At 40.9% G+C, this 288,358-nt stretch overlaps 4 protein-coding genes and 1 long non-coding RNA gene across 12 annotated transcripts in view; 3 read left to right on the top strand and 2 right to left on the bottom strand.

The window, feature by feature from the left end:
- The first annotated feature begins 69,707 nt into the window (after positions 1-69,707).
- On the top strand, positions 69,708-119,676 carry LOC142152178 (cadherin-related family member 5-like). 3 transcript variants are annotated; one of them, XM_075208536.1, is made up of 17 exons: positions 69,708-69,854; positions 77,063-77,161; positions 81,413-81,621; positions 81,833-81,892; positions 86,083-86,175; positions 98,784-98,870; positions 101,619-101,729; positions 106,752-106,922; positions 107,338-107,428; positions 109,061-109,167; positions 110,191-110,391; positions 110,631-110,762; positions 113,027-113,105; positions 114,511-114,704; positions 115,386-115,406; positions 116,975-117,236; positions 117,843-118,055. In XM_075208536.1, exons 2-17 carry the CDS (start codon positions 77,101-77,103, stop codon positions 117,908-117,910), a joined length of 1,947 nt encoding a protein of 648 aa, XP_075064637.1. In that variant the 5' UTR covers positions 69,708-69,854; positions 77,063-77,100; the 3' UTR covers positions 117,911-118,055. The 3 variants fall into 3 exon arrangements, with proteins under 3 accessions (XP_075064637.1, XP_075064636.1, XP_075064635.1); XM_075208534.1 differs by having other exon boundaries at positions 69,709-69,854; positions 117,808-119,676; XM_075208535.1 differs by lacking the exon at positions 115,386-115,406 and having other exon boundaries at positions 117,808-119,676.
- Positions 119,677-138,470: 18,794 nt separating this feature from the next.
- Positions 138,471-147,686, bottom strand: LOC142152177 (uncharacterized). Its single transcript, XR_012691300.1, has 3 exons — positions 147,516-147,686; positions 144,909-144,982; positions 138,471-139,496 (listed from the first exon to the last, which is right to left on the bottom strand). It is a non-coding gene; the product is annotated as an uncharacterized LOC142152177 (long non-coding RNA).
- Positions 147,687-147,737: 51 nt separating this feature from the next.
- Positions 147,738-185,619, top strand: IRF5 (interferon regulatory factor 5). 2 transcript variants are annotated; one of them, XM_075208531.1, is made up of 9 exons: positions 147,738-147,984; positions 161,021-161,261; positions 166,300-166,489; positions 167,898-167,938; positions 169,533-169,566; positions 170,102-170,407; positions 172,071-172,460; positions 183,854-183,972; positions 184,122-185,619. In XM_075208531.1, exons 2-9 carry the CDS (start codon positions 161,088-161,090, stop codon positions 184,368-184,370), a joined length of 1,503 nt encoding a protein of 500 aa, XP_075064632.1. In that variant the 5' UTR covers positions 147,738-147,984; positions 161,021-161,087; the 3' UTR covers positions 184,371-185,619. The 2 variants fall into 2 exon arrangements, with proteins under 2 accessions (XP_075064632.1, XP_075064633.1); XM_075208532.1 differs by having other exon boundaries at positions 147,738-148,026.
- Positions 185,620-195,106: 9,487 nt separating this feature from the next.
- TNPO3 (transportin 3) lies at positions 195,107-257,944 on the bottom strand. Of its 4 annotated transcripts, none has more exons than XM_075208528.1 (23): positions 257,535-257,944; positions 245,919-246,119; positions 244,915-244,988; positions 244,645-244,801; positions 236,169-236,312; positions 233,385-233,560; positions 221,361-221,499; positions 219,914-220,060; positions 219,563-219,670; positions 218,664-218,755; positions 216,622-216,761; positions 215,915-216,106; positions 213,553-213,644; positions 211,048-211,124; positions 210,767-210,827; positions 210,490-210,630; positions 204,527-204,643; positions 204,177-204,271; positions 203,480-203,636; positions 199,428-199,616; positions 199,068-199,180; positions 197,318-197,416; positions 195,107-195,833 (listed from the first exon to the last, which is right to left on the bottom strand). In XM_075208528.1, exons 1-22 carry the CDS (start codon positions 257,649-257,651, stop codon positions 197,356-197,358), a joined length of 2,790 nt encoding a protein of 929 aa, XP_075064629.1. In that variant the 5' UTR covers positions 257,652-257,944; the 3' UTR covers positions 195,107-195,833; positions 197,318-197,355. The 4 variants fall into 4 exon arrangements, with proteins under 4 accessions (XP_075064629.1, XP_075064628.1, XP_075064630.1 ...); XM_075208527.1 differs by having other exon boundaries at positions 197,322-197,416; XM_075208529.1 differs by having other exon boundaries at positions 195,107-195,828; positions 197,322-197,416.
- Positions 257,945-283,304: 25,360 nt separating this feature from the next.
- The window catches only part of POLR1H (RNA polymerase I subunit H), a 5,539-nt gene continuing 485 nt past the window's right edge, over positions 283,305-288,358 (top strand). The window contains exons 1-5 of one of the 2 annotated variants that reach the window (XR_012691299.1): positions 283,305-283,508; positions 283,663-283,766; positions 285,644-285,753; positions 285,972-286,049; positions 287,318-288,358. The exon at positions 287,318-288,358 is cut by the window's right edge and continues 485 nt beyond it. Coding sequence is in view for 1 of the 2 variants with exons in the window: in XM_075208526.1 (XP_075064627.1) it covers positions 283,379-283,508; positions 283,663-283,766; positions 285,644-285,753; positions 285,972-285,996 (369 nt within the window). In the remaining variant the exon portion in view is untranslated. Of the gene's footprint in view, positions 283,509-283,662; positions 283,767-285,643; positions 285,754-285,971; positions 286,074-287,317 lie in introns of those variants that run through there. The other variant, XM_075208526.1, reaches the window with a different exon arrangement.

Below are 288,358 nucleotides of genomic sequence, written 5' to 3'. Positions count from 1 at the left end.
TTAACATCGACTTCTAAGAATTTAATATGATCTATGGCCAGTGAAGGGATCTGAACGAAGAACAGATGCACCTCAATCTCAAACATTATGCTGAGTGTACAGGACAGATTAAAAATCAGAGAAACTGGAATTGATATTTCTATGGTCTGTCAAGGAGATCTTTCCTCGCCACTAAACCATAAATCACTTTTAATCTGAGTCAGCCGCTGTGCTGTGTGCAGTCATCCTGGCTGTCTATTTCTTCTGGGTAGTGGCAATTAAAGGCACTCCAAACCAAAGGTTAAGTCAAATACTGTCTTTACTACACTATGTTAAAAAAATATGGAGTCTTAAATTACCTCCTGAACTTTCAGGGATTGAAATGCCTTCAACAATATGTCCCATGTTGGTTACTTTAAGACATACAGCATTGCTGTCATTACCCCCACTCTCATTGTGAACTTGAGCAGCAACTGTTCTTTTATTGTAATAAATATTTTTTTTTAAGACCATTATATAGGTAACAATTAGAAAAATTAGGGAAACAATTGTCAAGATTCTGCTTTTTGTACTTTAACATAGTTGGTGCAAGTCCATTAATTTACCTAATTTACCCTATACATCAGCATTGGCCAACCTGCAGCTCTCCAGCCGCATGCGGCTCTTTGAGCTATGAAATGTAACATCACCAAAGCATTGGCCTCCAGAATCTGGCATGGGCAGTTGGAAAACATTCAGCTGTTCGATTGACCAAGAACAGCCACAACATGTGACCTCCTCTGCACAAAGCAGTGCCACAGACAATCCAATCAGATAAGAAGAAAGAGAATGTGTGGAGTGGTCTCCCTCTAAGAGTGGAAGGTGTGAGAGGTAAGTAGGCTGATGGGCATGTAAGGAGCATGTAGCGAGGTTTGATGGCATTTAAGGGGAATGTGGTGAAATCTGGTGGCATCTGGGGAGACTGATGGGTATGTTAGGGACATGTGGTGAGATCTACTGGCAAATAAAAGGCATGTAATTGGCATGTGTGGAGGTCTTATTGCATTTATGAGGAATGTGGGTAGATTTGATGGCATGAGGGAAGGCTGACAGGCATGCAAAAGGCATGTGGAGAGGTTTGATGGCATGTAAGGGGCATCTGGTGAAATCTAGTGACGTGGGGAGGTCTGATGGCATGAGGAGATGTCTGATAGTTATGTGCAGAGGTCAGATGGGCATTTGGAGAGGTCTGATGGCATGCAAGGTGCATTTGGTTAGGTTTGATCACTCTGTGGAGAAATGATGTAAGGTAGATGGCCATTTGGAGAGGTCTGATATGTATGTGGGGATATCTGATGGATGTTTCTGGGGCTTGTGGGGATATCTGATGGGCATTAAAGGGCATGTGGGTAGATTTGATGGTATGTGGAGAGGTCTGATAACGTGGGGAGGCTGATGTGGACATAGGGGAAGATTTGATCATGTGTGGAGATCTGATGGACATATAAAGAGGTCAGAGAGGCACGTGAAGAGGTCTGAGGTACATGTTTGCCATTTATTACTTTTTTTTTTTACTCACTTCAACAGTTCCCTCCATAGTGATTGTGGATGCAGTAGTCTTGTGAACTATTGAAAAGAGACTATAAGTAGCCCTTTGAACCCTCCTCCACTGCATACAGCAGTTAGGTAAGAGCTGTGCTGATTTGATGATTATTCTGAACATTTTGTCACTGTTGGATATTTTCTTTTTTGCTTAGCAAGATATTATAAATTATGTTATATTTTCAATGTATATGTGTGCAGTATGTATGTGCGTGTTTATACTGTGTGTATGCGCAGGTTTATACTGTGTATAAGGATTAGGTATAAGGTAAAGTTGTCTCTTTGAAATATCTGTATATTTTTGGGCTCTTTGTCTCTGACTGGTTGGCCACCCCTGCTATACACTCATAGTTGCCTACTCTCCCGAAATGTCCGGGAGACTCCCGAATTTTTGTGAGTTCTCCTGGACTCCCGAGAGAGCAGGCATAAATCCCGGATCCAGCTATCTCTGTTGTTTAAGATGGGTGGCTGCGGGGCTAAAACACGGCATCGTGGCCCCGCCCCCTGCCAGGGCCATCTTTTCCATTGGGCACGATGGGCAGCTGCCCGGGGGCCCCACGGGCAAGGGGGCCCCATAGGCATGGCTCTTAATGAGAATAAATAATCCTGCAAAAGAAAAAAACCTGCAAAAGAAACCTTCAAGGGTCACTGAGCAAGTACATCTATCTATCTCTATATATCTATATCTATATCTGTATCTGTATATATCTATATATCTATATCTATATCTATATCTATATCTAGGGGCCCCGGTGCACTGCTTTGCCCGGGGGCCCATAATGTTGTTAAGATGGCCCTGCCCCCTGCTGCGATTGGCCGAAATCGCAGAAGATTGATAGGGGCGGAGCCTAACGGTGCACCACGTGTGGCCACGTCCCTTCGACGGACCCCCTCTCGGACAGCTGCCTTCAAAAGTGGACAAGTATGTTCACACCTTAATTACAAGCTGAATATTTTTATCTATTTATTTACTTTTTTGTTATTTTGTAATTATTTTTATATTATTATTTTTAACAGCACCAGAGGATTCACTGTAAACTGGATTTGCAATAGAATGCTGCTTGCATTTAACTGCAATGTTCTGAGTGATTCTTATGACATCATTGAATTGATGTCACAGGATTTCCTCTTCAAACAAGGAAGCAGCATGTAGTGTTCATTCTGAATGCTATGTTCTCAATCAGGCTCAATTGGGCTAATACACCCGTAGCGCCTCCCACCACCAATCAATGTTATGTTTGTATGAAGCAACAAACAAAATATCATACTGCATATGCACAACAACCATTTGAAGCACATATTCTCCAGCATTCAAATTTAGACAGATTGCACCATTTGCTCTTACCTGTTCATACAGCATTGACTATCTGCTTTTCTCTCTTGCTTGTTCTTGCAGAAAGTTGGGGTCCTGTTTTGAAGCTTGCAAAATTGTATTATGATGTAAAATGTTAACAAACCCAAAATGAATAGGCTGTTCAAAGACAACATTCTATTATGACCAGATAAAACAGCCACATAGCACAGACTTATATAGGCATCAAACTAAATTAAAAATTGCTGTTAAAGAGCTGATTAAAAAGAGAGCATCCTTAAAACCACCACACAATGCGTAGAACATCCTTGTGACTGCTACACAATGCAGAGATCATGCCCCCCCCACCAGCCATTTCCTCAACCTCCACCAATTATGAAAACCCCTCCAGCAAATTCATTACCCCTCAACCATTTCAACAACACACAACCATATTGTCAGCACCCAGCCAATTCATCATTACCCCAGACAATTTATCAGACTAAGAACTGCGGTTGCACTGACAGGCTGCTAACAGCAATCACATTTGCTGCTATGCTGCCTGTCATCTAATGGTGACTATTGGGGTTGCCGCATTTAGACCAGGGCTAGCCCTGATAATTCCAGGTAACCCCCACCGTCGTGATTTTTTAAAATAAATTACATGGGAAAAAGAAAATAGGAAATTCCGGTGGTGCAGCACCCCCAGGATTTAGGAAAAGTGGTCTATTTACCAAAGATAAGCCCTAAATCCAGTGAAAATGGGAGCCTTTTGTCTAAATTTAGAATTACTCCTTATTTTTTTAAGCCCCCAGGGAAGTAACTTTTTCCAGGGACTTATGGTAAAGATTCCTGGTGGAGTCTATTTAACAAGGACAGCAGCATTATAAGTGCTGCTGCTGTCCTCCTATCGTTATCGCTATCACCATCTCAGGATAGAGATACCCACGGGCCAGCAATGAAAAAAATGCTTTATTATTAAAATAAAGAGTGGTAAGACTCCACTTCTCACTGCCACCCAGTGTCGCCAGGATCTGACCAATGCTCAGCTACTCTGACCACATTTTATTGATAATTTGAGCGTCCAAACATTTTCTAATGCTGCAATAGAGAACCTTCAGGATATCTTGATAAATAGACCACAAAGTCTGATGTATTGAAAATTCCATTTGTACTAGAACTCTAGACTGTTCCACAATCACCCTTTTATAAGTAGTTTGTAGGGGGTGTAACATCTGGACCCGCTCTGTCTCGTGGAATATCAGAGGATGTGTGGCAAGGAAGGAATAAATGTGAGGGAGACAACTCACACTGTTATGTACACTTGGGTTGTGTGCTAGCCAGTCCACACAAACACAGCTGTGTGTGTACAGAGAAGAGTGACACAGTCTCACACACACATGCCATGACATAGTCATGTTTTTACAAGTCTAGAGCTGCTGTGTGATGCTCTGTGTCAACACGCTCTGTGGGTGCCTGTGTATCTAAGGTATCAATGACCTTGTGCACTGTGGATAAAATTGGGGGAAATTGCTCTTTCTGGAAAATGAGTAACTTATGGAAGTGATTGTTGTTTTTTAGGCAAGCATTCAGAGTATATGCCATTATAAAGAACAACAACCATTATCCAGGGACAAGTACAACAATAGAGTTATATAAAACATATACTGTAAACTTAAAAGATTAGTGTATTGGCAAGGAAAATATCCAAGGAAGAAATGCAATAATAAAGTGATATAAAATACATACAGAAAAAATGCATTAAATGTATTGCTAGTGCTGGCAAAACTAGTAGGCAGTGACATGCATTGGAAAAGCCAGTCAACGAGGTATTGTATATCAGTAGTTACATAAATTCAAAATATTCTGCTGTAATTTATAAAATAAAATTAATTTATTACTTCTATTTTGCTAACTGTCCTTTCATTCTCAGTTGTTCTCCACCCTTTTTTGTTGTCTCCCTTAGGGGAAAACGCAGGATTTTTAGATGCTGTTTTCCAAATGCTTGCATGGGGTTATTTAATAAGTATGCTACTTGTACCAAACCCCCCAGATCTTGGGTCTGATTTTTATTACAATAGAGATTAGGGAGGAAGGGGGGGAGGTTGGCTAAATTGCATCCTAAAATAAATGTCTAGATTTGCCCCTAGTCCAAAGGGGTTTGTGCAATGTGACTAACAATGAGATTGATGCTATGGGGTCTGATTATGTGGTTAGCAATAAGGTATTGGCACTGCAATGAGTTATGTCCAATGTGACTGCCAGAGGGTTTCAGTTATGTGCTTAACAATGGGATCTGTGCAATATGGTTGCTAATTATATATAACAATACAGACAAGATATACATAATATACACACATGAATACACAGGCTACAAGTTTGCACATAGAGGGCCTGAATCATTAAGCAACGTAAATGCTGATATATGCCATATTTTGCATGAAATCGCAATGCGCATGCCCAGAACAGGACCATAAGCCAGGGAACGCCAACGTCCAATTCATCTTCAAGTGCAAAGTACTCTTACTACAGCCAATGATTTCATGGGCAGAATGGTGAGGGGAATGGGTGTATGCATGTAGTCAATGTACAGTAAGGGAGTGCCAAGCTTGAGCGCACGCTGTGATGTCCGATTCAAACTTTGGGCATCTCTAAATTACAAGTTTTTCTGTCGTATCACTTTCACCAGCTACAAGTCCGATTACTAGTGATGACGGTTCGCGTGTGCATGATAGAACATGTGTTTGCAATCAGGAGCAACTGTACAAATGCATTTTATGTACACCAGACATTCATATCCTCCTAACAAATGTATTTTCTGAAAATAAACTTTTTTTATCTAATGTTTTGTCATTAATTACTATGAGCCTGATTCATCAAGGAAAGTTAAGCAAAAAAATTAGTAAAGTTTATTACTCAAGTTTTCTGGACAAAACCATGTTGCAATGCAAGGGATGCAAATGAGTTTATTATTTTGCACATAAGGAAAATACTGGCTGTTTTTTCATGTAGCACACAAATACTTGATAGCTTATTTGTACACTGAAATTTAAAGTTGATCTAGGAGATGCCCTACCCCAAATATAAATCTGCTATCACATTTTAAATTTACATCCCCCTCCAATGCAACATGGTTTTGCCTTACTTACTTTTCCTTATCTTTCCTTAATGAATCAGGCCTATATTATTAACAGGTGACGACCATTGAATAGTTTTTTTTTCTGTGCGGGACTTTATATTCCAGATATTATTAGATGTATACTTCAGTGTCTTGTCTGTCAGAGCAGAGCGTACCTAGACCCGCATTCATCCACAGATGTATCTTCAGAATCGCTCCTTCTTGAATATGGATGTGCATTTGCCGATGTACTTGTGTTTTTAAACAATGCACATTACATTTGTTTTGCATTCCTTGAAGAATGAGGTCCAGAATGGATAAATACTCCCATGCATACATAAAATTGTATATATATACATATATATACAAATTAAGAAATATACTTGACACACAAACAAGACAAAAGAAATCAGGCGCTAAAATAATGTATTTCAAAATATCTGCTGCTATAAAAAACAGGATACTGCTTCCTGTATAGTAAGAACAAAGAAAATAATAAATAATTAACAGTTTTGATATACATTATTAATAACACATTTTAATAAATTTAAAATACATTAAGAAGAAAAAAATATAATCAAAACCCTAGTATGAATACTTACACCCTGTAATGGATCAATTAGTAATTACAATGACAACAATAACAATTACTACTAGATATTCTTTGTTTGGAAATATTCAATATAATTATTAAGTATTACCGATCATAAGGTACACCAAAAAAAATAAAAGTTTTGAAATTAGTTAAATACTGACTGTTTTTTCATGTAGCACACAAATACTTGATAGCTTATTTGTACACTGAAATTTAAAGTTGATATTTGTGTGTACATGAAAAAACAGTCAGTATTTAACTTATGTGCAAAATAGAAAACTAATTTGCACCCCTTGCATTGTAACATGGTTTTGTCCAGGAGACAACTTACTCAATTTTTTTTACTTAACTTTCCGTAATGAATCAGGCCCAGTGATACAAAACAGGAGAATGTGTCCTTTTCTCTCGTTTAATGAGGGATTTGTATTTTGCAGGTACTTGTTACTCACCACAGGTTAGTTCAGTTCCAAAGTGGAGAATCACCTACTTGATGTTTAACTACTTCTAAAAGGTGACAATAATTCAGTCTGGCTTCTTCAGGGATTCTTGTGTGGAATAAGCTATAACTGTAAATTCTGTGTTATTTGTTTTCTTCCGTTTCAAACCAAAAAACTACATATGTGGACTCCAAAATATATTTTTAGTTTCAATAAATTTCTGGTGCATTATTAGAAAAAAGGGTGCCAATATTTTTGCTGCAGTACTTTACAATTGAAAAGTAATACAATAAGTAATAAAGTAAAGTAATAAAATAAGACTGGATATTAACTGTCAGAACTTACTCCGAAATAAGTGGATTCCTATTGTTAGCCAAAATTTGTACTAGCCGATCAGAGGTGCCCACCAAGAACCGCTACAAGGCATTATGGGCTTCGCTGCCGGGAACTCGCAGGTTGAGGTCCTCTGAACTGCCTGTGGCATAACACGAAGATATGGATGGAAGCGGCAACATAGAGGGAGAATGGTCAGACAAGCTGGGAACTGGTGCACATGGGAGTCAAAAAGGCACCGAATCAGAATCCAAAGAATAGTCACAGACAATCCAAGGTCAGAAGCGCCAGAAGAAATCCTATAGCAGGGAATCAGAAATCAGCCAGATGCTTGGGAGAAAACCTGCTGCTCTGACACTGGTGCAGTGTTCTGATCAGGTTTAAATAGCCTAGAAAATTTGAAAAGACCACCTTTAAGAGCAGTCACATGACTGTGGGCATAACAACCCAGAAGCAATGTACCCTGGAAAGGTAAGTCTTACTTATTTCACTATTACCGGGAGAATTAGTTGACTACATTTCTAGGTCAACTCATGCGATTACATTAATTGTGTGCTAGTTTATGTGGCTAGAATAATAGAATAAAATCACATTTTTAATTTCTTCCAATATAATATATACTTAGAATCTAATTATCATACTGTTAAGTACAGAACATTGTGGAAAAATATCTTGTGCATTACCTGTAAAATATAGCTGACTCTTATAGCAGTTGTCCAGTCAGCTGCAATCCACACACTTTACAGTCAGATACATTTTAAATTGTTCCGCCCATTAGAACAAGTAGATGGTATGAAGCTGAGGTGGGAGAAAGGGTATGCTGAGCACTGCAGTTCTAGGACTCTGTGTTGTTATCTCCAGCTTCACTTAAGGTCCGAATAGGAATAATGTTCATCTAAATATGTAAATCAGGTTTGAGTTCTTGGATAGTGTGTGGGATTATTTTGAAGGTGTACAAACAGTGGTCAAAGTGGAAATTTAGAAGTGGTTGTATGGAAAAAGTGAATGTCTGGGGACAGCACGGTGGCTTAGTGGTTAGCACTTCTGCCTTACAGCATTGGGGTCATGAGTGCAATTCCCGACCATGGCCTTATCTGTGTGGAGTTTGTATGTTCTCCCTGTGTCTGTGTGGGTTTCCCCAGGGTGCTCTGGATTCCTCCAATAACCATCATCATCATCTATTTATTTATATAGCACCACTAATTCCGCAGCACTGTACACATGCAAAAACATACTGGTAGGTTAATTGGCTGCTGTTAAATTGACTTTAGTCTCTGTTTGTGTATGTGTATGTTAATGAGTTTAGACTGTAAGCTCTATTGGGGCTGTGACTGATGCGAGTTCTCTGTACAGCGCTGCGAAATTAGTGGCGCTATATAAGTAGCTGATGATAAGGATAAACATGTTTACGTTTTGTTGGTATTGGAGTGGTCTGTAGTTAAAGGGCTGTGGGGAGGAAAATGTGGTCTTATGCAGGAGACGTACAGCTGAAAACAAGAAGTACTTTGATTTGGAAAGGAGGATGCAGGTGTTGTATCCTGCCACAACCTTTATGACAAATCCATGGAAAACACGTCAGAGTATGTTTGTGAAACAGTACAGAGTGTAGTGATTTCCGTTTTGTCTATTGATGGTGGATGACTGACATGGAATATTTATTTCATGCAGGTATGTACTATCTATACAGCTGCACAAAACAAGGTAAACGCAGTGTTGTACATGGATAAAGTACACATTTATGCACAAAACAATCTACATAGCTTCCAGAGAGAAAAAGAAACACAATGGAAGGGGATTTTCTACAGACAATTTACATTATAATTGGCTACATTTGATTACAATAGAGAAATGTAAAACAAATTTATACAGTGCAAATTATGGCTGCTCCTCTGAACAAGTATTGTTTGGGAATGGCTTTGAAGCTCTGGATACAGGTGGGTGGTGTGTATTGAGGGGTATGGCGTTCCAGCAATAAAGGGAATCACAGGAAAATGATGATAACATGAGTAAAAACTTGATACACTTACAATATTGAAATTCAGGACCTGACTAGGACTAAAAACCACCCTGGCATAAAATACACATCAGCCCACACTGCTATCTATCTATTGGCACTACTTCTAACTAAATACCGGAATGCAGCCATGTGCAGATTAGTTTTTATTAAAAGCATGTCTGGTAGAGTTACTGGGGCTAAGCAGCCAATACTGTCAAAATGTTGGGAGTCCTATCGACTCTTCTGGCAAATGCCAGAGCTGCCAAATTCCCAGCTGGGCCAGTTGAAATGAGATATGAGATTATGTGTGGCTCGTATCATGTTTGATTATCACATTGATTTGTTGTAAATATGTGTTCTCAGAGCAAACATCAATAAAGAAATATTCCACTGCTTTAATTCGTGCTTAGTTTTGTTTGAACTTAATAATAAGTAAGTAACATTGCTACTGTTACAAAAAGTGGTTGAAGTGAAAATTTAGAAGTTGTGGTATGGAAAATGTAAATGAATGGCTGGGGGCAGTCCAGAATCTTCTGACAAGACAGGCCATAAGCCAAACGCACTTGAAATCGTGGGTGTGTGTCATGTCATGCACTTACCTATTAAGTCACCTGCAAACACAGCCAATAAGATCCACAGGGACAGTTCAAAGCTTTCCTATATATATCCAAAAGGACCTGACTATTGGTCCTTTTGTGTGGAGGACCCCTTGACCTGCTTTGTGTGGGCACGTCATTGTCGAGTCCAGAAGGGGTGTAGTCACTTTGTTGTCAGAATTTAGCACCGGCCAATTATAAAGGATATACATTTTAATTCCTAAATAAACAGTTTTTTATTGCCAAATTTATACTGGAGTCCTTGTGGTTATTTATAATATGTATACAGTAAAAAGATGAACATTATAAGAAGGTTGGGTACATGAAAAGAGGGACCTCAACACTATGCATTTTAAGAGAATGTAGTAGATTGTAACATTATGTAGTAAAATACAAAATATTAAATGATGCATGGCTATAACTAGAGATTTTATTGCCCTGGGAGAGGTAGACCACCGGTGACCCCCCCCCCCCATCAATTTTGGTGGGTAGTAGATGCTGCCTCCCAAGGGAACACGCCTAGCCTTATACAAGTACTAGATGGTTCTTCAACCCTGTCCAATTCTCTCTTACCTGTTCTTGTAGTTTGACTACATGGAGCTGTTGCTGGCATCTTAAGCTCACTTTCTGCTTGGCCAGATCCTGGATTGGTGGGTTCCTGTTTGGAAAAGAGATAGCTACTATTTACCTCCTGGAAACTGAGTAGTGAGTAAACAATCTAGGCCTCCCTCACCCTCAACCAGCCGGACATTAAACCAGTAGCTTTTTGTTATTTAATATAAAGGCCCTAACCCTAACCCATCCACGCAACCAGCCCCAGAAACTTATTGATAACATTCCCATTTAATAAATATGCCCACCCCCCATACAGTCTTGACATTAAATTAATAGCTTCCATGTTTAATAAACTAACAGCACAACATTAAATTAATAGTGTATAGGTTTAAAAAATAAGCCTCCTTCTTCCCAATCAGCCCCAACATTAAATTAACAGCATTACTATTTATTATGTAGATCTATTTCCCCCACTACCCCTGACATTTAATTAATAGCATTGCTATTTATTATGTAGCTCTATTACCCCCACCACCCTAACATTAAATTAATATTATTCATCATCATCAACATTTATTTATATAGCACCAGCAAATTCCATAGTGCTTTACAATTGGGAACAAACATTAATAAGACAATACTGGGTAATACATACAGACAGAGAGGTAAGAGAACCCTGCTCGCAAGCTTACAATCTATGGAACAATGGGAGTTTGAAAACACAAGGGCATGTGCTACATCATATTGCACATTGGACCAACTAGAATGCAAAGGTAAAAGTACTGAGTGGGCTGTGTGTGTAGCAATGTTGGTCAGAGTGTTGTTGACAACTGACACACTGTGACCATAGATTACACAGGAACTCATTGTCATCTTCTTTGTGGCTGAGCTGGAGTCAGGCTTCCTTGGAAACCACCCTATTTGTGTCTCCACCTTCCCTTTAGGATGTAAGCTCTCATGAGCAGGGCCCTCTTTCCCTGTGTGCTCCTTCTACTTTTCCATCACCCTCTGTACCTCTTGGCCTGCTTCCCTAGCCCTGGTTTCCCTGTTTTATTAATCTTCGGCCTTCTTCTCGCTGATTTCTACCATCCCTTTCACTATCTGTCAGATATAATCTGATTTGCTTTACCCTGTCACCTATGTTTGTATATATTTTTGTATCATGTTTTGTCTTGGTTCTGTTTTCTGTATATGTAATGTACGGCACTGCGGACACTTTGTGGCGCCTTATATGTCAAAGATAATAATAATAATAATAACCCCATTGTCCTGATCTCAAACTTGTTCAATACATTGTCCAATCTGATCTTTCAGTATTGAGATCACTGCCTCTCACATCTCCCAGCACAAGAGCCAGGTTCCTGAATCTCCTATGGTTACACAAAGGCTGGAGCAGTGGGCGCACTTTGCAGTGCCGTCTTCCTCATAGCACTGTACATCACCATCCTAGTGAGGCTGGCTATGCAATTGATGAATGACGCGGTGCTGATGTTGATTGTGGTTGCTCTGGAGCTGGGAGTCAACATCATGGGCTTACCTGTCATCCTGATCTGTGACACATGTATGCACTCTCATGTACACGCAATTAGAAACAGGTATCCACACTCCCTTCTAAGAGCCGGCACCAGCCACTGGCATTAGCTCCACATGCTACTAATCCAAGCTAGCAATTTGTCGTAGTGCCAGTATGACATACCACCATATACTGGCCTACTTTGACCACTAGTTACAAACTAATTGACTATTCACACACTACAGCAGGTTATTAATGTTGTTAGATTGTGAAGTACAATGATGTGCAGCTAAACCTTGGAGTTAAGCTTTAACATGCTGAAACATGCTTTTTTATTTTTTTTTACACATCATTCCAATGTTGTCTATATTTAGCAAGGCATTCTCATTAAAGTGCTCTTGTTAGATTCCCATAGTACCCTGCTGTAAACAAATCACATTGAACAAATCCAGTTGGGATATGCTTTTTTTTCCAGAAGTTGCAGGTTAAAAATAGCCTTGTTACATAGAAGTAATTAAAAGACTCTACAAAATGTAGAGTTATACTTGTATAGTTATAGTTATACTCTTATGTTTAAAACTGGACTATGCAGTCAAACTATGTTAACTGCTATCTGTGGAAAATTATGTATTGTGTGTAATGTATCCTCGCCACACTGCCACATTTACAATATGTTTGTATCATTTTCTGTGACAACATGCCCTAATTAAGATATTGGGGGTAGTAAATCAGCTATTTGCTTTTCCAACCAGCACAGTATCAATGATTTAAATCTTGTATTTAAAAAAGAAATTACTCTCATTTCTGTGAAATTCCTCAGTCAAATGTTAAATTAAAATTGTGAAGTAACCTGTGGCTGCCTGGGGCTAGCATTTAACCAAACATCCATTCTTGGAGAAAAACATCACATAGCACCACCTATAGGTTGAGAGAAAGCATAACATGCAATGTACATTTTTACAATAACTGTACACCAATTGGATAGCCACATTTTAGTCAGCAGGTGTACCCTTGTACACTGTTTATGGTCGAAAAAGAATATTAGATATATTGCCCTTACAAAAAAAATAAAAAATCAGCAGATGTTATTTGGATATGTGCCTCACCCAAAAGTGATTCTGCACACTGGAACCAAAGATTAACTGGCTGTTGTTTACCAGTGCTGTCCAAATGTATCATATTGTGAGTTTATCTGTTACACCCACATGATAATATGTAACACAAAAAAGACCGTGGCGTTCTAATGGAGGCAGGGAGCCATGCAAAAGTCTCTGTGGGACAATCCAGCCAGCAGGCCGCTGGACGACTGTACTGTAGATGACTTCATATATGAAAAAAGAAAGATTTGTTGTTAAACCAATTAAGTTTTCTCCACAGTATGTGCATGTAGAGTTATATGTTTAAAAGGTTACTCCATGTGCTATTTATATTAATATTCCCCAGTTTATGATAATATCATTACAGAATTATATATGTTTGTGTGCTGGAGAGAACAACTGATGCATACAAAGTGAATGGATAAATGGTAGTCTGGACTCTCACATCCTCTTCTCTTCCCTATTAACTACAATACAGCTGACCAGACAGCCATTATTACTGCTGGTCTATTTTATTGAAACAACTTGCTGACATCTGTAAAATAGGTAAATCTTAGGGGAGAATTCAATTAGCTGCATGGTGCAGCCGGACATCACCACAATGTCCCGCTACAATGACAGAATATCCACTCTATTTCACATGGCACAGCGCCCTACAGGCTGTTCCAGAGACACCTTGCGGCACCTTGTGTCAAAATGTATTCTCTGTAGTGTTGTAAAGACACTGATGAGTGTAAATGATGTTTCTTCACCATAATGCTGCAGGAAGATGAATAGCAATGTCTGCAAATCATCTGATAAAATTGGATGATCTTAATTTAAGCCTTTTAGTACCCCACACATAGATGTTATCATCTCCCTGCCGTCCGCCACAGTAGTATCTTCATATTACAGCTGTAATGCTCTCAGCTACACCTGCAAAGCTTGTTCATGGCACTGAGAATTCTATTCCCCATCTCAACATCAACATCCACCCATTGTACATAATATTACTTATATATATATATATATATATATATATATATACAGTCATGGCCAAAGGTTTTGAGAATGACACAAGTATTATTTTTCACAAAGTCTGCTGCCTCAGTTTTTATTTTATGATGGCAATGTCTCTCACCATGCCGCCCCGCTCCTTTCCAATACCCATCCTCTCCCCCAGCCCCTTTCTCTCGCCCAACTCTCACTGCCCCACCCCTCACCCTCCCCCTCGCTCCATCAACCCTGATAATCTCATCCGCATCTCCCCTCTTCCCTCCCTCCCTTTCTCTTGTGCCCTCTGGAACTCCAGGTCCATCTGCAACAAACTTTCCTCCATCCATGACCTCTTCATCTCCAACTCTCTTAATCTTCTTGCCATCACTGAAACCTGGCTTACTTCTTTTGATACCGTTTCACCCGCCGCTCTCTCCTACGGGGGCCTCTCCTTCACCCACTCCACCAGACCAGACGAGCATCCAGGAGGTGGACTGGGCCTCCTTCTATCCCCTAATTGCACTTTTCGTGTCATTCCTACTTTACCTTCCCTCTCCTTCTCCTCCTTTGAAGTACACTCCATCCGTCTCTTCTCCCCCATCCACCTCCGTGTCTCCGTCATCTACCGTCCTCCAGGCCCCTCCTCCCTTTTCCTTGACAACTTCGCTGCCTGGCTCCCCCACTACCTTTCCTCTGACCTTCCCTCCATCATACTTGGCGACTTTAATATCCCTTTTGACAACTGTTCTGACCCCGCCACCAATAAACTTCTCGCCCTTTCCTCCTCCCTAGGCCTTACTCAGTGGACCTCACCCCCCACCCACTGTCTTGGTCACTCCCTTGACCTTGTCTTCTCTCATCTCTGTGATCTCTCTGACTTCTCCAACTCTCTCTTCCCACTATCTGACCACCACCTCCTCTCCTTCACTCTGTCCTCCTCCCCTGCTCCTGCCTCGCCCAAAGCCACCCTCACTAGACGTAACCTGGATGCTATTGACCCCACCTCCTTCTCCTCCTCTTTTGAAACTCTCCTTTCACCCCTACCCTCCCTGGCCTCCTCTCTCTACAATCACTCCCTCACCACTGCCCTGGACGCTGTTGCCCCGGCCTCTTCTATCGGATGACGCCGCATTATTCCCCAACCCTGGCACTCAAAACTCACCCACTTCCTCCAAAGATGCTCTCGCACTGCTGAACGCCTCTGGAGGAAATCTCGCTCCCTGGCTGACTTCCTCCACTTTAAATTCATACTCTCTTCTTTCTCCTCTGCCCTCTCCCTCGCTAAACATTCCTTCTTTAAGTCCCTCATTTCTTCTCAGTCCTCCAATCCCCGCCTCTTTGCCACCTTCAGCTCCCTCCTCCCCCCCCCCTCCCCCCTCTGTCCCGCCTTCCCTCTTCGCTTCTGACTTCGCCACTTTCTTGTCTTCCAAAATTGAGGCCATCAGACTGAACATCTCCTCCTACCCTTCTCCCGCCACCCTCATCGCTTCACCTCCCCCCATCAACCAACTCTGGTGCTCCTTCAGCCCTACAACCGGTGAAGAAGTTTGCTCCCTTATTCTTTCCTCTCCACCCTCTACCTGCCCTCTCGATCCCATCCCCTCCCACCTCCTTCGCTCTCTCTCTCCAACGGCCTGCTCTTACCTAGCACACCTTTTCAACCTATCACTCTCCTCTGGTGTAGTACCCTTCTCTTTTAAACATGCTGTTATCTCTTCTATCCTCAAAAAACCCAATCTTGACCCCACCTCTCTTGCTAATTATCGCCCTATCTCTCTTCTCCCCTATGCCTCCAAATTACTTGAGCGGATTGTCTGCAGCCACCTAACCAGGCACCTCGCGGACAATTCCTTCCTTGACCCTCTCCAATCTGGCTACCGCCCCCTCCATTCTACCGAAACTGCCCTGGCCAAGGTTACTAATGACCTCCTATCAGCCAAATCCAAGGGTCACTTCTCCGTACTCATTCTCCTTGACCTCTCTGCAGCCTTTGACACTGTGGACCACCCCCTCCTGCTGCAAACTCTTCTCTCTCTCTGCCTCTCTGGTTCTGTCCATGCCTGGTTCGCCTCATACCTCGCTAATCGCTCCTTCTCTGTATCCACGTCTGGTTCTTCCTCCTCCCCCTACCCTCTCCCCGTAGGAGTCCCGCAGGGCTCTGTTCTTGGCCCTCTACTCTTTTTGCTCTACACTTCCTCCCTTGGTGCTTTAATCTCCTCCTTCGGTCTTCAGTATCACCTTTATGCTGACGACATTCAACTCTATATCTCCTCTCCTGATCTTTCCTCCACCTTTCTCGCTCGGGTATCCGAGTGCCTCTCCGCCATCTCCTCCTGGATGTCCGAGAGCTTTCTCAAAATCAATATCTCTAAAACTGAACTCATTGCCTTTCCTCCGCCCAGACTCCAATCCCACCATGACGTCTCTATTATCGTCAATAACACCACCATCTCCTCTCTCACCCAACTTCGCTGCCTGGGTGTCACCCTCGACTCCTCTCTCTCTTTTGCCCCCCACATTCATTCCCTTGCCCAAGCCTGTCGCTTCCAACTACGCAACATCGCCCGCATCCGTCCTTTTCTCTCTCAGGATGCCACCAAAACTATCATCCACGCACTCATCATCTCCCGCCTCGATTATTGTAACCTCCTCCTCACTGGCCTCCCCCACTCCCATCTCTTCCCCCTCCGCTCTATACTCAATGCGGCCGTAAGACTCATCTTCCTCTCACGCCGCTCCTCCTCTGCCTCCCCTCTCTGCCTTGCCTTTTACTGGCTCCCCTTCCCCTACAGAATCCATTTCAAACTCCTCACCACCACTTACAAGGCTCTCTCCAACTCTACTGCCCCTTATATCTCTAACCTCCTCTCCATTCACACTCCTGCCCGCTCCCTGCGCTCGGCCAACAACCGCCGCCTCTCCTCCACTCTTATCACCTCTTCCCACTCCAGAATCCAAGACTTTTCCTGTGCAGCCCCCGTTCTCTGGAACGACCTCCCTCGTTCCATCCGTCTCTCTCCTACTCTGTGCTCCTTCAAACGTGCACTCAAAACTCACCTCTTCCTCAAAGCCTACCAACCATCTACTTAACCCCCATCTCCTCCCTTTAGCTCGTCCTCCCTTCTCTCCTCTTGCCTCAACTGGCTCCTCTTGTGCCTGGTCTGTTTACCTTCCCTTAGGATGTAAGCTCGTATGAGCAGGGCCCCCTCCCCTCCTGTCTCCATACCTGTTCTTCCGCTCCGTCTTTACTGCATATGACTGGCCGGAGTTTCTGAAGTATTGGCACTTTTTGTTCATTGTTCTGTATGGTTTCACTCTGTATAGTCTACTGTTAGTACTGTGTGCGGCGCTGCGGATACCTTGTGGCGCCTAACAAATAAATGATAATAATAATAATAATAATTTGCATATACTCCAGAATGTCACATATACTCCAGAATGTCATAAAGAGTGATCAGATAAATTGCAATTAATTTCAAAGTCCCTTTTTGTCATGATAATGAACTTTATCCCCAAAAACAACATTTCAACTGCATTTCAGCCCTGCCAAAAAGAGTACCAGCTGATATCAGGTCAGTGATTCTCTGGTTAACATAGGTGAGAGTGTTGACGAGTTAAAGGCTTGAGATCACTCTGTTATGCTGATTGAGTTAGAATAACAGACTGGAAGCTTTAAAAGGAGGGTGGTGTTTGAAATCATTGTTCTTCCTCTGTTAACCATGGTTATCTGCAAGGAAACACGTGAAGTCATCATTGCTTTGCACAAAAAGGGCTTCACAGGCAAGGATATTGCTGCTAGTAAGATTGCACCTAAATCAACCATTTATCTGATCATCTAGAACTTCAAGGAGAGAGGTTCAATAGTTATGAAGAAGGATTCAGGGCACCCAAGAATGTCCAGCAAGCTCCAGGAAGTCTAATAAAGTTGATTCAGCTGCGGGATCAGGACACCACCAGTGCAGAGCTTGCTAAGAAATGGCAGCAGGCAGGTGTGAGTGCATCTGCATGCACAGTGAGGCTCAGACTTTTGGAGGATGGCTGGTGTCAAGAACGCCAGCAAAGAAGCCACTTATCTCCAGGAAAAACATCAGGGACAGACTGATATTCTGCCAAAGGTACAGGGATTGGACTGCTGAGGAGTGGGGTAAAGTCATTTTCTCTGATGAATCCCCTTTCAGATTGTTTGGGGCATCTGAAAAAATTATTGTCCGGAGAAGGAAAGGTGAGTGCTACCATCAGTCCTGTGTCATGCCAACAGTAAAGCATCCTGAGACCATTCATGTGTGGGGTTGCTTCTTAGCCAAGGGAGTGGGCTCACTCACAATTTTGCTAAGAACACAGCCATGAATAAATAATGGTACCAAAACATCCTCCAAGAGCAACTTCTCCCAACCATCCAAGAACAATTTGGAGATAAAGAATGCCTTTTCCAGCATGATGGCGCACCTTGAAATAAGGCAAAAGTGATCAAAACATTGAAATTTTGGATCCATGGTCAGGAAACTCCCCAGACCTTAATCCCTTTGAGAACTTGTGGTCAATCCTCAAGAGGCGAGTAGACAAACAAAAACCCTCAAATTCTGACAAACTTCAAGCATTGATTAGGCAAGAATGGGCGGCCATCAGTCAGTATGTGGCCCAGAAGTTGATTGACAGCATGCCAGGGTGAATTGCAGAGGTCTTCAAAAAGAAAGGTCAACACAGCAAATATTGACTCTTTGCGTAAACTTAATGTAATTGTCAATAAAGACCTTTGACACTTATGAAATGCTTGTAACTTTACTTCAGTATACCATAGCAACATCTGACAAAAAGGTCTAAAAACACTGAAGCAGCAAACTATGTGACAACCAATACTTGTGTCATTCTCAAAACATTTGGCCATGACTGTACATCGCTCCTTAACCTTTCCAAACTGCACCTTGTTTTAGTGGAAAAGAGACAGGGTGCTTTATAATGGATTAATAAATATATTATGGGGTCTATGGGCAAATAAGATGGTCTCCCTAACGCCCCAGATCAGCAGCCAAAGCTATCTATCTCAGTGAGTGAAAAGAGAAAATACATACTCACTGAAAGCCTCATGTATTGGATGCATTTTCATGTTATCAGTAAGACTCATTCATCCTAGTCTACCTCAGTTACAATTACATAAACATGTCGTTACCGCCAATTTCTCCTGCACCTTAGCTTCCCTGTTCTGCCTCTCCCGTTCCAAGTGTAAGATGTAACCAAATCTGCATACGAATATCTGCGTACACATTTTTTGGTGTGCATGTGCAGTGCAGAAATGCATATTTTATTTAAATAAAGCAGATGAAGGCCCAACTCTACATGAGGCCCTTAGTATTCCTAAGTTTAGGTTATGAAATGGGTCTATCTACCTGGGGCTGCAAGGGTGCCACATCATATGGAATTTCTCTAAAGATTCATTAACACAGGCAGTAAGTCTTTACAACTATTTTTGGGGAAATATCTACTTCTGATGGGGGATCTGTCTTCCAATGTTGAGCTTTCCAACATCTGGTAGCTGTGCAAATACTCAATAGTAGTTGATGTTGAGTGTTTATGCAATTTGGGATTTTGCAGCGAAAGTTCCAAAAGAGCAGTCCATGGGGTAGATTTACTAAGAATCAAGCTGTCTAAGCTATGTTGCCGTTCAGAATATAAGAGGTATAGGTTTCATCTTGGGGCAGTTCCAACAAGGGTAAAGGGGATACTTTCACCACCACAGTTTTTACTGTAGTGGAGAAGGTACGCTTTTATAGGATCTTACCTTCCCCACCACAGTAATAAGAGCGCACCTTCCCCACCACAGTAATAAGAGCGCACCTTTCCCACCACAGTAATAAGAGCGCACCTTCCCCACCACAGTAATAAGAGCGCACCTTTCCCACCACAGTAATAAGAGCGCACCTTCACCACCACAGTAATAAGAGCGTACCTTCTCCACCACAGTGATAAAACCATACCTTCTCCACCACAGTAATAAGAACTTACCTTCCCCACCACGGTAATAAAAGTGCACCTTCACCACCACAATAATAAGGGCGCACCTTCACCACCACGGCAATAAGAGCTTACCTTGCCCACCACGGTAATAAAAGCGCACCTTCCCCACCACGGTGATAAGAGCGCACGTTCCCCACCATGGTAATAAGAGCGCACCTTCCCCACCACGGTAATAAGAGCGCACCTTCACCACCATAGTAATAAGAGCGCACCTTCACCACCACAGTAATAAGAGCGTACCTTCACCACCACAGTAATAAGAGTGCACCTTCTCCACCACAGTGATAAAACCATACCTTCTCCACCACAGTAATAAGAGCTTACCTTCCCCACCACAGTTAAAAAAGTGAAAGAGAGAGGCACTAGATTACATACAATGGAGGCAGATTGCTGTCAAGTACCACCTCAACAGTACTTTTTATGCATTTTCTTGAATTACTGTGAAGAAAGATTGCAGATGCTCCAAAAAATATTTTGTTATAATTTCTGGAGTTATGTATGATCCAATTCCTCCTCCCAACACCGCTTGTACAGTGGTCCTGCCTCAGAAGACAAGGCCAAGGACTAAATGTATTACACTGCGATTCTAGCAAATCAAGGATATTCGACAACATTGCTGGCTAGATTTAAAATATTAATTTAATTAAAGGCAAGTATTGCAACTTCAGAAAATTGCCATTTTAAATTTACCCGGCAGTATCGCCAAATTGCAATTTAATACATTTACCCCCAAGAGGGAAGAAATTACCGTTTGGGGCCAGAATTGCGGTGTGCAAAATTTCTAAAAGTAGTTAAGAAATCAAGTGAGCTACATAATTGATTCATTTTCTGAATGAGACATTTGATGTTACTCAATAACTCATTTAGCTATTCCTAAATCACCAGCTCATGTCAGTCCCTAATTAGGCCACAAGGAGCTGGCTTTAATAGCTAAACTCAGAGGAAAATCAATGCTATGGAATAGTACTATCATTAAGGACTATTTATAGGCAAATTACAAACATTGTTCCACATTTTCAAAAAGTGACATGTATATGGGGACATTACCAAAGATCCTTCAATAAAAACAGATTGTGCACTAGAAGATTGCCATCCAGAGATTTTTTGACCTTCAGCCATATAAGTAAATCTTTTTTTTTAATGTCAGTGGATCAACTGGGCAACATTATAGTAGGAGATTAAGTGTGGCAATCACAGACTCCTATCGCATTTGTGCATAGACCCATTTTGATACTCAATGTAATCTTGCCCAAACAAAAATACAAATTGGTGACTGTAGACTCTGAGGGGCCTATTTAGCAAAATCCAGGAAAATGCAGGATTTAGGACTTCTTCCTATTTACCAATGCCCCTAGTTAGTGAATAATATTGCCTTCTACCGCAGGAGGTAGCCATAGTCGGGATCCTCCTGTGACTCTTCCCTATGCTATGTGTGAGGAAGCCTATTTACATAGGACAGGATGGCGGTCACTTGGAGTGCCCACAGGAAAAAATCATTATTATTAAAATAAAGCATGTTTTCCAGTTTTATTTAATAAGCTGGTTTATTTGTATCTATTTTTTTTACATATTTTTTTGTTTTTAAAAATAATTTTATTTCCTTGTATCTGGCATGCACTTGCGCAGAAGTACCCTGGCCTGGCAAGCAGTAGGACTCCTTACTTACTCCTTGCCGCTGATGGCCAGTATCACCGGCAAGCTGCACATTATTAAATAGCCCGAGTCTTCTTGTAGGAGGGGTGTTGGTAAATAGATCCCTGAATGTAAGTCAGACATATTATATTGGAACGGTGAAAAGAGATAGAGACTTTTGAACAGCAAAGTCCTGTTAATTGTACACATGCACCCAAGCAAGGACTCAAATAAATAGGAAGATCTAAGATGCAAAGAGACTAAATCAACTGTACAGAATTTATCTGAACTAGCTATGTTATATGAAGAGATTTCTATCCCAAGATAAGAGAGAGATTTAGAATGCCAGTCAAATGAAAACATTTGTTGGAGTCGAGCCAAAAGAAATGGAAGGGGCTTTGCATTTAAAACTTGACTTTCAGCCACGTAACTCTTATAACGTAAGATATTGCAGAATTAACATAATAATTTGTATAAGGAGGTAAATCGGTGAGAGGAGAAGACAGAGTGTATAAAACATTATTTCAAAATGGGTAGAGTTTGTAATCCACTTATCTTGATTCCCTATCTATGGAAGCATGTATACGGGTCGTGAGTGGTTCTATGGAATGTGTAAAAAAATCATATGAAAGGCAGCAGCTTTGCATGGTTACATTTTGTAAATACAATTGTGATGTAGACCATCTTTTACTCTATTCCAAAGACACTGAGAATGGACCATATCGAGAGCCAATGAACTCATGAAATGCTTTCTCAGCATCTAATAAAACCATAATAGTAGTTGGAGAACCAGAGTTGCATCATATTATTAAGCCCACCTATTCTGGATTGATCAGTTCAGGAAAACCACAGCAGAAGACTATTGGGCAAAATCCCAGCACAGAGCTTTATGTCAGAGTTTATTAAAGAAATCAAATGGTAGCCACTTCAATATTGGAGGTCTTTACCTGATTTGTGGAAATAGAAGTATAGGTTTAAAGCATTTCTCCAGCTGTAGTTATTTAAAAAAAAAAAATAGAGGCGCTAATAAAAAGTGCTTAAATCACTCAAACCCATCATGTGATTTGGAATTCTGTGACTGAAACATTTTCAATACTTTTTCAGCCATAATAGCCATAATAGCTGTATCCATTGCCTATTGGGTGTCAATTGTAACGTGAGGGAGAGTGGATCCCGTAAAAAGTTATGTAGAATTTCACTGGGCGGTTCAACTAGAGAAGTAATATTACCCACATAAAGGAAGCCATTGTATAAACCAAATCTGCAGTTCTGGGTCTGTTATAGTAACATCTGACAGTAATCAGAATTTTGTAATAGTTTGGGAAGCCCTTTAGGCTCTCAATTAGTGTGCTAGAAAAATATCTGCTTTATTTGCTCACTGGAAGAAAAGATTGACGACTCCATTGGAAAGCTTTTTGAACCATTCATACATAATTTAGTTTGCCGTGTACAGAAGTAAGTTTACGCAAGAGTCCTGTGGATTGAGTGAATTTATATATTTTTCCCAGTTCTATTAGTTGGGTTTGCAAAGTCTTCATCTCCTGATTAATCTGCCTATAACAGCTGAATTGTGGGCTGACCATAGATGGACTGGGGAAACACTATCAACTGTATTAAGCTGGAGTTTTTGATGATCTGATCAATAACAGACAAAATGGATGCATCTAACTAAAGTGATTCATTTATTCGCCATGACAAGGAGTCACTTTAGTGTTGCTTCCATGATTGTGTAAACAGACCACAATTAGTCATGTATATTTTCTGAAATAAGGTAAATTGAGAGCACATGTGAGACTATGATATAGTCAATAGAGAAATATGTTTGAAGCGCTTATCATTAGGTTTAAGGAGTTGCATATTTGTGTCCAGAAAATGGCCCATAAATTGGCCAATAATTGCATTTAATTCTTCTCCCAGTATTAGGGTCCTGCTTGCATTGTGGCCAGTTGGTCTGATATATAATTAAAACATTTAGCTGAAGATGAATTGTCTATGACCTTAGAGAAGAAGAAATCTACTTATTGGATGTGTAATCTGATGAAACTTCACAAGTTTATGTGACTAAGTAATATCATATGACCTCTTATTTTTTTTATCTGGACCTCTAATAATCAGGAATTTCAGAGCCCGTCTAATGTGTTTCCTGGATAATTACAAAAACTGTATTAATAGTCATATCGTTCTTGAAAGATTATAGGTTTATTGTGTTTGATGTGTGAGTTAAGGCTCTAAAATGTTATGAGTAACAACAATCAGTGCAATTTCTTACTTAGGATGTTACCAAAACCCTTATCCATTATCTCCTTGAAGCATTGCCAAAAATTAAACTCTGTACTTGAGGAGTATGAAAAATAAAAATTCAACTGTACACATGACTATAGAACTTTATGTGACAATAATATATAATCTACAAAAGTAACATATAAATATAAATATAAACACAATACAACTAATAAAATATATTTACTAAACCTGTCATTAATGAGTAGTATTAGTAGTCCCCAAGACTACAGCATTTCTGGCACACCCAGAACAGCCATTTATTTGTTCTAGCCAAAACAGTGCTTATTTTAATGCAACACAAATATATGAACATGGAATTGTGGATTATGTATTAAAAAACATACACTAACTAATGTAAGAGTTTAACTAAATCTGTCTATAATGAATAACATTGGTAGTCCTTAGTACCACAGTGTTTTGCCATATCCTGGAGAGCCAATAGATTCTAGATGTGTCTAGAAAACGATTTGTCTACACAAAACAGTGATTCTATGATTGCAGCTAAAATAAACAAACATATGGGGTTAATAGATACTGAACTAAAGTCAATGTCACCCGCCTAGCTGAGCTGGAGGTTAGTTCCTGTCTTTGGAGAAGGTGGTGGCAAATTGTTTTTAGAAGGACAATGCCATTGAAACACCTGCCAAAAGCCCACATTGCTGGTGATTATTGGTTCAGCAACCTTGGAGTCATGGGTGAGGAAAGGCCAAAGGGGATAAAGAGAAAGAAAACCCCATCCAACTGGAATTGTCCCTGTAAGACAGATCGAGAGCAGAGCGGCACAATGAAGATGGTGAAGTGTTCTCTACTTGTAAAGTGAGCTCATTGACCCCGATGTGAAGAAATGGTAATGCCCTCTGGGAGAACTTGTGGCGATTCACTGTACAGGAAGGAAATCTCTGTAAGTAAGATGTTTAAAGTGTGGAATACCACTTGGACATCATGCTGTAGGAATAGATTGTTAGCAGTGTGATCTCAAGTTGCTGCTTATTAAAGAGGAGCATAACCTGTCAACTGGGGTTGGTGGTTGTTGTGATTAGGATGTTACATTGTTCCAAGGGAGAGGACAGAGTGTGAACCCACCATTGTGCTGGCTTGAGATGAGATAAGAAAGCCCAACTATCAGTAAGACAGTGCCCACTAAAGAGCAAACTGTCAAGATGGGTGAAGTAGCTTCATGCCAGGAGCCCTTGCCTCCATGTGCAGATGATCCCCCAGAATAATATTAAGCAGATGAAACCAAGCATACAGAATCCATCAAGATTGATATTGACCCTGGGCCATATAACCAGGAGGCGGTATCCAGCCTGTCCCCAGTTCTATCTGTAAATCTGCAGGTTGCTTTGGATGAAGAGGAGGAAGAAGGAGATATTAGTGTGTCAAGAGTTTGTGGAGGATGTTGGATGAAATCATCTTGGTCTTGAACTCTCTGGGACAATATGAGGCTACACTGCCATCTAGGCCTTTAGCCCACCTAGTGGCTAAATTGAGAGGAAAGCATTAGTCCCACCTGAGAATATCTGTCTGAGCACCCCAAGAGTAGAAAGGGAGGGAAGTTGTTTTGGATACCACCCAGGGTGCTATCCCTGAGCCATGATAAGAAGGTAGTGTGAAGCATTCTGCTGAAGAGAATGGAATTGCAGTGCCTTTCAGCCCCAGTGTGGGTATTTGATGTGGTCTATTATTCTATATGGTCTGAGATAGAGAGACGAGAATTACCCATTGTAGAGGAGAAGAAGAGCTGGTTAAGATGTGGCAGTTTTTTCAATGAAAAAGTCCTATTAATGTCTGACCAAGTGAGAGAGGCACACAGAAGTGCATACAACCCCTAAGGGTATATATAATGGAATTGATGAACCAATTGAAGTTTGGATTCCTTGGAGTGTGAGCTCTACACCCTTGTAGGAATAATTTCAGATTATAAGATAAATATATGGATGACTTGTCCGTCTCATGATAAGGAAACTGACTATATATATATAATATAATGAGTATAATCCAAATAAGCAGGATATAGCTATTTCCCGTCTTTTTTCTATTTATATTTTATTGATATTTGGAGATCATATTAAGAACAAGCAGATTGTATAAGTATATAGATAATAATGGGATTATTTCATGATAGCAGCAAGGCTATGCAATTTATGTTGCATTATTAATTTCACAGCACACTTGTTTTTTATTTTTGTTTTTTACTTTTGGTTTTAGTTATTTTGCTTTCCATCCAACCAATTCTACATTTTTAATGCATACCCAGTAAAATTGGTATATTTTAATGTATTGGCTACCCTGGAGTGCCCCTGAAATACACATCTTTCTTTCTTCTCCGATGTTAAGATGTAAAATGTGTTTTCTGCCAAGCTTTGTTTATTTGCAGGGTTGGAAGATTTTTGAGTTCTATGCATGTATTGGGGAATTTGATGGGAATTTTATGCTGAGTAGTTTATGAATATTGGATGGGTTGATGTGTGGCCCACAGTGTGTGCATTAGTCTAGTGACCATTTACCCCAAATATGTAAATCAGGAACACAGGAGTAAAAAAGGGTAATTGCTATGGACCCTATGTCAGCTCATATTCCAAGCAGTGGCGGATCGAAGGGTGGGGGGGGAAGGCGAGAGGGACAATCGTCTCCCCTAGCAGCAGATGCATAACATTTAAAATGTCAAGATGCCGATCAAATGGGGTGGGGTCAATCACGATCAAGGGGCAGGGTCAACTGTGACTAGCCATTCAGACTGAAGGGGGTGTGTGACTATGCTAAATCGCCCCCCCTCCTCTTAGAAAAAAGTCTATGTCCGCCCCTGGTTCCAAGAGATAATGTTAATTGAAGCCTAGGGTAGGAAGGTGAGATACCGTACTGTACTCTGACAAGCATTCTTTATTTTATCATTTAACTTTTTATTTAACAGTATTCAGATACAATCAATTACAAACAGAGACATAGAGAAAATTGCAGTTATTCGGAATCTGAGGTTTGGAGTCAATTTTGTATCGGTCTCTCTGAGCAGATTAAGGACTCTTTGGTGCAGTATCCTTCACCAACTACCTTGGAAGGTATGATGAAATTGGTAATCAAAATTGACCGTAAGATTAATGAAAGGAACACATCCTCGTCTTCCTGCTCTCTTCCAGTCTCTTATCCTGCATCACTGGATTTCACCGAACCCATGTAGTTAAGAGCTTATCGCCTCTCCCCAGAGGAAAAGTTTAGGCGACGCTCCTTGGGACTCTACCTGTACTGTGGCAACAAGGATTAATTACTCTGTTCTTGCCCTAACAAGGCGGGAAAAGATCAGGCCCAGGCATTGAAGAAGAGGTGTGCCTAGGTTTTCAAACAGTCTCTTCCAAAAATTCTGTTTTGATACCTGCTCGTCTCACTTATAGAGCCTGTTCCACCTCTGTTTCAGCTTTTCTGGACCTTTTCGCAGCTGATAATTTCCTTGATTTGAAGTTCACCCGGGCCCTTGGCAGTCCCTCGATCATGTTAGAGTCAAGCATTACTGTCTGCGACATGAACGGTAACCCCCTGTGGTTGGGGGCAGGATCTTTGCCAGGACTCCGCTAGTGCAGCTTTTTGTGGGTAACTTCCATTCTGAGGTCCTCTCCTTTTATCTGATCTCATGTCCTTCTGTTCCTCTGATTCTGTGGCATCCATGGCTTCAAACCCATAACCCTCATATCGACTGGAATAAAGGAGAGATAATACGCCCGGGTGCTACCTGCTCTTCTTTCTGCTTGGCCCTGCTCCTCCGGGCCCTACAGCCTTGTCTGGAACAGCTTCCACCTCCCTACCGGAAGTTCCAAGATGTATTCTCAAAGAAAAAGGATGACTCTCTTCCTCCTCATCGAGATTATAATTGCACAATCGACATCATTCCAGGGTCTAAATTGCCTAAAGGCCAATTGTATGCACTTTCTATCGCATAGACCAAGGCGATGGAGGAGTTTTCTTTGTAGCCAAAAATGATGGGACCCTGAGGCTCTGTTTAGACTTCCGTGGCCTGAACAAAATTACGGTCAGAAACATGTAACCACTCCCTCTTATCTCTGTGTTTTTTGATGAACTCATACAAGCCACAATCTTCTCCATGATTGATTGACGAGGCAGCTACAATTAGGTTCATATTATAGAGGGAGACAAGTGGAAAACAGCCTTTAATACACACTCAGGACACTATGAATATTTGGTAATGCTTTTTGGTCTCTGTAACGCCCCAGATTTTCAAGATCTGATAAAATGATGTCCTGCACGAGTTCCTAGGTAAATTTGCTGTGGTTTATCTTGACAACATTTTAATTTATTCTCACCGTCAGCATATCCGAGAGGTGCTCCTCAGACTTCGCAAACATCACCTCCACACTAAGCTTGAGAAGTGTGAGTTCGAGTTCACTCATGTTACCTTCATGGGCAGCCAGGCACGTGCACAAGGATAATTAAATTATTATTTTCCTCCTGTGCCTAGTTGCACAACAGGCTGCCTGAGCTCCTATTGGTCTGTGACGAAACATAATGTGGATTATAGTACTTTTTATAGCCCGTGCTTTTGTTCCCCAGCTCACCAGACTACAACTGCATTGTCAAATTACATGTGGTTAAGGGGACATTGTAGTTCAATGTAAATATGTATATTGTGTATTATATATTGATGACTTGCAGTAATGTTAATTATTGTCCTTAAACTGAAGCCAGGAGGGTTATGGGTAAAGATCACTTGGTGTCCAGGATACAGTTGAGTGGGCGGGAGCTGCATTCATTCTCCCCCCTTCTTCCTCTACAGGAAGCATGGAACAGCTAGGGACCCTGTGACATCACAAAGTAGTGTAAGGGGTTAATTTTAGCAGGGGCTCACTGCTACCTTATCCTTGGAAGTAGGGGAAACCAATTAGCATCAATTGTTCTCCTTAGGACTAGTCCAGACGTTCTGTCTGCATCCCAACAGGGGGCTTCTGTGAAAGGACAGCTCATCTTCACTGCCCTGTACAAACCCCCTAGTCCTGCACTGACCAATGGTTAAGAAGAATAGACCCAGGGGTTTGCCCAGGGAGGGGAAAGACTGTGGAAATTAGACCCGAGATATAAAGAACGACTCCAGGGGGGAAGGGTGTTCATTCTGGGATTTCATTCATGAAGGTTCAAGGTCTAGTTTTTAGTTGTCGTTCTCTAACTAGAGTCTATATATGCAGCTGAGAGAGATCCATGGGTCGTGAAGTCTGGACAGCCAGGTGACTATAACTCCTTAAACTAGTGGGGTAAGGGAGAGATGATGTGGTAAACCTGCCTGCCATTTATTTACTGTGTGTACATAATATTCTAGTGTTGTTTGTATGACAATAAATATACTTTTGTATTTTTATAACTGCATTTGCCTAAATGACCATACGAACCCTAGAAGGTACTGGGTAGACTTCCCTGGCATAGGAAGGCACCCGTGGGTGGCCAGCCAGTGTGAAGTTCGTAGCATTGGGCCAGATAAACACGGTATCTTCACATGGTCCATGTCAGTATTTAAGGCTTAGCCTCCCTGCCAATTATAGCATTTGAAACTCGCAGTTGCTGACCTGCTCTTTATCCTCTGGATATCTTGTCGGCTGTTTGATTCTCGTTGTTACCCTTGGCGTGTTTTCTGACCCTATTTGAACACTGATTGCCCCGACTACTGACTTTGTTATTTGGATTCTCCCTGCTCGCTGCCATCCCTGACTGTTTGGCCTGTTCCAGACTATTCTGCTTGCTACAGACCCCTGACCTCGGCCTGCTCCTGACCATCTGCTCCTGTCTTTGCTACATCACCCTACCTACTTGCTGCAGTACTGTATATGAGCTTCCACTACTATTCCACTACTATAGAGTTAGGTCCTGGGGGCATCCAAGTACCTGTGAGTGCAACAAGCTCTACGGGAAAGGTTGCTGCTATAGGCAAAGACCTCTGCCACCTGTTCTGGAAGCTCATGTCAGTAGCCAATAGCCGTAACAATATTTTAACATGAACTTTAGAGGCCAGAATCCTGTCAGGCTTGTTGCCTTTTTTGTAATAGCGCTGTTTGAACCAAGTGAGTTTGTCCGCAGCCTGATTAGATCGGAGATTTAGTTCACCTCTAGGTGCTTTGATTTGCTAAAAGAGATTGGGATCTGAGTTGATTTTGTGCTGAGATTCCATTTTTTTAGGGCCTCTGTTTATTGCATTGTTTTGGCTAGTCTCTCCTCTTTTGTTCCGGAGTCTAGCTCTATAAGATGCCCTCTCAGAACCGCCTTATGCGAATCCCAAAGCATCATCGAGGGAGATGTCTGGTGTATTATTGGTGTTAAAGTATTGGGTGAGAATTGTATTCAAAGTAGTGAAACTAGACGTGTCATGTAGGAGGGACTCATTTAGCCTCTAAGAGGATCTATGGGACTTGAGGGTGATGTTAACGAGGTTTAGAGATAGGAGAGTGATTTGACCACGCAGCAAGGAAAATGTGAGATTCAGATAATTTCAGAGTAAGGTCATGGCTGAGCAGGATCATGTCAATTCTGGAGTAGGTACTGTGGGGTGGAGAATAAAAGTATAGTCTCTAGATATGAGGTATGTGACTCTCCAGGAGTCATAGAGATTATGGAGTGTTAGGATGTTTTGAAGGACTCTGGTGCTTTGGGAGTCTTTTGTGTTGGGGACAGCATTAAAGTCAACCCCAACTATTAATTCACTTTGCCGCAGATGAGAGAGCCTAGAGCCTAATTTTTTTAAAGAATTTGTGTTGTTTTTTTAATTGGGGTGTTTAAGTCGGTGTGCAAACAAGACGGCCCCCCCTTGTTTCTTCTGCTTGGCGTCACATGCATGGTAAGTGACAGGAAATCTTTTTTGAGCGAAGCTCAGGATGGCGATGTTGGATAAAATGTGTATCTTGGAGAAAAATGTTGTCGAGAAGCATCCGCTAGCAGAGCTGCAGGTCTAAAGCAACAATCAATTGTTGCAGTCAAGACCCACAGTTCAGCATGATAGAAAGTGGCAGACCGCAAGTGAATGACACTTTCAACAACTCGTGGATCCTTTCAAAACTTTATATAAGATGACTAACTCTTATGTCAATTATTGCCAATTATCACCCATGTCTAGGCAATTAGGGGCATGATAACTCCTATCCTGTCATACACAGACAATTGCAAGAGAACACACCTGTACACCCTGTGTAAGCTGGAGCGACAGTCATTCAGCCCTACCATTTTGTGACTTCTCATCGCATCTAAAGAAAAAAAAAATGTGTTTAACTAAATCATAAGTTTCTCTGTGAAATCATTGGTGAGTACCTGGCCCTATGTGAGCCACTTTACAGGTCATTTAAATATTGTTACTAATGACTTTTTATTCCTCTTTAGATTCATGGCTGACCACAAACAGCCAGGCCCAAGTCAGGCTTCTGGCTCCTCTGCTTTAGCCTCGAATCGGAGGCAGACAAATTTTACTCCAACAGAAGTGGAGGTGTTGGTGCAACTAGTCGTAGAGAAGCTGCACTACCACTCAGCAGCTTTTCACCCCAGCCAAAGGCCGTGTATGTGATGACATCACCAAACAGGTCAAAGCCGTGACTCCAATTCGTCGCACAGTGACTGAGGTAAAAAAAAACGGTATTCAGTGTGGATCAATAATATATATATTGTGCTCTGCATTCCTAGTCCAAGTCATGTTAGTTTTCAAATGACCGAACATCATTGTAAAAGCTATAAATAAGCTAAATCTATGTCTTGTTATGTTCATATTGTCGCTATCAATAAATATTGTCCCATGCAATTAATATGGTTCCAATACGCAAAGAGATCTAATAGCAAAATAGAGCAGAATTACAGCAAACTATGATGAAGTATACGAAGGTATAACAAAATGCAGGAGTATAACCGAATACGTGTGTGTGTGTGTGTGTGTGTGTGTGTGTGTGTATATTATATACACACATACACACGTATTCTCAAATCTTTCAGGATTGTGTACATTGTAGCACTTATCTTTGAACATTTCTCACACAGGGAAAGCCTATAGGACAATTTAAGGGACCACCATAGACATGCTCAGACAACAGGTGATAGTCCCCCTGCTGGATTAGACCTCAGTCCCCTGGAGATCACGGGATTGGCCTGTATTGACAAACAGATGGTGCAGGGGTTGGGCCAGATTGATACCCCACCCTTATTAGAACCTCTATCCCCAGAGGTACTTTTAAAAGACCAGTACATTGATTACAAAAATTACATCTTTTGGCTTGACCTAACTCACCCCCCCCCCCCCCCCATATTAGCTGCCTTATTATTTAATTTAGTAGCTTCTCATATTTAGCAATTGCCAATTGTAATACAAATTACAAATCCTTGGCACTTGTCCTGAAACAAAGTCATCCTAGTTTACAATCAGACCATGGTGTTCCAGATTAAGGAATATTTTCTGCCACGATCACTTTGCGATTTAAAAATTATGCATAGTTAACAGTCCACCAACACACATAATACAAGCTGGTTGATACAGTGATGTATACACCCTCATCCACCAATTTCACATGTATTCTCTCCTTCCTTATTATCACAATTCGATTTTTTTCTGATATCCTAAAATTACTTACATGCAAAATAGGTGGAAAGCACATTATTTAAAGAAGTCAGCATCAACAGTTTCTGGAGGGCTTGGTTCCTCTCCTGGCCAGCGACCTCAGCCTCTTTCACCCAAGGAACCCCGCTCCTAATTGTGATGTTATGGAACACCACACATCAGGCAATGATGTCGCATACGGTCCTCGGCTCATACATAAGAGCACCACCAGACGGGTCAAAGCACCTAAATCAAGCCTTTAAAAGGTCAAATATCCTCTCCAAGACCAATCTGGTAGCCGTATGCTCTGAGTTAAACCCGACTTCCTGCTCTGTGTGTGGGTTCAAAAGAGGAGTGAGGAGAATAAGGGCGGAAAGGGAACATGTTGTCTTTTAAAGATGACAAGACAGACAAAATAGCAAATATCAGTATTGAAAAACCAAACACCTAAACAATTCTGGAGATCTTCTAACATGATATGGTGCTATTGTAATGGTACAAACTTTGGCATTTGAGTCTAAAGGCCTGATTCATGAAGACAATCAAAGTGAAAAAAATGAGATAATTTAGCAAAGTCATGTTGCATTGGAGGGGTAGGTAAATTTAAAATGTAGGGACAAAATTCTAATTGGGGTAAGGCATCTTGTAGATCAACTTTAAATATACAGCTATCAAGTATTTGTGTGCTACATGAAAAGCAGTCAGTCTTTTCCTTATACACAAAATAATAAACTAATTTCCACCCCTTGCATAGTAACATGCACCATATTGCACAGGTGTTAACATTTACAAAGGTATTAGACTTACCATTTCTGACTATAGTGTATAGCAAGGTCTTTAGGACAACAAAAGGTTAGCGTTAAATAATTAATAAATATAAAATAGTACCTAATAGCCATATGTCACCATGTGACATTGCCTCATGTTCCTGATTGTCTGAAGGCAAAAAAGTCATGTGTTCTGCCAGGCCATACAGCAGCCAGGTCTTGAATTGAGAGAGAGGCATCACATATAGCCAGAACATTTATTGAGTGGCAATGCTTAGGATTCAAATAAATTGAAGCATTTCCGCCCGATGGGACCACATGTAAGCCATCTATTTTCCCTATAATGTGAAGAAAGCAGACTATGATGAAAAACTGCCGCTTTATGGGCACTATCGAGTGACAGATGGACAAATTGGATAAATTGGCTGAGCCGCAACAGGAACAGCACAACCTTGAGCATATGACTGGAGGTGGCTTGGGACATTCCTGCCACCACTCCCCCTGTTGTCCGGAAGGACTCAGTGATGCAAAAGTGCAATACCACCAAGAGTTTGGTCAATGTATAGCTGTCGGGATGTTGCTCTAGGTCACCCTGCGCAATACGTAGGATATCCATGATGACATGAGGTGGAAGCCGATAGCAACACACCACCTCAGCATCTGACATCCCAAAGAGGCTGACACAAGCCCTGAAGACACACTACCTGGGCTGGCGACGGCGGACCATTTGCTGGTTTAGGAGGGGTCGATGTCTGCTGCCCTTCTCTACAGGCAATTGCACCATGTCCATGTCTGGCTATATGTGAGAAAGATGGATGAAGGGGGCAAATAAATAAAATACCTCATGCCTTTCAAGCTTTGTAGACTGCTTGTACATTAAAGATTGGCCTTACACCTACATGTGGCCTTGCCAGGCTCATTGTACCTCTGCCAAAAACACAAAATAAAATAAAATTACATAGAATATTAATAATAAAAATGTATTTTATGATAGTCATCCAACAAAAAAATTGTATGTTACTACATAGCCATATATAGTAGAAAACATAGGCAAGACTGAGGAACTTACCCCCAAAAAATTAAACATTGTATTCAACAGGCACATAACTTTTAAAAACAGACAAGCATTGGTAATATGGAACATTACTATGGTATAAATGTATGAAAACACACTTTACAATTATAATTTAAGCCTTTCACATTATTATGCAGTGTATGACAAACATAGAAAATATAATACCTCTGAAGAAGAATAAGGGCTCAATCTAAAACATACTCAGCAACTTCCAACTCCTTTAACAATCTCCAAAGAAGTATTCACAAAATGGCACCAACAGTCAACAGCTGACAGCTATGCACAGTGTTTGTGCATAGCTGTCAGCAGTGACATAGACTAGCACCCTAGCAGGTGCAGGCTTTCAGTCTAAGTAAAATGCATGTGCAGGGGTACGCCTTTACTGTGCATTGCCTACATGCATCCACCCCTTCTCCAGCCCATTCCCTCCCTGAAAGGTGTCATTTGCGCTCGAAAATAGAGCGGATGTTGCTGCGTTCACAGCCGTATGTGCCAGATCTGGGTATGAGCTGAGTGATTGTGCACACGATAAGCTCAAAATCTGCAGATGCGTGCTTTGATGATTCAAGCCCATGGTATCTACACTAAGAACAATCTCTTGTTTTATATGATGAGTGTTTTCTGTTTCTTCCTTTGGGGTTGTGTGAAATTTACAGCCACAAAGCATGTTTTTGCATATTTTTTTCTCTAATGTACAGTTTTTGGCCCAACATTTTAGCAATGTAGTTGAATTATATCATCGTAAAAATCAATTTGGATATGCTAAATAGTTTAGTTTCAGAAAATATGTGGGTTTTGTGGACACGTGGAATGCTTTGTAATTGCGATTTTAGGATTTGTCGGGGTGGATTTTTTTGTTAATATTTTGCATGTAAGCACAATTGTGCTCAAAACCTGTGATGACCATAAATGTTGTGAGACCTATACATAATTGATGTACTTTGGAGAGTCTGGCCTTTTAAAATAGATGCTAATTTTAACTACTTTATCTAAATTGTTGCGTATATTATTGCAACAAATATTGTAAAATAAGGACAATATTTTTATACTGAAACTTATATTTTTATGCTTTATACTTTTTCACTTATGCATAATTTAAGGTACAGCGTTCACGTCAAGTGGGTCAATGGAAAGCTGAAATATTAAAATGAATATTTTTTTTTTCACTTGCAGAATATGTGTTCACAGGAATGATGCCTTAATGGATATATGTCTTAAGGGAATATTTACTAAAGCTTCTAAAAAGTAAAAGTGAAGGTGTTGCCCATAGCTACCAACAAGATTTTAGCTATGATTTATCTAGTACATTATAGAAAATTATAGCTAGAGTATGAATGGTTGTTATAGGCAACACCTCCACTTTCCCTTTTTATAAGCTTTAGTAACTATATCCCATAAACTTGAACATTATCGGGCCCCTGTTATTAAGGAAAGGTTCCCAGATGTGTATAACAGTTATACACCCATACATTTTCGTTGTTCTTACTTTTTTGTCATTGCTATTATAAGACTATTGCCAGGTCTAGCTAGCTAAATGACCTGGATATAATAAAAGGGGATGCAATACAAAGAAGATGCTAAGAAACATCCATACAGCTTCTGCAAAATTCATTTCTCCCTCTTAACTAGAATTTACATAAATAGTTCACCGTGTATGCCCTTCATCACCTTCACCATACCTTGAATAACATAACCAACTTATATAAAATAAAGACACGGAGACTTGAATAAAGTGGCCGTATATATCAGCCGCTGATCACAGTGCCTTCCTCCCACGCTGCTGCCCTAAGGCCAAAGCAGCCCACCACCAACCAAACTGAGCACTCTCCTCAACTCCAAACAAATGATCTCCATGAAAATAAGCAACCCCTCGTCCGAGAGGTGCACACCGTCTCTCCTATAGAGACTCACCCTATCTGCTGTTATATCCGGGTGAGCCACCACAAATCCACCGAGGGACCTAATAACCTTCCGGAGTGCACTATTAAGCTGCCGCGCCATTATAAGGATCTTTTTTAACGGGATTGCAGATCTCCAAGACAGCCTTGGAATCATAGCTTACTAGCCGAGTATTATTGTTAGCCATGTTGACTTAATATACTGCAAATCCTCTCTCATTTGAATAATTAGGTCTAGGGATTTACCTTTACCTAAATCATTCCCTCCAAGGTGTATGACTAGGACATCGGGGGCTCCGCACCGCTCTATCATCTTCCTTAACCAAGGCAATAGATTGCTCCAAACCAAACCCCGTTTACCTAACCAATAAACCCGGCTATTCCCCATATGTGTAAACCTCGTCTGAACCCCAGACTGATTAGCTGCCCAGAATATATAAGAGTGTCCGATGATCCAAATATTTCTCGCAGTTACCACAGCATCTAAAAAAGAGATAAGTGTTAAGTACTGCAATATTTACCTGACCATCACACACAGCACCAAGGTGCACATAGGGATTGACAAAGGCAGCCCATCAGACGAGCATGGAGAATAGCTGGCAAAAGGAAACGGGGAGAAATGGATTTGGGTAAGGGTAAGTTACTCACACGAAGATAAAACCCGATCAAATCCCAGAGGCACACCACTAATCAGGCCTCCGGAGAAAAAAACGGGAGAAATCCCTTTGCGCCCTCGCTCAGCGCGACGAGCAGATAAGCCTTGAGTAACCGGGAAGGGGGTAGATGGATCAAACAAAAGGTATTGTAGAAAATAGATCTAGATGTACTTGACAGTGACAAACAACAATGAGAAACAGCCAAAAGGAGAATGAAAAAACAAAAGAAAACAACCACAAGCCAATAAAGCAATTTGCATATATAATTGTTCACTCTTTAAACATTAGGCCTAATGTAGCCTCGGTAGGCCGCGGATTTCCATCTACCCATTGATTTTATAGCCTCCACTGATAACCCCGCCAAAGCCGCTGCTCCAATTCTAAAAGAGTGAGAACTGTAAACAGAAGGGTTTAATCCTAGCAATTTACCGAATGCTTCAGAACCGCATTAAATTGATATCTTGTCAGCTGCACCCCATTTTGGTGTACTAGAAAAACTGGGTTAACGGGCCTGATTTGAACAAAAAGGGTCGTTAATTTTACCGGACATATCTCCTTATCTTTTTGGGCCTGCATCTGTAACCAGCAACCTTTCCCTCCCTGATCCGTTTTAGAGCTGGTTATTTTGCAGCTCAGATGAACCCCCCGTATGAGCACATTTTCAGTAAGTAACCCTGCAGGGACATGAGCCTTCACTTGCCCAACCAACTCGGAAACAATGAAAGCCCCAAAAAATGCCAGGCTAAAAGCAGTACGAAAAAGCAGGACCTCATACTCATCCCTCGCTACATCCGCCAAGGCACGCATCAGTTGAGATAATGTCTGGATAGTGATCGGGTGCCATGAATCTGCTGTGATCGGCCTCGCTTTCGCCCAACCTTTAAGCGCTTTAGATATCAAGAAACCCTTAGTGACATCTACCGCGCCATTGAGCCGAGACGTAAACGAAATCCCCGCCAGGGCAGATGACATACTAGCCTTAGAAGCGCCCTCATTATACCTCAACCACATGAATTCCATGACCGCATCCCACTGACCTGCCTCTGACTGGTCCTTGGTACTGCTGAACTGGACCCACTGCAGCCATGCTGCTCGATACACCCGCAACATAGATTGTGCTAGGCCACGTTCCGCCAGACCTCTTATGCCGGCGTGATGATCTGCCAAACACAAGAGGGACAGGGAATGCCTATACTATTGGCTTGAGGGGCCAGCTCACGAAATCTCTTCCACTGAAAACGAGACAAAGCATCCGCTATTTGGTTTTTTATCCCGGGGACATGTTGTGCATTAAATGTTATTTTGTACTCCAGACAGCGAAGTATCAGGTGTCGCAGCAGAGCTATAGCCTGTGGGGAGGACGCACTCTGTTTATTGGACTGGACTACCCCTAGGTTATCACACCAGAAAACCACATGCTTGCCCCGTAAGGCCACAGCCCACAGTTCAATGGCAACAATAATTGGGAATAGCTCCAACACGACCATGTTCTTAACCCATCCACTTCTACGCCATGACTCTGGCCACGCCTCTGCACACCACTGTGTGCCTAGATAAGCTCCAAAGCCCTGCACGCCCGAAGTGTCAGTGTAAAGCTCCCGTGTAGCATTGTTTACCGGTGGGGTGGGCCAAATCCTTTTACCATTAAATTCCTTCAAAAACCTCTGCCATATAAGGAGATCATCTTTTATTTCTTGTGATAGGCGTACCGCCGCATGGGGTCTACTCTTTCCCGCTATAGCTCTTTGAAGCTTACGACAGAAAACCCTACCCATTGGGATCACCCTGCACGCAAAGTTAAAAAGCCCCAGGAGCGACTGAACTTTCTTTAATGAGATATAAGGGGAAATCAGCATGACCCCAATCGCCTCCTCTAATTTTTCCAACTTATCCTCCGGGAGCCTACAACAACCTGCCACCGAGTCAATTTCAATGCCTAGAAACGATAAACACTGTGTGGGGCCTTCTGTTTTATCGTGGGCAATGGAGACCCCCATCGCCGTAAATAGGGCCTGTGCTGATTGTAACACATCTAAGCAAGCGCGGGACTTATCTGGACCTATGATCAAAAAATCATCCAAGTAGTGAGCTATCCCCCTGTGCCCAGTTCCAGCCTGAATGCACCAGTGGAGAAAGCTGTGGAACTTCTCAAACAAGGCACATGATATCGAGCAGCCCATGGGTAGGCAACGGTCCACATACAAACCGTCACGGTGTCTAAAGCCCATAAACTGGAACGATTCAGGATGGAGCAGCAACAGGCTAAAAGCTGACTCTATGTCAATTTTGGCCATAAGGGCCCCTTCTCCACACTCCTGCACTAGGGAAAGAGCGTCCTCAAATGACTGGTATTGAACAGTACTAATCGCCGGGTCTATGGCGTCGTTTACAGAATCGCCTAACGGGTAAGAAAGGTGCTGAATAAGTTCTAAACTTACCCTCTGCCTTCTTGGGCACTACACCTACCGGGGACACTACCAAATTGGGGATGGGTATGTTTGTGAAAGGCCCTACCATCCGCCCTAGCCGAACTTCTTTAGCTATTTTTTCGTCTAATATCTCTGGGAATGTAAAGGCCGATTTAAGATTACGGGGTCATGGCAATTCTAATTTTTTTAAAACAGGGATTCTGAAACCAAAATGAAAACCTTCCCAAACCGTGGCTGCATCATAGTTGTCACCATAAAGTTTAAACCACTTGTCTTGTTCCTCAAGCCTAATTGGGGATTTGGCTTTGACCTGAAGCTGCCTGCGCAATTTTGCGTCCTCTCTTTCCCCCATGTCTGGCTTTACCGCATTCTGTGGAGGCGTGGAATCCGTTACAGGTGGAACAGGAGTGCCGGAATCTACAGGCCGACCCCCTCTGACACGTCCCTGCGTTAAAAGCAAGACACTTTCCTTTGCCAGGGATGTGCTGCTGTGCCCTCCCCGCCCCAGGAAACCGCCTCGCTTGGGTCACCTCCTGCCTCTGACTACTGGGCCGCATGAGATCCATCCATGTATCGATATCCTTGAAACCGAGGGGTAACCTCTCGCAACCGGTCATCTTTTTTCTAAACATTCATCATACGCCCTCCAAATCACTGGCCCATCCTTCAAGTAAACATCTGAAATCAGGTGTAAGTATTTCCAGACCTCTACGTGTTCCTCCGTCCTATAGTCAGCGTAGAGTGTGGCAAAAACACAAAACCCCTTTACCCACCTGGGGAATGTCTTATAAATCTCCTCCCCCATTCCATTCCTATCCACAGCTGCTTCCAAGCCTTTCTTTCCCTCGTCTGTCAAGGTGAACATGTCAACGTAAACTCCTCTTTTAATTTTATCTCGGAGTCTTGGCCTAATGCCGTATAGCAACGCCTCATTCTCGACTCTCCCTGAATCTCCAGCGCGCGTGACACAATTGGGCCCTAAAGCCTGTAGGGGCCTTGTGGTTCGCTTCCCTTTTAGCTGTGTCTGCAACCGTTTAATAAGCTTGCGGAGCCTGTGCCCAGATCCAGAAGATTCTTCACTTGTTGTGGACACCGCGGGGCTACCAACACGGGATTAGTGTGTAACAGTAGAGATGTTCTTACCTCTCTCCTCCGTGGTGTCCCCCTCCGCCCCGGCTCCTGCCGCCAGGCCGACCACTGACCGCTCATCCATCCCAGCCACCATTGCCCCTACTGAGGGATCTCCCGTGCCTGTCGAAGACACACCCGCTGCCGCTCCCGGCTCGTCCTGCCGTGCTCTCGGCCCTTGATGCACCAGATCCTGATTCTGCAAAACTGAAGAGAACACATCATGAGATTCTGGTACCCCAACATTTACATTCCCTATCACCCTAGAATCTGGCGGAGTTACGCCAGTTGACATGAACGATGCAGAGGCGCCAGGCCGATCTCGGACCGCAGCGCGGTATTTGGGCTCATCACTCTCAGGCCCGAAAACCCAGTCCCTTACTGGCGTGACACCCCCAAAACCTGCCGGTGGGAGCCGCTGCGCTCCTTCATCCCTGCCTCCATGATAATAATCAAAGAATCTGTCGCTCACCCGCTCTGATCGATGACCATACCCAAAATTATCCTCTCCCATATATCCTTGTCCTGCGGACCTCTGTTAACCGCTTTCCATAGCCTGTCTATAATACGGAGGGGGTAACTGGTGACGTTGCACCCTGCTTACAGTCCGCCCAGTCTGGGCCACAGACAGAAATGCTTCCTCCACCCTCAGCACAGGCTGCCCTCCGGTGTCCTAGTCCCTCCGTGGCCCCACAGGGTCCTGACTACACCCCCCCTGTCCTCATCTCTATTGCGAGCAAAAAAGGCTCTGCGTTCTAAAAATACCACCTCCCCGCCCACCGCGGGCGGGTAAAGTGACCTGCGGGCGGACATGGGCTGGGCCTGGAACTGCGCCCCCCATGCTGACACTCTGGCACTGTTAGTCAAAAAGGGGCTTGGTGGAAAAATTAACTGGTGTGGAGCTTGGCCCCAAAAAACTCTGTCTCTTTCCCTAGCAGCCAAGCAGCCAGCATAGGGGGGGTTAATGGCAATACCACCCCTGTGCTGCTCAAAATTGGCTCCCCTACCCCCCCTAGTGGCCTACAACTCCCGCTGTGGACTGGGTGCACCTCATGCTGATGAGGGGGAGGGGTGACTGCCCCATGAACCCCCCTCATGGATTCCCCCCTACTGAGGGCACTTTGAGACCTTGCAGATACTCTGCGCTCCTTCCCACCCGCAGAACCGCCTCCAGCGCCGGTAGTACACTCCCATGCTGGAGGCCGCGATCTGTGCATGTGCACGGTGCCCGGCGGTTCAGACTGAACCGCCGAGCCGCGCCCGATGGACCGCCTTCCACCTCGGGTAACCAGCTACCACTGCCTCACTACGCCGTGACTATTGACCATGCCCCCGCCGGAGACACTACTGTCCCCCGCGACCGCGACCCCATCCCCAAGATGGCGACGGACATCGCCTGGCCCTTCTAGGACGGGGCATACTACAGCTAACTCGGCACAAAAACAGCAAAAAGGGGGAAAACGGAGGAGGAAGAAAGGTGTTAGAACAAAGAGGGGACAGATATACAAGGAGAATGAAAAACAAGCAAGAAAGGTTAAAAGGGGTAAAATTACTTTTTTTTTTTTTTTTAAAGTGTGAAAAACAACTAAAATACACAACAAGAAAAGAAAAAAGAAATACACAGAAAGAGAAAGACAAAAATACAGTTTAAGAATAAAGTAATCCTTATCTGTCTCCTCGTGACTCTCCTACAGGATTTTGCCAGCCGAGTGGCTCAGACCAGGAAATGCAGCATACTATACAAAGACACAAGACCCTCCCCCCAGCATCATTGGTTGGGTCTACAACCCAGTTAACCCCTTCAGATAAGTGCAAGCTCGAATGCAACACTGTCACTATTTAATTGCGTTCGTCTATAGGGGACTCTCTTGCAATTATTTAAAAGTGGATCTGAAACCAGTTTGCCAAACTGTTTCTGAAATTTGAAAATTCTCAAAACATCGTTCAACTTTAGACTAAAAATTAGAACTACATTTGCGCAAGAGCAGGTTCAACTATGTTTGAGAAACTAACAAGAAAAAACTGTGTCCTGCGCAGGGAGAACAAAGCACACAAAAAAAAAAAAAAAAAAGTATTCATTGATCAAACATGTATGAAAACAATTTATATATAGATATAAGTATAAAAAATAAAGAGACTGGTCTCAGTATATCTGAAGTCCAAATAATAGGCAGCCCTTAGATTAATAGGCAGATCCACTGTTTGGAATGGTTATACCTTCAATAATAGCTGATAAATTAGAAAGCAATTTTGGAATAAAGATAATAAGAAGCCAAAGTCATAGGAGTAATGCTGGTAATAGAGGGCTTTGACCATGCATGGTTGCTATAGGAAACATCTCCCCTTTTTTATACCTGCAGTTTAGTAAATATACTCCATAGACAGTAATTTTTGCTGTTTGAATTAAAATGTTAAACTTACCACAAAATATAGCCATTTAAACTTGAAAAGGCAACAATTTATATTTTATAGTTTGGTTTCTTTCAATTGAAAGCTACGATGCAGATTTCAACTTTGTATTCAAATTAACAGTTTGAGAGTTATAAAGTACACATCATGGTGGGCAAACCAATAATACATTTCAGTATTTTTTCCCATGGAAGTTTGATTTTGCTGAATCTGTTAGGTTCAATTGAATTTCAAACTTGTTTGAATAGTTAAAGAATCTCTACTACTCACCAGAGTTGACAGGGGAAGAGTTCTTAACCAGAGAAAAACAAGCCCGCGCTCGGTATATCCCACATTTTATATGATACCAGCTGCTTGGCAATAAGCCCGCGCTCGGTATATCCCATATTGTATGTGGTACCAGCTGCATATCTGTGCGTGTCTAGCAAAAGGAAAACATGAGATATTAGTTCATATTTTGATCAAAAGATTTAAGCCTGCATCCCAACATCAAGGGAACCTCATTATATGCAGGTCCTACACTGACCTATATGCTTTAAACACCATTAAAAGGCAATTAAAATCAGATGCACTCACCTCCCAGGTATAGGGGTTTACATCTAGCAAGAGCTAGATCTAGGAAGAGTTCTTGTCAGAACTAAATTTAGGTCTGGGACAATGCTGGCTGCAGATTTACTTGTAATACTTATTTCACTACAGGAGTTATTTCAGACAGACGTGGCACCTATTAAATAGTTACTCTGTTATTCTTCTGTTTCTGACCAAGCAACACTAAAGGGGACTAAACCTTCTTATTAGGAAAGTAGTAGGGTACACTTACTAACATTGAATTTAGGTATAAAACATGCATTAATCTCAGTAACAAATCAGCTATTAGCTTTAGTCTCTCTAGTGCAAGTTACAAGGTAAATCAGGCAAGTGCCTGATTTACTGGTCCTGTTAATGCAAATGTTGCACTTAAATGCAATGTTAGTAGATGGGTACCTGTGTATACTATTACAAAATTACTGCCAATGTCACTTCTATCTAAAATGATATGTGGGCTTGTTGCCTGGAATGAAAGAAGTCCATACATTTGTTATTTATTTCTGGAACAACACAGATTCTTACCACTATGGTTTGTGGAGAATGGTAATTACAACAATTTTTATAACCCCCACATAAAGAAATCCTGATTTCATGGTAATTTCCTAATTTACACCCCAGTGGAGATTTATGTGATGGAAAACATTATGTAAAGACAGATGTCTTCTGTTCTCTGATGAGAGACTAATTGACTGACACATAGGCCTTATTTTAATGGCTTGTATCAGGTTATTTTTAATTTGCTCAATTATTGACAGCCATTGTCAAGCCCAACACATTATTTTTGTCTATGGATTTGTAGGACATACTTTAATAGAAATACATTAAAAAAAAAACTAAGGCAACACTGAAATAATTTTGCTGGTATTTAAGTGTCTGGAAGGAGAACGCTGAACTCATGTAAGCCAAACCAACATTTCTGCTGCCCACAGGCAATGTGTGGGGTGACCTTTAACAGTCTTTGGTCATGGAGAATGTGTACACTCAGCTGGAGACATCTTCCCTTCAAACAGCTGAACTAGGAATAAGAAAAGTAAAACAATATATATACTTCACGGATGCCTTCTCTAAAGAAATATGTTCAGCATATCAGTTACAAATAGTGGACCACAACGGTAACTCATATAAGGTATTCTGGATCAGATGGATGTCTTACAGGGACTTTCCACTTAAATAAGATACCTAAAACCCTTTTTTTAAACCAAGTGTGGGCTTGTGTGTGCCAGGGCTGCTTTTGAGTCCTAGTCCAACCCTGAAATTGAGAATGTATAACATACAAAGAGAGATTATAAACGTTGCATGATCCCTTTCAAACCTTTTTAAAGCTGCGCACTGTCAACCAATAATATACCAAGTTCATGATCCAACTGGTTATAAAAGTTACAAGAAGATGATCAGCCAGACCCCAAGCTTAAGTTGGCCCCTACAACATGTATACTACATAAAATAGGTTAGTTTTACTCTACAGTTGGCTCTTGTACCTGGATTCATTGGTGGGTCCTACATAATTCTGACTGTAGATATTGAAATATTGGATCCTCCAGGTTTTTCCCCGAGCTTGGAAACCGTGGGCTGTGGCGGCTGCTGAAAAGACTCTACCTACCCACAGGTTTGTTATAAAGCAGACAACCTCCTTAACTGGCACAAAATGCAAATAAGGTGAAGGTCAGACCCTTGCAAATCAGTCCAAAACATTAGTACTTGCACTAATTTTGTATGTCTATTGTATGTTTGTTGTTTTTTAATAAGAAAATGTAAAGTTGTCAGCTTGGGACACAGTTATCTGAGTAAAATAAATGCATGGTGCTATTTTAAGGTCATTTATAGTGTCAGTAATGTTTTTAAAAAAATGTTGGAAAAACTTTTGCATTTGCATTTTCAGCAGCTCTTATTTTGTACAGTTTTCATGTGCACACGTCTGTATACACAGAGCAAGCAACAGTTTGTGGATATGTCGTAAAACCTTCACAATTACACTTTTAACTGGCCAAAGCATATGAACAAATTTCTAGTACATTATCTCTGTCAATCTCACATGAATGAACATCGCCCAAACATGGTCAGTGTATTGAAATATATTATTTTCTTTAATATCTAGTAAGGTCAGAGGATGTCAAAAAGAAGAATATCTGTCACAGCTGTTTATACAAAAGCGTCACACCACTCATTATTTAGTGATATACAATATCAATGCACAAATTGTTACTAAATATGTTGTCCAGTGTACAACAACGTTGAGCATACAATGAAGCAATGATGAACATATCTGACAATTATTCTACAAAATGTGAAGAAAGTGTGATGTTGCCCATAACAACCAATCATATGTTGACATTCTATTTTATAGAATTTGGTTAATTTGGACAACCCCAAACTTGTGGTCTCCCTTTTATAATGAAAACCAGCTATGTAGCTTGTTAAATGTAAGATCATAATAGGTAGTAACTGAGCTTGTAAGTGTTTGGGTATTACTACGCTGATGTTAGTAAAATTGTATTGAGCAGCTTATACACCCGTCCATTGTCCATTATGCAGTACCCACAGGCTTGACAACGTTGTCCAGGAGTCCATTCATTCCTTACCCAGAACACCACTGTCATTATAACAGGGGACTCCACACTGCTATAGCATTTATAGCAGGAGCTATGTTGTTGTTTTTCTTTAAATGATTAAGTTATGTTTTAATTAGCATGACTCCCACCCCCACCCCAATTCTACAACCAGCACATGCTATCCTGGGCTAATTCACTCTAAGGAAACCAGCACTGTGGGATATCCTGCTATAATGAAACTGGCACCCAGTCTGTTCCACATCAGCTGGTGCCTTGTCTGTCTCTGAAAATGTATTGGGCTCTGTTTGACACCACTCGACCTTGGGGGTTTGGGAAATGAATGAAGGGAACCCCCAGAATGGCAACTTGCAGTCCCTGTGGTCTTTTTTTGTAGTTAAAGGATCTGTTACACAGAAAACATAAGTTAGACATAAACACACCCACACTGCTCACACTAAATAAATTTTAATCACCAGATGCATGTTGCATACATGAGATTGATCTGAAACATGAAAAACGTGGCTGAGTATGACAATATTGATACTGCAATAAAATTATTTTATAATGCCACATTCATATATTTTAGTAAACTTTTTCAAAGCAAGATCGATTTTCTGTTGGACATTTCAGGTATTAATCTAGTTAGAGGATATATTTTACGGTATGCCAAGAGTATAGTAAGTTTAGACATAATAAAAATGTTTGTGTTAGGGTTAAGGTGCATAGGCCATTCTCTCTAGATGATTTGGGACCATTGTACTATACTAGGGCAGGTTTTTTTGGCAAAGGGACCTTGTGAGGTCACATGTGTGCTGGCCACACCGAGAGATAGCTAGCCATGGTTCCCAGATTTTATGAGGGGCTTTGTGTAGTTGGTGCAGGGTATTTCAAGAGACAGGTAGAGCTTATTTTTTCCTTTTGCTTGTTATGGTCGAGTTAGAGTTTTCGAAACAGAAATGTGTGTAACAGATTACTTCTGTGTTGATTCAGCATTTTAACTTTAATTGATTTAGGTAACTGAAAGCTGATTTCTGGTACTGAGTCTACTCACATTGTAAATTCTTTTGCGTGTTGGAAGTATCAGTTAACATTTTGTAGATTTACTACTTTTGTTTGATGTTTAAGGTCAATCATATTTTGTAAACTTTAGGAAATCAAATGTTTCCCTCCTAGGTTTTCTGGTTAAGTTTGTACAAGCAGGGCATTTGAGGCAATCAAATTCTGTAATGGACTGATCAAGGAAAAAACCCAAGTAAGGAGTGACCTCAGTTTAGAGCTGTAAGTATTACATTTCTAAATGAGGAGAGCTGTAAAATATAGCTCTAGTTGCAGGAATACTAATTAGGAGTCCCTATATAGTGGATGTCCAAAATATGGATAGCAGATGAAAGGAGAAACATCGCTCACTCTCTTGGAATGACTGCATGAGATATGTTTGTCCAGCACTCTGCAGTTCAATAATCGTGATACTCAATGGCATTGTGTTAAATTAGGGTCGTCAAGTCTTTATAACCTTGTGACTCTATTGTCCCAAGGTTATCCCCCAGCCTAAAAAAAACAAAAAAACATGTTGTGAATAGGGCAGAAGGATCATTTTAAAATCAAAGTTCACATTGGGCAGCTCTTTGTTCTCTTGGTTAAATTATATTGCATCTCTTTATGGACAAGTTAAAAGGGAGGTTGTGGTGTCAAATATGAACATTTGTTAAAGCTGATCACTAGATTTGCTAAATAGGCATCTTTCCATTATAATGCATATGTAGAGCTTCTGTACTGGACATTTATTTCCTGCCAAGCCTGAAAAAGCAGCAAAGACTCTGGAGGCTTTTTAATGGTTGAGTGAGAGCTCAAAGCACATCATCTGCTTATAGGGATAACAAATATTACCTTAGGTCAGCTCTGCCCATGGCAGACCATTTGTCTGATGGATGCTGTTAGGCCTGCATTATCTCTGTGCTACCAGAGGTGCTGTATTTGTACCTGGACAGTTTCTCTTTGCCTGCAAGGTTAAGCCCTCACAATCTGAGCTGGATCGTGGTCACCTGTGTCTGGCCTTAATTAGACTGCCTTTTCCTACAGACTGGTGGCAGTTCATTTGTCCTTGTCTTGTTGCTATTGGTCGCTCTGTGAAACCCCTGTTTGGATCCTGACTTCTCCTTGGTATTTGACCCCTGTTTTGTTCCTATGTTTTTGCACATTATCTTGTGACCCAGATTCCGGCTTCATTTTACCTTGTTCCTGCTTACTCCCTGGGTAAATTGTGGATCTTCCAACTTATGACCGCTGGCCCTCCATTTGCCTGATTCTTCGTGGATTATCCAGTGCTTTGTGCCTCCTGACTAACCTGTGCCTTATGCCTCCTGGCTAACCCGTGCCTCCTGCTAAACCTGGTAACCTGAAACTGAACTTCACTATTTGTACGTAGTAATCCAGTATCTCCTGCTTCACCTGACACCTGTATCTGCATTTTCATCATTGACTGCACCTATGTATTACCTGTGTGATTCTTGTATATACACAACTACTCTCCGTGGTATTCATACTGGGGACTCTAACAGATACTTAAAAACCTCCATAATGAAGGGAAATATTACATGACTTTGCATGTATATCTCTATCTGACAAATCATTGTATTCATACTTTTTTGTCCCTAGGTGAAAACTGAAATGGGGAATTGTACTTGTAAAGTAGAAATGGGAATGAGAATTTTGATTTTCATACCAAGGAATATATATCCTAAATGAGAAGCTTCACGGGCATATTTGTTGTCTTAGCCACCTCTATTAGATCTATAGGTTTGCATTTATATCCTGACACGTAGTGATATGTTACGAATCCAAATTTTCCTTCTATTAATTTTGCAAGATTATATGGTTTGTATATGTTTTAGAGGATCTATAGGTCCTATTTAATATGCATAGCTCTACTTATTAAATTGCTGGCAGGCTTAGTAATAATCTGATAATAAGCTTTATGATATCTCTGCTCTTCGTCTTGTGACTTATCCCTCTATCACTGTTTTCAAACAGCCCACATGAGTATCCTATTTCTTTGATTCTGTGTTTATTTGTCTTATGGACTCTGTTCACAGCTGGGGACATCTGTATTTCACCCGCTCATTCTCATACATTCCATATTATCACATTGATGTGGTTTCTTACCCAGGGGGAAACCCAGCATGGAATGCTAGCATCCGGTCCAGTCCCATATCTACTGCATCTCTTTCACAAGGTTTCCATAAATGCACAAGTGGAAATCTAGCAAATCAAATAAGGATAATTAGAAAAAACTGTTATACTACATTTAAATGACATGAAGCACCAAGAGTGCACAATTCCCTCACTAGTGAATTTATACCTTACATGGATCTATAGGTTTGAGCTATATTGTAGATTACATCAATGTTTTTGTAAGAAGTTTTTTCACCCAAACTCCAGAGGCATTTAATCTACCAGTATGGGATGTCGATTGCTATGTGATTTATGTTTTTTGGCGTTATTTACATTATACCAAACTGAAATAGCAAGGTCCTATCATACTATGTGTTTGAACTGGTATTATTTTCCAGACCTTGGGCTTGATTCATTAATGAAAGTTAAGCAAAAAATTGGGTAAGTTTTCTTACTCAAGTTCTCTGGACAAAACCATGTTGAAAAGCAAAAGGTACAAATTAGTTTACTATATTGCACATAAGGAAAATACTGGCTGTTTTTTCATGTAGCACACAAATAGCTTATTTGTACACTGAAATTTTAAGTTGATCTAGGACATGCCCTACCCCAATAAGTCTGCCATCACATTTTAAATTTACCTCCCCCTCCAATGCCACATGGTTTTGTCTTAATTACCTACTTTTGCTTAACTTTCCTTTCTCACACACCAAGCTCTCAGGTCCTGTCATTTACCTCTCCACTGTCTTTCCAAGCTGTTCCTGCGGTCCTCAGGCTCTCTGCAAGATGCTGCCCAGCCTGTCTCCACTCCACAGATCCCTCAAGAATCAGGATATGGGTGCTGCCATCTTGGATTTGGACACATGATTCCTCCCAGCCAATCAGGGGATAGTAGCCTCCACTTCAGGTTTCTCTCCAAAACCAGTTCCTGGGAGCTGCCATCTTGGATATGGTCTAATGATCCATCTCAGCAACTCAGAGTACTGGTTCTGCTCAGCTGATCGCAGTCTCCAATAAGCAATCATCAACTATTATAAAATGACTTCCTGGAGTCCTTACCTGTTGCCAGTGCAATGTTGTATTTTTAAACGGCAACCTGGTTCCCAGCAGACTGCAGTCTTGCTATTGATCCTGCTCAGACATTGCAGTCTACACTCCGACTCCAGTCCGGTTCCAGCATTCCAGTTCTAGTCCGGTTCCAGTCCTGTTACAGCATTCCAATTCCAATCCGGTTCCAGTCCGGTTACAGCATTCTGGTTCTAGTTCAGTCCAGTATTCCAGTTCCAGTCCTGTCTAGCTATCCGGTTTCCAGTCCGGTCCAGCTATCTGGTTCCTGCCTGGTCTCCACTGCTAGTCTAATCACATCTGTACCATTCCTTTTACTACATGCAAAAAAACATAATCAGGCCACCCAGCTTTGTGTATGTAGTCACCAGCCTAGCTCCAGAGACACAACACAGTTTGGGTGCAGACAGATCCTCAGGTGTGACATCCTTAATGAATCAGGCCCCTTGTGAGTATAAGTGTACTTTTTCAGGTGATATGACTGAGAAGCACCATATTTAATTGTTATTAATTGAAATTAAGAATGTATTCATATAAACTAGGCACTGTCTGATTTATAATAAAAATTGCAATATACATATTACATAGTTAGCTGGTGGGGTCACAGTGAGTCACCAATTACTGGAAGTGAAAGTTGTGGTTCGCTTGCATTCCAGCATCAATCCCAGAAGTCCAGACACATTTTGGATCAAGTCCTTCCTCAATGGTTTATGGGATACTAATTAACATCTGTTATACCATCATTTAAAAACTCTATTGACTGATAAATACAGGGCTATTTTGGATTACTTAAAATATGGAATCAGTTCATTTGTTTTCATATGGTATAAAAATTCTAAATACTCTTTATATATAAAGTTATCATGTAGTTTATTTACTTATATGCACTTGTTGTAAAAGTTGTGTATATTAAAGACTTGCTGGTTGGAAAATATTGCTGGTTCACAATTATAACGGATCTCATGTAAAGTGTGTGTGTATGAAGCGTTCAGAAATGAATTGTGTTTAAGAGAGAAATATTAGATCTATAAGTTAAACATTAGGGGTAAATTTATCAAGGTGTGGGTTTAAAAAGGAGAAATGTTGCCTATATCAACCAATCAGATTCTAGCTTGCATTTATTTAGTACATTCTACAAAATGACAGTTAGAATCTGATTGGTTGGTACAGGCAACTACACTTTTTCAAACCCGCAGCTTGATAAATTTACCCCATGGCTGTTCAGCGCTGGACTGGATTCCCTAGGCAGTGGGGTCTACCGAAAAAAAACGAGCGGGCCCCCTCTCTAGTAATAACCAGCCCAGTGTTTTGTTTGTGAAACTACAGGTTTCCGCCAGCCATGGGTGTCGGGCCATGTTGGCCCTTGTGGTTCTCCAAGTGCCAGCTTGACCTGGCTCCCATGTGTATGCCTGTGCTTGTATTTCAACAAGCATCAGCATGATCAGACCGCTTAAGGAACCCTGGCACGGCTGGGACTTGTAGTTCCACAAAACAAAATGTCATCCGTTTGTTTTTTTAACTTTATTATCGCCTATATTACCCTACTACCCACAGCCCACGGGGGTAGGAAGAGCCCTAGTGCTTTCAGCACTGGGCTGGTTATTCCTAGATGGGGGGGGCGTTTGCTTTTTTCGCCGGACCCCACTCCCTAGGGAATCTAGCCCAGCGCTGAACAACCTGGGGTTGGTTGTCATTATGGCAGGGGGACACCTGCCGCGTGTCTCGCTGCTGTAGTGCCACCCACCCTGGGCTGGTTTGCCTAGTGCTGGTTGGGTGAAAATCTGAATTTTTTTCCCTGCTTTCACGTAACCAGCAGTAGACTGGCAGCGCTAGGGTTAATAGTGGTTGGACGGGGGGAACATTTATCTATTTTTAAACTTTTGACAGCCACGGGGACCTGCAGCTCTATAAACAGGGGCAATGTAACAGTGATGTGTTTACTAATCACGCAGCTAGGAAGCAGAGTGTTGTCTATGGGATCTTTAATCTAAACACTGGAGAGTTAGCTAAACACTGGAGAGTTAGCTAAACACAGGAGTGTTTGAAATCTCAGCAAATCGCCAGAGATGACCAGCGATTTTGAAAATCAGAGTAAAAATCGTAGCTTAAAACATCTGCGACTTGGGGACTAAGATCGCGGGTTATGACCTGCGATTTGCCGTGATTTTAAATCGCTGAAAAAATTGGACCTTGATACATTTACTCCCAGGACTTTGTAAGCACTATGGAGATCCTGATCATGAGTGCATGCACACTGCAGTATTGAAAGGACATTGGAACGAGATTTATAGTTCTGCTGATCAATCAAATGAAACAACAATCTGTTCTATCGTTCATTGTTTAAGCATACACACTAATGCAGTATCCCCCTCCAATTAATCAGTTTCCTCCCACTTCACCATTCTGTCACAAACAGCACATATCAGAATCTGTGTGATGTGTGCGTCACAATAAAATCACCTGGTTTGCCTAAAAATGATTAATATCACTTGGAATGTTCACAGCTGAAATCACCATTTGAGGCTTGCACTATAATCCTTATCTGGACATTCTGAATTTATCTTGTGCTAGAGACTGGTTCAATATGGCACGTCTTGCAAGGTAACAAGAGGATACATGCCTAGGAGAGAGCAAATTGTCATTCTATACGAATTAACCCTTTTAGAACGTGTACATCTTGAGTTCACATGCTAAAACCATTATATCTGGGTGAGTAATCAGTTATATATTTCATACTTTATTTTAGTCCTTTCTGACTATGTCATAATTCACAACACCTTCTCTCGTGCTTCTTATCTCTTCTCTAATCGTCGTCAACACTCTGCTGATTTCATAGCTGAAGTTTTATGAACTTCCCCGGTATTAATGTATGCACAAAAACTGTGAGACGGGAGCTTAATGGAATGGGCTTACATGGTTGAGCCTCACATAACCAAGACTAATGGCAAGCGTCAGATGGAGTGGTGTAAAGCACACCAACACTGGACTGTGTTTTGCAGTCAGATGGGACGAGTCTAAATTGGCGGATGACGGGAGAATGTTACCTGCCTGACTGCAATATGCCAACTGTGAAGTTTGGTGGAGGAGGGATAATGGTATGGGGCTGTTTTTCAGGGTTTGGGCTAGGCCCCTTATCTCCAGTGAAGGGCAGTCTTAATGCTTCAGCATACCAACTCATTTTGGACAATGCTATGCTTCCAACTTTGTGGCAACAGTTTGGGGAAGGTCCTTTTCTATTCCAACATGACTGCACCCTAGTGCACAATGCAAGGACTACAAAGACATGGTTTGAGGAGTTCGATGTGTAAGAACTTGACTGGCCCGCACCTGACCTCAACCCCATCAAACACCTTTGGGATGAACTGGAACGGAGATTGCGAGCCAGGAGTTCTCGTCCAACGTCAGTGCCTGACCACATAAATGCTCTACAGAATAAATGTGCACAAATTCCCACAGAAACACTCTCAGGGTCAGACTGGGCCACTGGGGGGCGGGCTATCCCCTGGTAGGCCCCGACCCTGATTTTTTTTTTTCCCCTCTTCATTGGTGGGGGGAGCGGGTAACTTTAATAAAAAAAATACTCACGTGACTGCGTCGCTCCCCGACTCCTCTCTGCTCCGTTCACACTGAATATCGGGCATGATGTCACTCATCACACCCGACATTCAGTGAGGAGTGGTGCAGAGAGGAGTCAGCAAGAAGAGAGAACACAGAAGACAGAAGAAGAGAAAAAAAAAGAAGACGATAGAAAAGGTAAGTGCAAGAACGGAAGCAAGGGGGAGCACAGACAGCACAGACAGCATGGCAGCGAGTGAGAAGGGGCAAAGGCAGCATGGCAGAGAGTGAGAAGGAGAAATGGCAGCATGGCAGGAAGTGAGAAGGGGCAAAGGCAGCGTGGCATAGAGGGAGATAGGGCAAAGTCAGCATGGCAAAGAGTGAGAAGGGGCACAGACAGTATGGCAGAGAGTGAGAAGGAGCAAAGGCAGCATGGCAAAGAGTGAGAAGGGGCAAAGGCAGCGTGGCAGAGAGTGAGATGGGGAAAAGGCAGCATGGCAAAGAGTGAGAAGGGGCACAGACAGTATGGCAGAGAGTGAGAAGGAGCAAAGGCAGCATGGCAAAGAGTGAGAAGGGGCAAAGGCAGCGTGGCAGAGAGTGAGATGGGGCAAAGGCAGCATGGCAAAGAGTGAGAAGGGGCAAAGGCAGCATGGCAGGGAGTAAGAAGGAGCAAAGGCAGCATGGCAGAGATTGAGAAAGAACAAAGGCAGCATGGCAGAGAGTGAGAAGGAGCAAAGGCAGCATGGCAGAGAGTGAAGAGGGAGCCCAGACAGCATGGCAGCGCATGAAGGGGCAAAGGCAGCATGGCAGAGAGTGTGAAGGGCAGAGGCAGCATGGTAGAGAGTGAAGAGGGAGCACAGACAGCATGGCAGCGAGTGAAGGGGTAAAGGCAGCATGGCAGAGAGTGAGAAGGGCAAAGGCAGCATGGCAGAGAGTGAGATGGGGCAAAGGCAGCATGGCAGAGAGTGAAGAGGGAGCACAGACAGCATGGCAGAGAGTGAAGAGGGAGCACAGACAGCATGACAGTGTGTGAAGGGGCAAAGGCAGCATGGCAGAGAGTGAGAAGGGCAAAGACAGCATGGCAGAGAGTGAGAAGGGGCAAAGGCAGCATGGCAGAGAGTGAAGGGGGGGGCCAAAGCAGCATGGCAAAGTGTAAAGGGGGGCCAATGCAGCATGGCAGAGTGTGAAGGGGGCCAATGCAGCATGGCAGAGTGTGAAGGGGGCCAAAGCAGCATGGCAAAGTGTAAAAGGGGGCCAAAGCAGCATGGCAGAGTTGGAAGGGGGACCAAAGCAGCATGGCAGAGTGTGAAGGGAGGCCAAAGCCGCTTGGCACAGGGTGATGAAGGGGTGTCCGGAGAAGTGGGGGAGAAAACGCAGCATGGCACAGTGTGATAAAGAGGGCCAGGAGAAGGGGGGGAGCAAAAGCAGCATGGAGGACACAGTGTGATTATAAGGAGACACAACATGGTGATGAAGGGCACAGTAATGGGGGATGTTATGGCACAGCAGGCTTGTGGCAATGTAATGTGTGTGGTAGGTGGTGGATAACTAATGGGTGCTATTTTGTTTGTGGGTTGATGGTGGGGAAATTTAATTTTATAGTGGGGACTATTGATGGTGTGATTTGGGCGCTATTAATTGAATGCAGGGCTGAGTTTGAGGAGCACAAGGTCTATTTATTAAATGTGAATGTGAATTATTTAATGGCAGTGATGGTTGCGGGAAATAGGTATATTTATTATACGTAAATGCTATTAATTAATTACTGGGGCTGTCTGGAGGGAGGGAAATAGGTTTATTTATGAAATGGGAATACTTGTACTTTAATGCTGGGGCTGGAGGAAGGCCTAAATATTAATTGTGGGTCCTATTGATTTAACGCCGGGGCTGGTTGGAATTTTCTAAATGTACCCATTTTTTTTCCGAATAGGGCACCCAACATTCCAGGTTTCAGACAAGCCGCAACTAAAAACACCAGCAGCCACAGAGGGTGAAAGTGACAAGAACAGGTAGGACAGTCTGTCAAATGTTCTGAGTCTAGTGGGACAATCCCGATTTTTGGTGACTGTTCTGCCCAATCTAAGGGGCAGGTCAAGACTGTGTATTCTTTATATACACACTGCATTCTTTATATACTACACTATGGTGCTAGCTGTGCTTCGTTGGCTGACCACTCCCCCTCTAGTGTCTGGTCTCACCTCTTTGATGGCTGGCCACACCCCCTCTGGTGGGCCCCTAGCGTTGCAGTCCCCCGGTGGGCCCTTCAAGCTTCTAAATACTTTTGTCCATATAGTGTATATACCATTGTGCACCAATGTACACATTTTTACTATGGCTACTTATAACTGTCTATATAATTCTAACAATATATCTATCCTATATAATCCTAATAGGTTGCTAATATTTATTACCATTCTAAAGTTTTTTATAAATGTTTATTTTTGTAAGACATTACACAATGAACACAGTATCTGCCATTAGTAGTTATGGTTAGGCTATGGTTGATATTCTTTGCATGGCGTGGGTTTTCTGTATACACACTCACTCTATTCAAGAAAATCTGATATTGGATCATGACAGCAGATTCTCCCAAATTAAGCCAAAATTACTTTTCAACATCCCATGTAGCCAAGTATTTAAGGGATTTTGTGTAGCCCCAAGATGTAACACTGAACACCAAATTATTTATTTTTATCACAGAGGTAAACTGTTAAGGTCATCATCCTGACTCCAAACTAAAGTTACAGTTTTAAACATTAGTATAACCCAGTGGCGGGCTGGCCCGGGGGGCGGGGGGGCAGCGACCCCCCGGGCCGCTGGGTTAGACGTCTATTAGGGCCGGGGGGTAGGCTGGCCGGCCGCCCCCGAATGCAAAAAACAGTTTCTCCCCCCGCGGCCGCATCCGATGTCATCAGATGCGGCCGCGTCAGCGCACAGGCGGCCGCATCACATGACAGGGGATGCAGCCGCGTCATCAATGACGCGGCCACATCCCCTGTAATATGATGCGGCCGCCTGTGTGCCCCCCGGCCATCCCTCTCCCAGCCCGCGCCTGGTATAACCTGAACAAAATACAACAAGCCCATTGGCCTGGGTTTCATAATTAGGTGCCACATGTAACATTTGTACCAAAGTCTGTAAATCTTGATGTCGATTAGCTATTAACATACTGTATACTGTATTCTGCAATATTGTGCTACCATAATAACACTTTATACGTGCAGCCACGCGTAATCTCTCCCACAAATTGTAATTGAATACATAGGGGCATATTCAATTGTTTGAATTCCCGTTATTACGGTAATAGTAGGCTGCATTTCATCTCGTAGCTCCCTGAGCCGCGAGCTGAAATCCAGCGAGAAAAGTACCGTAATACCGGTATTTACGCAAATGACGGTAATAGTGCGCGCGCCGCGAGAATTTTGGCTATAACGCCAACAATTGAATATGCCCCATAGAATTATTTTCATTGTTCTATACTGGTAATGCTTGACCTGACAGGAACCTTGTTGTGACCTTTAACCTGGTGCCCATCTTCACTAATTTAGGCTGACGACTTCACACTGAACAATGGACATTTTTTGTTTTCAGTTTAAACCATGGCAAAGAAAAACTATTGTAATAAATTGAGAATTAATTTATTTTCACCCTGTGTCACATCTCGGGGAGAGCTGGAAGTTGCTAAACTAAAAAAGTTACAGGAGTTCTAGTTACATTTAACTCCATATTTAGAAAAATAATGAGACACAGGAACAGTGAAAGGAAAGTAGAATGTCTTATTGGCTCCAAAAAGCCAGTGTTATTTTAACACATCTGAGTGTAGATTCCACAATATTAAATCATGTAGTCATCACTTGTGTCAGCAGCAAAAAGCTATTTGCCAACAGATTTGAGATCTATGAGTTTCATTATCAAGAGACATGCTTTGAGTTCTAAACTTCTCTTTCCATAAGAAAAATATTATTTTGAACTGAATAAAATGGATTGAATTGATATAGTTGGTCTATGCAATGCATGTTATTTACTGTTTTGTTGAGAAATGTTGTACACTTTGTAATTAATGTAAGCACACTTTATATTATCATATGACATCTCCTTTTACCCGACTATAGTTAATTACACGTGTTGCGCCTGGGCATTTTCCAGACCTTCGCATGTAGAAAAAAATCTGAACATCAAAGGACATTTAACTCCAAGGAGTGACATTATTAAAAATAAAGCAATTATGTATATCTATTAGTATGTTTTAAATATTATGATGGTCATCTACTTAAAGGGTCTATGTGCCGAAATAGTAATGTGAATAATTGTTTTGTGATATATAGGTCGATTTTCATCAATTTTATGAATGGTAAATCAACCTATAAATCACCAGTTTTCTAAACCTTAGAAAAAAATCTCAAAAGATCACACAATCACTGACAATTAACAATTTCTCAGTGATAAGGATAGAGGTAGAATATGTATAATTGATTTAATTAGTAAAGTCAGGAGTGTTAATTTCCCCACTTTGGGGACAGAAGGGTTTCCAAATGTCAGACTAATCTATAAGTAGCCCACAGACAGAACTTTCCCATTTATTTCAATGGGGTAGAAACACTTGGACATAAATGGGTACATTCATTTTAAACATGGCTGATGAATTGTCTTTTTTATTTATTTATTTTTAAGCAATTATACATGTCATAGCAAGTACTAGTGAAGTGGTACTAAAAAGATCATAAAAATACATGCATCATATGCATTAAATTAGGTTGAAATTATTTGATGATTGGATGTAAGTAGTTGTTAGCAGTGACTGTTGCATGCATGGGTAATAACATGTGAGGATGCAACTCATGTTTATGGTGGGATTAAGATAGGTGAGGTACATGAAGATGAGGAGGGGGTTCCTGAGTTGGGACCTCTGGATGTCTATGCAAGCACTAGTGGGAAACCTTGTGCATGGCATCAGACAAGTAGCTCTGACAGTTCTTGGGTTGAAGTGCTCTGGGAGGTAGATCTGTTGAGGAGATACCATAAGCATCTAGTTTGGGTGAATTTTTGAGATATATTAATGAGGTATGCTGTGATTTTTTTTCCCCATTGCAGCATTTCCAGAGGGTGACCACTAAACATTGTTCATAATCTGAACTGCTAACTTATCTGTGTGGCCATCCCATCTATTGTTAGGCCCAGGAAGAAGGGACATAGGCTTATATTGATGGAGATGTTTGTCACTCAATCTTAATCAACCCAAAAGTCACTATTTTAGGAAAGTATATGTGGAAAATAGACCTCTGCCACCACAATCCCTTCAGCATTGAGGAGGAGACAGAACCATGTATTTTATGTAGTCTCTTGGGAACCAGATACCATCTATAACATGTTTTGTATGAGTTATCATCAATGTTAGTAGTAATAGAAGATTTTGAGAATCTTTCCCTTATAATGGATCAAGAAACCTTCTCCAGGGGTGCCTGCCTAGATAAGCCTCCCATTGAAGTTTAAATGTTGGAGTAGAGGTTTGTTTTGTAGGTAACAATAGTTTATAAAGGACATAAATCATTGTTTCATAGCATAGCAACTCAAACGGAGTCAGGTTACTAGATATTACATATTATATTGCCCATAAAGTTGTCCATTTATACCATAAAGCAGTGGATCCCAAACTTTCTCAGTTCAAGGCACCCTTAGGGTCTCCATAATTTTTTCAAGGCACCCCTAAACCAAAATAATTACCAAATACTCCCCCGCCTTGTTTACCATCAGACCTGGCCGCGGCAAAACTGTGAGATCGCTGCGGGACCCCAAGGAGCCGCGGTGTACAGTTTGGGAACCACTGCATTAAAGAATACCCATGGTCAGTTTGTAAGGGAGTTGAGAGACAGGGTTATCTCGACTCCCTATTTTCCCTTTATAAATTTCCCCTTTCGCACACCATGCATATCTGAAGTGACCTTCCCACATACCAGCAACATACCCATTATGGTATATGTCTTAAATCACACCTTCTTTTGAATAAACTAGGCCTCATGTAGAGTTTAGCATAATTGTTACTTTTTACTGTGTATGAGCACCGCGGTTTTATTTATTTATGCATATTTAAAATGCCAGTAAATGCTGTCAAGTTGCAGCTCAAATTAACCTGGTAAGAGCACAATTTGGTGGTTCACATTTTATCTGTACATTCAGGTCACAGAATTGGACTCAACTCTAAAATTCTTTGTATTAAAACTACACATATTTGTGCTACTAGATAGAATAGAAAATAAGTATGAAAAAGGAAGATTAGATATATAAACGTATTGTATGTACAGTACGCATTAAGAACATCCTGATATATGTATTGTAACAAAAGGAGGCATTTAGCTGGCAATATGCAGAGAAAGCAGGGAAGTAGAGTAAAACATTGGCACAGTTATGTACCTAGGTGGAGATTAAACCAGGTAAAAACATATGTGTAGTTTAAAATTGGTTTACTTACATGATTTAAAAGCTGCTTCCTCTCAGCAAACAGACAGGGTGGGTCTGATAGTCTAAACAGAGCCAGGGATGGGCGTTTCCTTTTAAAGAGAAGGTGGGTGTGTCACCTGCCCATCAAGCTAGGCCTGTGGGAGGGGTGTCAGGTATAAAACCCTGCTTGTTTCATTGTTCAGGGAGATCAATGCTGGGCTAGCTGGCTGATCTGGACAGAGAGCTGGACTATGTATAGTAAGCGTTGAGGGTCTCCATAATTGCTGTGCAAGTATACAGTGTCAAAACATTATTACCATCCTGACAATAAAGAACCTTAAAAAGGTAGAAGTTGTACGCGTGTGCTTCTGCAGTAGCGGGCTCTTGCCACAGTATTTAATGTAAAAAATATATATATATATTTTTTTAAAACACATTTTTATTAATGATTATAGTATTGAGTTGGTAATTTTTTAAATATCTTTTTCTTGCATGCGTTCTGATGGGACTTGATATTGCACAAATGTATGTGCATATCCTGCAATCTGTTCTGTCTGTTAACATACGCCAAGTACTGTTTAGGCAGAGGGTACTTATAACCAGAATCAAAAGGAAACGGATCTTGAGATCCACTTGGATTTGAAGATGGTGGCACGTACGCTCAAGTTCCGTGCTCATTTTAAAAACTCAACTTGCGTTCAGGTTGCGTTTAATTACGCTCATATTTTTTTATTGAATTTTGAAAATTCAACAGCTTATAATATGCGAATGGAATATTGCATTTCAAAAGACATATCAAAACCAGACATAATCCATTATAAAGCTTGAAAAGAGATTTATAGCTACCAGCATCTTAAGTGGAAGAAAGGGGGATGGAGAGTAGAAGACGGGGGATCGCTTAGATAAGGCATGCACAAATGTAGTTGTTTTGATAGAACTATACCATGCTCAGGGGCAGAAGATAAAGGAATAGATTAACGAATCCTGGGTCTCCAAACTTTCATTAACTGAGGAGAGTCTTTCTTATTGGAAGAAACAATCATTTATGCTATTGTGAGTCAGGACATTGGTGGCTCAATAGATACACTGCTGAGGACCATGGCAACTCCGCAAGACAATTTATGAGCACTTAAAGATCAAGCAGCAGTGGTAATATAGTTTATCCGTTTATCCTAGCAAGCATCCAATGTCAAAATGCTTCTCTTTTGGAGTATATAAGAAACTGTGGAGCTCTTTATATTGGAATCTACACGTAGGGCCTAATTTAGAGCTAAACGTAAGATTGTGACTTTTGCATACATGCAAAAATGTGTCCATACACTTGTGTTTCTGTGACTGTAATTTAATTGCATGTATATTAAGATATGTGCAAATTTAGCATTTAGATACTTCTGGCGCAAAAATACAGTCAGTATCAATTTGAAACCCTTTGGAATAAGCAAATATACAGCTCCTAAAAGGCATATCTTATTGTTTTTAAGATACATGTAAGTCAATATCTGGGGTATCTCTAAGCGGCGTGGTTGACTTCTCCTTGTCCACATGTCCGTGACTTCTGACCCACCTCTCCAAGCGCAAGACATGCTAGTGCTTGCCCCAAAGCTAAGTGGTGTCACGATTCTCACGAACGGAAGCATCGATCTCCGGGAAGAAAGGGGAGGAGGTATCCGGTTGTTGGAGGATAGGTGCTGAGGCAAAGGCTTTTTTCAGGAAGTCAAAAGCCTCTACAGCGGCTGAAGACCAAGATTTAGGGTTCAAACCCTTTCGTGTTAGGGCCACAGTAGGCACCACGATAGTGGAGTAACCCTGGATGAAGCGTCTATAGTAGTTAGCGAATCCAAGGAATCGCTGAATAGGCTTCAGCCCAAGTGGAAGAGGCCATTCTAAGATTGCTCTGACCTTGTCTGGGTCCATTTGTAGTCCAGATCCAGATACGATGTAACCAAGGAATGGCATCTGATGGAGCTCGAAGGAGCATTTCTCCAATTTACAGAAAAGTTGATGGCGGAATGGGGTTTCCACAATGCAATTTACGGTGTATGTTGGCATTTGAACCCCACTCTGTCATTATGCAATTGCTCATGGGGGCACGCTAAAAATGCTGCGATTCATGCCTGCTCGGTAGTCGAACTTCAAAGATGGCAATTATCAAATACCAAATGCCCCAATAGCACCTCCTGTGCAGTTGATCATCAAATAATACTGGCACGCATAGTTGTGTCCCTATAACGAGGCAACTATTTTCTTAAGGCAAAAATATTAAAATAGTGATATTTACCAAGTTAATAGATCTTATTATGCTTAAACTTGCAATATTTGTCTTACAAGTACTCCGAAATAACATACAAATATTGATGGTGGGATGAAAAGTGTGTAATTTAAGATGCTATGACAGAATTGCTGGGAACACCACTGGGCATGTTCCAATGTATACACCTAGCAAACAAATGAGCTTATTTACGCATTTAATAAGAAAAATGGGCTGTACCTTTTTCCACTTTGTAAATAACCTTCAGAGAGTTGTTGCACTCAAAGTAGGAAATGAATATATTAAAAAAAGTACACATGTTTTCTAGGACAGACATTTCACAGTGTTGTACTGAAGAGACCTCTAGTGTCTACATAATACATTGCTAAAGTACTGAATTAAAATAAAACAGTTAAAGATCATATGATTTAAGATTTCCTGTACAAAATACTGGACTTATTTTACCAATTGCCAAATTCATCTGCTTTGCAAACTCCTCCAGTTCGCAAATGTGGCCATATTGCATTGCAAACCTATGCACCCTGGCGAAAATGTAAGTGCATTTGTGCACATTAAGATACACAGCAAGTCCAAATTTGTATTTGCACTGTTGAGCATCCATGCTATACCATTCATGAATCACCTCCACTGTGTTCAGAGGAGAAAATGTTTTGCTTTGTATTCACCCTTACTTTGACTGACTAAAGTTCACCTGTCCATATAGCAACTTGTCAATGCCAGATCTTCAGTTTTTCCTACCTGTTAAGACGCTCCTTTCTCTGGCTCTTGTTGGTTTCCCATTCTTGCTGTTGTGTTCTCCTGCAGACCGTTGTGCCTCCTACAGATCCTGCATCAGGTCTTCCCAGCCCTTCAAGACATCAAAGCGACACCACTCTGCAGACCATTGCATTCCTGTGTACTCCTGATTTATCATATCTGTTACCAGGGCCGGACTGGGACTAAAAATCAGCCCTGGCATTTAAAGCACACAGGCCCACCTCTGTTGATAAGCTGGAAAAAAAAATGTGTGCCGCAGTGCAGTGGCGGTGCCGCCAAAGGCGTAGCTACATTATGTTGGGGGCGTGGTCAAAATGGTGCGTTGATACATACATTATAATAAAACATTACATTTATCAGACCCTCCCCATCCACATTACGCCACCCCCCCCAGATACATTATGACACCCCCAGCCCACTGTACTTATCTATGCTTCTGATGCTGCTGACATTCCTGTAGAGTGAGCAGGGAAGCTCTTAGTCTCATGAGATTAATAAATCTCGTGAGACTTAGAGCTCCGCTGCTTGCTCTGCAGGCTGTGCCCTGTCCGGGACGGAGCACAGATCCTCCTGCTGACCAACTGGATTAAGGCTCGGGGGGCCCGGGCACTTAAGTCAGGGGGCCTCCTATGATGCAATTTGGCTATTAGACAAATTTTTGACAAATACAAAGGCAATACAGTGTGCACTACTGTTAGGTGCACGCAGTTCTGCCTTAACAAGCAGTACAGTGTGAAGCAGGACATATCTCCCAACTGTCCTTGTAGTCAGACCAAATCCTGACTAAGTGGGACAGTCACCCATCAAATTCAGAACAGTTGGCAGACTGTCCTGGTCTCTCCTACCTGTCTTGTCATGGTCACCACTTGTGGCTGCTGGTGTCTTTAGATCAGTTGCTGCTTGTCTGGATCCTGGAATGTTGGATGCCCTATTTGGAGAAAAAAATGAGCAGATGAAATTTAGCCCTGGTGTTAAATCAATATAGCATCCATGTTTTAAAATTAGGCCTCACTGCAGCCACAACATTAAAGTACTAGTATTCACATTTGATAAATACATCTATTTCCCTCCAACTAGCCCTGACATTAAATAGTATTCCCATTTAATAAATAAAACTATTTCCCTCTCTCCAAAGCACCCCAGCATTAAATTAAAAATCCAATCACCCCATCTGAAATTGATAGGCCCCACTATTAAATTGCCCCCATCTTCACCCCACAAATAGAATAGCACCCAATAATTAGCCCCCACCTGCAATTCCCTATTAGATTAACAGCCTACCTCCCACATTATATTAAGAGCTTCCCATACACACATTATGGTCATACACCGGCCCACACACACATACTATAGTTATACTGTTACACACATACACACTATAATCATAACCTGTCACACACACACACATACTATAGTTATACTGTTACAAACATACACACTTTAATCATAAAGGTCATTCTTTGGATATTTAATTGGGGGGTTATTTTTTTGGTAATTTGTATTCATTGTCATTCAGAGCTTGATTTATATATTTTTTAACTTTGTCGATCCCATTTTTATTGGCGCCTGTCAGTAAATTCTGTGTTATTTTTTGTTACACTATAATCATACCCTGTCACACAAATAGATAGATACCTTGTCACACAAATAAATAGATACCCTGTCACACAAATAAATAGATACCCTGTCACACAAATAAATAGATACCCTGTCACACAAATAAAAAGATACCCTGTCACACAAATAAATAGATACCCTGTCACACAAATAAATAGATACCCTGTCACACATATAGCTCCCCTGTCACACATATAGCTCCCCTGTCACACATATAGCTCCCCTGTCACACATATAGCTCCCCTGTCCACATATAGCTTCCCTGTCCACATATAGCTCCCCTGTCACACATATAGCTCCCCTGTCACACATATAGCTCCCCTGTCACACATATAGCTCCCCTGTCACACATATAGCTCCCCTGTCCACATATAGCTCCCCTGTCCACATATAGCTTCCCTGTCCACATATAGCTCCCCTGTCACACATATAGCTCCCCTGTCACACATATAGCTCCCCTGTCACACATATAGCTCCCCTGTCCACATATAGCTTCCCTGTCACACATATAGCTCCCCTGTCACACATATAGCTCCCCTGTCACACATATAGCTCCCCTGTCCACATATAGCTCCCCTGTCCACATATAGCTGCCCTGTCACACATATAGCTCCCCTGTCACACATATAGCTCCCCTGTCACACATAAAGCTCCCCTGTCCACATATAGCTCCCCTGTCACACATATAGCTCCCCTGTCACACATATAGCTCCCCTGTCACACATATAGCTTCCCTGTCACACATATAGCTCCCCTGTCACACATATAGCCCCCCTGTCACACATATAGCTGCCCTGTCACACATATAGCTCCCCTGTCACACATATAGCTCCCCTGTCACACATATAGCTTCCCTGTCCACATATAGCTCCCCTGTCCACATATAGCTCCCCTGTCCACATATAGCTTCCCTGTCCACATATAGCTCCCCTGTCACACATATAGCTCCCCTGTCACACATATAGCTCCCCTGTCACACATATAGCTCCCCTGTCCACATATAGCTTCCCTGTCCACATATAGCTCCCCTGTCACACATATAGCTCCCCTGTCCACATATAGCTTCCCTGTCCACATATAGCTTCCCTGTCACACATATAGCTCCCCTGTCACACATATAGCTCCCCTGTGTCACACAAACTACCCCCTCCCTCTTACCTTGTGCGCTCCGCAGCGCGCTGTACAGCCTCTCCTAACACATGGGACGGCACCTATCACATGGTGCTCGTCCCATGTGACATCTCCAGAGCCATTCATAGAAGAGAGGGGAGGAGCGACCACACCAGGAAGTAAGTGTAGTGCCGACCCCACTGCTCAGCACACACACACACATACTATAGTTATACTGTTACAAACATACACACTTTAATCATAAAGGTCATTCTTTGGATATTTAATTGGGGGGTTATTTTTTTGGTAATTTGTATTCATTGTCATTCAGAGCTTGATTTATATATTTTTTAACTTTGTCGATCCCATTTTTATTGGCGCCTGTCAGTAAATTCTGTGTTATTTTTTGTTACACTATAATCATACCCTGTCACACAAATAGATAGATACCTTGTCACACAAATAAATAGATACCCTGTCACACAAATAAATAGATACCCTGTCACACAAATAAATAGATACCCTGTCACACAAATAAATAGATACCCTGTCACACAAATAAATAGATACCCTGTCACACAAATAAATAGATACCCTGTCACACATATAGCTCCCCTGTCACACATATAGATCCCCTGTCACACATATAGCTCCCCTGTCACACATATAGCTCCCCTGTCACACATATAGCTCCCCTGTCACACATATAGCTTCCCTGTCCACATATAGCTCCCCTGTCACACATATAGCTCCCCTGTCACACATATAGCTCCCCTGTCACACATATAGCTTCCCTGTCACACATATAGCTCCCCTGTCCACATATAGCTTCCCTGTCCACATATAGCTCCCCTGTCACACATATAGCTCCCCTGTCACACATATAGCTCCCCTGTCACACATATAGCTCCCCTGTCACACATATAGCTCCCCTGTCCACATATAGCTCCCCTGTCCACATATAGCTTCCCTGTCCACATATAGCTCCCCTGTCACACATATAGCTCCCCTGTCACACATATAGCTCCCCTGTCACACATATAGCTCCCCTGTCCACATATAGCTCCCCTGTCCACATATAGCTTCCCTGTCACACATATAGCTCCCCTGTCACACATATAGCTCCCCTGTCACACATATAGCTCCCCTGTCACACATATAGCTCCCCTGTCCACATATAGCTCCCCTGTCCACATATAGCTGCCCTGTCACACATATAGCTCCCCTGTCACACATATAGCTCCCCTGTCACACATATAGCTCCCCTGTCACACATATAGCTTCCCTGTCACACATATAGCTCCCCTGTCACACATATAGCTGCCCTGTCACACATATAGCTCCCCTGTCACACATATAGCTCCCCTGTCACACATATAGCTTCCCTGTCCACATATAGCTCCCCTGTCCACATATAGCTCCCCTGTCCACATATAGCTTCCCTGTCCACATATAGCTCCCCTGTCACACATATAGCTCCCCTGTCACACATATAGCTCCCCTGTCACACATATAGCTCCCCTGTCCACATATAGCTCCCCTGTCCACATATAGCTTCCCTGTCCACATATAGCTCCCCTGTCACACATATAGCTCCCCTGTCCACATATAGCTTCCCTGTCCACATAAAGCTCCCCTGTCACACATATATAGCTCCCCTGTCCACATATAGCTTCCCTGTCCACATATAGCTCCCCTGTCCACATATAGCTCCCCTGTCCACATATAGCTCCCCTGTCCACATATAGCTTCCCTGTCCACATATAGCTCCCCTGTCACACATATAGCTCCCCTGTCACACATATAGCTCCCCTGTCACACATATAGCTCCCCTGTCCACATATAGCTCCCCAGTCCACATATAGCTTCCCTGTCCACATATAGCTCCCCTGTCACACATATAGCTCCCCTGTCCACATATAGCTTCCCTGTCCACATATAGCTTCCCTGTCACACATATAGCTCCCCTGTCACACATATAGCTCCCCTGTGTCACACAAACTACCCCCTCCCTCTTACCTTGTGCGCTCCGCAGCGCGCTGTACAGCCTCTCCTAACACATGGGACGGCACCTATCACATGGTGCTCGTCCCATGTGACATCTCCAGAGCCATTCATAGAAGAGAGGGGAGGAGCGACCACACCAGGAAGTAAGTGTAGTGCCGACCCCACTGCTCAGCACACAGACTGTCATGCTGAATTCTGGCATGACAGTCTGTGTGCTGAGCGATGGGGCCGGCCAGCTAGCAACCGGCCCATCTGGCCATCGGCCCTTCTGGCATTTGCCAGAAGTGCCAGATGGCCAGTCCGGCCCTGTCTGTTACCTGGGCTCCAGTGTCTTCTTGTAGACCACCGCGCCTCCTACAGATCCTACACCAGGGCTTCCGGCTCTCAGGACCTCAGCACTACATCACTCTACAGACCATTGCACTCCTGCTACATCTGTTACCTGGAATGTCCCATAAATTGTCCACTGTCCCATAGATTGTCCACTGTCCCATAGATTGTAAGCTTGCGAGCAGGGCCCTCTTACTTCTCTGTCTGTATGTCTTGCCCAGTATTGTTTTATTAATGTTTGTTCCCAATTGTAATGCGCTATGGAATTTGCTGGTGCTATATAAATAAATGATGATGATGATGGACTCCAGTGTCTTCCTGCAGACCGTCATACCTTACACAGATCCTGCTCCAGTGCTTCCCAGCTCTTCGGGACCTCAGTGCTACACCACTTTGCAGACCTTTGCACTCCTGTGTACCTCTGATTTATCTTATCGGTTACCTGGACTCCAGTGTCTTCCTGCAGACCATCGCACCTTCCACAAATCCTGCATCAGGGCTTCCCAGCTCTTCAGGACCTTGGTGCTACAATTCACTGCAGACGAGTGTACCCCTGTGCACTCTGAACCCCCTATCCAAATTACCTTGTTGTCAGCGCTTCTCCAACCAGCTGTATTCTTCTCCCGCCGTAGCTCTTGGGCTCTACACCTGGTCTTGGTTGTCACCCACTAGAGGGCCACAAAGTAAATATTCCCTTGTGGGGATCCCTGGCGAAAACCTCCATCTCCATTAGACTCTGCGCCTCTTTGTGGGTAGTGCCTAGCCAAGCAGACCCTAATGTCCATCTGATTCAGAGTTTGTGCCAGAATGTTTAGAATTACATATCAATTTGGTCAATGTTTACAACTATAACTGGAATTAATCAACTGGATAATCTCCATATGTCAGCGGTTCCCAAAGTGTGCTCCGCGGCTCCCAGGGGTGCCGCAGTGCTGTGGCCAGGGGACAAAAAAAAACAAAAAACAACTTAGAATCCGGCGGCGCCCCGGAAGACGTCATCACACCAAGCCGTCTTTCTCTTTTGTGTAAGTGCCAACTCACACATATTTTAAGAAGCATGCAACTCAAAAGACACATGTGGCAGCACAAGTGTACCCACACATTTTTGCTCATATGCAGATTGCATCTTTAAGTTCAACTCTACATCAGTCCCTTAATGTATGTTGGTTTAACCCATGTTTACAAACAGCAATATTCATTGTTCTTCCTTCATTACACTTTCCTTACCTTTTAATTGTACACTATGCACCTTCCTCCATGGCTCCCACCCTCCTCCTCTTTCTTAGCAGATGCTCTTCCCTCCCCACATTGGTATTACTTTAAGCTCTCTGAGCTCTGTTTCTCCTTTCTGCTTCTTTCTTCAGCTCTGTTCAAAGGCCCATCTGACCCTCCAACCTAATTATGGATAACACCACAGTGTGACCAAGTCGGGCCATGCCAAGAACACCAGAAGACCGCCACCTTCACCCAGATCATTGAAAAGTACAATAGTAAGTATCTATCATGCTCACTTCAATGCTTAGGACTAATTCATATTGCAATGTGCACCACAATACACCACCAGTTAATTTAATGCCATTTTCATTCCTGTAGTACCATTCAGCTGATACTGGATCTTGAATCCAATGCAAATATTTTGTTTCTCCTTTAACCACACAATATAATGTAGGCAAGACAGATTCCACAATACACAGGACAGAAATTGTTTGTCATGTATGAGGTTTCCATATATCCTTGTTATTATATCAGAATTGCTTTGGTTAAAAGAAACATACAATTAATTTCATTATACTGCTGTATAAGTATGGTTTACCATTTGGAGTATTCTACACTTAGCTGCCCTAGGCTTGAAATATTTTTTTAAAAAGTTTGTACATTCTAAACTATTTGGCATATTTTTCATAAGAATTGGCAGAGATTCCCTGATATTATGTGATGATGTATGTATTGTTATTTATTGGTTTATTTGTTTTGGATGAATGATATGCAACAACAGGCTTCTTTCTTATTAATAACTTCCTTACTATTGCTCCCTGTTAGCCTAGACAGTTTATATCCAAATCTGTTAGGAAAAGGAAAGCAGTTAAATATATTAGAGTGCTGTCAGCATCCCTACTAACCCTGGTTTACCATTCATTTATCACATGTGCAGTGCTGGCCTAGAGATGATCTTGTCACACACACAGGAGTCCTATGTGTCAAGCTCAGTCAACACACAGGAGGGGGTGACAAGTCTACAGCACTAACGATTCTAATCCACAGGATAACGAGTCATTAGTGACAGCATCAATCTGTGGGCAGCCTTTCGGAGATTATCACAGATGTAGTATATAGTGCTCCTATAAAGGAATCAGGAAAAGTAATCATTGTGTGCATGCACATTGTAATAAGAGAATCTGCTGCATAGGTTTCTCTTTATAAAGAAACCAACATAGCACTGTCTATTGAATGGTGTGCATGGAGATTATACAGCTAGATCAGCTAAAATACGATGCAGTAGAGACATCAGGGTGCTATCATTTTTAAGGAATTAGCCACTGGTTCATATGCATGTTCCCAATAATGTTACCTATATTCACTGTGAAACATATACCTATGTATCTTCAAGTATGCTGATGGTTTACCTGTGCAAATACAGGTCCTATAAGTGGAACAACTAGCACACAATGTGACAAATTCGTCGGGGTGCTATCACTTCAGAGAGAGAATCACCGATACAAATATATGTGCAAATGCAATGAGAATAAGTATAGAGTAGAAACATAGGGTCACTTTAAATAAAAGGATTCAAACTATAAATAACTGGATGAATACCATTTATGAACTCTAAAACATAGTTTAAAATATTAAATTAGCCATTGGGGTGTTTATGTATAAGGCAGTTGTGAATTTAATGAATAAGGAGTCACAGTTAATCTCATTCTCCCACTAAGTAATGAATGAAGGTTGTGAAAATAACAGGAAAGACCTCTGTAGAATTGCAACAATTATTATCAATGTAACCAGACATTATGGTATTTAGGATAAGTATTATAGACAACAGTGGTACTGGTAAGAATCAGGTGTCTAAAACTGCATCAGACGGAACCTCTGCAAATACCATTAGAATAATAATAATAATGACTAGTACTACTACTCTAGCATCTGAACTTCGCTACACGGAAGAACCCATGCAAATTGGCTGTTCACGTATATCTCCTGAGGAAAGGTATCGACGCCTGAAGAAACGGCTATGTCTTTACTGTGGAGAATCTGGACATCTACTCTCTGCATGTCCCAAGACACCAGGAAACGCCACCTCCTAGGAAAAACAGGGAGGTCAGCCTAGGATCCCAGTCCTCCTCTCCCTGTTCGACAGAAAGAACCTGAATTTCTCATGGCAATCACTCTTTTTTCCTCTGATGGTCCTCAACCTCTGTCTGGATTCGTGGACTCGGGATCCGCAGGGAACTTCATATCTTCCAGTTTGGTGTCTCGGCTCCGTTTGAGTACTATGCCTTTGCCTCAGCCGCTGACGCTTACCGCAGTAGATGGAAACTGAGTCTCTAATGGTTCTATCACCTTCATCACCGTTCCTGTTCGGCTGATGGTAGGAGCTCTCCATTCAGAATGGATTAAGTTTCTAGTTCTCCCGCAATCCATTAACCCTATTATTTTAGGTCTACCCTTGCTAAGGACACATTCTCCTCAATTCTATTGGCATTATGCCCATGTTACCTCCTGGGGTTTTTCTTGTAAATCACGTTGTTTGACAACTATTATTTCTGGTAAGCCAGTCATTTCCTGTTGGGCTGTGTCTTCCGGTGACCTTCTCCCCAAGGTATACTCTGAATCCTCAATGTTTTTAGCAAAGACACTGTGGAATCGCTTCCTCCTCATCATCCTTGGAACTGTGCCATTGATTTGATGCCAGGCAAGAGCAGGGTTATTACTTTATCTGTACCAGAGACCCAGGCTATGTCTGAATACATTTCTGAAAATCTCAAACAAGGTTTTATTTGCAAATCATCTTCTGGGAATCAATCTAAAGTTCTCCTCAGGATACCAGCCCCAGTCAAATGGTCAAACTGAGCGGGTCAACCAGGATTTGGAGTTCTACATTCAAACAACAATCCCCTTGGAGTAAGTTACTTCCTTGGGCAAAATTCTACCACAATAACCACCTGCATGAATCCACAGGCATGTCCCCCTTTTTCACCTTTTTTGGGAGACATCCGATTTTGCCTACCTTCTCGGACTTACCTGACTGTACTTGACCGTACCAGCAGCTCAAGATTTGGTTCACAATTTTTCCTTAATCTGGTCTCAGGTGCAAATCAAGTTACAACACTCTCGGAACCGTTACAAACACTTTGCAGATCGCCATTGGAAGAACATCCCTGTACTCCATATTTAGGATAAGGTATGGCTTTCCACTCAAAATCTTAGACTCAAAGTGCTATCCATGCTATCAATGAATTTTCCAAGAGATTGTCTTCTTTTTTTTGAGACAAGAGATCTCTAGTCAGCAAAGAAGGAAAGGGGGTACTGTCAGGCGCCCTTCCCGAACTGTGCATATTTGCCGGGATTGGACGCCTGTTTTTCTGCTGAATCGCATCCCGTTGCCAGTCAGTATGGTTCAGCCCGAGTTGCCACTTAATGCAATTCAGCTCGAGTTGCCACTTAATGCGGTTCAGTCCAAGTTGCCACTTAGTGCTTTCCGCTCTTGTGAGGCGCCGTCCCTGCACTGTGCATATGTGCTGGGGACAGACCCCTGCCTCTCTGCTGAATTGCGTCCCGTTGCCTAGCAACGAGACACAATTGCGGGTAACGCAGTGCGCATGCGCAGTAAGCCGCATTCCGTTGCTAGGCAACAGGTAACCTCTCTCCCCCGGCATGTCGGCAGTCAGGTGCATCTGACTGCCGAAAATCTCCTTTCACCAATCAGGGGCCAGGTTAGGATATATCTGGCACCTCCTCACAACAATTTGGTGCCAGAGTATTGGTTCTCCAGTCTCCAGCGTTCCAGTGTCCTACTTCTGTTTGCTTATTACCATTGCAGACTTTTGGCTTGTTTCCTGACTATCCCTTGGCTTTGTGATTCAGCAAGTTCCTGACCTCGGCTTACTCTGACCATTCTTCTGGTAACTCCCTTTTGTACCTCGTTTTGGCTGTCTTGCTGTCTTGCACTAGCTATCCTGCCATCCTGTGTCCGCTCCATTGCATTGGTTACTAGTTGGGAGAACCGCGACCTGCACACCTCATGCAGCCAAGAACAATACCTCCTTGCAGGGGTCCCTGGTGAATACCGGGGGGGTGTTAGACTCCGTGCCTCCCAATCTAGTTGTGTCAATACCAGTCAGTGGCCTCTTCAGTACTACTAATGTGACAGCTCTGAGGCTTCTCACAGTGTTGTAGAGTCTGGGCCTCCTGCCAAGTCGTTTGCCCAATCCGGGCCTCCTGCCAAGTCGCCCGCCCGGTCCGTGTCCTCCTCCAAATGTGCCCAGTCTGAGCTGCCTCTTGCCGAAGGTCTCCCATCTGAGCCGCCTCCTGCTGGGGATGTCCAGTTTGAGCCATCACCTACCTATGAGGGGCACATTTCTCAATTTAGTGCTGTACTAGGGTTCTGTGCCTCATATTTCTTCACAGTATCTGGTCTGGTCAGTGACCCAAAGAGGCAGGTTCTGTTCTTGTTAGCAAATTTTAAAGGAGAAGCCTTGGAATGGGCAAACCCTTTGGTTGAGAATAACCATCCCATCTTATCTGACTTGCAACCATTTGTTGAGGCAGTTATCAGCAAGTTTACACCATATTCCGCAGTGCCATCTTACGACTCTTCTGTGCCTTCGGCAGTGTCATCTATCACCCCAGTCCAAGAACTACCATTGTGCTCCTCCCAGTTGGTTCAGGCTCCTATTCAGAAGAAATCCCGTAAAAAGAGAGGATCTAAGAAGAGAGGAGCAGTGACTCAAATTCACTCTGGTATGATATCTTTCGCCTTTCCATCCGTGGACGAGGACTTCTCTTCCGGACCCCCATTATGGACTATGATTCTGATGAATTTAACCATTTTTGGTAATACGGGTGTCTGGAATCTGCAGTAGAGGGGGGGGGGCCTTCAGCCCTCTACATTACATGCTGCTTTGCATTTGCAGCTCCTGCCTTCTGGACTTTGGACTTCATCATCATCATCATCATCATCATCATTTATTTATATAGCGCCACTAATTCCGCAGCGCTGTACAGAGAACTCATTCACATCAGTCCCTGCCCCATTGGAGCTTACAGTCTAAATTCCCTAATATACACACACTCACACAAAGACAGACAGAGAGGGAGACAGACAGAGACTAGGGTCAATTTTTGATTGCAGCCAATTAACCTACCAGTATGTTTTTTTGGAGTGTGGGAGGAAACCGGAGCACCCGGAGGAAACCCACGCAAACACAGGGAGAACATACAAACTCCACACAGATAAGGCCATGGTCGGGAATCGAACTCATGACCCCAGTGCTGTGAGGCAGACGTGCTAACCACTAGGCCACTGTGCTGCCCATACTTATTATGTTATGTTTATCTGACCGTGACTCTGTTCACCAGAGGTGCAGCTATTGTGCCTTTTTCCTTCATTATTGCAAGGGGTTAACCTGTGTCACAAATTACCTCCTGTACCTGGGAGTGTTTGTACAGACCACAGTTGGAACTATGCTCAACTTTAAATCATGCCCTGGAGGCACAAAATACCTTGGTCTTACACCGGTGTGCCTAGATGGCCTGCACAGTGCACTTTCAGGAAATTCAATAACAAACTAGATAAGCGACCAGGTCTCGCAGAGAGCAAACTCTGCATAAGAACCACAGTGTGCATAGCTTTAACCGTCACAGCAAAATCCAACCTCCTGACACTTTAGGACAACCTCTTTTATTAAATTATACTTTTCCGTTTTTGTCCTAAAATACTATTCAGTTTAGCCACATTTATGACTTAAATTAATCAGAAGATGTGGAACATTAGGACTGCTTTTATTACACTTTTGCGACTTTTTTTGTAGGTGCAGTTATTCATTAGATTGCTAAGGGTTCTCATAGAAATGCGCTGTTCCTTCAAAGTCCAACATAAAGGAGCAATATGGGTCCTATAGTATACAACAAGACCTGAATACTCTCAGCTCTGAGCTGATACAACATTCAAGTCCTTTTATGGAGTCAAAATGAAATCTCTGCAAAAGTATTTTGTAAGGAATGCATGCACTCAGCCAGAGCAACCTTCTGCTCCTCTGCAGCCATCCCCACCTTGCTGCATAAACTGGAAATCTAGATGCATTTGGCAAATGGACCAAAGCTGATCATGGACAGCACCTTGGCCATTTTTCCAACCTCTCTGGGCCCAGTTACCAGAGATGCAATTTTTTAAGGTTCTATACCTTTGGCTGGATATTTGTGATATCACGTGTAAAATGCATATGAAAGATAATATGCGTAAACCACAAATGAATGTGCTTAATGCGCATAATCAGAAATATCATGGCTTAGTATCTTCTCTCTGTTCCCACATCCACAAGCATTCATTAACAGTCAGGAAGACAAATGTTTGGTTACTGATTGAAATAGGCCCATTGCATGGCACCAGGCACACAATGCCATCCAAGAGTGGGGTGGGAGATACTCTTATTACATATACTGCTAGCTTTTATACAGGTAAAGACTCATCCAGCTTCTTTGAACTCAGGAAGCCATTTAGCTATGATTCTATATTACATCTTGTGCCTCCTTCAGATACTTCATTTCAGATCATTTATCACATTTTAATATGAAAATAAAAAGCTATTAAAGCGAAGTCAATGTTTACTTATTTTGTTTTTAGGTCCATGTTTCCCAGTGTTCTAGTAGTATAAAAAAATTAATTGCCCAAATCATCATCACCATTTATTTATATAGTGCCACTGATTCCACAGCACTGTACAGAGAACTCACTCACATCAGTCCCTGCTCCATTGGAGCTTAAAGTCTAAATTCCCTAACACACACACACACAGAAGGACAGATAGACAGAGAGAGACTAGGGTCAATTTTAATAGCAGCCAAGTAACCTACCAGTATGTTTTTGGAGTGTGGGAGGAAACCGGAGCACCCGAAGGAAACCCACGCAAACACGGGTAGAACATACAAACTCCTCACAGATAAGGCCATGGGTCGGAAAATGAACTCATGACCCCAGTGCTGTAAGGCAAAAGTGCTAACCACTTAGCCACCATGCTGCCCTAATCCTAACTAGGTGTTAAATAATAGGTTAGGTTAGGATGACAAGTCCCCTTTAAACAAATGTAAGTATTTCTATTAATGTACACATATGGGATCTATAATCTGGAATGCTTGGCACCTAGGGCTTTCTGTGTAAGAAGTTTTGATTTAATTTGGAGCACCATGACCAAAATATATTATAAATGACCCCCGCCTTTCCCCTCCTCATTAAATTACTTAGCAGTGCACCTCACAGTAACTAGAAAAAACATCGCTCAACATGTATAAATGTGTATAAAATTTTCTTCTTCTACTTTCTGTTTCGTGTTAAGTTTCTGGATAATGGGTTGTCCGATAACAGATCCCATACCTGTATTATAGGGGCATCATATTATATATGGCATTTAGTGTATAATGAAATCACTGTACTTCATTGTGCTGTCTTACTCCATTTCTGAACTTTCCTTGTTTCCTACAGGCTCTAAGCTTCGCACTGGACGCCAGAACACCTTAGCTATGCCTCCCCCTTCAGAGATACTCCTGCTAACACTCAGCCTGACCTTCCAGGTGACCTCAGGTACTATTGTATATATACATTGTGTGGTGTCAAGCAGAAAACTAAGGAGATTTAAAAGCATGTTCAAACAAAGTGGGTTGATATCTCACAAAGAAAATGGGCAAATGACAAGTTGTATATACAAAAAGCTATGTGTTCTTCCGGCGTGAAGTATAGAATTTATATTTGGTCATGAAAATATAAAATGTATCACTTTTTCCTGAACTCCAGTTTTTGACAATGCTCTTCTACATCTACAGCCTTAGTTTCTGAGTTTATATTGTGATGATATTCTGTTTCCGTCAACCCCCCAACAGAAATCCTGGAAATGTGGGTGTTGGTTTACACTGTCAATGAAAAGTTTAAAAATCTAATAGACACGCACAGCTCCATCTAACCAAAATGCAATGCAGAGCTAATTCTGATGACCACTATACAAAATACACAAAGCATTTTGCTGCATGGTATAGTATAGAGCAAGAAGTCTAGTGACCAATATACAATATCTGTTCTATTGACAACTATATGCTACAATCTGGTGGCTAATATACAATACAGATCAGATTCTAAGGTGGTAAATAGACAATATAGACAGCAATCTGGCTACTACACAATACTGACTCCCATCTCTGGGGGCTAACATACAACACAGATCTCTGTGTGACTAATATATAATAAATACAGACAGCATTGAGCGAACAAAAGCTCATATTGTTTCTTCAAGTCTCAAAATCCTGTAAAACAGAGGGAAATTTTGAGCCTAAAAGAGCCCTATGGGAAATCAGTGAGAATTGACAAGTCTGTGTATTTCATGTTGTATCTTAAAGGAAGGGAAATAGATACAAATCACACACAATAAACAGTATATAAATATACAATATATGGACAAAAGTATTCGGACGCTTGATCATTACACCAACAGGGACTGTAATGAAATTGTATTCAAATACATATACTTTAATATGGAGTTGGTCCCCCTTTTTCTTCGATAACAGCACTCTTGTTGGAAGGCTTTCCACAAGATTTTGGTGTAACAACCTGCCTCCTGGACTTTTGGTCTTTATTATTTGTGGTTCTTTTATGTGTTGCAGCAGTACCTCTATTCACCAGAGGTGCTGCTATTGTGCCTTACTTGTTTGTATCAGGGGTTAACCTGCCCTGTAATTATTCCTTGCACCTGGGTGTGTACCTTCTTAAACCTATCATTCCCAGCATACACTGCTGGTTATTGTTGTCATATCCTGATGTTACACTCTGTGGTCACTTCCTCCTGTTGTGCTCCTGGATTTATGCTGCTTGAGATCTATCTCAACATACATTCTGCTGACCTGTTTCATCTGTGAACCTGGGACTTACCTGTGCATTTCCCTGTACTTGCTGCATGGAATCATCCCTCACCTCCCATTTACCTGCAACTGCTGTATATCTGGTAATTTCTGCAAGCTTATTATTACATCTTCTGTTCATACTCTCAAGCAATAAACATTGTATGTTTTTTTTACCTTATCCATGGCTCCTTGGCTGTATTCCTACATTGATTCGTGACATTTGGAGTGTTTCTGTGGGAATTTATGCCCATTCATTCTGTAGAGCATTTATGAGGTCAGGCACTGATGTTGGATGAGAAGGCCTGGCTCGCAATCTTCATTCCAGTTTATCCCAAAGGTATTCGATGGGGTTGAGGTCAGAGCTCTGGGCCAATCAAGTTCTTCCCCACCAAACTCCTCAAACCAGGTCTTTGTAGTCCTTGCTTTGTACACTGGGGCACAGTCATGTTGAAATAGAAAAGGGCCTTCCCCAAACTGTTGCCACAAAGTTGGAAGCATAGCATTGTCCAAAATTACTTTGTATGCTGAAGCATTAAAAATGCCCTTCACTAAGGGGTCTAGGCCAGACCCTGGAAAACAGCCCCATACCATTATCCCTCCTCCATCAAACTTCACAGTTGGCATAATGCAGTCAGGCAGGTAACGTTCTCCCAGCAGCCGCAAAACCCAGACTCGCCCATCTGACTGCCAAACAGAGAAGCGTGATTCGTCACTCCACAGAACACGTTAATTTATTTATATGGCGCCACATAATCCGCACTGCTAACTTATATTATTATTATTCTTTAATTCTGAAGCAACAACATTTTTAACAGTACTTTGCAGTAAGACCAGACCTACATTGTCAATTCTGACATTTGCCAGAAGGCCCTAGAAGTTGTTAGTGGCTAGCCTAAGTTTTCAAATGTTTATGAGAATGAGTTGCTTAGCCTCAGTTGCAGCCACTGTATGGTCTACACTAAAGCCACACTATTACTCGGTCAGTGTTGTGCCAATAAATAGACCCAGTTATACAGAGCCCACTGTGATTTCATAGGCTGAGGATATATTTGTTTAACTAGGGTCTGGCACCTTAAAGTATTTAAGTTTTATCTCCATGTACATGTGTACTTTGTTTGGGTACACATCTACACCTGTTGTCATTCGGAAGTTCAGTGTTGCCAATGAGATCATCAGTTTGTTCAGAGCAGGCCATATTAGTGCACTTATCAGGTGTGAGGCCTACATGAGACAAGGGCAGTGTCATGATGTGAGAAGGAGAATGAAAGCAGGAAAGAAGCCACACAGAGTGTCAGGCGCCGTCTCCGTCATACTCTCTCTCAGCGGAGACGGACGCCTGTCACAACCGCTGTGCCCGGACGGTTGCCGGGCAACCAAATAGCCACGCCCCCCAACCCTGTCGGGCGCCTGCGCAGTAGCTCGTCCCGTTGCTAGGCAACAGGACGCTTTCCCCGGCACTTCCTGTGCCTATTCCACAGAGCCTATCAGCTGCCTTCTGCCTCTATTTAAACCTGGCTCTGGCGCCATTAGGGTGCCAGAGTAACAGGTTCCTGCCTCTAGCTCCCACTGTGTTCGTGCCTCGTGTTTGGACCCGGCTTCTACAACCATTCTCTAGTCTCTGCATTCCTGTTGTGACCCGGCTAGCTGACCATTCTCTATTCTGTGTGACCCATCGTGTTCCTGCGACCTTGGCCTGTTTTGACATTGCTTTTGGATTCTCCTTCTGTACCTCGTATACCGATTGGCTTGACCCGGACCGTCTGACTCCTCTTCACTACACCAGTAACTGTCTGATAGGACCGTGACCTGCGTACCCTGTGCAGCGAAGCCCATACCTCCTTGCGGGGGTCCCTGGTGAAAACCAGGGGTACGTTAGACTTCGCACCTATCTGCTCAGTAGTGCTAATACTGGTTAGTGTTCCTCTCTAATCCGTGCCTGACACAGAGTTAGAGAATGGAAGGAGTGTTACTCATTGAGCTTGCTCCTCTGGTTTGTCATCCATTCCTTCTGCATGGGGCTTTCCATGGGTTAACGTGTCACCTTGTATCTAAATGCTAGGTTCTGCAACAACTTTGGCACCACCTGGTGTACAACCTTTACTTCTGGTGATGAGAAGCAGGTATTAAGATTTTACCTGCTAAGTAGGCCTCACCAACCCCTCACCTCAGCTAAGATGGCTGACATGCATGTTTGAGCCTTTAGAAACCTCAAAATGTGGCCTGCTAACTGCCTAAATATATATGTCCTATTCCATGGTTTCTGAGTGCAAATTCTACAGTTTGCCTACAGTGAACAACTAAAATTCTCCCTTCCTGCCCTAACCACAGCTATCCTGTTGTCTATGCTTTTCGGTTTGGCTATAACAACCTGTGGGACATCTGTTCTGAGCTATGTGCAATCCTGATGTGCTACTACTGTCACACGTAGGAAGACTAGGATGAAATATATCTCTATAAACGTTCATACATCCAACTTGTTTCATTTTAGGCAAGTACATGAATGTGGAGTGGCACACTTTGTGTACTGAGGCTGCATTTTGGTATCATAATGGCCCAGGATAAGGGGATTATATTACAGGCAGATTACATACAGTGATGTAATGAAACAGAAGGGATAGGGCCCTTTTCAAATTAACTAAATGTACTTGGAAGAGTTGACACGTAAGGTGATAGGAAGTAACAATGGCATGTTGCTTGTAATGTGACCTGGAAATCAAGCTTCATAGGGATCAATGGTTAAAGTCTTTTTTTAATATATATTTGGATTTGAATTTCAAAGTGTCTGAATGTGGCCATAGATATAGAATAATGTGGCTTGTTTCACATCTACAAATAGTTTAGGATCAGAGTCTTGACTCATGCAAGAGAGCAGTTTTTATTTATAATTTTAATATTTTTAATGCAATTCAATAAGCAACATTTCTGTAACTTTTCTGATGCTCAGGTGACCAGTGCTCTGGGGGCAGCAACATCTTCACAGAGATACTAGAGAACAGCCCTAATGGGACTTTGGTGGCTAACCTGAGCATGTTCGGAGACCCAGTGACCAGCACAGTAAAACTCTGTCTGAGTGGCACAGATGCTGATTGGTTCTATCTGGAAGGGAAGAACGTCTGGCTCAATGTGTCTTCTGGAAAAACACTGGATAGAGAGGTAATAGAGGATCAGTGACCATGGGGCTTAGATCCATATTTTAGAAATTAGTAAAATAAACTTTGTTATACCAATTCACCATATACTTAAATACCCTCTATTTGATCTATAAAGAGCCATGGACATTTAGGTTATGGTGAAGAAGAAAAAAGGATTAAAAAAAGTCATAAATCCAGGACTGTACACTGAATATCTTTTGGTGTCTTTACAGGTTCTGGACTCCTCAGTTCTCCTAGTCACTCTAACCTGCTCTGAAGAAGGATTTGCAATGGTAACATATAATTCTTGATGCTATAATATATTTATGTAATTTGTGTATTATATGTAAAATATATGCTTATATTTGTGAGTAATTATGTCATCGCTTGTATTGGAGAGCAGTGAAGTCACCTCCTATTTAGAGAGGAGTGATGTCACTTGTGTCACATGACTCCTTTTTAAAGTGTTCATTGATGGAATATATACTTATCAGGGAAGATCACCTCCTACCAACAACTCTATTGGTTTTAAACTAAATCTTGTGTATTATAAGTAATAATGTGCTCCCTTACTGAAAAATAAAAAGAATATTAGAAATAATCTTGGCGTTCCATTACCTGTATAAAAGCACTCAGCCTGTGGAAATGTGCTATTATGTGGTCTATTATGTGGTCATGTAACTCCTCTTATATTGTACAGTTGGGGGAACATTATAATTACATAAAACAGGCACATGTGCACACCTAGCAACAATCCTGATTTAAAAATCACAGCATCTTGGGCTACGTACCTATTTATTCACGCCACACTCACAAATAGCGAGGCCACTCCACCTGAATGCAAGAGCACCCCCTTTGGAGTGGAGAATTATGGACCCAGGATGGGTGATAAGCTGGATTAGTGTTTGGTTTAAAGCTACTGGATTCTTATTACCTGATGCCACAGTTTGTATTTCTCATGGCTGATACATATATTATTATTATTATCATTTATTTGTTAGGCGCCACAAGGTTTCCGCAGCGCCGTACATAATACAAACAGGAGACCATACAGGGTGACACAGTACAGAGCAATAAACACAAAGTATCAATACTTCAGGAGAAAAACACTAATATATAAGTTAAATCCTCTCTCTCAAGTATACCCATGACCCAGCACAAATTGCTGAAAGATCTTATAAATGGGAAGGAGCCATTGGATGTGGTTTCTGCTGGGTCATCCTCAAAATGCTGCACAAATGGGCACTTTGTAGAGAGGTTGGAAAGTGTGAGTGAGTGAGTGAGTGAGTGAGTGTGTGTGTGTTTGTGTGCGTGCAGTGGAGGACCTCTTGGCACTGCCACATTATCTTTCTCTTGCTCCCCCCAAATGATTGTCAAAATGCATCACATTGTAACCTACTTTGTCTACCTGTAGCATTTTGATGATAATGTCCTTGTAGGAAATTGTTGTAGTCATTTTTATTGGTGATTTGTCCTTTGCTATATAAAGACACACTCACATATATAAAGATTATTGCTTGAGATGTCATATGTATTTGCGGCTTCAAGCTCTTTCACATGGGCAACAATTATGTTCATTTAAGCAAAAATCAGGTTAAGTATGTGTCACGAACTGCCGTGACTTTGGGGTGTTCGCTGTATGAGGTCACACACGATTTCAGCCCGCAGTCTCTCTCACCTATCACACAGTCTCTCTCACCTATCACACAGGTTCTAGACCTACTGAATCGCCCCCAACACAGCACTCTCACACCTCCGACACTTCAGGTTCAGCCACCACCTATTGGGTACGGGCAATAGGACCCCAATATACTGGCACACAGGCTTCTAGTTATCCACAAACACAGATTTTTAAGCAAACTCAAATGGGACGGCATTCACAGGGGCAGTGTGAATGCTGATGTGGGAGTGGAAATGTCCCCTGGGTGTCACCTCAGGTTTGTTCAAACTATTCCTAAGTTTTGACTTGTTGGTAATTCTTCACAGATATATCTCAGAGAAATAACACCCCCCTCAATAAACCGGTCATAATCTCCTGCACGTTTAAATACCAAATATGATAAGATTACAACAATATCCAATCTCATCCTGAAATACATGTGACTATGGTTGTTCCCTGTGTAGTTGGCATCTATGTTTTAAGACCCTTGTGTGGTTTTTGCCCCTCAGTACGGAGTGCAATCCAGATTTACCAAAATATGAACTATGACAACATTTTCCTTTGAAGGTCATATTTCTATATACCTGTATAGGCTTTCACATGCTGCCTACCAGGATCTCCAGCTGTGATTAGCACCACAAAGTCTATTCAAGTGTCTAAAGCGAACATCCTGGAAGCTGCTAAAGTGGCAGGCTTATCTCCACACACTGGGATGTAAAAAGCCATCAAACACAATTCCATCAGACTCTGCATCTTTAACTTTTACACTAACTTATCAATGGATTCATTTGATACAACCTATTTACACTGCAGTTATGAATTATCCCTTATAAATAACTACAAGCTCTCTATGTTCATGACAGTATGTGTATAATATGTATGATGTATATATTTAAATATATGTTAACATGTTAATTTTTTTTATTCAGAATGACATGGGCAGAAATCCTACGTTTATAAGGCTGCAAGTTATAAAACCCACCTACTGCATTACATTGTATTGCCAGATGGGCATTAGTTATACTGTTGGAAAATAATCAGTAATAACTCTCTCTGAGGCACTATATAATGTTTGAATTGGGTCATGATAGCAAATATTTATTTAAAGCAACAGCTCCATGAAGACATTAGGGGCCTGATTCATTAAGGAACTTAAATTTGCATCCCTTGCATTGTAACATGGTTTTGTCCAGGAGACTTAAATAAGAAACTTCTTAATTTAAGTACCTTAATGAATCAGGCCCCAGGTGTGTTTTTTTTTTAACATAAATCACTGTGACAGGCTATAAAAAGAATCTTGTTAGTAACATTTTTCCTTAGTTTGCTTCTTCAGGCTGCCATTACTGAATTATAGTTCTACACAGTTTTCACAGTGTGGTGCGACTATCATGGCAACCACAGTCACATCATGACACATGATCCCATGATGTAGTGAGCCGAGAGGCTTTGAAATGACCCTCTGAGCTACCCCCCCCCCCCCCACACACACACACACATACATACATACATGCATACATACATACATACATACATACATACATACACTGCCATCCCATGATATGCAGAGAGTCTGTGAGTTTGCGATTGTGACTGAAGACATACTTGTCTGCCCTCCAGAGAGGAAGGAAAGGAGGTAATGCTTTGCAGGAGGACAACTAAGATAAAGGAGATGCATGATTAAATAGGTACTTGCTATTTATAGAAATAAAGGTTATGTGGGATTGTTATTTTAACATTTGAGACAACAGCCAACTAGAGGTTTTGTGCTTGTAAAGTACTAATAAGTAGGTAGGTGTAAGGAGATAAGGGGTGGAAAGAGGACCTTTTCCAGTTCAATCTTTGCTGTGACGACCATTATCTGCACCAGATAACAGGACTTTTCTTAAACTTTTAAGGAGACAAGACAGTTCCCATGCACATTGCACCATGTAAAATATGCATTCATTAATGAAGAAAGGCAGCCTATACAGAGCTATATGGAGGACGGGGTACCTCTGAGAGAGATGGGGTAATGTCACAGATTGGCTAACAGCGAGGAAATATCCTACATTTAATAAATATTCTCATTAATTAATATATAAATAAACACTCACAAAGGTAGTTTAGTGTTTACCCAAGAAATACTATTGTATTCTGATCTAAATTATTACTATCTATCATTCAGACACATACCATAGCAGACATCCTAGATGTAAGTTTTACAATCATATACACGGTACATTTTAATTTTGTTCGGTGGTAGTCATTGCAGCGACTACACACAAACCCGACACCAATTACCCCGACATGGATTACCCGAACTTCTGAACCCCGACAGAGCGCTAAATCCAACTGTTGAAGCGTTACTAAAATACATTGTACAGCTGCCGCCTCCTGGCATTACCCCTTTAACACCAGAAATACTACTGTCGCCCTTGAAAGTGACGTCATTTAGGCGTCCCGCTATCTTCATTTGTCGCATTGGAGAAAGTTCAGTTTTTTCAACAGTTGGATTTAGCGCTCTGTCGGGGATCAGAAGTTCAGGTAATCCATGTCCTGGTAAGTGGGGTCAGGTCTGTGGTAGCCGCACTACTGTACCCAACCCAATTTTGTTCTAGCCCCTTACATGCACATTCTGATATACATGCTTACAGTATAGATATGCACTTAGATAAACATCATATAATTTTAACTATGGTTCTGATATTTTTCACAGTATATATTACAATGGCAAATGGAACAGTAATCACAAATTTGTCACTATCAGATACCACCTCCTCCCCCACTTCTGTTTCATCTCCTCTCTGCTAATTAACTTCTCTACTTTCTGTTTCCTATTTCTAGGTCCAGTATCGGATAATAGTCCAAGTCCTGAATGAAAACGACAATAAGCCAAGTTTTTTGGAACAATCAATGTCAGTTCAGAACATCAGTGAGGTGATCAAAATGTATATTCTCCTACTGATAATGTTTTACATCTAATTAAGCCTAAGCTGGCCACATACACTGCAATATCACAGCCAGTGGTGTAGCAAGCAGCCATGGTGCCTGAGGACAACACCTGCTCACATGTCCATCATATTCCTGTTGGTACAATAGAGCACACCAAAGCAGAGCATTGGCATGCTGCCAATGGGGGCACGGACAGTGTCCAAGAGGCAAAACCAGTGCTAGGCCTCCCTTCAGCCACCTCTCCCCCTCCAAACTCTCCAGACAATGTATAGATGGAGGGAAATTAGTTATATACATATACCACACAAACATTACCAAGTAGTCAAAAAATAAATACACTTATACTTTTACCGTGGTGTGGAAAATAGGAGCTGCAATGTTACATCTTGTGATCAGACACACAGAGGAACTGCTGCTTCTGTACCTGCCACTTTAACTATGTAAGGGAAGTGCAGTGTCAGGAGAGAACAGTGTGTTCCATGTGCTGCCTGTCTTTAAATGGTCTTCCTCACTGTACACCAATGAGGAGGGAGGGGATGGGGTACTATGATATGAGTCAAAACACTTATTGGGGGTGTGTTGCTGCCATATTTGTTCACAGCTGAGCTACTGCAGTGCCCAGAGCACAATGGTTGCTCCGCTCATACTACACTTCTGATCACAGCCAATATTGGGCCTTTGGCTCAATATTGCATGGTGTGGTCCCAAAGCTAATTAAAATCAATCTGATTATTATTGAAAATGTTAGTTAATGTGATCCGAAATGACTGCTGCCAGCCTGTGTGCACAGTCATTTTCCGACCTCTCTACCAAGCCCCATAGCACATAAGCTGCTCATGCCCTGCCCCGAATGTCGGATCTTGTACAATTTCCCTCCTACATGTGTGGCTAAACCGCCCCCTGACCATGTTGCTTGGGCCAAGCTGTAGGAATAGTCCATGTGTGGCCATTCTCAAGGATCAACCTGGCTGCCATGGCTACATTGTTCACACAACTATTTATAGAATTATAGCTTCCCCAGCTGCACCACCAAATTCCTAGAAGATCATTGTAGTACAACAGTAAGAATGATAACAGCAGCACACCCACATATTTATGCTTAATTACCAGAGTGCATAGAAAATGAATAAAATTGTTTTGTCATTCTATCTTTGTTATAATAGAGTAATAAGATAATGTATTTTTAAACACAAAACCTTGGCTGTTTAGCCACCATATTTTCTGCAATATGATTGCTTTGTCTGTGCTACAAGACGTTCTATGATGGGTTATATACATAGTACTCTTCTGATGTGACACCTTTCTCCTACAAGATTAATATAAAAATAAACCTGTCACTCACCGGACTGTGAGTGCTACTTCTAAGGTAGCTAGGAACCGTGTCCGTCCATTATAATGAGGTACTGCGCATGTGCAGTCCCTTCTAACCTTCAGTTCTGTTCCTTTAACTTAATTGGCTGATCAGGCAACACTCCCTATATTAAGCACCTGTGGTCAATACCACGCCTGATCTTGGAGTCTCATTCCTCATGAGTCTCTGAAGGTGTTCCAGTGCCTCCTCGTGTGATCAGCTTATGCTGATTCCTGTTTGCCGTTTGTGGTTTCCAGACCACTTCTACTCCTCATGTTCCTAGTGACTTCAGCAGCTGATTCCTATCCGCTGCCTCCGTATATCTACAGTTACAGATTACTGCAAACTCTCCTGTGCTTCATCGTGACTCCAGCAGCTGATTCCTATCCGCTGTCTCCGTATATCTACAGTTACAGATTACTGCAAACTCTCCTGTGTTTCATCGTGACTCCAGCAGCTGATTCCTATCCGCTGCCTCCGTATATCTACAGTTACAGATTACTGCAAACTCTCCTGTGTTTCATCGTGACTCCAGCAGCTGATTCCTATCCGCTGCCTCGGTATATCTACAGTTACAGATTACTGCAAACTCTCCTGTGTTTCATCGTGACTCCAGCAGCTGATTCCTATCCGCTGCCTCCGTGTGTCTAACAAGTTACAGATCTCTCCAACTCTCCTGTGTTACATCGCTACTGTTCCAGCTGATTCCTGTTAGCTAGCGTGTCTACAGAGTCCTGCTCGTCTCAGCGCTCCAGTCTGCATTCCACCTGCCGTCAGCTGACCCGCTGCCTACTGCTTCTACAGTGTGTCCATTCGTGTCAACTTGCCTGTTAAGCATCGAGTCTACGCTCCTCGGCTTCCAGCTCTGCTACATCGCTTCAGCTCTCCCGTGGTCTCCTGCTGTTCAATTCGATATACTTCTGCTTCCTGAGTATTTTGTCGTCCTTGCTGGCCTACCTACAGTGCGCTGCACCTACCTGCCGCTTCCACTCTGCAAGGACTTCTCATCTCCTCAGTTCACTGCCGCTCAGGTATCCCTGCAGCTATCTCTAACGGCCTGCTCATCTGAACCACGGTATGCATACTTCTCATTGACTGTGCTGGTGTATTGCATATCCATCTGGACTGAGTTGTTCTCCTCCGGAGTTCCCATCCTCTGAGACTATTGCTATTATTGACTGTGTTTCCTTTTGCTGGACTATTCTAGTGACTTTGTTTATCTGTGCAGTGCTGTTCATTCATTATTATTATTGTGTGCAGTTCAACGTGGGATCAAGTTCAGTGTACCCGTGTAGACTCTGCATAGCATTTATCTCCTCGTGTCCTTCCTCACATATATATTCAGTGGTACAACTTGCTAGAGGCAGACCACTGATTCCTGTTTCCCTGTGTCACCAGTTGCATATATCTTCTCACATAAGCAGTGGTACAACTTGCTACACGCAGACCACTGACTTCCCCGTTACCTTCACCTGGATTCCATTCCTTCACTACAGACAGCGGTACAACTTGCTATATGCAGACCGCTGACTTCCACCTCCTTATTACTCCTGGACATTCTGTCTCACTATAGCAGTGGTACAACTTGCCGTGCGCAGACCACTGACTACCCTCACAAGTCCTTGTCCATCCAGATCCTCGTGTTCAGTTACCTATTGTTTACCAGTGCTGCTAGTCATAGACTTTCTGAGCATTCTCTAACCATCTGCTGTTTCCAGTTCCATTATCACCCTGTCATCAGAGTATCATATACCAACTCTACTTCTCTGATAAGACCATCAGCGGGTGATACTGGGTAAAGACCCCTAGTGCCCGTGACAGTAAGATCAGGCCATGACAGACCCAGATTCGGAACCCACAGCTAAAGAGATGCTGCAGCATCTGGTCACCTGTGTGGAACAACAGGATGTTCGTCAACAACTATTACTACAATGTTACTAGACGTTAGTCTCCCAAAGAACGTCTGGGCAGAATATTACAGCTTCTGTTGATGCTCCTGTGCTTTCCTCCGTTTCCCCAGTGCCATCCCAGGTGTCTACGGCTTCCACGCTTCACCTGCCAACTCCGTCAAAGTATGATGGAGATCCCAAAACATGTAGAGGTTTCCTCAACCAATGCTCAGTACATTTTGAGCTCCAACCTCAAAACTTTTCGACTCATCGTTCCAGAGTGGCCTATCTCATCTCATTATTCTCCGGACAAGCTCTCGCATGGGCTTCCCCTCTGTGGGAAAGAAATGATCCGTTGTTACAGGATAGTGCCAAATTTATTTCCATGTTTCGTAATGTATTCGATGAACCAGGTCGTGTTATTTCCGCTGCCTCCAGCATTCTTCGTTTACGACAGGGTTCTCGTACAGTAGGACAGTACGTCATTCAATTTAGGATCTTAGCCTCTGAGCTTCAGTGGAACACTGAAGCGTTAATTGCCGCCTTCTGGCAGGGGCTCTCAGATAAAATTAAAGATGCACTGACTATCCAAGAACTCCCTACGTCTTTAGAAGATTTGATTTCTCTTTGTCATCGTGTGGATCTCAGATTTCATGAGAGGGACTCTGAGAGAACTACTTCAGCTAAAACATCTCTTCGTTCCACTTCTCAAATTCGTCCTGCTTCACCTCCGGTAATACCGATGGAGATTGGACGTTCCAAACTAACCTCTGCAGAGAGGAATCGAAGAACTAAGAATAGACTTTGTATCTATTGTGCTGATGCCACACATATGCTCCAGTCATGCCCCCAAAAAATCGGGAAATGCCAGGCCCTAACTAGTTCTGGAGAATTGAAGTTAGGGTCCCTGGAGTCCTCTCCATCTTCTACGAAATCAAAAATCTGTACATTTGACGTTACCATTTCATTTGCTACTAAGTCTTTTGAGTCCCAAGCTCTGATTGATTCAGGAGCTGCGGGAAATTTCATTTCTGAATCCCTTGTAAATCAATGGTCCCTACCAGTGATTACCCTGAAGACTCCTATTACGGTGACTGCTATCGATGGATCACGTATTATCAACGGTCTCATCACCCAAAGTACGTCTTCAGTAACCCTTCAGATTGGTGTCCTACACCGAGAAGAAATTTCGTTTTTAATCCTTCCTGTTACTACAAGTCCGATTGTTTTAGGCCTTCCATGGCTTCAATGTCATTCTCCCCAGATTGACTGGCGTACTCCTCAAATTACGTCTTGGGGACCTGAATGTCACCTGAATGTCTTTCTCGTGTTGTTCCTCGTAAAATACAGCAAACCTCCATTTCACCTTTCTCACCGGGACTTCCTCCTCAGTATGCTTCATTTGCCGACGTCTTTGATAAAGCTCAGTCTGAACGTCTTCCCCATCATCGTTCATGGGATTGTCCGATTGACCTGTTACCTGGCAAGACTCCACCTAGGGGTCGTGTGTATCCACTTTCATTACCTGAGACTCAGGCTACTGCTGAATACATCCAAGAGAATCTCCAGCGAGGATTTATTCGACCTTCTACTTTTCCCGCTGGAGCTGGGTTCTTCTTCGTGAAGAAGAAAGATGGATCATTACGCCCCTGCATAGATTTTCGTGGACTTAATGCTATCACTATCAAAAATCGGTATCCCATTCCTCTGATTACTGAGTTGTTTGATCGGATCAAGGGAGCCCGGATTTTTACTAAGTTGGATCTTCGTGGTGCCTACAACTTGATTAGAATCAGGTCCGGTGACGAATGGAAAACAGCTTTTAACACCAGAGATGGGCATTATGAATACTTAGTAATGCCCTTCGGGTTATGTAATGCCCCTGCTGTTTTCCAGGGCTTCATTAAAGAGATCTTTCGGGACTTGTTATATGTATGTGTCGTAGTATATCTGGACGACATACTCATCTTTTCCCAAGACCTGCCTTCACATCACCAACAAGTGGCCGAAGTTCTTTCCAGACTCCGGAAAAATTCATTATTCTGTAAATTAGAAAAATGTTCATTTGAGTTGCCCCAGATTCCATTTTTGGGATATATTGTTTCCGGAGTTGGTCTACAAATGGATCCAGAAAAGGTGAATGCTGTGTTACTTTGGCCTCAGCCAACTACTCTTCGTGCCATTCAGCGTTTTTTAGGCTTTGCCAACTACTATAGAAGCTTCATTCAAGACTTCTCTACAATTGCATCTCCCATTGTGGCTCTAACTCGCAAAGGGGCCAATACTAAGCAATGGTCATCTGAGGCTCTCCAAGCCTTTCAATTTCTTAAAGAGTCCTTCTCCTCTGCTCCCATCCTTCGACAGCCTGATGTGACGCTTCCCTTCTTCCTAGAAGTAGACGCCTCTAATGTTGGTTTAGGAGCCATTCTCTCCCAGAAATCGGAGCAACAAAAATTCCATCCTTGTGCCTTTTACTCTCGGGGTCTTCTGCCTGCGGAGAAGAATTACACCATCGGGGACAAGGAGTTGCTGGCTATTAAAGTAGCATTGGAGGAGTGGAGATATTTGTTAGAGGGAGCTCGTCATCCGGTGACAATTTTTACGGATCATAAAAATTTGTCATACCTACAGTCTGCTCAATGTTTAAATCCTCGTCAGGCAAGATGGTCTCTTTTCTTTTCCCGTTTTGATCTAATCATAACCTTCAAACCAGCTGCAAAGAATAAAAAAGCAGACGCTCTATCTCGAGCCTTTGTGGCGTCCTCAGACGTTGAAGAGATTCCCAACCACTTTATATTAGACCCCAAATGTGTTTCTCTGGCTGCTTCTTCCACTAAAGTGCTACCATTTGGGAAGACCCTCGTGCCTCCTGCTCTTAGGAAAAAAATCCTTTCATGGTTTCACTCTTCTCGTTTCTCTGGACACGCTGGTGAACGCAAGACCTTTGAAATCCTCTCTCGAAGTTATTGGTGGCCTTCTATGAGGAGAGATGTCAAAGAGTTTATCGCGGCATGCGATTTATGCTCCCAGTTCAAGACCCCCCGCAGAACTCCAGCGGGGTTGCTTCAGCCACTACCCATTCCATCTAAGCCTTGGACCCATATTAGTATGGACTTTGTTACTGAGCTTCCTCCTAGTAAGAATTGCAACACCATTTGGGTAGTGGTGGATAGATTTTCGAAGATAGCGCATTTCGTTCCCTTGTCTGGTTTACCTTCTTCTTCTACCCTGGCTGAACATTTCAATAGAGAAATTTTCCGTATCCATGGATGTCCGTCCGAGATCGTGTCAGATAGAGGAGTACAATTCGTTTCCAGATTCTGGCGGGCCCTTTGCAAGACCTTGGGCATACGATTAGCACTCTCATCTTCCTACCATCCTCAATCGAACGGACAAACTGAAAGAGTCAACCAAGATCTTGAGACTTTCTTAAGGATGTTCTCGTCAGCCAATCAAGACAACTGGGTAGAATTACTTCCTTTGGCTGAATTCGCTCATAACAACATGTACCATGAGTCATCATCTAAAACTCCATTCTTTGTGGTTTACGGTCACCATCCGTCTTTCCCGGAATTTCCTGCCCTCCCGCCCACCCAAGTTCCTGCTGTTGAGACTTTGTGTCAAACCTTCAAAAATATTTGGGCTCAGGTAAAAACCTGTTTAAAGAAGACATCTGCCAGATATAAGTCTTTTGCGGACAAAAAGAGACGGGCTATTCCACCACTGAAAGTCGGAGACCGGGTGTGGCTATCTACTAAGAATATTCGTTTGAAGGTTCCATCCATGAAATTTGCTCCCCGTTTTATTGGTCCATATAGGATCATTCAAGTTATAAATCCAGTTTGCTTCAAACTTTTACTTCCCAAGAGTCTTCGTATTTCCAACGCCTTCCATGTTTCCTTGCTCAAACCTCCCATCATCAACCGTTTCTCGGTCCCTCCTTCAGCACCTCGGCCACTTCAAGTTCATCAGGAGGAAGACTTTGAGATTACTCAGGTTTTGGATGCTAAAATTTCGCGAGGAGTTCTTCGTTTCCTCGTGCATTGGAAAGGCTTTGGTCCTGAGGAGCGTTCATGGATCAAAGCTGAAGATCTCAACGCTCCAGCCCTCTTGAAAAGTTCTATACCAAATTTCCGGACAAACCCGGTTCCAGGTGTTCTGTGCCCACCTTTAAAAGGGGGAGTACTGTCACTCACCGGACTGTGAGTGCTACTTCTAAGGTAGCTAGGAACCGTGTCCGTCCATTATAATGAGGTACTGCGCATGTGCAGTCCCTTCTAACCTTCAGTTCTGTTCCTTTAACTTAATTGGCTGATCAGGCAACACTCCCTATATTAAGCACCTGTGGTCAATACCACGTTGCCTGATCTTGGAGTCTCATTCCTCATGAGTCTCTGAAGGTGTTCCAGTGCCTCCTCGTGTGATCAGCTTATGCTGATTCCTGTTTGCCGTTTGTGGTTTCCAGACCACTTCTACTCCTCATGTTTCTAGTGACTTCAGCAGCTGATTCCTATCCGCTGCCTCCGTATATCTACAGTTACAGATTACTGCAAACTCTCCTGTGTTTCATCGTGACTCCAGCAGCTGATTCCTATCCGCTGTCTCCGTATATCTACAGTTACAGATTACTGCAAACTCTCCTGTGTTTCATCGTGACTCCAGCAGCTGATTCCTATCCGCTGCCTCCGTATATCTACAGTTACAGATTACTGCAAACTCTCCTGTGTTTCATCGTGACTCCAGCAGCTGATTCCTATCCGCTGCCTCCGTGTGTCTAACAAGTTACAGATCTCTCCAACTCTCCTGTGTTATATCGCTACTCTTCCAGCTGATTCCTGTTAGCTACTTCAGCGTGTCTACAGAGTCCTGCTCGTCTCAGCGCTCCAGTCTGCATTCCACCTGCCGTCAGCTGACCCGCTGCCTACTGCTTCTACAGTGTGTCCATTCGTGTCAACTTGCCTGTTAAGCATCGAGTCTACGCTCCTCGGCTTCCAGCTCTGCTACATCGCTTCAGCTCTCCCGTGGTCTCCTGCTGTTCAATTCGATATACTTCTGCTTCCTGAGTATTTTGTCGTCCTTGCTGGCCTACCTACAGTGCGCTGCACCTACCTGCCGCTTCCACTCTGCAAGGACTTCTCATCTCGTCAGTTCACTGCCGCTCAGGTATCCCTGCAGCTATCTCTAACGGCCTGCTCATCTGAACCACGGTATGCATACTTCTCATTGACTGTGCTGGTGTATTGCATATTCATCTGGACTGAGTTGTTCTCCTCCGGAGTTTCCATCCTCTGAGACTATTGCTATTATTGACTGTGTTTCCTTTTGCTGGACTATTCTAGTGACTTTGTTTATCTGTGCAGTGCTGTTCACTCATTATTATTATTGTGTGCAGTTCAACGTGGGATCAAGTTCAGTGTACCTGTGTAGACTCTGCATAGCATTTATCTCCTCGTGTCCTTCCTCACATATATATTCAGTGGTACAACTTGCTAGAGGCAGACCACTGATTCCTGTTTCCCTGTGTCACCAGTTGCATATATCTTCTCACATAAGCAGTGGTACAACTTGCTACACGCAGACCACTGACTTCCCCGTTACCTTCACCTGGATTCCATTCCTTCACTACAGACAGCGGTACAACTTGCTATACGCAGACCACTGACTTCCATCTCCTTATTACTCCTGGATATTCTGTCTCACTATAGCAGTGGTACAACTTGCCGTGCGCAGACCACTGACTACCCTCACGTGTCCTTGTCCATCCAGATCCTCGTGTTCAGTTACCTATTGTTTACCAGTGCTGCTAGTCATAGACTTTCTGAGCATTCTCTAACCATCTGCTGTTTCCAGTTCCATTATCACCCTGCCATCAGAGTATCATATACCAACTCTACTGCTCTGATAAGACCATCAGCGGGTGATACTGGGTAAAGACTCCTAGTGCCCGTGACAAAACCCTTTGGGAATGGTTTACAACCATGGCACTTCACTAATTAGTAGACTTCCTTTTTGACTGTTGTGCTTGGATTTGCTTCTCCTTTGTCATTCTATAAAAGCAATATATATTCCCATTTGCAGTAATAGTTATTTGTGCCCATTGAATTTTCTGGTCTGTGACATCATATGCAGGAAATTGTAGAGATGACAATCAGGTGAAAGCACTACCTACATGGACATTTAGCTCCTTCCAGAAATTCTTCCACTGTGCTGTTCATTCTACTCTCATTAATGTATTAAAACAACTCTTGATAGGTGAACTGTCTCAGATATGTATAAATTGTAAAATAAAATGCATTGATCTATTAGTACCTTATAGTAGGATATGAGCATATTGTTGAACAAAACAGAACTCTACATAATAGGTAGCTGAAATAGGTACTAGGATGGTGGTAAAATGAAGGCCCTTTATGCTACACAAAAGGCACTGCCAAAGTGATAAAAGTGGGGAAGTTTACTGCTTCCACGCCTTGTGTCTGATTAAAATAATAATGTGATTTAGGCCTCAGACACAGGCAGATTGTCCTTTCTAATGTAACATTAATTTAGGGACGGATCTATGTTTTGTTTGGGAGAGGATTTTGTGCCTTGCCCCCTCTTTCACTCCTAACAGGAGTGGCTGTCTGCAGTCGCACATTATGTACATGTGCCTACCGGCCGAGAGACATGCGGAGGATGCTGCCCGGCCACTCTGATTGTGTTTAAAACACAATCAGAGCGTCCAGGAAGGATTCTCTGTCTGACTTTCAGCACACATAGCTTTGCTGCAGCATTGTGTATAAATGGTGTGACAGAGTCACTAGTTTGAATGGCAGGTATTCATGTCCCAGGCTGTCTGACTCGCATGCTTTTAAACCCAGGGAGATTGCTATGTATAGGAAGCAGCATCCAAAAGTGTGTGTTTGGCTTCAGGAAAAGCTATTAAGGGTCCCTGGTGTTTTGTATGGAGAGAGCAGGGTGGGCTCCATGCAAGAGGCCCAGTCCAGGTCTTCTGGTCTGCATTCTCACAGCAAACTGATTAGGAGCTGTACCTGACACGTGCCTGTTAAAATGTTGCAGCTCTGTTTCAATCACTGTCTCAGACCTGGGGAGGAGGTTAGTTGCCTCCTGAGACACTCTGCTGTGGTGAGCTGTAATACATGTTTGATTTGTGTGTGGTACATAAGGACCTGCACAGGAAAGGGGGCCTGCGCAAATGTTTAAGTACGTGTTCGACAGGCAAGGTTTTTATTTGTGTTTTGTTTACTTTGTTTATGCTAATAAAACTGGTTGAGGCCAGTTACACTGAAAAACCCTGCATTCAAGTAACTTATTGCTGCTGTTTGCCGACCATCTACCCCCGGAGATGGTACCTATTCCCCTGATTACCTCACAACAGCTTAGGAAAGAAGTTAAAAAAGTGCATACAACCTATGGTATACAGCCTGTTACAAACATACTTCCTTCCAAACACAGTAAGTGGAATTGTGGGAGGGTTTGTTGGTTAAATGTTAAGAAATTGTTGTGGGAGTGTAGCATATAATTTGATGTGTCTGCTCACTGCAAAATTATTTTTTTACCAAATAATGAGGCTTAGGCTACAGTTGCTATTAAGGTTGTGATCCATGTGATATGAGAGAGTAGGTTAGATGCTGGAGGTATTGGGTGTTCCAATACCTCAGCAAATGGCACTTCCATAACATCCTAATGAAATTGTAGAAGTATGTATTGTAGGCAGGAGTGAGAGGTGGTTACCAGAGATGAGACAAGGCGCAGATCAGAGGTAGATCTAAGATGGCCGGAGGGAGAGCATTTTTATACGAGATTTGAGATGTATAAAGGGGTGATGGTGTTGAGGGCTTTGTAAGTAAGGGTGAGTAATTTCAAATGGATTCTGGAGGACACAGGGAGTCATTGCAGGGACTGGTGGTGAGAGGAAATCTCTCAGTCTTGCAGCAACATTTAGTATGAATTGAAGTGTAGATATATGGGTGTTGGGAATGCCAGATAGCAGGAGGTTGCAGTAGTCAAGACAGGAGATGATGAGAGAATGGATAAGATTTTTGGTAGCATGTTGGGTAAGAAAAGCATGAATTCTGATAATGTTTCTAAGGTGGAGTCAGCAGGACAGGGAGAGAGTTGTCATCATCATCAGTTATTTATATAGCGCCACTAATTCCACAGCGCTGTACAGAGAACTTGCATCAGTCCCTGTCCCATTGGAGCTTGCAGTCTAAATTACCTAACACATACACACACACAGACAGAGAGACTAGGGTAAATTTAGATAGCAGCCAATTAACCTTCCAGTATGTTTTTGGAGTGTGGGAGGAAACCAGAGCTCCCAGAGGAAACTCACACAAACACAGGGAGAACATACAAACTCCACACAGATAAGGTCATGGTCTGGAATCAAACTCATGACCCCAGTGCTGTCAGGCAGAAGTGCTAACCACTAGGCCACTGTGCTGTCTGGATTTGAGTAATAAAGCAGAGGGTAGAGTCAAGTGTGACACTAAGGTAGTGTGCTTGGGAGAATGAGGAAATGGTGGTGTTATTGACAGTGTGGGAGATTTTAAGGGAGGTGGTGACTCTTGGAAAAGAGAAAATGATAAGTTCTGTTTTGGACATGTTGGATAATCCATTTTGAGATAGCAGAAAGACAGTTGGTTACAGAAGATAGTATTCCTATTACAGTTGAGCATCCCACTTCTGAACAGATTGACTTTTCCAATAAAAGGGGAGACAACCCCCTCAGTTCTGAATGGGTAGCATTATTTAGCAACTGGACAATAACTAATCTTGCAAAACATACAATATGATGTTCTATAGTAGAAGCATTAAACAGTATCTTAGGAACTGAAAATCCTCAAAATAAGGATTTATCCTCATCTTCTTGCCTGAGGAACTGCATGCTGATCTTCCATTTTAACCTGATTATAGAGACGTTATAAAAAGTCTACATGCCCTTATTGAATTTGCAGTTGTTTGTGATGTAAAGCCTGAAATCAAGATATAGTACATACTTTCAAGGTCTGAACACAATTATAGAAATAAAATGTAGTAAAATGATAAAACCAGGGACAATCTGCTAATCCTGCCGATGTAGCCTAAGCATGCCTTTGTCATATTCCATGTAATTCAATCTAGTTTCCTTGTGTTACTTTTATCTATACTCTGTCATTTATAGAGGCTATTGAATGGCTCCTATCCTCCATAGCAAACAACCTTCAGCTAATCTGTAACAATGGTGGACTCTCTCCTGTGACTTGATTCTATTAAATTAAATAAGTGCCTTTTTAGTTATCCTTTTATAAAACTACTGTTGCAGCATCCTCATGTGATCAAATTATACACACTCTGACTTTTTTTTCCAGCTGGCTGAAGTGGATTCTGTTGTATTTACAGCACAAGCTTTGGACAGAGATGGTGATACACTAATGTATGTAATTGACCGATCTATGGTGAGTATGAGATGTTGCTTGGTCTAGCACAGACACTAACTGCAGTACTAGTTTTTGCAATTGATCATCTGAATACCTTTTTTTATATTTAGAACCAGAAATGTTAGTCAACTGTAGTTTGTAAATTATAGTGGTTATATAAAATGGCTTTTATTAATACTGTATATTTGTGATTTATTAGTAGCTTTTTATATGAACACAAGTTGTAATTTAGGTTCAACGGTTTTTTAAAGGACTAGAAAACCATTTACTGGAGTAAACTAGATCAACTACCCTCAATTAGAAACATAAAAAAAAACACAGTCACTTCCAACCTTGTTATGTGATATGTTATTTAAGAATGGCTATACAGCCTCTGCATACTGAAATGTGTCAGTTTCAGTAATGGTTACAGCAGACATTTCCAGTAAAGGATCACAATTCTCCCACAACCCTACGTCTGGCTAAACAGTAGTTTCCTCACTACTAGCCGGTCACTAACTGGCATTGGTGACCCCGCCCACAAATACAAACAGGTTTTTATCCGCCACCCTAGCATTATAAACAAATCCCAACACAACAGCAAATCAATAACACCCATGTGGAACACCTGTGTGTATATGTGCTGAAAGAGGAGCCCAGGCAAAATGTAACCCTGTTCCTGCAGACTAGCTGGGTTTTTACCTGTTTCTCTATAGCAGAGGTGTGGCAAATAAGCCCCTTTGCCACTTACCTTCCAACTGTCCTGGTTTCGGCTTTGTCCCGCTGTGCCACTCACGGACATGTTTGTCCCGCGGGTTGGAATGAGGTATCTTGCGACTGGTGTGTGCTGCAGTTAGGAGGGGAATGGGATGTTTCTAAGGGGCAGCCTTGTGCTCTATAGTGCCAGGCAGCCCTCTGGAGTAGTGGCTATGCCCCCATCGTGATGTCGACATTCCCCCTGACCCGATGCTGAATACTGAAATGTTTGGCGGTATGGCATCAGTATGTGGGATAAAAAGATATAATAGTTTGAAAATTAAAAGCGGCTACTGATAAAGCACCTTCTTAGTTGGTTTCTGGTCAATGAGGATCTTAAGTTATAATCAAAATGATATGCATACTATATATTTTACATAACATTTTAGCTATAATAATTTGGAGCATGTTAATATATGAGCTCACCATTCTACCAGAAAGTGTAGTAGATGAGATTTGTACTTGAATCTCTTATGAAAAAGACTCACCCACTCAAATCATATGACCTCGAATGCATGGACAGCGTCACCTTGAATTCCATGTGTGCACCTATCATTAATTTGGTTGGGCCATGTGAAATATGAAAATATAGTTCTTGAATTGCTTGAATTGTTTGTTTATTTTCAGTAAGTGGGCTGTACCTAAACAAAAAAAAGAGAGATTTGAACAAAGAGCCCATAGATAAGTTTTATATGAATACTGTTCCTTTTTCTTAGAAAGGCAAAGGTACAATGATAGTTCTGCTTCTGATCTACGTAAAAAAGAAAGCAAAGAGAAGTTCCACAGCATTTGTAACACAAAGTAAGATCGAAACAGTTTATTCAAAAATATTAAAATAGGTTATGATTGTTTAAGAAAGCAAAGGCATTGTAATAGATCTGCTTCTAATCTAAGTATACACAAATTAAAGAGGACAGTTCCGCCATAATGGTACTCCAAAAGAAAATTAAATGAAATTGAACACTCCTTAACAAAAATGTATATATAAAAGAAAAATGTAATGCTAAAAACTGGGATGAGGAATTGGAGTCCACCTGACACCTGTCATAGACTTAATCGTTGAACAATGGAATAGAGAAGGTACATAGATTGTACACACCGCCAGCAGACAATTAATACAAGGTAACTCCTATACAAACATATAATCCGAGTCATGAAAAACCTATATAGTGTGTTTTAAATGCATATTGTAATTTGTGTTTACTTCTACATTGTAGCTATCGCTTGTTACTTATCCATCCAATGAGTCCAAAATATTGTTCAATAGGGAGATTAGATTGCATGCAGGTGACGCTGTGTTTGGCTCTGCGTACTTGGGACCATTTGCTGGATTTCGAGGACCCAGGGGTCTGCTGCATGCAATCGGGATTGAGCACATGCTATACTCTAGAGAAGTTAGTTTCTTCCAATCTCTCTATTGAACAGGATTTTGGACTCCTTAGATGGATAATTAACAAGCTGACTTTTCTAATCATTTATACTGTGGATTGCTCCCATATTCTTGAGAGTTCTGTTGCACACAGTCTTTACTTTCAGCTGATTCATTAATCCTATTACATCTGATAAAGGAGTTCCCCTTATCCTTGTTTTGAATATCTCCCGGAGATATTTAAAGGAGGAAAACTGAATTTTTCCATTACAGTTGAGGAGTATTGGATAAAGGTCCCTTATTACATACTCCAGTATTCATGCCATTCTGTTTAAAGTTTATTGAAACTGCTAATGATCCTGTGCATACAAAGTGATTTCTAAGAGTACTCTGGATTAATGTAGGAGCCTATATAGCTTATTTAATCTTGTGTATTTTATTAATTGTAACATTTATTGCATTTATATTAAATATTTAACTTCATTACACCTGGTTCCAGTGCTCTTCTTACTGTTTTCTGTGTCGCTTGTATGCTGGGTTCAGATCCCAGATTTGGAGAGCTGCGGTCCAGATAAGCATTGTTTGTATTAATGGTCTATTAGCGCCTATTATTTTGTTTAAAATAATTAATGGGGTGTCCTGTTTTTCTTTTTTGATTATAGGGTGACTACAAATACTTTCATATGGATCTTCCAAACAACGGCAAAGTACTGCTATCCCGGCCTTTGGATTTTGAAAGCAAACAGGAACTGGAGGTAGTCATACATGCTGTGGTGAGTGTTTGGTGATTTTTTATTTTTTTTTGCTTTTTTTACAGTTTTGGATTTCAGAGTGATTTTTGTTTTTGCAATTTTATTTAATTTTATACACTGTGTAGTGAATTGTATTCATATCCAGCAGCCCATTTATTCTAACCTCCTAGAAACGCATACACACGCTGTGATGGACAGATGGATACACTTTGAGGGCCACATATGCAGCCCTCCTCACCCTTCATTACCCTTAATCTCAGTAACACAAAAAAGATTCCACATACATTCCAACACTCCCTACTGACTTCTTTATATTTCACCCACCTTCCCCCTCTCCTCACTTACATGCTACTCAGACCTCCTTCATGCCCTCACTCACTGGGAGTACCAGTGCCCACCCACAACTAATCTACTAACCTAAATAATTAGTCACTAATTACATTTTAAATTTATGCTAACTTTATTAATGGCAGTATGAAAACTGCTTACAGTCCTGGGGGTCCCCAATGTACAGAGTATGGTGGGGCAATCAATATATAGTAAACACACTTTGCAGCTATTACAGTGTCAGTGGTTTAGTGGAAGAAAGTTTACTGAAGAAGACATTGATTAATTTATGCATTTACCCATCTCTGGCTCTTAGACCCCCCTCCCCCTCCCCTCTAATCTCTTCTCTCTGAATACAGTTGACAGGGATTCAGTTCTTTTTTCTACTTTGTCATCCAACCTTTCCTAAGCTGTCGCTTAGTTCCTCAAGCTGCTGCTTTTTTATCTTTCAAATCTCAGCTTTATGATTGCTTTACTTGTCTCCTCATGCATATTCTTCACGCGCTGTAACAATATCTCTACCACATGCTTACCCAAAATGGACACCAGTCCCTTGTGCATTCCCTTATATATCGTGCTTTGCTCTGGAGTCCTTCATCCAATCCCGAAGAAGGTCTCATAGAAAGTCAGCCAAAAGCACAGTCCCTAAAGACGTGGCACCACTAGAGTGGCTAGGCCTAACCACCAGTGTAAATAGTCTGAGCATTCTTTCTATCCAAGTGCATTATGTTACACTTTACAGTATTGTAGACCACATCATTGACTATAATGTAATTGCTATACATTGCTACATACAATCAAACTATAAATGTTGTTTATCTGCATAGAATAGAGTCAAACTGCTTGAACAATTGACACTATTTAACAATTTACTTGTGTAGTGTATTTGTTAGACAGCTAAAGATTTCCAACTATAGCATTTTTTTTAAAAAATCTCATATTAAATGACTTAGCTGTCTAGTATTTCAAGCATCACATCTTTTATGCAGACTATAATCAACCTGCGTCAGTTAAAGGGATACCTGCATTTAATTTTGTACTCTCCTGGCAAGTACTCAAATTCTCAAAACATTCTTCATTCATTATTTACAAATGTAGTGTAACTATCTACTGATCTTTTAAGGATGAGAACTGAAATCAGCCTCAAATTATTCTAAACTAAAGCTTCTTAAACATTGATATTCTCCCATGTGTGAAAGGGGTATCAATCTATATCTGCAGAGATTATTTCATCAACAGATTTGTTTATGTGACTATTCAGTGAAATTTAGAATAATGGAGACAGTAGTTGGATACAAACTGGTGGTTACATTTGTGAAGACAAATTAAATCTTGTAACAAGACAAACGTGTTAAATAGGAAATAATCCTTAAGTGTGTCCCCTCACACTGCCAGTAATCACATTTAACTATAATCTCCTTTAATAGTATTTACCATAAACCATTTGACAGCACTGACCATCCTGGGTTAGTCACTGGTTTTGACTGGGTCAGGAAAGGACTCTCCTCCTATCACCCTTGAGCTCCAAGCTTAACATCTTGATCTTACTATATGAGTTCTATCCTTTTTAGAGATGTGGGAGGTAATGTATAGTGGCAGGCCGAATCTACTGTACATAATTACTACTTAATATCGTGTCCTTCTGTATGTGAAGCAAAAATAGAACAGCTAGAATATTCAAAGTGAGTTTGGTAGCCAAGAATGTGGCAATAAAGGTGTATTTACATACTGCAACAACATGTAACAATTTAAATCCAGTGCAGCTATACTTAAAAGGACCACTAAATGTGAACCTTGGAATATATGGCTGAGTGTTGATCTGACATTCATCATAATTTCTATAGCACCACTTATTCCGCAGCGCTGTACAGTGAACTCTGTCGTAATCGTTTTTCCGATTGCCACCATTCCGCTAATGCCTCCCAAAAAAACCCCGAAAGAATGAAAAAGCGACGTTATAATAATCAAACTTACCTTGAAGATGACGCTGGAGATCACCGAAGAAACCAGAATAATGACAGCAAAGAAGTGACCGGCAATGCAGCCTGACGTCATTGCGACATCTGTCACTAAAAATTTAAAGCGGCAATGTGGGTACCCCTAAGGTTAAGTGTTTAAACACTTAACCTCACATTGCCCCACCCAACCTCCCATATCAAGTCACACTGTCTATTTCTGAAAAGGAAGTCTAGAGTCATTCAATGTCTGCAACCTGCTGCAGGGGATGGAAAGAGAGTATGACGGACATATTTAGTTGTATAAACATCCCAGTTATTTCATGTATTTTATGCAGCTCAGTAATATACAGCATTATATATTCGTTTCAAGCAGTGCCTTTACTTTTGCTTTAAAGAGAGCCTGTCATTTGTGATGACATTTTTTTGACGTGTATTTACCACTATGAATGTGAAATAATACAAAGATTTTTTCTATGCTCCCTCCTCCTAGAAGAAAGCATTGAAAAACCGTGTGCGTGGCATGCAAATTATGACTCTACTGGGGACTTATGCTGAATATTGATTTTATTGCCAAAATGGAAATTGCAAATCTGTAAAACTACAGAACAAGTTTTCTATCTAGATTTCGGTTCATGTGACATTTTCGCAATCTGCACAACACGATACATGTTGCTGATATGGGGGTGCTTCCAAAGACTGTGAAGTCAGTGGGCACCTTGTTATGTGCTTTGCAGAGGAGTAGGTGCGCATGAGCTTCATGGATGACTAGGCTTTTAACGATGTGCAAAATTTTATATAATTGAGATAATTTAACTATTCTATCTTTAGCCTGTGTAGTTATATTTCATTAGCAGAGTCATGTTGAGTAATGGCAGTTATTAGGCAGGCCCCACAAAATCCACATAGCTAAAACTTGCTCTGCAGTGCAATTGCAGCCATCTGGATATCTCTCTGACCTCTTCATAAGGAACATAAGTGGCATTTATGGGCTAGAAGATAAAGATTTGTCTCCATGGTGCACCTACAAAGAGTCAACCATTATGGATACTAGCCTATAAATACTACTAGTGACCAGTGTCATTGCTGAAGACATTGGAATGAGTTATTATTATTTTGGATTCTGTGACATCCCAGATGTACTAAAAGTTCAGTGAAGGGAAGTTACTGTTTCAGAGTCAGGGCCTGTTTCTCCAATACGTTGACTAGGCTGCAATTTTCTGGGGTGGGGAGGTGGGGCGCAGCGCTTTTTAGGGCTGCAAAATTGTGACAGGGAGAGGTATAAACTGAAATTAATTTTAAAATATAAGAGAATAGTTGTTATCCAAAGTAAAAAGAAAACGTGAAAGAAAAATGTAGTAAGGTTTTAATATTAAATTGTTCCTATGGTAAAGGCTGAAGACAATGAACCATCCTTGGGAGGGCACTTGACGACAAGCAGGTAGGAGAAACAAAGATGGCTACAGGAGCAGGTGTGACATCCCCCTATCCCCAACACATCTTCACCCTTGTGAAGATGTGTTCATACCTGTATTCTGTTATACAGTTCTGACCTTAACAAAATGAGTGACAAAGATTACTGTGACCCTTTTAAAAAGCAAAATTGAGCGAAGTTTAAAAAAATCAAGAGGGGGGGGTGAGGAAAGGTGGTGTGACTGGATCACTGATAAATAACTTCTGGTATAAAATTATTTAAAGTAATTAGCGCAGTGTGCTCATTTATATAATTACCAATGCACTTATTTTTGATTGTGTATATTTTGAGATAGGAAATCTTTATTTCTGAGACCAGGGTAGAAAATTAGTTTTTCTGTTTTAACCTTTCTAGAGGAAATGTCTTATTTCTGATGTATATATCTGATACAATAAGTCTTTGTTTTGAAAGCCTTTTGTATATCTTGGTGTAAGGAAATGCTTTGTTTGGGGTTGTACCTATCTTTGGGAATATGTATTCTGCGACTGTCTAAAGAAAGGATTTATGTTGATTGGATCTTTTGATGTGAGGGTTCACTTGAAGACAGGAAGGTTTAATTAAAGATGTACTGCTAGATTTCATGCGTCTAAAAACAAGATGCAGGACATCTCAGAGTTTCTAGAATTTCACAGATAAGTGTAAATCTATGTTTTGGTAAACATGTTACATCCTGATTCTAAAAATAGCCTGTGTCCAAATATGTATAAAAAGCATTGTCCTGTACACTGAAATGTATCATTCTGATGTTCCATCTGACCTGATCACCTGGTACCTTAAACCAGTCTGAGAGCAAATAAACATAACTTTCTTTAAAGACCTGCTTGAAAAAATCTTCAATATTGCTGTAATCCTGTGATCTGCAGATTAGACCCTAAATCTAATCTATTTTCCGGCTGTTTCTGAGGTTGGAACCAGCTCTCCAGTACCACCTTTCTGCCTGCTACCCTGCAGCTCTGGTCAGTGTGATAGGCCAGGGGGATCCATTCACAGCAACCCTGATTCATAGTAAGAGGTCCGCAGTTACCAGCCCAAGTGTACCAGCACAGAAGTACACTAGCAGTGACAGTTACCCTGAAGGAACGTGGTTCTGAGTGCCATAAAGGAGCTCAGTGGTGGCAGCAGGCTCCTCCTACTGTGGCAGGAGGGGCGTATTCGGATTAACGAAAGGGGACTGTGGCAAAGTAAGCCCAGCTGGCACCCAGCAACAACAGACAGGGTGGCATAGGTGATCCATTGTGTCACATGTGGATTTTAAATTACGGATGGGTTCCCTTTTACTTTTAACAGGAAATGACCACCAGAGAGCGACAGCGGACCACAGCCAGGGTGCGGGTCACTGTACTCGACGGAGATGACCAGTACCCACAGTTCCTCCCTTGTCGCTACATGTCACATGATGGTCTTAGTGTCTGTGTCAGCCCTACATACATGGTGAACATCACAGCAGGAGAAGAGCAAGTGAGTACTTTTAACATTCGGTGAACGTTCTATTTTTTTTCCTTTAGGACAATGGGCCTCATTTATAGCTGTAAGCAAAACCAACGAATATGTGCAGTTTGCACCTGGGCAAACTATGTTGCAATGCAAGAGGTGTAACTTAATTTTTTTGCATGCAGAGAAAATACTGCTTGCTTTTGTAAGTATCTTGGACAGCTTTATTTGTACACCGCTAAGGCACACACAACCCCCTCCTCTACATCTACCTGCGTATTTTAAATTTGTCACTGCCCCGCAGAGCACCATGACTTTTTCTAGGTGCATCTTCTAACTGGGTTTACTCCTGATTCTAAACAAGGCCAATGTTGTGAAGTCAGTTTGACCTCGCTGGGGAACATGGACACGTTTGACAGTTCTGTTTTTGTTTGCACTGCAGACAGGGCCACTTGTATTCTCTCCTGGACCTATATTTGCTGAAGATGGTGACAAAGGAATAATGGCTCCAATCTCATACTCTTTCCTGTCAGGTAATATATAGAGAAAACAGGCACATCAATCAAAAGTGTATGGTTTCCCTGAATAACTTGTATCCACACTGGCTTGTACTGGCTATTTGGTTATCAGAGGAACCCCTATAACTTATTTAAGAAACTGAAAACATGACTTTCTTTTCCTTATTGGTCATAGCTTCCCCCATATGTCAATATATGGAATTTTGTATATTTAGAATATGGAAGATGTGTGCTACCTGTGATGTAATGATTTCCCTTAGCTTTGAGCCTCTAATATTTGTAGTCCAACATTATTTTTATCCATATCGCTTCTTATGACAACTCTTAACCCCTAATGCAGGATAAGTGTGAACGCAAAAGAAAAGTATCAGTTTTGTCCATTGATCTCTTCTCAGTCTACAAGTAGAAAAACTGTAACAACATGGGCAGATCAATAACACCCACATGCTTTAGTCCTTAGCGCTAGACAGCTGCTCAAGGAAAGGAATTAAATATTTTGTTCAGTAACGCATAGCAGACAAGAATTGAGGGGAACCCTATTGGTTTAGTGATAGTATTTGATTTGTTTCATTAACTACTACAGAGATTCTATAAGTGATGTGTCAATTCCATACTGGTTGCTAGGGACTATTATAAACCTTGGCTATCGTATGACTAGTGCTGGGTGGTGAACCGATGAAATTCCTGCACGTAAAGTGGGTGCTTCTTCTAACAAAGTTTTAAAACCTAATTGTTTGCGATTGTTATGAATACAAGTGTGGGGCAGAATGGAGAGTTGGTGAAACCCAAAATTCCCCCTATGTATTAAACAGCAATTGTGGCATATTTTCATTTTCCACGTTCAATACAGGCAGTTTTATTCTGCCTTTAAATCCTCAAAGGAAAATAAAGCAAAATATGAATTTTATTTGTTTAATTTTGACTAGTGCATCAGACAGACATAGTCAGGGGCAGGCTGGGCTGGGGGCAGGGGGGCATCTGCATTTTTTTCCTTTAAAATAGGCTGCTGAGTCGAGTCTTGTCTCCCAGGCTAAAGTGTGCCAGCCCTCCCATGGACATAGTTTTAGGTTCTCATTGTGCATGCTATGAGCAAACTTGGAGTTGTATCTGCCACCTGTCTGTGCGTTTCATAATATTTAGTCCTTTCCAGATCCGGTCATTCCCCAAGGATGCCATACCCCAACCCAATCATCTTATACTTGTCCCTTGCCACAAGGCCATTCTTCCAGCATATTTGAGGATTATCTTGCTGCAGTAAAATTAAGAGGTGGGAAAATATAGGGAATATGGGAGAAGATGTGCTTTTCCTGAATGGCTTGGTCTTTCTGCTAGATATTCATGCCAGGCAATGGCCAAATCACATTTGCTAGTCTAAAAGAATCATGCCAATAGGGCTATTTTTATTTCATTAATATAATTTGATGTTTTCGAGCATATTTCCATATTTGCTATACTGGCTGTCCCCAAACGTCAGGAGATATTAGAGTTCACAATAGTTTGGACATCTTAAGAATTTGAAGCGTGTTCTTACCATTTCTATTCGTAACTTGCTGCTCAAACCTATATTATATATATGTACTTTATTGCAGAGGGCAATGTCTGCTTTCATTAGATCTACAAGGTCACTTTCCATTTATGCCTATTCAGGTCCTGACAGCGACATGTTCCAGATTGATAACGTGACTGCATTTGTCTCCCTGACACACACTCCGGAGAGGACACTTAGCCCTACCATCATTCATCTGAGGGTTATGGCGAGTATCGTCCCCTTTCATTAGTTCACTCATTTAGTAAAATATATTTGATTAGAAAGATTTTTTTATAATTTCTCATGAGGAAGTTTATTTTTATGTGCAATACTATAATGTGAGCATTGGAGTCAGAGGTCAAGCTGCCAATTAGCAGTAAGTATAAAAATATATAGAACATGCTGGAGATTGCTGTCATGCTTCTTGAACACTTTATGCAAACCTAACCTTATCTATCTAATCTATCGAATAGTCAGGGCCATCTTTTCCATTGGGCACGATGGGCAGCTGCCCGGGGGCCCCACGGGCAAGGGGGCCCCATAGCCACGGCTCTTAATGAGAATAAATAATCCTGCAAAAGAAAAAAATCTGCAAAAAAACCTACAAGGGTCACTGAGCAATTACATCTATCTATCTCTATATATCTATATCTATATCTGTATACATCTATATATCTATATCTATATTTAGGGGCCCCAGTGCACTACTTTGCCCGGGGGCCCATAATGTTGTTAAGATGGCCCTGCGAATAGTCCATTGATTCTATTCTATCTTTGCCTAATTATAGCCACATCTCTGGTTCTGTTCCTCTGTGATATAACATTTAATCAGAATTGGATATGCAATATGGTTTTTAGTCTGTACATTTACAGTGGTAGTCAATGGCACTGACAATATTGTCATTTGGTCATTCAGGTAATGAATACACATTGACAATAAAGTTATTGTAAAATTGATTGTAAAATAATAGTTCACAAATTTTTGGATTATGATGTGTGTTAATTTGGAACAGTATGAGAATTCTCAAATATTGTGAGTGATTTTGAGCAGTTTAAATGATATGAAACAATCTATCACGTCACTATCTCATAAGATACTACAGAAAAATAATAAAATGTAACATTATTCTACCTAAAGCATTGCCCACCAGTCTAGTGTGATACCTTTGGCTATAGATTGATGGTGTTATTTTGCATATACTTAGTTATATATCAGACTCAGTGTTTTATAGGCATTTATTCACCATAGGCCTCACAAGTCGGTGACTCCAGGAAGTACTCTCTGGCAGAGGTAAAAGTGAGAGTGTTAGCAGCCAACAAGCATCCACCCCACTTTGCTGCTACCCAGTACCAGGCATTCGTGCAGGAGGATAACAATCCTGCCGCTCTTGTCAGCACTTACAGCGGACGTGTTCTCTCACTAACACCTTCTGACGGAGATTATCCTAATGTAAGTTACACACTCCTGCACTTACCTCTTCTTTGCTTCCAACTGCAAATGTAATATATCACTTCAGACCGAGAAGTGACAAATAGTAAGTACTTATATGATTTTTCCGATTTCTGGCTATCACCATAATAGACTCTGTCGTCATTGAACTATTAGAATGATTGTCCTTTTCTCTGAAAATTAACTTTTCTTTCTCCACATTGTCAATTTTCTTAACATTTTAGTTGTTCTGATTTCAGGGAACCAATCCCCAGATCCACCTCAGTCTGACATCTCTACCTAAGCACAGCCAACTATTTCAGATAACACAGAGTGGCTTATTGGTAGCCACAGCCAACCAACTGCAGGCAACAGAAACATATAATCTGAAGGTAAGAACCAAAGCTACAGTAGAGTATACAGTATGCAAAACAATTCAACATTTATATGGTACCAGTAGATACCTGTATAGGTTAGTTATTTTACCAATGCTTATTCATTAACTTGTATTCATTTGTTATTCTGCCTACATTTTCTGTTGTGTTACAAATTAGATATTGGCATACAAGTACAGGCAGATAGGAAGGAAAAAATGTAAATGCTAGAAGTAAATGTCATCTAAAGGCAAGAAGAGAACACGTGACTTTGGCTTCTTACATGTTACATTTAGTGTATGCCTGGGTGGGGTAAGTATGTGAAATGACCTACACTAAGCAAACTAGGATATAAGGAAAATCCTTTAGAGTGTAAGCTCCCTTGAGCAGGGCCCTCTTTACTCATGTCCTCCTGTTTACCTTTGCCCTTAGCCCTCTGCCTCTTCTCTCCATTTCCTCACCTCTTCTCCCTTGCCTCCGCTTCTCCATCTCTGCCCTGGTGCTGTAAGTTCACTCCTCACCTCCCCACTTTGCTTCCTATCCTATCTGTACACTGGAATTCACTTTTACCTTTTTGCCCTGTGCAGCTTTCTCTGCTAAGTTAGTACTTGTTTATACTTATTGCACTGTCCTTTTTACGGCAATTTGTTTTTGTACTACCCTGTGTGCCATGTACTGTTACCCTGTACTGTTATCCCATGCTCTATGTACAGCACTGCGGACCCTTTGTGGTGATTCATAAATAAAAGATGACGATGATAATAATAAACCTTCTGAAAAATAATATCTCAACTAAAAACAAATACAAGGGAGAAAATGGGATATGTAGCAATGAAGAAATGTTTGCTATAGATGGAAATAATAAAACAAAGACAAACTTAACTAATGTATAATGATCACAATGATAATGCAGCCCCCTAATGTCTGTTTAAAGTGCACTATACCTGGCTTTGTGTAATTTGTAAAGGAAAATAAAAAACACAGTCTGGTAAAATATAGAGAAAGTAAGGAACCTAGTGATTGCCCTGTGACTTCAGTTATCCCACTATCATGCTTGCAGTATTCACACGTTGACAGGTTTTTTTTATGACTGTCCACAATTTGGATTTTCACCTGTTATCGGTATGTTATTTTTCTAATGACTTGCATTAAAGTGATTTATCTTAATGCAATTAATGATGTTGTCTAATATTACTATTACATACTTAAACAGGTACATTTATTTATTATTGTATTCTGCGTGTGAATGTGTGTATATATATATATATATAGTTAGATATATATTTATTAAAAAAAAAAAAAAATTTGGGAGTCAATGAGCAAAATGTGTTTTATTACTGAACAATAATTACACCTCATATGCATGCTGTTGACTGTAGTTGTTGTTCAGACAGCCTTTACTGTTATTCTTTTACTGTATGTATGTGTTTCTAGGTGTGTCCCATCTTACATTCTATATGTTTTGCTATATCCTGATCAGGAGATGACTTCAGTTGTACAATATATTGATAAATACACACCATGAGAGAGCCTGGGATTTGAATTGTGTATTTGTAATGTTGGAGGAGCACAAAATTACATTGGATCCAATATGTACTGTTTTTAACATCATCATCATCAGCTATTTATATAGTGCCACTAATTCCGCAGCACTGTACAGAGAACTCATTCACATCAGTCCCTGTCCCACTGGAGCTTACAGTCTAAATTCCCTAACACAGAGAGAGAGTGAGAGAGACTAGGATCAATTTGATAGCAGCCAATTAACCTAAAAGTGTGTTTTTGGACTGTGGGAGGAAACCAGAGCACCCGGAGGAAACCCTCGTAAACAGAAGGAGAATACAAACTCCACACAGATAAGACCACAGTCGGAAATTGAATTCATGACTCCAGTGCTGTGAGGCACAAGTGCTAACCTCTAAGCCAACATGAAACTTAAATGAATAATACAAATATGTTTCAGAAGTACTTTTCCTCTAACAATGGAGAATCTGTGATATGAAACAAGAAGAGGGCCTATGATGAAGCTTAGTGGGGCATTCGTGGAAACTGGAAACCTGCTTGAGAGATAACTTATGTTCTGAGAACAATCATGTTTTATGCATACTTTGCAGTTCACTAACCATATTACAGAATATGTTGATGGTTGTCCTAGTATATTATTATTATTGTTATTGTTATTTATAATACACTTGAATCAAAAAGAGCATGCACACCAATAGATAAGTGGATATTTGAGAAATGTCATAATCAGCAATTGATTTTCATTATGTTGATTATAGATCTCCGCAAGAGATGAAGAGTCTGGAGAAACTGATAACTGCACAGTCATTGTGAAGGTCTTGGCCAATGGGCAGGCAGGTAAGAAATACATCACTAATACAGATAGTCTGGATGTGGATGAGGTCTCACTTAAACACCCATTTCTAACATCAACTCAACATTAAGTTATTCTGAGTTGATTATATGTATGTTCACTGGGCATGGATGCAAAAGCAGATCTTAGAGGATTTTAGCTTCAAACTAGTATGTATACTGTCTGAAGTTCTATCACTCGCCTATAGTTTGATAAAGGTTTTATTCAAAATTGTGTGTGTGTGTATAAATTATACATATATAATTAGATTATATTATAATATATATATATAAAATACAGTATCTACTATATAAAAGCCTAGTGGCGTGTGTCTGTGTGTGGGGGAAAAAAAAACCAAGCTGCAGCGCCACCTGCTGGGCGAAGTTATACACTGACCTACTAAATTCTTAGTGTGTGTGGAAAAAAACCCTCAAAGGGCTGAAATTTGCTGCAGCGCCACCTGCTGGGCGGAGTTATACACTGACCTACTAAATTCTTAGTGTGTGTGGGGAAAAAAACTCAGAAAGGGCTGAGATTTGGTATACTAAGATGTTTTTAGTTTGTTAATTTAATTTGTTAATTGTTAAAAGTGTTTATAAAGATTTTAAAAAAATATATATTTCTTGAAGGAGAAGTGACAGTTGGGAGTGGTTGGTGGTTGCCAGGGGTGACAGAGCGAGAGGAGTGTGATACTCAGGACCGCTGAGAGAGATCCCTGTGTCTGGATAGACATCTGGATAGATGTGGCGATGAAAATGAAGGATGAGGTGATGGAGAAGAATGATGAGGTGGTGACATGTGGACAAAACCACGTTAAAAAAGGGCGCTTACGTCGGGAAGTAACGCTCTTCCCCTGAGGAGGCCTGGGCTAGGCCCAAATGCATGACAAGAACCTCTTTAACACCTTAAGTAGCTTGATTTGACTAGAATGAATGACTATCATGCACGGGTTAACTTGAAATATATATATATATATATATATATATATATATATATATAATCATACACACACTGTAACATGACATAACAGGACTTCAGGACTTAATGCAGATCAGTTGGTCCTTGTGGTGCAGGGAATGAAGCTTTTGCATTCCCAGGTAGGCTGGATAACATTACCTACAGCTCCCTTTAGCTGCAGTTGCTTTTTCCTGGGACTCCAGTGTCCGGGCAAAAGCCAGGGTTGTGTGACGCTGCAGAGGACCGTGCGGCTATGCAGATGAAGCTGACAGCTTCTCCTTGGTCGTCCCATTCAATTAATCTCTGTGGCATTTTACACTGGTAAATGATGATAACCCCCAATATCTGTGAGTTTCGCTTTAAATGCCCTAAGAGCCAAAACTGGAATTTTAATTTAAGTATTTAAAAATGACTTGTTTTTTTTTTAATCTAAACTACTATATGTTTTGTTAGCTCCAAGGGATCCATCAGAACCACGGGCAATGTTTACTGTGCCAGACCTTCCCATCATAGCAGGAGCTCTTGGGGTGCTCGTGTTATTGTTTGGAGCCCTGTTGTTCCTCTTAATTCGACTAGTGAAGAGTCATCGACAGCAGCACCAGCAGATGAGCCAGACATCACTGGTTACAGAAAAGCATCCCAGTGTGGTATGGTGTCTCTGACAGAATACGTCTTTTGCTTTTATGTTTTTGATTAAAAAAACATAACTAGTAATAAAATCTGAGTCTAACTACAAAGGCCCAGCTCATTGTCTCACCTTGTTCCTACACACAACAGAAAAGAATAAACCATCATTATATTTCAGATATAGATATATGTGAACGGCTATGCAGCCAGGTCTCTTCTGGAGACGCTGGGGTCTGTAAGAAAGGTTGGAAGACAGGCCGGTAGTAGCCATACTCTGAACCTATTTGCCAAAATATCTAACAATAATAATCTGATTTTTGATCAAATTACAACAGGACATAAGAGTCATATGGGAACACACACTGTTATTGCCAGGTGTGTGGCGTTACATTAATTGTATAGCACACATGCAGTTTCTGTAAAGTAATTTCCAAATAAAGGGGTTACCTGCATTATATAAGCCTCCCTTTAAAGGTAAATAAATTAAATTATACGAGGTCACATATCAACCTAATGGAATTATTAATTATATGAAGTTGATACGTGGTTATTGCACTTGAATTAATTATCTATGTATTTTGCAGCATTAGAAGTATAGAATATCTAGAAAACTATTACAAGCAACCAAGTACCTTATACGAACGGTCATTGCTTTGATGATTTGACTGCTATTTTTTGTTTTCTCTACTGCTGCAACAAAGAGTTTAAAGTGGTTTCAACCGGTGAGTCTCAGTGGGAGAGGAAACCATAATACATGAGTTAATATTACTAGATGGCTTATTAATTCAGAGTTGAAATGTATTAATACAGTTGTTTTTGTTCTGTACTTGCATTCACGAATCAGAATGTGAGATATTTGCATTATCTACTTTACTCCCTAAGTGTGGGACAGCTTCTTATGAAACCATGCTATGGTGGCAGTAATCGCCCAAAAATTTACAGTGGGTTCCATCCCTTCTGGGAACTGAAATGCCAAATGTTTCACTTCGCATGTGCCGGCCACCAGGCATGATCTAAAGTACAATGTGGGGACCCCTGATGGACTGGCTTCACCAGGGCACCATTACTGCTGAGGTATATAGTTGCCACACTTCCCTGCATATAGTTCCAGCACTGCAAATGCCACTTCTACCATCAGCAGGTACCCTGACATTCACATCAATGTTCTCCTGCAGGAAAGAAAGGTTTTGGGACTTGTAAAACCTGCAGTGTCCCATGGTGTAAGAGCATGGGGTAAATGTATCAAGCTGAGAGTTTACTAAGTGAAAAAAATAACACCTACACATAATAGTAAATTACATATGCACTTTATTATGGTCCACATATGTAAATCAAACCTCTAAGTAAAGTAAAAATGTTATTGTAGGTCTGTAGATGGATGAATATATGTAATATAGTTTAGGATATATATTGTGGTAAGGTTTTTTTTATAAAAAAAAATTATTATATAATGCTCATAATTTAAATAGATATTTATTAGGCTAAGAATGCCCTAAAAAAACAAAAAACAAAAAAAACTTATCTGCAGCAAAAACCCAGCATTGTGAAAATGTGCATATGCAAAATCAGCACATCTGTGGCAGCTAAATGGTCAATGCATAGATGTGACACATGAAAGAGCAAGATTTTTGGTGGGACACAAACTACAAAAAGGAAGAAGGTTGTACATATTTAGAGTCATTCTTGATGTCGTCAGTCTGCACAGCTTTGCTGTTACTCATAACAATTAGCTTTCTACATCATTTTGGATCTGGCAGTAGCAAGAACTTAGCCAGTGGATGTGATAGGATGCCTTTTATGTGATCATGGTGCATTTTAGAGGAAGGACATGACTAAGAAACTCTGATTAATGTAAAGTTAAAACACAAACAAAAAACATATATAGTAAAATTGTGACACTTGGAATAAAAGACATCCCATATATTTCATTAGTGTATTATATAAGACATACTTTAGAAAGGAAAACAAATCTAATTAAGTGGGTGTTTCAAATATGATAGCAGGTAGTACTTTTAGGTGACATCACAATCCTAGACCAAAAAAAAACAACTAAATATAGAACAAAGGATGCAGAGCTCTTAACCTCTTTATTCACTGTACTGTAGATTGGGAGCATCAGAGTCTTCGAAAACGCACTGTGCACTCTGATTTTTCCACATTTGTAAGTTACACCAATTGTGATATCAAACGTCACATTTATAAATGAACATGAGTCTGTGTGGTTATTACAAAACTTTTTGAATGTAAGAAAGAAAAATGGAATTTATGGTTAATATGTTAATTTTGACAGGTTAATCCAAGCAAATCTTCACCACAGCCAGAGGAGCAAGGTTACCAAAATGCAGCTTACAGTGAGACTCCCGGTGAAGAGAGCACTTACCAAGAGGAAGAGAAGGGATTGTCAGCCAGCAAGCAAAGCAAAGCCAAGGAGCCAAGCAAGATGGATGGGCAACCAGGAAAGCAGCAGAAAAGGATGCCAGCAGTAGCCGTTATCTCGCCGGGGAACCAATGTACCGGAAACTCTCCAAGCAGAAATACACAGGAATTGCCAGGTAAGTCCTCTACCTGACAGATAGAGCATCAGACTATCCTACAGTATTGATTTACACTTACTGTAATTGCCCCCATAAATGAGAAAAAGTAACAATATAAGGACTGGCACACAGTCATTGAATAACAATGCCTGTTAAAAGCAAAGAAACAAAAAAAACAAACTGGATTTTTTTCGATTTTACAGCATGTTCTTAAAGCTTCCCCATAGAATTCTATTATACAGTAGAATACAAAGCGTTACTGCTTGGGAATGCTTAAGCAATATTGAAATGGACTTAAAGGCAAGTTAAATGAATACTTGTCAGAAAGTGTGTGTGTGTGTGTACAGGTCCATTCACTTATATTAATATCTCATTTCTTCCAACTTACATTGTTGTATTATGTTGGAGTACAGATAGTTCTGTACCAATATTATATTGCCACCAGCCATGGTTAGTGCCATATGTATTGCTTTATTCACCTGCAGTGGAAAAAATATATTCATTTACCTTCTGCAGGATAGTCTGAAAGATGTAGCGTTATTCTTAATTATATGTGCCCTATAAACCCCAACCCTTTCATTTCCTGTAGCTGAGCCTTTGAATAGAATGCAATGTACCCACCAGGAAAAGACAGCACCCATGGAACTCCAGACAAAAAAAGTGGGGATTACCCAAGCCATGGTGGCCAATGAAGTATCAAACAGCAGCCAGTCGAAGCCTCCACCAGTGGAAAGCAACAGCTGCATTCTCCAAACTGCCTGCGACCCATCCTCTGATCCCATCAGCGAGATAACAGAGAGGCAAGATGGTCCAGGGACGTGGCCTGAACCCCCTGTACTCTCCAGGCTGCCTATTGTGGTGGAAGTGAATGAGGAAGTGGTGGAACCTGGTGGGGAATTGAATGTTCATCATCCACCAATGGGGAGCGAGACCATCACTCCTGGTTCACTTATGCAGTTATTAGAAGACTCCATTGAATGTTAAACCATTTACGCCTTGGTACCATCCCACCCTGTCAGTGTTTTGCAGCTAGTATTGTGTGGAAAAAAACCTTGGCCACCTTCTTACATCCATCCAGAACACTGCTACTAATCACAGATAGTGATGGCTAGTACTCTCTGTATGGTTATCATCAGTCAGTAAGTCTCCAAAGATCCGCACATCTATCTGCTGAAGGGATCACACTTTTCCACGCCTGGGCCACTTAAAATGATATGCACATCAACAATATTACTGTATCTCTATTAAATATCACTGGGTTTCACATAAGAACTTTAAGAATCATTTGTGACTGAGATCTGTATTAGTGATGTGTGTTCCAGATAAAAAATATATACTTTTCTTTGGGAATAAGCGCCTGTTGTTCATTGTATAATGATAACATTGCACGCCCAATGAAGGTTGAACAAACTAAAACCGTTTATATAAAAAGAAAAAATGTTAATTTATTTTCTCTGGGAACATACTAAAGTAGTAATCAATATTTTTTTTATTACATATTTACCAACCTTATTTAGTCTATGGCTTTACTTAATGGATGCAGGTTTAAAATGGTTGAGTTATGTTCTAGTTCAGCCCTTAGTACTTTCTTGATGATTTGGTTCTAAGTGAGTGAATGGTTTGACTGATGCTTTCTATGTCATTGAATTGATATGGTTACTCTAACGTCGTTTTTATCCAAAGCTTCAAAGGAGCAAATCTGATGCACCTTTATGTTGGAGTGATGGTAATTATGGTTGTGACTTAACCATTTTGAAATAGCCAAAAGAGACATTTATGATTTCTACAAATAAATGTGGCGACCATTCCATTTGTTTACCAACTGACAATAGGCCTCAGTTTTCAATACATAGCTAAAAATAATGCAAAAGAACCAAAGGTCACGTAAATACACACATAAAGGGCACTACATTTAATTTATGGGCCATTAAGGCATTGTTAGAGACAAATAGATACATTTTGCCATGAACATATGGTATATACGGCGGCTGCAAAATAAAAAAAAAATTCTATTTTTTTTATTTTAACACAAAATAGACAAGAGAATTTCAGTCAAAGTGTGGAAAAGATGCGTGGTATATTTTCAATATCTAGCCTTTAAATCTAGTTTAACAGCAGAATGTCTTTATAGACACGTATAGACTGTAGTCTGCTATATAAAAGTCCATTCTCCTATACAATCTAAGGCACTCTTATCATTTTAAAGTGGATATCTCTACAGTACATCATATATGTTACATTGTGTTAGCATTAGTACTATCTTAATAGGTTTGTGTTCAAGTTATTATTATCTCTCATTTTGAATTAATTTTAGGCCATTTATAATTCCAGTGGTATCCAGTTTATAGTGAAAAATATACCTTGTTATTTTACTGTCATACAAGATATAAAAACAAATATAGGTTTCTGGGATTATTTTATGGTAAATGGTGGTTGATGTTTATGTATTTCTGTACTATGTGGGTTTGGCCTTTATTTTTTTCTTAAGAATCCTTTGTAAAATTTGGCATTTTATAAAGTTGAAATGTTTCTGTACAAGTCTTTTTTAAATTATGTCTTGTGTGATTTTAACCACTTTTCATGGATCACTAAACCCCAAATCTAAAATTTTCAGATGTGAACCTTGACAGTAAAACACATTGTTTAGTGTTAAGCTGACATTCCACGGCATCTCTCTATAAAAAGTATTCCCTACCGTAGAATGTAGCCTTTTGCTGTCACATTAATAGCTCTGCTTCTGTGTAGGAATCCACAGTACAGTCATGGCCAAAAGTTTTGAGAATGACACAAGTATTTATTTTCATAGTTTGCTGCTTCAGTGTTTTTAGACCTTTTTGTCAGATGTTGCTATGGTATTCTGAAGTAAGATTACAAGCATTTCATAAGTGTCAAAGGCTTTTATTGACAATTACATTAAGTTTATACAAAGAGTCAATATTTGTAGTGTTGACCCTTCTTTTTGAAGACCTCTGCAATTCGCCCTGGCATGCTGTCAATCAACTTCTGTGCCACATACTGACTGATGGCCGCTCATTCTTGCCTAATCAATGCTTGAAGTTTCTCAGAAATTGTGGGTTTTTGTTTGTCCACCCACCTCTTGAGGATTGACCACAAGTTCTCAATGGGATGTTTTGATCCCCGAGCCACTTAGTTATCACTTTTGCCTTAAGGCAAGGTGCTCCATCATGCTGGAAAAGGCATTGTTCGTCACAAAACTGTTCTTGGATGGTTGGGAGAAGTTGCTATTGAAGGATGTTTTGGTACCATTCTTTTTTCATGGCTATGTTATTAGACAAAATTATGAAAAATAAAAAATACAATTAGCAACATCTGACAAAAAGGCCTAAAAACACTGCAGCAGCAAACTTTGTGAAAAACAATATTTGTGTCATTCTCAAAACTTTTGGCCATGACTGTACAGCTCTGCAAAGCAAGTCTTCCAAGATGTCACTCACACGCTGCCTGCCACACTAAAACAAGTATTTGGTATATTAATATACATCATTAAATAGAGGCTTTACATGCTCGTTAAAGCAGACGTGTCATCAGGTCCTCTAGCACTATGATAAAGAAAATAAAGTTGAGTTCCCCCAGAACACGGTTCACCTTGTAGAGCATGCTGCTCTCTCCCTAACAGGCTACCTACAATCTGCACAGCAGTGGAGCTATGGCATCTACATTAAGGCAGCCCAGCAGTAAACACTGTAGTCTGACAGCATGATTCTGTTTTTGAATGGAGGTGACACAGGCTGGCTTCCTATGTTCATCACAGCTCTACTGAACAGGGCTCACAAACTTCTGTTAAATGGTGTTATTAACTAGTCTCATTCTGAAACTCCGCCACTATGCCAGCACATAGAAAGCTGTCTAGTGAATGATGCTGCCTTCTGTTAGGCTTTGTAAGCTAGGGCTGCATATTCCAGTCTGGCCTCAATCACGGTCTGATTTGGCCATACATTTGGATGGCCAAATTGGATAAGATCTGGCCAGGTGACTGATTCACTTTTGGCATAACTAGGACCTGCTTCGGGTGCTCTGAAGACATACACACAGTCTAATAGAGCGCCTTTTGTGATTTAAAGAATTATTCAACCCCATTGATCCTCACTTGATGTTTTCAGGATATCAAGAATATAAAACTCACAAACATGGATATTGTAAAAGTCAATGGCTGTGTAAAACTGGGTAAAGCAGTTCTCCAGTCCCGTAACACACAATTGGGCACATACACACGTGTTGTAAACCCCACCCATTTTAGACCCCATCTTGTTCCATTCATACACTATAAATGGAATACATGGTGCATTGTGCACACTTTTTTTTCAAATAGATGATGGACAGAGAGCGCTTGCAGCATTGTGTAGATGTGTTCTATCCTTACACATTATATCCTTTTATAATCTCCTTTAATGCACTGTTCACCATTCCTTGACTATAGCTAATAATGACAAAAAATAACATAGCATGAATGATGTACTTTCTTTAGAGAGCAACAAATGTACCTTCTGTATAATCCTATAATATACATTTATTTGGAGATTATTCAGATATGGGCTTTTTCATTATTAATCCTTGTCTAGTCCAAGATGTAAAGAAAAAAGACAAAAAAACAACACTGGAAATAGCCTAATATGATTGCCATCTAAAGTATATGAAAAGTATAGCACTAAGGTATGTACCTGCACAGTACCTGGTGTCTGCTTCGATCTAACTGAGGGCACCAATGATTTGGCAGTATGACCTAAAGTGCTACATTCTGGCTGCTCTCTGTCTAAGGGATCACTGAGAACACTAATTTGATCACAGTTGTACATGTAGGAAATGGATCTAGGAGACACTATTTCAGTTGACTTAAAAACAGGTAAGCAGTATAACTAAGCAATGAGGAAGGCAAGTTAGATGCTTGGTAGCATAAGGAGAGGAATCATTAGCAGAAAGAAAGAAGTAATAATTCCACTATATAGGTCATTGGTATGGTCTCATCTAGAATACTGTGTTTAGTTCTGGAGGCCATATCTCCTGAAGAATATAAATAGATTAGAGACTGTACAAAGAAGGGAAACTAAAAAGGTGCATGGCCTACAGCACAAGATCCAGAAAGACTAAAATATATTAATATGTATAGTTTGGAGCAGAGAAGTCAAAGGAGAGACATAAGAGAAACATTCAAATATATCAAGGGTCTGAACAAGGTACAGGTGGGAAACATTCTTCAATGGCACAGAAGTATTAGAACAAGAGGACATGCACTGAAACTGGAGGGAAGTAGATTCAGAGGAAATTTGAGGACAAACTAGTTTGCAGAAATGGTAGTGGATAAGTTGAATAGCCTCCCATGAGAGGTGGTAGAGGCTAATACAATAGAGCAATTTAAACATGCTTGGGATAGACATAAGGATATTCTTACAAACATTAAAGGATCCAATAGGGTTTGGGGTTAGCATAGATTAGAAAATTTTGCAGACTGGATGGGCCAAGCGGTTCTCATCTGCCGTCAAATTCTGTGTTTTCCTAACACTGGACAAAATGTCTTGGAAAGCCCTGCACAGCTAGCTTATCAGGGACACAGGGGTTTTTTTTTTAAAAAAAAATATTGCTTTATATTGACTGTTCTTTTAAATTATTTGTCTCATTTATTTATGGTTACCCTTTATTTGTGTAATTAAAATAGGTATGACACAATAAAATAGTAGAATTGGTACAATGGTGATGGTGAATGTAGGTCTGTCACCAGCAGTCAGTAAAGGTCAGTCATGCGGAAATGTTTTTTTTAATGCCCAACACAATTACAGTCTTCAGCTGGCTGACCATCGGTGACACAGGATCCCAGCAGTATGCAGCCATACCATACAGCTTCTCTCATGTCCGCATTTGTGCGGAATCTGTTTCTTTTTCTCCTGAAGTGGTAGACAGTGTGTATACTTCTAGTACTGTTCTATATACTCTAGAGATGGGCGGGTCCGGTTCTCCGAGAACCGAACCCACCCGAACTTTGGGTATCCGAGTACCGAGCTGAGCAGCTCGGTACTCTCCCGCCAATTCCGAATCCAAATCGAGGCCGAACGTCATTGTGACGTCGTCGGATCTCGGGACTCGGTTCTCGCGATACTTCAACTTTATAAATACACGCCTCCACAGCAATCCATCGCCATTTGACAGAGGGAGAGAGCAGGGTGTAGTCATAGGCTAATTAGAGCAGGGACAGAGAAAGAATACAATATTGTTCTTGCAATTGCTCTAACCAAAATCGCTAGTGCAGAGAGGAGGATAGAGGTTTATTATTTTTTCTTCATATTTGGCACTCCCCAGCGCTTTTGGGTTGTCCCCCATAATTGTGCATTAATATTTCTGGCTGTCAAAAGTCATATCTGTCAGCAGTATCTACTCAATAATTTTAAGCACTCCTCAGTGTTTTTGGGGTGTCCTCTCTAATTGTGCATTAATATTTCTGGCTGTCAAAAGTCATATCTGTCAGCAGTATCTACTCAATAATTTGTAGCACACCTCAGCGCTTTTGGGTTGTCCCCCATAATTGTGCATTAATATTTCTGGCTGTCAAAAGTCATATCTGTCAGCAGTATCTACTCAATAATTTTAAGCACTCCTCAGTGTTTTTGGGGTGTCCTCTCTAATTGTGCATTAATATTTCTGGCTGTCAAAAGTCATATCTGTCAGCAGTATCTACTCAATAATTTGTAGCACACCTCAGTGTTTTTGGGGTGTCCTCTCTAATTGTGCATTAATATTTCTGGCTGTCAAAAGTCATATCTGTCAGCAGTATCTACTCAATAATTTGTAGCACTCCTCAGTGTTTTTGGGGTGTCCTCTCTAATTGTGCATTAATATTTCTGGCTGTCAAAAGTCATATCTGTCAGCAGTATCTACTCAATAATTTTTAGCACTCCTCAGTGTTTTTGGGGTGTCCTCCCTAATTGTGCATTAATATTTCTGGCTGTCAAAAGTCATATCTGTCAGCAGTATCTACTCAATAATTTTTAGCACTCCTCAGTGTTTTTGGGGTGTCCTCCCTAATTGTGCATTAATATTTCTGGCTGTCAAAAGTCATATCTGTCAGCAGTATCTACTCAATAATTTTTAGCACTCCTCAGTGTTTTTGGGGTGTCCTCCCTAATTGTGCATTAATATTTCTGGCTGTCAAAAGTCATATCTGTCAGCAGTATCTACTCAATAATTTTTAGCACTCCTCAGTGTTTTTGGGGTGTCCTCCCTAATTGTGCATTAATATTTCTGGCTGTCAAAAGTCATATCTGTCAGCAGTATCTACTCAATAATTTTTAGCACTCCTCAGTGTTTTTGGGGTGTCCTCCCTAATTGTGCATTAATATTTCTGGCTGTCAAAAGTCATATCTGTCAGCAGTATCTACTCAATAATTTTTAGCACTCCTCAGTGTTTTTGGGGTGTCCTCCCTAATTGTGCATTAATATTTCTGGCTGTCAAAAGTCATATCTGTCAGCAGTATCTACTCAATAATTTTTAGCACTCCTCAGTGTTTTTGGGGTGTCCTCCCTAATTGTGCATTAATATTTCTGGCTGTCAAAAGTCATATCTGTCAGCAGTATCTACTCAATAATTTTTAGCACTCCTCAGTGTTTTTGGGGTGTCCTCCCTAATTGTGCATTAATATTTCTGGCTGTCAAAAGTCATATCTGTCAGCAGTATCTACTCAATAATTTTTAGCACTCCTCAGTGTTTTTGGGGTGTCCTCCCTAATTGTGCATTAATATTTCTGGCTGTCAAAAGTCATATCTGTCAGCAGTATCTACTCAATAATTTTTAGCACTCCTCAGTGTTTTTGGGGTGTCCTCCCTAATTGTGCATTAATATTTCTGGCTGTCAAAAGTCATATCTGTCAGCAGTATCTACTCAATAATTTTTAGCACTCCTCAGTGTTTTTGGGGTGTCCTCCCTAATTGTGCATTAATATTTCTGGCTGTCAAAAGTCATATCTGTCAGCAGTATCTACTCAATAATTTTTAGCACTCCTCAGTGTTTTTGGGGTGTCCTCCCTAATTGTGCATTAATATTTCTGGCTGTCAAAAGTCATATCTGTCAGCAGTATCTACGCAATAATTTTTAGCACTCCTCAGTGTTTTTGGGGTGTCCTCCCTAATTGTGCATTAATATTTCTGGCTGTCAAAAGTCATATCTGTCAGCAGTATCTACGCAATAATTTTTAGCACTCCCCAGTGGTTTGCGCTCAGAATGGATTCAAAGCAGTCCACATATGATCTAAATGAGCAACCAGGTTCTGTCACCAGTCCTGATGTTAGTGTTCCCAGTACGTCATCTGGCCAAGGCGATGTCAAACAACAGAGTGTTTTCAAATTAGTGCAAAAAACAAAAACCAAAAAAAAATTTACTGTATTGAAGCGAAAAAGAAGTGTAACTGAGCAAAAGTTAAGTGACGATAAAAAAAAAATTGCAAGCATGCCATTCTACACACGCAGTGGCAAAGAGAGAATGAGGCCTTCACCTTTGGCTATTAGTGGCAGATCCCAAAAAGTTACCCAGCCTACAATTGGTGCACAACTACTGTTACGCGTCAAAGCCGAGCTGCAAGATAACAGTGAGGCATTACAGGAGAATATTTGCTCTGATTCACAAATGACAACAATCCCTGTGGAGAGTCCATCCAACAGTGGGATGTCTAATCGTGAGCATTCTGCTGATGTGTGCCTTAATAGCCCGAGTGTAGCCGGTGATACCCAAATTGAGGATGCCACTTTGGAATTAGAAGAGGATGAGGGGGAGATTTGTGTAGGCGACGAGGGCGCTAATGAGGATGTTGATGAGGATGAGGTTGTTTGTGTAAGTCCTGCACCAGTGGCAGCAGTTCTGGCACGTGACAAGAAAAAGGCCATTGTCATGCCTGGGCATAAAACAAAAAAATCCACTTCTTATGTGTGGAATTATTTCTACCCAAATCCAGACAACAATTGTATAGCCATTTGTAGTGTATGTGAAGCCACAGTCAGTCGAGGGAGGGACCTTAACCATCTTGGAACCTCGTCTATGTTACGCCATTTAACGAGAGTTCATGGCAAAGTGTTGGGAAAAGCTGAAAGTTCTTCCCAAAAGAATACAAGCACTCCCTCATCAGCTAAGACCCTCCGCTCACCGACATACCGACGGCCACAAAATACACCCACCACACCATCCTCATCAATATCCTCAGTAGCGCTCGGAGTTAGCCCGGCATCCCACTTAAGGCTGGATGACTCCGGCACTATTATTGATTCCTCTGAAGAAAGCGTTAGTCCTGCTGCTGCTGTTGCTGCTGCTGGGGGTGAATCGTCATCCCAGAGGCAGGTGAATAAAATGAGCAGTCCTACATTTCAGCAATTAACTGTGAAACAATCATTTGCGAGGGGAAGCAAATATGACAGCAGTCACCCAGTCGCCAAGCGAATCACAGACGCCATGGCTGCAATGTTAGTGTTAGATCTGCGTCCAATCTCCACAATAAACGCAGCTGGTTTTTCACAGTTAATTGAGGTTTTGTGTCCGCGTTACAGAATTCCATCGCGACACCATTTCTCCCGTAAAGCTATTCCACAACTATACCAAAAAGTGTGTAAAAATGTAGAGATTGCGCTGAAAAATGCCATTCTGCCCACTGTTCACTTAACCACAGATATGTGGACAAGTGGAAGTGGCCAAACCAAAGACTATATGACTGTGACAGCCCACTGGGTTGGTCATTCACCTTCACCAGCAGGAACAGCAGCAGCATGTACACCACTACGTAACATTTGTCACAGGCAGGCCACTCTTTGTATCACCGGCTTCACTAACAGGCATACGGCTGACAATTTGTTACGCAAACTGAGAGATGTGATTGATGCATGGCTTATACCACTCGGACTCTCCCCAGGGTATGTCATTTCAGATAACGCCAACAATATAGTGCGAGCATTACAGCTGGGTGATTTCCAACATATTCCCTGTTTTGCTCACACCATCAACTTGGTGGTGCAGAGCTTCCTACGAAATAACCGTGAGGTGCAGGAGATGCTTTCGGTGGCCCGTAAAATTTCAGGCCATTTCAGGCATTCAGCCACAGCATGTAGGAGATTACAGCAGCTCCAAGAGCAGTTTAACTTGCCCTGCCACCAACTTAAGCAAGAGGTGGTAACTCGGTGGAATTCCACCCTGTACATGCTTCAGAGGATGGAGGAACAGCGCAAAGCCATCCAAGCATATTGCACAAGTCATGACATTGGGAAAGGAGGGGGGATGTATTTCACTCTTGCACAGTGGGGAATCCTTTCAGTGCTGTGCAAGGTGCTGAAACCATTTGAAGTTGTGACATGTGAGGTCAGTGCAGACTCTGCTAGTTTGAGCCAAGTCATTCCTTTAATTAGACTATTGGAAAAGCAGCTTGAGAAAATGAAGGAGGAGCTGAAAGCAAGCAATTCAGCAAAGTATGTTGGCCTTGTCGATCAAGTACTTAATTCGCTTCACAATGATCCTCGAGTTATTAAGATCTTGAACTCGGATCAGTACGTTTTGGCCACTGTGCTTGATCCAAGGTTTAAAAGCTACATTGAGTCTTTACTTGTAAATGAGCGAGATGTGAACTTTTGCAAGGAGCTATTGCTCAGCAAGTTGGCCGCTGAACTGGGCCTCGGCTTGACGACGTGTCCTCCTTCACTTTCTCAAGCTGTTGCTCGTAAAAAATTAAATTTCCAAAAAAGAAGCAGGGAAGACACAGGGGGCAGACCAGAACAATTTAACATCTGGGCTGGTTTGAAGGATTTTTCAAAAAAATGTGTCACTTTGCCCATAACTCCATCCAATATGAGTATAAACATGCAAAGGATGGTGGAGGATTACTTTCAAGAGGTAGTTGATATGGAAATGTCAGACAGTCCCTTTCCTTACTGGGAAGAAAAGCAGGCCATTTGGAAACCCATGTACAAACTTGCTTTGCAATACCTAAGCTGCCCACCCTCCAGTGTGTACTCTGAACGAGTGTTCAGCACAGCAGGGAACTTAGTCAGTGATCGCCGTAGAAGGTTACTTCCCAAAAATGTGGAGAAAATGATGTTTATAAAAATGAACTACATCTTCCACGAGGAAGGCCTTCACCATCCAAGACATCCAAGCACTGACTGTTCTCTAATGGCGGATTCAAGCGGCGATGAATTGATAGTCTGTGATGATGACGTACACACTGATGAGGGTGAGGATGAAGCTGAAGATGATGCCGATAACATCTTTTTAAAACTTTCTATGTAAGTGTAGGGTGCAATCTACCCCCAAAGAGGAAAGGGACTTGTGGCATTTCCATATCACATACCATCTTGAAAGGCTGCTGTTAGGGCAATTTATCCTTAAGGGTAGGGTGTCATAGACAGAGTGACCCTAAACTGGCTTTGTCCATTTTTCATAATATTGTACAGTCTATAATGGCTGAATTTTTTAGTATTTTATACAAGTGGAGGGGGGCCTAGAGAGACAGAAACCAAACTGGCTTTCTCCATGTCAATTAATATTGTACAGTCTATAATGGCTGAATTTTTTGGTATTTTATACAAGTGGAGGGGGGCCTAGAGAGACAGAGTGACCCCAAACTGTCTTTCTCCATGTCAATTAATATTGTACAGTCTATAATGGCTGAATTTTTTAGTATTTTATACAAGTGGAGGGGGGCCTAGAGAGACAGAAACCAAACTGGCTTTCTCCATGTCAATTAATATTGTACAGTCTATAATGGCTGAATTTTTGGGTATTTGATACAAGTGGAGGGGGGCCTAGAGAGACAGAGTGACCCCAAACTGTCTTTCTCCATGTCAATTAATATTGTACAGTCTATAATGGCTGAATTTTTTGGTATTTTATACAAGTGGAGGGGGGCCTTGAGAGACAGAAACCAAACTGGCTTTCTCCATGTCAATTAATATTGTACAGTCTATAATGGCTGAATTTTTTGGTATTTTATACAAGTGGAGGGGGGCCTTGAGAGACAGAAACCAAACTGTCTTTCTCCATGTCAATTAATATTGTACAGTCTATAATGGCTGAATTTTTTGGTATTTTATACAAGTGGAGGGGGGCCTTGAGAGACAGAAACCAAACTGGCTTTTTCCATTTCTTTACATATTTAACTATAAGTGTAGGGTGTAATATACATTCAAAGACGATGGCTGCATTGCCAATATGCATAGATGGAGAGGAAGACAATCTGTTTTGTGTGTAGAATAGGCCTACCAACGAAGAATTAAACTGTTTTTTTGGATGATTTATTACCTCAACAATTAGATTACTTGTCTCTAAAACAGTTGGAGCACTAAATTGGGTTAATTTAGGCCCAAAAACATGGATTTTCCCAAAAAATAGCAAAACAAAACCAAACAAAACCAAAACCAAAACCAAAACACGCAATGGAGGTTTTGCAAAACCAAAACCAAAACCAAAACACGACGGTAATCCAGATCCAAAACCGAATCCAAAACCAAAACACGGGGGTCAGTGACCATCTCTAATATACTCGTTCCTGTATGGTATATGGGATTCCATTTACTAATGCCTGGGTGTAAAGACTACCTGTTATTATATTGTGACTATATATTATTATACCATCAATAACTTGTTAGTGTCATACTGTAATTGGGCTGTGTACACATGCAGTAGTGGGTGATCAGATTTCCAGTATTAGAGGCTGACATGCAGCATTCTTGTGCTTTGCACAGAGTTGCCTTTTTAAACTGATTTTTATGCAATTTGCAGTAACAGATGCTAGTGCACTGTAAATTGGGATTTTCTATTTTCACATACCATGTGACTTTTACCTGCAGTTATTAAGGATGTGCCCTACTTTATCTTTACTCACTGTCTCCATATATAGATGTATTGTTCATTTTTCACTTGGATATATGATCTTTTATCTATGTTTCTACAATGAATTTAAAATATGTTTTGAAACAAAACTGGCATGAAATAAACAAACCACCACGTATGAGACCTACTATATATTTTCTTTTGTTGCAATTTGGAACACCATGCTTAAATTATACAAAATTAAATTGTTCAATTTTGTTTTTCTCCACTCTTCTCCTTGTGATCCCTTCCTCATTAAATGGTTCAGCAGTGCTCCTCTTAGTGAATATAGGAGGCAGCACTGAGTGATGAAGTCTGTAAGGCATCCCAACTGATCAACAATAATTTTCCTTTTTAGTCTCTTTCTGGTTCCTATACCTGCTCCATAAAATAATGGACATAGACCCCATCCTCCACCACTTATTGACGACCGTGGGGCTGATGCGGAGTTGGACGTACAGCAGTTTGCAAAAGATAAAATACCTCAAATCGGTTCGTTGATGACTGTCGTCATCACTTGCTAACTGCTTCTGATTGGTGAATTGCAGATTCACTGATGAAACAGATGGGTGCTTTGTTCAGTGATGCATATATTATATGAGTTTTGTGAGTACATTATTTTCATACACAAGATGGAAAGCTGTACCTGCTGTAATTATATTCAAACATAATAGCAAATGTGTATTTCACTGGCAAAACAAAAGTAAAAAAAAAAATGTGCGCAAGTGTATCTGATGTATGCTTGACGCAACCTGGTGCACACGGTACTGGTGCAGAGCCGCACATATCTTGCGATTTATCGTCTGCATTGTTTGATGCAAATTAATTCAAACTCAAGCCCCAGTATGAACATTTAAAAATTGCTGGCAAAAAGATAATGTTTCAATTAACATTAAAGTGCCCAATATATAAGCTACTATAAAAGTGTCTGTATACCCCAACATATGCTGTGGGAGATATTTTTTTTTACATTTTATCCAATTTCATCCACTTATGTTGGGAAATAAGGGTAAAATACAGCCCTTAACTTTAAAGATTTTAATCATTTGGAATTTATATAGGGCATATTCGGTATATAGAGGCATGGCCATCATCATCACCATTGATTTATATAGCGCCACTAATTCCGCAGTGCTGTACAGAGAACTCACTCACATCAGTCCCTGCTCCATTGGAGCTTACAGTCTAAATTCCCTAACATACACACACAGACAGAGAGAAAGAGACAAAGAGACTAGGGTCAATCTTGATAATTAGCCAATTAACCTACCAGTATGTTTTTGGAGTGCGGGAGGAAACACAGGGAGAACATACAAACTCCACATGGTTTGTTTTAATTAATGCCACTGTTTTATTGCAATAGTGTTTTCATACTCCTGTACCTTATTCTGAATTCCTGCATTATTCTTAAAATTCCTCAATAAAAGATTTGTGTACAAAAATATGGCTAACCTAATCATATTACATTTTTCTTATGCTACACTATAAAAAAAAACAAAAGTTCAAAATTCTAACATGTGCTTCTCAAATCTTTGCGGTCTGTCTTTTTATGGTGTATCATCCATGTAGAACATTTTGTGGAGACAATTTGGGCCTGATTAATTAAGGAACGTAAAAGCCGATACCTGCTGTATTTTGCATTAAATTGCTCTGCGCATGCCCAGAACCGGACTGCACGCCCGAAAAGGCAAGTGTATGCAATTCATCGAAGAATGGAAAGGACACTTACGTTAGCCTACAATTTCATGGGTGGAACGGGGAGCGGACTGGACATATGCACATAGACAATGTACAGAGAGGGCTAAGCTCGAGCGCACGCAGCAGCCTCCGATTCAAGCTTTGGGCATCTCTAAGGTACGTGTGTTTCCACTGCATTACTTGCACCATAAGTGCCGAGTGGTAGTAATGACGGTAGCGTATGCATGCTAAAACATGTGTTTGCAAGTAGAAGCAACTGGAAAAATGCATTTTATAAACAGTAGACATTAGTAATGTCACCTTAAATGAATTTCATCGGGGGATGGGAAATGTTCCAAAAAAATAATAATAATAAAAAATAAAAAAAATAAAAAGTTTTTTCATTAATAACTATTTTTTATTAACAGGTACCAATAATTAAACACTTTTTTCCTGTGCGTTCTGCTAGGACTTTATATTCCACATATGTATTGTATGTATCCTGCAGTGTTTTGTCTGTCAGAGCTGAGCGCATCTAGACCCGTATTGAGAAAAACATTTCTTCAGATTCACTTCTAGTTGAACACATATGTGCCTATGCCCGAATTTTTGCCAGTTTAAAAAAATAAAAATGCCCAATATGTTTGTTTTGCATGCCTTAAGGAATCAGGTCCTTTATGTACATTCACAAACAGATGTTGTTTTAAGGCGTTGTGCAGCATTCTGTAGGTTTGTGATCAGTTATAAGAAATGCTATTTCAAATTACTGTCTACTATGACTTTTCAGTCATCCCCTTACTTGCTATTTTTTTCCATTTGGTTCTAAACTACTCAGGCGCGGGCTGGGAGAGGGAAGCCCGGGGGGCACACAGGCTGCCGCATCACATGAAAAGGGATGTGGCCGCGTCATTGATGACGCGGCCACATCCCCTGTCATGTGATGCGGCCGCCTGTGCGCTGATGCGGCTGCATCTGATGTCATCAGATGCGGCCGCGGGGGAAGTGCTGTATTTTGCATATGGGGGCGGCCTACCCCCCCTCCCCGAGTAGCGGTCTGACCGAGCGGCCCGGGGTGCCGCTGCCCCCCAGGCCAGCTCGCCCCTGAAACTACTGCATATCCCATGTTTTCTGTTAAATAAGTAAGTGACAGCAGTAAAGAGATATCAGGTCTGTATTTATTAATTATAGTGTAACATTGTGCATTTTAGCGTTTTCATGTGTACTGCAAATTGTGTTTTTCTGTGCATAACACCATGGGCTTCCTTCATCAAGGCTTGTATCTACCGACTTTGAGCACATGTCCAGAACTGGGAGAGATAGCTGGGAACGCGTCCCTATCTGCTGTGTCTGTGTACGCTAAGGATACATATTACAGCCTACAGTTTCAAAAGTACACTTATCTTGAGGTCTGTGCTTTGATGAGTACAAGAGTATGCAATGTCTAAATAACTGCGTATAATACTAAATGCGTGTTGCGCTCACAATGTGTGCCTTGATAAATCAGGCCCCATATGTTTAAAAATAGTAGGAGAAACAGTTTTTCCCCCATTATCTGTGTGGAGTGTGTATGTTCTCCCCATGTATGCCTTGGTTTCCTCCGGTTTCCTCCCACACTCCAAAAACATACTAGTAGGTTAATTGGCTGCTATCAAAATTGATCCTAGTTGGTGTGTATGTTAGGGAATTTAGACTGTAAGCCCCTATGGGGCAGGGACTGATGTGAATGAGTTCTCTGTACAGCACTGTGGAATTAGTGGCGCTATATAAATACCTGATGATGAAAAGGTGGCAATGTTGTTTTTTGGTTGTCAGTTATTGTTTAGATGGAAATGCATGGGATTCAGTTCATTAAGTTGTTCCTTTTTCTATATATTTGAGGAAATATATAAAGTGTGGAATTCCATTTTGAGTGCAGACAAATGGCAATTGAGTTACACTGAATGCTGTATTATAATATTAGGAGAGAAAATATACAGATAACGGTACACAGATTTAGAATATAAGACAATAAACACAGGTGGTGCTGTACTATCCTGTACATGTGCATCAATAACTTCCAAGGGCCAGCTACCCGCTGGCGTTGTGTTAGCAGTAGTAATAAAAGCAAATGAAAACACGTATTTTTCTAGCACATTTGACATTCATTTACCTTTATTAGAATTTGGTGCTCACAGTAGGCTCTCACAATGTGTCTACTAGCAGTAAAAACATGCAGCTATAAAAAGATGCTTTCAGAAAACTGTAATAGAACATTACTGCAATGCTAGTAACAGCTGTAGTGGGTATGATGTCTCAAGAAACAATAGTATCTAGTGTCCCCCCCCCACTTACATGCATCCTACTGGCAATAAAAACACTTAATAAAAATAGAAGTAATTAATGGCAGTGGATACAAGGTCTTAGTGTTGACATTGCATGGTACAGGAACACTACATAAAGTAGATGGCCATGAAAATATAACTTACATAAAGTCATACTTGCCAACCTTTGAATAGTGAATTATATTTTGAAGCCTAATAGAACATTACCCTTGTACATATAACAATATATATAATATATGTAGCTAAAAGTATTATTGTTCCATATGAAACATTCCGTGTCTGCAAATAAGTATCAACTAGAGAACATATAACAACATGTTGTTAAAATAAATCATAACATATTGGTAAAAATGTTGGAAGTTGTCAAGCTGTGAAAGATACTAGTATCCTATATGAGGCGTGACTTTAAGGGGCAGATGAAATCACGGCCACCCATTATTTTACCGGTAGTATGGTTAAAGATAACAATAATTTTTGCTTACACCTCTATGGGGTGCGAGCAAAAACTAGTGAGATTTCGGCAAAAAAAAAATTATTAAAAAAAAAATCTGTGCGAGGTGTCTTTCTGCATTGAATCTGCCCCTAAAAATAGATAAACTCTCTCTTCTTCTATAAAAGAGAAGAATGCTGAATACCATCATCTACATTTATTTTTCACCTTGTGACCTAATAGTTATGTGCTTCATAGCAAAATTCAAACATGTTTAATAATAACTAAAATACAACAAAGTACTGGATTGTGTTGCAGTCTAATATTTATTTAAATAAAATTTCCTTTATACACATGACTACTTCATACTCAGCAGAGATAGCTCAGGGCTCCCATAACACCCCTAAAACTTAGCAATGCTTTTGAAATAAAAAAACAAACAAAAAACAACTGATAGTCAAGGCAAAACCAAAATTACTTGGGACTCCCAAAGCACTTTCTAAAAACTACACCCGAAATCACATTAAAATTTTCTTTAAAAAAAAAAAAAGACAACAAAACAGAAATTTTGGGCTGCAATTTGTACTTGAAAAAACAAAAAAGTAAAAAAGCGCTAAGGTGAAATATCTTACAGAAACATAAAAAGCCAGAGACAAATGGATAAATACCTCATATGTATAGGTTTACAATTAGCTGCACACAAGCCTTAGCATTTCATTGCCTTTGTTGTAAACTATCAAACTTCTTTTACTAGGTTTTGGTTTTATTTTTACTACATACAAAGTCATCATAGAGTTGTATCTCTGCCTGCAGGGAGCTGCCGCACAGCTTACATGATTCATACAAACAGCCACAGGGAATTACCAGTGCTGTATTTAGCAATAAAGGAAATACAATACTGTGCAGTAGTTCTCACCAAAGTTCAAGCAAAATCCAATGATGTATTCATTAATATTAGGACCTATATTTTCAATTTATCTATAATCAGATCATTTGAAATAGTTCCAATTGGTAAAAGGTTTGACAGTGGTACAGAAAAGAGATCACGATGAAGGGCTTTGTTTGGTAAACTATGCAATCAACTCACGGTTGCCTATTGACCGGTCTCCAGCCCTGCATACTATTGGTGCAGATAAGAATATTGGCGCTTTTGAGAAACATTAGTAAGCAAACAATGTGTATGAATGCCTGTGTGTGTCTTGAGAACAATTTGCTTGTCTAAACAGGCTGAATCAGTCTAGCAGTGCATAGTCTAGCAGTGCATGGGCGGATCACAGTTAGCAGCACAGGACCTGCTAGAACCTGCTGATCATTGCCTGATCTGACAAAACCATAGAACAGGACAGAGAGACCAATAATTTGTACAGATATATACAAGCCCAGATGTATCTGAACTTTATATCTCTCGGTCACACCATTTTAGCTATGAATTAATGCTTTAAAAGCAGGTTGGTTCATTGCAAAATAAAGAAGAAAATTGATTTGGATCTAAATTTAGATATATGCAAATAATATACAGGAACAAGACTGCCAAAAATGCTGTCATGTCATCACCTTGTTCAAAGTTAATCATAATTATGTGAAGATAGTTGAGCTTCGCTATCCTGAATCACTCTGAAAAGAGGATGAGGATCAGTTCACAGAATTTCTAAATTTTTGTAGAATTGAATGAGCAGTTATATGTTTCCTGGTAACAAAAACACACTGTACATATTGCTGAATTCATACATAGGGCTATAAACTGTCACCATACGTTTTATGAGCATTGACTAACATTATCATAAAGACATTTTATGGTATATTTACCAAACTTCTGATTTGAAAAATTGGAGATGTTGCCTATAGCAACCAATCAGATTCTAGTTATCATGTATTTAGTACATTCTACAAAATGACAGCTAGAATCTGATTGGTTGCTATAGGCAACATTTCTACTTTTTCAAACCTGCAGTTTTGTAAATATACCCTCATGTTTCCAATCGCATATTATTCCATTAACCAGACCAATAGGTTGTGCTCTGGACAGCTCACACAGCTCCTTTCAGCATTGTTGGTAGACTTTTCTACTGTGGCAGCACCTTGGAGTTAACCTCTTAAAAAATATACCATAAGGGCTGATCACAGATTGTAACACTAAATAATATTAACATTAAATAACCTGCAGTTAATGTCAGCACATGCTACATTTACAGATCACTTATAATAAGAAGAGATTGTGAATTTAACCACATTCAAATACTGAAAATCCCATCATAGCAAGAGAAGTGGTGAGGTATAGGTGTTCACACATAGAGAATAATCATGCTGATATGGAACCAAACAGGTGGGTCAATATTAAGACCAAGGGATTCATAAATAACAAATTTTTAATGCAAGAAATGGGCCTGCCTTTCCATATCGTTATAACTACACACACAGGTATGTGATCTTTTTTTTTTGGAAACAAGTTATCCAGAAAAGTCTGAAACCCAGAAAGGATTAAAGGATAACGTTGTTATATACACAGACCTGATCACCATATGTTTGTTCAGTGCCGTAACTAGACATTGTGGTGCCCTGGGCGAGACTGGGCACCGGCGCCCCCCATCTAAGTGGGAGTGGCATTTGACAAGTGGGTGTGGCCAACTTAATATGGGTGTGGCTAGCACTTTACTGAAAGAATTTGTATATATTATAATATAATGCAATTTGCTGTAAGCACAAATTTCCTGTCTATGTTGTATCAAATAATGATGACATGCTCACATCAAGCAGCATTTAATTTATATCTCACTGTAACAACCGGATGTTTTAGCAAATAATCAAAAACACAATAATCACAAAACACAAATAGGCACTTTTCATGATGAACCCAAGCAGATGTCAATATAACGGAAGGAGACATACTATTAGGGGCGAGAGCAGGACTTTGATGTAGAGGTTTTCCAAGTTTGTTCTTCACCAAAATATTCATGTTTATGTTTGTACATAGCCTACAAATACTACATACAGTACACATTATAAAGTGCTCCATATAATTCCCACTAAATATATAGACAAAACTGCTGGTATAGAAAGTTGGTGTATACTGGACATAATATATTTAAATGTACTTTTGTGTGGAGAATAAACCTGATGGTAAACAAGAGCGATGTTATAAAGAAGGTGGTATAAAGAGTACTGTATGTATGAGCTGCACTGGCAAAGCTTAGATATAAAAAGTAATAGAAGTGGCTGCTACAAATGGCAGGACATTAGGGTCTCTTCATATTATAATCAACAGGTATCACACCTGCATATAAAACATGTCCAAACTGACACTCTGCCAGGATACTTGGCCCAAGTGGGCGCAGCCGCCCGATACCTGACTCCGTGCCCAGAGGAATCGCCGCTCTAATTCAGATCCCCTACAAGCAACAATCCATTCCCGGCAATGATGCGTTCCAACAACAGGAAGTTCGGCATTTGGAACGCATTTGCGTTCCAAATGCCGAACTTCCTGTTGTTGGAACGCACATGCGTTCCACTGCATTGCCGGGAATGGATTGTTGCTTGTAGGGGATCTGAATTAGAGCGGCGATTCCTCTGGGCACGGAGTCAGGTATCGGGCGGCTGCGCCCACTTGGGCTTGCGCCCGGGGCGGTCGCACCGCCCGCACCGCCGTCGTTACGGCTCTGTGTTTGTTGCTACACTTACTGTGAGGAGCTCTTGTAAACAATTTGATAAGAAATATAAAGTCAACGTGGAGAACAAGATGGGTCATTCTTAGATGTATTTTAGTAGACTGGCACATATTTGTGTCTATCCATTGGCACACTGGCCAACCAGGTATGAAAGTGGGGTCAGCTGAGCACAGTATGCCTAGAGTTTCCCACTCATTTTAACAAGTGTCTGGGAGCAGGGTTGTCTTAGCAGCATTATAGGACCCCAGGCAAAGCAGTGCAGTGGGGCCCTACCTACACAACCACTCACCGGAATAAAAATGTAAATTATCGATAAAATTAAGCTTTTATTTATTGCTATCTCCAACAAAATCAGTGTGTAAACATTGAAAAACATGCTGTACAGCAGAGATGGATCCACACAAACGTTTGGACAATATAACATAAGCCTTGAAGTTGAAAAACAAGAAACTCAACATAAAAATGGTTAATGGTTAAAAAAAATTTGGTAAATCATACAGACGGAGATGGCACAGTACGAAATTACTATGAACACAAACATTTATGAAATTTCTTTGCACAGAATGGCTTTATAATTGACCTGGTCAATGGTCGTCAGGTGGTCATTTTCCATACACAAGTGAAAATCAGTTCAAACTTTGCTGCCCCATTGTGCAGAGGTGATTTTGTATCAGTTTCAGTCTTGAAAATGAACGTTTCTCCTGCACAGTTGGTTATCGTCATGCGCATGAACATTGAGTGCAATTTCCGGAATAATATACTAAAAAGTTGGCAAACCTATAGGGCACCTATGCTCGTTGGGTCCTCGGACAACTGCTCAGCGTACTCATGCACTAAGACAGCCCTGTGTGGGAGCTCTAACCAACCCACTAACCAACCCACTTATACTCTTAGGCAACACCAGACTTTCTGGCAAATTCCAGATTTGCTGGATTGCTAGTCCAGACTTGAACGCAACTAGTTTTGATGAATCTAATGCAAGTTAGACCATACATTTGTTTCGTAGTAAACAAACCCCATGTGATTACTGCTCATCTATTTAGAAAGACAAAATATTGAGTTAATCAATGATATTTCAGAATGATACTTATGCTTTGACTGGGCTGAGCTGTAGGAATTTACATATCAACTCCAGTTTCACCGATACCAAGATTTAAAGTCCTGCAATAGTGCAACGTGCTTGAAAATGTGAATAACACTTTCTGAGCAGTTAATGACTGAAATGGATGTAATCATTACTGGGCTCACGGGAAGCTCTTCTTGCCTCAATACAAAGATATGCGCTGTCTGCCAAAAGAAGGATTTCTGGCCAGCTACGAAATTATCTAAGCCGTCGGCTTCCTCCTGTTTGTAAGAAATTAGAGCAGATAAATTGCACAGTATATGCAGTGTACCACAACACAGGAGCATGCGTATTATGAGAGAAACAATCTTCACCTTGACATAGTGACAATATTAAAAGGGAATGTCACCCTACAAAGGAAGGAAGCGTATAGAATGGCTGCTTCTTACACTTCCTGCCATCCAATCTATCCTAAATGTATCTTTCAGTTAGTGCTGAAGAAACTACATTCACCCATTAAACTTGTAGTCCCTGAATGCATGTAAGCTGGTGTTTAGATGTGCTAGTTGTATTGTGTGCACAACCTGATAGAGAACGGGTGTGGATTTACCTTGGCACAGCTGGGGCATGTCTGAGTCATGATGTCTGTAATTGGAACAGGAAGTGGCTTTTAAGTCATCTTTCTTTATTACAGGAAACCCTGGCATCAAAACGGGAAAACTATGTTTAACGAGATAGTCCAGATCCAGACAAACATATAAAATATTTGCAGTGTTCTATAAGTAGGTATTAGTGTTGTTGTTACCTCATGAATCAGACGGTGACCTGTTCATACTGTAACTTCTATGTATGGATGACATCAAGTCATTAGTTGTATAAAGAACATACCATTCTCTTTACTCTGAAACTGATTTACACAAATTGTTTTCATCATCCGTAAAAACAACTGACACGACAGTCAAATGCAGTCACTATTATTTATATCAAATATTCTTTATAGGAATCCCTGATTATGGGCTGCAATGAATGGGGGATATTTAATCATAGAACAAAGAGACCAGACATGCAAGTCATATTGGTAATGTAAAGCATTCTAGATTGGAAACTCTGTATATAAGTTCCAGATTTGATTGCACCTATAGTGCTCTCAGGTATCCTGGATTTCCCATGGTGAATAAGCGGGAAAGGAACAATAATCCTCTAAAAGGAAGCTGTGACTGGATCACTCATAAATAACTTGTGGTACCAATTTATTGAAGGGAAATAGCGCAGGGCGCTGATTTATATAAATTGCCAATGCACTTATTTTTAATATTGTATATATTTTGAGATAGGAAATCGTTATTTCTGAGACCAGGGTAGAAACTCGTTTTTCCTGTTTTAACCTTACTAAAGGATATGCCTTATTTCTGATGTATATATCTGATACAATGAGCCTTTGTTTGCAAAGTCTTTTTTGTATTGGGATGTGTTTTGTATGAAAGTGTCATTTTCTGGGACTTGTAAGGTTGCTAGTGGAAACCTCCAATTAGGCATATGATGAAGTCTCATGCCTGCTTCTACCAAAGGCCCAGCAGGGGGTCGTTACTGTGTGGCCTTTTGCCCAGAGTGAATTTCATAGATAAGTGTAAATTTTGTTAGCCTTGAAATGCATGTAAATCTATGTTTTGGGAAGCAGGGTACATCCTGATTCTAAAAACAGACTATTTCTGAACTGTATAAAAAGGCATCAGCTTGTATTTGAAACTTGTTCTTCTGAATTTCCTCTGACCTGATCACACTGGTACCTTCAACCAGGGTGAGAGCAAATAAACATCTTGCTTCAAGACCTGCTTGAAAACATCTTCAATATTGCTGTATTCCTGTGACCTGCAGATTAGACCAAAAATATAATTCGTTCTCCGGCTGTCTCTGAGGTTTGGACCCAAGCGTTTCCAGTACCACCGCTCTGCCTGCTACCCAGCAGCCCTGGTCAATGTGATAGGCCAGGGAGGGGGATCCATTCACCGCAACCCGGATCCATAGTAAGAGGTTCGGAGTTACTAGCCCAGGTACACCAGCAACGAGACACGCTAGCAGAAGAAACTCGGTTCTGGATGCCAGTATAGGAGTCCAGTGGTGGCAGCTCGTGTAAGCCCCTCCTACTGCGGCAAGAGGGTGCATTTGGGATAACGAAAGGGAATGGTGGCAAAGTAAGTAAGCAAGCCCAGCCGATTCCCAGCAACAACAGACAGGGTGGCATAGGCGATCCATCCTGTCACAGAAGCACAATTTGTTTATTATGGACTTGCCAAGCTTTACTCTTGTGTGTCCTGGTTTCAAAAATATGCTTGATGTAGCATTTTCAATTATTACTCAATGACAGTAGTGCTGACTGAGCTTCAACAGAACCATACATTATTTGCTGTATATCGGAATTCATGATCAAATTTTTTTCCTGATTGGAGCAGATAGAAAAATATTTTTCTGCCTCAGGTCTAAAATAGATATAATGAATAGAAAATGTTCCCATTTGATGAAAATGTCTGATTGATGAATCACTGTATGGTTGTAAATACTATGTGCTTCTCTAATTATGCTGAGCATCACATAATTATTTTGCAAGACTTTACATCATGTTTTTCCATGAATTTCCTTTATTGCATAATAACATCTGCATCTATTGCACATTTGCTTTATAGTCTGCGAATCCTGCATGCTAAATTCTAATTGTGGGGCCATACACCTGCACAGCAAAAATATGTTGTTAACCTAACTCGGGGAAAGTACAAGAATGTGGTTCACAGTGTTTCCTCTTTCAAAATTCCTGGTCTTGACCTGTTTTTTTCTCTGGAAAACCAGGTTAAACAAAACTAAGTGGAAACATTGGTTGTGCATGAAACAACAGGACAACTCCATGTTTATCGTAACAAGTGATTATGTTGTTGTCACTCATCGGACCCTCTGGCTTGTCTACTGAGGTCTGACGTGCTTACCTGGCCTCCTCCACCTGGCCAGCTGATGCACTATGTCTTCTACGATGGCGGGTGTCACCATAGATTCTGGTCTGTGCATGCGCAGACACGTTTTATTATGTCTGGAATTCAGTCATAGGCTGATTAGATATCACTCCTCCTCATTACACCTATTTAAGGCACCTGGACAGGACAGAGAGTGCCAGATCTACATGTCCTGTAACCTGACCAGTTGCTGGATGGTTTTGCTCCTTGGTATACTGCTATCCTTGTGTCTCAGCATCCTCGTATTCTGCAATTCCGGAATCCTGTAACTGAATCTCTTCTACTGATCCTGGCATACAGCATCACATGCTTTTGAGCTAATCCTGCTATCCTGTATTTGAATCTCTTTAACTGTTCTTGGTATCCAACATTATATACCTCTGAGTACCATTCAGCAGCCAGCTTCACTTCACTTTTTGGCGAATCATCCTTTCCTGTCGTTCTTGCTTGGTATCCATTTGTAGAACCGCGACCTCCTTGCAGAGGTCCATGGCGAACATCTTCACCTCGTTTGAATCTACCAAACACGGGAGGGTTCCCAGCCCACAGAATAGGTTATCACACCCTGGTTATAGCTGTCATCGAAACAGAGCAATGGGTGGCCAGTTGGAAGGGCACGGCATACGTGACCCATTGAATATAGTTATTTGTCACAGAATCCTGACCCTTTGGGGGGCACTTGATTGCATGATACACCCCTTCCCTTAATGAACAAATGTAAATTTAAATAAAAGGCTGTGTCCATATTCTCTCACTGCTTATACCCCATTCATACTGCACCAAAATCCCGGGTTTTTGCCGGGGCGAGCTCAAACGACCCGGGTCTTGGTGCAGTATGAATGGTACAAATCAAAAATCCCGGGTCTAAAAACCCAGGTCTTCAACCCGGGATTTATCGAGGGGTAATTCCCGGGTCGGGTCCGGGTTGCCTGCACTATGAATGGTGCAACCCGAGTTTTTCAACCTGGGTTGCACAGAAAACAAGCTGATTGGCTGTCTGCCTGTCTCTGGAGGATTTGGAATTAGGCATTTCTCATTCATTTTATGCTTGCCAAAAAGGGGCCATTAATTTTCCATCTAGAAGTCTAGTCTTTTGGGGTAATCATTGAAATATGCAATGCCTAGCTTTAAAAGCTCCTACAACCTTCCCTTAAATATATGTTTCCCAGTCTCTTTATGCCTTTCAGAAAGCCCTCCTAGACTAGTACGACTAAATATATAAGCCAATTGGAGGTATCTTTTATTCATTATTGTATTATTGTATTATTATATTGTGTATCACCATTTTTCAGCCAATGAAAACTGCTCTGGTGATGACTCCCACAAATTGCCAGGTCACAGACTTGTGCAGTATGAATGGGGTCAACCCGGGAAATTCCCGGGTCCGAGGTGCAGTATGAATGGTGTTTCTGAGCTGGGACGCTCCGAGCCCCGGCAAAAACCCGGCTTAAAAAACCCGGGATATTGCCGGGGCGGCAGTGTGCAAGCGGTATTAGTTATCGTCTCTTTATTATGAGAATGTTTGGGATGGAGGGACAGATGGTTTTCCTGTCTAAGGTCATGTAGACTATGTATACCAGTGCTTCAAGCATATTGGTCATCAAGTGCCTCTGTGATGTAATTAGTTTTGATTCTCATAAATATTAGCTCACCCAAAAAAATCACTGCATCTATTTGTTTTAGATGAGAGATACTATTTAAGCATTGTTCACATTGTCAACTTCACTAAAGCTATAAAACATGCTAAACATTTGTTCTAGAAATTTTTATTACTTCCTACTCATCACTGAAAACAAATAAGCTGTATTCAGTAAAACACATTTGGCTAAATTAATCTACAAACAGAATATTATTTTGCTGCAAATATGCAGAGATATACAAAAGACATATTTATACAAGTACTTTTCAGTGTCTCTAGAATGTAGATAAAGTGAGAGATTATGGGGTATATTTACTAAACTGCAGGTGTGAACAAGTTGACATGTTGCCTATAGCAACCAATCAGAATTTAGCTGTCATTTTGTAGTATCTACTAAATAAATGATAACTAGAATCTGATTGGTTGCTATAGGCAACATCTCCACTTTTTCGAACTCGCAGTTTAGTAAATATACGCCTATGTCTATATACAAACAAAGGGAGATAAATTAGTTCAATGTTCCTTTTTTAGCACACATAAGGGGAAATTCAATTGGCCGTGCCACTGCCGAAAGTAACGCAGCCTGCGCACTATTACTGTTACTACGGTAATAGTGCGCTCTATTACTATTAGTGCTTTAATTTTTAACGCTAATCTTTCCTCGCGGCTCCCTGAAAAATCAGGGTTAACATTACTGTATTTACGGTAATAGAGCGCAGGCCACGTTACTTTCGGCAGTAATGCGCCCAATTGAAACCCCCCCATACCATTAGTTACTCAAATCACTGCCAAACAAAAAGTAATTTTGAATTACTTATAGTTAGTACATAAATGTTGTACATATGGAATACTTAAGGAAATTCTGAAATGTACCTAGATGTGACCATAAAAATGTAAATGCATGGCCAGCGCCACACTAGGCTCTGGGGGGGGGGGGGGGGGGCGTGTCACTCTGGCCGGGTGCCCACACTAACAATGTCCCTGAATGAGACATTGTTAGTTAGGTGGTCAGGGTGGTGTGATCACCTGCTATTTCCTAATGCCGCTGTCCTTACCTATAAAGAAAGGCAGTGCTGACTCTTCCGCAACCTTCAGGCGCTGGGCTCCTGGCAGCATTGTGACGTCCAGACTGCTGGAGAAAATGAGGGGGAAGAGAGGGCAACAGAAAATGTGGAGATCAAGTGTTATCCAAGGAAAAAATGTAATAATACCCATGTACATTTATATTGACTGTATTTACAATGGAATGTTTCTCTTCTTTTGTGAAATGGACAGCATTACATTATTGATGTCTGAATGTCTTCAATAAAAATGTTTTGAAAAAAAAAAAAAAGAAAATGTGGAGAGAGGGGGCTGGAGAAAATGGGAGGGGGCAGGTTACTATTAATTTAAAGGAACTTAAGGTTTGAGCAACCATTTATTTTATAAGTATTTGCACACTATTTGGCTCTCCCCTGTCGCTGTCCATTAGAATAATTAATTTAAAGCTGCAGAATACGTTAACATATAAACAAATGTAATCTAAATGACATACATAGAGCACTAAGCTATTTATTTATTAAAACTTTGTGGGCAAGAGGGCATAGGAGAAAAAAATTGTTTGGCAGGTGGGCATGTTTGAGAAAAGCTGGTGAGTAGGGGGGCCATGTTTGAGAAAAGCTGGTGAGTAGGGGGGCCATTTGAGAGAAAAGCTGGTGGGGAGAGGGGCATGTGTGACAAAAGCTGATGGGCAGAGAAACGTGTGAAAAAGCTGGCTAGGGCAGGGGTGCATATGAAAGAAAAGCTAGTGGGCAGAAAAGTTGGTGGAATGGAAGTGGCACGTGTGACAAGAGCTGATGGGTATGGGTGGCATGTGTAAGAAAAGCTGGTGGGCAGGGGGCATGTGTAAGAAAAGCTGGTGGGCAGGGGACATGTGTAAGAAAAGCTGGTGGGCAGGTGGCATGCTATGGTGGACAGCAGGAGACATGTCAGTGTGTAACAGGTGAGTGAGGTCAAGTTTTTTTTTACTTTGTTCTGAAATCTAACATTCGAAGCCTCCCCTCTAGATATCCTGTGTTTGCTCCTGGGCAGCAGTGAAGCCTGGACGGCATTCTGCGTCAGACATCAGTACATCTGGACATCAGTGCGTTTGGATTGCAGCATTACCAGCCAGCCAGGAGGAGGTAAGAGTTACTATTTTTATTTTACAAATGTCAAGTGTGTAAGGGGCGGTAGGCTGAAGCTTTGCCTAGGGCACCGAGAAGCCTTGCACTGCCCCTGTACATATGTAACACATTTCATTTTGATAAATGACAGTTTGGCGCTTCTCAAACTGCGTATGATTGTTGGATCATTCCACACTATCAATATCTACCTAATGGTAAAACTACTGAAGTGTGACAGTCAGAAGTGAACTGCAAGATCAAAGCACCCGGTGACGGATGCTCAATCGCTCTGTTCATATAAACAAATGGTCTTCCATCTGTACGTGTGTCATTTATAAACACACACTTCTTGTATGATCCCTAAGCACATACATTATTATAACACATTTTTATTCCATTTTACACTTTCCTGGAAGTTAATTTTTCCCCATTATCTTCTCAATCCTTCATACATGTAATGGGCACACTTCCATGAATTTCCACAACATTTTGCACCTTTAAATGTATCCAAATACAGAATGTTGTACTGTCGGAGTACTGTACCAGGGTTGTTTTTTGCTGTAGTGTACTACTGAAAGTGTCCAGTATATTATTAATGATGAATGAAGGAAAAGTTACAACATAATGTGTCCAAAGAATATATTGGCTCAATATTTCCAAGATTAACTAAAATGAATTGTGTAGGATCCCATGTTTTTTAATTTCCATAAAAGCCACACAAATCTTAATTCAGAGCCCTTCATTTTTTTACTGATCAAAAAACGCCAAAACAACAAAAAACAGAAACTGTTCTTCTTGTTCGTGATCATTTTTTCTCTCTAAAGCCTTCTAGTCCCAATTATTATGATCATATATATGCATATGAATATACATTTTAGGAAAATAATTCCACATTATGCTAAACATACTAGGACACATGTGAGCCCTTTCCAAATGACAAACATGATTGTAAGAAGTTCCTTCTAATCCACCTTTAACGCTTGTGTAAACAAAAGGCACATACACTGATTCTGTTCCATAGATGGGGTGGTAGGACAGAAGAGGAGTTTTGCCGATAGATATTAAAACTGTGACACCTATGGGAGGTGAAATTTGTTGAAGTCTTGCCCTCCACCCTCATACTTCCTTTTAGGTTAAATAAAGTAAACCATAGACATTTGGGAGCTCTGCAAAGGAAGCAGAGGTTCTAATCCACAAGCATGACAAAGGTTTAACCAATTTCTCAATGAACAATAATAACTTAACTAATTAACTAATTTCAGCACTCAGAGAACGTGGGTAAAGCTGGTAAAACCCCAAAATTAATTTTAGGTTTTGGAATAAAGTATGACTATTTTAAGTATAATTATGACTTAGAAACAAATCCTTGTATAAAAAAAATATATAGATTAAACAGATTAAAAACAGTTATTGAGAAACATGTACCCAGATCGTTCATAATAATAAAATTCAGACAACTTTAACCCCACTTTTGTGAATTATGACATTAGTCTATTATTTCCCATCAAGTTTATATACCTGTCAATATACTTGGTCATGGCCATAAAGCCTGTGATTTTATCTCAGTGCAGATAACACTGTATTTTCCTTCCCCTGCTATAAATATTTCCCTGTGTACCTGTAGAGCAGTACTATGCGTGTCATGGACATTACCTCGGAGATCCTATGCAGTGAGCAGCAGAAGGCAGGGCTTGGTGTCACCTGAAGCCCAGCTCTGCCCTCCTACATGAAGTTTAGAACCAGGAAATGCACCTCCCACCTCTCCTTCTGCTTTCACATCCAGCTTCTGCATTTTCTGTTTATTGTCAACGTTTTCAGTGACTTGTTAAATGTGTTTTTCCCACTGCTCTGCATTTCAATGTGGTGTCATGGTCTGCAGTTTCTGCAGTATGACTGCTAAGAGAGGCACCTAGGACACAGCCTCCCCACATCTATGACCGGCTTTCCACTCGTCCGGCTTGGAGATCACTTACCTCTCATAGAGCAGGTAAGATCAGCTATCTGGGCCTCACATCACCCGACAAGGACTGTAAGTCAATTCTGTATTTTCACTTGTCATGTTATTATATATGAGACAACAAGTACACTGGGTAGAATTTAAGTGCTGACAACTTCATAAATAGCCACAAGTGCGTTCGCCTTATCACATGAGATTTGCTTTTGAAAAAATAATTTTCATAGTATAGTGAGATCATGCAGAGGATCGGTATTATTATAATACATCTACAGATCGCTTGCTTTTTTATATATGGCTATTAAAACTGGCTAAATTCTCTTAATTGCTTGTTTGCTGTAACGTTAACCTGGGATAGTAGGCATTAGGAGAGGGTTAAGAGATTATGCAATCTACCTGCTGATAAGTAGAGCAGTGTTGAATAGCAATGTCCTACCTTGGTGTAAGGATGAAAATATGACAGCAAAATCAATCAAATTAAACTTGATTTTCATGTACTAATCAGCAACTTTGACCATAGAAGATTTTTTTAAAATAATAATTAATTATTATTATTATTATTATTATTATTATTATTTAAATGTTAGTGTTTATTGTTTGTTAAGAGATCAGACATTGTAATTCTGAAACAAGCAAGATAACAGACACAATCATTAAGTGTCTTCTCAAGCAGTCAATTTATCCAAACATGTTATATAGCTGAAGACAAATATGCTAAAATAAATGTATTTGAAACCTCAAACATAGAGCCTGAATCATCAAGGAACATAAATGCCAATACGTGCCATATTTTGCGTAAAACATGCCCAGAACCGGAGTATGCGCCAGTGAACACAGTAACTTTCAATTCATTTTTGGGCACATAGTACCCTTAGTGCAGCCAATGATTTCAGGGGCGGAGCGGGTTGGGAATGGTAAATGCACATAATCAATGTACAGTTATGGCGTGACAAGCTCGAGCGCATGCAGCAGTGTCCGATTCAAGCATTGGTCATTTCTAAGAATGGTATCACTTGAACCAGCTACAGGTCTGGTGTAAGTGCTGATTACTAGTGATGATGGCTTTGTAAACATGCTATAACATGTGTTTGCAATCAGGAGCAACTGTAACAATTTATTTTATGTAGAGTAGACATTAATAACATTCTAATGAATGTATTTTAAGGAAAAAAATATTTTTTTATGTTTTGTCATTAATGACTATATTATTAACTGGTGACATTTATTGAATAGTTTTTTCTTCTGTTTGTTCTTTGGTGACTTTATATTCCACATGTAGGCCTAACCTGCAGTGTCTTGTCTGCTAGAGTAGAGCAGACCTAGACTCGTATTCATCAACAGACGTATCTTCAGATCTGCTTCTTGCTGAATACGGACATGTGTGTCCCTGATGTGCGTTTTTTTAAAACCCACATACATTACATTCGTTAGTTGTTTCATTGATGATGGAACCATGGTGTGTTATTGTTTAGTAATGACAAGACAGAGTTTAGCTAATGTCCAGTATGTTTATGTAGCATCCATTGGGAGCTCAAAGCATACAGACAGGACCCAGAGATAGGATAGAACACGTGGTCATCAGTTCTTCAAATGCTAACCACTGTAAAACCAAGCCTTTTGTGCCCACTCGCCCAGAAGGGGTTCTAAACATTAAAAATAGAAGTTTCAAAATATCCAATAATATTATGCACTTTCTTACACTAGATTTCAGTTTCAATATATATATATATATATATATATATATATATATTACTAGAAGATATAAGCAAAATAGGCGCTAGGTAACACTTAATTTAGTAGTACATAATTTCTTGTATATAGTGGGCAGTTACTTATCTTTACAACTCTTGCCTGCAAATGTCAGATCTAGAATTCAGGATAAAAGGAAAGAGAAGTGCCACGGATAGTGTAAAAACCTTTAACAAGATGGACTTATAGTAGTGCCAAGTGAACTCGTTCCAAAGTATAGAAAATAGTGGGTGTATATTTGATGATAAGTTTAATGTAAGCTTCCTTGACAATTTTTCCTAATCTCAGAGGTAGATCCCTAAGGAACTGCAATTCAGAAAAGAGGCAAAAAAGTGTAGTTTGCTCCAAACTATAAAGTCATACATTAAAAATCTCCACAATGCTCAGGCTGTTATTCAAAATGCAAATTTAATCTCAAAGATAAAAGAGCAATCAATTGTTATACATTAAAATCAAAACACAAAGGCGTATCTGTATTCCTCCAAAACCGCATAGATTTTTCCAAAGAAGAGCAAGTTCCCTGGCAGAAAACAAACGTCCCAATGCTGGTTCAAGTAGAGGATATCCACGGTCCTTGAGCGTCTGATTGCTATGCAGCCGGGATTGCTCGTTTAATGTCGACATTGTGGCTGTTGATAATCACAATGTCTACATTTTTACCATGTAGACATTGTGATTGTCAACAGTATGGATATGTAGGCATTTACCCTGTCAACATTTTTAGTGTTGACAGATTAAATGTTGATATTTCCAATGTGCGACCATACCTACCAGCTTTTAAAGATTTGCTTGTCTCTGAAAATGTCCCTGCTTTTTCGATAATGACCACATTTTAGTACAATACCTATATTTAATATATTGGATGCAGTTCTCGCACTCTAGTATTTATCTTGGCCTTTCTAAGTTATAATGTATTGAAATGCACACGTTACATTATAATTACGTGTAGTAAATATACCATGATGGCTACTGTAGTGCCCCAAGATTCAACTAGACCAGCGATAGGCAACCTGATAGAAGAAAGAGACTCCTATCTGTAATAATATATCAGCAGACATTGTAAACAAGTGTTGCAAGCTATAAAAAAAACAAATTTGACAGCAGAGAGGAGCTGTGGGCCACAGGTGATGGCTCGGCCGCCTGTTGTCCATAACTGGACTATTCTATCCCAGCAGAAAAGTACATTTAAAATGTTGACAGCTAAGTCCTAGCTGAATGTAAAAGACTTAGGGGTATATTTACTAAACTGCAGGTTTGAAAAAGTGGAGATGTTGCCTATAGTAACAAATCAGATTCTAGCTGTCATTTTGTAGAATGCACTAAATAAATGATAACTAGAATCTGATTGGTTGCTATAGGCAACATCTCCACTTTTTCAAACCCGCAGTTTAGTAAATATGCCCCTTGGTAGCTGAACTGTATCTCTGGCAATGGGAACATGCTTTTAGTTTACTCTGGAAAGTGTGTATGTGATTTGGAAAATCATGTGCTGTATTTAAAGTGTAAATAAACACAAAACATTTATTATTAATCTGAAAATATATAATAAATGGCTTACTGATGGCTTCTGAGTGCTTGTTTATTTCTATAAATGTCTATCCTGCCTTACTAATCATTAGAGCTTATTTTCCTACATGGCATTCAGATGCAAACTTTGCACTAAACCATAACTACCAATCAAACACGTTATCTAACTTGGACTGATAAAAGCTAATTGCTGATTGGTTGTTGTGATTCAGTGCACATTTTGCACCTGAACGCTAATGTTGGTAAACTAGCCTTTCAGTGTGTCAGCAATAGCAGTGCTCTCTTAGAGAGAAGTCATCATTACAGCTCCCCGTCATTCCGATGATGAAATGACAGCACTTAAAGTCTATAAAAGATACACATTAATTACGTTTTGACTTATGAGGCTCTGTCCATCGTTAAAAAAAATGAAATAAAGATATTGCTGTCCATGGTGCTTTACCAGTTTCTGTATTGAACCTCAAAACTTTCCCACAGCTTGTGCCCATATATCTTGTGCCCAGCATTGACCACAGGGGAGGGCTGGTAAATCTCAGCCCAGGGGAAAGACTTGACTGGGCAGCCTGTTAAGAACATTTTAAAAGAAAAAAAATGTAGTTGGTCCATTAACCCAGCCCAAGGTAGCCCACTATTGGTCCATCCGGAGGGCAGATGCCCCCTTGCTCCTGATTGACCACATACATTACATCCTAGAGTGCTGCATACATTACCTTGTGACAAGTTGTAATAGTGGTGGCAAGTATAGGGAAGCATAACTGCTGTCTTGTGACCTATTATATCTATTAGCAAGAATAAAGAAGCAGAGCCTCTGGTAACCATTTATATGCGGTGGTAAGTTAAGAGTAACTGATCCCATACATATACTGTATATGGTGACTGCTTTTATAAAGTATCTCTCCCATTAGTCTGTTATTATAAGCTGTTTCGTTCACATAACTCAAATCAATTGGAGTTTAGCACACTGCAGGATAGAAACTGAGCAGGTAATTGTCATTGCTTATTTATATGGCACCACAAATTCCGTAGTGCCTGACATGACATTAAGCATAATAGCAGGTACAAGGGTGCATAGAACAGAATAATAAATGCATGGATGCAATAAACACGACATATAGCATGGCATGCACAAAAATCAGCATCAGACATGTCAAAGGACATACAATTGAGCAGAATAATATATGCATGGATGCAATTAACAGAGCAAATCACATGGCATACAGAATTAATTCTGTATCAGACAAACAAAAACAAGGGACAAGCAATGTAAATGGATAGCAGACAGACACGAGCCATAAGGTAGAGGAGACCCTGCCTGTGAGAGCTTACATTCTAGAGGAGGGAGGGGGGACAGTAGCATCAAGTGGGACACATTAGTTTGGGATATGAACCAGTGTTGAGGCACATGGTAAGCACTAGAGTAGAGGTACATGATAGAGGAGCAGTAAGGCACTAAGCATGAGGTCCATGATGGCATGGTAGCAAGGGGATCTGAGGCAGTTGGTGTAAGTTTAAGGTATGAGGGGGTGCAGAGATGGAAGAGGAACCAGAGGTTGGTCGTATGAGGGTCTTCATGGAGTGGGATCATTAATGGAGCAGAGGCTGAGGTGGTAAAAAGGCCTAGATGGTGGGAAAACCATTATAAGATAGGCAAAGAGTAATGAGTAAATAAAGTAATAAGGGGCTTTGCTGTGGAGGCAATGTTCAAGTTAGGTTGATGAAATAGGTAGCTAATGATGTGGAGTAGGTCAGCTGAGGTCAGGTATGAAAGGCACAGAATGGTGAGGAGAGTCCTGTGCAGTTTATAGGCTCCGAGCTGGTGGTCAGTCTTTCATGAGTATGGAGGGCAGTGAGGCGAGGAGCAGGGCCATCTTTTCCATTGGGCACGATGGGCAGCTGCCCGGGGGCACCACGGGCAAGGGGGCCCCGTAGGCACGGCTCTTAATGAGAATAAATAATCCTGCAAAATAAAAAAACCTGCAAAAAAAACCTTCAAGGGTCACTGAGCTAGTACATCTATCTATCTCTGTATACATCTATATGTCTATATCTAGGGGCCCCGTTGCACTGCTTTGCCCGGGGGCCCATAATGTTGTTAAGATGGTCCTGGCGAGGAGGTAGGCATGCTGACCTAGTATGGGAAGGCCTCATAAATACTGGGTTGCAGAACAGAGGTCAGCAGGCAGCTTGAAAGCCTCAAGTTTTAGGCCACAGAAGTTCTGGGCCACTGACATAGGGCTAAAGGAAGGTAGCAGGCCTTAATTTTACCAAAGCAATGTGTGGAGCTCTGCAGTCGGGGAAGGCTCAGTAGAAGTCTCTGGAGCACTGAGCTGCTGCTGATGGTCTGGAGGCAGTCTTTGGGTCACCAGGGCCGTAGGTAGGCAAAAGGTGCATGGTGTAGGAGTGTTGAACCACCTACGGAGGTTTGGTGGCAGGCTTATCGAGGCAATGGATGAGTCAGTGAGCTGCCAGCACTGTTGGGGGTACAGCGGGTTGACAGTAAGCAGGTCAGTGGTGAGTCGCAGGCAGTGCTGAAGAACAAGACATCATGACAGAGCATGGGCCAGGATGTTTGGAGGGCATTGCAGGCTGCAGGTCTCTGGGCTGGTCTGGAGGGCGTGCAAAGCGACATTAGAAAGTCCACACCAACCAAGGTAATGTCAAGGCCACCCTTGTGATGTTTCAGAAGCAGAATTTCCGGTGTCTGGTGCTCGATGGAAGTGGATTGTGAGGATGAGAATAGGAGCTCACTGAACAAGCGACCATCCTAGGTGGTTTCTCTCACTTCTCCTCAACAAAGTGTGATAGCTAATTGTAGACACTACCGAAGAATCTCCTGTATCACTTCTCATGATTGCAAGCTACACAGGCAGGAGAAACATTTATCTTGAGGAGGGGGGCCGTCCAGCTTGTCACTTGAGGACTATGGAGGTTGTGGTCTACTGTGGGCAAGATCTGCACTTCATAAGTCATAATCCTGACAATCGGAGAAGAAACAAATGCATAGGAACTGAAAACTTGGAGGACAAATGAGGATGTGTTTTATGTTGTGCTGTTGCTGTACCACGTAACTGGGTGGCAATAGGAAGCATCTTCAATGGCAGCTGTTGCTTACCGCATTGCAAAATATTACATATATAATTGAACTGTTATTGCTGAGAATAGCATCTAATGCAGTCAATAAGTTAATAACCTCGTCTCATTTTTGTAACTATCTTGGTATTACCAGTTTTAATGTAAAGGGTCAATAACACAAACAAATACCTTATTTACCTAACCATCAAAAAAACACCAGGGCTTCTCAACGTATTTGTATCCTATGAACCCTTACTATGCTAAATGTTTGCCATGTATGCCCTATGTGTATAAATGTATTCCTAAGCAATGGATATCAAAAAAAATTTCTGAGGGCCCTCAAACATGATACAAAAAAAATCACATTCCTTCCAGTTTGAGTACTAAAAGGTGTCAATTCTGCACTTAAAACACAAAATATTAACCTCAGAACATAATTTTTATATTTGCTTGCAATCATTTCACCTCATGGAATTGGATATTTTTAAAGGTTCCCCCCTTATTCTCCTCCATGTCTTTTCCAGCCCTCTTTGGGTGTCAATTGACATTTGTGAAAGGAGACAAACAGGTATAAAAGAGCAAAGGTAGGGGGAAAAAAACCTATTTGTGATTCATAAGTTGCAGCCAAAGTCTGTAGGGAAGACTTCCACGGCCTTTGCTTTTTTCCCTCTGTGGCAGACTAAGGGATGCATGGTAGCCAACTACTACAAATTGTGAGAGTATCTCCTGTGCATAGTCCTCTTTTTAGGTTATTCCACAGGTTTTCAATGGGACTGAGGTCTGGGTTCTAACTGCACCATTCCAAGACTTTGACCATCCTGATTTGAAGGTATTCCATTGTTGACTTGAATTAGTACTTTGGATCATTATCATGTTGGAAGGCGAAGGTTTTGTGTTAAAATATCTTTAAAGTTGAGGCTATTCATTATGTCCTCTTTACCCCAGTCCCAGCTGAAGAGAATCTTGGATGTTTTTTTTGAGAGAAATAGCTTCTGTTTTGCCACCATACCAAATAGCCCAGACATGTGCAGGAGAATATTGTCACATGCAAGGAATGACATAACATATAAGAATCTATTATAAGCAATGAGCTTTTGCAGCTGTGATAAAAACACTATATACTGTATATTACTGCTTCTGAAGCTAGAAAAAAGCTAGCATGAAAAGTGTCCATGTGCAACTACCCTTCCCTTATGGAGTATGAATGGTGATGATGATGAGTGATTCATGAAACCTTTAGTTTTTTTGTGTGGGTGGGTCTAAAATGTTTTGTTTTTGTTTTGTTTTTTGTTTGTTATTTACATACCCCATGTTTTTCTTTCTCTGGCAGCTGCACAGTAATACATTTAGGTATGTAACATTTCTTTACAATGTTGAAGATAGTGACAGGGCCCAATCCCATCTAATGAATAATGTTCTTAAACCATACCAGTTTGCATGCCAGCATTGTGGCGCTACATGCAGGACCTCTTCTCAGCTCTCCCTCCATGCCCCCCCTCCCTTTGCCCCCTGTCTAAATATTATCAGTGCCTGCAGTGTGTTAATGCACCTTGCAGATACTGGATGCCTGTTGTGACATGAATAGGACACATAACACCACACTGACATACACTTCACACAAAACTCCCTCTGGACATGAGGCCTGCTGTCTCCTGTTTGTTGGTCTTGTTGCAGTAGATATTACCTCACTGTAGGCACTGATAACTTTAAGGGGCCTATTTATCATTGGTGGCTAGTGAGTGGCAGTAAGTATCGTTTTGTTTTGCTGCTTATCGCAGTAATACAAAGTGTACTGCCGCTTGTATTTACCATGCCAGGGATCATTGGCGAGCCCTGGCGTAAGCTCCTTCTCAAATGAACTAAAAACTCTTTCACTAATGGAAGATGTGACCCCTGTGTGGCTATTGCGCTAGCATGGCGTCTTCTCCTGCAGCAATGTATGGACCCCATTGAGAAGGTAAACTAACACCATCAGCCAATCTGTTTCTCCAAACGTGACTGTTCAATGTAATTTCATCTGTTATATATTTTTTTTACTATTTCAGCAAGTTTCAGCAAGTAATATGTAAAGAGGTTATTATATTGCTTTCAGTGTTTATGCACCTTTTTTACGATATTTTCTAATTAAAAATATACGTTGTCTGTTAATTTCACATACAAATATCAACCTGCTACCAATGGATCAGACTATACCCTTGCAGTGTTTAAAGAGGGAATTTATTTCTTTTTTAAAATGTATATAAAAGGTACATCAGAATAAAAGCACCCACACTATTTTGATAAATACATTTTAGTTCAGCAGAATAGTATATATACAGTTGTAACAAAGAGACTTACTTGTCACAATACTCTTTTTACCTATCCCACTACAGTGGGATAGGTGAAAACCCAAGGAGTCTGCAATAACAGGCTGCAGACAGAGTTAAATTCCCTCTGGGTTTCTCTTACAGCACACAGATGCACCACATGGATATAATTGGTTTGTAGTGCTTGGGTGGAGGCTTTAAAACTGTCTTGTGGGAAGGGCAACTGATGCCAGCTAGTTGGCCGCTGATTAGGCAAGTGGACTGTGTCTAGCTAGAGTGTGGGTCGCCAGGTGTCCTTCCGACAAACGTCCGCTGTGCTATTGGTGACGTGAACAATAAAATGCACTGTTTTTCCAGCAAGAAGTTGTTTGTGTCTGTCATCTGCTGGTTGTCAGTATCACTCAGGATATATTTAAATAGAGTTGAAGGTGCTCATTCAGGCTTGGATTTGGAAAATTTGTAAGTTTCATGAAAACAACATTTAAAACCTCTGCATTCTGGATATGACTATCACTGTGGGATTTTTTTATATTGTGGTTGCAAATCAAGGATCTTCAGCTTCATATACATCCCTTTTCTGTATCGGATGTTGGCTTAGTCCGGATATAATTGCTATAAATATGGTGGGGAAGTCCCTTTATACTGACTTGCGGATCCTGATAGTTGAGCATTCATAGGGAGGATATAACGTGTAAGAGGTTAAGCACGTGAAGAACACTTCCCATTTGTTGCTTAGACAGTTGGATACAGAGAAATGTAGACATAGTTACTCTGCATGGTAAACTTTTTGGAAAATATTTTTATGTGTATATAATAATTTGAATGTGAACTACTATTGTCATTGATTTACCAAGGAAAAATGTTATATGTAAACAGTAGCTAATATAACAATATCATAACCAGGCCAATTTCCATATTTTGGCATGTTTCCATTTCACTGGAAATAAAAAGTATATTTAATGATGTTTTTTTTTTTTTATGGTGGACATATAGGAGAGTCACCTGCTAGTATATATTAATAAATATGGTTTACATAATTTGATTACAGTATGCGAGATAAAAGGTGCATAAATAAAAATACAAATAATGTTTTAAAATAACTAATGCTACTGTCTAAATATACCCCAAAATGTTCTTCCTGTTTCTGTCCATTACACTGACACCAACTTTGGGTGCTTTTATTCGAGATATGATAACATTACACAGTCTACAAAGAAAGGTAGCAATATGTCTCACTCTTATGCATGACATGACTGTATATAGGGCTCTACCTTTACAGAATATAGATAACTGAACCTAAAATGACTCAATATAAAATAGTAGACACCCATAAATATTAAAACATTTATATTTTGAACATTTGGAACGACTGTTTGAACAGTTTTATTGGAAATTTATGTAAAAAAATGCATATAATTTTATGACATACGCAACTGAACAAATGCACTCAAATGTATTCCGTTACTTCTCCTGAACAAAAAAACAGTCCTGCATATGGGAATACCCCCTGCGTGAGTTACTTTTAGGGTACAATTATCTCATAGCTGAGCTGATTTTCTAGCACCATACTGTCACTACAGACACTGTGACGTGCCCGAACATTATGAACATGTTGGGTCTGATTTATTAAGGAAGTAAGGCAAAAAAATGAGCTGGCTGATTTTTCATGTAGGACACAAATACTTGATACATTTAAGTTTAAAGTTGATCTAGGACATGCTCTATCCCAACTATAAATCTGTCGCCACATTATAAATTTACCTCCCTCTCCAATGCAACATGCTTTTGGCAGAGTAAAAAGTTACAAATTTTTTTGCTTTACTTTCCTTAATGAATCAGTCCCTTTATGTTTACTTTTACTAGAAAAACTTTAAATTTTAAAAGAAAGAAATCTGTTTGTTTTTTGGATTCTGCTACTAATAGTCTGACAGCAAAAGCACAATGTTTTTCTCAAATATACTATTTAGTTCATAATGATATCTAACTCAGTCTGTGTATACTGTCTAGTACTATTAAATATATATGCAATGCATTAACAACAACCAGTAGCCACTAGTCTGTGTAAAGTCTATTTAAGATTGAAATTAAAAGAAATTGATTAGAAAACTATTGTAGCTGACTATTCTCTACAGAACTGCTTTACAATAATAGGATTCTACTGCTTTCCCATTACCCTGGTTCACTCTGAACGCTATTTTATGAGCAGAGCACTGCAGCTAACCTCCTCAATACACGCTGTTTGTTCTAAAATGGCACTTGAGGAAACGAAGGAGTACTATATATATATATATATATATATATATATATATATATATATATATATACATATACATACATACACACACAAAAGATGGCGATTGAAAACTCGCAAGAGTTTTGCAAAAAAAAATAATTCCCGGAAATGACGTTTAGCCTCGTTTTGAGATCGGAGTTTGGCAGGACGACTCGGTTTCACTCAGTTCCCCAACGTCAGATTTTGCATAATCCGACCGCTCACCTCTATGATATAATAATATGTGATATATTCCATTAGAGTAGTTCAGCCTATAATGCATATGACCTTCTCTCCCGGGTCTGCTTGTACCAGTAGTGTCAGTTTACTTTACTTTTATTTCAGGTTCATGTTCTGTCTAATGTCTTGACTGATAGAAGAATGAGAGCCCTGCCTATTCTAGATGGAGATGTGGTGTCTTGGCCCAGAGGATCATAGATACCACCTAATTGTATCAGACACTATTGTAGTGGTTATAGTAATCAAAGAAGAACTATCACGGGGTCCATTGAGATATCTCGATATTATCTACCAACACCATTGTGAGCAAGCTAGTTGAGGAGATTATTCATTTACCAGTTAACAATGTTGCCCCCTGGACAAAAAATGTGACTAAGTGCCATGCTGCCAAAGGATGATCAGACATTGCCATTGAGCCATTTCTAATTCAGTTATCTACTTTAGTAACCTCCTGTTTGAAGCCTGAGAAATGTCCTTTTTTGATAAGTAGATCTAACACCTAGTTTATGGCCTAGACATTCCTTTCTTTGCACGTTTGTTCATGAACTTGGTATGGTGGTGCCCACAGCTGGTATTACTATGTTGGTGCCCACAGCTCTACTGAACTCCTCAGAATAGTTCATTGGCATTCACTGGGAGACACTGCTACTAGAGTTGATGACGTTTGGGAGAGTTGTTTTTCTTTTTTACTTTAATCAGTGATTTAAGTTCAGACATTGATTTTAATTTTATAAGGACGTGTCTTGTGTTAATTGCTTGTGGCAGGTATGATTACTAGTGTATATTCTGGCATGCAATTTGTGTACACTGATAATTGGGAAGTGTTGACGTTCTTAACTTCTAGTACAATTTGCATGTCAGTGCAGCTGTTTGGTAGTGTGGGAATCCCCTTGAGCACCCTGGCAGTTGTTTAATGAATCTAAAATAAAAAACACATAAGAATGAAACTGATCCATATATACGACCAACAGTATCTGTTCTATAACTGTCCCTAATGCTATCTGCATATAGAGGAGTAGACAGCTGTGCCTGTGAAAATGTAGAGTAGAATACATTTATTTTCAGACATCAGCACTAGCAAATTTTTTAAAAAAAATATATATATACACATTGTATATATATATATATATATATATATATTTATATATATATATATATATATATAAATATATATACATACATACATACACACATACACACATACATACATATACACACAGACACATACCCACACATGAAGTTTGAAGTGTCTGGATGTTCTTTTTAAATCCTTTCGCCCTCCAAGCTACTCTTCACTCCATTAATACAGTTACATCTGCCCACCAAGAGCTGTATCTGAAACAAAATACCAAAAACACCAACACTATATTTTTTCTTATATGCTCTGTAATTGCCAAATCCAACTGGCACCCGAATAAAGCAATATGCAGGCAGTCAGAATGATCTTAAAAGACAGATTTTCTTCTGGGTCCCGGTATATCTAGGGCACAAAGTAGTCAATTGACTGCAGATCCACTTCTGTTTCTCTTTCTAAGGGGTAAATTTACCAAGCTGCGGGCTGGAAAAAAGTGGAGATGTTGCCTATAGCATCCGAACAGATTCTAGCTATCATTTATTTAGTACATTCTACAAAATGACAGCAAGCATCTGATTGGTTTCTATAGGCAACATCTTTTAAAACCTGCCGGAAACCCGCAGCTTGACAGATTTACCCTAATCAAATTAATCCCATCAACAAAATTTAACTTTAGGCTAGGAATAACAATGTTCCTTTCCTAGCATTGCAAGGGACACAGTACTATATATGTTTGGTGGCTACTCTATAATTCAAGCAATGTTTATTGAGGTAGGTTAGCAATTCTGCTCACTAAGAAGGACCATACTTCTCACTTTTGTTTTCCAGGACACCATATGATGATGTAGTTGTTCTATCCCATTGCCATCCTGGTATTCTAACCACCCACGTGGACATGAATCCACACCCCCGACGTATCCGTCTTAAGCCATGGCTGGTGGCACAGGTGGACAGTGGGAATTACCCAGGGCTACATTGGGAAGATCAGGATCGTAAGCTATTCCGCATCCCATGGCGTCATGCAACCCGACACATACCAACACAGGATGATGAGAACACCATATTTAAGGTGGGCACAACATTGAAAGGTAGTATCACCTTAAATACTTATCCTACTAAAGTATTGTATTAACATGTCCAAATATTACGGCAAAACACACATATTGTACATAGAGGTATTGTATTGTTTCATAAAGCACAGGTCAAATATTTCCATACAATATATTTTATAAAATATATTTATATTTTTATAAAACATATCACTATATTAAACATCTTGGCAACATAATGCCCTACTATGAAGAACTCATTCTGTTCCATTTAAATATTTCACATGACAGGACATAAATGTGCAGATTATCACTGCAGGCTTAGCATTCTATTTCCACATCTGTTTGTGACTGCTTCAAATTGTATTATATACAGTGGTCAACGTGGAAATTTAGAAGTGGCGGTATGGAAAATGTAAGTCAATGGAATTTGAAGGCATAGGAGAAGTGGCGGTATGACATACCACTGTCTAGCAGCCCACTTTGACCATTGATTTTTTTTTTTTTTTAAAGATTTTATTTTTGCAAGGGTCAACCAAAAGTAACATTCTGTATAGCACTGTGTTAAAAAAAAAAAAATCTGAAAAATACATATGCATTAAAACATACAGCGTCTTGTTAGAAAAGAGTATTAGTAAGGATGTTGACCCAATTTTTTCAAGAAAGCAACAATTTTAGAAAGAGAAATAAGACTGAGAAGAGTAAAGGGGTGGGGGGGAGTGGCGGTGTGGCAGGCCGCCTAAGAGTAAGAGGGAGGAAAGAATGTAGTGGAATATAGGAGAAGATAAAGAGAGAAGAGATGGGAGAGATGGAACAGGGAAGGGAAGAAAGGATCCAGATGGAGTGATGCTGTAGAATCACATGACAAAAGGGGTTTGGATTTGGAAGTATGAGGTCCACGGCGCCCAAACCTTAGTGAATGACTTAGAGGTATTACGGATAATGCATGTCATGTATTCCATCTGATAAACATACCAAATCCTACTGATAATCGCCTGTAGAGTTGGAGCATTGGGCTGCTTCCAGTCCGTAGCAATTTGGCATAGGGCAGCAGAGATTATGTGGCGAAACATTTTCATTTGATATTTAGTGGCCGATGGAATCCCGAGAGGGAGAAGGAAAAACCCGGGAGAAAACGGGATGTCAATCTGCAGTAGCTGTGAGGCGAAGTCCTGAAGTTCTGTCCAAAATGGGGCAAGTCTGGGACACTGCCACCAGATATGGAGGAAGGACCACTCTGCGCCACAACCTCTCCAACATGTGCTAGATGACTCTGGGAAGATTTTTTGTAGTTTGGTTGGAACCAAATACCAGCAATAAAGAAGTTTATAAGCATTTTCTTTTAATTTAACACAAATTGAACTGGAGGCTGTGTTAGTTCTAATTTCCTCCCAATCTTCATTGTCTAGCGTTTCCCCCAGGTCCCTCTCCCAAGCCCTCTCATGAGAATCTCGGCCGTTCGAATCAGGGACTTTAAGTTCCCAGTATAGTAAGGAAATGAGACCTTTGGTAGAAGATCGCCGGAGCGAAAGCGCTTCGAAAAAGTCAACGGTCTACGACCTAGAGTTAATTTGTTGGTAGAATGAAAATTTCTTACTTGTAGGTATTGGAAGAAATATGTGTTTGGAGTATTAAGTTTTGTTTTTAAATCATCAAATGAAGGAAATGAAGTGTTTTTGGTGATATCATTGAGGTAGCGTATGTCTTTTCGTTTCCAGTGTTCAAAGGATGAAGTTATACACCCTGTTGGAAATTTGACCATTGATTTTATATAGAATCAAGTTGTATTAATTTATATTTATATCCCAGGATAGATATTCCCCTGTTAACTGATATGTCAATGCAAATTTGCTTCAGATGCTTTTCAGCCTGAGAAATAGTTTGAGAATAATATCTTTCTGCCAATGTCTGGTAGACCATGTTGAAACTACAGATAACTAACTGGTCATATCAAAAGTGTCGTCACCCCTGTGTTTTACTGTTTTAGTTGTCAAGTGTCTTTGCTTTGGTAAAAGCCATTAAAACTGTAAGTAGCATTTTTGCTTTTTTCAGATGGGAGGTTGAAGCAAGTTTTATATCCCAGCCATGTCTTATTGGCTGACTGATTACAACACTAAACTGCTCGTGACCTTTCTCGGGATGTCCAACAAATAGTCAAAAATCATCATACCTCATCAGCTATAAATGTCCACTGTAATCAGCAATACGCAGAGCTGGATTAAGGCTTCGGGGGGCCCGGGGCACTTAAGACAGGGGGGCCCCTAAAATCTAAAATTAAGGGCATAGTGACACATCCTGCATTACATCACGTACAGCCCACAGTATGACACTTACAGCTCTCCCAGAGGGCTCGCTTAGGTTGTCTGCATAAGAAAAATCATTGCTTCCACAAACTAAAATACTGTACATTAAAACAATCATCAAAACACCACATTAAAATGGGTATTGACACCACACATTAAAACTAGCAATCATATCACACATTAAAAATACCATTGATAACGTACACTAAAACCAGCAATGATACCGCACGCTAAAACTAGCAATGATACTGCACTTTAAAAATAAAATATATAATGCACATTAAAACTAGCAATGATACCGCCACCCTCCTACAGACAAAAAAACTGCATTGTTGTGTACACCATTGAACAGTCACCAAAAATTGGGATTGTCCCACTAGAATCACAACATTTCACAGACTTTGCTGCTCTCTCCTACCTGTTCTTCTCACTTTCACCACCTGTGCTGCAGGTTTCTTTAGTTGTGGCTTGTCTGGATCCTGGAATGTTAGGGACCCTATTTGGAAAAAAAAATGGGTACATTTAGAAAATTACAGCCACCCCCAGCGTTAAATCAGTACCACTCATGATTAATAATTAGGCCTTTCTCCAGCCCCAACATTAAAATAATAGTATTCACATTTAATAAATAAACCTATTTCCCTCCCTACAAACAGCCCCAGCAATAAATTAATAGTATTTACATTTCAGAAATATACCTATTTCCCGCAACCGTCACTGCCATTAAATAATTCATAGGCACATTTAATAAAGGGACCTCATTCTCCCCAAACCACCCCATCTTAAATTAATTGTCCCCACTATTGTGTCTCTCCCCCCCCTTTTTCCTCATGCTGTGTCTCTCACCCTTTTTTCTTATACTGTGCCTTTCTCCCCCCTTTTTTCTCATGCTGTGCCTCTCCCCCTTTTTCCTCCCTACTGTGCCTCTCTTCTCCCCCTTTTTCCTCCATACTGTGCCTCTCTTCTCCCCCTTTTTCCTCCATACTGTCCCTCTCTTCTCCCCCTTTTTCCTCCCTACTGTGCCTCTTCTCCCCCTTTTTCCTCCATACTGTGCCTCTCTTCTCCCCCTTTTTCCTCCATACTGTGCCTCTCTTCTCCTCCTTTTTCCTCCATACTGTGCCTCTTCTCCCCCTTTTTCCTCCATACTGTGCCTCTCTTCTCCCCCTTTTTCCTCCATACTGTCCCTCTCTTCTCCCCTTTTCCTCCATACTGTCCCTCTCTTCTCCCCCTTTTACCTCCATACTGTCCCTCTCTTCTCCCCCTTTTTCCTCCATACCGTGCCTCTCTTCTCCCCATTTTTCCTCCATACCGTGCCTCTCTTCTCCCCCTTTTTCCTCCATACCGTGCCTCTCTTCTCCCCCTTTTTCCTCCATACCGTGCCTCTCTTCTCCCCCTTTTTCCTCCATACCGTGCCTCTCTTCTCCCCCTTTTTCCTCCATACCGTGCCTCTCTTCTCCCCCTTTTTCCTCCATACCGTGCCTCTCTTCTCCCCCTTTTACCTCCATACCGTGCTTCTCTTCTCCCCCTTTTTCCTCCATACCGTGCCTCTCTTCTCCCCCTTTTTCCTCCATACCGTGCCTCTCTTCTCCCCCTTTTTCCTCCATACCGTGCCTCTCTTCTCCCCCTTTTTCCTCCATACCGTCCCTCTCTTCTCCCCCTTTTTCCTCCATACCGTCCCTCTCTTCTCCCCCTTTTACCTCCATACCGTCCCTCTCTTCTCCCCCTTTTACCTCCATACCGTCCCTCTCTTCTCCCCCTTTTTCCTCCATACCGCCATCTCTTCTCCCCCTTTTACCTCAATACTGTCCCTCTCTTCTCCCCATTTTTCCTCCCTACTGTGCCTCTCTTCTCCCACTTTTTCCTCCATACTGTGCCTCTCTTCTCTCCCTTTTACCTCCATACTGTGCCTCTCTTCTCCCCCTTTTTTCCTCCATACTGTGCCTCTCTTCTCCCCCTTTTACCTCCATACTGTGCCTCTCTTCTCCCCCTTTTACCTCCATACTGTGCCTCTCTTCTCCCCCTTTTACCTCCATACTGTGCCTCTTCTCCCCCTTTTCCTCCATACTGTGCCTCTCTTCTCTCCCTTTTTCCTCCATACTGTGCCTCTCTTCTCCCCCTTTTTCCTCCATACTGTCCCTTTCTTCTCCCCCTTTTTCCTCCATACTGTGCCTTTCTGCGTTATTCCCTTTTTTTTTTTTTTTTTTTTAAACTTACCTTTCTTTTAGCTTTTCTTCTCTTCTGTCTTCTTGTTTCTTTCTTGGTCCTCTCCGCGCTGCTCCTCACTGAATGACAGGCGTGACTTGATGATGTCACGCCTGTCATTCAGTGTTGACAGTGCAGAGAGGAGGGAGAAGGAGGGACGCCAGCGCCGCGGTGAGGGGAGTATTGTATCTTTTTTTTTTTTTTTTTTTTAATACCCGGCTCCCCCACCAACGAATGGAGCCCCCCGCCCCCCGCCGATGCCGCCGACACCATTAAAAAAAAAAAAGAATAAAAATAAAATCAGTAGAAGTTAAGCACGCGGCGGCGGGGGGGCCCACGGAGAGAGGGGGCCCGGGGCACGTGCCCCCTGTGCCCCCCCCTTAATCCGGCTATGGCAATACGGGTGGGAACACATTGCAGGATACATAGCTTGGATGAGAGAGAAAAATGCAATGTATTAGAAATAAAATATATACCAGAACCATTACTGTTTATTTGTTCTTTCAAAGTCGCCTAAAATGAATGTCCTCCCTTTGATCATTTCTTTTCTTAGGCTTGGGCCAAGGAAACAGGGAAGTACCAAGAGGCTGTGGATGAACCTGACCCAGCTAAGTGGAAGGCTAATTTGCGTTGTGCTCTAAACAAAAGCAGAGAGTTTAAACTGCTCTACGATGGTACAAAAGAAACGCCCATGCAGCCATTCAAGATCTATCAGCTATGTGATCTTCCAGGGCAAAATGAAGGTACATTTCGGAGAAAAAATTCCCCTATTTCAACTGACAATAAGTTTAAACATTTTCATTTTGTTGCTACCCATCTCATTTACATTGTAGACTGTGGGTCGGTCACAAACAGAGATGTTGTATCAAACTTGCATCTGTAGGAAAGAACTTGGGGTTTAGTGACCATTGGTGAGTGCAGTTTAATGTACAGACAACAATAAATCAGAAACTAAACAAAGGTTGTATATTTTAAACAGGCTGACTTTAGTCAAATGAGACATAATTAATGTGAATCGCTGATAGGGTGGGAATTTATCGTTCGAGTACAGGAACAGGGGAATAAACTAAAATAATGCAATATTAAAGGCAACATAACGTTTTGTCAGATACATTAGTAAAAGGAAGAGAAAGTTAATACAGTTCTCCAAGAAGTGTGGAAGTGAAAACGGCTAATACGGACTACAGATCCAACCACGGGAGTAAAATAAGTTCATAAAGCTAGTCCAAAAGAGAAAATACTAACAATAAAGTGTGTTAAAACACAAATAGAAGAAAAGATTGCATAGTCAGTATATAAAGGGTGATACAAATCAGTTAGTTATATTATTGAAAGGAAATAAACAAAAGGAAACAAAGTTTGGGTAAAAACTGAAGGTAGTGTATATTTTCAAGTGGGCAACGAAAATGCATACTGCTGAAATATCTATTTTTGCTTTGTATTTCAAAGGGGTCATCTACACTAGAAGATATAAACAAAAAATAGGGGTTACTTGAACTCTCAAAAATAAATAAATAAATTTCAACCAATCACTGCTGATATGTATAATTCCAGGTATTTGGAGAATGGCATATGTTGTTCCACTACACAGCAAAAGCTGTAAGAAAATATGCTATACTATATAGACCAATGAATTGGGAAAGAAATGAAATCACTTTTCAAAAAAAAACAAAAAGATGTGTTAGAAGTTCAGAGGAAGAGCTGCTAACCAGTGGAGCATCTCAGGAATTAGTCTGGGTCCCTATTTAATGTATTCATTAGTGATATTATTAGTGGTCTACAAGGGAAGGTATGTCTTGTTTGTAATGATACAAGGATTTGTGACAGGGTTGATATCCACAAATTTGAAAGCAGAATACAGAATTTATTGCAATGTAATGTGAAATAGAGCAAAGGGAGCATTGGAATTATAGCGGTTTGTTTTTTAGAGTGGTCCTATTGCACCTTGTACCATTTAGAACACCCCCCCAAATAAAACAAAAAAATGGTTTTCTCCTTTCTTACATATATTATCTTAGTAAAATTTACTATTCAATCACTAGTTCCTTATTAGACTTGTGTTGTGAGTGATCTGAATAATATATTAATTGTTAGCCGTGTAAAGGGAGTAACCGCTTTCTCAATTATGTCTTGTGTTTTCTCTTTCTGTAGAGCCATTGGCTGATGACAATGGATGTGATGATGAGGAGGAGGTAAGAATCGTTTACTTAGGAGTGTACCATCCATGATGTAGATTTCATGCGAGCCATGTATGTACATATAAGGGTACTAGTTCAAAGAATCAGCTGGCATATTGGTAATTGCTTGGAATCCAGTGAGAACTAGTGAGCCATAGGTGCCTATGCTTGACCTAAAGCTGATGTGTTATACATACAGCATGTAGGTGTTCAAGGTCAACCCTATATGTGTCATTCATATGTATGATGTGTGATAAAGTTTTCAATTACATTCCTTTTCTTTAAAGCACAAATGTACAATAAAGTGCTTAACGCTTCACTGAAAATACACCTTCACCCCTTGGAAATTAAGCTAAACATACCCCACAGCAAATCTCCTTTTACTCTTAAAATATAATGCTTGCAATGTTTGAGATGTTGCGCTGTAATGGTCATGAAAGAAAATGCTCTTGTCTAGTATACAGCTCCAATCTGCCTAATGCGCTGCCAAGTTGTGTTGTAATTTTAACATGGATAAACAGGTACACTGGCATTATATACATGCATAATTGGCGTCAGAACTGCTTACCCATTATAAATATATTGTTACCAAGCTGTACACATGCTATGCTGGGGAATGAGCGGAGTCGGATCTGCATATGGGTTGGCAAATTAGACACTCAGGATGGCACAGGCCGACTACTGCCAATAGACGTTTGCCAACAGCACTAAGAGGCCGAATGTGACCATCTGATGACTGGATATTTGGGCATGCCCCAAATTAATCTTGTCCCTTTTCTAACAGATCATTGTTGTGCATTGCATTAGTTTTAGAGCCACACAGCAAAATTTGGAAAATGTTCCATTATCGCGGCTGATGCTACAGACCATATGACCCCCATGAGACTAAACACTAGCATACATTTAAATTCAGTCATTTGCAAGACCAGTTATATAAGTGTCTAGCTATACTTAATTTTGAACAACATCAAAAATGTATATTTGATAAGGTCTCTATCATCATTAGCAATTTATATTTCTGCAGTGCTGTACAGAGAACTCGCTCACATCAGTCCCTGCCTCATTGTATCTTACAGTCTAAATTCCCTAACACAAAGAGAGACTAAGGTCAATTTAATAGCCGCCAATTAAAGCCTACTGGTATGATTTTGAAATGTGATAGAAAACCAGAGCACCCGGAGTAAACTAAGGTAAACACGGGGAGAACATACAAACTCCACACAGATAAGGCCATGGTCGGGAATCGAACTCATGACCCCAGTGCTGTGATGCAGTAGTGCTAACCACTAAGCCACCGTGCTGCCTCTATTAATTTTGTAACCAAAATCATGTGAATAGAATATCTAATTTATTTGCATAGATAATAACATTTAAAGACGAGATGGAAAGTGACATTACACTCCTAATTCATTTCATTGTTTCCCTATTTGTACGTTTTGTGGATTTAATTTGTATTACAGTCAACATAGTCAAAGGAATGTATTACATCGTATTCAAAAATGTAAAGCACTAACAAATAATGCTGACCATTCTAAATGATTACACGTGTTAAATAAATTACTTTACCTGTTTACTTTACTAATAATATTTTTCTCTGTTCTTTGTACAGATTGACCACATATTCCCAATGCTTGATATTAGCGGTGAGTCTAAAAACAACTGGGGATTACCCAAACTGTTGAAATGGAGTGAAACCTTTGCCTGTTAGTACATGTATTGAGACACTCTATAACTTAGGTTATCTGTGACACAGGCTGAATGGTTTATGGAGTCTTCGATAGAAGAAAAAAATCCCTGGCTCTGTTTAGACTAAGACACATAATATGCCCAGGCTATTGGTCTATTACCCTGCATAAAACATAATTTGCGAAGAATGTAGACTAGCATATCTATCTGGATGCCCACATATGTGCATGCTTATGAACTCCATATATAAGTAATGACGCCACTATGATATGGTATTGTGCTGGTGAAAGTGGATTATGACATTATCTGGCAATGTTAAAAGCAAAATAATAATGTGATACAGAAAATGCAAACTTATACCACATTTATGCACCCTTTTGTCTGCCAACAGATACATCACTAACATTTAACTTTATTGTTATTTTTAAGTGTCATTACCACTGCTTTATATGTATCCTCCATTATTCTTTATATGTAACCATGTTTTTGCAGACCCACTTCCTCCTTACATCTGGCCCAAATCCGAGCCAAGTTTTAGCTCCTGTTCAAACATCATACAGCACAACCTGAGACCAACAGATCCTACGGTAACACCAGCTGCTCCTGGAGTATACCCTGGTGTGGAGTTGTCCCCCCAAGGCCTGGTGCCACAGCCTGTAGTTCTACCTCTTCCAGAACTGGTTTCTACGAGGGGACTTGAGCCAGTGCAAGATGCAGCTCTTCCTATACAAGGGGTGATCCCAGCACCCATTGAACAGGGAATCCCAGAGTTGCTCATTAGTCCCCAGATGCTACCATGTGAGTTAAGAGGAGGAGTATTAGTAATGTCATTTCATACACATCTGTTTCACTGTCAATGTTTGAAATTAATTTATTAGTTAGTGTAACGTGAAAAAGAGGCAGAGTGTCAAATCTTAAATAATGGACAGGATTTGAAGTACAAATAGTTAAATGCCATGAACACGAGCTTTATCCAATATCTTTTAATTATTCTACATCAGATTCTAGATATCATTTTGTAGAATGTACTAAATAAATGATAACTACAATCTGATTGGTTGCTATAGGCAACATCTCCACTTTTCACACCTACTGGAAATTCGCAGCTTGATACATGTACCCCCTGGAGTTTAAACATGGTCCAAATTTTAAAGGGAAAGTTAAGGTAGAAGTTGTATCAGTGTTTGGTAGTGAGAAATAGGTGCGGAAAAAGTATGGGGTAAGTAAGATAAATAAGCTAAAGCAGTGTTGGCTAACCTGTGACACTCCAGGTGTTGTGAAACTACAAGTCCCAGCATGCTTTGCCAGCTATCAGCTAGTTATCTACTGGCAAAGCATGCTGGGGCTTGTAGTTTCACAACACCTGGAGTGTCACAGGTTAGCCATCACTGTGCTAAAGGGACATATAACAATTTTTCACTCCTTATGACTAACATAAAGGTGTCAGTAGTGGGCAGATGGGTTTCTGTGGGAAACCTGCTTTTTTCAGTGGTCCCATAGACAAAATGTCAGTGCTTTAGGAAATGGTGCCTGGAACATTTGCAGCTGCTGTGCTGTGGCCAATAAGAAAGCTTAGACTATTTTACAAAATTATAGATACTATTGCTGGAGATTTACATTTTTGGGACACGGTGGTGATCTGAAAGTATGTATCTTGGAACTCCACAAACCCTCTTTTGCAAACTGTTAAGATACACTGAGAGACAACAAATACTAGGTGTGGTCTTATTGCGGACTTATTTTAGCTAAACCAAACAAGGACATGATTCTCCTAAATACAACTGCACAAACCAGGGATTTTCCACGTATGCCATTCTGTAAAAGAACAAAGTACACAGATTGCTCTTTTAAGACAAACCAAGTGTATGAAAAATCTTGCTGCAGTTCAAATCTTAACAACTTTGTCTGAGTACATTAAACTAAAATAAATTCATCAGGATTGATGAACAGTATCTGTTAAACAAATTGTAGTCATAATGTACAGGAAGTGTAACACAAGCTTGTAAACTGAGACAAAAGGAATGCGGTATTATGTCAGTTAAGTTATCATCAATATTATAAAACTACATTTGTTTAAATTTTCAGAAGAAAAAAAATGATTATGGCACTACTGTTAGGGGGGAATATTAATTTAAACAATATTTATAAAAGTGTGATACAGTTATGTTAATGAGTTCAGGACCTAGTTTAATACTAGAATGATTTTTGGGAAGACACTGTCAAAATACCACAGTAGCACATTATTCTCATATACATTATGATAATGATTTGCCCGAATAAGAATTAAATTACTTTTTTTATTTGTTATTTGTCTCTTGTTTTGGAAGGATAGAGCAGTCCATCAGGAGAGGCATGAAATTATAAAACATGAAATATACATTTAATTATTTGACATAGGAATGCAGCTTCTGTAGAATGAAAACTTAAATGGTGTCTTTCCTACTGTACTTTCTTATTTCAGTGACTGATCTGGAAATAAAGTTTTTATATAGAGGGAAGCAAGCCGGAGCAATGACTGTGAGTAATCCTCATGGCTGCCGCCTTTTCTACAGTAACATTGAGCCAACGCCAGAGCAAGTGGAGCTGTTTGGTCCTACTACCCTGGAACAAGTCCGGTTCCCTGGAACACATGAGATTAGTAATGAGAAACAGAAGTTCTACACTAACCATCTTCTGGATGTGATGGATCGTGGACTCATCCTCACCCTGCAAGGGCAGGATATCTATGCCATCCGCTTGTGCCAATGCAAAGTCTTCTGGTCTGGACCATGTGCCACCAACGCAGGTGGACCTAATCCAATAGAAAGAGAGAAGAGGATAAAACTATTCAGTCTGGAAACCTTCTTAAATGGTGAGAATTGGGGCTTGAGTAGCATAAGAATACAAATTTTAATGACTCTCTGTATGTGTATTAGAATTATTGTGTGACTGATAGCAGCTCTCCTTCCAGACTTCTTACATATATTTGAGTGTAGTATTGATGGGATTTACATTCTAGGCATAGTTTCCTTTTATACTTCTGTTCAATAGATGGTATGGAAGATCAGGTAGCTTCTACATATATTGCACATCCAATTAGTTTTCATACTATATGATAGTTATATTTGCATAGTTAGTAAGGTTAAAAAAAAGACGCAGGTTATTTGATTTAAAATAATTAACAATGAATTCTAATTGTTAATCTCCCATTGCAACAGTTTTCTTTATTGGTTATTTTTCCTACTTTATCATGTAGTGGTCCAAATCTTATCAGCTTTACTGTTCTTGCTGTTTATGTACTTTATTATTTTGGGATTAAACTTGCTATCTTTACTCCCACAGTCCAAAAACATACTTGTGAGTGAATTGGCTTCTTATAAAATGGACCTGTGTGTGTGTTATGGAATTTATAATGTAAGCTCCAATGGGACAGGGACAGATGTGAGGGATTACATATTCTGTATACAGTGCTTAATGATATAATTAGCGCTTTATAAATAAACAATAATAATATCTTTATGAATCTGTTTTTTGGCTGCAGTCGTCAATATGTTTCAGTCCCTTCTAATTGTAACAGTTTAAATGCTTTCAACACTTTCTTATTTAACCACATTGATTGCCATCTTTTACTAGATAATTCGGTGCCATACAGTATATATTTGCAACATTATTTATTTAGAATATTTAAAAAGGTCCCATTTGGAACCTTGTTTTTATTTAAGAGTACAAATTTCCAGACTACACGCTTCAGTGCGTCTCTTACTGATCAAGCTTTGACCTTCTAAAATTCATATTTTGTGTAGCTCTTAAAAAACATTTTATTGCAACTCAATATTCCTTAAATGGCAGAGGTTCCTCCAATGGGGTTTTTCTACCACTTGAGTGACTAGCTCCTCCCCTATTATGCCCCTCGTATGAGAGCCATCTTCAGTTTTTAGAACAAAGCCCAGAATTGAGGGTCAACAATGTGTAATAATAACAAACGGAAAAGTAAACACCAACAAACATCCAGAGTAATGTGAAGGAGCGCAGTGTCCCCCAATGAAATCAGAAAAATAGATTTTACAGAGTAAAAAAATGATTTATTCTCTTTCCTGTCATTGGGGGACACTGCGACACACTGGGGACATACCAAAGTTGCCCCTAAGGGAGGGAATGCTTTGTAATAGCTGCACGTAACACATTGCACCCAAAGCTAGTATCCTGAGACGCATTTTGAAAAAGTGTGGACAGACAACCATGTCGCAGCCTGACAAAAATGATCAGCCGAAGCACCGTGACACGCTGCCCACGAAGGACCCACAGCCCCGGTGAAATGAGCCTTCAAACCCACCGGCAAATGCCTTAGCCACCTGAACATAAGCCAAGCGAATGGTGGACGTAAGCCATTGAGCAATGCATTGTTTAGATGCTGTCCAACTTTGCTTGTGGGCACCATAGAGTATGAAAAGTTATTTTGTCGTACAAACGGAAACCATCATGTCGACATGCCACAGGAGGCCCTGGACCACATGCAGAAGATGCAAGGACGCATCTGAAGACTGGGACAGATGACAGAAAGCCGGAACGACAATCTCCTGGTTCAAGTGAAACTGAGAGACCACATTTGGCACAAAGGAGGGTTTTGTGCAAAGCACCACCCGATCAGAGTGAAATACCAGAAAGGGGGCAGGGGGTTGCAGCACAGCACCCCCAGCGTCCCAGCTCAGACACACAATGAGCAGAGGAACTGATGAATAAAAATACCACCTTCCAAGTGACAAAACGGAGATCAACAGAATCCAAAGGCTCAAAGGGGTCCTTAGTAAGAGCCCTAAGCACCAGATTAAGCTCCCAAGGTGGAACCAGATGTACAAAGGGGGGTTAAGTATGTAAAACCTCCTGCAGAAAAGTCTGAACATCCTTCATAACTGCCAGCTTGGGTCGAAAGAAGATTGAGAGTGCCGAGACCTGCAGTTTTAGAGAGTAGACAGCTCTTATCAAAACTGACCTGCAGGAAAGAAAAGATAGCATGCAGGACAGATTAAAGCGAGAAGTATGAAAAACTGTGACTTTGAAACCACTGGATGCAAGTCTCCATACCCGATAACAATTGCCAGAGGAAGACTGTTTCAGCACCTTAATCATAGTCCTCACAACCCTTTGCGAGAAACCCCAGGCCGGAAGAATCAGGGTTTCAGTAGACAGACAACCTAAAGAGTGGCAGCGAGGGCCTTGTACCAGAAGATCTGAACAAAGAGGCAAACGGTAAGGTCCCTAGAACGTCTGACTACCACATTCTGCGTGAACAATCTAAAGCCTCCAGAATCGCGGGAACCTGTTCCCCTTTGAATTTCATGAGCACCCATAGGAGCATGGGAAACAAGAATACTAGAAGATACTGCCACAGGATTGTCAATGCAACAGTGTAACTTGCGGAAGAGAGGGACCTTAAAGTTCAGATGGGACACCATGAGGCCTGGCTGACCCCAACTTTGAACCAAAAGGGCAAAGACCTCCGAGTGCAAGGATCATTTCCCCGGGCGGTTCCTGTTGCGGCTGAGGTAAATGGCCTCTCGGTCCTACACCCCCAGGATGAATATGGCAGAGATAACTGGAACATGACATGATCTGCAAAGCCTCCTGTATCACCATGGCACAACGTTTCCCCTTGATGGTTCAAGTAGGCTACTGCCATAGCATTGTTCGTTTGGATCTTCAGGGGCCGAATGGCCAGAAACCTCTGACCCAGAATGAGAACCCTGTTTATCGCTCGGAGTTCCGGCACATGTGTGGGCAATAAAGACTCCTGTGGAGACCAGACGACCTGGAACCTGGAACCGGAGATGACAGTTGACCGCTCCCCAACCGGATAGACTGGCATCTGTGATAACCATTGTCCACTCGCAAGGATAGAAGGACTACATCTTTACAAGATTTGCTCTGGTCAACCACCATGTGAGGTAGTGATGCTTGGCTGTTGACAGCTTGATGATCTGCCTGTCCAGATGAAGTGTGGACTTGGACCTCTTCTGGAGAAGCTCCCTCTGGTGCGGCCAGGAATGAAACTGAGCAAAGGACTCCCGTTGAACACAGAAACCATGGTACCCAGTAGATTCATACAGCGGAGAAGGGACATTTCCTGTCTGGCTGGAAGGTAACTGGTCTTGTTCTGATGCGAAAGAACCTTGTCTTCAGAGAAATACATTTTCTGATATACCATGTCAAATTTAGACCCAGAAACCGCATCCAACTATGAGATTCCAAAAATTGAACAGTCCGGTGAATGTGCAGTAGAAGGGCACATTCAGACGGAAAACACATAATGCCGGCCATAATTATTGTGAAAAGCCACAATCACACCTGCCCCTTGTAGCTCTAAACTCTTGATGACACACAAGGGCAGACCTGTGGTGAAGAATCTATGCGGGGAAAAGTTTACAAAGTCAGTAGCATAGCCTCAAGTCACTATCCCTCGAACCAGGGGCGGATTGTCCATAGGACTTATCGGGAGGTTTCCCGATAGGCTGGTGGCCTAATGTGGCTGCCCAGGGGCCACCTCATTTATCACTGTTTTTTTAAAAAAAAATTCCTTTTTTCTATATACATACAGTGTATATATATATATATATATATATATATATATATATTTTATTTTTACACCCAGCGTGGAATGCATGGTGGTGGGGGCAGCCAACGGTTGAGGCGATGAAGGGATGGATGACTGGGTGGCGCTTGGGGCGATAAACGGGGTGTGTGTGGTGATCAAAATATCGCATACTATTGCTGAGTGTTAGAGAGCTACGTGTCCATGTGTGATGACTTCACCGCATGTGTAGATCCAGTGTGTAAACACAGGGGAGAGGGTTGAAGAGAGGACAGCTCCTCTGACTTCCTGCCTTCTGAGTTCCTTCACATGAAGAAAATGTACAGTACATTATGTTAACTCAGTATGGTATGTTAACTCTGGCACACCCAATCATATAGACTAGCACCATATGTCCACTATAAATGTAGATTATCTACCTGCCTCTAGCTCATCTCATCCAGTGTCGGCATAAGTAATCACAGCAGCAAATTGTGAGGATGCCTGTTGCTGAGTAAACATGCTGGGCGCAATCATACAGGGGCAGACACACTAGGCGCACACATCACACATACATGGGCAGACACACTGGGCGCACACATCACACATACAGGGGCAGGCACACTGGTCACACTCAGGGCCTGATTAAGCATTCAGACCACCCCTGGCTAATATAATCATAGCGCCTCCTCGCTTTCCACGCCAGGGTAATAAGTGGTATGCAAAAACAAATTCATCCATAATTTAAAATCCGACTTCCTTCACCCCCCCACCAATATTTACATTTGCGTGTTTTAGCAAAAGTACGCTCCTCATGACTTTTTAAACGGGTCCCATTGATCTTTGTCACTAATTTCATTTAATTAAAAAATTAACTGTATAGTGGAATAGGGGTGTGAGTGAGCGCTACTGATGGGGGCTGTCACACCTGCACTTTTCATTGTCTCCTACTCGCTTATCCTCAAATGCCTACACAAGAATGATGCATTGTCTTTGTCACGAACATCCAGCCTGTCCCAGATACAGCAATCTGAACAGCTGGCCGTGATTGGTGTCGCCTTATTCCCTTAACAATGAATACATCTTTTCTGCCACCACAAAGGATTTATTATGGTGTCCTTACGTTCACCAGAACCACTTATTAATGTTTCATACTTAGATCATATACACATGTAGCATGAGCCTCCCTGGGCTTTGTAAATTCACAAAGAATCACGGAGAACACACTAGATTAAATTTATTTAATCTGAAAAATGGTTTAGTTACAAAAATTATTAACATGGCATACAATATTTTTGCACAAATAAGTTTCAGAAAATAAAATAGGAAATAAAATCAGAATTACTACTTACTAGTTAAGACCTGGGGCTAGATTTACTAAGCTGCGGGTTTGAAAAAGTGGCGATGTTGCCTATAGCAACCAATCAGATTCTAGCTTTCATTTATTTAGTACCTTCTACAAAATGATAGCTAGAATCTGATTGTTTGCTATAGGCAACATCCCCACTTTTTCAAACCCGCAGCTTAGTAAATCTAGCCCCTGGTGTGTGAGGGAACACAATTGAGGAAAATAGGACATTTCAGTTTTGATAGACCCCCTCATGAGAATGCACACGTTCTTGTCTAAGTCAGAAAACCTTTTTGTCACATAGCTCTCACCCCCCACCTTTGGAGCTTAGCTGTCATTAAGGACAGATTGATCTCCCAAATGTCACAGGTAGAGCGCTTGGAGTCCGCATTAGCCAACCAAGATGACAGACATAGAGAATGCCTAGCTGCAATAATGAGAGCAGAAAGGTGGGAGTTTACAGAAAATGCATCCAAGGATGCTTGACCTAAAAATCAGAAGCTTTTTGAATATGTTCAGCCAAAGTCAACAACTCAGCCCTGGGTTTGTGTTCTTGCAGACGATTAGATAACTGTTGTGTCCAGGTCTGAATGGCCTTATTGACTTACACTGTAGAAATGTTTGGTCTAAACAAACTTTCCGCTGTCATATATGCAGAACGAAGAAGGAAGTCACACTTCTTATCCATTGCATCCCATAGCTAAACCTTGCACCGGAATAGCAGTGTTTCTGGTTAGGCAGTCAATAGGAAGATCCACTTTTGGAGAATGCTCCAAGTTAACAGACTCCTCCGATGGCAAAGGATAAAGTGATTTAAATCTACCTGGCATCTGTTACCTCCTGTCAGGCTTCTGTCATGCCTCAGCAAGCAACTCTACGAGATGGGGAGAGGGAGAAAAACAAACAGTCTGCTTCTTCTGCCATTTTGAAAAGGGAGAAGCCAGAAGAATTCATCAATGTTTGCCTAACCCTCAGGATTAAATCTTCTACACTCGAAAATTTAGATGTGTCATCCACACTATAAGGATCCTTCCACTCAGAATCCTGATGTAATTCCCCATCGTTATCCGGCGACAATTAGAACTAGAAACGGGGCCCTGGAGCATCTCAAGAATTAGACTGTTTCCCGAAGGCCTATGGGGGAATGAGAGAAGGCATTCCAATGAGGAAGCAGCCTTTGCCAGACCCTGGTCGGACTCGGCCAGAGTCAACGCCAAACCAGCCTTAGACTGGAAAGCCCCACTAGTGGATGACTGTGAAGGCTGAATGTTTAGTGTAGTAAGAGAAGAAGAGTCACCTACCTCATTAGACCTGACCCAAGTGAGTTTGGCTATGGATTATGCCAGTTTCTCTAATCCCACAGATGCAGTCGGGAGCAAACGCTGTTCATGAAACTCTGCCTTGCTCACTGCACAACGGGTATCTGGGAAAGACTGTCCACAAAATAATTTAAATAGTTACACTTGGCACAAGTATAGTATTGCACAGGCTTTCCAGTGGACCATTTAGTCTTGGAAGGCCCTTTCTCAGACATGGGGACAGTAAATTTAAAAACACACCAGAGAATATTGCAGAAAATCAGACCCCACCCTTTATAACTGTATTAAAGTATAATTAGGTGGTAATTACACCTATATGTAAAAGCAACCCAGGTACTGCTTAAAAAAATACAGTGAAAGAGTACTCCCCGCTGAGAACTACAAATGTGCTAAGCCACACTCTCCAGCCCGGAAGGCTTGTCTGCTCGTGTGCAGTGTCACAAACTTGCTCCCAGCTGCCGTGACTATGGGGTGTTTGCTGTATGAGGTCACACACAATTCCAGCTCGCAGTCTCTCTCTACCCATTACACAGGTTATAGACCTACTGAATTGCCCCCACACAGCGCTCTCACACCCCAATACACTTTAGTTTTTGCCACCACTTATTGAATACGGGCAATAGGACCCCAATATACTGTCCCACACTGGCACACAAGTCTTCTAGCTACCACAGTCTAACAAGGCCCCCACCAGCAAACAAAGGGTTAACTCTTCACACCTCCAGACTGTTACACAAATGTAAATGCAAACACACACTAAGCTTGTTAATCAAATGTATCAACAAATCACACGCTAGCATGCAAAGGATACAAGGACACAACATGTTAAATTATAGATTTAATATACAAAAGTACAGGGCATTCAGATATAAAAAACCAATAAATAATAACTTGACATAACATACACATGCAAAAACAGTTTAAAATAAAAAAAATTGAATTCAGAGCATAACTTACAGATAAGTGGTATATTCTGGCAAAGAGAAATTGGCTTGTAAGATGGACAGCTTATCAATGTGAATTGATTTCCCAAAAGTCGGACAATTTGCTGTACCTTTTGAAGACACTTCCACACCTCTTTCTACCCCCAGGGGTTGTGGCCTGTGACACCTTTTTCAATCACCATTTGCATGTTGCCTGATTTACTACCCAATTCTACTATGTGACCTAACTTTTCTGTGGAGCATCACACAGACCCAGTTTTATTATTAATAAATCATCTATGAATTTGTCCATCATTTGATACCAAACACGCTCCGATACAATGTAGTCGTAGAGCTTATACTCATTTCCTTAACTTCTCTGTGGGCCAAAATTCTGAATTTGCCATATGAGCTGCCCTTCATCATGCTATGGAGGACTATTTGGTTGATCACTACTTTTATTGATTTTAAGTGCCATATTTTAAAACTGAATTCTATTTATCTATATAAAGTATAGCCAGGTTAGCACATGGCCCCTGTGAGCCAGACACCATGTTGAGAGGATCCTAAAAGTCTATTCAGGTGTCAAAACTCCATGCAGGCCAGGATACATCTCACAGCAGGGGCTCTTTGAAGCTGCCACAGGTGACACTATCTCACGCTGGAACATACAACAGACGTTCTGTCTTCCCATTTTACAATTTAATATATCAAATGAATCCATTGATAAATTGAGCTAACATTTATACTGCAATAATGATTTATCCCCAGGGCCGGACTGGGACTAAAAATCAGCCCTGGCATTTCAAGCATACAGGCCCATCTCTGTTGATGAGCAGGACAAAACTGTGTGCCGCTGCGCAGCAGCGCGCCACCAGGGGTGTGCCCACATTATGTTGGGGGCGTGGTCAACATGGGGCATTGATACATACATTATAAGAAAACATTACATTTATCAGACCCTCCCTATCATACCACACCCCACCCCAGAAACACATTACAACACCCCCAGCCCACTGCACTTATCTATGCTTCTGATGCTGCTGACATCCAGCAGGATGGGAACTTCCTGTAGAGTGAGCAGGGAAGCACTTAGTCTCACAAGATTAATAAATCTCATGAGATTTAGAGCTCCTCAGCTTGCTCTGCAGGCTGTGTCCTATCCAGGAACTTGGAGTAGCTATTCGCTCCCTCCTGCTAACCAGAGCTAGATTAAGGCTCGGGGAGGCCCTAGGCACTTAAGACAGGGGGACTCCTATGATGTAATATGGTTATTAGACACATTTTCAACAAATACACAGGCAATACTGTGAGCACTACTATTAGGTGCACACAGTTCTGCCTTCACAAGCAGTACAATGTGAAGCAGTACATACCTCCCAACTGTCCTTGTAGTCAGACTAAATCCTGACTAAGCGGGACAGTCAGCCACCAAATTCAGGACAGTTGGCAGAATGTCCTGGTCTCTCTTACCTGTCTTGTCATTGTCTCCACTTGTGGCCGCTGGTGTCTTTAGATCAGTTGCTGCTTGTCTGGATCCTGGAATGTTGGGGGCCCTATTTGGGAAAAAAAATGGTTACATGAAATTTAGAAAACTCCAACCAGCAGCGGTGTTAAATCAATATAACACCCACGTTTTAAAATTAGGCCTTACTCCAGCCCCAACATTAAAATGATAGTATTCACATTTGATAAATACATCTATTTACCTCCAACTAGCCCTGACATTAAATAGTATATACATTTAATAAATCGACCTATTTCCCTAAAACCAGCCCCAACATTAAATTAATAGTATTCCCATTTAATAAATAAACCGCTTCCCCTCCCTCCAAACAACCCCAGCAAGAAATTAAATAGCATTTATATTTAATAAAAATAAACATTTCCCACAACCATCTCAGGCATTAAATAATTCATAATTTAATTTAATAAATATCCCTAATTTTCCACAAACAGCCCCACATTCACTTAATAGCACACATTAGTCATATACTGTCCCCCACACAGATTAGCCATTTTTTATTTTCCCCCTCCTACAGCCATTGCCCCCATACAGACATTTTCACCCTTAATTCCCCCTGCAGCCATTGTCACACTCCCCCCCCTTCCCCCTGCAGCCATTGTAACACACCCCCCTTCCCCCTGCAACCATTGTCACACCCCCCTTCCCCCTGCAGCCATTGTCACACACAACCCCCTTCCCCCTGCAGCCATTGTCACACACCCCCCTCCCCCCTGCAGCCATTGTCACACACCCCCCTTCCCCCTGCAGCCATTGTCACACACCCCCCTTCCCCCTGCAGCCATTGTCACACACCCCTCCTTCCCCCTGCAGCCATTGTCACACCCCCCTTCCCCCTGCAGCCATTGTCACACCCCCCTTCCCCCTGCAGCCATTGTCACACCCCCCCTTCCCCCTGCAGCCAGTCACACACCCCCCCTTCCCCCTGCAGCCGTTGTCACACACCCCCCCTTCCCCCTGCAGCCATTATCACCCCCCCCCTTCCCCCTGCAGCCATTGTCACACTCCCCACAGCCATTGTCAATCACTTCCTCCGTGTATTTTTACTCATTCCCCTCCCTTGCAGTACCTGTCATTATCCCCCGGACACACCAACTCACCTCAACAACCCCGCGCGCTCAACAGACTGACAGATCCTAGGCGGCTGCGTGACGTCACATCGCGCAGCCGCGCGGAAGTTATATAAACCCCCCCCCCCCCCCCCCCCAAAAAAAAACAGATCGGCCCTTCTGGCAAATGCCAGAAGTGCCAGATGGCCAGTCTGGCCCTGTTTATCCCTTATTCCCCACAATTATGTGATGGTTTAACCCTTATAAATAACCAAGTTCTCCATGTTCACGACATGCGGTCTGAGGCAGGAGCTGTGTACTGCTTGTGCAGTGAGACGTCCGGCTTTTCCCTGCAGCGTCAGCGTAGCCACTGAAGCTGTACTCTCCTCTAAGGAGAGCTGCTTTGGCGAAATCCCAGCTGAGAGCCTGTGTGTTAACACCGCTTGCTTGTTGTTAGGGATCATCAGACTTCCGCCGGAGCACTGTTTGAGCAGTGCGGCGGTTAGAATATAGCATGCACTGCTCCAAAAAAAAATATGAAGGACCTGGTAGGCAGTCAGGGAGAGGGAAGCCCAAAGACTACCCGATTAGGGACCCAGGGTGAAGGCAGCTACCAGGCACTTCACCCCCTGGGAAGCATCCCGAATCAGACATTGTAAAAAATAGAAATATTTAAGTAAAAATAAAATCACAGGGCAGGAGCCCATAGAAAAACAAAACATAAAAAACCCCATCCACTCTACTCCAGAGGACACTTTAGAAAATCTGAAGATGGCTCCCTTGGGTGGAGCATAGAAGGGGAGGAGCTAGCCACTTAAAACATTTGAGTGTTCGTGTCTTTACTCCAGATCCATCTATTGTACTCCAATGCGTCAGTGTTCCCCAATGGCAGGAAAGGGAAAATTCAGTTACTTTTCAGGGCTACAAAGTGTGTTTGAAAAATCCAATTACAATGTTAGAAAGCACAGTAAAAGGCAAGCACTTAGCGTAAACAAAGCACAAAAGGCTAATTTAGACATGCGCTTTTAGAGCATTTTCTTATATAGCTTGTCGTATAGAAAAGGTGCGAGAAAAGCAGTCCGAGAATAATGCAGGCACACGTTGAGCAGTGTGGCCCCCTGCTGCTGCTCACACACAAACAGGTGTTTTGAGGGATCCAAAGTGCTACACGAGTGAGCAGATGATATGTTCTACAACAGGGATTAATGATCCCAAGCTCCATACAGAACTAGGGAGCCACTAGTTTCTTTATTTCTTATCTGCAGTGTCATTTTATATTTTGGGTCACACCTCTTTGGGGGATTGTTTGGTATATTGGGGACAGCAACTTGACCAGAGAAACCATCTTTTAGATTATTGCTTGATGTGTGTGAAGCATTGAGGCGACGTTGCACGTGGCCATTTTTAGCTACATACTTTTTACAAATTGCAGATTTCTCCCACACGCACACAAACACAAACACAAAAAAAAAGCCATTCTGGTCTCATCAGGGTGTGTAATTCGATAAACAGCTTTTATTATTTTTTTTCCCTTAGAGCTTATTGCTTGCCAGAAAGGACAGACGAACATGTTGCCTCCATATGAGATATTCTTCTGCTTTGGAGAGGAATGGCCAGACAAAAAACCAAGAGAGAAAAAACTCATCACCGTCCAGGTACTGACCATGTAGTTATTCATGAAAACATACTTCATTCCTCTCCTTTTCCATTGTCAGGACAGTTATTTTTTTTTCTTCTGCCATTATAGAATATATCACTTACTATGGATTTCTCCTAAACCATGTTTTTATTTTTGACATTATAGGTCATTCCTGTGGCTGCTCGCTTGCTGTCTGAAATATTCACAGGTGAATCCTCCTGGTCAGCAGATAGTATAAAACTGCAGATCTCACATCCAGACCTAAAGGACAAGATGGTGGAACAGTTTAAGGAACTTCATCAGCTGTGGCAAAGCCAACAGGCTCAACTAATGGTCGCAGAAAGGGGAGGACCCAATCCTGGAGATGATTTAGGCTCTGGTCCATGGCCCATGCATACAGGAAGCATGCAGTAAACTTTGATGATTTGGACACATGGGGCAGAATTTACAGGATTTGGCATGACAATCGATTACCGCTACAAAACCACAAACTATTTTCCGTGAATTCCATTTACGTAGCTGCTGAAAGGCAGCACCCCACTGTGTATGTGTACAAACGAATTTTGGACAACCGATTTGAGTAGTTGTATTTGCTTAAAGTTGAGCAGCGGAAAACTTCCCTATTTTGCAAGCAAGACTTGAAAGAAAGAAAAAAGAAAAAAATCCAAGTTTGCTTCTGCTGCAGAATATCTCAGGAATATAATTCTTACTCATGTTTTATGTGGAGTTACCAAAGCAACAATAGATAATTTTTGTGAATAATGATTATAGTTTCAAGAGTCGTCGGGCCTGCATGGTCTATCCATGTACAATGTGTTATTTTATTTTTTTGCTGTATATAACTGGGATTCATATCACCCCATCCTACAGTCACTTAACACTGAAATACTTTCATTTCGAGCATCAGTTATTATGCATCACCATTTCTAAATAAATGTGTAGTTTCAATAGTAAAATAGAGGAACAGATTTGCTTTGGGCTACTGTTTCTATTTTCACTTCTGTATTCTGGCTCATTGGCTATTTCTGAAGATTTGCTTCATCTTACATTAAATGGAAGTTGAGTCATGTTTCTAAATGGGATTTTCTTAAGAGTTAAGTAAGCCATACATTTGCTTTTTAAACTAGTGTATACTACTATATTCAATCTACTCAGGCAAAATAAATCTCTTCCTTAAACACAGACGATGTCAAAATAAATATACTTGTTATAGGGATCAGTCTTTCTTGTTGCACTCAGACATTTATGATCCTGTATCATCCGTATGAGTATCACACAAGTTGTGGCACAGACATTTAATGATCCTCATATTGCACCATTTTCCCATTGGTTTTCACTAGATAGAACTCAAGAGAAACTTATTATCTACATGAATATTCAGCATAAAGATCCAAAACTTATGCCGGCAAACTAAGCATCTGTCATGTATAATTTCCCTTCAAATAAACTGGGATATATTGTTAATTGAAATAAACCCTACATATGGATCCCTTTTAAAAAATAGAAATAAACTAGATTTGTGGAACTAATAGTCTTCTGAACAGTTTCAAAGTTATTTTATTAAGCCATAATAAATGCTAAGTATAAATTACCCAAGATAACTGGCATGAATATAGACCCATCATTGCACAATGGAACCACATTAAAGTGAAGATTGAATGTTTGTTGCGTTGTTCATTTGTTTGGGTCACTGCAATAAGAATTTATAAAGCTCTATGCTATATTTGTTTACTTCTGGCTCCACAGTAATCAAACCATTCCATCACTATTCCTCCTTTGTAGATCTAAAGTTCTGTTGTCCATACAGAGGTGGACAGGAGATAAATACCGTATATACTCGAGTATAAGTCGACCCGAATATAAGCCGAGGCACCTAATTTTACCACCAAAAACTGGGAAAACTTATTGACTCGAGTATAAGCCTAGGGTGGGAAATGCAGCAGCTACTGGTAATTTTTTTTTCTTCAAAAGCTCATTTCTGTTTAATTACTGTAATTTCAGTCAGAGTTTTAAACACTCAGGATAATCAGTCTTAAAAAATGATGTCATAACTCAAACATTTCTATAGGGATTCTCACCAGATCTTTTGTAGGTCTATTAAAGTCCATATTAGAGGACTTTAAATGTTTATGTGCCATTCATTCTCGTTTTACTCACACTCCCAAAAACCAGGCATTCCAAGGATAATTGTGAATGGTCTTGTATGCATTAGTCTATTTATCTTAAATGAACATGCACTACATGTCTTCCATATATTTTAATGGAGATGTGATGGCTTGCAAATAGTCCACACTTTAACCTTTTACTTTACTTTATATTTGACACAATATTTTCATGGACCTATTAGCTGCCCTATTTTACAATGTGCACCAACTTAATATAAAGCTACACTGTTTCCTGACCAGCGCAACAAATATACTTTACAAGGAGACAGCGAGACAGCGAGAGAGACAGCGAGAGAGACAGCGAGAGAGACAGCGAGAGAGACAGCGAGAGAGACAGCAAAACAGCGAGACAGCGAGAGAGACAGCGAGAGAGACAGCGAGAGAGACAGCGTGACAGCCTTTCACTTACCCCGCAGTGCGTTCCACTGACAGGAAGTTCGGCATTTGCGTTCCAAATGCCGAACTTCCTGTCAGTGGAACGCACATGCGTTCCACTGCGGAAGATAGGAGCTCAGGGACCGGACGCCAGGTTAGTTCACCCGTGTATAAGCCGAGAAGGCTTTTTCAGCATACAAAAATGTGCTGAAAAACTCGGCTTATACACGAGTATATACGGTACTTTGCAGTGGCAAGAGTCATATAGCACACATTGACATAAAATGAAAACCAAGACATGAAAAACCACTTGTCTGGGTTGTAAGTAAATTAGGTAGTTTAGGTAAAAGTGCCACCCATAATTAGGGTAACATAATTTATTACTGTAAAACAGTAAGCAAGTTGTAATAGAACAACCGAAGCTATTGCTACAGCACCACAGCGTAAGCCAGTGGTTCCCAAACTTTTGCAGTCCGCGGCATCCTTAGATTCTCCATAATTTTTTCAAGGCACCCCTTTCAAAATAATTACTGAGCAGTCCTGTTTTTAGAAGTAGTTAGGTCAAAAAAATGTAATAAGTATTTAGGTCAGGACAGACATACTTATTTAGTTGTATGCAAAAATGCCCCTCTGCCCCCTCCTCTGCCCTCTGTCACGCTGTCCCCCTCCTCTGCCCTCTGTCACGCTGTCCCCCTCCTCTGCCCTCTGTCCCCCTCCTCTGCCCTCTGTCACGCTGTCCCCCTCCTCTACCATAGGGGTGCCACGGGCCAGCCAGATAAAAACAAAAAACAAAATATAAGATAAAAATATGGGGGATCTGCACTTCCCACGTGGAAGAGAAATAGGGCAGCCAAGGAGAAAAACAAAGGAGATGGTCTGAACTTCCTAATGATGCCAAAACAAAAAACTGAATTCCCCAGCGCAAAGGGAAAGGGAATAGATATTTAAGAAGAGATATGAGTCAGAGAATATAGATTTATTTAAATGTATTGCAAAACTAAACACAATAGATGAGATAATAAAATATTCTATTGTAGTGCAAACTTGCTGTTAAAAACAAATAAATTGAGCACTTTTTTAGTCAATGTTATAACGTTGGAAAACTGGAGATGTATGCAGAGAACTCTGTAGGTCTCTAGCACAAGGGCATTAGCCGCCTGTCCATAGATGGATTGGAATGTCATGGGTTAAATCACGAAAAGGTCCGTGCACAGGTCTGGGAATGGTGGGTAATGCACTTACCTTCCTCCCCAGGCTGTCTGTCCGGATGCTCCTAATCCAGGGTCAACTTAACAGATGCAGATACCGCTCTCAGTCGGTAACTTCTCCTCGAGACCTCTCTCACGCAGCTTATCAGTCTAGAAATCCACGCGGCGACGGGACCCAGCATCCTCCTCTCTGTGAGAGGGGAGGATGCTGGGTCCCGGCGCCGCGCGGCTTTGTATGGGTTTTTTTGCTTGCTGGCCCACGGCACCCCAGTGACAGCGCCGCGGCACCCCTGGGAGCCACCGGTGTAAGCATTTATTCTCACAAGTAAAATGCAGATACTTGTGCAAATTACAACAATACCCTGTTGAAAAGTGATCAACCTTTGAGACTGAGGGAGGAAAAAGTAACAGTACAAGCTGCTCCAGGCATAAGACAGTAAGACTTTCCACACAAATTACTATTAAAAATACATTCCTAAATGTTATGTACGTTACACCATTTCAAAAATGTCATTTTGATGTATGGTTACACTGGTTGTTTGATCCAAATATATTAAAACACTGTAAAGGGACAAAGGTGAAGTTCCTCATTCACATGTCCAATTTGTGTAATCTTATGCTTGCTACTTCATCATCATCAGTTATTTATATAGCGCCACTAATTCCGTAGCGCTGTACAAAGAACTCATTCACATCAGTCTCTGCCCCATTTGCACACATCTATATTAAATTCACAATGTGACCACCTGGTGCACAAACTATTATTAAAGAAGAATTGTCTTATCAACATCTTGCAACATTGCAGATTAGGTGCACAGCTAGTTATGTCTGACTTACAACACAAAACATGGGACAGCTCAACGTTGAGGCATGTGCACAAAACATGGCCATCTTCTTTTCCAATGTTTTTAGCTTGATGTTTTAGTGCATCATTTCTGGTTCACCCTCTTGGAAAAAAAAAAAGAGGATTTTTGTACTTACGTTAAATCCGTTTCTCTGATTCCATCTGGGGGACACTGCTTACCATGGGTTGTGGAGGGGAGCACGGGAGTTGGCACCTAGCTAGTTAACTTTAGCACTGCTGACAGACCCCTCCCCTATACAATCCCCCTGCCTCTTCCTCAGTTAATTAAAAAGCCCAAAGGAGAAAAGGCCAATCAACCAAGAGCACACAGAAGAGAAGCAGAAGGGAGGGATCGTAGTGTCCCCCAGACGGAATCAGAGAAACGGATTTAACGTAAGTACAAAAATCCTCTTTTCTCTTTCATCCAGTCTGGGGGACACTGCTTACCATTGGGACGTTCTAAAGCAGCCCTCTAAGGGCGGGACCGCTCTGAAAGCCCGGCCCGTAGTACGGGCAAAATTTGCATCCGAAGCCGCAAACACTTTAAACTGATAGAATTTTGTAAAAGTATGGACAGAAGACCAGGTGGCTGTTCTGCACAGTTAGTCCGCAAAAGCCCCATTTCTCACTGCCCAAGACGCCCCCACCGATCGGGTGGAATGGGCCGTAAGTCTCTCTAGCACAGGACGGTTAGCCCTGATATAGCCTGTGTAATTGGAACCGTAATCCATCTCGCAATTTACTGCTTAGAGGCTGGCCAGCCTCTTATGAGAATCATTAAAGGACAAACAGAAAAACGGTACTCTGAATTTTGGAAAGCTGTCTTAACATAAATGCTGAGAGCCCTAACAAACATCTAATTTCTCCATATACACCTGATCAGACTGAGAAGCTGTCTGACAGACCAGAACCACAATTTCCTGGTTCAAATGAAAGACTGAACACCCTTTGGAACAAAAGAAGGGAGAGTTCTCAATATCACTCTGTCCTCTTGGAACACCAATTATGGTTGTCGACAGGACAGAGCCCCCAACTCTGAAACTCTATGAGCGGATGCAATAGCTAAGAGAAACACCACCTGCCAGGTCAGAGACCTAAAATATGCCGAAAGTAAGGGTTCAAAAGAAGACCTTGTAAGCATATCAAGCACCAGGTTAAGATCCCAAGGTGCTGTAGGAGAAGTATAAGGAGACTGGAGGTGTAAGACCCCCTGAAGAAACGTCCTGATGTCTGGCATATCCGCTAACTTCAGGTGGAAGAAAACTGAAAGGGCAGATACCTATAACTATAAGGAACCTAAGCGGAGACCTGCCTCAAGATCATCCTGAAGGCCAGAAGTCGAAAAGACAAAAAGAGGACGTATGACAAGACCTATTTTCACTCCATCTGATATAGGCTCGCCAAATGCGATGATAGATGCGAGCCGAAACAGGCTTACGAGTTCGTAGCAGAGGGTTCACTACACTGGGGGAGAAACCCCTAGCCCTCCAGAGCCTGGCTTCAACAGCCATGCCGTTAGTTCAGCGGAGGTAAATCCTGGTGACTAAAAAGACCTTAAAGGAGATCATCTCACAACGGGAGACGATGCTCTCGCCCTACCGCCATAGAGATTATGTCCGCGTACCACACTCGCCATGGCCATGCAGGTGCCATCAGAATTACCGGCAGAACGCCCTGCCTCACTCGTCTAAGTACTCGAGGAATCATGGGAATTGGAGGGAACAGATATCTCAACCTGAAGTCCCCCGACATGGTCATTACGTCCGCTGCTACTGCCAAGGGTCCCTGGCCACTGCGCCAAACCTGGGAACCTTTTTGTTGTGTCTGGAGGGCCCGAGATCTATATCCGGTAAACCCCACCTCTGAACAGGTATCGGATGGAAGGATCCCTCCCCTGGCATCATCACATTGCGACCGATATAATTGGCCTCCCAGTTCCTTATTCCTGGAATGAACACTGCCAAAATTGCTGGAACATATTGTTCCGGCCAAGCGAATATCTGAACCGATACCCCCGTTGCAGCTGTGCTTCTCGTTCCTCATAGGCTGTTGACGTATGCCACAGCCGTGGCCTTGTCGGACTGAACTCTGACTGGATGATCCAGAAGAAGGGTTTGGGCCCCCCAAGGAATTGCCTTCAACTCTAACCTGTTGATGGATAGGGAGGACTCCTGGACTGCCAAAGACTCTGGAGCCAGAGCTGAAAGGCTACAGCACCCCCAACCTTTCCGGCTGGCGTCTGTTGCAATTATGATCCCTGACCATGGAGCCAAAGACCTGCCCACCGACATGTGATCCGGAATCAGTCACCACCGTAGCGAATTTCTCGCATCCGGAGACAGAGAGCTCTTCTGGCGATCCAAATGTAGGTGGGATCTCGACCATTTTGTCAAGAGGTCCAGCTGAAAACACCGGGAATGAGCACGACCGAAGGGGATCGTCCCGAAGGAGGCCACCATCTTCCCTAGAAGACGCATGCACAAGTGAATTGAAGGACTGGGAGAGGACAAGACCTGAGATGTTATCCTTTGAACCGACCCGATTTTCTCTTCTGTCAGAAACACCTTCTGTTGTATAGTGTCCATGATGAGTCCCAGGAAGATCATGCGTTCACACGGAATCACCTGGGATTTCTTTAAGTTTATTAACCACCCCTGGCTCTCGAGGAAAGCTATGGAGAGGGACAAGTGCTGTTGCAAGCAAACCTCTGAGGTGTATTTTATGAGAAGATCGTCTAAGTAAGGCACAACCTGAACTCCCCCTGAGTGAAGACAAGCTGCCATTACAGATATGATCTTTGTGAAAACCCCTGGAGCCGAGAAGAGGCCGAAGGGAAGAGTCCAAAACTGATAGTGGGAGGCCCCCACCCTGAACATGGAGGTATGCATATTTTATGTCCATGGAAGCCATAATCTGATTCCTTTCCATTCCGTTTATTTCTGACCTTAGGGACTCCATCCGAAATTTTGTCCACTTTTAATTGCACATTTAAGTTCTTCAGATCTTTTTCTTGTCAAGAAGCCGGACGGTTCCTTTCGACCCATCTTAAATCTAAATAAAACCTTTCCCTTTCTGGATTTCTGGGACCCTGCAAATAACTTGAAGAAAAGAGGCGAAAGATCTATCATGTACCCCCTCGTTATAATGCCCCGAATCCAAGGATCTTGAGAAGACGCTGTCCACTGTTCTAGAAAAAAAAGACAGGAGCTCCTCCACTCTCGCCACCTCCTGGTGGGTATAATTGCAGTCATGATGCAGGCTTCTCCTTGGAGGCCTGACGTCTAGCTGAGAAAGAGGATCTACCTCTGACTGAGAAACCTCTAGGATTTGGTTGTCTGCCCCTGGATGACTGACCCCTAGGAAAGGAGGTCCCCCGAAAGGACTGGCTAAAGGAGCTTTTGCCACCCGCTGCCTGAGAAATGATACTGTCTAATTCCGGCTCGAATAAACCTGATGCTGAAAAAAAAGAAATAAAACGGAATGGTTTCTAAGGATTTCTTATATTCCAAATCCGCCTCCCAGGATTTCAGCCACAAGGTTCTTGCTGCTGAAATTTGCCGAAGCCCGAATAGAGGAAGACACAGACGCAGTGTTCTGAGCTGTCTCGTAAAGACACCCAGATGCCTCTTTCCAATGTACTACAAATATAGACTTAAGCTGAGATTCTATTCTGCGGTCAGTAGTGTCCTGCAGAGTTGCAGTGCCCGGGACCAGCAGGGTAGTGTGGCGGGCTAAACGGGCTACAGGAGTATCCACCTTAGGGATTCCTTCCCAGCGAGCCAGATCCTCTTCCTGTAATGAATATAAGGAGGAGAATATTTTTGGAATAGAAAACTTTTTTTTTTTTTATATCAGGTTGTTTCCAAGCTCCCTCAGCAATATTTCTCAATTCCACCGAAGGAGGAAAACAAATAACCTTTCTTCTGGCTTTCTTAAAGAGACTTCGGTCTATAGGACTAGGATCCTCTGACTCTGGGAGGTCCAAGGCCTGCCTCACCGCTAATAGCAAATCAATGCTCTGATATCTGGCGGTTACTTCCTGGACGTGGTCAGGATCAAAATTTGTTTTCCTTTCTTCTTTAGAAAACCCCTCCGAATCCGAGGAGGACAGTAAAGGATTAGCGGATGTAAACCGCTTTCTTTTAGTAGGGCCCAAATATGGGGATTCAAGAACTGGTTTAGCCTGTCTAAACCTATTATTAATGATGAGGACCATGCTGGTTCTGCAGAGACAGGGGCTTGGTCCGCTATCAAAGAAGAAGGGTCTGCTATAGTCGTCCCAGTAAAAGCAGCCGCAGCAGGGACCCCCAAAGTCGTAACAGCATAATCCAATACAGAAGAAAAACGCTGCCGAGCTTGTCAGTAACTGAGTAGGTTTACTGAAAAGCTGGGCTAAAGAGGAAACTTTGACTGTGTTAGAGAAGCCACTCAGGCCGGTTCCTCCGACAGAGGGGCCAGAGTCTGCCGAGTTTGCGCAGAGGGGGGCCCCCTTCGCAATCAGAGCAAGCGCCAACGGTGTCCTTGTGGCCACATGGTAATTTAACCTTACATCTAGAACAGGTTCAATATTTTGCCATAGGACCTTTTCCTTTATCTGACATTTTACAAAGGAAAGAATCCCTCAACTCATGGTGTGCTTGGTGAGACACAGGAAAAAACAAGTAATCAACTAATCTACAATAAAAGTTGCACTTGTCCCTTTAATAAAATATGATTTTGGCAAGTAAAAAGTACAATAATATTACCCCTACTAGCCCCACTTTGTCAGTAAACAAATAGTTTTTGAAATGCTTAATAAAAATAGAATACTTAGCCCAAAGGCCAAATACAGGAGAGAAGTCCACCAGCAGTGTCCTGATGTCTGCTCCCAAAAAGCTGTATCTCTTCCCGGGCTTCTTCTCAATGCCAGAAGACCGGAATATTGTTCAGAGAATTGAAAAGTAGGGGAGCTCTATCCAGCTTTAGCTCCCCCTCTTCCATTATTTTGTCTCTTTTTTTTTTTTAAGAAAAATATATATAAAATCAGCAGAGTAATGGAGACCTCCTGCAGCGTTTGGACCCCGATGCCCCCTCCTATTTCTGAGGGGGGATCTTGGTTTTGCCCCCTTCTTGCTGCCTCTCTTTTCTCTGCTGTCCGAATCCAAGATGGCCGCCGGCTCATGATCCGATAACCGGCGCTCTATGCCTGCAGTGGCAGCGCCGGTTATCGGGGAGGCTCTGAGTGACAGCGGCCCGGAGAGACCGCTTGTCACTCTGTTTCAGACACCTTAAACTCTGCCAGTGAGAGCCCTCGTCTCTCATCTGACAGAGCAGTGTCTGTGCTGCTGTAATATATGTAATGCGAATGACTAATCATGCTTTCAATAGTAATAGTGGCATATTTAAGCTGAAAGGTACATCATTCAAACAGCACAAACCATGTCTAGATCTGACCAGAGTCACTGCAGATGCTATCTATTGAACTAGCTTTCACCTTCATTCATATAATGGCAATTATACAGTGCTGCGGGAAAATGTGGCACTAGGTTATTATCTAAAGATATTGCGTACACTTAATGTAAGCCATAAGGATTGGTTTCTCTCTCAGTGTTCATTTTGGTTCATCCAACTGCATGTAGGTGTTTTACAAAATCGTTGTAAAACTGCTGCCAACCTTTACAATTGGAGATGTACAAATAATGGTGTGATGCTCACAGCAAAGTCGGAAACAATAAATATGAGGATATACTGGTTCTGTTGTGATTGAAATACAGCAGAATATTAAACAAGTTTAACATTAAATTATTACATTTATTGCTTTTTTTATCCTGAAGATTTTACATACATTTTTTTACTTGTGGCAAGCAGCTAACATTTACACTGTTTTGGGGAGACACTTGCTGTGGTAAGTGGGACATTATATATCATGCCAAAAGAGGCCTCTTAAGGTTTAATGTGTTTAGTTGCACCATTATAATGCTATAGGTTTAGTTTCTCAAGTATTTAATGTCACTTTCATAAATTACATAGTGGGTTCTATAATGCATTCATTATGTCAGAGGTGCTCAATCCCAGTCCTCAAAAGCTACCAACAGGTCACGTTTTCAGGATTTCTGTCTGTAGAAACAGGTGGGGTAATTGCTGACCCAGAGAAATAGATTAACTGTCCTGTGCATAATTAAAGAAATCCTGAAAACATGAACCGTTGTTAGCACTTGAGGACAGAGTTTGAGCACCTCTGCATTAGGTCATCATACATTCATGTGCAAGTTGGTGATATTTGCTGGCTAGCAATTCAATTGTGAAGTTCACATGGTGGCTTTATAAAAATGGTCTTTTTTTTCATATTCTAGGAGTTGAAACACACAAGCAAAGCAATGTATAATGTCATGTTCAGTAAAGTAGCAGATTGGAGTACTTGTGTGACTTTCTAAATGGAATGCAGAAACAAGACATGAACTGGTGACTGCTGCAGTCCTCATTGGTCTCTATGCTGAAACGTATGTCCTGGGCACATTGTCTGCAATAAAATACGTTGCAGATAAAATTGTGGGGAACAAACACACTGTGCATGCGACATTACTTCAAACACACAAAAAATCTTTTTTAATAAGTTTTATTTTGCACATTTTACTTTTTTCATTTCACAGAAAGTTTAGCTGCATATTTTTCTCTGTTTGCATCCACGCAAATTTAAATTTTGCCAACCAGGGATTTTATCTGACGGCGTTCTTTTTTTTTTGTACTTTTTTTTATTCATTTCATTTTTTTTAAGTATTTTCTTGAATTTATTTTTTTTTTATTTTAAAACGAGTCCATCAAGGAAAGCTCTAAACCCTTCTTCCCCACCTCCTTTTTCCCCGATCCCTCCCATCCCAAAATGCATATGTGGCGCTTGGGCACTCAGCATTGCCTTGAGAACCCCTTCACCCCCGAGGTCTAGGACAACCTGGCACTGTGGGGGGATTGGGACATCAGTACGCATCTGGCACTGGCTGCTCATGGAGTGCCTTACCGCTGTGGATGAGACTTATAGCAATAACCTTTCACCACAGCTCTATAGGGAACACTTGCCCCCGCTCAGAAGTGAAGGGGTTTAACTTTTAAGCTTTTTTTCCCAGTTTTGTTATATTATCTTCAGCACACGTTACACAGGGACGCCATCCTCAAAGCTTGCCTGGCAGCTTTTTCTCTTTTGCTCTGTGTCCCCCTTTTGGCATCGCACACTAGGGGGGTATAGAAGCCAATCCACAATGGTTCTCTGTTCAGGAAGTGCCGTCTGAGTGGGCTGGGTAACCGATCTTCACTGACAGGAGGAAAAAAAAAACATAACACATTGGTAAATATTTTTATGTATCAGACCTGCTCCTCGAAACACAATGTTTGATGTTCTAAAATTCTCAAATCAGTTCCTGAAGCAGCTCAGGATTTGAGTCATTGAGACGGAGAGGAATGCTGGCTGTACTTGACCTATAAGGGAGACACTATGTTTGACAGTATACACATCAAACAGCGATCAATGTGAGCTGTACAGAACACAATGCAGGATTGTAACATCTGTACTGAGGGTGCTATGGAAACTCAGCAATATCCTTGTTATGTTACCAAAATCTCCAGCTTAAAGTTACCTCATTTAGATTACCCAGGAAAAACAGTTGTTACAAAACATGTTATAGCGAGCTAATGTTAGCTGGCATGTTGAGTTGCAGAGAACACCTGCACCCCTTGTAAGATAAAAAAAAAAAGATGTTTGTCCCATTCTAAATTGTGTCAATAATTTCCTGACTTGTACGTCATATTTTTCTTTTCTTAGCATATAAACAAACTGTTTCTATGGATCCTCTGATTGGGGCCTTTGCTCTGACTCAACTCCGCAGTGTCAGTCAGTTTCGAACAGCTATCCTTCATCCTGTGATCTCCAATTGTATATAGCATAAGCTCTCTTTTCATTGGCTGCTGGAAGAGGAGAAGCATAAGACTTGCTCCTGTCATCTGATTGGTTCCCTGGGTCTCAGAAAGGTATGACCTGCGAGTTGGCTTTCATGTCTGGCAGCTAGTATCAGTAAATTAACCACTGCTCTGCACTGTTACTGCATAACCTCCCTTATATCTCTCAAGTCTACCCCAACAGCATATTTAGTCATGATGCCAATTCATCCCTGTAGCTGCCTTGCTTTGGTCAGTACTACTTGAGCACTGCCCTTTGCAGCCCAGCCTATTATGAGAAACACTGGGAATACATTTGCTATGTCTGATGTAATCAAGCAAAAAACCTTACTACAACTAACCTTACTACAAATGAAACCCATCATAACTACTGATATTTCATACCTTGACGATAACACAATTTCAGATTTAGGTGGCGTGTTTGCTTCACTGGGAATGGCTTCTCATTTCCCATGATTCTTCAGATAGTTACTTTCATGCAATTAGTGCAATCTCAATAATGTAATGGGATAGTATAGGGTGTATCAAATGTGTACTTTACATAAGATCTGATGAAGTTATCAGGTCCGGAACAAAAGATACAGCATTTAATTTACAATTGTTTTGTTTTTGTAAATGTAAAATAGACTACAAGAGCACCCATGTGCAAAAGTCTTTGGGAGTAATGGCAGATGGAGTTTGTGCCGAGTGGACAAAATATGAAGGAAGGGGTGGAACTTATGAAAACACATATTAAGGTTTTTTCTTGTGTTTTGAAGGACTGGCCTTTTAAGGCTGATAGTGCCTCCACAATTTATCCACATGTACTTTTCAATTCACTATCAAACCACTAACAATACTTACTCACCGTGGAAGACAGGTTCGGTGGTGTAAGAGCGCAGCTATCGGAATAACCTGGTGAAATCTCTCAGAGCCCAACACACTTGTTTACATTCCTCAGCACTGCAAAACACACACAACATCTGCTAAAAACATCAACCAAAGATAGAGGTTAGGTTGTCTCTACTTTTCGCATCTTTCCCGCAGGACAGTGATTTAATGATATGGAAAATACGGAAAACAGTGCTATTCGACACCATTAAATAAAAACAGAACAGGAAATACACTGTAATACACTGTAAACATACCCATTAGAAAGAGTGTATTTTTATATTTTATTTAAAAAGCAACAAAACCATGGAACACACAGGTCTGTAAGTAACAATGTGTGTGTTGTGTAAAATTGGCTATTCCAGTCACATTTCATTAGTTTTATCTATAATACCTTAAATTGCTAAAGCACACCAATATCCTGCTGTAGCCATGGCTGTATATTTACACTGGAACACTTGTGTTTGTGCATATATAAAGTGCCGCCATTGTCTGCTATGGTCCAGTGCTTGTGTCATATAGTCATGTAAAATAATGAAGGTACACTCATTTTCACATCTGTGTGTTTACATGTCAGGAAATTATCAATCATATAGCCCTCGCAAAGTACTAAAATATCATGTGACAAATAACCCATTTTACTTTGTCATCATTTAATGTCAGAAAAGCAATTGTATATGCACATCAGTCAGGGAAGGGTTATGACGCAAAACACGGATAAAGCAGATCCTAAACAATTTTAAGACTGCAAATTTATCTGAAGATCAGACTGTATGATGCTCAGAGATGTCGCACAGAAACCAAAATCTACATCAAGGAATCTATAGTTATCTGGTAACACAGTAGTGTTGATAAACACTGAGCAAGTATGTGAAAACCTAGACAAGAAAAAGACAAGAGTTTACTCCTCTCCAGAATAAGCGTCAGAACTCAGCTTAGATTTGCAACTGAATGAAACACAAGACTTTTGGAACAATATCCTTATGACAGACAAGCCCAAAGTTGTTTGGTTTTATGAAAACTAAGCATAGGGCAGCACAACAGAACACAAACTTAAGCAAGCATGATAGTGAAGGGGGCGATGACTTTTCTGTAGCCACTGGATGTAGATTTATTGACTCCACTGAGTACACCTCTTTGTACCACAGTATTTTACAGGAAAATAAGACCTATGTTCAACAGAAGCTTGGACATAACTGGGTCATCCAACAGGATTTAGATGTTTAGCCCACCAGTATATCTACAACTGAAGGACTGAAATAGAAAAGAATCAAGGTTTTGGAGTGGCCAAGTCGATGTCCAGACCTCAACTCTGAGGTGCTGTTGCAGGACTTTATGGGATCTGTGCATAAGGAATTACTCGCAAACATCTAGAGAACTGAAGTAGAGTTGTAAGTAGGAATGGGGCAAAATTCCTTACATAGGATATAAAAGACAAACTCATACAGAAAACAATTACTTCAAGTTCTTGATATCATTCTACAAGTACTAAAACAACATTGGCTTCTCCGTGTTGGATAATTTTGTGTTGGGGGAAAAAAAAAAAAAAAATCTGTTCTGGATTATTTGTCACATGAGAATATTTATCAAATGTTAGTATAATTTGTAAATATCAGGACATAATCAGTCATCTAATCCTCACACAGATTTGAAAGAGGGTGTACACTCTCATACCTGTGCAATCTCTTCTTTGTGGCACAATAGGACAGAAGACTTGGCTTACCTTGTGACTTGCTTGTGGAAGTCTGTTAACTGTTTATGAGTTACTGTAATCGCTCCCCCTGATGTCTCCTTTGGTAAACTCTTCAAAGAGGTTTCCAGCCACCTACAAAATGTCTGAAGAGAGGAGGGGGGGGGGAATAATTTTTAACTCGCTTACTTTCTGTTATAGTATTGCCTGCATTGCAATGCCTTAGCTAAGGACATTTCAAATCTAAAAAATTTAATCAAAACTCATGTTATCAACTACTCCCACAAAGTATATGTACAATCCACACCTTGTACACCAATTTCACGAGTGAGCAATTTCAATAACAAATTACATTGTTTGGGCATTAGGATCTATATAAGCTGTCTTTCTTACCGGTCTGTCGAAGACCATTATCTCCCAAATTACTTCAGCAACATCAGGCAAGGTGTAGGGTGGGAGACAGAAACAGCACACCTGTAGAATCTGACTGACCAGCTGCTGCCCAAACTGGCCCAGTACTTGATGGATAAGGTCCTTGCGCACCTCAAAGTTCTCCTCGTGCTGTGTGAGGAGACAGATGAGCTGTTATGAATAAAACAAAACTTCAAGGTTGCAAATCTCTAATGACATTAAAGAGCTTAGCCTAATGACAGCAAACAGTAAATAATTTTGTATTTATTTATAGTCCAAAACAGCCTGCGTTTTTAGTTAAACACTAAAGCGTAGCGGAGAGGTGCAAACAGAAAGAGAAAATGGGATTTTGTACTTCTGTTAAATCCTTTTTATGAGGGACACTGAGGGAAGTACAGTGACAGGAGCAGAAAACAACGGTTTCCAACTAGAAAAAGAAAAACTAACCAGTATAACAGAAACAGAACAAGGAAACAAAAACAAGAGTATAAAAAGAGAGCATCCAGTCTATGAGGTAATAAGGTCAGATGGATTCAGAGGGAAGGATCTAACGCAAGTACAAGAGTCATATTTTCTAATTCATCCTATGGGGGACAATATAAACACTGAGGGTACCCTCTGTTAAAAGAACAGATTTGGGACATCCCAAGTTGTGGTGCGCAGCACCTCACGCCCAGTTTGCATTCTTGCATGCACAGGTGTGAAGCCTGTAAAAATGTGTAAATATGTGCACCGAAGATCAGATATCCACACACATCTGCTCAGCCAAATCCTTGTGCTGCGCCACCCACGCACATATATAGCAGAATGTACCCTTACATACTCTGGGAGAAGCTAACCTGCCGAAATCCACCTGGCAATAGTCTGCTTAGAAACCAACCGGCCTCTCTTTTGGGTGTCGGAGAACAAAGAGGTCCTCGGTCTGACGCACATCCTTATGGATGCAAGTCTGTAAGCCCCTAACCAAATCCAAAGAATGAAAAGCCCTTTTCAGTCATGGGTCTTCCCTGATGCAAGACTGGAACCACAATGTCCTGGATCAAGTGGAAACATGGAGATGACCTTGGGTTATCAAGAAATGTGAACAGCCCAGAACTCAAGGAAAAATGAGCAAGGAAAACTTACAGGACAGAGCCCACAGATCAGATCCTCTCTTGGCTATAGAGATAGCTAGGAGAAAGGTAGCCCTTCCAGGTCAAGAACTTAAGATCCACCAAATCTAGAGGTTCAAAAGGGAGGATGCTTCAAAGCAGAAAGCACAATATTTATATCCCAAGGTTCCACCAGAGGGGTGTATGTTGGCACATTCAGGTCTCCACCTCTGGTAACAATGCCAATATTCTTTGAAATTGCTTTGATAATGCAGAACCTGAACCTTCAGGAAGCCAAGTCTCAAGCGTCCATACTGAAATCCTTCCTAGTTCTCCACCCCTGGGATGAAAACCACCACGATGCGCTTAACATTTTGATCTACCAAATGCATAGACAGGACACCCTCATGGCCTTGGCACTTCTGATGACTCCCTGGTGATGGAAAATTGTCACCACCATGGCATTGTCAGACTGGACCTTTACTGTAATTCCTCTCGGGCCAGCTCTTACCATGGCATTGTAAACCTACCTGAGCTCCAACATGTCTGTCAGGAACTTCGGCTCCTCAGCAAAAACAGTACTGAAGGGTGTCCGCTCCACAACCTCGGATGCTGGCATATGTGGTCACCAGGGTCCAGTCCCAAATGGTGAATGAGCGACCCCCCTATTGATGATGTCTACCCTCAACCACCAAAGGAGCAATTAGTAAACTTTTGGGGACAGTCTGATGCAGATGAGACTTGTTTCATTTTTAGAAGTTTGATCTGGAACTCCCTTGAATGAAACTGTGCAAAATGTACAGCCTCAAAGGTGGATACAATCTTGCGTAACTGTCATGCAGAACTGCAAGCCAAGAGGCACAACACCAGTGCATGTAATGAGAGGATCTTGTTCTCTGGCAGGAACACCCACTGCTAAATGCTGTTTAACAACAGCCCCAAGACGATGATCTACTAGGAAGGAATCAGGTTGGAATTTTTATTGTAGTTGATGATCCAATCTTGCTATTTCAAGGTTTGAGTAGTCTCCTAAACATGGGCCTGAAGCAAAGCAGGAGAGCATGTCCTTATCGACGTCATCCAGGTTGTAGATGATAGTCACCATGCTGGATCTGAGCAGGGCTTCCATGACTGCCATAACTGTGATTAATAACCTCAGTGCTCTAGGCTGAAGGGTAGGACCCTGAAATGGAAGTGCTGGGATGTTTAGTACTGGTCTCCATCTTGTACTTACGTGGAAATTCAGGGATTTTATAACCCCAAACCCATCTGGACATCATGAAGGACCCTGGAATGTTTTTCTGCCATTTATGCTGACTGCTCATCTGCTTTAACTGGGTGGGGGGGGGGGGGGGTGGAAGAGAGGGAAAACTAGGGTTCCTTAGGCCTAGGGGCATTTGCAAAGACAAAATAACATTTTTTTTTCCCTGTGGTCATAGAGACTATCTTGCCCAAATCAGGGGCCAAACAAAACCTCACCATTGAAATATAGTGACTCAAAAGTCCATTTGGACCCTGCATCCGCCTGCCAGGCACTCAGGCAGATGGCACAGTGTGCAGAGACCCTTACACCCATGAAAACAGTGTCAATAGTAGCTTCCCCAGGTACCCTGGGTCCTCACATATTTGCCCTACCAGATTGAGCAAATCTGATCTGGGTCTTCGCCTGCTGCGGTGAAGTTTGACTTCAGGGTGACCTCAGTCTTCTTATCTGTACTATCCCTAAAGTGTAGCAGCATTAATAGTGGTGGTTTTGGGCAGGGAAGCTATGGGAGCATCTACATTAGGTAATCTGTGACCCACACCTCACACAAATAGTCCTGTAACTAAGAGGGAAAAGAAACAAACCCTTTGCTGCTTCTTCAACATAAACAGTGAATTGTCCGGAATCAGATTCCTAACCCTCCTGTATGTTTAGTACCTGACGAATGGCACACAAAAAAAAGCTTCCACTCTCTGCTCTCTACCTGGATCCTCCTCAGGTTTAGAGGAAACCTCCAGGTCAGAATCCTGAGCCATTCCTCTTGGCAGGAAAGTTCAGAGCCAGACCCTTCCCAAGACTTAAGGACCACCAGGAGCTGATGCTCCTGGGGTTTAGATGTAAAAGAGTTGAGCATCCTTTCAAAGAAAAAGGAAACCTGCACGGATTGAAACAGGCAGTGAGCTCAAACAGTTATCGTGAACAGCAAGGATAGGGACCTGAATGTTATGGAGGGACGAAAGTGGGAGAATCCCTGCTCGGTTCCCTACTTTCTACCTTTTAAGCTCTTCGAAATCTCCAGAACAGTCAAGGCCAAAGATTTTGCACAAGCTTGGTCTGTCATATCAATGGAAGCCCACACCAGCAATCACAGACTCTGGTCTTCCACCGTGCATACAGCGCACATGACAATCTAGCCAGATGGACTCCAAGCAGAGGGGGGAGCAACCTATCTCTCTGCCGCACCTCCTGTCTGGTGCCAGTCTTGATGACTGATGGCAGTGGTAGGCATGCAGCTCCTGTAACTTTAAGTCAACAGAGATGTATTCGTATAAGCATAAGTGTCACGCCAAAACAGACAGACATTTATTCTCTCCTAGTGTTCTACTGTAACACTGCGTGTGGAAGGGAACAGGGGTCAAGAGCTAGGATTTGCAGATCTTACCGAAGCAAAAATAGAAATTAACAAACTAAACAGATGTACAGAGTAGAATACCCATTATAATCCTGGTATACTTGCATATTATCAGATAAATACATGAGCTTTAATCATAAAAAGCAGTTTTGGTAGGATATTAAAAACAAACAAAACAAAGAACAAGCATGAATCAGACTGTTGTACTAAATCAAAGCCATTAACACAGGTCATCAAGCATAAAAGACAGACGATTATCACATCCTAGAAATTACATGAATGGGGGTAGAAAATGGTATTTGTTTGTGTGCACCTAAAAGATACTTACATCATTGGCTACCCCAGTGTGTACAAGATCACGCAGAAACTTCATGACGCTGCAATTTGCATCCCGGTGATCTAATGTAGTGGCAGCAATAGCCCATTGCAAAACGTGAACCAACACCTGACTGCGCAACAGGATAATGGGACATCTTTGTATGAACCTAAGAGAGAGAAACATTAACCAACAGCTGTTACATGAAGTCATATAAATCTCTTTTATACAAAAGTATACATTATTCTTAAGATAGTGAATTTATGCACAAAGTATGTGATTGTGTATTTATAAATTAAACACACATCCAAGTATGACATCATGCTCTGTGAATAGAATTACGAAAGAGATTTCTGAATTTAGAACAGCCAATGTCCCTTCTCTACTACTTCTTTCAGTGTAATCTGTTTTCCTACCCTTGCAGCAAGGAATAATTGGAACTGTACGCACTTTGACAACACTTTAAACATGAGTGGTTTCAGTGGTATCTTGTGTACTTGCTGAACAACCAGGCGAGTGCAAAACGTAGTTCGTTCCTTTGATAAAATATTTCTTAATTTTGTGTTTGTAAAAATGTAATTGGTCATAAAAGTCCGATAGTGGAAATGAGTAACTAGTTTGAATAGATGAGAAATAAAAGGGAGATGATAAAAATGGCAAATGTTATGCATTCTTTTGTAAAATAATGTAAACTTCCATATAGGGTTACCTAGTAAAGAGTCGGAAGAGGTCATCTACTGTGTCGGGGTGATTACGTAGCCCATTTTGATGCTCCAGTAGTTGAAAGGTGGGAACACAAAGAGCCTGTATAAAAACAAAATACATAACAGATACTTGCATATTAACTATGGTGCAGGACGAAGTGTGTAAATATATAAAACGGGGACTGAAAAGAAGCACCAGTAATCCCCTAATCTTAATCCACTAGAATGTATTATTTTTTAAATAAAATACAAAACACGGTGCAGGTTATCCTAGGCTAGAAGATTAATATACACCTATAAGAACGCATACGATGTAGTGAATTTTAACGTTCACTTGGATTGATAAGAGACTCACCTGCAGCATATCAAGCAATCCTTGCTGGCAACCTTCTTCCATTCCATACTCATCCACCAGAATGCTGCCCAGGTACAGGAAGCATGAGTGTTGGTGAATCTGGTACACATTTACCATCTGGTATTAAAATATGAGAGAGAGACACCTGTTAAGGCGGGTGTTATTCCCAGTACACAGACAATGTAGGACATAGAGAGGATAATTCAATTGCAAGTGAATTGTCCCAGTTGGTCTTTTACCATGTGGAATGAAGGCGAGTGTAAGAAATAAGCAAATAATGCTCACTGTTAATTTAATTTCCATGAGATACTCTATTGCAGCCCTTACTGATGGGTCATCCCTTATTCAGCAAAGTAATGACAAAAAAATATATATAAAAATAATAAAAATAAAAATAATAATAATAATAATAGTGAAGCCGACAACCTGCCTCTGCAAAAAAAAAACAAAAAAAAACAACATAATGATATACAACATTATGGAGGTGTGAGTGCCATGGAGTAATTCAAGGAAATAAAATTGTTAATTAGTATAATTTGCTTATTTCCTCTTCCTACTCCATTGCAGCTCTCACTGATGGGATGTACCCAAGCAATTTCCAGTGGTGGATTCTAAAGCAATAATTCAGAACCATCATTTGAGGTCCTTCACATAAAAGTATTAATTGTTCAGTTACAGCTTGGAGGATACTTCATCCAAATTGTGCACACATGGTTGTTAATGTTTTGAAAAAGTATGTGCCCATAGACCGAGATCTATGGTCCCATGAGGTCACCACTGCCCTTGTTGAAATGAAAGAGTTCTCAATATCTTTGGCACATCTTGTTTGTTCTCTTTAATAGACCTGTACTATCACTTGTCAGAACCACCTTCAGATGTTTTTTGTCATCAATGACTCTGGGAACAAAGATAGGAACACAATTTCCTGGTTTACATGGAAAGTTGATACTACTTTTAGGTAAAAAGTCTGGATTTATCCACAATCACATTGTCACTGTATATGTTGTGGAATGGTTTTTTACACCATGATGCCTTAAGTTTACACACTCATCTGGCAGATGCAATTGCCACCAAAAAGAAGACCTTGCGCATAAGCCATTTGAACTGACTCATCTACATATGTTCAAAGGATTCTGATACTAGAGATTCTATGGCCAAATTAAATTCCCACGATGCCAAAAACCATTTAATGCAGGGGTGGATTGTTTTGACTGCTTGGAGAAATGTTCCCACTAAACCATTCGCCATCAATCTTTTCACTAGAAACACACAGAGGTGCTCAAATATGCACCATTAATGTACTGCATGCTACACCCTTCTGCAAGCCCTCCTGAAGGAAGTCCAGTACTTTGAGTATACATGCATTCACAGGGTTAATCAGTCTGACTCTGCACCAACATGTAAAAGTACTCCAGACTCTGTACATCACTTCTGAAGAGTTCTTCTTTCTTGATTGTAGTAATATTTCTACTGCCTTGTCAGAATCCCTTGTTCTTCCAGGCCTCAAGGACAGTGTTTTTGGAAAACACATCAGCCCCTTGATGTAGCAGCTCTGGACCATGAGGAACAGGCCATTGTTGTTTAGGAACATGTCCCATGCCTGTGTGAACCACTTTCACCCCCTCTTTTTTTGTTTTCCTCAATGTACAAGCTGTGAGGAATATTGGGGCGTGGATACATAACTTATTTTGCAACTTCATGGCTTTGTCAGTGCATCTATTGCCTATGCTTTGGGATCCTTATGACGGGTGTAAAATTATGTTACCTTGGCATTTTGGCTTATTGGCATTAGTTCAGGATCCCAAAAGAAGAACCTTTTTATCGCCTGTTGAAACAATGCCTTGTTTAGACTCCACCCCCTGGAAGAATTAAATCGGCTCAAGCAGTCTGCTATTTTGTTGCCTATGCCAGCTTTGCGAGAGGAATCTCAGGGATCTTAAATTGTTATCTGCCCATGCTAGAATAGTTGTTACTTCTGTCATCATGCCCCCTTGTGTACAATTGTGCAATTGTCCGAGAAGATCTTTAAATGTTTGCTCCACAGTTGCAGCTGTAAATGTTTTATTCCTCGCCACACTATGCTTGCTTCGAAGACATTTCCATGCACCTTCTTTTCTTTGTGACCATACAGCCTGTACAACTTCTGTGGTCATTACTGTCCATTCAGGCTCAGATAGTAGAATTCCTTTGATTTTCAGTGACTGACAACCACCAACCGAAAGATTTCATGGTCTTTGCATGTTATTCTGAACAATTGAGCAAGGGACTTTGGACTGCAATCCCACTGGTGAAACACTTCTAGCTGGAGATTTCTCATGTGCAATTGCGCCCATAGCCTGATTCTTATGGTTGATGAAAACATTACTAATAATCTTGAGACCCTGGCTGCTATCAAAATTTACCATAGTGTGTGTGTGTGTGTGTGTGTGTGTGTGTGTGTGTGTGTGTGTGTGTGTGTGTTCCAATGGGGCAGAGACTGATGTGAATTACTTCTCTGTACAGCGCTGCATCAGTGGCGCTATATAAATAAATGGTGATGATGAGACAAATCCCTATTGATGACTGTTGTTGAACTTAGACTAAAGAAACTGCAACAGTTGACTTTCCATCTTCAGATACTGACAGCACAAGAAGGCTGTGGAAGACAAATTGATAACTTGCTTCTCCATGAATGTTTTCAAAACTGCATAATGTTTTTACTTGTGCAAAGGATGCTGGGGTTTGTGATTTCACCATCACATTCTCCTGGGTACTAGGTAAAACTATCCTGTATCCCTTGTTTACAATGTCATGAACCAATCGATCTTTAGTAGTCTGTATCCAAATATCTGCATGCCTTGCGATCCTGCAGTTTGTTTGTGGTTCATCCATATTGTCTTGACGATTACTTATCTGGGCAATATGTCGTGGCTTCTTTAAATGGTTGGTTAATCACGCTACATACTATAAATTTAAGGTTGATGGAGCTTTGTGCATCTTGGATTGTTTTATCAATCAATGCATCTACTATCTCAGGGTTAAAACATCTAGCTTCCTCTTTGATTTCCTTTCCTGCTAATCTAATCACTATATAAAAATTTGCAAAGTGAATAAACTGACAGCATGCAGTGCAATCTATTCTATACACATATCAGACCTTAACATTTTAATCCTTGGCTAGTTTGAAGGTAATCTTTGGAAACAAAATATTTAATCAGCCATCCAATTAAATGTTGAAACTGTTCTGGAACTTGCAACAGATCTTCTCTATGTGTAATATAATACATACATCTTTGATAAGTTTTACCCAACAGTTAGACTCCTAGGGGGGTATTCAATTGTTTCTTTTAACGCGCTAAAACAAAAAAAACCGAGCGCTCGAAAAAAACTTCATATTATACAGTAATTTTGCGCGCGTAAACAGTTAATACGGTACTTACTTGCTGCCAGCGGGCTGAATTTCAGCTTGCTGCTCAGGGAGCTGCGAGATGAAATTTAGCGAGTAATTACCGTATTAACGGTAATATTTTTAGAGCGCTCGTTTTTTTTGGTTTTAGCGCGTTAAAAGAAACAATTGAATATCCCCCTAGACTCCACATATACAGTTACGAGATTTACTGGTCTTCTCCTCTACAGGCTCTACAAGAGTACTGAAAACAGGGGATGTATAAGAATTCCTAATTAATTCTGCTATATTAGTATGAAGAAACACCCCTAACAAGTGGCTTACCTAGAACACGTGTATTTAAGGCTTCGCTGGGGCTGGCTCAGAACAATGCTGCAGGCATTGTTCCGAGCCAGCCCCAGAGAAGTCTAGCCACGAGAACCCATCTACTGCTTCCACTTCAGAGATGATGGGACTGCAGCCCGGGGGCCACCCCAGCCAAATCATGGTGTGACACCAGGTCCCTCCGGTTTAATTAGAAAGGCATAGGAAAGCCCGCTCAGAGAGAAAAAGAAAAAAACAAACCAAAATAACAGTACCACCGTCTTACTCCGCTATTAAGAGACAGGAAAGAGACAAGCTTTGGATGGAGGAGATACATTATATACCTTCAGAGATGTCAACCTTTTTTTCCTGTCTCTACTCAAATATAGGATAACCCAACAGTTAGGGGTCATCATGGAGTAGGAAGTGAAAAAAACCCAAATCAATCTAGAAAACCTGCGGTAATGATCGTGTGTTGAAGCATGCTTAATTCATGCATTTCTGCTAAAACTATTAAGGGCACGAGCATATATGGATGAATTAAGTCTGTTAAAAACAGTGATCATTTGCGCAGGTCTTCTAAAGTTAATTGCTTTTTCTAACGCTCCCCTACATTCCACATGGCAAGAGAATGACTGGGTCAATTCGCTTATGATTGAATAGCCCCCCCACAGACACTCCAATCATGTACTCTATTAGGTATATCTACACACACATTAATACAAAGTGCAGATATTGCACAATCACAAGTAGTGTAAAAGTGTTTCTGCAAGTGTAAATTACACAACAGCAAATAGTGTTATTACTGGAGTCAGGGTAGCCAAAGAATGGTTGTATTCATGTCTATAGCTCCTCTCACTACTCGAATGGCTTTCCCATGTGCTGGAAAACCATAGACGAATTGTAAAGATTGTGTTTCAGCGAGTTAAAAATCAACCTTTGACTACTTGATGACCAACCAGTTTTTATGTTTTGGGGATGAATTTTTTGCTTGAGTCACAAAAAAAAATTGGTGAAATTTTGGGAAACTGGGAAGAGATGTGGGAAAGAGAAGGTCCTTCCTTTGTGTCCGCAGCAATAGAACGCTATTAGGATTATTTAATACTGCTCAGGCGTGAGGGAGAGCTGGATCTGCTCTACCCTACTCTGACATGGCCACCCTCAGCATAAAGATAGTACCAGTGACATCACCAAGTTTCTGTGGCAACTCCCCTTTTCATATTAGTTTAGATATTGTTCACATTGACCAGGAACCAAATGAAATGGTTATTGGTCACGGTGACAAGATGGGCGTACTCTGCCCCGCTCCATTCTAACCAGCTTTATGTGGGTGTTGCTGGTTGTCAGCAATGAGTTGTAACTGACTACTCCTACTGTCACAATTTGCCCACACCACTGACCACCCCTAAGTGTCAACTGTACACTAAACTTATTGCCCCCAATTGTAGAAGGATATTACTGCCATAACCAGGCTCCTTCAATAGCACCGGGAGCCTCGTACTCTTTTTAGGTAAAGGTGTAGCTGCGGTAGCACCTCTTCCCTGGTTTCTCTGGCTGAATGCTGACCACCTACTTTGGATCAGGACTGCTAGGTAGCTGAAGGGCACTATAGGATGCTGGGGTCAACACAGGCCAGTTTGGGGATTATTTCTTTTTTTAAATCACGGCTGCTGTTGGTACAGACGATCACTGAACAAGAGACTCCAGATCACTATATTTTTTAATTTACATAGCTCATGATAGAACATAAAATGTTTTCAATAATATACAGGTAGAATATTGGCCCCAGCATGTGTGGAGAAGGGGGAACCCAGCCACACAGAGCTAGGACTGGAGGTTGTCACAGTCTGGGTCCAACGCTAGATAGACAGGGACCCCATCCGATGCCACTTTAGAACGGCAGAGCAGACTTAATGAAGTCTCAGCTGCCATTTTATGTCTTTCACTGGTCAAAGAGTGAAAGACATTTTGAATTTAAAAAAACAAAACCTGTAGTCCAAGGTAACTCTTAAAAAAATATATAACATCACGCAGTGTACAATATGTACTATTGTCATTTAAATAAAAAGAACACAGCACTTCCCTTTTGGAAGGGGAGTACGTGGAAAGAGGAACCGGCAGTTTATTTGTTTGTTTGTTGTTTTTTTAAACCCTGACTTCCTAATAGTGGTGTAATTAACCTCATCAGTTAGTCTGTATTCCCCAGATGGCCAGTTAAGGAATAGAAAATGTACAATATGGTTTACTCTTAATATGTCTAGATGTCCTTATATACCTGAGTGACAAGAGGCTGCAGGAGTGCAGCTGATCCTTTACCAACACAGCGCACAGCAAAGCGCAGACATCGGCAACACCGCTCCACAATTCGATTGTCAGCGCGATGCTTGTTCAAGGTCTCAGACATCACAGGCCATATCTGAGAATAAAACAGACTTATTTTACCACCAACAAATGAAATCAGCCGATTATGCTTCTCCTATAGGACACTGCCATGAATGCTCTCAAATAATACATCCATGCACGAAAGGACAAGCCCACCTTACATTACTTACTTCTTGGATGACTTTTTGGCACGGGTGGGTCTGTCCATTTTCCACTGTGGGAACGGTATGCCTTTAAAAGCATAAAAAAAAATAGTTTAAAGAAGACTCACTTCATTATTTGCATGTATGAATCCAAAAAACACACTGAAGTTTAACAATACAACTAAACATTCTGAATAGAGGACCATATACCCAATGCTTCCATAGAATTATAACTAAGCGAGTGTTTAATTCCATTTCTCCTCAACACAAAACTAGAAGAAAGACGACACTGGTGACAGAACACCTACCTGAAGATGACTGCCAGTCTGTCCAGAAATATTGTGGGGTCAGAGGATATGCCATTGTTAGGGTCTTGGGAAAGAAGCTAAATGGAGAAATAGGAACATGTTTCTTGATATAGTTACCATGAGGAGCATACTCAATTCTATTTGTGCCAGTCACATAGGGCAACGTACTTAGTTTGCTTTTGAAAGTGCAAAATTCTATTAAGAATCAAATCAGAGATACAAGTAATTTTTGTTCATGCGGATATAAATTCAGAAATCACTCTGGGTATTTTACAAGCCTCTTTGCCCCAAACATAACTTCTTTATGCTTACTTTGAAAAAATGTACCCCACATGTAGGCTGCCCATATATCTACTTCTGTACATGATTGAAACATTGTCGACCCCTCCACACCACATTTAAAGTCACTGATGGTAGTTTGACATTCTTTAAAAAACACTGGATGGATATGGAGTGGGAGTGCTGCAACAAAGAAATTATTGGGTGGGGTATTTTTTTTAGTGATATTGGCTCTACTTAACCATTAAAATTTATGTAGCAATGATTTATTTGTTTTCTCCACATCTAGTCTTAAAGAGTTTAGATGTGAAGATGAAGATTAGTTAAAATAGCCTGAGGTATTGAATTTAGTGGGGATACCATTCAAAAGAGAATGCTTTCCAAAAACCTTCCAACACCAACTCAGGGAGTTGTCAAGTTTATGGCTATTGATTTGGAATAGTTTATTTTTAAGTTTGAAAGCGGTCGAAACATCTGAAATTCGTCTAACAAATTGTTGTTAATAGATCATCTGTAAACAGTTAAAGCTTTTCTTCTCCCTTGCTCACCTATCCTGTTATATCTGGATTTGCTCCAATCGCCCTGAGCAAAGCTTCCTTACATAGCACCAGGGGTATTAAAGGATATCCTTGCTTTATACTGTTAAAGTTTTCTAAAAAGGTTCCAAAAGTGACCTATTTATTCTAATGTTTGCAGACTGCTACAAAGTACCATGATTCTATAAAAACATCTTCAACCCAATCCCAGATATTCCAATAGTCACGACATAAAAAGTCAATGAACTCTATCGCACACTTTTTCTGCCTATGTAAGTACAAGTATGAAATGATGTTTATCATTATTAGCACGATGGATTAAACCTACGATTTTTCATGGTATTACAACGTTCCTACTGTCCACTTACAAACCACACCTGACCGGATTAAGTCTGACGAGACCATCTTCAAATGATCGCCTACAATCTTACCAAATAAATTCGGATCTATATTAAGAAGGGAGATCAGTCTATAACAAGAGAACTGGGATGGGTTCTTGCAGTCTTATGAAATGATTATTATATGCGCGTTTAGTGACTAGGGGGAAAAGTACTTTGTCAGAGACCTTGTTGGTGGACTGAATGAGTAAGGGAGTCAGACTATCCATTAAAACTTTATAATAGATCATTAGGAACCCATCTGACCCAGGGCTCCCATTGGGAGATGCAGATATAGTATTCTTTAGTTATTCTAGGATAAAGGGTGTTCCAGTTGTCATCTTCCTTCCTCTGAACAATTTGGAAGGTAGCATTATTGTTATTTCACCTGCAATTGATTATGTATCTCCACTAGGGTGCTATGGAATATTGTTAGTGTTCGCTATCAGCACAGAGAATCCTCAAGACAGGATCAGTAGCACAGATTATGCCAGCAATAGTAGTGATGCTCAGTAATATACCACTAGTAACAGTAATACCCACTAATGGACAACAACATATGCAGCAGGAAATGTAATATACTATACTAGTATTAATAATAGTATTAGTAGTTGTAATAACTATGTCATCAGTAGTAGCACCCATACCACTGCTCAGGAAGTCTCTCTACCCCTTTTTTCAAACCCAAAAATCATACTTTTCATACTTTTTTCTTCTTCAGTTTTTACATGAACCACTTGGGGACAGCTGTGAAGAGGGCAGAGAAGCAAAAAACTCTATGTTCCAAGTGTCGTGTGATGTAAAGCAGGAAGTGCTGCCAAACAATGAGGGGAAGTCAGCATCTATGGCTGCAGTGTCTGCCAGTACAGCCAACGAATGCTTAGTCTCAGGAATACAATGCACTGAGACCACCAGCCACAAAATCTGTAATTATTATAGCCATAGCCGGCATCACTACCAATGATTAAAAATTGCTAGCGCATAAGTGTATTTGTTTTTTTTGTTGTTCTGTCTTTTGACCTCTAAAAAGGCAAAACAAAAGCAATATTAAAGGAAGCGTGGACAGAACTATGAAAGGGAATTACTATTCTGTTAATGCTGATACTTACAATCAGCTCTGTAGTACTGGCAGGTAGAGCAAATAATAAAAAAATATCTATGCTCCAAAACAATAATTACACAAATATACACAAGCATAGAGTTAATTTACAGGCGTCTGTTACAAGTAAATTATGTAACCACAGCTAAAGATAAAGTGAGTAATTTAGGATGAGCAGATATAGCAATCTTATAAACAATGTGTCTTCTCTCACCTTCTTGAGTGCTACAACCTGAACAGAACACAGCTCACTCAAGCACTCGGAAATCTTATCCAGAGGCAGACGGGCCAGGACCAGTGCTGTCCCTGAAGTGGGAGAGAAGGGAGGGAATGAGAATGAATGAAAAATATTACTTGGTACTTAAATTAATGTTTAATTTATGGTACAGAAAAGCCATTCAGATGAGTGAGTGCATAATCTAATTCAAACGTGATAAAACTTGATGAACATGATTCTGGTAAAACTGGAACAGTGGAAGTTGGACTTCTATGTTGCCAAATTATTCACTGATCAATTTACTCAAGTCATGCATCATTATATTCAGGTTAGATTAGCGTAAAAATAGACATCTTCATTAGCAAGCTGGCAATTACATAGGAAGTCTGGTTGAAAGACACAGATTCATCCATCAATTATGGCACCTATAAAGCTGTCTTCACTAAAGTAACCAAACCTAGTTTTGGGAATCTTTTGCCAAGAGCTGACAGAAGAGCGGGGTGGTGGACGTGAAAAAAAACATTTTAAAAAGATCAGTTTTCTTTCCTGACTTCTACAAATCTATTTTCACACTATACATTTATTGGGAAAATATTGTAAGTATTTTATTTTTGCAATTTAATACATATCTTCTGATAAGACTTGCTATCTTTAGAAAATTAAGCTGAAAACTGATTTCTAAAGTTCTTATTACATATCTTGTAACATTTTTTTCCATAATTAATAATTTATTGTTTTGAAACATTATGTGCTTTTTTCTTTTTCTTTATTTTGTATGGAAATAAACATTTGCACACTAACAACTGAAAAAAGAGTGCAATATATTAAGTCAAATACAATAACAAAAGCAATAGGGTACATAGGTAGATAAAAACGAAACGGGTACAGGACCAATAAGGAGGAAGAGATATCGGGAAGTGCCCGATAACGTTGGATTTAGGGGGCCCATACTTTGATAAATACATGACCCCTATCATGGAGGGTAATAGATGATTTTTTCTACGGCTCGTATATCACAGTTTTGTTTTTTTAAAGTGCACAGAAGGATGGGGTAGTGAGGTCTTAAATTTTTTAGTTAAGATATGCAATGGTACTTTTTTATTTTATTTACTTTATTCAAGTCCTGGAGAGGACAGCATAGAAGAAATATTCAAAGATTCTTTGCTACCAGGGTCTGAAGTAAGCTGTTTAGGAGAGCATGGATTTGGTCCCAGTAAGGTGTTATGGGACATGATTACCAAATCTGGAATAAGTTGCCCCTGTGGCCACAACCCCTCCAACAGCCAGAAGGAAACATTTTATTAAATCTTATTGGGGGCGAGGTACCATCTGTAGTATAATTTATAACATTTCCCTAATCTTTGTAGACGTAGAGCTTTAAGCAATTCCCAGTCTCATGTCCTCCAAGCCACCTCATTGTTGGGGGTCAAGGACCCTCTCCGCTTCATGAGAATTCAGCACAGATAGATCAATCAGGATCCATAAATTTGGGAAATCATTCCCTTAAATGTAGGGCGATATCTAAAGATGCATTACAAAGGGCAAGACCTAGGTGCCTTTAGAAGTGTGTATGGGGTCATTGTCCTGCTTGAAAAAACATGACCTTTGATGGACAGTTTCTGACACTGGTTTTAATATTGCACTTCAAAACGGGCCTGGTAACCTCCATATTTCGAGATAACCTGTACACATTTCAAGGTACCCAGCGCAACCCCAAAACATCACTGAACCGCCTCCATGTTTTACTGTAGGGATTGTGTTCTTTCCATTATGCTTAATGTAAACATAGTGATGATGAGCTTTACCAAAAACTCTAATTGCCACAGGACATTCACCAAGAAAAAATTTGTCTTGTTCAGGTGTGTTTGGCAAACTCCAGTTGGGCTTTATGTCTCTCTCAAACACATATTGACTACCTACTTTACACTGCTTTTGAAGAGCTGGGAAAATCCCACTTTCATCCATAGGAACATGTGTTCGTTTCCCCCTTCAGCCTAAGTACTGAACAGTGACTTTTATTCAACTCTGGATCAGCTTAAGGTATGGACACTCCTTATTTTACATATATAGTAAAGGCATCTTTTGCCTTACAGTAAGCATCCTTCAGTACCATTTTGTTTAAATATGCCTATGAGCCTGGGTCTCAATTCCTGAGACACAGATGTCAATCTCTAAATAACTTTGTTCTTCATTTACTAATTGTATCCATCAAATAGTAATACAATATACATTGGTCAATAATAAAAGGTTTCACATTATGTAATACAATATACAATTTTCAGTGGGACATTTTCATTAACAAAGGCAATCAAATTAATGTCTTAATACTTCTAACACTATTATCAGAGAAATGTCACACCTTTTAAAAGCCCCACAGAAGCTTCTGGTGGCAATGTAAAAGAGTCCAAAGACCTTGCGATCTCCAGAAGTCCATTAAAGTGATGTGCCATATGGTCTCGGCACACAGAGCAAATGTTCTGGATAGCTTTGGCAGAGGGAGAAGCCAGGGACGACTGACATAAGCCCTTCATTAAGTAGGACAACACAGGATCTAGAATGAGTAATAAACCATACATGGATAAAAAAAGGTCAGGTCAGAATACTAGATCACAATGACAAATATAGTAGCATGGAGTGATGAAGAAAGAGCTTCATCACCACTGGTCAGAAAGTTAAAACTTGAAAAAGGTTTACAGTTTGATCTGGATCGAAGCTTTAGGCTATAACTAATAGTTTGATCTGCGTCTATGAGAGCACTAAGATAGGATTAATAGTTAAATTAGACACGAACAGCATAATTAGGTTTGGATTACATTTACAAGTAAATACAGTCAGCCTTTTCATATTCATAGATGTTTTGCGCCCCAATAAGCAGTCCAGTAAGCACAAGCTATTTTGCCAGTAAATAATTTTTTATTTTTATTTTAAGTATCTTAAATCTACGGAGTTAGTAGCAACTTTACAAGAGATGGATAAAGTCCTGAAACGTGGATATTCTCTTAACAAAATACAAAATAATAAGGTTAGAGTATTTCAAATCTGTTGTTGAATCTTGGAATTACTCACCAAGAAACTGAGGGTTTCTGTCAACCACCTCACTCATCTCCCCTACCAGCTCTATGCTAGTGTACCTCACAGCAATGTGCACTGACTCAGGGAGTCTGACCACACCTTCAAGCACCTCTATCAAAGTTGGATTGTTCTCTCTGAAAATTTGTGAAAGGAAATTAAAGCTATATTACTTCCACCAGGTGAGAAAAACAGATAGTGTTTGGAAAAAACAAACCAAATACATTCAAGTTTAATACTCTAAGCTACACATCGTATTTTTTATGCAAAAATATATACTGAACGTTCAAAAGATAAATGTATTATAAAAACACAGAACAGTGCAAAAGTGCTTTTTAATCTTTGTAATGTCGGCTAGTAGATTGTAAGCACCTTACATCCTTCACTGAACATTTTAATTGGGCACAAATATGATTCTAGCTTTCTAGGAGGTATTACTTTAAAGCTGCACTCTACTGATAACTGAACGAACCCAGTGCTCAGACATGGATCACGAACAGGAGACACTGAAGAGGAGACAAGGCCCTAACACTTTTTTTTTTATATAATTTTTTATTTTCAGTGGTCAATCAAGAAAATACAGACAGCAAAACGATAACACTGTGTAGCATGCACAGTAAAATCACAACAGTTATTGTGGTGTATCGCATATTAGGAAACGTTTAGACAAAAATGACCGGTTTTTACATTTTTAAAGAGTAATATAAAATGGGTGTAGGAACAAAATGGATTGTGGGGGAGGGGTGAGGGGGGTAGGACCACAAAGATAAGCACTGTAAGTATTTAGAGGATAACTAGGGTGTGTTGAGCCTATAGCAGAGGGGGAGATATGTGTCGGGAAGAGTTAGGGTCATCGCACATGGGTCAGGTCGGAGGACGTGGAGCGTTGAGGGCGGAAGGTGTGTTCCACGGCTAGCCATGGAGCCCAGACTTGACTGAAGACATGGCCTCTATCGTGGAGGTAGTACGTAATCTCCTCCATAGCGGCCACGTGCCAAATCTGCTTCTTGAGAGCCAAAAGGGATGGAGGTGAGGTCTTTTTCCAATTAAGGGCTATGAGTGATTTGGCTGCTGTCAGGATGTGGGCAGTTAATTTCTTGGAGAATTTGTCCAGGTCTTGGGGAGGGTAACATAAAAGAAATATCCAGGGATCTTTCGGGATAGGAGCTTCAAAAAGGGTATTTAGGAAACTATGGACTGAATCCCAGAAGGTGGTGATAATCGGGCAAGACCACCAAGGCCCTAACACTTTTAAAGGTCCAGAAGAGTTTCTTTATTGGGCTGGGCAGCCACCAAGTAGCCTGGTACAATGAAGTGTTAATTTTACTGTTTAGTACCCAGGGGGTAAAAGGATGTTTTGCAACAAACTTCAACTTATTTGGGTTTATTTTAAGGAGGGAAAGAACTTTCTATCTGTAGCATCTTTGTTTACCACTACCTTTTTTGGGCTGGAAATGAAGACAATCAAAGACCTTATGGAAGTATAGTCTGCTGACCAGCATTTTAGCCAGTGCTAAATTTGCAGAGGTGAACACCAATGTGTTCCCCAAGGAGGCTGAACTCATGAGTAGTTGGGAACAGGTTGGTGTACAGCAAATCTTGAGGCTGCGAAAAACTGCAGAGACAGTGAAGGCAGCCTGTAGTTGTACAGAAGACTGAAGCACTGTAGATATGCTGGCTGCAAAAGAGATGCTGTTTTCCAGCGATCCTGCTATTTGATGGTCTATGTCACGTGAGCAGGACTAGTCTGACCATGCACCTTCCTAATGGGAGACTCTAGGAGCTGCTATGTAGACAATAGACCTCACAAATCCCTCATCTTCTGCCATGGTAGAGTGGACATCTGAGGCTGTGCCTCTAGTAGTCCTAAAGAATAAACTAAAATACAATGTAAACAAAAAGGTAGAAGGCCCTGTGCCCACCCTCCTATGCTAACCCAGGGAACAAGACAAATAAAAATGGTGGTGAACCCCAACCCACTGTTTGTGTCCTCCTGCTGCAGATCTACTGTCTGGTCTCTGTTTTAGCATAATACTTACGGATCTATACTTTTGGCAATGGCAGCCATAATAAAAAGCACAGCCTCCGTGACTTCCCAGGGAGGATTCCCATCTTTCAGGGTAGAATACAACTGTATAAAACAAGAGAAATAGAATATAAACACAAATGGTTTTAAACTTCCATTAAATGGAAACATGATGCATCAATATGTTGGCCCTAATCGGACATTCATTATTTACTAAACCATAACCACCACAACGGAATGTAAATGCTAGTTAAAGTTTTTGTGTTAATCTCACTTGGCAGGCTACCGGTAAACGCAGGGTGTTGTGTCTGACATCTGTGTCTGCTCTCACAGATGTCAGACAGTATTGAAAGTCTTATCACAACTCAATAAGATTAACAGGAGGGCTTTTGTAGAAGATAAAAAGGATTATGGAAAAGAAAAAATATTAGCATATCTGAATGCAGAGTTTACCAATCAGTACATGAATAACACCATCATAGAAACAAGGTAAAGTCCTATAATAATATTTTTATACCCTAATATTTACATTACAAACAATAGGGAATAAGATATTAGCCAATAATTAACACTATTTTCTTATTTATAATTACTAACATTAGGACTACCTTGGATATTCTATACTTTATCTTCTCTTTTGTTTATTTGCACATATAAAACATTAGTATATCAACTAAACTATCAGTATAATTTGGAGCTCTTCCAGTGAGATTATGATTTTTCTCGCACAATGGTCATGTCTTTGTGAACCACTGCAGCTGGAAACGGTACAGATTCTCTGTGGTCCCTGGCTCAGTTTCAGCAGTCATGGTGACTTGTTCAGATAAGGTGTTCAGGAATTTATATGGTAAAGTAAGCAAAAAATAAGGATGAGTTTTATTTCCATTAAAATGGTACAAATGGTAAATTCACCTGAGAGAAACATTCAATAGAGCCCACCAGAAAGATGAGATCCTTCACCAAGTCAGAAACTCGCATACGGAACTCTCCAAAGTCATCCGTTTCCTCAGGAACCCCTTCCTGTGGCAGGAAAAAAAAAAAAAGATATTTAACGTTTTTCTTTCATATGAATGTTGTAAGAAAAAAACCACAACGTTTTTTTACTGATGCAAGAAAACAAATTATTGGTAGCGTTTATGATATATTTTCTTTGTACAATATTACAACATACCATTGTTAAAAGCTGGAGCACTATGGCACCTCACTAACTACTAATTTAGTTACATGGCTGTAGAGGGAGAATAAAGAGATTGAAAAACTTACGTGATCTGGATCAAGTTGGCAATGCCTTGCCAAGGCATGGAGAAGCCTCTGTATGTACGGTCTAAAGATACTATGCAACACAGCGTCGTTTATCTTGTAAAGATGTTCTCCCAGTCTATACCAAAAGTTAAATGAGATTTCAACAACCTGTAGGAAAACAGCAGGAAACAGCAAGAAGTTAGATCACACCAATAACATTTACTATCCTCTGTAGTAAGCTCCAGTACTAGGACAAATTAAATTGTTTTGTTATTAAAAACAAAAATGTCAGCTATTTAGTAATTAACTGCCCTCCTCTATAGTGGCAAAACCATGAACGTTCCATATACATGACAACTGCCATTCCGATATACTCACAAATCAGCCCTTCTCAAAGGCTAGAAAACCTGAATAGACAGCTCAATAATGCTTAGTGTATGGTTGCTATGGCTTGGCCACAACTGTACAAACAGCATTAATGAGACAATGCAATGAATTTAATCAAACTTCACCAGGGTGATTATTAAAAACAAAACAAAACAAAAACACAGCACAAAACCACACCAAGCACCGATATAGAAAGTCCTCTAGCAAACTTTATTTTAAAATTATGTTGAAAACTGTTTTGTCCACTGAATATCCGTACATTTCCAGGATAGCATTGAGATCTAGTGTCATGTTGGGCAAGTATTAATGACCTTGTCCTTCTAAACTATTGTCAGCCTGCGCACAGGCTCCTAACCCCCAAAACTGTCATTCGCAGGAGTCCATAATCTCCCTAAGCTAGTGAAATTTAAGTAATCGTTTTGCCAATAAACTTCGATATTAGTGTTGTCCTAACACTGATCCCTTCAGAGTGCTGTGGCGCCATATGTCAGGTGCGTATGCTTAGAGACTATAATGCAGAAAAGTAAAATATTCTCATGCTTATATTCCAGTACACTTTATCTTTAACAAATTGTGAAAATGTTGTCCACCACATAGCCTTTTACCGTGGTTCTCTTTCATCGGTACAATTAATTAAGTAGTGTAAAATTATATTTTACCACACAAGCTCACGATTGTCAGGGAAAATAGCTTACAGAGGATAGTTCAAATCTTCTATTCACTGAAAGTGTGAGGGTAGTGCCTGCATAACAACCTATCATTTAAACCAGCGGTGGGCAACAGGTGTCCCGTAGACTGCCAACGGACCCCTCTCTTGCGGCCCCCCAGCCTCCTGCTACCAATCTTATCAGAATGGGTGCAGCAAACTTCCACGTCGTGTGATCTCCTCTGCACAATGCAGGAAGGTCAAGCAGTCATCCTCCTTCATCAGTGCGGTCCCTTTGAAGACTGGGCTCTCTAGTCACTTCATGCTGCCCCTCACTGATTTAAACAGTTCCTTTACTGCGAATACTAAGGCAGAAACAGATCTAACAAGGGCTAGATAAATACACTGTGCTATTTATTAAAGTACCCAACTTACCTCATACTGTGGGTGACCAGCACAAATCAGGAGAAGTTCCAGTGTCTGCAGGTTTCCTAGTTCATGACCTGGAGTAGACACAATCTTCTCCAGAAAGGTTTCACACAGTTCTGTAAACATCCGGCAGTAATTCAACACCCTGCAAACACCAGAGGGGTAAATAAGTGTCCTGACACCATTAAAAGTGTAGATTAAAAAACACCATAATTAACATGCATATACATTCTATAAAATGATTATTAGCATTTATAACCTTTATTAATAACCTGTCAAACATTAACATTTCACAGCACTGAAAATAATAAAAATAATAATAATAAAAATAATAATAATAAAAATAATAATATATATATATATATATATATATATATATATATATATATATATATATATATATATATATATATATATATATATATAAATATATCACATACATATGTAATATATATATATTTCAATACATAAATGGACACCTTAATTGACATAGACACCCTAAGCCACCCTTTGCTCCAACTTCCTGTAATTGTGTCACAGATCCTCACTCTTCTCCACTTCTACAACCTGTCCTCTTGGACCAAGTTCCTCTCCTCACTCTCCCAATGCCTGTCATCACCTTGCTCACTTCTTTAATCTCTCTCTCCACTGATATCTTTCCCTTGGCCTTCAAGCATGCTCTTATCCCCCTTATTCTCAAGAAACCCTCCCTTGGCCCAGTATCTTTGCTTCTAAAATTCTCTAACAACTTGCCTTCAATTGTCTGACCCACTTTCTCTCTTCTCACTCTTTGTGACCTTCTCCAGTCTAGCTTCTATGCCCTTCACTCAACTGAAACTGCCCTCGCTAAATGATCTAATAAATGGAAACAAATTGCAGCGCTAAAAACCAGCCGGCTAATCATATAAAGTAATAAAAAATAATAATAATATAATGTGGTCACAAATCACCATATGTAAATACATTTATTAATTTCATTGAACCATATTGCAATACTGGATATGTTACCTATATCAACCAGATTCTAGTTATTTATGTAGTACATTCTACAAAATGATAACTAGAATCTGATTGGTTGCTATAGGCAACATCTCTAGTTTTGGAAAACCGCAGTTTAGTAAATATACCCCACTGAATTGAAATGAGACACTTGTACAAAGAAAGATTAGAGCAGTGAAAAACAGGTATTTAGACTTGCTTTAAATACTTTTTTCTGAATCCACTGGCGGACACTGGGTCATGGGTTACAGAGGCTTCGTTAGGACTCTGGCACTTTAAAAATATTCAACATGTCTTTGCGCTTTCCTCCTCTATACCTTGATCCTGGCAGAGAACTTATTTTTCTAACCAACTTCCAAAGAGAACCCCATCTTTTTAATAAGAAAACAAAGCAACAATAGCATAATCAGCACGGGAGCCCAGTGTAAATGTTGCCTATAGCAACCAATCAGATTCTAGCTGTTATTTTGTAGAATGTACTAAACAATTGATAACTACAATCTGATTGGTTGCTATGGGCAACATCTCCACTTTTCAAACCCACCAGAACTCTCAGCTTGATACATTCACCCCCAGGATATTGATCAGATGCTTAATATCTGCAGAGAACAACAGACCCCAAAACTGGCAGTTGAGGGCGACAGCACCACAGCCCCAAAGCCTGTTTTAATTGTTCAATTCCAAATGGCAAAAAGATCATGAGCGAGGTTATCGTCATTCAGCCACCAAAGGAGTGACCGATGACTTGTTTGTCCAAGTGATGATATGACTTGTTACATTCAGACATTAACTTCACAGTTTTGAACAGTCTTCCCAGGACTCATCCAAAAATGAACCTATGTTCGTATGAGAGACTATAGGCTTTTTCTTAGTTTTTGTATATCGTTTACCTTGTCCATAAGACAAAACACTCTGCTATCAAGTGTTGAACTACAAGCCTAGAAAAACCAACCTCTAGGAAGGAACCATGTTAGATATTTGGCAATTGATAAACCAACCAACCATGGACCTCCAGTCTGTGCCACTTTTCTGTAATGTTTCTTAAACGTTGTCCAAATAAGAGATGATCATTACCCCCTGGACCTCGGCGAGGCAGCCATGGTCCCCATAATCTATGCGAAAAGCAAAAAGTAGATCCCAAATGGTGTCTTGGAGGGCATGACATGGAAAACTTGTTGTGAGAAGAAAAATAAATAAAACAAATAAGAGTCTGGGTGGAGTTCTGAGGAGATTGATGAAATATCCCCAACTCATAATGCCCCTCACCCAGGAATTTTAAGTGAAACTGAACCACTGATCTCAGTAAAGCAGAGGACAGGCTTCCACCACAGACAAGGTACAGTGGGTAAAATGAAGGTCATGCACACTGTTGCTCTGCAAAGAAACCGGTAATCAAGCTTTCAGATAAACCCTGTTTTTTTCTAAACTGCCTTCTGTGAGGATCAGATAACCGGCATCTCGGTGCTTGACTCTTTCCTTTACTATGGCACCCAAGTAATAAAATGAGAATCCTGCAGGCAGGAAGTCAAAGAAAATACACTTTATCAGCACTCATTAAACAAGTGCTGCCCACCTACAAATAAGGATATCATCCACTTCCTTAAACATGTGAGAAATCAAATGCAGCGAGCACACCCAGAACATGCACAAACCCCAAAAATGTGTTTCAATTATTGTCTGTGTCTGTGTCTTGGGGACGTGGGAGTCTTTAAACAATCCGCAGTGCGTGCTACGCAGCCTGGCAGAACCTAACCAATGTGTCTTTGGGGACCCCAAACATAATCTGCGTTGGTAGTGAAGGGGTCCATAGTGGAGAACTTTCAAACGTTGGGAACTGGATGTGACTGGAGAAAGCACTGGAAATGGCGCCTCCTCAGCCCACTGGTTTAGAGAGGTGTGGATTCAAGTACGGAAATTCAAAGTTGTGAAGCAAAGATGAAAATAACGGCTGCTGAGACAGCCTAACTATGAGAGAAATACAAAAAAACAAAAACACCCTCTCCTGTAAGCACTCTTTGAAAAGAAAACAAAGCTCCCTGCACGATGGGGGTATAGAGGAGGGAGGAGTAAATAAATGTTGAATATTTTTAAAGCACTAGAGCCCTAAAAAAACAAAAACAAAGCATATGTAGCCCATGGTCTAGTGTCCCCCATGGGATAAAAGAGAAAAGGTATTTGACAGTATAACATTATAGGGCGATTCAATTCGGGATGGTTGTGAAGGCACCAGTGATTAAACATCACAGATTATTTTTCTCGTACCCCATAAGATAGTGTAACATTTTAATTTGTCAAACAATAACCCACCTATCCCCAAAAACATTCCCATGAGATGGGCAGTTAAATTATTTTGATGATTGCACTGCCTAATGCTTCCATATTGTCAGGTGGGCAAAAAAGGAGGACATTGACAATGCTACAGAACAGAGGAGGTTGTTGGGACACTCACTATCCAGCCAGTAGTTAGCAACCAGAGTGAAAAGTACACAAGCAAAGGATAGTAATCGCCTCAAAACAAATGATCTCTACTACAAAGGTGTAATATACCAGGTATGCTCTTATGAACAAAATCAAGCAGTCAGGGCACTAAGCTAATATATCTATCTCTAGATCTCTCTCTATAACTATATATATATATATATATATATATATATATATATATATATATATATATATATATACATACACACACACACACACACACCTTGATAAAGTTGTCAAATGTTGCAAATAATAAGAAGCAATTGTAAGGGAAAATGTTTATAAATAGATGATGATGATAGTCACCCAGTTCTTATGGAAAATATATCCACTGGAATTTGATGTTATAGCATTTCTGGCAAAATATATTCTCTGATCAAGTTCCATCAGGAGATGCAGTGCCCTTGTTCTGCCAGTCTGGAATAATTATTTCCTATTGTTCAGATGCCTGGCACTGCACTGAAAATTGTATGCAATCCAGCTTTATGGGGCATATTCAATTGTTGGCGAGTTGTGTATTTCGAGCGCGTTTTTTTTTTCTTTTTTTAATGCCGCGGGGACTTTTGCAGCGCGCCAACAATTGAATATGCCCCTATGTGTGTTGTGAATTCAATACAACTTCAAACTCCAGTGGATTACTTTGTATAAGGACTAGATGACTAAATATCCTCATTCTGAATAATGGTCGATTAGTACCATAATTGTTTCAAGTGTATGAAGTTTTAACTTTATTAGTAAATCCAATGTTTTAGCAGATTAGCAGAGTGGCATGACAATTTAATTTGGTCTGGTTTAGTTTCAGAGGCCACAGGTTTAATATCTCACTATGGACATAGCCTTTCATTTACTAAAATGTTATGCCTATACTGAAGTGCAAGTGTTTACCTCTAATATTAGTGTATTTGTAAGTTCTTGATTGGTTACTATGTAAACACTTCCAGTCAGAGGTCTGGGAACTTTTTAAAAACTCTTGAACAATTTAAAACCAGTCAGCACTTGACATGCATGAAAATACAAAGGTGTTCTCCATTTTCAGTGTTATCGCTCAATGCAGAAGACAAATCAAGTTGTCATGGATTAAATAGGCATGGAATCAGAAAAACACATACAAATTGCAAATACTATATTTTCCAAGACAGCTCTTAAACGTTTGTTCAAATAAATCACTCCACTATACCTCCTACTGTGCATTCATGTCCCAAAATGCCTATTACACATTTAATCTAAATATATTCACTCCATAAAAGGAAATGGATCATATACTAGTCATTCCCAAAAAGAGGAAATAGGTATGTCACTAAGGTAGGTTGGATGAGTCACAAGAATTCAGAAAAAGCTTTTAAAAGAGGTTTAATTTATGCAACAGATTATATACAAGATATATATATTTTACACCAATCGATAAATTATGCTTGAAAAACAAAGTAGATTACAGATACATTCTCTCTAGCTATACACACACACACACACACACACACACACACACATTATATAGCTATAATGATGTAGCATGAAAAAAGCAGCCAGATTTATCCTAAACATTACTTCTGAAACTTGACATTTGTGAAGACCCATGAATGCCTCATTTGTATATATGTATATACATTTTATGTGTAGAAAAGCAGATTTTACTTTGTGCCCACACCATGTCACTTTATATGTTATGTTTTCAAAACTCTTTCCTATAAGATAGTCCAGCTAAGAGAGGAAGGAGGCCGTTACATTCCTGAATGATTGATGCACTGCATGTGTGCTGGAGATATCACGTTGCCTGTATCTGATGTTGGAACTCTTAGTTTAGCATTGCACAGTGTACATCTAAGGTTCCTTCAGAGTTGTAGACCATACCATATTGCCTGTGCATGCTTTTGCAGCAGGAAAGTAGGTAGAAGAGAGTCCTAACCCTCTTGAGTTCTGTGAGAATGACAGACCAGACTTTGTAAATCAGTGCAGGCAGATTTAATCAGCCCACAAGTACAAAGAAAGAAGACATCAAAATTTATGCAGAATAGATCAATACAAATATAAAATGTGGATGTACATGTGATTTGTAGACAATAACCAGCATCTTTGACCTAATGCATAATTATGCACTGATCGCATATATACTACACCAAAGATTGAACCCTCTATCTAAAATGCTTGTATGCCAAGCGTATTTAATGCAACCTAATGATTTTCCTATTATTGTAAGGATCAATGGGAGGATTAGCGCAGGGCCACAATTTACAGGTGTCAACCTGTAGTACATCAAATTGACAGCCAATTATCACTAAGTAAGATCGTTTAAGAACAAATGTGTGCATTTATTGTTCTCCACTATTTATACGCAGCACTCTTTTCTTCAAGTTCAATTTAAAAGATGGTGGTGAAACATCCAAACAAATATGTCAGATAATGACTAAAATGAGATGGTAAGGACAGACTTAGCTGTGGAGTACAGATATGAATGAAAATCCTCTGTATAAAAGATAGTACTCAAAGCTATTTGAAAGGAGGGAAAGACTGAAAACAGATGGGGTAATAGGAGACAGCTTTGAGATCCTTCAACTGTAAATAGGAGAAGGGTTAATGCACCATTGTGCGACAAACGAATACTCCTTTCACACAGATACATGGACCTGTGAATAGCCCAGGTCGTGTGTCTGTGTGAATGGGTCATCCCGGGTCCGCAACCACGGTTATTCCCATGTTAGAGCCGGATACACTGCAGTATGAAAACTGTTCCCGGGTTATTCTACCCAGGTTCTGTAAAAAGCAGCTCATTGGCAGGATGCTGAAGTGACAGCTACTGGCTGTCAGAGGGGATGGGGAGGTAAAAAAAAAATAAAAAAAAATTACTGGTACTGTAAAAGTTGCAACTATTTATGGGATCATTGCAAAGATACTGACCGACCGGGGGATCAGACGATCACAACTATAACCAGCTGCATTAAGCCGACTTTACATCCAGAAGCATAAGGAATACACAATAATACAGGCACTCCATACGGCACAGTAGCTGCTGATATCTCTCGGCAGACATCATTAAAGCAATGCAGTCAGTGCCCACTTTTTATGACTCAGGCCTAAGAGCCTCTGTTATATCATCTATACGAGCCTCTGCTGCCCCCTTTTAATGGCTCAACCTGAAAATGCAGGGCAGATACGGGCCTGTGTGATAGGTGGCGAGCCGGGATATACCTGGAACCAAAGTGCGGTGTGAAGAGATGCGACACAGGCTGAAACAGTGTTCATTATCCCTTGTCTAACCCAAGATATTAGTAAGAAACGAGTATTAATGTGCGTTTGGAAAGGAAGGACGATCATCAAGAGAAAAGTCAGAGGTTTTAATCAACAAGGAAAGTGCAATAACTAGCAGAAAACAGGAAATGGGAGTTAAAAAAAACAAAAACAAAAAATAAACCTACTGTATGCACAGAAATCTCATAATCTCACAATTAATCAGTAATTGATGGTAGGAACTGAATTAGTGAATAGATTTTTTACAAGTTAATCTGTTTAACTCAGTTGCTTGGTTATTCTCCAAGCATTGTAAAGAGCACTTATGCTGTGTACACACTACAGAATTTTCCACCAACTTTTTATGCGATCGATTTTACATCCGATCGATGGTCCGATCAGCTCGTTCCATGGACTGCATACACACTAGCCTTGTTTCAGACACTAAAGGGAAGAGCGCCCGTCCTGGTAGCGACTTTTTACAGCCATGCTGTCGTGAGCAATAATTTTAATTTCGTACACACTGAAGCAACATTTACGGGGCATGTAATGATATACCAAAGACATAAGCATAAAGGGGCAGAGCTTTCACTATAGTGAACACCCAAAACCGCATAAAAAGAGAAGACAACACTGTCTCTTAATTATTCCTATAGAATAGAAGTTTATTACCATACATAAAATTTAGAAAAAACATTTAACTTGTAAAGTGCAATGCAATGATTATTCCCTAATAAAATCCCTTCGTATGTAATGGTCCTGTACGGGTTAAAGTTATAGCCCAAAATCTCCATACACAAGGTTATTTATTATACATGAATAGGCATCACCCACAATACTCCATTCTCTGCGGGCATCATCGCTGATTGGTCCACAGCAGAAACGAACTCCCATGTCTGAGTGTATAAAATGACAGAGGAGCCTGTCTGGCTCTGAGGAACGTGAAAAGATGGCGGGTGAGGAAAAGGTGTCAGTGGGGGTTGCAGCTATGGAGACGGAGACGGAGACTGAGTCAGATGGTGCTGGAAGGGCCAAAAAATGTTGAAAAAGTTAAGGTGGGGGATGGAGATGCTCAAGAAGAGCAAAGATCAAAGCCAAGGAGCCCAAGAGTGGTGGAGATGATGGTAAAAGTACTGGACCAGTACGACTAAGACATTAAAATAAGTGAGTAGCACGTGTAGTGTACCTGTTTGAAGGACTTTATTTCATTCTAGTGTCACACGAAGCAATGCAAGCACCTGATTTGTAACAGATTTTTTTTTGTTAGAATGAAGAATTAACGGTGAGAAGGCCTGCTAGATACCACTGATACCACTAATGTAACACCTGTTATCAAACAAGAAAAAAATGATGTTGAATATCAAGATATGAAAGAAGATATGCAGGAAGGTATTTCAGTGAACATGTGTAGGCAACTAAATGCTTTGGGCACATACCAGTACCGTTATAATAACCAAAATGGCGCCTGTTTTCCAGAATAAATGGACGTTAAGCCCGCTATTATTGCGATTGTGCCAGAGGGACCACAACATAAACTAATCTCGAACAGTGTGCAAGGTGAGCAAATTAGAGTATTTCTGGTGTTGGATATAGATTACAGATATAGAAGTTTAATGGTAACATTTTTTATTTCCTTGTTTCGTAGGTAAAGAAATCAAAGGGAATATAAACCCAAGCGGCATGAAGAAAAAAATTAAAAACCTTGAGAAATGTTGTTGAAATGTGAATGCTGTTTGGAACTGTTCTGCCACAAACCACTAGCACCTTTAAAGTGTAATACTATTTTTTTTCATATTCTGCAAAAAAAAAAAAAATTGTACTTTTTCCTGCGATAAAACTGTTGAATTAACACTGTGGTTTATTCTGGGTATTTTCCAAATATTAGTAAAGGTTAATATGACTTTATAAGTTTAATAGTTTATAAAGGTATAAGTTTATAAAGGGTAAATATGAATAGGTTCCCAATATAGATGCAAAGGGTAATAACACACGTGCTTTACACAAAAGTGTAATGATCTGCTGCCAGACAGGTGCAATACACATGTATACAAAACACAAGTCTGTGATGTGCGGATACCACACCACGTGGGACTGGTACAGGCATCACAAATTTACATACACACGCCCCCCAGGTTGAGGAAGTATCGGAGGATTGTCGTGGATCGGTCGGAAATTTATACACACTACAAAACGGAAAGGAGATTGGAACGAAAATATTGAACGGTACAACCAACCAAATTGTATTAAAAGTGGCTTGTAGTACACAGGTAGGTTAGAAGGTGGACATCTTTACATTTTATGCCTCATAACACCATGAATTTGTGCCAAATATGCCAAAGTCTATGCTGTATGTACACTGTTTCCTACTTTAAAAACATAGCCAAAATTCAGGTAATTCAATGCAAGCTGTGAGAACTGTGTAAAAGTGATGTGACTGTTTTGTGCACGAGTCAGGAGAATTTCCTTGTGTACATAAATGAAAGTAACGGATACCAATGAAAAATGTATTTTACAACATGAATATGAGCAAATAATTAGGCTCATTATCATTTTTTATTTTACACATATTTTACTCCTAATAGCCGTCACCAGCCTTCCTATAAATGGCTTAATATGAATGGGATCACACACACGGCTAGAGTGCAAAGTGCATGTACAGTGACATACATGTCCATACATTTATATTAGTTGCCATAAAATCAATACTTTTCTCAAACACCAACTTTTACTAAATATATAAAAGTGCCCTGATAGCAGTTTCAGTGTGTTATGGAATGGGTTTCTATTCATTTGTGTGTTTACACATACCATATTTACCTACTTTCACAGTGTGCCATTTATAATGACAGCAACAGTGCTTCTATGGGTAAAACTGTACTTCTAAACGTTTCCATATGAAACCCATATATTTTCATATTTATTTCTCCATTGAACTTTTGAAGGGCTGTGACCATGAAACTGTCCTTTTCACCTTAACCCCAGTCTCTCACTGTTCCCTGTAGTTCGCAGACATGAAATCGCTGACCGATGCATAAATTAGAGGAAGGCTGTTCCCACGGGATGACTGAGCCCCTGCACAGTCTGCCAGCATAATGTGAAATGACACATGGGGGATCAGGGAAAACCTGAGTCAGCTGGCAGACTATATACAGTCACACAGATCTTTAGCATTGCTTGTCCTGCATGTACGGTGTAACGTATAGATTATACATGGTTTTGTTGAGATGGGCAGGTTGTTAGGGAATACTTTTTCAAATTAATTTTTACTTTCAACTTTTATTTATATTTAGAGTTAAATTGATGAAACCCTTTACATTGAGGGGGAGCGTCTGCCAGATCTCCACTGTACACCAACTTTAAAGTTATCTGGTCCTAATAGATGTAAGCTGGTATCATAACCAGGCTACAATGGATCAATAAGGTAGGTGTTAAACGAGATCAAATATGGACCTTCACAACACTCAAAAAATAATTTCCTGCATCCAATAAGGAATCCTATTGACTTAATAGTGACATCACTGTTTCCTAGCAGCCAACTAGCACTTGTAAAAGTGTTGATGACTGCTGCATTTTGCTTAGTGTTAAAGCAAATTGGGAGGGAAGGCACCAAATAAATTAGTTCCTGTCTACTACATGGACCCTTGGGATGTGACTTACAGCCAGACTTAATGACCAAGGCACTATTTATACCATCTCGGACTTATATGTGAGGTTGAGGTGGGGAGAAAGTATAAAGGCAGTGTGAGGATGGCAAATGGTTAATAGGTACAGTTGAACAAAATAAGCAGCAGCATTTACCACTAAGGCCAACTGCAAAAAAAGTACTGCATCACACTGTTATGTCACATAATTGGTCATTTCTAGTACTGTGAGGAAATGCGTTAAAGGCATAAGGGACATTAACACTAAAAGGAGCTGGAGGCCTAAACATAACTCAAAACTTAGACTAGAACGGACCAACTGGAAGCTTGCTTCTGGCCCTCCTTCTGATCTTGTGTGGCCTGTGCCACAATCAGGTAAAGTTTCCATTAACAAATCTTTACAACTACTTGACTGATTAACCCCATCTTTTTAGTGAATGGTAACACTGAGGCTTTCAACTCACCTATAGGCACTTAGACATGTATCAAGTAACACCATTGGGTAAGCGCCTTCAGTCATGACTATAATGGGCAGTGCTGCAAGCATCATCCTGTAGGCAGGGGGTGAACTTATGAAACAGGAGCAAGAGAGATTTCCTTCTAGCTAATATCTCAATAGTATGGGTCCTTATGGGACCTTCAAAATGTGGACACTACCCGTGACATAAGTCTAAAGAATACAAAAAAACATTTAGCAACATTTTATTAGAAGTATTTGTATTTCATATTCTAAAGCTTAATAATAATAATAATAAAATAATTAGTGATGAAAGTGATTTACAAAAGTTTCCAGCGACCAGTAGCTTCACGCGAGCAAAAAAAATAAAAAAAAAGGAAGAGGCAACATATAGAAGACATTAGATCTCCACAAAAACAAATAGCATTACTTTTCAGAAACTTGGGGGCATATTCAATTGTCGGCGGAAACGCCGAAAATCCCGCGGTCTGTGTACGATTACCGTTATTACGGTAATCGTGCGCGGAAAAACAGTTAATACGGTAATTTACTCGCTGGATTTTACTGTATTAACTGTACTAGTTTTAACGGCACGGAACTTTTTAACAATTGAATATGCCCCATGGAATCAGTGATAACCAGATACTGCTACAAACATGAACAGTGCTGTTCCATTAATATGTTTCACTTACAGATAAGTGGCATAAAGCACATAACATGTAGAAGACAACAGCAGAAGTCTATGAAAGGAGAAAGGTCTTTGACTTTATTAGGGAAAAAAAAAGTAATTTTTTTTATAGGCCAAAATATAAAAATTAGATCAGCAAATAAGACAAATGGATTTTTAATGACCATTTAAAGAAAAGCAGGATACTGCAATCCTAAAAGGTGGAAAACAAGTGGCACAGCTGTCTAAAAGAGGATTTCCACCATCAGACAATTTAAGCGATTGGTTTGTACATGTTCTCCTACAATGTCACCAAATACACTGCTCTAAGGCCATTAAAAATAGAACCTTTGCAGCACCTAAAGAGTGGTTTGTCACACAATACAATGTAGCTAAAAAGATAAAACAATGTATGCAGTAAAATTTGTAATAAAGCATGTACAATGTAATTAAATCTAAAAGTGGGAAACCCCTTTAATGAAGCTAAACTTACATTACTGTTAAAACCTTCCCCTTTGACCATTGTTGCCTAGGGCCGCCAGTCAAACTATTTATCATCTTACTTGTCCATGTCCTCTCGGGCCACTGCCATGTGATAAGCCGATTCAAAGGAGAGCACTCCCTGGAAAAGCCGTGATCCCAGACTCAGGTGAGTCTCAACGTTCTCAATGGCGTAGAGGGCAGAACAGACACAATCAGATGCAGCTTCATGCAGATTGGACGGTGTCTGGTCCTGTTGCTGCAAAACATGCAAATTTTATAAACATCTTATAGTTCCACCATCATATCTGATCAATAAAATCTAAAATAACTGCTTAAAATATAAACACATTTTAATTTAGAAAAAGAGAGAAGACAGTGAGGGAAAAGTGGAAACACAGCAGATAATGATCCCACAATATACACACAAGATAAAACAAATATCGTTCATAAAACTGGATATAGAACACATGCAGTATAAACCAAAGACCAAGAGGGAAATTCAATTGGCCGCTATATTGCCGAAAGTAACGTGACCTGCGCACTATTACCGATATTACGGCAATAGTGCACATAATTACCGTTAATACGGTAATTTCAACGCCGGCATTTTGCTTGCAGCTCCCAGAAAGTAGGGTTAAAATGACCGTATTAACGGTAATAGGTTTAGCGCGCCGTTAATCTGGGAAAATTTAACAAACTTACAATCTGGCAGTTTTCAAGCTGACACAGCTATATCTGTAAGCTTCAATAATGCTGGAAAACAAACAACCTGTCGTTTCCTGCGCTTAGAGGCCTAGATCTGACCAAGGTTCATCTAGATCCAACAGATTCAATGCCTAGAGAACTGCCAGAACCAGATCCTCAATGCCTTGACTCTTTGAGGGTTCAGATGCATCACCCACCAGGGGCAAGTCAGAATCTTCAGGAAGCTAACCTTCCTCCACCGAAGGACCCTTCCGATTCAGAAAGTGCGAGGAGAGGATGAGTGGAGCTATGACGCTTGGTTCTGGGAGTCCAGAAACAGATTTAACCGGTACAAGTCCCTAACAAAGGACATAAACCAAGCAGATTCTCCCTGAAGTGGGCCTCTGCTTTTAAGGACCGACAAGGCTCACTCAGGTTCACATCGTGCTGCTGAATGTTAAAGGGGCAGGTAAAGGAGGGAGTAGCCCAGTTAGCAGGCTTCTCTCTATGTATACATTTTAGTGAGCAGAAAACAATATATTCAATTGTGTAACCACAACACATTTGTTGTAAAACATAGTATACCTCCTCTTATATAGCAAGTATAGTGTAATCTAAAGATTAAATACTTAGTCTATCCAGGCTAATGTATAGCAGGCAGGAGGGAATTCAGCAGCAGCCCAGTCTGTCTAAGTTTGACTGCAAAAGTTTCCTTCTACAGCCAATGCTTTGGCCCTGTGGAAGAAACTAGTCTGCCAATTAAGACAGGGGGAGTTCTATAATAACTCCTCCCCGTCTGCAGCGTTCAGTGGGCCTCCTAACTGCTTGTAAGAGTTTGTCTGCTGCGCTTCTCTCATTAAGCCCGCAGACTGCCTCTCTCGATGCATTAAATGCATTATCCAATGTAGCTCCGCCCCCGCCCCCTCTCTGAGGAAGGGACTGGTAGCTTCCAGGATGGCGGCGCCCCCACCCCCGGGAAATGACGTGGCCGCGCCTTCTCCCCGCTCTCGCGTGCCAGCATCTTACAAAGAAGATAGGCGGTTTCTGCGAGAGCCGCCGCTCTCACTACCTGACAGCGCTGCAGGTTCTGTAAGTAATGCAGCCTTGCTGTCCCAGCCTTTCTATCTTCTTTCTACTCTAACCTAGTACAAAAATTGACCTATAAAATAAACAGCAGCAAATAAAAAAAGTCAGCCCAACTCCTTGAAAGAAGAGTAGCTACCGAGCAGTACACCAGAGGTCCTACTCCTTCTGGCACTCAAAACACACTGAGGTTGCAGAGGGTATAAAGCCTGCTGGCAGGAAGTTAAATAAGTTAACTATTTGAGTGCCTACTCCATGTTCCCTCATACAAGCACATGGAAGCAGTATCCTCCAGATAGAATATAATACTTATTTCTCATTCATCCTAACAAATGTGTAAATTGTTCAAGCTTATGACAATAGTGTTACCGAGTGTGTATCAATTAAGTACGATCTGGGCGATATTAGACATCCAATTCTAACTCTGTACTATATTCATGCCACTTGTTCCATTTAACCAGGGAAGATGAAGCAGAGTCTGAATATTTACAGTCAGTGGTCTCCATGACAAAGCGGTTTTGCACTTACGCAATCATTTTTATATAAGGGGTTGAGGATCTGCCCATTGTTCTGCAATTGCTGCTCGAGCAGCTATCAAAATGGGACCGGTTACTTATTTGTTATAAACTGGTAAATACGGAGAGAGATGATGCAAGACCACCAGTTCAAGGGACAATGCAATGTCGGGGTCTATTACTTGGCACTATTTATTAGTAACCTCTGACCAAAGTGGCTTAATTAATGGACACTCAAAATATGTGCAATAGGTTACCTTAAGTACCACAATTCCTCCAGCAGTATTGGACTTGGAGGACCACAATGGCAAGTGTTAATCATTGTGTAGCCGACCATTGCCTTATTCACGCTAGATAACTTCATACAATTAATAGCATCCATAGACTATAGTTTTGTAATTGCTCACACGGGCAATTTTTTCTTTTCAAGCAATTCAAAGCAGAAAATGGTACATTGACCCATGCTATGGTATTTTAGAGAGATAGCAGCGTTTTAGAAGGATAATCTCATGCGAGTTCATCACAGACTAAAAATCATCCACGCTGCTTATGCATAAGGAATACAAATGTGGTTTAACTTACCAGGACCCGGAAGAGAATCAGCAAGAGACGATTGTTAGCCATGAAGTTGCTGTCTAGGACTCCCAAGTTGAACCAGCTGCCCAAACACCTGAAAGTTTTGATCAGCATTTTCTCATTGTCCATGGATTTATCTACACAGGTCATCTGAAGAGGATGGAGAAAGACAATCAGTAAGTATAAATTATGAAGCACTAGTCAATGTAAAAAAAGATTCCTTGCAGAAAGTATGCCTTATACAAATTAAATAGCCACCAAAACAATAATGCTGCAGTCAAGATTAGAAAAGTAAAAAGTGACCTTAATCGTTTAATGACCCAATAAAATTCCAAGCAACAGCATCTGGTGGGGTAGAGCCCAATTAATATCCATCCAGCATTATTTATCAAAAAGTTTGTTAAAATACGTGACCATTTTATTTAAAAAAGACTGAAGGGGTGACTTAAAATGTTTGTTCTACACTATACTACAAATAAACCGGTATGGAAACAAAATAGTCGGGGGATACATCCTTATATCCTCAGCCTGTAAAAACTATATAAAAAGAAAACAACATTTCGTGTTAAGATAGCTAGATAGAGAACATACATACATACATACATACATACATACATACATACATATACACACACACACACATTGCACTTTAATGCTACAAGGTATTTTTTACTTGTCTAATTTGTTGCAATTCTTAGTGAACAGTTATATATGGATCCATTTTATACTAATTACTGCTTGTATATATTGCATCAGTTTTGTCTTTATAGGTTTCTCTGGTATTCTGTTAGCCCAGTTAGCTGTTTATTTAATTAAAAAAGTTTTTTCCTTCTTGGTGTGCTTTGCACCTTGTGTAGCCAATTTGCACAGCTGGTGATTGCCTGATTGGTTCACTCCCACTGTATAGGGTATATAAGGGTGTTTGGTTCACTGTGGTGTTAGTCTTGATAAAGGGCTGTGTGGAGCCCGAAACGTTGACCAATTTTTAATGGAATAAATACTTTAATATTCTGGAAAAGACATGGTCAAGAGGTTCAGCTGTTGTTCAGACCAAAAATACTAGAAATGGGAATGAAATGCGATCAAAGTGACTTTGACAGTGGAATGATTGTTGGTGCCAGACAGAAGTTTTATCACAGAAACTGCAGATACCCTGGGATTTTTACACACAACAGGGAATGATGCGCGAACAGAAAAAATATCCTGTAAGTGGCAGTTATGCGGCCAAAAACACCTTGTTATTGAGAGAAGTCGGAGAATGGCCGGATGGTTCAAGACAACAGAAAGGCAACAGTAACTCAATTAACCATGCATTACAACAGTGCAATGCAGAAGAGTATCTCTCAATGCACAGCACATGGAACCTTGGAGTGGATGGACTAAGGCAGCAAAAGACTAAACCAGGTTACACTCCTGTCCGTTAACAGGAAACGGAGGCTACAGTGGGCATAGGCTCACCAAAACGGGACAGCTGAAGAGTTGAAAACGGCACCTAGTCTGCCGAATGATGATTTCTGCTACAACATGCAGATGGTAAGGTCACAATTTGGCATAAACATGAATCCAAGGATACTTCCTGCCTGTGTCAACCAACAATGCAGGCTGGTGGTGTAATGATTTGGGGCATCTTTTCTTGGCATACATTAGGCCCCTTAAAACCAATTGAGCATTGTTTTAATGCCACAGCCTACCAGAGTATTGTTGTTGACGCTGGATTAGTGGTTAGCACTTCTACCTCTCAGCACTCGGGTCATGAGTTTGATTCCAACCATGTCCTTATCTGTGTGGAGTTTGTATGTACTCCCCATTTTTGCTTGGGTTTCCTCCCACACTCCAAAAACATACTAGTAGGTTAATTGGCTGCTATCAAATTGACCTTAGTCTCTTTCTCTCTCTGTGTGTATGTTAGGGAATTTAGACTAAGCTCCAATGGGGCAGGGACTGATGCAGCGAGTTCTCTGTACAGCGGTGCAGAATTAGTGGCGCTATATAAATAACTGATGATCATGAACCATGTATATCCACTTATGGCCATAATCTACTCATCTTCTAATTTAAAAATACAAAAGAATTTAATAGAGAAATCCCAAAAACAAAACATTGCAAAAACAGGAAATGTATTTCTCTATTAAAATTATTTTGTATTTTTGTACTCTGGCTTGCTGGTGCTGGTCTGTTCATTTTATCTGCACAATTGAGAATATACAATTTATTATATGGACTTCTTTTAGGTAGATAATTGAGTGCATCAACCTCTATCTATAGCTCAACAACAACAACAAAATAGTGCGGTGGGGGGATTTTTCTCCTGTCTACCTTTCTATGCAAGCCATATTTGGCCGATGAATTGCTTATATACTGCAACCAGTGGATGAGATCCTGCTCTGTCATATCCTGCTCTGTCAGTGGCGCACGCAGGGGAGGTTTCTGAGTCTCCAGAAACCCCCCCCCCCCCCCTGCGCTAAGTGGCCGCTATAGCTGCACTGTCCTATACAGCAGCTGCGGCGCTGTCAAAGTAGCGTCCGCGGCGGTGCTGTAGTGTATACAGCACCGCCGCGGACGCTTCTTAGACAGCGCCGCAGCTGCTGTATAGGACAGCGCTGAAGAAACGGAGCTGCTGCGCATGCGCAGCAGCTCTCGCGTGGGGTTGCCCCGACAATCCTCCGTTCGCCCGTCTGTGGTGACCATTTTTTATTAATCTGGCCGCTTGCACCAGTCGAAATTTGCAGTCAATTGATCTGTTGCAGCTCTCCTACTTTGCCTTCAACTTCAAATTAAAGCATAGATATCATGATACTGCCGGTATGTGCTTCTGCTCACTGTTGCCGATTACTGATTTTTTTTTCTTTGGAGATGCACGATGACAAGGTTGATCTTGAAACATTAGCAAGTTGAGCTGTCTCGGTCACTGAAGTCCCTGCCAAAGGCATCATTTCGTATTTTATCAATGCAGCCATGCTAGCCATAACTATAGGCAACCAGCGCACTGGTATTCATGATCCTGACCATCTTGGGATGTTATCTGTTTAATTAATGCAAGAGTCAGACTTGTAAGGAAGCACTTGCTTTCAATATGCTTGAAATCCCTAATTTACACAGACATTCCATTTTTTGGTACATTTCTTCCCCCACAGGTATATTTATCTCAGGTCTTCAATAAAACAAAAGGAAGTTTAATCCACAAACTTTTTAGGATGGGTATACCCATTTAAAGGGGTATTCACTAAATACTTCTGGAAAAAACAGAAACAAAAAACACTTTTAAATCTATTTGAAGACATATCACTTTAAGTAGGGATATGGTCTCCATTCTATTTTCAGTCAACCTTCAAAGGACACTACATGCAAAATTCCAATGTGCAGTCATTTGGAAGCCTCGCCTCTCAGTGGACAAAGCTAACCACTTAATGACTAGAATGTTTTTACACTTTCATAGTTTGACGAATCACCAGATACGCGTCCTATTTCTTACTCTATTCAATATTAAACAGTTTCTGGGACATATACAGAAAACAATGGACCAAAATAGTACAAAAAAACAAAAACACTTTCATAATAACTACAGGAAATTCAGTGTACCCCAGGATGTTTAACAATTTTATCAGACAGTTCTCCCAAATAAAACAGTATCAAATACATGTAGTTTATGAAATGTCAGCTAAAGGGCCCAAGTACAAACATACATGTTCTTATTTTAAAAGACTAAGCATCGAGTGATAAAGCCAAGGGTGGCTGACAAAAATTAAGTTACGATGGAAGCTTTTTGGCATACCTGTCAATGCATACCTGCCAATAATGGTCAGCATGGCCTAAGCCCTGGAAGATGATTTTGGACGAAAGGAGTTTCAAAGAGAACTGAACATTGGTCCCTTAGGTTTGGACAAGTTGACAAGAAGAAAAAGACTTTCCTCTGGTAACCTGTCTAGCTCATTTCAAAAAAGAACTAAATCCTCGAAAGGAAGGTTTCCAAAGCTTTCTTGGGGCTAGATTTACTAAACTGCGGGTTTGAAAAAGTGGGGTTGTTGCCTATAGCAACCAATCAGATTCTAGCTGTCATTTTGTAGAAGGTACTAAATAAATGAAAGCTAGAATCTGATTGGTTGCTATAGGCAACATTCCCACTTTTTCAAACCCGCAGCTTAGTAAATCTAGCCTTTGGACTCAATATCCACGTCACAGAGAAGCACCTCCAATATATGCTCCGATTATAATCCCTCATATCGATAGCGACATAGTAAAATCACTATCACATTGCTAGAAATTGACAGGCTGTGTGTGTGTGTGTGTGTGTGAATGGATGCCTAGTAACATAAATAGCTGGGCATTTTATATATCTTTAATTGAACATAAATGAACTGCTACGTTAAGAAAACATTGAACACAAGTGCCCTTGAATTCAGACTATAAGAAAAGTCATAATTATAGGGTTTGCATAATGTTTTAAAGAGGTGAAGTGGCTTGACCCATTTTATACTGCTACAGATTATTATAGTTTCAAATTTGAAGCAAGCTTAAGGTATAATTAAGACTACAAACATGATGTCAGCATCTCGCCTACAGAATGAATATTGCTTTCTCAATTGGCAAATATAGTATCACGTTTGAAATTGTATCTTCTGGTTTAACATTAGTGGGGGGAGAATGGATCTACTGCAGCAGCCATGTTTGAAAATAACGTCAACTGTTAAATGGGGAGCCTGCCAATGCAGAAATTAATTTTACAGCGAGAAACTCACCTGGAGCCCGATTCCCTTTGGAACCATGGAGACAGGTGGTATGTCTACACTACAGCACCTTGTCTGGCAACATACATGTGTACGTGTGTGTCAAACATAAAAACCTCGCCAAACTCCTTGGGCACTAAAGTTCAATTGAGAATCAGTGGGGTTGGGAGAGGGGAGGAGTTTCATTCTTTAGAACTTTTACCTCTCAATTGTTCAACTCCTGCACCCTCACCTCAACCACAAGGTATAAGTATCACCCAGACAGGATATAAGGAAAACTACCATTTTCTTTTTTGTATATATACTCTAAAGGTGTTTAACCATTATATAATTGAACTTAAAGTTAACAGAAGAAAAAAACACACAAGTAAAAGGAGAAAACAAGTTACCTGACGAGTCGTTTAAATTGGATATACAGGGCCTAAATCATTAAGGAAAGTAAATGCCGTTACTTGACATATTTTGCACTAAATTGCACTGCACATTCCCAAAAACGAACTATACTCCAGAGAAAGCAAATGTATGCAATTCATCTTCAAGCACAAAGGACACTTACAGGGAGGGGGAATGGGCATATGCATGTACAGTAAGGGCGTGCCAAGCTTGAGTGCATGCAGCAGCATCCGATTCAAGCTTTAGTGATCTCTAAGGTACTTATTTTTCCGTCGCATCTCTTGCACCAGCTACAGGTCAGGTGTAAGTGCAGAGTGATAGTGATGACTGTCGAGTATGTACGCTAGAACATATGTTTGCAAACAAAAGCAACTGTAAAAATGCATTTTATGCACACTAGACATTAACAAAATCATGAGGATTTTTATATAAAAGTCAGTTTCCCCCAGATGGAACTGAAGATACTGCAACAACGGGTTGCATGAGGGGACTAAGAGTTGGCACTTAAATAGTTAATTGGAACTTGCTGACAGAACTCCTCCACTCTGCAACCCCCTGTAGCTTCTCAATGTGGTTAAAAAGCCTCAAAAAGGGGAATAAAATAAGCAACCAGCAAACAGCAGAAGAGTGGAAGGCAGGACACGCAGTGTCCCCCAGATGGAATCAGAGAAGTGGTTCATCGTAAGTATAAAAATCCTCTCATCCAATCTAGGGGACTCTGCAACCATGGGGACGTTATTAAGCAGTCCCTTAAGACAGGGTACGCTCTGACATCCCGGCATGCAAAACACTACGGCCAAAAATGATAAGCCTGGGTAAAAATTTGGACAGAGGATCGGATGGCTGTCCAGCAGAGATGATCCGCTGAAGCTCCGCTGGGCGCAGCAATACGACTATGCACAGGTCGATCAGAGCTCATGTAGTGATAGTGGACGTAATTCACCTGGCGATGGTCTGGTCGGTAGCCAACCAGCCCCTTTTTGGAGCATCGAACAGGACAAAACGAGAGTCAGTCTTCCAGATGGTAGACGTCTGCTCCACATATATGCGGAGAACACAGACAACATGTAAGGAAACAGCAGAGATGTGACCCGAAGAGGTATCCGACTCCTGGAAGACCAGAACCACAATCTCCTGATTTAGGTGGAACCCTGAAACCACCTTGGGCAGGTAGGAGGGAACTGTACGCAACACAGCCTTGTCATCGTGGAATAGGAGATAAGGAGAAGGGCAGGAAAGAGCCCTAAGCTCAGACACCCACCGCGTAGAAGTTATGGGAAGGAGAAAAACCACCTTCCACATCAGGAAGCGAAGCTCTGTCAATCCCAATGGTTCGAAAGGGGACCTCTGAAGTACTTTAAGGACCAAGTTCAGATCCCAAGAAACCGTTGGTGGTACATAAGGAGGCTGAGATGTGCAGAACATCTTGCAGGAAAGCCTGCACCTCAGGCATATCCACTATTCTCTTTTGGAAAGAAAAAGAAAAAAAGAAAAAAGAGCACCAAAACCTGTACCTTTAAAGAACTGAGGCAAACGGTCGCAGCCAAGCCATCCTGTAAAAAAGCCAAATGGTAGTCATGTGGTAAACCCTACTGGTTTCCTGGCCCACAGCATAGTATACACTACTCTGTTGGACAAACCCCTGAAACGCCAATAACTGGCCTCAAATGCCACGCCGTTAAAGCCAGTCAAGGCAGGTCCAGGTGTTGAAACGAACCCTACAAGCGGAAGTCGCTGCGAAGACTACACCTGGGACCATCTGCCATCTGGAGGACATCTATGTATCAAATCCGACAAGGCCGATCGGGAGCAAATAGGATAACTAGAGGCCCTTCTAGCTTAACCTGAGGGAGAACATAAGGAATCATTGGGATGGGAGGGAACACGTATACGAACCAGAACAGCCACCAAACGGTCAGGACGTCCACAGCAACCTCCAAGTGTTCCCTGGCTATTGCGGCAATACACCCGGAGGTCCACACGTCAGGAAGACCTCACCAACCAGTGGAATAAGTTAAGGTTCAGAGACCACTCCCCCAACAATACTGCATGTCTGCTGAGGTAGTCGGCCTCCCAAATGTCCACACCTAGAAAGAAAATCGTTGATATCACCAGAAAAAGTTCCACCCACCCTAATATCTGGCACTCCTGATGCTGCCCAGTTAGTTGACATATGCCACTGTCGTGGCATTGTCTGACTGACGGCAGACCAGAGAACTTTGAAGGAGTGATCAGGCCCACCGAAGAACCAACAAAATGGCACTGAGTTCCAAGATGTTGATCGGCAGAGAGAGCTCTCGAGCCAACCAAACACCCTGTAGACAGTGGTGAAGGACCACAGCGCCCCAGCACAGAAGGCTGGTATCTGTTGTGACTATGGTCAAGGAACAAGGTGCAAAGGACATGTGTCCCAAAGTCTGGTTCCACTGGCACTTAACCCACCTGGTCCCCTTAACCTATATTGAGAGGGAAACTTGGTAGAAATAGCAGAGATCTCGGACGCCATCTTGTATTCACAGCGCTCCATGCCCAGGGGCAGCGTTTGACAGCGGCTGAAAGCCCCCGTCTTCACTTAAGTAAAAGGGACAGCTAAGGAGAGCTCTTACCCAGCTGACCCGTGTGGGTCAGTCAATGTGAAACACTAGTAAATTAAAAGGAAAATGAAATAAAATATTAAAAAAAAAAAAAAAGAAGAGTGCAGAACAATTTAAGCTAAGCCCAACTCCTTGACACTTAAAGAAACAAATCAAAAAAAACTTTTGAGGAGCTACAGGGGATTGCAGAGGGGAGGTGTTATGTCAACAAGTTACATTAAACAATGAATTAACTATTTAAGTGCCAACTGCTGGACCCCTCATACAATTTATTGCAACTGTGTCCCCCAGATTGGATGAAAAAAATGTACATTTTCCATTAATGATTAGAAATAGATGACAATAACTCATTTTTCTTTTCTGTATATTCTGCTGGGACTTTATATTCCGGGAGAGAGTGACAGAGATTCGAGTCCAGGCACTTCCAATATTTAGCACACAATACTTTATCAAGTTGCCTTCCTCTGTTCTACAATTAGCGAACTGCAATACATGCGCACACAATATATATTTCCTCTTTCACAAGTAGCCCTTGAGGTTTGTTAGCCATGGCTAGGATGGCCATCATACATATGGGTTTTATAAAAAGATGCTCACTTTTTAATAAAAACAAAAACAGTGAGGTTAAGCAAATTTTACAACAAACATAAAAGAAAGAAATACAACCAAAAAGTCATATTTTAAGCCTGGTAACCAGAACTCTTGATGAATGCATGAGCAGAATAATTGGACATTACAGGCTGTTATCAATTATGCAAGAAACCTTCTTACCAGAAGAGACACCACAGTACTGGAGTAATAGGCCAAGTCCTCGATGATCTCAGAGCGTCGGTTAGCACCAATGCGTAGGGATCGGCTATGGACTTCCTCTGGCAGCACAGTGAGGATCTCCAAGAGGAAGGGCAATGATGCTGAATCATTACTATACCTATATAAATGGATAGTACAGCTCAGTGAGGAACATGCATTAAAAATCATATGCTAAGGACAGCAGTTAAACTTATTCATAAGCAGCAGGTGAACATAGAAGCAAATACTTACGATTCTACAAGGGTTTGCACACAGCCTTTCCAAGAAGCCATCTGCAGGGCAAGATCTGCTATTGCTAAAGCCAGCTAGGAAATAAAACCAAAAAGTTCTGTTATCGCTTTCCAAAACAGTAGAGCACATATTCAGCTATGTCTAGTTCACATTTGCAAATTTGGACACAGCTACTCAATGCAGAAAAAACATTTAACCCATCCCCTGACGAGCATATTTTGCAACATCTTTAATGAAATGAAATGGATAATATTTGCAAGAGCAATATAGGTAGCCAAAAAAGGAATACCATTTGGGGAGTGTTACTGAGCATTATAATAATGTCCTCACATGTCAGCACAATTACATTATTAAGCACCACCTCTCCCACCACAAACAGGAATTCGCTATGGGGGACAGGTAAGTATACTTTTTTTTTTCTTCAAAACCACTGTGGGCTTAGAAGCGCTCCACTTGTCTTTGGCACTGAAGGGGTTAAAACAGAACATTACTTTCAATGGTGTAGGTCAAACCCATTGTGTACTACAATCTTAAAGGGACTAATTCCAAAATGTATTTGTACTTTATCCAGAGAGAGAGAACATAAAACAGTCTTTCCTGCACAAAGACAATTCTGTGAGAGACAGTGAGTTTGTTTATACAGAGCAGGCAGACATGAGCAGTCTTAGGAGGTCCCATATGCTTCCCACCCAAAAAAAAGTTAAATGATGTGTTTGATAAGAAAATAAAGTACTTCTGTGGAAGGGGAGTGGAGCAGATAGAAATTGGGAGGGGTAGACGGACAAACATTTTAAGCAAACGGGCAACAAAATAATAGTGCTTCAAATGTTTGAAATTCCACAAACTGGTAAGAATGTAGGTGTCTGATAATGGTTATAGATAAAAGTATTAACCTGCCGTTCAGTTTGCCAGTTATTACCAAGTCCCAATATTTAAGTAGCACTTCATGTGAACCACCTAAATATGATCAACATTTTACACACCAAAAATGCACACAGTCTTACCTGAGTTACAATAACAGGAGACAGGTCCTTCAGGTTCTGTATATGTGACAACAAGGAGTCCCGCAGGGAAGCATGAGAGTCTGTGGGTAGTTCATAAAAAGAGGTTTGGATCTTCATCTTCATTGTTTGTGCTGCAAAGTAGCAAGATTCCACATCCTGGTGGATTTGCAACAACTGGTCTGAGATTTCCCACGCATACACCTATGAAGAGCACAGTAAGAGAGTTATTCATGTAAATCCCAACAGTTCTATGTATTAATGGTTAACAACTTTACAAATTAACCAATTTGTACATTTTTACTATGGCTATAGCCCTGGTTTTGTGGATTTAAAAATAAAAATGTAAAATAAAAACAGATCAGTTGTCTAATTGTACACAAGACTAACTCTTCAAACAAGATTTCAAAAATGGACAACAAATGTGTAGACTAAATGTGTGCTAAAGAACCAAAGTCCCAGAAAGAGTAATAAAAACAAAACAGTTAGAGAATATATGAATGAATAAAAAAAAATAATATATATATATATATATATATATATATATATATATATATATATATATATATATATATATATATATATATATATATATATATATATATATATATATACACACACACACAATACATATCTACACACACATTATTTTCATCTTTGACATAAGGTGCCACAAAGGGTCCGCAGCGACGTGCATTACATATACAGAAAACAGAACCAAGACACATCATGATACACAAATATATAGAAACACAGGTGACAGGGTAAAGCAAATCACATTGACCATGGAATCATTGTTGGTGCCAAACAGGGTGATTTAAGCATCTCAGAAACTGCTGATATCCTGGAATTTTCACGCACAGCAGCCTTAAGAATTTACAGAAAATAGTGTGGCCGAAAAAGCTGAAGAACAAAAGAAAGAAAAATCCAGTAGAAAAATCCCCATTTATTTCAGCCCATCAATAAACAGTTCAACAGCAGCAAAGTCAACGGCAGCTGTTTTCACCACTTGGTAATGAATTGTCAGAAAAATATGTCTCCTATTCAGAAGCCATAGTAGGTCTCAGTGAATTTTGATCTCCAGAAAAATGGCTGCCACCTGATATAATTCAGTCAGTAATAGAGAAACTGTAAAATAAAAGTTAAGTCACCTAAACTGGATGTTTTGGGGTAAAATCTATTTAGGAACTTCGCAGCAGTGAACAAACCTGGAGTTCTCCATTCTATTTCTTCTATGTGCCATGCTGAGAACTTATCTCATGACATAGGCAGGTACACAGGGAGCAGAGATATGGTTCTCATTAAAGTAGTAAAATGTTAAAACCAACATTAAAACTATTAAGGAGTGAAGTGAATAACTTGTTACAATGGCTTTTTGTCAAGGAGTGGGATATATTAGGCAGCAAGTGAACAGTCAGTTCTTGACATTGATGTGTTGAAAGCAAGAAAGAACGGGCACGCACAAGGATCTGAGCGACTTGACAAGGGACAAATTGTGATGGCTAGACAACTGGGAGCATCTCCAAAACTGCATGTCTTTTGGGGTGTTCCTGGTATGTGGTGGTTAGTACCTATCAGGGGTCCAAATGAAGGACAACCAGTGAACCAGCGACAGGGTCATGGGTTTCCAAGGCTCAGTGATGCGCGTAGAGAGCAAAGGATAGCCCATCTGGTGCAATCCCACAGCAGAGCTACTGTAGCACAAATTGCTGAAAAAGTTATTGCTGGCTATGAAATAAAAATGTCAGCACACGCAGCGCATCGCAGGTTGCTGTATATGGGACTACGTAGCAGCTGACCGGTCAGAGTTCCCATGCTGACCCGCCCACCACTGAAAGCGCCTACAATGGGCATGTGATCACCAGAACTGGACCAAGGAGCAATAGAAGAAGCTGGCATGGCCTGATGAATCAAGTTTTCTTGGGTTCTGCCATTCATGTGGATGTTACTCTGACAAATACCACCTACCTAAACATTGTTGCAGGCCAAGTACACCCCGTCATGGGAGGGGTATTCCCAGATGGCAGTGGCTTCTTTCAGCAGGATAAAGTGCCCTGCCACATTGCAGAAAATTGTGCAGGAATGGTTTGAGGAACATGGCAGAGTTCAAGGTGTTGGCTTGGCCTCCAGATAGAGCATCTGTGAGATGCACTGGAAAAACAAGTCCGAGCCATGGAGGCCCCACCTCGCAAATTACAGGATTTAAAGAATCGTCTGACAACATCTTGGTGCAAGATATCACAGAACACCTTCAGAGGTCTTCTGGAGTCCATGCCTCGACAGGTCAGAAATGTTTTGACAGCACGAGGGGGTACCTACAAAATATTATGCAGGTGGTTTTAATGTTGTGTATACATACATACATATTTCCCTCCACAAAATCCACATCTTGCCCAAGTAAAACTCCTCAGTCTGATCAGAATAGATTCTAGAAGAAGCTTATTGACCATTAAGCAGCAGGGTGCAGGTAGCTTTACTTTATCCCCTTGCTCCAACCCACATGATTTCCAAAGACATGTGCAGCAGCATAATATATCAAGAAAAGGAAAACATTTTAAAACAAAAAAGCGTAACGCATGTAGTTCCCTCCCCCCTTCCCTCCATTTTTCTTTTTGCTTTCTGTATACCATATTTGACAAATCTTAATAAAAAAAAACTATTTTTGAAAAGGAAAAAAACAAAACAAAAAAAAAAACCTAAAATGTGTAATTTTATTCACTGAACAAGGTGCACACCTTTGTTAATGTTATACTGTGGATAACAAGACAATTAGGTTTATGAAGTGTATACGCTCGTTGAATAAAAGTATATGAAAATTGTGAAGACTTATTTCTCATATTTCTGCACATGGCGTTTTCATGTACAGTGCCCACAAAAACGAAAAGGGGAGACTTATCTGCCCTGAAGGAGGGAGGATTTGCTCGGGTAGACTAAGGAAGCCAGAGAGTTACCTGTGGAAAGGACTGCTTTTCTGGTCATGGAAGGTCTAAATGACAGTTTTAAGTGGTTCAATGTTATGCAGCACAAACAGGTTACACGTTATATTTTCCCTACAGTTGCCTACTCTAGTACAGTAGGTTCAAGTGCAGACATTTTTATACCATGGACCAGTTTAGAAAGGATGTAGAGAATGCAAATATTAAAGATATTTTTTACCAAGATTGCTGACTGTCCCGTGATTGTATTGCTTAGGACAGTTATAACGAAGGAACTAAAATTACCAATATAACTATCCTTCAGGCCCTCCCTGCTTATTTTCAATATGGAATTTAGGATTCAGGTTTCAGTATAATCTTTTTAAATTTATTCTGGAGTCACACAAATACTATATTTACAGCATATAGTTAAAAAATACCATAAATGCTAGCTTGATTTTATTCTACCATAGGTATCAAAACAAAGTGGGAGTTTAAAACATACAGTTACTCTCCACAAAAAGCAACCAATACTGATGCAACTGATACTATCCAAGGTATGTGGAGCCAACTCCGGCTGCAGAAAGAAAGATCATGTTGCATACGAGAGAACTTGCTGATATGACAAGGCAAGATATGATTCAGGGGAAGGTCTCAAAGACACTCCTTCATGAGCCACACAAGTAACAATTTCATTTGTCATTTGGGTCAGATGGTGTTTCAACACAAAATCAGTTCCGCAGTTGAAAAGAGAAGACATTGAATATAAAAGGCCAGCTTCCTCTCTGGGTTTTGCTACACACATCTGGAATAGGAGCAAGACAGCAAAATAAAGTGCACAAAACTAATTAAACTAAAGGAGTTCAGAGCGGACAAAATTTGGAGACAGTGGAAGATAATTGCCATGACTCCAGATCCAAATAAAATCAATCTCATTAAGAAAAGAAATATATTCCATTAAACGAACTATAGCCCCTATAAAACATATGCTAACAATCTTATATGAAGAGGCTTGATAGGAGACAGGTGAAGTTTGTACCTTATTTCTTTGCCAACGTTTTTTTGAAGGAATCAGACAACACCAGTGGTTTACAAACTGTGCGCCTAGGCTCCCTGGGGTGCCCCAGCGGTCCCCCAATGGGTACCTCAGCCAGGGTAAGTGGTAAGCAAGGCAAGGGACTACTTGGTAACTTATTTTGGCTTAGGGATGCCTTGAAAAAATTATGGAGACCCTAAGGGTGCCTTGAACTTAAAAAGTTTGGGATTCACTGGACTACACACTTTGTAGCAAAGGAATTCAAAATGGGAAAAAAAAACAACTATATTATGTTACAGGTAATCGGATTGCCAAGTGTAGTGTCATAAGACACTTTTCATTCCACATTTTACGTGTAAAAGGGAGAGGATATCACATGCTGACTGCAGCTTTGTGGACAAGTGTCCAATACACTGAATAAAACATTCTCCAGCTGAAATAAACTGTATTTGAGCAGACCCTGTACCACAGACCATTTAAAGTGCTCTTTAAAAGCTGTGACATTTAAAAGTGCTGCACTTTTACAGCTGCTGTGAAAATTAGGCATTAGCACTTCTGAAGTTATAAAAGCGCTAGCGGGAAATGCATGTGCCACCACTCACAACATTGCTTAACTTAATGTCAGCTAAACTTTCAGAGATTTTGTGAATTCGCAAACTAGATTTTCTACTAGAAAATACACAAGAACAACTTCAATAAGCAGTTCACTGTACCACTTTTCCTCACAGTGTCTTTCAAAGATATTACACATTGGGGTAAGGGGAAAAAAATAAACTAAGTGTCACTGCATGTCAAATTCTTTCATGATTGACATGTAACAGCACTTGCTTGTTAATGGAAGACACTTGCAGTGAGAACAAATACATAGAACAGTCCATACGACTGACACTCCAGAACACAGACTAAACACTAGTAAAACTAGCATTTTAAAAGCAAGTGGGTAATAAACAATAGTGATCCAAATACAGCACGGGGGTTTAAATAGTAACAACAGGAAAGGAGCAGTATATTCTAAGGCCTTCAACTTTGAGCCATTAACAATGCAAAAGATCTGGCAAGCTATGAAATCATGAGAACTTTTAAAGGATGACTAAGCACCAAAACTTACATTTTCAAAAATTGAACCATGAAAGCAAAATACACTGTCCAGTGTTAACCTGACATTCCACTGCAGCCCTATTAAAAAGTAAAGTATTACTTATTATATTTTTAGGAGTGTCCCGGGAGGATCCTATACAGGTAAAAAAAAAAAAAAAAAAAGCAGAGACTGATGTGCTGCAATATCACTAAAGCTGGGTACCCACTGGTGCAATTATTATGCAGATCACATGATAAACAATTGTTTGGTCAAATATTGCAAGTGTGGCTCTTGGAGCCCAACACAGTCATATTATAATAGAATGAACCACTGTTTCTACTATTAGAACAAGCACTTTGTGAGCACTCCAGCAGTGTGTGTTAGACCACTGACCACCAGTCTGACCATTCCTGGCAGGTGTTGGCAATAACCTTCCAACATTTTTCAATATTATTGCAAACTATTACAACTGTCTCCACCCAGCCACTTCTTAATGCCACCCAGCTGGCAAAATTTTCTGGGCGACACTGGTGTGTGTGCTCCCACGATCATGTTTTAACATACCAAAGCATCTGTTGATTTCGTTTTATAGACTTGCTAAACATGATCAATGATGGAACGATGTCGGGCATTTGTGAAAGTGTATATGCACTCACAACCAGCAGTGTAGGCAGATCTGTGACTCTGCACACTCTATAATCTTTTCAGCAGATGGTTATAGAGATGAAAATCACAGATCTCAAGGTAAATTGTGTAGGTATGTACACATTAACCTGCATGCTCATTGGCTCTTTCGGTCATTGGTAAAAATCATTACAGAAAGCGTATCTAAAATAAAATACAACTGTGTGTACCCAGCTTAACCCTGTCAATCATCCAACCAATTTGCATTTCTGCAACGTGAATAAGTCTGCCTAGCTATCAGACGCAATCTGCATGTATCAGAACAACATGCTCCAGTGGAGTCATACAACATGGTGGACAAGCACTGCTTCATGATAAACCAGGGGTTCCCAAAGTGTGCGCCGTGGCCAGGGGACAATAAAAAAAAAACAAAAAAAAAAAAACAACTTACCAATCCGGCAGCACCAGGGACCCAGCATCCTCCTCGCTTCTCAGTGAACGTGACGTCCTCACGCCTGACATATTCAGTGAGAAGCGTCAGGAGAGAGGAGGATGCTGGGTCCCGGGCGCCGCCGCCGCATTGGTAAGAAGATAGAAGAGAAGACAGAAAAAAATAGAAGAAAGAATGCCAAGTATGGCAAGTAAAGAAACGGAGGGGCAGACAGTGTGTGTGTGTGGATGAAGAGGGGCAGACAGTGTGTGTGTGTGTGGATGAAGAGGGGCAGACAGTGTGTGTGTGTGTGGATGAAGAGGGGCAGACAGTGTGTGTGTGTGTGGATGAAGAGGGGCAGACAGTGTGTGTGTGTGTGGATGAAGAGGGGCAGACAGTGTGTGTGTGTGTGGATGAAGAGGGGCAGACAGTGTGTGTGTGTGTGGATGAAGAGGGGCAGACAGTGTGTGTGTGTGTGGATGAAGAGGGGCAGACAGTGTGTGTGTGTGTGGATGAAGAGGGGCAGACAGTGTGTGTGTGTGTGGATGAAGAGGGGCAGACAGTGTGTGTGTGTGTGGATGAAGAGGGGCAGACAGTGTGTGTGTGTGTGGATGAAGAGGGGCAGACAGTGTGTGTGTGTGGATGAAGAGGGGCAGACAGTGTGTGTGTGTGTGGATGAAGAGGGGCAGACAGTGTGTGTGTGTGTGGATGAAGAGGGGCAGACAGTGTGTGTGTGTGTGGATGAAGAGGGGCAGACAGTGTGTGTGTGTGTGGATGAAGAGGGGCAGACAGTGTGTGTGTGTGTGGATGAAGAGGGGCAGACAGTGTGTGTGTGTGTGGATGAAGAGGGGCAGACAGTGTGTGTGTGTGTGTGGATGAAGAGGGGCAGACAGTGTGTGTGTGTGTGTGGATGAAGAGGGGCAGACAGTGTGTGTGTGTGTGGATGAAGAGGGGCAGACAGTGTGTGTGTGTGTGGATGAAGAGGGGCAGACAGTGTGTGTGTGTGTGGATGAAGAGGGGCAGACAGTGTGTGTGTGTGTGGATGAAGAGGGGCAGACAGTGTGTGTGTGGATGAAGAGGGGCAGACAGTGTGTGTGTGGATGAAGAGGGGCAGACAGTGTGTGTGTGGATGAAGAGGGGCAGACAGTGTGTGTGTGTGTGTGGATGAAGAGGGGCAGACAGTGTGTGTGTGTGTGTGGATGAAGAGGGGCAGACAGTGTGTGTGTGTGGATGAAGAGGGGCAGACAGTGTGTGTGTGTGTGTGGATGAAGAGGGGCAGACAGTGTGTGTGTGTGGATGAAGAGGGGCAGACAGTGTGTGTGTGTGTGTGTGTGGATGAAGAGGGGCAGACAGTGTGTGTGTGTGGATGAAGAGGGGCAGACAGTGTGTGTGTGGATGAAGAGGGGCAGACAGTGTGATGATTTTTGTACATGTTTTATTTTGTTTGATCTTATTCCTCTTAATATTAGCTGTAAATTATTCTTTGACAGAAATATAATTGAAAATAAATATATAAAAATATTCTTTTCCCTTGGATTTATGTGTATTATTTTGCAAACAACTTACTAATTATTTCTGTCCTGACCTAAATATTTATTACGTTATTTTGACTCAAATACTTAAAAAACGGAACTGCTCGGTAATTATTTTGGAGGGGTGCCTTGAAAAAGTTATGGAGACTCTAAGGGTGCCACGAACTGAAAAAGTTTGGAACCACTGGTATAAACACAAGTTCAAGAATACACAAACATTTTGTGCAGTAAAAAAAAAATGCACTGCTCATGCTACAATAAGATAAGATTTACAACTGTGCTGTGTATTAAAAGCTGCAAACTACATTAATGTATTTAATAATACGGCTCAACTATCCCTTCCCATCTACAAATAAGACTTACGATACATACAAATCTCAGCGTCGTCAAGGAAGACAGTCAATCAGCTATTCCAGCCGCCCATAAGGTGTGTGCAGAGTAGTTTGTTCGTGTTCAAACACAAACAAATAGAACCTGCTAGGACAGTACTATGTGCAATCTAAAATGAAACTCAAATATTGTTGCAGAACTTGTGAGAACGAAACATCTAGGTTCTGGTATCTGCTGTATGGGAAACAAAATACTCAATGCAAGTTTATGTTCTATAGAACAAAGTCCTATTATCAAGCTCCTGAACAACAAGGTAAAAAGTACTGTGTCGGCAGAAAATAAAATAAAAAAAAAAATATATATATATATATTATACTATACACACACACATAAAACTGTATACTAAAAAGTATCAAACAAACATAGTATGGAGGTATTACCTTTATTGGCTAACCAGAATAAATTACTATGCAAGCTTCTGGGCCACTGAGGCCTCTTCGTCAGGCTGATTTACAAATGTAAAATTAAATGATTGTTTGTCATGAGAGTATGATATAATACATTTCATTATCTTCAGTTTTAAGTGAGAGGAACCATGGCATGTTGAAAACTACATACATCTGGGGTAGACAAAATAATGTAGAATCCATTAGTCATTCAGTCTAATCTAGGACCAGAAAAGATTTTTAAGGACCATGGGAAAATGTGCATCAACCAACATCAAATTGTCCAGACAAGTATGCTTTTATAATTAATTTTAGATACATTCATAAACATATAGCTGGCCTGAGCAAAACTACTGGTCACCATGTCACACATTTGAGAGCTAAAAAAAAAAGCATCTCGACAATTGGAGTAGTAGGCTGGTGGCAACACAGAGACACCTTCATTCACTTCCAGCACATAAAGAAAAAAAAAAAGCTAGTCGAAACAAGCAGGTTGCTTGCTTGGAGGGAATCAATGCACGGACAGATCTGCGAGAGTATATGAAGTCACTGAGGATTACTGGTGTACACACTGTGGGGATTTGGCTAGAATGTGTGGAGGTATCAGTATATTTTGGGGTGGCAGGCTGGAATGTAGAGGTACTGGTACTGCTTATTTTGTGATGGCAAAAGCGGATATGTGAAGTCACTGGCATTATGTGAGGGCACTGGTTGGTAACTTGGGCACTCACATGAATACAGTCAGGGCACAGTAATTATCATCATCTATTTATATAGCGCCACTAATTCTGCAGCGCTGCACAGAGAACTCATTCACATCAGGCCCTGCTCTATTGGATCTTACAATCTAAATCCCCTAACATATACACACACACACACACACACACAGGCAGACCGAGGAAGACTAAGGGCAATTTAATAGCAGCCAATTAACCTACCAGTATGTTTTTGGAGTGTGGGTGGAAACCGGAGCACTCGGAGGAAACCCACACAAACACGGGGAGAACATACAAACTCCACACAGATAAGGCCTCAAACTCATGACTCCAGTGCTATGAGGCAGAAGTGCTAACCACTAAGCTGCCCTCAGATATGATGCTGTATGAGCAGAGGCAGATTTAATATTGGACATTAGCTGGGTGGACTATACAGGTCACTTAGACTACAATATCAGCATATGGCAAACATAGCATTTGCTAAAAGGGAACTGCAATTTTGTAATCCATAATAGCTCTCATTCCAATAAGCATGCAATCACTCTCAAAATGTGTTTAATCAGAAAAACAAGAGTAACAGAGAAAAGCATTGTTAATGTTAAAGAACTGCATAACACTGTACTGGAACAAATATGTAAATAAATATCAAATTAAACAAATGTATGCCTTGAGATTAGTTAGAATAGGACTGCCAGAATAATCAAAAACCATTCATCATACTTATATAGGTTTGTCCAGATGTCTACGATAGAAATAGTTCAAAAAAGTAACAAGTTAACTGGCACACTCACAATTATACATTCACTTTATACTGGAACTTCACTGCCACAGGATTCTCCCAGTATACTGAATGCTCAGTAGATATCCAGAAGAGGCTTACAATTGGTACGAAACTGTGTGTGTGGGCATCACTTCATCAGGTGTGTAACAAAGTAAACCCCTTGTGCAACTTTTACACATGCACTTCCACCTTTATGTACTGTATTCCTTAATAACAACTATCATTATATAACTGAAATAGTGCTATGTGATGATCAGTATAAATTGTGTTACACTGCATACAGGTGGCATTCATCTCAGTCTTTGTGACACAAACTTTGATTTGCATTCAGAAGTATGCTGAACGAATCTTATTTCATACTGGGTCTCATTCACAGTTAGGGAAAAATCCTGCTAAAATGTGCAATTTTGACCCTAATCAAACCATATTGTGATATAATGCAACATGGAAAATACTGTCTCCTTTGGCATGAAGCATACAAATATTAGGCAACTTTATTAGCACACTTCAATTTAAAGTTAAGCAAGGACGCGCCCCACTACCAACTCTAAATTTGGCTGCACATTTTCAATTGGACACCCAACGTACTCGGGGACTACTGTAAATAGCACTGACCACAACAAAATGTTATTTTCTTGTAGCAGTGCAATAATGCTTTCTTGGAGCACTGTAAACATACATATTATTGTGCTCCATTGGTGTATCTTTATAGATGACAATTAGTTACACAATGCAGATCAAACTTCGCTTACCACAGACAATGACCAATGCAGTCTGTAGCAATTTTATTGATCAGGTCTTTTGCCCTCAACTTAGTTTTAATTATTTAATTTGGTGAAGAGGGGGGGCGGGGTAAAACGTAAACTCACAAGGAGTGAGTTTTACACATCTGAGAAGGGCAGCTACACAAGCCATCCTGGAAACATTATGTGCATGCCTCTACTGCCTATGATGATTTAATAATGTATCTGTACCAGATGCTACATGATGAATACTAATGTACAAATACACAAATGAGAATAAGCAATATGCGGAACACAAAATATAGAATTCACAAACCATTCAATCAAATATATAAATCAGGAGATTATTTTAAGGAGCCATGGAAATCCATTGTCAAAAATGGAAATTACACCTAAAAAGTTCGGCACTAGCAGTAATTGTTTAGGGACATTGGCTACATGTTTTTTTGGGATTTATCTAGGCTTGCTTTAAGCTTCCCCTAACCAATCAGAACATGCTCACTGTCCTAGCAGATTCCCACTGAGCTTCTGCAGCAAACTCCCGTTCACACCTCCAAAGATATCCCAAACACTACTGTCATATTGTCTGGATATACTTAATAGTGTCAAACTAGACTAACTCGTTAGCTCACAAGATACCATAGCCCACACTCTGCCTTCAAATGTCCCGCAATCTACACTCTGCCGGCCTTCGTGATACTCAATATACTAAAATCTATACTGTGCCAGACTAGATCACCTCCAAATGCACCACAGCACACACTGGAGACGACTAGATTGCCTCCATGTCTGGCATCGTACCACAGTCCACACGGCGTGTGCCACACTATCTAACCCACTGCATGACAGAGGCTCTCTGCTCCTTCTCAGTGACCACTCTCCTTGGAAGAGCAAAGCAAACTCTCCCCACAGGCTGAAGAGATCCCAGTTTAAGGAAGTCCCGCTAGCAGGTCCCAGCCCTGTCCCTAGTGAGTACACCAGGCCTCACCGATTTCTGCAGCTCTCCTAGCCATAACGATGCCCTCTCCTTTCCGCTGGGGTCCGGATCGTGGTAGAGGGCCTGCACGGCCTGGTAGACGGTTTGCAGGCCGGGCTTCCCCTCCATGTCTCAGTCTCGACGATCTAACTCGTGGTGTCTTACAGCCGCCGCTCCCCAGGCTTCATCCTCCACCTCGGCCGTAACTGTGATTGTGCACCCGCAAACTGGTCCGGCCAGGAATCACGACTCTGCACCACACCGTTCCGCCTCCTCTCCCCGGGGCCAAAGGGAGGGGGCGCCGGAAAGCTCTCTGCTCAACACCTGTGTGGCTCCACACCCGTCACACGCAGCCTCCCCACCTCTCCGGCACCTCAGGAAGGCGGTTGCTTCCCGGGCAGGACATACGTCACCAAGCCCTTCCTGCTGGTCCGGCACTGATCTGGGACCCCTAGTTGTACGGAACCAAGAAAGCGGAAGCGAATGTTGCCCATTGTGTGGGATATGTTAGTGAAGAACCCAATGCACTTAACCTTGTTGAAATCCTTAGTTAGCTGTATAGCTCTTCTGCTCTGCATTAGTTCCCGGGTGCCCATCCATTTCAACCCGCTGCACCGGGATTTGTATTTATTGGGATGTCCTAAAATGGAATGACAGCTCCAGTCTGCCTAAAGGAATGCCAATTGACTATAATCATAGCAAATTGAACATTTAAGTTTATTTTATAAAATCTTACACTTCTGAATTAGATCTCCCACGCACTTATTGCTTAGATATTTGGCCATGTTTTACTTGTGGAATGACAGCTGTTTTATACCCCATGTCAATGTAGAAATATCAGTTAAAAGCAAAGTTGCATTTGCTCATAAAAACACCCTTATTTCTCCAAGATCCCATAAATCCCACACGATAATCCCTTTGCATAAACGCTACCCCACACCTGTACCCCACTACACAAGTGTCATAATGTGGAATAACAGGTGATTACTATGGAATGACAGCCGTGTTGTACATCATGTCAATGCAGAAATATCAATGAAAAGTTGCATTTCTGTCAAATAAACACCCTTATTTCTCCCAGATCCCCTAATCCCGCACACACTAAATCCTTTGCATATGTGCTCTCCATACATGTACCCCAATGCACAAGTGTGATCATGTGGAATGACGGGCAATTACTATGGAATAACATTGTAGGCCATGGCAGTGCAGAAATATCAATAAAAAGTTGCATTCGCTCATAAAAATAGCCTTATTTCTCCCAGATCCCATAGTACCAAACACTAAACTGTTTGCATATGCCCTTCCCCACACTTGTACCCAACCACACAAGTGTCACAATGTGGAATGACGGGCGATTAATATGGAATGATAGCTGTTTTATACACTGACACTGCAGGAATATTAAAAAAAAAACTGCTGTGCTGTCATGAAAAGCACACTTTTTTTTCTCCCAGATCCCCTAATACCACCAGCTAAATCCTTTGCATATGCGCTTCCCTATATTTGTACTCAATTACACAAGTGAGATCATGTGGAATGATAGCTGATTACCATGGCATGACAGCTGCTTTATATGCCTTCTGAAGGACAGGAATATATTGGAGAGAATAGTGAAACCCATAAAAGGAATAAAATACAAGCGAGTACAGGTACGCACACAAGTTTGGAATAAGGTCCATTGTTTAAGAAGAGTTCTAGTTGACAGCAAACTATAAATGGTCAAGGCCTTATCGTTTGGCTCTAACCCTTCACTGGATGGCCACTGGCCCTGACGTTTCAACAGGATATTGACCATTTATGGTTTGCTGCTTCTTGAGAAATATTTCTTATTCTAAACTTGTGTGAGTACTTGTACTTCTTTGCATGTTATTCCTTTTACAGTTTTGACTATTGTCTCCAATATATTCCTGTGTCATTCAAAAGGCATATAAAATAGCTGTCATTCCATAGTTATCGTCCGTCATGATCTCACTTGTGTAGTGGGGGAGCGCATATGCAAAGGATTTAGTTTGTGGGATTAGGGGATCTGGGAGAAATACAGGTGTTTTTATTTGCATTTAATATGACACAGCATTTAAAAATGTCTTTTGATGATACTATATTAAAGCTGGAAACATATTGACTGGACACATATGCACATAATATTGTATTTACAATTACAAATACCCTGGTATCTTGTTGCACTTTTGCTTCCTGGCAGTACCAACTTTTCCTTATTTAGACATTCACCAGATACTTAATATAGACAGCAGGCTGCTTCATTTGATAATTGGTCACATTCTAGTTGATTATGTTTGAATCTTCTTTTATTGATTTATCCTAACGGTCCTTGCTAGTTTTAGCATTTAAAAATGGTATTCTACAACCAGGCCTGGATTTGAGAGAGATCCACGTAACCTTGGACTAGAGCGGTATAAGTACAGGGCCAGCATCCTATTGAGCATACATTGTGTTTTCCTACTTTTTTATAGCCCAAAACTTTCTATCAGATATGGCAATTGCGTAGTTAGGGTAGCACTGGTTTGTAAGTCACTATCATTTATTATTATTATTATTATTATTATTATTATTATTATTATTATTATCATTTATTTGTTGGGCGCCACAAGGTTTCCGCAGCGCCTTACATAGTACAAACAGTAGACCATACAGGGTGAAACATTACAGAACAATAAACACAGAGTACCAATGCTTCAGAAACTCCGGGCAGACATATGGAGTAAATACGGAGCAGAAGATTCAGTATGGAGACAGGAGGGGAGAGGGGCCCTGCTCATGCGAGCTTACATCCTAAGGGAAGGTGGACAAAAAGGCACGAAAGGGAGGCAGTGATACAGGGGAGAAAAAAGGGCAGGGGATAGGGGGGAGAACTGCAGAGTAGATGAGGGGTTAAGTGGATGGTTGGAAGGCTTTCAGGAACAGGTGAGTTTTGAGTGCCCGTTTGAAGGAGCATAGGTTGGGTGCGAGACGGATGGAGTGAGGGAGGTCATTCCAGTGCAGGGGGGCAGCTCAGGAGAAGTCTTGGATTCTGGAGTGGGAAGAGGTAATTAGAGTGGAGGAGAGGCGACGGTCGTTTGCCGAGCGCAGGGAGCGGCCAGGAGTGTGGATGGTGAGGAGGTTAGAGATGTAGGGGGCAGTAGACTGGGAGAGAGCTTTGTAAGTGGTAGTAAGGAGTTTAAAGAGGATTCTGTAGGGGAAAGGGAGCCAGTGTAAGGCATGGTAGAGAGGGGAGGCAGAGGAGGAGCGGCGTGAGAGAAAGATGAGTCTAGCAGCCGCATTGAGTACAGATCGGAGGGGGGCAAGATGAGAGAGGGGGAGGCCAGTGAGGAGAAGGTTGCAGTAGTCAAGGCGGGAGATGATGAGTGCGTGGATGATAGTTTTGGTGGCGTCTTGTGAGAGGAAGGGTCGGATGCGGGCAATGTTGCGCAGTTGAAAGCGACAGGCTTAAGCAAGGGATTGGATGTGGGGGGTAAAAGAGAGAAAAGTCAAGGGTGACACCTAGGCAACGGAGTTGGTTGACAGAGGAGATGGTAGTGTTATTAACAACGATAGAGAGGTTGTGGTGGGAGGGGAGTCTGGAGGGAGTAAAGACAATGAGTTCAGTCTTAGAGATGTTAATTTTGAGAAAGCGTAAGGACATTCAGGAGGAGATGGCAGAGAGGCAGTCAGATACGCGAGAGAGGAGGGTGGGAGAGAGGTCAGGAGAAGAGATGTAGAGTTGAATGTCGTCAGCATAAAGGTGATACTGAAGACCAAAGGAGGAGATGAGCGCACCAAGGGAGGAAGTGTAGAGCGAGAAGAGAAGGCGGCCGAGAACAGAGCTCTGGGGGACTCCTACTTGGAGGGGGGATGGAGCAGAGGAAGAGCCAGAGGTGGAGACAGAGAAGGTGCGGTTGGCGAGGTAAGAGCAGAACCAGGCGTGGACGGAACCAGAGAGGCCGAGAGAGAGAAGAGTTTGCAGTAGGAGGGGGTGGTCCACGGTGTCAAAGGCCGCGGAAAGGTTAAGGAGGATAAGTAAGGAGAAGTGCCCCCTGGATTTGGCTGATAGGAGATCATTGGTGACCTTGGCTAGGGCAGTTTCAGTGGAGTGGAGGGGGCGGTACCCAGATTGGAGAGGGTCAAGGAGGGAATTGTCCGAGCGGTATTGGGTGAGACGACAGCAGACTAACCGCTCAAGTAGTTTGGAGGCGTAGGGGAGAAGTGAGATGGGGCGATATTTGGCGACGGAAGTGGGGTCAAGATTGGGTTTTTTGAGGATAGGAGAGATAAGAGCGTGTTTAAATGAGGAGGGTACTATACCAGAGGAGAGTGATAGGTTGAAGAGGTGTGCCAGGTAGGAGCAGGCAGTGGGAGAGAGAGAGCGAAGAAGGTTAGAAGGGATGGGATCAAGAGGACAAGTGGAGGGTGGAGAGGAAAGAATAAGGGAGCGAACTTCTTCGCCTGACATGGGGCAGAAGGAGCACCAGAGTTGTTTGTTAAAGAGGGGTGGAGCAATGAGGGCAGCGGAAGAGGGGTTGGAGAAGGAGATGTTAAGTCTGATGGCTTCAATTTTGGAAGAGAAAAATGTGGTGAAGTCAGCAGCGAAGAGGGACCGGAGGGGGGGGGAGAAAGGAGGGAGTTAAAGGTGGCGAAAAGACGGCGGGGATTAGAGGACTGAGAAGAAATGAGGGATTTAAAGAAGGTTTGTTTAGCAAGGGAGAGGGCAGAGCAGAATGAGGAGAGGATAAATTTAAAGTGAAGGAAGTCAGCCAGGGAGCGAGATTTCCTCCAGAGACGTTCTGCAGTGCGAGAGCACTTTTTGAGGAAGCGGGTGAGTTTGGAGTGCCATGGTTGGGGGATGAGACGGCGTCGGCGGATGGGAGAGGCAGGGGCGACAGCGTCCAGGGCAGTAGTGAGGGAGTAGTTGTAGAGACAGGACGCCTGGTCGGGGCAGGCCAGGGAGGGAAGGGGAGAAAGGAGAGAATCAAGAGAGGAGGAGAAAGAGATGGGGTCAATCATTTCCATGTTGCGTCTGGTGAGGGTGGCTTTGGGTGGGGAAGGAGCAGTGGAGGAGGACAGAGTGAAAGAGAGGAGATGGTGGTCAGAGAGTGGGAAGGGAGAGTTGGAGAACTCAGAGAGATCGCAGAGATGAGAGAAGACAAGGTCGAGGGAGTGACCAAGACAGTGGGTGGGGGAGGAGGTCCACTGGGTGAGGCCCAAGGAGGAGGAGAGGGAGAGAAGTTTGATGGTGGCCGGGTCTGAGCAGTTGTCTCACTGGACACCTCCAAGGAAGCTCTGAAGGAGACTATGGGCTAGATTTACTACACTGCGGGTTAGAAAAATCGGAGATGTTGCCTATGGCATCCAATCAGATTCTAGCTTTCATTTATTTAGTACATTCTACAAAATGACAGCTAGAATCTGATTAGGTGCTATAGGCAACATTTCCACTTTTTCAAACCCACAATTTAGTAAATATACCCCTATATGACTGTTTGTGGGCAACTGAAGACTGTCAGAGTCCAAATCCCTGAGACCAGATGCCCTGAAGTGAAGAAGAACATGAAGGTCATTAAGGCACGCATACTGAGCGCAGCATGCGTTTGTTTTAAATTGCAAGTAACTTGGCTCTGCATACTCCTGAAGTCAGCAAGGAATGGATCTAAAGATACGTGTGGTGATAACTACAGGAGAAGGTTTACTCAGCTCTACTAGACCAGACACTGCAAGATATGTACAATACCTATTTTGAATATAAAATCTCAAAATGCACAGGAAAAAAATATTTTTGTGTGTTTTGTTTCTTGTTCTAGAAAAACATATATTAGGGTGTTCTTAATGTCTACTGTACATAAGGCATTTTTACAGTTGTTCCTGATTGCAAACAGGTTTTAGCATGCATACTCTGCCTTAATAACTAGTATTTGGGACAAAGAATAGACCTCTAGCTGGAGCAAGAGATACGGCAAAAAAAACAGTGTACTTCTGCACGCGCCTGAGTTTGACTTGAACGTGGCTGCACGGGAATGGTCTTACTGTACAGTGCCTACGTCGCCCCATTCCCTACCCGAAATCATATGCCTGCGCTCGAAGATGACTTGGACGTGGCTGCGTTCTGTTGCGTAACGACCAGTTCTGAGTATGTGTAGAGTGATTTTGTGAGGCAGGCACGAACATGTAGCTGTATGCACTCTCTGCGATAGAAGAGAAACAATCACTATTTAATTGTTATGCCATTAATAAAATAGTGTTCAGAAACACAGGTGTGACCAGGAGTGGACCTAGACATTGTTTTTTAGGGGGGTGTTATTTAGCATAGCCCTACCCCTATTATAATTGGTGGACCCACCTTCCCTTTGATTGGACCTGGCGGCTGTAAAATAGGATGATACCCAGCCACTCTGATTGTATTTAAAACATAATAAGAGTGGCCATGCGGTATCCTCTTCCTGCCTCTCAGTCATTAGGCAGATATATATAATGTGATACAATGGGGGCGGGGATTGCCCCTCACTGGATCCGCCACTGGGTGTGACACTATCCTTATTCACAAATAGCCAGGAAATATTTGTAATTTTATTATAAGTACTAGTCTATAAAAGACTTGGGGTACATAAACAATGTTTTTTTGTGCTCCGTATCTCCTCCAGCTGAGTGTGACAGTACTCGGTATGGTGAATGCAGTTTTGACAGTTGTGATATAAATCATTGATCTCCAGGTTAAAAGATGGTGTTATTATTATTAACATTTAAAAGTATAGTTCCAGCATACTCCGCAGCACTTTACTTTTGGGAACATACACAGTAATAAAATAAGATTTGGTATTAACAAATAGACAAAGAGGTAAGAGGCCCCAGCTTGCAAGCTTACAATCACAGATGCACTGAGTATAGAAAGAGAATGAATGTAAGTTTTGTATTGTGTGGTAATCAGGTAAATACCTTTGGGAAGTCTTGTACGAGAAAGGTAGTTTCATAGAGTGGGTACCGCTCATAAAGTAAGTCCTGAATGCAAATAATGAGTGAAGATGAGAGGTGCAGATCTTGGGCAGAGCAGAAAGATCGAGTTAGGAGATATTTTGATACTAGTGAAGAGCTGCATGTTGGCACAATAATGTTAATGGCTTTGTATGTTAGTAAAAGTATTATCTTATCAATTCCATGGCAATAACAAATGGGTTAACTCCCGTGTCAGCTGAGTAGAAACAAGAAGAAGGAATGCCCCCAGAAGGTATATAGTGTGACTCCTCCTCCCCCTGGTCTTTTTCTTGTCCCTCATTTGAGTAATAATAGTGCATTAGCTTGTTGTTTTTTCTCTGTTGGGGACATACCGTTTTCTCATTGGTCCCGCAAGCTGCCTGTGATTTACCAATGGGAGTGTAGACAGGAGCATGGTGTGGATGCTAGTTGCTACAATCTCTTCTGGGCCTTCTCATTGGGTGCATGACTTCAAGTCCTCTTCAGAGGTCTTAATCAGGACTGAGGCTTAAAACAGCACTGGTAAACCTCGGAATTGCTCACAGTTTTCTGCATCATTACTGTATGTGGAATATTCTGCTGTTATGGAGCCTAAGCCCACCCCCAAAAAGCTGAAGAGTACCCATTCCAGATATTCCTCTTACTTACGGGTGCTTTCTAAAAAACTATTAGTTTTTCTTCCTAATGAGTACTATTTCAGAGCTTGCTGAAGGCAGGAGCAGCAGCACGTCTCATTGTTTTTGGGGTTTTTTTGTGTTTGTGGAGCATGTGACAAACTTTTGTCTGAAAATTGTGAAGGGGGTTCTGTGCACTGTATTCCTCTGACCAAAAGGCCTACTGCTTAGCTTCCAGTACAGTTTGCAGAATTAATTTCCAGATTTTGTCACAGAGGAGTTTTATGCTCTGCAAGGGCTTAAAAGAGCCAGACCACAGATAAGTGCACATATGGAGGATGTTTGGTATGCTGGAGATCATTGTAGTTCTCTGGGGATCTCGAATAGTCATCTAACAATGAGTCAGGGGAAATCAGAAAAGATCCCTTCATTTAACTCTGAAGTTGTGGATGTTCTCCGCAAACATATAAATAGAACAATGGGGAATGATGATATACCAGCTATTCCCTGTCTCAAAAAATCCAGTTTTAAGAATCATCAGAGTAAAGGCAGTGTTCCAAGTGCACAGGGTTATTAAGGAACTCATTAATAAAGAGTGGGAACAGCCGGAAAGAGATTTGGTTGAATGTGTCCCTTACAGATAAAGAGGCTTCAAGGTGGCTTTCATTGTCTAAGATTTATGCTGCTTTAGCCAGGATCACTACTCAATTAGCTGTGAAAGGCCCGTTAAAATATCTTAAGGATAGGAAAAAGGAGTGATGTTTCAAGAAACTTCATATTTATTCGGGTACTGTGCCGAAAACAGATCAGTTCTACTGCATCAGGAACCAGCTCTGCATCCAAATCCAGACATCCTCTTTTTAACGGTGTAGAGATTGAACAGTTGAGGTGCAAGGGAGTCTCTGACAAGGTGATTGAGGTACTTCAAGAAAGAAAACAAAACTTCTGTTTATTATAGGATTTGGAGGAGATTCAGCCTATGGTCCAAATTGGAGGATCCTACTTTTGCTAGCATTCCGCATATACTTGATGTATTCCACAATGGTTTTAACAAGGGTCTTGTCCTCACCACCTTAAAGGTTGACGTAGCTGCGTTTAGTGTTTTTATGAACACTAGATTAGCACCAGAGGAACTTATTATTCTATTATTTTTTTTTCAAACAGTAAAGAAAATTCATTCTCATTCTCATATTAAAACAATTGGGGCACCTTGCGATCTCAATGTTGTCCTGGACGCCATAATGTCTAATCCCTTTGACATTCAAGGTGTTGTTTTAGCAATCCCCACAAGTGGGAGAATAACATGACCAATGGTGAAAGAAGCCATTTCTGAATATCTATACCCATGCTGTTATGAACTAATACTACTTTCCTACCCAAAGTTGTTTTCACTTTTCATTTAAATCAGGAGACCATACTTCCATATCTTTACAAACGCTAACGACAAGGACGAACAATTACATACACTTGTCAGTGCAATTTTGGTTTACTTCTTCAGAAAAAAGAAATTCAGAAAAATGGATCAATTGTCCATCCTAAAGGATCTCAACAAAGACACACTCCATACAAACAAGAAGGATCAGAGAGATATTTGCACAGGCTTGTAAGAGAAATGGATGTGAGGTACCTGGAAAATGTAAAGAGCACAGCAGGGCTACAGGGTTTAGCAGATGATATCTACAATCAATTTGCACCTTTACCAAACATTAGATTCTGAATGTGACATCCTCTGCTCATGTTTAGTTTGGAGGGAAAATCCTTCATGAAAATATTCAATAAAACATTTTCACTCATCGCTGTCAGTGTTGATTTTGCTTTGGCTCACCCCCTTTTCCATGTATTTCTTGGATACATCCCATTCCTTATGACTGCCATTGTGTTGATAAGAAAATAAGAGAATTATTACCGTTAATTTAATTTCTTTGAGATACTCCAAGGCAGTATTCCCAACCATATTGTCTGTTTATATTTTTCAGGAACAGCTTGGGAAGTTTCTTAACAACACCAGAGAAAGGAAGAGTCACATTATACCCCTTCCAGAAGCGTTTCTTTTTCCTGTCTCTTGAGCTGACAAGGAAGTTAAACCATTGATGTTGGCTGCCATGGAGTATCTCAAGAATATGAAATTAACTGTAACAATTCTCTCATATAATATTAGATTCTGTAAAGTAGAGGCAACCAATGTAAGGATTGGCGGAGCAGTGCTAGAAGACCATTTGGAAAGGTAAAATTGGTCTAGCTGCAGCATTCAAAATCGATTGCAAAGGTGAATGTCTGGTTGGTGAAAGATCAGGAAGAAGGGAATTATAATCATCAATGCAGAGGATTATTAGTGCAGAATGATTTTTTTTTTGCATTGTCATGTGAGATTCATGCATGATCTGGACATATTCCTTAGATGCTTGCAACAGGATTTGCAGACAGACTAGTTGTGAAGAACAAAGTAGAGTTCTGTGATCAAAGATGACACCTAGATAGAGAGCTTGAGGAGTAGGGTTTAGGTTTGTAGGTTAAGAAATTGGTTGCTGGATATTCATGCCTGTCAGCCTAGAGGGTATGAAAACTGTTTGGCCAGTGTGCATAACTGACAGAATATTTCACTTTAATATGTGGGCATAGGATTAGCAAGTAATTTCAATTCTACTTTAAGCAAAGAAATGGATTGATAGGATATACACAATGTGGGGGCTTTCCCTGACTTGGGCAACATCACCTCTATAATTTCGTACATTGGCAGAAGAAGAGCGATGTGAAAGGAAGATAGGTCTCGCAGCCACGTTGAGTATAGAATGAAGGGGGGCAAGGTGGGAGCGGGGGAGGCCAGTGAGGTTACAGTAATCAAGATGGGAAATGATGAGTGCGTAAATAATGATTATGGTGGCATCCTGAGAAAGGAAGGGCCAGATGCGGGTGATGTTACATAGTTGCCTTACACTGTCTCCCTTTCAAACGCCTTACCCTCACCTACAAGTCCATATCCCACTCCACTCCCCTTTATATCTCCAACCTCCCCTCCAATCACACTCCCGTCCGTTCCCTGCGAACGACCAATCGCCTCCTCCATTCTGATCACCTCATATCACGCTAGAATTCAAGATTTCTCCCGGGCTGCCCCTCTCTACTGGAATGACCTCCCTCGCTCTATCTCACTGTCCCCTAATCTGTGCACCTTCAAACGGGCACTTAAAACTCATCTGTTAACCTTGTCCATGCTTGCTCTCCTCACCTCCCTCTTCTCTATATGCGCTCCTCTTGCCCTTGTTCCTTCTACTGACTCACTCTTGTCTCTGCTTAATCTCCCTTTAGTATGTAAGCTCTTATGAGCAGGGCTCACTTCCCTCCTGTCTCTACTCCATTTCTGCTCCTCCAACTGCACTGTACTGTTTTACCCTGTATCGTCAACTGTTTGTGTTATGTATGGCGCTATGAATATCTTGTGGTGCTTAAAAATAAAGGATAATAATAATAGCCAGCTCAGTACAATCAGGCTAGTTCCCAACTTCTATAGGACCTTTTTTCTCCCTAGGGGTCAGGTCCTGCATATGAAGGGGAACTAGCCAGCTAAGTACCTTTCGGAGATGGGGATCTAGCCTAATTGTACTGAGCTGGCTAGATCCACTTTGCCGGAAGGACCTTTTTTGCACTCCTAATTACTGCTCAGGTCCTGCATATGAAGGAGAATGATGATCTTGGTGACTTCAATTATGATTTCTTGACAATAGTAGTGATGAGTGCGTGTTTCAAAGCTCAAGGGAAGATGCCTATATATGAAGAGCTCCTGCAATGGCTTTGGGAACATCCGTTTGTGTTTCAGACAAGCTCCCAATACTGTATTATATGGTACAAGGCTACTCACTGTCAATTATGTTATCACGGGGCCATATTTTGTGGTACTTCACCACGGGGCACTCCATATTTGTGTGTGTGTGTATACACATACACACAGTATATATCTCAAATGGTATCTCAAATGGTCTTGTGCTTTTTGTTACTTAATAGAAGTTACTTTTTGCTAATAAGCTGTTTACCAATATGAACGCACTATAATGACAACTTTGTATGATGTAAAAGGTCTGTTTATTTTCTTAGCTGGTTCAATAGCCATAATCTGTGTATATATATATATATATATATATATATATATATATAAACATCACTGCTTCAAGATTCTGACGCCTGTTGCCTGCTGTATCCTGTGTTGAACCCAGTGGCTCTGTGTCAACGCTCTACCCGCTACCCAGAGGTCCTGAACAATAGTAGGCATTCAGGAGGTACCAGCCAGTCCACAAGCAAAGAGGGGCTGCAGCAGCTATACCAGCTACCCAGAAGTAAGCGATTCCAGGTGCCGATGCAGTAGTTTGATGGTGCTAGCACTATTCTCCTACAGTTATTGCTCAGTTGGCGTCCGCATTCGGTAAGTGTCTGGTAGCAGGTGACACCAGTAGGAGAGGTCTGTAACAGTCGGTTACTGACGGTGAGAAAGGAACCCAGATAAACTGTATAAGGTCCCTCTCCCAAGGACCACACCCAAATACTGGATGGCAAAGTAAACCCATCCGGCCACAGTAATATTCAACTGAATTGTAGATTTAACCATATTTAAGAATTAAATAACGTTATAGGTATTTAGCATCGAACATTATCATGTAAGATTAATGCATGTCACAGGTATATCATATGGATACGGTACAAAGGCCATGATTCAGCAAAGGTGAAACCTGCAGAAATCACGGAGATGTACTTGGTAACCTTCACTGATACCACACGTGATAAATCGCATCTGATGCCATGCAATAAATGCATTTTAGCTTAATGTCTGTACATCAAGGGCAGTACAATTGTTTATTAATTTTAACACTTTTTTTTTTTTAAGTCAAGTGAAATGATGATACTTTCTACAAAGATTACACTCTACCATTACTTATTTAGGCATGTGGATCTTGCAGATGCAGTTAGTTGTGAGTTAAAAAAAATTATTGCTAAATTTTTGTGTTTTTGTTTAATTTAAAATGAGGAAACATAAAAATGTAATCCTCATCAATGGTTTCTCATCTCGATTTGTTCAAAATGTATGCTATTAAAATTGAAACCGTTTGCCAGCGAGTTCACATTGGCTAAGGCAAATGCCCCACAATCACTGACATCATCCTGTTCATGACTACATGTCTAATTAATCTAAAGAACAGAGTACTCACCAAGACAGCATATACATGTAAAATCTGGGGTTTTTTTTTATGAATCTCTGGAATTATAAATGATTTTACATTCATAAAGGGTCACTGATTTCTGAGACCTGTGTGACACTACCCAGTGTGCGCCGAATCAGTGATATTTTTGTAAAAGTAATACAGACTAAAAAAAAAGTGGTTAAAAACACTTAGAGCTAAATATCTAGTAGCTTAACTAGGCAAATAAACAATCCTCCTACCTCTCAAAATATGAAAAAGCTGCTTTAATTATAGCATGTATTGTCTACATCACATATTCATGTGTGCTTGTTACAAAATATACAAATATTAGATATTACAAACCAGGTGTCTGTAGTATTTACCAGCACGCTGGTAATGTCCATTTATAGCGGCAGATAAATTAACACACTTAATGGTCCTTGTGAAACCAACATAACTTTTCCTCTTAGCGTCCAATTAATTAGTTATTTTTACCACTGTTTCTAGCAACATCAAACTTTCGTAATATCACTGGATGAATTGATACCTTAAAGGAGCAAAACCACATTAGAAAATGCCAGAATGTCTCCTTTCACCTTATGGAGCGCTGCTGTGAGAGAAGTCAAGTTACAGAGATATGTCCAACCAGTGGGTATATTTACTAAACTGCAGGTTTGAAAAAGTGGAGATTTTGCCTATAGCAACCAATCAGATACTAGCTGTCATTTTGCAGAATGTACTAAATAAATTATAGCTAGAATGTGATTGGCTGCTATAGGCAACATATCCACTTTTTCAAACCCACAGTTTAGTAAATATACCCCCAGAAGTCACAAGCACTATTTGAACGCTTCCTTAAACCGGCACGTTTTCAGCAGGTTCTTGCAGTTAGAGAATACTTGTTAGACATTCAGGTGAAAAGCTCCAGGAGTAGTGTGCAGCATATGAGAGGGTTGTAGTACTGATAGCTGAGATAACCTAGGAAGAGAAGGAAGATTGACGTGAGCAGAAAGTTTGAATGTACTCCAAAAACATACTGGTAGGTTAACTGTCTGCTATCAAAATTGACCCTAGTCTCTCTCTCTCTGTCTGTCTGTCTGTGTGTATGTTAGGGAATTTAGACTATAAGCTCCAATGGGGCAGGGACTGATGTGAGTGAGTTCTCTGTACAGCTCTGCGGAATCAGTGGCGATATATAAATAAATGGCGATGATGATGATAGTGAGATTGTAAGCTTAGATCTAACAAGTGGTAAAGGATTGGAGAGCACTAAAGGCCTGATTCATTACCGATCTTATCTGCCGTTTTTTGCTGATCTTACAAAAATCTTCTATGTGCATGCGCATAAAAGGAAGATAAGAGGGAAAATCCGTTGCGTAAGCTAAGAATTTCTTAAATTAATAAAATCCTTCTTAACTGCAGTTCATAAGTTCTCCGAACACTTAAGAATAAAGGGTTGGGAATAGGAGGGGAATGGGCGAAGATTGTACTAACTTAAGAAGAGTAGGCGTTATTTGTACTGACTTAAGAAGAGTGGGCGTTTACCTAAGGATCCATAGGATAGTTAAAAAGAAATGTTCAGAGTTTTATCTTAACTTCTTGATTAAACTTAAGGAAGCTCGGCGTCCTGTTTAAGTGCAAAGCAGCTATAGCAGCAGTGCTCAATAACAACACTAAACTGTTAAAAAAAAATCCTTTGTTTAAAACACTCACGACTAAATACGCACAACATACACCTTAATACACTTATTTTTTTCTATTTTTTTTTTTTATATTCATATCAAACATTAAACAATGTACTCTTTTTTAAAACCAACCATGGTGGATGCACAGTTGTAATAAATTTCAATGTAAAGTGGTTGATGTGTGATATCTAACAGTTAGTCTATACCTTTTTTTATATTGTAAAAAAAACAGCTAATAATACGCTAATAATAATATGAAAGACATAACAGGTGAATTTGTTCAAATTAAACGGATAAATTGTGCGAACTTAAACCAAACATACACTTGTATAAGGGACACATAGGAAATCAACACAAATACAGATAAAACCGTGAGTGAGGATTCAAACTCAGGTCCAAACAGTTGAGAGGTGGATTATCTAACCACTAAGCCAACGTGCAAGTTTAAACAATATGTGCATGATATAGACTCCAACGAAAAGCTGAGCATGAACTTCTCTCATAACAAGCTTTTTTTTCTTTTAGAATTTTTATTAATGTCAATAAATATACATTGAAATATTCTAGCCCTAAATCCTAGGTACATGCACAGTTTAAATAATTTGCTATGGACATTCATTCATGTATAATAATAAAAATAATAATAATAATAATAATAATAATAATAATAATAATTAGACTTAAAATTGATTGTCATTTGTATCCTCCTGGTTTTTTGGGGGCACTTAGGTTCTTTTTGCTTTTATCTGTGCATAATTTCTATTTGCTTGGATTCAATTTATTTGGAACAGCTGCTTGTCTGTGTTGTAGCTCAACACAAATTTCAACATGCAATATAGGCATATTCCACAAAATGGGTCAGGAATCAAACTTATGACCCCACTGATGTAAAGTAGATTGTCTAACAACTAAGACAAGGTGCTGATTGAGCATTACATGCATTATATAGAATTGAATGACAAGCACCATGTTTGAAAGTCCTATTAGGTTAAAATAAATGTGAGTACATAAACCATCATCATCATCATGTTATTTATATAGCGCCACTAATTCCGCAGTGCTGTACAGAGAACTCATTCACATCAGTCCCTGCCCCATTGGAGCTTACAGTCTAAATTCCCTAACATACACACACAGAGAGATAGAGACAGAGGCAGCACGGTGGCTTAGTGGTTAGCACCTCTGCCTCACAGCGCTGGGGTCATGAGTTCAATTCCCTACCATGGTCTTATCTGTGTGGAGTTTGTATGTTCTCCCTGTGTTTGCGTGGGTTTCCTCCGGGTGCTCCGGTTTCCTCCCACACTTCAAAAACATACTAGTAGGTTAATTGGTTGCTATCAAAATTGACCTTAGTGTGTGTGTGTGTGTGTTAGGGAATTTAGACTGTAAACTCCAATGGGGCAGGGACTGATGTGAATGAGTTCTCTGTACAGCGCTGCAGAATCAGTGGCGCTATATAAATAAATGATGATGATGATGAAGAGATAGACTAGGGTCAATTTTGATAGCAGCCAATTAACCTATAGTATGTTTTTGGAGTGTGGGAGAAAACCAAAGCACCCGGAGCAAACCCACGCAAACACAGTGAGAACATATAAACTCCACACAGATAAAGCCATGGTCAGGAAACCATAAACCAAGCTTAGAGTGCTCCTAAAAAACAGACAACACAACACATGTATTACTGCCAACATGAAGGTTTAAGGATAAACAATAAAGATTTATACACACACATTCTCTTGCTATCCGACTTGAAAAATGTGTTGTGTAATTTTGAATTCTAAATAACTGTGGATGCGAATTTAATGGCTAATAATTCGCAAACATAAATATCCATGTACTATACAATGCTATAGACAAAGCAAACACTTAAACATATACTAGCATATTCTTCTATAAGTGACACATTGGAGTAAACCCACAGAAACATGGGATATACAAAGTCCACACAGATACAGGCATGATTGTGGATTCAAACCCATGACACTACTGTTGCCAGCTCATTTGTCTAACCACTAAGGCATACTTCAGATTGAAACAAACGTACAACACAACACAGACACTAGTGGCAAACTAAAGTGTTAATGAGCACAATTAAATGAGCAATTGCACACACCTTCTTTGTAACATAAATGATCATGTTTTGTTTAATAAAAATTTAAATCTGAAAGTCTATGCTAATGCTTCTCAGAATAATTCGCAATCAGAAATAGATGCAAACATTTTTAATCAGTATAAAAGTTAACAACAGATTTCCGTAACCAGCGTTGCATAGACCCAGTATCAGATATTGTCAATTGATACCAAAGTGGGCCATACACCTACATATACTTGGCTCATTACAGTCCACTATAAAAGACTGTTTCATGCACACTTGAAGTTGGTTAGGAGTCTATAGTGGAGTTTACTGGTGTGGATTTGTATAGTGTACTTTGCTTTGCATTGAAAGTTATATTTTAGCTTACTCTTTTATAGACACTTTAAAAGTTTGTGTGTGTAAGATATTTTATGTTCCACAATCATCATCATCAGATATTTATATAGCGTTACTAACAGTGCATCTCTATTTTCATATGTAATATGCATTTTAATGTGTGTGTTGTTTGTATAATAAATTTTAACCCAATTTTTATGTGTTTTTGCACTTTCCCATGTTGCATGTTTATCCAACAGAACCCCAGGAACTCCTAAAATGATGGAGGCAGGCCACTTCAGGTTCCAGACTGATTTGCAAGGTAAAATCTTTTTCTAATATGGTTTATATCACACTTTTAAAATTCTCTAACATCCTAAAAATCCAATTGTTTGGTAATGAAAGTAAAGGGCTGATTAATTTTTCAAAACATATACAAATGCATGCACCAGATAGATTGGATTTAAATAAATGTTTAACTTTGAAATCTGCAATTTTGAAATCATACTGTAAGGGCTGCCCCTGCTGAGATTATCAGATGTGACTTTTATAGCCATAGTGAAGTTTGATGATGAAGTTTGATTGTTAGTTTTTAGGTTAAAATAGACCAAAATAAAGGCTTTCATTGATTAACTACCAGGCCTTATCTGGGACATGTCTGCCTTGTCTTGTCTTATTTTAAAAAATAAAAGATTAAAAGATCCTATATTTGTTACAGGCCATCTGAAAGTGCTGTGTGTCTCTAAATAGTCATTTTTGAAATTAAAGACACTTATATCTGTGGCTAAATGCAGGTTTCTCAAAGTCAGCTCACATTATTATATGGCTATATGTAGGTAACTGTGAAACAGGGAGAACATTTAAAAAGAAACTAATGTGCTATATTTATTCCAACAGGCCGTCAGAGCCGTCTCCAACAAGAGGCCAGGGAGGAGGAGCAGGAGCCAACCATGGTTGAGGTCGAGGAGGAGCAGGAGGAGGACAATGTAAAGCTATGTAACACTTGATGATCCTGCCAAATGGGGTAATCAAAGTACACTCTTTTGAATTAATATATGTTTGAGCAATTAGCCAAGCATGTATTTTTTTCTTTTTATGAACAGCTCAAGAAGACATCCAGGATGGGGTGGAAATCCTGCGAGTCAAAAATGATATTTTACATGATATCTTAAAATATCGGTGCAAAATTAAAAAATATTTGAAATTGTTGAAAAAAAATTATACTATTGCAACAAATTATTAATTTAAAAAAAGTTTTATTGCTGGTTTTTCAAATTTTAATGTTTACAAACAACCCCTCCCCAAAAAAATTTGGGTGTGTCCTTTGTAATTTAATTACAAGAAATGTGTTGAGGTTTTTAGCCAATAATGGCTGGAAATTTAGAACATACCTCAATATTTAATTTACATTGGTCCCTTTGCACTACATCATAATTTATTCTATCATTTATTTATGATGGCACCAACAATTCTGAGGTGCTGTACAGAGAACACAGTCTCTGGCCCAATAGAGCTTACAGTATAACAACACACACACACACACACACACACACATTTTGATTGATGAAGTCAAATGGAGTTCAGGGAGGAAAAAAAAACATGGGGAGAACATACAGGGCAAGATTCGTTAAGAAAAGTTAGACAATAAAAGGAGTAACTTGGTCAAAGCATGTTTGATGGCAGGTATATTGAAAAACTTGGTATATATTTATAATTGGAATAAGGCATGTCCTATATCAACTTTCAATGTATCAGTGTGGTACCTGAAAAAAGAGCCATAAGTTTACTTTGGTGCAAAAACAAAAACTTTTAGTCAACACTTTTACAAGGTTCAAAGTTCCTCTAAATTTGACTTTACTTAACTTAATGGCCCACAACGTCCATGCAACTATGGCCATGTTTGGGAAATGAACTCATGACCCCAGGGCTGTAAGGCAGAAGTGCTAACCAATAGCCCACTGTGCTGCTGATGTGTTGTGTGCAATGATTTATAGGGAAGCTGAGTACATAACATAGAAGCGGTAGATGAATAAAAAATAAAAGGTTTGCAGCCAATATTTGCATTAACCTCAAAGGAGCATGCCCCCTCAAAATCAACCCCCCCCCCCCAAAAGTCTAAGGACATTCGTAGTAAAAAATGACAGCATGCAGATCATGTGAATAATGTGCCCTGTGGCCCAGATTAATTTTGGATACAAAATCAGTAATATTTATAAATGCTCCTTGGCCTTATAAAGTTGCATTTGAGGGGGAGATACATTGAAAATATGAGGACAGATTTATCATTGTGGTAGAGCATGAAAAATCAAGCTGTTTGTGTGTTACATAAAAACAAACCATTACTTTCCTTATTAGGTAACTACTATCTTAATACTAGCCCTAGCCAAAAAAACATAGGCTGGTTTAGACAAAGTTAATCTTGTGTTCCTTTCATTAATGAATAAGGCCCACAAGCTCCACACAGATGCTACAGCCATGCTTGGTATTTGAACTCATGACGCCAGTTTTGTGAGACAGAAGTGCTAACCACTAAGGTACCCATGCAGATCTTAACTGGCATATATTTTTGGGTAATAAGTAAGAGTACTATTATCTAGTGCTTACATCTGTTGCACACATGCTTCATTGTTGTGCTTCTTGCTCTAGTCTATACAGTGTATTTATATTTCCAACTGATAGTTGCCTTAGAGGTTAGCCAATCCACCTTCCAACAGTGGAGTCAAGAGTTTGATTTCTGACTCATGACCTTTATCTGTGTGGAGGTTGTATGTACTCTACTATGTATCGACTATGGAAGAGTACACATTGCATTTTTTAATGTCAATAATATAAATTTTTATAATACACTAATGTTTATTTTAATATGCATGTTTATGTTAGTGATTTATTATGCAATGAATTTGCATCCATATTGCATCTGCATAATAAACTCTGATTGTGTTTTAACATTTGTAAACAAACCCCTCGCACCTCCCATATTTGCCAATACTTAACACTTTCTTATCTTTAAATAAGCGGATCTAAAGAAGGGGATCTAAAATGGGCATGTCTTTGAACTTTACGTTCCTTGTTGAATTGCAAATTTCTTAGCTCCCCGTTTGTTCTTAAAATACTCATCGCAACTTCCACACAAGATAAGTAATGAATCAGGCCTAAATACTTTTGTAGTGAATGCATAATATAATAGGAAGACAAGGTGATTTCAGTAAGAGAAAAGCATATCATGATCAAAAGTAGATTCTTGTAGCAGCAATTCTTAAAAGATTGAATGGGACATTTTTATTGCAGCAAGATGGAGGTTGCAGCAGCTTTCCTGGGCATTGATAATAGTATTAGGCACCAATAGGAAGCAACAAATCCAATTGTAAACAGGGACATTTAGTTAAGCTGGTGAGCACTGAGCTCAGGGGGATGCTGATGAATAAGATGCAGCTGCAGGGGGCGGGAGGGGTTCATATGAAGTATGTCACTCACCGGACCGTGAGTGCCCCTACGCTGGTGCGTGGCTTCCTAGCCTTTCTGCCGGCACCTATCTTGAACCGCGGCCGTCCACCATCCTGATGGACTGCGCATGCGCAGCACCCAAGAACTCTTGTGACTGTTGCTTTAATCTAATTGGTTGATCAGGCAACTCTCCCTATTTAAGGCACCTGTGCTCATTACCTCATTGCCTGATCTTGAGTCTCATTTCCTGTGAGTCTCTGAAAGTGTCTCCTGTGTTCTACTAGTGTCTTCAGATTCCTGCTGATTCCTGTTCTACTCATCGCTGGTCTCCATACCCGCTACTGTCTCCTGTGTACTACTAGTGTCTTCAGTTCCTGTGGATTCCCTGTGCTACTCATCGCTGGTTTCCATACCTGCTACAGTCTCCTGTTTCCTGCCTGTGTCCTCAGCTGGACTCTGATTACCGGATCTACTCACCTGTGGTTCCTATACTCGTCTCAGCCGTTCAGCGTCTCTGCAGTCCCTGCATCTTCCTGTGGACAGACTGTTCTACTGAATAGCGGTATGCCTATCTGTTATTGACTTTCTACGTTTACTCTGCATATCCGCTAGGACAAGTTTCCACTCTCAGCAGCGGTATCCATTCCCGCTATAGACTGTTATTGTTACGCTGTATATCTGTTTGGAATTAACCGTACTAGTCAGTCGTTATATGCATAATTGTGATTGACTATCCTTTATTGGCCTGCATATCTGTGCTGAGCAAGTCTCTACCAAGCAGCATCACACATACCGTTATAGACTTTGCTGGATACTCTGCCTATCTATTGGGATCAAGTTCCTCTGTGCTCCCAGTGTCTGCATCCTATTATCCTTTGTATGCCTCCACTCATCGACACCTGTACACATCCTCACCTATTAAGCAGTGGTACAACTTGCTGTACGCAGACCACTGACTTCCCCGCTACCTACCTGTACCTGGACAAGTCTTCTCACCATAAGCAGTGGTACAACTTGCTGTACGCAGACCACTGACTTCCCCGCTACCTACCTGCACCTGGACAAGTCTTCTCACCATAGCAGTGGTACAATTTGCTGTACGCAGACCACTGACTTCCCTACTACCTCCCCGCATCTGCTCACGTCCATCCTGATCTCCGTGTTCAAATCTGCCTTTCCACAATATCAGCTAGTCGCTGACTCATTGACCAAGATTGCTGCAAGTCACTGACTTTCCTATTATTTATTGGCATTTTCTCTCCATCTGCTGTGATATATGTTCCGCTAGTCACCCTGCTACCAGAGGACCGTTGTGTGAGCTTCACTACTCTGGTAAGCCCAGTCATCTGGTGAATTCCTGGGCAAGACTCCTAGTGCCCGTGACAAAGGAAAAACTGGTGGACGGAGGGGGCACATGCGCGACGACAGAGACTGTGGTGGGCGGAGGGGGGCGTGCGACACGCGAAAGGTGTGGGGGTGCTACAGAAGGTGGTGGGCAGAGGGGAGTGAGCAACACAGAAGATTGCCTGGTGAGTAGGCATGTGAGATAAAAGCTGGTGTGCAGGTGTAGCACATGAGACAGCTTTTTCCTCACATGCCCCCCTCACTCCCTGCAGCTTTTCCCTCTCATGCCCTCCCCCCCCCCAGCTTTTCCCTCATATGCCCCCCCTGACAGCTTTTCCCTCACATGTCTTTCCTGCACACCTTTTCTCTCAAATGCCCCTTAATCATCAGATCATTCCCCACATGCCTCCTTTTCACCAGTGTTCTCCACATTACCACATCTTCTTTCCTGATTCTCCATTACTTTCAGTAGCTACACAGGAACATGTAAAATTGCAGCAGTCAACCTCCCCTGTGTAACATGTGACTACAGCAGTCAGTCTGCCCGAGGTCACTATCATAATGTGTATTAAAAGATGTGGATTATATATGTGATATGTTCTTATAAGATTGGGATTATATATGTGGTATGTTCTTATTTCCCTATTCTTATCCTGAGCCTCCGTGCAAAGTATAGGGGTTATCCTAATGCTCAGTTCTTCCTATTGTTAATGTGGGGACTTACTGCTCTTTCAACATAGGGCCGGGGTAGATCTAGAAAATAACTTTACTGGAGGCGATTTAGGGGGGGGGGACGATTTAGTCCCCGCCCCTTTTTTGACAGGTAAGGCTGTCTACAGCTGCACTCTATGTGCAGGTCCATTCAGCAGAGACAGGCAGAGAGAGTGTGCTGCCCGGCTGTTCTGTTTTTAAAACACAATCAGAGCAGTCGGGCAGCACACTCTCCCTGCCTGTCTCTGACGAACAGCCAGCAGCAAGCCTCTGCTAGGGGGAGCGATTGACCCGATCGTACCTCCCTGGATCCGCCACTGCATAGGGCCTCCTGCAACTGGGTAAGCCAAACATTATACATATAAATAGAAATACAGGTTTATGTATACGTCAGGGTCAGCAGTTCAGTCTTACCATGTAATTTATCTGTCCAGATAGTTCAACAACAAGTCCTGGGTGCCAACAATTTAACTATCACTGTAACTGACCCCCAAACCCTCCGACTAAGATCAGTGCCCAGGATCTTGCCTCCTATTTCAAGGACAAGATTGATAAGATCAGACTTGAAATGGTATCACCTCCCTCGACTAGCAATCAGCTCAATTACTTTCCAGCCTCCTCCGACACCCTCTCTTCATTTGATCCCACAAATAAAAAGGAAGTTTCACCTCTCTTTTTATCTTCCTACTCCTCTTGTCCTCTTGATCCCATACCCTCACAAATTGGTAGTTCCGTGTCTCGTGTGATCGTTCCACCTCTGACTAAAATCTGTAATCTATCTCTCCCTACTGGTATCTTTACATCACTATTCAAGCACGCAGTGATTACTCCTGTTCTAAAAAAAAAAAATTCTGACTCAAGCTCTCTCTCTCAAATTACCGCCCCATCTATCAGCTCCCATGCCCCTCCAAACTTCTTGAGAGAATTGCCTACACTCGCCTCACACGTTTCCTTTCTGACCAAGATTGTCAATGATCTGATCACAGCTAAAACTAGAGGTGATTACTCTCTTCTAATTCTCCTGGATCTCTCTGCTGCATGTGTCTCATCATGAATTCTCAAAATAAGGCCGGTTGGATTTATTGATGTAAACAACTTTTCTCCAATGGCTGTAGTATTCTACAGCCACTGCAAAAAAGTTGTAGCACACCTCCATGTTTTACTAAGATATGTTATTGATCCCCCTAACCATTCTCAGAAGCACACCTCCATGTTTTACTAAGATATGTTATTGATCCTCCTAACCATTCTCAGAAGCACACCTCCATGTTTTACTAAGATATGTTATTGATCCTCCTAACCATTCCTTATACCTATCCCCCAGTTATTATCCTACATCCAAAAAAGTTGGCATCTCCAGCCCTCGCTGTAGTTTGTAGTCTTAATTTATCTTTATAGTCATTGTTACGTATGTTGTTCTCATAACTTTAAGCATTTTCTTGTCCATAGTGGCTACATCTTTCTTACTGTTTCAGCTGTTGTGCTCTTAGTTCCCTCAATGAAGTTTAAAAAATATATATATATATATATATATATATATATATATATATTGTGGCAATGGGAGTGGTTTGCCACAGGCCTCTCAGAGTGGAATTGGCTATAGAGCTGGCAGTCTGAAGGTAAAAGGCTGCAAACCAAGTTATATACAAGTGTAGCACTGTGCTTAGGTTCAGTTATGTACAGGTCTGAGACATGTGATAAAGTAAATGTAAAAAGTGATTTACTTGCATGCTTTAACGTGTTTGTATCCACAGCTAGCAGCAGAGCTGATAGGGTTGGCTGTACTGGATAGGCGTTACAGAGCACCTGAGGAGACAAGGTGGGAGTGTCGCCTGTCAGTCATCCAAGCCTGTGGGAGGAGACCTCTGTATTTAATCCTAAATTGTGCTCTTGTTAGGGGTGACCGACGCTGAACTAGTTGGCCAGTCAGTAGTGAGCTGGTCTGTGTCTAGTTAGCTGTAGGGTCACCAGGAGGTGCAAGCTAAAGGGGTTGCTAGCTGGTGTCATCCTGACAGAAGAAGTGTTATTTATTGTGATGCCAACAATACATATATTTGATTTAAAACAAGAAGTTTTCGTGTTGCTATCTGCTGGGTGTTCTTACAACAGAAGGTGACAAAAGTGCCACAAGAAGGGGGCGTTTTGTTACTATATATATATATATATATATATATATATATATATATAAGAGACAAACAAAATGAAAGACTAAGCTGTTTTGTGGAGGTTAAATGTGCTAAATAGATACTCATGTGAGGTGTAGATAGCACTTTCCTCTCCTACCATTTTCAGACGTATTAAGTACTTTATCTATGATGGTCCCTCTCCCCCTTGTCAATAACTTGATGTCATCAGGTTTGAACTGAGTGGCTACTAGTGGAAGACCAGCCATACAAGGAAGGACTCATAGCGGCCGCCCTCTTGAAGATGGCAGGAGTTGCAGGTCTATTAATACCAGTGTGTTTATATAGCAAATGATTACAGATAGCGGCTACATTTGCAAAATAAACCATAGCGTCTATCCCCAAACTCTAAGAAGGATATTCAGTTAGCTTCCGGGATTGCAGCTACGCGCAGCCCCTCCTTCCCGATACCGCTACACCTCAGATTTCCCTTCGCATCCCATAGGGTTGTGAAGGAAAATCTGTGATGTGCCAGTACCATAATTGCACTTTATGTTCGCGGCTGCGATCCCGGAACCTAATTGAATATGCCCTTAAGAACGTGGTGTGTTTTCCTTTTAATGAATAAAAGGATCCCCATTATTTTTGACCAGGATGGACAAGGGTTTTCATGGAAAGGTCACATCTATGTTTGCAGGCTCTCAAACATGTCGTCCAGTAAACTACAGGATAGCCAAGACCACAAAAAGCTTCAGGGCTGTGGATGTGTTATGCAGTGTCTGTCTGCATCCACTTAAATGGAATGAAATGCAATGGAGGCTATTGCATTACATTTGACAGAACAAAATGAAAAATAAACAGTATTCAAATATGACCATTTTGTAAAAATCCCTCAAAGCTCTCAAGCACTGGTTAAATTTGCATCAACCAGTTGCTTTTAAAGTACCGCAATCTGAAAGCGTTAAGTAAATTTGCCTCCCACCATTGTTGGAACAGGACCCACTATGGGATTCATAAGACTACAGCAAAACCAAAGCAGTTAGGATCAATCACTGTATAGGACAGGCAATGCCGATTTGGGAATGCTCATTCACAATGTTGGATTATTCCAATTGCTGACATGTAAACTACTAATACACTTCAGTGTGTCCTGTTTTTAAGACTCTCTAAATAGTGTCTGACAGGGAAACTCTCCTTCCATCTGAATTCAGTAGAAATCTTGCAATGTTTGTTACACTGCTCTACCTGACCCTCCATTACTACACAGGAACATGTGCAGCAGCCTCCTCCCCTGTGTACCATGTGACCACAGCAGTCACATGACCTGGTGACGTCAGTAGGTCCTCGCGATGAAGGGGATCTAGCTGTTACCGAGCAGACTGTGCTGTCTCAGGATGGAGAGGTCTCCCACGTGTTTCTCCTCAGAGGCTGACTTCTGTACGGACTGCGGCTCCGTGCTGCCTCCTCCTGGTGCTCAGGACACAGTTATGTGCCCCTGTTGCTCTCACCGTACACAAGTGACAGGTAAGAAGCAGCAGCAGCGCCATCATCTGTGTTACATCTGTACCGATAATTCTGTTTCTCTTTCAAATCCATGATCTACTCACTTGCAATCTCTTATTGGTTTCTTTTTGATTCTTGTAGTATTTTTGTGACCACATTTTGTTCTCTTTTCCAGTGTTCCTGAGCAAGTATGTGCAAACCTCGGTAGTGTTTAACAAGCTTGACGCCATTGCACTCTCTAATGAGAGTGATGAGACTGGAGTCTTAAAAGGACCCGTGGTAAGTGTCATTAGTTACCGACCTAGAGCTCCTGTTACTGTTCTCCAGGGGGTAACTAGAGGAAGAGAGGAGGCAAACTGTTCTGTACAACCAGGATACAACTGTTCTGCCATCTGTCTGCCAGGTGTTCTGTGTGGCAGAAGAAAATCATCTGAGTAGAACACTTGTCTTTCTTCCCTCTCTCTGGGAGGGCACCCATAGGACTGTAGATGGTCCAAACTCCGTCCACAAGAGCTACCCACAGGTCATGTTTTCATGATTTCTTTAATCATTCACAGATGACATCTATATCGCTGCATCAGTAATTACCCCACCTGTTTCTACAGACAGAAATCCTGTAAGCATGACAGGGACTAGGATTGAGCACTTCTACCTTAGAGGAAATAAGTGTGTAGACTGGCTTGTGTGGTTCTGATTTAACGGACCTACTTCCAAAGTTGCCACCTGCTTTATTTACATGCAGGTTAATCCATTAGCTGAAGAGCTGTACGACTTACTAAAAATGACCACCTTGGCAATGCAGTGCACCCATCCTCTGCAATAGAGGAGGCTTTGCATCGCTCCTTCTGCTGCAGCGATATTTCTTGCTTCTTAATGATCAACTGCACGTATATTCGGGCATGTGCAGCTCAGTGTATTTGAAAGGCTCCAGCTGCATAAAGCCTTTCGCAGCTTTGTAAATTGGACAAATTCTGAGGGTTGATTTGTCTAAGTGCTGTGTATGTATTGGCAGACCATTTTCTTTTAATGTTTACCAAAGTAATCTGATTACCTTAGTTTTCACTCCTAAAATTGATCAATCTCATCTAATCTATGTAATATATAAATTATATGTCCCATGTGTTTTACACATTAATGGAATTCAGAACAGAGTTTTCTTTTCTTAAAAACTTGTTGTGCTGGTTAAAATGCAAGTTGTTTTCTATACAAATGCTAGTTCTACACAAATAAGGATGCTAGCTTATCCAGACTTGTCATTACCTTGTTATGGAATGGCAAGCACGGCTAAGGGCTTGAAGGGGACTCCAATTCCCTGTACTGCTTTAGCTTAATTTTAAGTAGTAGATTCTAGGTGAAACCCATCTACTCGTTCCCGCAGAGCTTATCTCAACACATTTGGGCTGATGCAGTTTGACCCATTCAGCATGGCTAAAAGAGCTGGTTGAAAACCTGGAACTTTAAAATATATTGCTATTGATAAAAAAAACAGAAGGTTGATTGTTTGCTTTACTTAATATCAATTAGCAAATTAAATGTAGAAAAAATGTTTTGCTTCCTAAGAAACAGCATTGAACATGTAATAGGTATTTAAGTGTGAAAGTAATAAATGGGATAGATGTGATTCTGAACAAAAAATAGCATTTTTTTCCTTCCAGGAAAGTTTAGGGCAGTTCGAGAGGGACTTAACCTAGTTTTCTGCATGAGAAAAAAATAAAAATATAATCTCCAAGAACAGATTAAAATTCCCTGTGTGCACCTACCTGTTCTTTCTATTTTCTTACTGGGATTTTGAGTTGTATTGCAATGGAACAGACCTATTGCAGCTGTCACAAAACCAAATTAGACTCTATAACAACACAAATACTTCGACAAGTTGATTAGTCTGAACATGTCACAATATTGTGTGCTCTAAGTACGCCCAAAATAATGTAGTAACTAACTAATCTTGCACGTCAGTTGAACATCTTGCAGTGATGTCATTTTAGATGAAAGCAAATAAAACTATACAGAAAATTATTGGCAACAATAACTTCTGATTGTTAACATAAGGCATTTTGATGGGGTTATTTAAAATTTCATGTGAACATTGTTCATTAGCACATTAAACTACTTGTGTTTTGCATATGTTGAGGTATCTAACACTTTGTTCCTCTCAGCTTGATAGACGCTGCTCCCGCTGTGGGTGTGAGAAGATGGTCTATCATACAAGACAGATGCGCTCAGCAGATGAGGGACAGACTGTATTTTTTACCTGTGTACAGTGTCGGTGAGTACAGCTACATATGTTATATCTTGTGTATGAGCAGATGTGTATTTTGTTTTTAATTTTCAACTTCTATATAAACTTGATGGTTCTTCAGATACTAATAAGTTTTAAAGAAACATAAATGCTTGTTTGGACTAAATAAAATGCATTTGATGCAGTATACTTTTGCTTCAGCCTGATTTCTCTTTAAAGTGATGTCTCTTTGTCTTCCTCTTCAGCTTCCAGGAGAAAGAAGATTCTTGATGCTGTTTCCCAGCGTATTTCATGTCCTTTGAGGTCCTCGGTCATTTTTCTTTGTAAATAAAGTATTTTTGTTAACATTTCTATCTTTATTGTGAAATGCATGTACACATCTTCCGCTAATATGAAGCGTGTAGCTCTTGTATCACAACCTGAAAAGAATGTATCTATCTATTTTTGAAGGCAAGGTGTGTACAAAAGGCTTAATTTGGAGGTAGAAGAAAATGTCATTGATATGGGCTGTCTTAGATATATTGGAACGTTCACATTCCCTAAAAAGTGACAAACGTCAGCATCTTTGTTTATTTGTAGGATACCACAATACTCTGCAGCACAGTGGGGAAATTCAGGTATACATAAATAACAGAAGAGAAACATACAAGGTTGATTAAGAGGTGCAGTCATGAGAACAAAGAGAACAGGGGGACCTGCTTGTGAGAGTTTACAACCTAGAGGGAGAAGGCAATGCTGAGATGAGAAGTGAGTGGGACTACTAAACTAAACTGTGGGTTTGAAAAAGTGGAGATGTTGCCTATAGCAACCAGTCAGATTCTAGCTTTCATTTTGTAGAAAATAAATAACTAGAATCTGATTGGCTACTTTAGGCAACATCTCCACCTTTTCAAACCCGCAGTTTACTAAATATACCCCGAGTGTCATTGACTTTAGTAAAGAGGTAGATTTTGAGATTGCATTAAAAATTGTAGAAGCGTTATCACGTGAGTTAGGGAGTTCAATAAGTTGGGAGCAGCATGGAGGAGGGAGTGAGAAGTGGTAATCAGGGAAAAGGACCTAATTGGAAGGAAAGTATCTTATGAGGAGGTCAGAGTTGTTTGATGGTTAGGTGTTTGGTATGTGTGAGTAGTTTGAATTGGACTCTGAAGGCTAGCTGAGAGAGGAAGCTGGGTCTCAGTTTGGCATTTATGATGCATTGAAGTAGGGACAGACAGAATGGGAGATGAGTGTAGGGGTGTTTGTGGATAATGTTTCAAAGGAAAAGGCGACAGGGCAGCTAAAGGGAATGGATGACAGGAGTAAAGCAGAAAGTGATGTCGAGGATGGCACTTAAGGCAGCAGGCTTGGGAGACTGATGTCATTGATAAGGTGGGTGCTGACACTGGGAGAAAGGTGTTGAGTTCAGTTTTGGACATGTTCATCTTTGGCTAGTGTTGGGGCATCCATATGGAGATGGTGGAAAGACAAATGGACACAAGATAGTACAGGGGAGAGTTGGTAATGGAGTTTGAATGAGCTAATTAGTTTACCATGGGAAGAGGTGAGAAAATCATGGTACTGTGAACTGAACCTTGTGTGACCCCAACAGATGGTAATTGAAGGAAGGATATGCCAGAAGTAGAAACGGTGATGGAGCATTTAGAAAGACAAGAGGTGACCCAGGAGAGAACTGTGATGTGAAGGTCAGTAAAGAAGGTGATTATGTAGAAAGCAGTACAGTGGTGCAGGAGGATGTGAATGGTGAATTGAGTAGATCATTTTAGTGAAGGCAGTCTTTTGGAGTGTTGAGGGTGAAAGCCACATTACAGAGGGTCGAGGAGGAGGAGATTACTGTACTGCTCCAGTAGTTTGGAAGCCATGGGGAGGAGAGAAGTAAGGCAATATTTGGAGAGAGACTTTGTCGAGTAAGAGTTTTTTTTCAGCATATGAAGTAGAAGGGAATGTGCCAATGGGGAGGGACACGTTGAAGATGTGCGCTAGGTATGGGCAAACATTGGGAGGAGGGAGCAGAGAGCTGAAAGGGGCAGGTTGTGGGGTAAGGAATGCATAAAGTCCAGTAATGCCATTTGTGGTGTGTGGGTTTTTTAATCTTCTATATGGACAGGCCTAGGCAATTTCGAAGTCAGCAAATTGGATAAAGTCATTTCAATTAATATCTAGCAAACTTGGTTGTCTTTGTCTGAAAATTATGCCAAGCACGCTACGGCGCGGAGAAGCATATCCAGCCCCAAACATGTGGCAATAACAAGTTTTACACATTTACACGCATTCACACGAAAATAATCATTTGTAATTAGGACACATTAATTGTAGTTGCAAAACATAGTTATTTATGTCGAAATGTAGCAATATTTATGTTTAATATTATAAGTTATATACATGTTAGTGAAATCAAAGGTTCAGGTTGCAAAAAATGTCATGTTTAGTATCATTTTAATCCCGTATTCATCCGCAGTTGTCCACTTCATTCGCTGAAGGGATCACACATTGCATACTCTAGTTAGCGATGTTGGGGAATAAATGTTTAAAATGATACTGCCTGTATAATGTAAATAGACTAGTTTAAACTGGATTCTTGGCGGGAAACTCGGAGTGCATCCCCTGGAGAGCTGACCCCCACCTTTTGGAT

The sequence above is a fragment of the Mixophyes fleayi genome, chromosome 4 (assembly GCF_038048845.1).
Source record: "Mixophyes fleayi isolate aMixFle1 chromosome 4, aMixFle1.hap1, whole genome shotgun sequence".
Taxonomy (NCBI): domain Eukaryota; kingdom Metazoa; phylum Chordata; class Amphibia; order Anura; family Limnodynastidae; genus Mixophyes; species Mixophyes fleayi.
The sequence above is the reverse complement of the archived record's forward strand: the minus strand, read 5'-3'. Positions and strand labels throughout refer to the sequence as shown.

What these genes read in the sequence shown, in the direction of transcription:
- LOC142152178 (XM_075208534.1), top strand. Translation starts at nt 77,101, where the DNA reads ATGCCTCCCCCTTCAGAGATACTCCTGCTAACACTCAGCCTGACCTTC. An exon ending in ATGTAATTGACCGATCTATG is followed by an intron (nt 98,871 to 101,618) that starts GTGAGTATGAGA and finishes TTTTGATTATAG; the next exon opens with GGTGACTACAAATACTTTCA. An exon ending in CTTGGCCAATGGGCAGGCAG is followed by an intron (nt 113,106 to 114,510) that starts GTAAGAAATACA and finishes ATGTTTTGTTAG; the next exon opens with CTCCAAGGGATCCATCAGAA.
- IRF5 (XM_075208531.1), top strand. Translation starts at nt 161,088, where the DNA reads ATGAATCCACACCCCCGACGTATCCGTCTTAAGCCATGGCTGGTGGCA. An exon ending in TCTTCCAGGGCAAAATGAAG is followed by an intron (nt 166,490 to 167,897) that starts GTACATTTCGGA and finishes CTCTTTCTGTAG; the next exon opens with AGCCATTGGCTGATGACAAT. An exon ending in TCTGGAAACCTTCTTAAATG is followed by an intron (nt 172,461 to 183,853) that starts GTGAGAATTGGG and finishes TTTTTCCCTTAG; the next exon opens with AGCTTATTGCTTGCCAGAAA.
- TNPO3 (XM_075208528.1), bottom strand. Translation starts at nt 257,651, where the DNA reads ATGGAGGGGAAGCCCGGCCTGCAAACCGTCTACCAGGCCGTGCAGGCC. An exon ending in TAGGAGAGCTGCAGAAATCG is followed by an intron (nt 246,120 to 257,534) that starts GTGAGGCCTGGT and finishes TGCTCTTCATAG; the next exon opens with GTGTATGCGTGGGAAATCTC. An exon ending in AGGTTGTAGCACTCAAGAAG is followed by an intron (nt 211,125 to 213,552) that starts GTGAGAGAAGAC and finishes TTCTCCATTTAG; the next exon opens with CTTCTTTCCCAAGACCCTAA.